The sequence below is a fragment of the Nyctereutes procyonoides genome, unplaced genomic scaffold (assembly GCF_905146905.1).
Source record: "Nyctereutes procyonoides isolate TBG_1078 unplaced genomic scaffold, NYPRO_anot_genome, whole genome shotgun sequence".
In the NCBI taxonomy this organism is placed as follows: domain Eukaryota; kingdom Metazoa; phylum Chordata; class Mammalia; order Carnivora; family Canidae; genus Nyctereutes; species Nyctereutes procyonoides.
The window spans coordinates 1,432,084-1,713,791 of NW_026575121.1; the positions used below are offsets into that span (position 1 = coordinate 1,432,084).

The 281,708-nt window shown below is 43.4% G+C and overlaps 1 long non-coding RNA gene, 1 other non-coding gene and 1 pseudogene across 2 annotated transcripts; 1 reads left to right on the forward strand and 2 right to left on the reverse strand.

Annotated features, from left to right (window-relative positions):
• Positions 1-30,542: 30,542 nt before the first annotated feature.
• Positions 30,543-169,262, reverse strand: LOC129516527 (uncharacterized). The gene is made up of 5 exons (XR_008665784.1): positions 169,156-169,262; positions 168,698-168,886; positions 160,331-160,400; positions 36,354-36,518; positions 30,543-30,602 (listed from the first exon to the last, which is right to left on the reverse strand). It is a non-coding gene; the product is annotated as an uncharacterized LOC129516527 (long non-coding RNA).
• Positions 63,180-63,620, forward strand: LOC129516523 (60S ribosomal protein L27a-like; annotated as a pseudogene).
• A 69,911-nt stretch (positions 169,263-239,173) lies between the features above and the next one.
• Positions 239,174-239,280, reverse strand: LOC129516715 (U6 spliceosomal RNA). The gene has a single exon (XR_008665846.1). It is a non-coding gene; the product is annotated as a U6 spliceosomal RNA (small nuclear RNA).
• Positions 239,281-281,708: the final 42,428 nt, after the last annotated feature.

The following is a 281,708-nucleotide window of genomic DNA, read 5'->3' on the forward strand; positions in this document are numbered from 1 at the left end:
AGATAAAAAATAGTAATTATAGCATTTAACGGAGACCCAGGGCCCTAGCAACATTATTATTCACAAGTAAAATAAAAACAGCAATAGCGGTGTCACTTTGCTCGTTCCAATTGCACGGCCCGAGAGGAAAGGCGTAGCTGGCATCGACATTTAAGGACAAGGACTCTTTCTTCACCGTAGAGGAAGCAACTAGAACATTACCTCCATTCTCATTAGCTGCAGAAGGCACAGGCTGCTCATGGAGGGCTAGGCTCTCACACACATGCCCCCTGGCACATGTGTTTCCCTCTTAGCATTTGAAATTATTTTCCTTCTTTTCTCACTTGTTTCTATCTCCTCGACTTGGAATGTGAGCTCCAAGGGAGGAGGCCCACGCTTGTGCCACCTGCCCGACACGCCACAGAAGTAAGTGAATGTTAAAGCTCCCTAGTGAAGGCCTGGCTTCTAGGAGCTCCAGTTTACCAAGAGCCATCAAAGGGATGGATTTCCAAGAGCAGCTAGAAAAGCGCCTCATGCAAATGTCTAAAACTCTACCTAAAAAATACCAGCTTTTCTCTGCAGCTTCTCTGCAAGCCCACCCGACTTGTGTGCACGTCGGCCTCAGGGAGTCTCACGGAGTCGTACGGAGTTAGGACCCCGACAAGGGGTCGCAGGGACGCAGCCGACTTCCAGTTCTTCCAGCCAAGACTGGATCTCTTTGTGCTTTATTTTGTTTTTCCAGGTTTGCTGAGTTATAATTGCAAGTAAAAATTATCTATATTTAGGGTGTACAATATGATGATTTATTTTTTTTTAAAGATTTTATTTATTTATTCATGAGAGACACACAGAGAGAGACAGAGAAAGAGAGAGAGAGAGAGTCATAGACACAGGCAGAGGGAGAAGCAGGCCCCGTGCAGGGAGCCTGACGTGGGACTCGATCCCGAGGCTCCAGGACCACCGCCGGGGCCAAAGGCGGTGCTAAACCGCTGAGCCAGTCGGGCTGCCCCAAAATGATGATTTAACATGTACACATTGTAAAGATCTGTTACCTTGATTGTGGTGATCACTTTACAATGTGTACATATTAAATCATCATTTTGGGGCAGCCCGTGATCACCACAATCAAGGTAACAGATACATCCATCACTCCACCTAGTGACCTTGTGTATGGGCGTGCGCGGTGAGAACACTTAAAATCCACTCTCTCAGCAGAGTTCACGTGCACGTACAGTATGTTTAACTCTAGTCACCCTGGTGTGCATTAGATCCCCAGAACTTACTCATCTTGTAACTGAGAGATTATACCCTTTGACCAGTATCTTCCCATGACTCCGACCCCCAGCCCCTGGCAACCCCTGCTGTACTCTCTGGTTCCATGAGCTTGGCGTTTTTATAGTCCTCACACCTTCATATTTTAGAGACTGGTTGAGATTCAATCACTAGGGCACGAGGAGCAGGTTCTCCACCTAAGCTTTGCCCTCAGTCCTGGGAGTCTGTCCAGATAAGCCTGGGCTCAAGACAAAATGCCCCACGGCTCCCCAGGCACGAAATAGTTGGGTTTCACGGAGCCCTGGGATGGGGATGGAGGGGTGACATTCCCCACAGACTGACAGATCCACATCTGCTTGAACTGACTTCTTGCCTTCTAGAGTAGAAATTTCCTTTGCTGCTCAGTCTTATCTTAGTTTAGCACAATTCCCTTGAGAGCAGAGGAACTCCATCCAGAGGCCAAAATGCTGATCTAAAAGTGAAAGTTAAAAAAAAAAAGAGTAATTATCACAGTCAGCACTTACTTGGTGTTTCCCCAAGAGTGTGTACTTGCTTGGCACACTGCAGACATCATTACTGCCTTTAAGCCCCTGGAGCACACCGTGATGCAGCTCCCATTTGACAGATGAGGGAAGGAGGAGCATGATACTGACCAAGTCCAGCGGTGCCAACCCAAGGCAACGGTCTAGAGCGCCGCAGGCCCCTTTCCGCCTCCCATGGAGCCCAAACACAGCGTAGAGTGACAGAGGACATGGGAAAACGGGGACGCAAACAATGTTTCCGCCTCTTCTGGCCACCCCGCGGCCACCCCCAAACGACTTTATTGTATTGATTGAGCTCATCTCAGATGCACACACCGGAAGTCCAAGTAGACTCGTATAACTGCATTAGTCATTCTAGATACTTTAATCCATTACTTAATGCATTACTCAGATCCTGGTACCAGGAGGGAATGGCAGGAAGTCAAGGTTGGTTATACATGGATGAAACAATAATAATAGTCTTGAAAACACCTGCACCTGTGAAGAAACAGCCAGAATTCGCAAACATCTGTCTAAAGTTTTACAGCTCGTCGTTTAAAATGCTTGCCACAGACCTTACTTTAAAATGCTTGCGCACGGCATCTCTGCGTTAGTGATCAACTTCTAAATATTCGTCCTCTAATTAGAGGAACCCCCAATCACAAGTGAGTCACTGACCTTTCCCTCAGCATTTTGTTTCTGTGAGCCAGGATAAACACACCGGATTGTTACCACGGAGACCGAAGGTACTGAAGGGACCCGGCCTCTCATTAAAAAATCGACACACCAGCAGGAAAAAAAAAAAAAAATGATGGATGTTGTGGTTATTTTAGGGAAAATCATGTCCCAAATGTTGAGGTTAAGTCAGCCACCCCTTTTCCTCCAGAAAAGAAGAAAAAAAAAAAAAAAAGAAGTAGAAGAAGAAGAAGAAGTTTCCGATGCAAATGGTTTGAATTAATGCCACGGATATTTATAACAACAGTCTGGTTAAGGGAACTTATTTGCTATTCATCAAGCGAATGTCCCCTAGGATTAGAGGAGCCCAAAGAAAATATTTTTAAAATAATAAATAAAATGTCTTCTGGGGTGGGAAGCAGTCATATTCATATTCAACAGCATGACTGTTGGGTTGAGACCTCAAAGGCTGAGGCCACAGGGACTGGACAAGCCTGCAGTGCTTTTGGAAGCGACCAGCTAGACACATGTGTCCCAGCTGACGTGCCAGCGGGACGGCCAGTGTTTTCTTAAGTTGACACCCCGAGTAGTAAATAAGAAAAGAGAAACCAAGGCTGGCCCAATACGCAGCTCTAAAGTTGGAAAGGCCTTGGCTCCCTCTTTTCAACAACCTCGAAAAGGAGAGGAGGGGAAGAGGCTTCACTCTTGTAGCATCCTCACTGGATCCAAGGACGCCATCCTCACTTCTCAAGGCCCAGGCCTCTCCTTCGTGGCGCGAGGGTCCCCGAGCCGGACGGTGAAGACCCCGTGGTGGCCGTGAGCGGAGGGCCAGCGGCCTGACTTCCGCCCCGGGGTCTGGCGCCGGTGACCCGAGACCCGACTGATCCTGTCCTTGATATTTTCGTCCAAATCATGGATTTTTAAAGACATTTAATATCGACTAAGTTGGTTATTTAAGTACATGTTTAACATTTACACGATGTTTAGCGCTGCCATCTACAAGAGTATTTGTTGGATACTATTTAACTCAATTAAATAGCATTTAATAGTAAGAGTGAAATATTAAATAGTATTGAACAGTATTGAATTACTGAATTTCTGGGGTTGCCTTAAATTGTGGCCTGGCTCCCCTTCCGCACTGCCTCGCCCGACGCCGGCCGTCGGGGCCCCTCCGGGAAGAGCACCTGCTCTGCGGGCGGCCCTGAGGCTGCAGCTCCCACTTCGATGACCCCTCTTCTGCCACCGCTGCGTCCCCCAGATCGTGCGGGGCACCCTGTGAGCCCTGCACACGGAAGCAGGATTGCAGCTGTGGCTTGGGGCCACCGGCCTGGGAGCTTGGCCTCCGTGGGTGCGGCCTGCAGGCTGTGTCCCCTGCCCGGGGGGCCGTCCTCACTGCAGGTTGTCGCATCTCGGTTCCTTCGTCTCTGCACCCCTCAGTCCCCACTTCCTCTCCTGTAAGGAGGGGGTAACGGCGCGGCCTCCCCGGGCTGCTGCACGAGGCCAGGCGCTGCCCAGAGTCACGGTCCCAGGCCGCCTCCTGCTGCCCCGTCGTCCTGTCCTCCCCCTGCAACCCCCCCACCCGGGGAGCCCGGCCCACAGCCCTGCTGGGGTCCAGGGGGTCAGCACAACTGCAGCTGTGGACACCCCCCTCCCCGTGGGAAGGCTCCGTGGGCTGCAGGGAAGCCTCAGAACCCAGCGACTCCAGGCCCTGCTTTTAAGAATGCTCCAAGCTCTTCAGACCTTATGATTTCGATAACCTGTTGAATTGCTTCTCTCTCCCTCCCTCTCTCTCCCTCTCTCTCTCTCTCTCTCTCTCGTAGCCCAGTTGTCTGGGTCTGCTGTCGACAGAGCCCCAGACAACAGAAGGGTTAGTGTACTTCGATGGTTTACAAAGGAGCGGCATAAAAATAATCTTTAAAGCTAAGGGAATGTTAATATTTAGATCCATCTAAGGGAAAACAATAACAGTTTGCGATTTCCTCCCTCCTCACTCCCAGGGCAAAGGTTTTTAAGGGAAGATTTTATTTTGTAACATAAATTGTTTTCTATATGACCCTAAAGACGTGAGTGATTAATAGTGAGCTATAGAAAGAGATGCCCATAATCAGCAGCTTGGGTACAGTCGGATATAAACATACAGCTTGTTTACGAAGCATGTAGCTTGAAAGAAGAGATCACGTCTTGCTGGATGTCACCCCAGGGTCAAGATGCGAAGGGAAAGCCAATAAGACAAAGATCTTTAAGTAAAGTCCCAAGCCGATAGAATTCATCCGTGCGTACTGGTGCCACACAGGCCCGAGGCCAGAGTTTATCCAAGTTCATTTCTTTTTTTTTTTTTTAATGAGAAACCCACAAGAGGAAGTTTCTTTTTTTTTTAATTTTTTTATTTATTTATGATAGTCACACACACAGAGAGAGAGGCAGAGACATAGGCAGAGGGAGAAGCAGGCTCCATGCACCGGGAGCCCGACGTGGGATTCGATCCCGGGTCTCCAGGATCGCGCCCTGGGCCAAAGGCAGGCACCAAACTGCTGCGCCACCCAGGGATCCCCCAAGTTCATTTCTTCATCGTCATCAATGTCCTCATAATTGTTCCTAATCATCACTCGTATCGACTTTGGTGTAACATCGCGATTCTGATCTCGATTTTAACGATACGGACCTTTCCCAAATACACAGCAATCACCTCGGATGCAGATAAATAAAGGCTTTTCCTATAACGGGTCGTTAGTTCATATGGTTTATCGTCACTGTGACGAGCCCGCTGCCATCTGGCCCTCATGGGTGCCCAGACACTGGCCCAAATTCCTTAAATGCATTAAACCCCTTAATCCTCATAAGCATCCCCGTAAGAGGGAATCATCATCCCCACCCTACCGATGAAGACACCGAGATGCGGGGAAATCGAGTGACCCGAGCACCGTCACGTTTTCTAAGCAGAGCTGGGGTTTGCACACGGTTCTGTTGAGCGTCCAAGCCTGTCCTGTGAACCACTGTACTAACTGGACAACCGTCCAGGCTGACGCAGGTGCTGAGCTCAGCCCCCCTCATCCTACTCTGCGCATCCTACGGCCACGGGGCACGGGAGGGCGGCTCTCACTCGAGTCCAACCACGGTTAAGCTCCTCCGTGAGACGGGCGGGTAGCAGGCATCTCGCCAGGACGGTGGTGTCCCAAATGCCCGGAGCCATTCCCGCCGCGATACTGGCCGAGCACCTGCTGGACTCATTCAGGGTGGCAGCCCTGCCCCTGCTGCCCCGGATGCGACCTCGCCCGCAGCCGGTCGCGGACACGTGGCCCAAAAGAGCTGCTCGGATGCTTGCGTGGGGCCCACAGCCCAGGGGACGCAGTGGGGCGACGGGAGAGCGGAGACCTGGGGGGTTGCACCCCAGACCGCCGGGCAGGGGAAGCCAGGAATGAAGGAGGAGGGGAAGGCATACAGGACGGCCCGAAAGAGCTCGTGGAGGCCCTTAAAGACGGTGAAAACCGCCCCGTTTTCTCCTTTCCGAGAATCCCCTCGGACCCCGTCACACTCCTCTGCTCTTGATTCCTGAGAGGCCCCCGTGTGACCTTTCCAACAAACCCCTCTTCGTGCGGGCCTGCGCCGGAGGGCACCCCGATCTCTGCAGGAAAGAGAAGTGCCCATTCTGGACCCGACATCATCAAATGGGATTTTCCATCCTACGCCAGCAGCAGGCCTGCCTCTCAATCCCCAGGCTCGTGCCTGTAACAAATGCAACTGGAATTTTCTAGAACACAGTACAATTTCTATTTTGAGAGAACATGCTGGGGGGCGGGGGGCAGAGGGCAGATGTGTAGGGGCCCGGGGAGCTGAGTAGTGTCAGGGAAGCGGGGAGGAGGACAGTGGGCACTGAGTTCCCCGTCGCCGGTGGCATCCACCAAGAGGCCCGCCCAGGCCCGGTCCTCATACAACAGCCTCGCCGCGGCCTGGCCTGCCTTCCCACGTGTGCCTTGGCTTTGCTTCCCCTGTGCCCCTCGCTGGTACCCAGGAGGTCACTTCCTGCCCCCCACCTTGCTGGGCTGTGGGAAACGGGGGCCGCTCGGAAGCCCACCGCCTTAGCTCAGAGCATGATGCTTCCCGTCAGCCGGCCCATGGGGACCCGATGGCGTCCAAGGCCCCCCCTCTTCACACAGTCGTTTCTCCCTGGAGGAATACGCAGAGAGCGGGGTGCAGCTGCCGTGTGCACCCAGCTCGCACAGCTCCAGCCGGGGCCCGACGGTCATACCCCCGCCCACGGCTCGGCCTACACCCCCCGGTGCTCCCTTCGCCACCGAGTGCAGCCCCCCCCCCCACCGCCCCCGAGCTGGGCAGCCGGTCCTCAGCCTTGGCGTGTTCTAGGCTCACCGACTATCACTTCCCCAGGGTCCTTTTCCCTCCCGTGGGAGTCAGGACTTCGGAACCCTAAACGCCAGAATATGACTTAGTTTCCTGGGCTTGTTGCACCTTCCCCAAGGCGAGGAACCCAGATGGCCTAATTGACCGAATGGGAGCCAGAACCAAGTGACCCAAGAAAATACTAAAAAAAAAAAAAAAAAAAAAAAAAATCCTCAATTGATGTTTCAGGTATTGCCCCACGACACCGCGGGGACCCCATTAGGCTCTCAGAGCCCAAGGCCTTGATCTCACTGTGCATTTCCTCGGGGTGCTGTGGGCCGAGCGGAAGGGGGGCACCTCCAGCCCTCCACGGAGCCGACGCCTCTGTGACCGTTCCCCTCCAGGTATGACCACGGACCTTACGTACCCGAGCCATTTCTCCACCTTTCCTTAAGACTCCCCTTGACGGCAGGTCTCACGCTGAGAAATCTGGGAGCAAATTGTACGTTGTAAATGGAGATTTGCCCTTTTCCATGAGAGCTATGACGGGCATGGAGAGAACTCTTCCTTTCCCTCAGCAAAGTAAAGAGAACTGTCACTCCACACCAGAAGGACCACAATCTACCGTGCCTCATGTGCTCCTCCATCTCTATGACTATATTAAATAATACTTTCCTTTATATAAATATTTATATATATTTATTTTATATATTTTTTTAATCTCGTGAGAGTAAGAAAGACATTTCGAGGTGGACAAAATAATTTATTGGTGATTTGCAGACAATAGAGACACATAAAATACCACGTTTTATGATTCTTTTAAAAAAATGAGTCATACTGCTGATTCAGAGTCAGCGTCAAAAGTGAGAGTTGTATCTACACCTGATTTAGGCATTTGCTGCTTATTTCGTAGCTCCCAAAGAATGCTGTCTTCTCCAAGCTTCCCCAAGAGGCCCAGATCTTCAACTAGATTTCTTAACCAAACAGGGGCACATGGGGGGCTCAGCGATTGAGCATCTGCCTTCAGCCCAGGTCGTGACCCCGGGGTCCTGGGATCGAGTCCCGTGTCGGGCTCCCTGCATGGAGCCTGCTTCTCCCTCTGCCTGGGTCTCTGCCTCTCTCTCTCTCTCTCTCTCTCTCTCTCTGTGTGTCTCTCATGAATAAGTAAATAAAATCTTAAAAAAAAAATAAGGATTTCTTAACCAAAAGCAATTGTAGGCTCAATCTTCCCTTGATTCATTCAACACAGTCATAATCACAAACTACCGTGGGCTGGGCATGGGATGCAAAATATGGGATGTGGCGGGAAATTCACAGGTGAGTGGACGAAATGGAAGCTACAGCACAAAGTAAGGTCTGCAACAGAGAACTTGCCAGCATTAGGTTCAGTCTTCTGTGATGTCCCAGTGCCAGGCCTACCACCCTTCTTCCCGCCTCCCCTCGGGCTCCCGCTCCCTTCCTCCAGTGCATTCCAGATCAAATCCCCCCTCCTCCTGAAACGCTCAGTGGCTCCCCTAGGGGCATTTCCCAATCTAGGGTAAGAGAATAGTAGTTTCAGGAACCCCGAGACGGTATTCCGTGGGAAGGGGGCCTACAGTAGCATACATCTAGGAAGCAACGAGTATAACCAAGGTAGGCTCTTGGGCTGCGCTGCCTTCTCGGGCATTCTCGGAGCTGCCCCAGTGCTGAAACGCATCAGGGTAGGGACCACGTATGCGTATCTAAGAGGAACAATGCCTAGTTACGGCGTCTCCCAAACTTCTGACTGTAGAACCCTTCCCTTCCAGAGCATGTGGCCGGACTGATATTGAGAACAAAACAGAGCAGAACAACAACAACAACAACAACAAAAAACCTGAGAAGCACCAGCCTGAGGAGTGAAGTTCAAACGTCTTAGCAAGGTATTGAAGGCGGTGGCCATCTGTCTCTGATCTGTTCTCACAACCCCGTATCTTATTATTCCTTCCTTACTATACATCACAGCCCCCTTGCTGGGCTATTAGGTCCCTAAGCGGATGGTGCGCTTCAACGTGCTTAAGTTTTTACCTACACCTTGCTCGGCTTACAACGCCCCTCACCCTCCTCCTTTATGTCACTTCTCTGTTCCCTTCTGGACTCCTGTCTATACTGCAAAACCCACTCCCTAGGGGTGATGACTGTCTATACAGCAAAACCCACTCCCTAGGGGCTCATCTACCCAGCCTGTGAATCATTGTTCTGTAACCACTCTTTGCATATTGTAGGACCGATCACTTTGTATTATCTCTTTCTCTGCTGCCTTCAACAGTTCATACGTTTCTGGGGCTTCCTCTTTGTATCCCCCGGTATCCGATGGATCGTCTGCCACATAAATGATTCTGTGCACACTGAAATCTTCATATCAAACTTGCAAACCCACCACAAAATTCCCTTACTTCCTTTCAAACCGGAAAAATGCAGGTGTGACTTTGGTGTGCACCGTTCTCTTAAACTCAGATTCCATGTTTGAAACAGGATTCGTATCCGCAGAGAAGCTTCCATGATTTACCAAAGAAGGGAATCTTAAGTCACTCATCGAATCTTAGATTTTTCTTTTGCCCGATTATAAAATCACAAGTCACCAATCACTTTAAAAATTGTTCAAAAAATTGCACAATGTCTCCCCTTAAACAGAAAGAGGGAGATTGTACTTTATGCCTTCACATTTGTGCGACATGCCTCGTACTAAAAATATTTGTTGCAGGGAAGCCTGAGGCTCAGGGGTTGAGTGTCTGCCTTGGGCCCAGGGCATGACCCCGGGGTCCTGGGATCAAGTCCCACATCAGGCTCCCTGCAGGGAGCCTGCTTCTCCCTGTGTCAGTGTTTCTGCCTCTCTCTGTGTGTCTCATGAATAAATAAATAAAACATTTGAAAAATATATATTTGTTGCAAACATTTCAAAAGTCTTACTATGCTCACTTCATCAGCACATACACATAAAATCGGAACAATACGGACAAGGTCAGAGTGGCTCGTGCACAAGGATGACATGCAGAAGGGCTCTCTGGGAGTGATGGTAAGTAGGCCCCTGCCAGCGCCAGCCGCCCCCCACCCCGCCCCCAGAGCCGGCCTGCACGCTCCCTCCTGCTCCCGGCTTCACCGGGCTTTCCCTCCAGATCGGCGGCGCCTGCCTCCTAGCGCCCAGGCATCTCCAGGGAAGCAGAGACACTGCCAGACGCTGGCTGCACCCGCGTCGTCCTTGACTTGGCCCCTCGCGCCTCTGCCATTTCCTCCTCTCACCAAGACCCAGAGGGAATTTGTTCATTTTGCCGACAAATCTCCGACGACGCTTTCAGTTCAGCAAAGAGGTTGACTGACTTTATTTCCTGGTGGGAAAAGACGCGTGAGGGGACGCCAGGGGAGATTCAACATCACGCATCCCCCAAATGCGCCTTTTAATTAAATGGTGCACTTTTCCTCCACATTCTAAAACCTTCCCTGGTGTGCGTGTGCACGTGCACAACACGCACACACGCACACACGCACACACACACACACACACGGAGGGGGTGGGGAGCTCCTCACAGGGCTCTAAACACCTCAGTCCTGCATCTGAGACCCTCCCCGTCCTCCCCATCCTCCCCATCCCATCTGTCCCATCTGTCCCTGTCCCGCCCATCCTCTCTGTCCTGCTTGTCCTGCCTGTCCACCCCATCCCGCCCGTCCGCTCCATCCCGCCCGTCCCACCCATCCTCCCCATCCTCCCTGTCCTCCCCGTCTTACCCATTGGGCCCATCCTGCCCATCCTGCCTGTCCTGCCCATCCTCCCATCTTGCCCGTCGGGCTCATCCTCCCTATCCTCCCTATCCTGCCCATCCTCTCCATCCTCCTCATCCTCCCCGTCCTCTCCACCCTCCCCATCCCGCCTATCCTCCCCATCCTGCCCGTCACCTACTACCCCCTGCTATCCCGAGGGCAGCTCCGTCCCTGGGTGCACAGACGCCCAGTGCGGGCTGCAGGACGTGATCGTGGGCCACCGTCAAGGTGCACGGATTACAAAGACTCGGAAGCACAAGCTCGGTTGGCAAGGAAAGGAGGCAGATCTCCCCCACTCAAAGCCACCGCGCCACCAGAATCGAAACGTAAGACGAGACAGCATGAGACAGCCGACCGGTCAGGGCACACAGACCATTTCTCTGCCTAGAAAGACCTTTTATTGAACACGCGTGGAGACACAGACGTCCCGGCGCCGACCCCTTTAGCCCAGGCTGCCTGGAGCCTCGCAGCGCTGTGCAATACGAAGACGTCCCCCTCAGCCTTTTTAGTGAAGTGAGTTCTGATTAGCTCGTGCCTTACACCGAGTCACCAGGCAGGGGCCTAAGATAGTAACTCCCGTCAGATACGAAGCAGGTTTCTTTAGTTACCGCGTGAGCAGGGAAGGGCTGCTCCGTTCAGCGACGGTCACCTGCCAGCCGTCCCGACCCTAGGAGACAAGACCAAGGAGGCCTTGGTAGGAGCCTGTCAGCCACCCAGGGGGTGTGAGGACAGTGAATTGCTCCGATCCGCATGATTCCTATAATTTCCTATCACACAAAAAAAAAAAAGTGAACGGAGAAAAGAAAGCCATCCGTTCACTGAAGAGGTCTCACTGAGAAGCAAAACACCTCTTTCTGTTCACATAGCGCCAGCCATGAAGAAGCCCAGCAAATTCTAAACATGGTGCACATCTGGGCTGAAAACCACAACCGATGCACGGCCGCATCTGAAACATTTTCAGCGACTGTCATATAATGTATTATCACACATTTCTAACAAGACATTTTGTTGGAGCCAAAATAGACAGGTATATCTGTCAGTTCAATTCCTGCAAACGAAAGAGAAAATGATTTGGCTCAGATGTCCGTACTGTCTTTGGAGCGGTGTAACTATCACGCGGGCGGGGTATTGGTCAAAGACGCCAGGAGCTCAGCGTCTACTTCCAAAGGGTGAAATTATTGGCTACGGAGAAGAAACAAAAAAAAAAAAAAAAAAAAGGATATATGCATGACTGCGTGCACGCATCTTCCCTTTTTTCCCATTCCAATAGAACCGTTTATTGCATTTACTTGAAAGAGACGTAGCGCGGGCTGGTGAAGCCCATCTATCTCCCAGTACGACAACACCGGACTCCCTATTAAGTAGAAACGTTTGATCCCTGTGGCTCCTAAAGCAGAACTTTATTAAAAGTTTTATTAAAAATTAAAATGCAATTGAAATCACGTTAAAATGCTTAAAAGCTCTATATTTTCACCCTAACCCCTCATGGGCATTCGCAAGGAGATTCACAATGGTATTGAATAGCCAGAGAGCCCCACGCCCAATAAAGAGGGCTGCCAAAATATCCCAGTATTGGCCCCAGTGAAACCATTTACTGGCTCACCGTTGGCTGCATAATCTGCCTTTAAGCACTTTCTCCCCCGTAAAAACCCCAGAGCTCCTTTAAGAGCCTTGTCTCAGCACACAAAACTTTCAAGTGACTAACCCTTCCCTACCCAGCCCCTGAGCCCCTCACACCAGCCGGGCAGGCCTTGACCTCCCCTGGTCACCCGCTCAAAGCACGTTCTGCTTGTACGGCGGGCGAGAAACTGCGTAAAGGCCAGGCGACCGGATCTTGGACAAGGTTCATAAGCGGACTGGACATCATCAACCCTCTTTCACGCTTCCAGGCCGGTGCCCGTGTTGCTCTCTCCGCCACGGATGCCGTGGCTGATGCCTCATCATGCTCCGGAACTCAGGTCAACCAGCACTTGTTGGTGACACTTGCCCTCACCTCCCGCCCTTTGCTGAATTCGCTGACCTGCTCTCTGGTACTAGACGAGACGGAGCATCCCGCACAACCCCCTCCGACTCCTCCCCACCATCCCCCAGCGCGGTGGAGGACCTGTCGTTATGGGTCTCCCCACCGGCCTGCAAGCTCTTCCCGCCAGGACCCGGGTCTTCTCCGAATCACCAGCATCTAGGACACGATCTCGCACAAAGAAGGGCTCCTCAATTACAAGGAAGAGATTCCTCTAATTTACTGAATGAAAACACACACACACACACACACACACACACAGCAGCAAGCCAGAAAATTCCTGACTGTGTCAGAATGGTTAAAAGCTTCCCTCGGTTCTCTACGAGCAAAAACAAAAAAGAGAATTTCAGCAAAGGACAAAGTCAGAGTTTTCAGGTCTTTCAAACTCGAGAGCAGTTGGTAAGGGAAATTGAACCCATCACTGGGAGAGAGAGGAGGGGAAGATGCGCTTTTACACCCTGGGCCTGCGGTCTTGCTGAAGGAGTTAGAGAAACACAAACGAGATGGAAGGGCATCCAAGAGAAGGGGGGCTCCAGGGATGGTGGCGAGTGGCCCCCAACATGGGGAGCACTCCAACGCTCCAAGGCCCGCATCACGGCAGAGCCAGGACAGGGGTCCGAGGGGGCGGGGGCGGACTACCCGGCTCCGAGCCATAGAACAGCACCCAGCATGGCACAGGCCCTCCTGACTGTAAAAGGAAGCGCATCCAGGACAAGCCCAGGCCCCGTGGCCGTCAGCAGGCCCGGCAGGGAGGAGCCAGGGCGGACGCTGGAGCCCACGGAAGGAACCGCCCCCCCGGGCTGAGTCGACCTGAACCGAGAGACCTGCCCTTGGTCTTGACGGACGTGAGGCCCAATCTGGACTTGGGTGCATGGTCTACAGGAGCACCCCACCAACCCCAGAGAGCCCCCAGGGGGCTGGGTGAGCCAGGGAGGAGGGGGAGGCCTGGCCGGGGAACCACTGCGGCCACTCTGGGGACAGACTGCAGCGCACAGCGTCCCTCCGCGGGCCTCCCCGACTGTTGGGGCATCGCACCGTCTCCCCCGAGGTGCCCTGGCAAAGGCCAAGTGGAGAGGTAGAGCCTTTTAAAATTTTATGTGGTTTCTAAAGCGTCTTAATTTTTAATAAAAAGTCCTTAATAACATTCTGGATAAAAGACTACGGTACTTACACGATCCTTTTTATAAGGCCAAACTCTCCGTGTAGTCCATGGATATGTTTTTTAAAAGCCCATGATTTGGCAAACGCTGGCGGCCTTTGACACTTGCAATCACTCTCCTTCCGTTCACGCCAGCGCGGGGGGCTGTGGCCCGGAGCGGGTCCCCCAGCGCCGCTGCCTGCTCGGGTGAGATGCAGCCTAGAGGTGACTTTCAAAGCCCCAGTGACATGCGGCCTGGAGGTGACCTCCAATAGCCCCGGTGAGATGTGGCCTGGAGGTGACCTTCACAACCCTGGTGACATGGGGCCTGGAGGTGACCTCCAACGGCCGTGGCCCTGCCAGCGGCCACCCAGCCGCCACTACCTACCTGGCTTCTCACACCGCTGGAGGCCCAGGCACGTCCAGGAACGTGCACGGAAGGCACACCCGTGGGCACGGCCAGACATGCCGTGGGAAGGCGCTTTGGAGAAGGCCGAGCGTTTTAGGAAGAGAAATGAGATCTCCTGTGGCCTGTGCTTCAGCGAACTGCTGACAGCTCCGAGCTCCTGCAGTAGGGGAATGCGCGGCTCCCTTGGAAAACGAGTCAGTTGGTTTCCTGTTGTCAGCCTCTACCTGCGAGGGAAACGTGAGGGGTGCTTGGAGGGAAAGACAGAGCCCCCCCCCCCCGCTGCCCCCCTCCACAGACTGAACCCTGAGAAAGCAACGGATTTTTCCAAGGTGTTCGTATCCCATTGGTGGACTTAGATTTGCTTTGAGCTTCTTACGTTCATCTCGTGGGTTTCCAAACGCCCTTCTGAATTCAAATTTTTACTCTTCTCCCAGGGACTAAGAAGTTACCAATATCCACCCCAAACTTGAGAGAGAAAACTAAATGACAAGGAAGTAGAAACGCTCGCATTAATCCACACATATGGAGCCTGACTCCTCTTCTAAGGGAAGGACACACTGACCCTGCTCTGCAAGTTAGCCTTTCTTTTTTTTTTTTTTTTTAAAGATTTTATTTATTTATTCATGAGAGACACACAGAGAGAGGCAGAGACACAGGCAGAGGGAGAAGCAGGCTCCATGCAGCAGGGAGCCCGACGTGGGACTCGATCCCGGGACCTGGGGATCCCGCCCTGAGCTGGAGTCAGACGCTCTACTGCTGAGCCCCCCAGGGATCCCCATCAAGTTAGCCTTTTTGCACCTCAACGTTCTCATCTGTAAATTAGGAAAAACAACAGTACCTGCTCAGGGGTTGTCATTAGGATTGAATAAGTCAACGTACATAGAAGAGTCGGCCTAGGAGCCAGCGTAATAAATGACAAGTAAATGTTAGCTATTATTCATATTCCAATGAGTGCTTTGGTTTCTATAAATCATAAAAAGCGATCCTTGAACACACGCGTGCAAGAAGTTTCCAGTGGTTTGTTAGGTCTATGAAATTTGATCTTCCCTTGCCTTTCTTGGCAGGCACCTTAACTAGCTAAAGTTATTGATCCAGGTAGCAAGATCCACACCTCTACATGACTGTTTCCACTCACCGAAAATTTCCAGAAAGTAATCATTTCAGGCTGAAATTGTCCATGCTTGGTCTCAACCCAATGGAAACTCACTTGCATTTGGAAGATGGGAACAGAATCCATTCCCTGATTTGCAGTGGCTGGAGTTGAGGAACAACTAGACTTTTTTCTACCCCAAAATAATGTCTTGTAGCTGCACTTTAAAAATCACTAAACATTAGGAGCTTAAGCATCCCTCAGCCCTGAATACCACAAGTGACAAAGCTCCTGTTATTTTTAAGATTTTTTAAAACCTCCTTCGAGACAAAGTGGTCCCAAGTAGAACATTTTTTTTTCTTTTAGATCCAAGTTTTTCAGCCGAAATACTCTACAATTTTAATAGTTGCTTCTCTGATTTTTCTCTTTTAACTTCGTAACATATTTTACAGCTCCGAGGTGCTGGTAAAATGAGTTTGGAAGGTATTTTTAACATAGATTAAATGCCAAGAGACCCCCACTCTACCCACCAGACATATGCAGCCACAAGTCCTTCTCTTCATGATGCCAAGACAGTCAGATCCAGTGTTTGGAAACACGGGTTTCTCAACCACAGAGCGAGTAGGGCTGCAGCTCATGTGTATCCCCAGCCCCTCACCCTGCGCCCGATACAACGATGGGTGAGTGGGTGAGCGAGCAATTGAGCATTGTGTCGCCCAAACTTGCAGACGGTCTGGTGAATATTTTACTGATCTGGATATTTCTTAGAAATGTTATAACGTTTCTTTCCTTACAAATACTCTGTTTCTCCAACGTGAAGGTTACTTCTCTCTTTGTCCTTTTCACCACCAGCTACCAGCAGCCACGTTACAGAAGCAACAGTTACAAATCCTCAGACTCAAACCACTCCAAATCAGAGTTGTTTCGGTTGTACGGCAGTCATTGTCCAACATGCCAGGAGACGGCTCCACGCTTCCTGACCCTCCTGGCACCCGCCCCCCCACAAACCCAGAATCCGTTGTGATCCAAATGAGACAATGCTTGGATTGTGGATTGTGAGAAAGATGGAGCGGGGGGGGGGGTAGCAGAAGAGCAGGGAGGAGGCTCTGTTACAGGACAGCAGCGTTTAAGCACCTTCTCACCTGATCCTTCATCAAAGCAGCCAGCAGGCTCTGCAAACCCCCCAGGGTCAGGGATGTAGAAACGATGGTCCAGAAGACATGCACGTAAGCACAGCTCCACTTGGACAAATCACGAGCTCTAGTGAGCCTTGGGCTCCTAACAGGCAAAAGCCACGTCATTGCTGCCTTGTACTGTCGGGGGCCCGCTGCGATAGCTGGGATATAGGAAGGGGGCGGCTTAAGAAACATCCATGGCGGGAGGAAAAGGTGGACTGTGGGAGGTGGTGAGGAAGGAGGGAGGGAGGAAGGAAAAGCAGATGTTGAGTTTCCTCTGGGGCCAGCATGCCCCAGCCAGCTTATTGCGGCTACCACGACGTCCAGGTGCCTTGCATCCACCCCCTTCACTCACCTGTGCCTGAACCATTCTCAGTTATCTGGACAACGTGGGCCATGAGGTGGATCTGAAACTCACGTAAAGGACACCAAACTGAATATCAGGTCGCTGAGCTACCTTACGCCTCCCGTGCACGTGTGGTTTACTTCCAATGTAGGGTATGGCTGGAGCGGGGGAGCAGGCATGGAATTCTCCGGAACACGGAACTGCATTACTGAAAACCGTCAGAGGCCTTCGCCTGGGCTCCCGGGGTCCGTGGGCCTGGGCAGTCGGAGCCCTGGAACGTGTGATGCTCTGGCCGGGCCAGAAGACCAGATTCTTTGATTAAGCTTCAGACTCTTGGAATCTCCAGATTGTTCATCTCCCGCTAATGATCTGGGAGGAAGGCTGGGAGGCAAGGTAACAAGCTGCTGATGGAACCAGGAGGCGCCCCCTGAAATCGTAGTAGCCACCAAAGTAAAGAAATGATTACAGGCGGACTAGATTGGAAATGTAATCCCCACAGTGCTTTCCCATAAGCAAATAAGGCTCGGCTTATAAAACATTATGAAGGAAAAGGACCACCCGACACTCATTACTGGTGGCTCAGAGAGCTGGCTGCGTCTGGCCGTGGCCCTCGGAGCTACACGGCCAAGGGATGGGCTCCCAAACAGCGCAGGCTCCGAACGGGAGATTCCCAAGCCCTCAGTCCTCTGGACCACTAGCAGGCCCGCCGGGCTCGGTGGCCCGTGAACCGGAGCGCCCACCGTGTGCCAGGCGTCTGTGCCGGGTGTCAGGATAGGGACGGGGAGGGGCCCATCTCTGGAAAGCTCCCTGTGTGGTGGCAAATGGTTCTTCCCTTAGAGGAAGTAACAGGGCTACAATCCCACCTTGGAAACTTCTGGATGAACCGTAGATTTCCATGCAGGGAAGCCTTGCCTACTTGTGAGTTCCTCTAGCCACCTCTTCTGAGTCAGAAGATACCAGACAAGTGGGAGAGGCTGCGAGCCTCGGCACCGTGGCCGCTTCTCTGCAGTCTGCCCAGGAGGGGAGCGAGACTTCTAGGCCACTGCCCCGTCTTTTCCCTCCGGTGTTTCCAACGAGCCATATGCCCGGATCACTGAGGACACTTTTGCAAAAGATAGATTCCTGACCCTGTCTCGGTCTTGCTGAATTCGAATCCCTGGATTGAATGAAATCTGCTTTTTAGACCACTTTTGTAGGGAACTTTTCTGTCAAGTTAGAAAATCACGGGGTAGTAGAAAGAACACATATTTTGGAGCCAGACAAAACGAGATTTGAAATCTGTCACTGACAGTTAATGGACATGATCAACCCTTGGCGACCTGGTTTAATTACTTAACGTCTTTGTGACCCAGTTTCCCATGCAGTAAAGTGGGGTAATGCCTAGTATGGTTACAAACTTCGAATAGACTGTGCAAAATACCCAGCACTGAAGCCACGAGCGTCTTCTCCTCCCACCTTCACTAAACGCCTGCTCCCCAGAAAACGTCTTATACCAATATTTGATGATTTGGTTCAAATTTAAGTCAAACTTCTCCAGGGTTACCTTATGGGTTTATCCCTAGCTATGACAAGAAGAGTTTTATTCACTAATTTTAAAACTCTAAGGAGCATATTGTAAATAGGAAAGATTCAGGGGACTGAGTTGGTTTTAGCCATGGGGATGAGTTATGGTTACCCTTCCCTAGAGAGACAAAGTCCATTATATCCTGAAGAACTGAGAGCGAGAGGTAAAAATCTAGGGAGAATTACAGGAAATGAGAGAGCCACCAATACATCCCCTTACACTCCTGTAATGAGCTACCCTTTATTACATAATGAGGATGCAGTATATAAAGAGCACCGGACTAGGAACCCGCAGACCTGGGTTCAAATCCCAGCCAGCCATAACTGGACAACTCAGTTCTCTCTGAATCTCAGTCACTTTCCCCATAAAATGAACGATGTAGGCTGCTAAAATCCTATTGCATCGACTTATAGCTTTCATATATTTTCAAAGTACAGAATTTTCCACTACCAGTCACATAAATGCAGCAGGAAGGTGCTGGCCGGCACCAGAGTATTGAAGAGCAAGGTGAGCACCTACGAAGCACAGATCTTGAATGTCTCACTGGAGTCTGACCTTAGCGGTTACCCTGAATTTGCTGATCCTTGACCCCTTTGACACTCAAGTAATTTGGCTGCAGCCCCAAGTTCTTGGTAAAAACAGGAGTGGGTAAAATAATAATAATAATAATAATAATAATAATAATAATAATAATAAAATAAATAAAAACAATAAAAAATAAAAAAAAAACAGGAGAGGGCTAAGTGTCCCCAGGACCCCTCCCCCTGGATGCTCCTGGCAGGAGGCAGCCGAGAATACTTGATAAGCTGGATAGAACTGAGGTCTCTCCAAGATAAAGAGACAAAAGGTAAAACTGTCCAGTTTGTTTTCCAAGAAAGTCTAGAGATGCTCATGAGGAGGTGAAAACCCACCCAATAGGGCAACCTAAGAGCTGCAACCACAATCTCTACCACCAGTGACTTAGCAGAGGCTCAGATATGCCTCTTCCTGTCATGATCTTGGCATGACCCACAGCTAGGTTACCCTTGGGTTGAGATATTCCTGCTTGAGCACCACGGGAGAGGAGCCATGAACAGGATACTTTGAGAAAGAAAGGATTGGGCCAGAAAAACCTAAAGAACAATGTACTTCATTAAGAATATACAATGACATAACCTTCCCTAAATTTGCCCTCTACTCTCTAATGCGTCTGCATTTCCTTCCATCTTTCCCTTCTTCTCTCCCTTCTTAAGGATGCGATGTCACCTAACCTGACAGCTTTGTATCATTCCTCCCTGATGGCTCCTCTCGCTCCTGGATGACCACCCGGTCCTGGGTGACCACACACCATCCTGTCCTGGATGATCACAGCAAAACCGACTCTTCTCTTGGACCTTCCTATTGGCTCATCTTCCTCTACATTTCCCTTACATGTTGGTTTCCAGGAATCCAGCCTGAGCCCTTTGACTTCTTGGTTGCACCTTCTCTCCTCAGGCTATTGTATCCGTACCTGGGACCTCAACTATCACCTTCAGACCACAGACTCCCAAATAAAGATCAGAGTTCCAAATTCGGTCTTAAGATTCTCCCCCCTTAGATCTTAATTGTCCCTTTGGGCTCTCCTTCTAGGTCCAAGAGAAGAAGGCCTAGGCTACAGGAAGGAGCCTACAGGAGGTTGCTCCTCAGAAGGTCTTGTCTGAGCACATTTCCTATTTTCCTATTCAAACTACTCCCCTGTCCCAATCCCACAGCCAATAAAGCAGGATAGGAAGTGGTGCAAAGGTGTCAGCACCTGATCTGAGTCCCCTTGCCACACACAGGCAACTTACCTCGTCTCTCCAAGTTTTGTCACATCCTCTGTGTTGAACAGTTTGTAATAGTATCCACAGCGTGGAATCATCATACGTCAAATGAGACGACGCCTACAAGGTGCTTAGCACAGTGCTCAGCACTCAGAAAGAGCTCAGCGTCAGCTATTATGATGTCTGCGGTTATCACGCAAAAATGGCGGTTCTCACTCAAACTTCACAATCTCAATAGGAAAATGAAACCCATTTCAATGCTTTCTAAGTCGTCTAACCTTTTTCTGCCCCCATAGTTACATACAATCCAAACGGTGGGTGCCAAGGCCTGAGGCCACGGGTAGAAAAGGCTCATGAGGGAAAAGGGCTTTGCTTCTTTGGAGCTCCTTTGCTAAGTACAAGCTTCTCCCATCCACCAGGGAGAGCGAATTCACGCCAAACATCCTCCAATCCGGGCTGATGCTTAAAGGAAAGACTCATTAGTGAATTCAAACTGCAATAAACAAAAGAAAGGGCCATGAGGCAAAGTCAGGGAAACAAGGTGCCGAGCACAGGAAAGATGTTTTTTTTTTTTTTTTGTATAAGAATTTACTTTGGGCAAATTTGCTCTCTTCTGGAACTCCACCTCTTGCCTGGAAATTGAAATTCCCTGTTCCCACTCGGAAACAAAATGGGTGGGGAAAAGTAAGCTCGAAATCCCACAGGGGACAAGGGACAGGAGAGATCAATCCTTGACCAATCATAGTAATTCTGCCATTTGCATCACTAGCCCCTGGAAAAAAAAAATCACAAGAATCTCCCCGCAGCTTCATTCTGCGCGGCTTCCCTGGGCTTGTGTGAGAGCACCCCTCACTGTGGGGCATGTGCACTCCTCCCTGCCCAAGTCCCAGCTTGCATTTTCCTTTAGAAAGCAACACTCAGCTCACTGGAGCCTGCTGATTATGAGGGTCCACAGACCCAAATGAATCATAGAAGCAGCCAGATTGCACAAATACAAATCCTCCGCATTGTGTCTTACGCCCGCACTAACCTTCTCATACGGCCTCTGCTCCCAGCATCCCTTTCTCTGATTACCTCATCCATACCCAAAGTACAATTAGTGCATTCAAGCACTAGAGACAGCTAACAAGGCTAGGGAGAGTGCAACAAACAACCTCCTGATTCCTGGAATCTAGACACAACACAAAAGCAAAAGAAATTTCCAAAGAAATAGTATCTGCAGCTAGTGCTGTGGGGTGCCATCCAGATCTCCCCCTCAGCCCACTCCCCCAGCTGCCAACAGTGCTGGCTCTTGAGGGCACAACGGAGTCCCTTTCTGGGCTATGTCCTTAAGCCAAGAAGCCGCCTCTCCCAAGTTTATACTTTCTTCCCAAAGACAGACAGCATCCAATACCAGGCCGACGTGGGGGCCTCAAAGCCAAATCTCCCTAAGTGGGGAGCGATTCCGAAAGGCCGTCTCAGGCCCCGCGCTCCCGTAAGGCTGGTGAGGGCCTCTGCTTGGACTACACTGCACTTCAACTCCTGCCCAACCCGATTCCCCTCGCTCCCAATAAACTCCGGTGTGCAAATCCGTCTCACTCTCCGAACGTGACCTAAAACAGTAGCCCAGTCAGTCTAATATTTCAAGGTTCAGTGAAACTGGTATTTCAGAAACTTCCATCAAGACTTGACGCACTCCTTAAGGTCCATGGAAATGGTCATGGGGTAATCTTTGGTATCACACAGCCAGCCATCAACTTGCTCCACAATGAGAGGGATATTGAGCTCTGGGGAATAAGAAAGCTGGATTAGAGCCAACACGTTTTAGGTTCAGTCCCAGAGCTTCTTCAGTGTGCCCTTAATCAAGTTTTTTTAGAGCAATGCTTCTCGAATGATCAGTGGCGAAGGACCTTTGTCATTTTCAGTCTAACACATACCAAGAGTATTTTTATATCCAAAAATATATATACGCTTATGCATTTAATATATATCATAAACTATATTTTTATAAAGTAAAATAAAATAAAGTATAACTCCCTGCTTAAGTGTAGGCTATACATAGTGACTTCCTTCAAGAGTACACTATAAAAGGGGGACCTGGGAAGAGAATATTTCAGCAGAGAAACCTGACAAACATGACCTTACCCAGATGATCAAGGTCAACATCAACAATAATAAGTCATGTTGGCAATACGTTGTCTCGATATGACGTGATGAATATGGCCCTTTTCCTCTCTGGTCTTCCTGCCAAAAACCCATAAGCCCAATTTAATCATGAGAAAACATCTGACAAATCCCAACGGAAAGATATCCCATAAAACTCCCTACCAGTATTCCTCAGAAATGTCAAAGTCATCAAACCAACAAAAATCTGAGAAAATTGTCACAACAAGGAGGAGCCTAAAAAGACACAACAACTAAAGATAATGTGGTATTTGGATGAGAACCTGGAATAGAAAAAGGATGTCAAGTTAAAAACTAAGGAAATATCAGTAAAATATGAATTTAGTTCATAATAATGTATCAATGTGGGTTCAATAATTATAACAAATGTACCATACTAATGTGATGTATTCATAATAGGGGAAACTTGGTGGCAGAGGCTATGAGAACTCTCTGCATTATCTTCTCAATGTTTCTGTAAATCTAAACTTGTTCTAAAAAAATAAAGCTTCTTATAAAAAATAAATTAGGGGTACCTGGGTGGCTCAGTGGGTTAAGTGTCTGCTTTTAGTTCAGGTCCTGATCTCAGGGTCTTGGGATCAAGTCCTGCATGGGGCTCCCTGCTCAACAGGGAGCCTGCTTCTCCCTCTCCCTCTGCCTCTTCCCTGCCCTCATGCTCTTTTTCTCTCTCTCAAGTAAATAATAAATAAAATCTTTAAAAATAAATTCATTTGGGGAATATAAATAATAGTGAAAGGGAATAAAGGGGAAAGGAGAAAAAATAAGTGGTAAATATCAGAAAGGGAGACAGAACATGGAAGACTCCTAACTCTGGGAAACGAACTAGGGGTGGTGGAAGGGGAGGTGGGCAGGGGGGGGGGGTGAATGGGTGACGGGCACTGAGGGGGGCACTTGACAGGATGAGCACTGGGTGTTATTCTGTATGTTGGCAAATTGAACACCAATAAAAAATAAATTTATTATTAAAAAATAATAATAAATAGATTAAATATAAATGAATTTTTTAAAAAATATACATAAGCCTGTTTTTTTAATGAGTAAAAGTAAATAATTTCTTTATTTGAGAGAGGAGAGAGTGAGCTGAGTGGGGAGCCTGCTTCTTCCTCTCCTGTTCCCCCTACTTGTGTGCTCACTCTCTCTCTCGCTCTGTCAAATAAATAAATAAAATATATATTTTTTTAATGTTCTAAATGCTTACTCTCACATTCTGTGCCTGTATTGCCACCAACCAGTAATAAGTGACTCCCAGACAGACACCCATCTGAAGACCATACTCTGGGGAGTTGTCCACCTGATGCTGGGGCCCATTTTCCTCATAAGTAAAGGAAAACATGGGACCCGATGATCAGATCTTCATGTTTCTTCACAGATAGCCTCTGGAATGCTATAAGTGATCACGATTTGCAAACAATGGTACTCAGAACCAGGTGTCTAGAACCAAGCCCCTTCTCCATGACAATAGCATAAGGTAAGCACTGTTCAGTTTTATAAACAGCTATTTCTCCCAAAATTTCTTTAATTCAAACTGCAAAAATTGTACTGCCTCTGGGATTTTTTTTTTCAGTCTAGAACTAGAAAAGGAAGAAATGAAACATAAGAGTAATACTACACGTTCAGACTGTCATAGATGGTCCTCAAGCCAGGATAGCAAGTGTTCCTTTTCTCTCTCTCTGTCTCTCTCTCTCAGAAGCCCTAGAAAACCAAGAGAATCCTCTTGTGCCAAGAGATTTTTGGAGTCATAATCCAGCTGTAATTGGCCAGGAACCAAAGGTCTGTCAGCAAACCATGAATTGTCAGAGTTGAGACAGGGTACACTCTGAGAGGACACACCACAGATTGGGAAGTCGGTAAACTGAGTGGAAAGCAAACCTTCCAATGAGCAAGAAGGAGGGGGACAAAACGATAGTTGGAAAACAGATGGTATCAACCTGTCCCATCAAATAGGTTTTTGAGATGTCAATGGAGGGTTTCAAAACAACTCAGAGAAACAATTATACATCTAAGACAGCCAGAGATGATTCAATTTCTTGTGGGTCTTGGAAAGCCTAAAGTTGATGCCCACAACGGAAGCCCCAAGAAACAGGAAGCAGATATAGCAAAAGCCAGTAGGGAATTTGAACCATGAACATATGCCAGTACTCAACCACCATGAGTGAGAATGAAGGATATTTAAATATTAGAATTTGGGGAAGAATTTAAATATTGAAACACTTAGGTTCCATGTACTATTCTTATATTATCTCCTACTAATTAAATATTATTCATTTTATTTCCTTTTATTTTTTTTTTAATTTTTATTTATTTATGATAGTCACACAGAGAGAGAGAGAGAGAGAGAGAGGCAGAGACACAGGCAGAGGGAGAAGCAGGCTCCATGCACCGGGAGCCCGACGTGGGACTCGATCCTGGGTCTCCAGGATTGCGCCCTGGGCCAAAGGCAGGCGCCAAACTGCTGTGCCACCCAGGGATCCCCTCCTTTTATTTTTTTATTAGAGAGAGTGAGAGAGCATGAGCGGGAGGAGGAGCAGAGGGAGAGAGACAAGCAGACTCTGTGCTGAGAATGGAGCCCAATGTGGGGCTCGATCTTATGACCCTGAAATCATGACATGAGCCAAAATCAAGAATCAGATGCTTAACTGACTGAGCCACCCTGGCATCCCTAGATATTATTTCTTAATTAAACTTCTATTCTAACGCCTCTGTGGTCCATCTCCTCACAATAGAGTTGGTCTAGATATTTGATCTATAGGTCAAAATTTCTAGAGATGGGATATGTCAGCAAAGGTAATATTACATAAGAACCATTCATTAGTCAGAGTATGCTAATTACTATAATAACCTCAAATCTCAAAATTCTAGTTGCTTTACACATCAAAGGTGGTTCAACTCAGTCAACAGTAAGAGCTCTGCTCCAGGTGGTCACTCAGGAACCAGTTCCGCCCAATGTTGTGGTTCCTTCGTCTTAAACTCAAACCAGTGGAGGGGGATATGGGAGTGGAGAATGGAGAAAACCCATCTATTCCTACTTTCTTTGCCTCAAAAGGATATAACTACTTTTTCTTACATCCCATTGGCAAGAACTTGCCACATGACCTCACTAGATATAAGAGTCCTGGGAAATATTTTGACTAATGTACCCAGGAAGAAGAAACAGGTTTGGTGAACACTGAGCCAGATGCCAGGAGTCATTACAAGAGGAACTCCCAGAAGGCCGCCCAAACTTGTTGGTTGTTGATATTTTCACTTATCTCAGATAGTAACATCCTAGAAAACATGGACACTGTCTGGACAATTTTCTTCCTAGCACTTGAGTCAGTGCCTCATCTGTTAACACTTGTTCATAGAATTAAAGTGTGTGGAGTCTGACTGCCTTTATTTCAGTCCAGATTCTGCTACTTGTGTGCTGTGCAACCAACAGCACAGGTTGGTTATACCAACCAGAGGATAGGTTATACCTCCTCCTGACACCTCAGTTTTCCCATGTGTACAATAAGGATATTGGTACTTATTTCATAAGATTGTAGAAGTTTAAGTAAGATGATTCTTACAATGCACTCTGCATAATTCCCAGCACATTACTTTTTAACATTTGTTAATACTTCCTATAATACCATAAGGGCTTTGCGTCAATAAAGTAACACCACTCACAACAACCAAATGAAGTAGGAACTATGTTCTCTAATTTACATACAGAAAACCAAATGAAGTAGGAACTATGTTCTCTAATTTACATACAGAAAAACAGGTTCAGAGGAGCTATTCCATCCCAAGTCATACAACTAGTAAGTGGAAAATATATTTGCAATGTACAGTCTATGTTTTGACATATTATACACCTGTGAAACTGTCACCACAATCAAGTCATGAACATACCCATCGCCCCCCAAGAATTTCTTCACGTACCTCTTGTTGAAAAGTCTACCCTTTCTCCACGGAATTGCCTTTGCATCTTCATCAAATATCAATTAACTGTAGATATATGAATTAATTTTTCCACTGTATCCATTGACATCTGTCCATCTTGACATTGTTGCCCTTCTATTTTGATCATTGTAGCTTCATAAAATGTCCTGAAATTAGGTAATAGTTTCTCTGACTTTGTTCTCTTTCAAAGCTGTTTGGCTATTCTAAAGCCTTTGCACTTCTTTTTTTTTTTTTTAATTTTTATTTATTTATGATAGGCACACAGTGAGAGAGAGAGAGGCAGAGACACAGGCAGAGGGAGAAGCAGGCTCCATGCACCGGGAGCCCAATGTGGGATTCGATCCCGGGTCTCCAGAATCGCGCCCCGGGCCAAAGGCAGGCGCCAAACCACTGCACCACCCAGGGATCCCAGCCTTTGCACTTCTATATAAATTTTAGATCAGCCTCTTAATTTCTAAAATAAATAAATAAATAAATAAATAAATAAATAAATAAATAAATAAATAAAAAATAAAGCCTATTTTGAATCTATAGATCAATTCGGGGAAAAGTGACAACAATATTGAATCTCCCAGCCCAGGAATGTAGTATATTTCTCTATTTATTTATATATTCCTTAATTTCTCTTAGCAAAGCTCAGTTGTTCAGAGTACACAGATAGTGCTATTATTTTAATGACTCCTCCATGTCCATATTATTTCTCTACCTGAGTCTATCACAGAGGATCATATATTAACATTCCTCTTGTGTCCTCCCTATACTTCTGTTTTCTCATCTGTAAAGAGAGAACAGAAACATCTACCTCACGGTGTCAGACGCAAAACTGCACATGTAAATCAACTACCTTTTGTGGCTGTTGCACAATGCTACTGGTCTGCTGATAGGGCTAATACATCTTATTTCATAAAAAGACAAAGAGGAAAATAGAGGAATTATAAGGATGAGGCAACAATGTGTAGATTCAAAGCAAAAGACACCTGAACTGATAAGATAGAGACTAATGAAGGATCCAATGACCACAGCAGTAGGAACTGCTTGTGAATTAACCCCACGACTCAGATAACCAAACGAGGTGCTGCTGCGGCAGAAGCATTAATTCTCATGGCTCGACAGAGAACACATAGTTAGAAACTGCTGGGTGTACTTACATTAAGAGATTAGCTAGTGATGTTCCAGCTTTAGGAATGAGACTTTGAAAGGATTACAAAGTAATCCAGAGAAGGAGCGCCAATGTGCAGCAATGTACATCCTCTTTCCCGATAACTTTCTCCGTGCCCTGGTAAGAACTGGATAAAGCTGGCATGGCATGCTTTCCTATATCTGAGACTCTATTTATCTGGTGATGCAAGAAAGGCCACAACTGCCAGGAAAGAGGGTTCCATCTACCCAGAGTTGGCGCTCCACAGCAGAACAGGAAGCATAATACTAAGCGCATATAACCTACACTAACGTCTTAATTGACCCATCTTTTTCCAAGTGTAAATACACTTATAATTATTCCTAAAATGTTTTTTATTGATTAGTGGATGTCGGAGAGAAGATTCATTAACCAAGGTAACTAGCACTTGCTAGCACAACAAGTAAACCAGAAATCTTAGAGGCTTAGCACCACGAAGGTTAGTTGATATGTGTTGGGTATCCGTCCTTCATATCATAGCTGCGTTATCTCTCACTTGTGGCCTCCAAAGATGTCATACTAGGTCAAGGGTGCCATAGAATGCCATGGAGGAGTTACACTGGCTCTTAACTGCATCAGCTCAGAAGACCCACCCACAATCCATTGACGAGAACTAATCACATGGCCGGAGACTAACTCCAAAGGAAAGTAGGAAACATAGAGGAGCGAGCGCGTAGTGAGCAGTAACTATATTCCTGCAGATAAACCTAGTTCTTTCCCCCACTCCACGTCCTCTTCCCCTCCAGAAATGGTAAGAGAATAAAAAGATACTTTTTAAGCAAAGGGTCTGCTTTGAGGTGTGTTACATGGACAGGGGTAATAGAAAGATGGAAATCAGGTCATAGTGATGAGAGAGACTGCTCATATTTGTGGAAGGAATTTTGGAAGGCTATTCTCAATGACAGCATTTCTGTACCCAAAATTCACAACCCAAATGCTCTGGTGTGACAGGAGAGGCCACAACTTGCCACCACCTCCAATGATCCACTGAGTCCTTCCTGTCCCCACAATTCTGGGCTCTGCAGAGATAGAGGCCTTGACCCTAAAAGGGTACATTCTTGCCAGAGGACACATTAATGTGTCCCATTAAACCCTAAGTTCTGACTGTTGAGGACATGTTGGTCTCCTAGTGTCCTGGAATCACAGGCAAAAAGAACAGTCAGGATATTGTCTTATTATCTCTGTAGTTATATCCTCTTTTTCATTCCTGATATTTGTGATTTGTGTTCTATTTTTTTGTTCTTAATCAGTCTAGCTATAGGTCTGTCCATTTTATTGATCTTTTCAAGACCCATTTTACCTACGTATCCATATATTTAAAGTGCAACTCTTGTAACTAACATAGTTTTTCTAATGTTTGTTCTTTTAATTTCTGTTCTTATCTTAATTAGTTCCATCCTTTTGCTGAATTGCGATTCAACTTGCTCTAATATTGCTAGATTTCTAAGATAATAACTCAGGTTATCAATTTGGAATTTTCTTCTTTTATAACATAAGCCCTTAAAGATATAATTTTCCCATAATTACTGTTATGATAGTTGGATTAAAATCCATATATCTGCTAATTCCAACATCTGAGTAACCTCAGGATTGATCTACACCGATTATATTTTCTTTTGAGAAATATTAAGGGGTGCCTGGATGGCCCAGTGAGTTAAGCGTCCGACTCTTGGTTTCAGCTCAGGTTGTGATCTCAGGGTTGGGAGATCAAGCCCCACATCGGGCTCTGTGCTCATTGTAGAGGCTGCTTTAGACTCTCTCCCTCTTCCACTGCCCCCTCCCTCTCTCATGTTCTCTCTCCCAAATAAGTAAATCTTTTAAAAAAAATATCAAGAACCATATTCTTGCTCTTTGTATGTCAAGTAACTCTAGATAGTTATCCTGGACATTGTGAATTTTTTCTTGGGAGGACTCTGGGTGCTATTATACTTCTCCCAAAGAGTACGCTATTTTTGTTTTGGCAAAACCACAAAAAAAATCTTAAGTACTTTATATTTTGGGCAATAGTTCATATTTCAGTTCAATTTACTTACCTTTTACTGAGTTGCTTGTAGTGTGCCACATACATTCATGAGCCAGGGGCCAGGCAGAAATTTGGGAAGTTTATAGAATTTAGGGCTCCCTTCTCTGGCTGTCTCCTTATAGAGATTTCTTCAATGGCTGTGGTTGCTTTCAACTCTTTTCCTCTAAGTCTTTCTTTTTAAAGATGTACTTATTTATTTATTTGAGGGAGCAAGTGAGAGAGAGCACATGCACAAGCACGCTCAAGGGGGGAGGGGCAGAGGGCAAAAGCAGACTCCCCATTGAGCAGGAACCCTGAAGCAGGGTTCCATCCCAGGATCCCGAGATCATGACCTGAGACGAAGTCAGATGCTTAACCAACTGAGCCACTCAGGTGCCCCAAAATGATTTTTTAAATTATTTATTTATTTATTTGAGAGAGAGAGTGCAGAGGGGAAGGACATGGAAAGAAGGATAGAAAGTCCCAAGTGGACTCTGCACTAAGCATGGAGCCAGACTTCAGACTCAATCCCTCGACCCCGAGACCACAACGCATGACAAAACCAAGAGTCAGACACTCAACCAACTGGGCACCCCTATCTCTTTCCTCTAATTCTTCAGGTCAAAAATACTATGGACATTGCCTCCAGCCTATACGTCAACTAAAAACCATAAATAAGGAATGAATTTGTTGTCTTGTCCTCTCATCCAAGTGCCAACCACCCTCCACAATCTGTTTGCATTTATTCACTTTCCAGTGCTTTCAGGTAGGTGTTCTTTGTACTTTTCACCTGCCGTCAGTTTGGTAGCACATGTAGCCATCACAGGAGTGAAAATCAGTATGCATTTTTAAAATAACATTTAGGCATAAGACATTTAAGTGTGCAAGGTAATGTCTTATATTCATTTCTTTCATGACAAGAAGACTTAGAGGAGGAAAAGAGCACAAGACAGCTTAGAAGTGAAGAGTGAATGTCTCTAGAAAGGGAGAAAACACAGAAGGGGAGGAATAGCCATGAAGTCAACCTGACATTGAATTAGGGTTGACTAGGCCAAATCTGGCTAAAGTGATAAACAGTACTGGTTAACATATTTGGAAGGCCACGTGGCTGTGCTCAATACCTTCTACTTGCCCAGAGCTACTTTCCACTCTTCTGCACCTGCTCTCTGCCCCCAAAACCAACCTGTATGAGCCGTGGGCTTCATCAAGAGCCCCCTTCCCTGTGGCTCCCATTTGAATTCAGCCAGTAGTGAGTATCTGCAGGAGATCAAAGAGAGGGAAGATAAGTGAGGTCAGAAAAAAACTTTTTTCCACAGGATTTCCCAAGTAGGTTTTTGTGGGTAGATTGTATCCCTCCACCAAAGGCCACGGTTCCTGTCAGGAGGCTCTCTCCAAAGACTGGGTTCTGGTAAACACTCCTCTCCTGTCCCTCCAGACTCAGCGTCGGTAACGGCTGGGGTCCCATCACATCCATTGCTGCTTCTCCTAAATCCAGCGCACATCTTGGCTAATAGCTCCTTTGCTAAACTCTTCCCAGTGGGAGAGTGCACCATCTGTTTCCAGCCAGATCCCAGCAGATAGAGGATTCTCAGAAAAAAAGTGACTGTAACAGGTCCTTGGAAACAGAAGATGGTAAAGTACCAGCCCACATGCTGGTAAGCAGTGGAGGAGAATGCGACTGCCTCCAAAAACAGTAACTCATAAATTTCATTTATATGTATTATTATCATTATATTTAATGCTAATATTCTAGTTGAATAGGTATTGATACCATTGCTATTAAAGGTAAGAAAACTGTGATTTTTAAGGCAGAGTGGAGTCACTGGGATTCCTGACCTCCCTTGGACTACAAGTCCTACCAACTTCCCACTATACCCAGACCCTTCCTGTTCAGCCAACACATGCCACCAGTGCTGAAATTCAGAGCTCTCCAACCATCAGGGCCGGACATTAAAGTCTTTGAAGCCCAGGGAAGGGAGCGGTCATTCCAGCTTTGCTGTTTGTTAAAACCCAAATCCTGGGGAAATAGCACATTGCAAATTGAGCCAGTTTAGAGATCTAAGTTCATTGGTCAGAGACTCCTCTTATATTTATTTTTAAAAAACTGTAAAAGAAACTTCAATACAATATGGGGGTTGTCGCATGTACAACTCATCTAATGATGTCTCCCTACCATGAACCCATGGCTCCCCAGGAATTCCTAAATTTATGATAGTGAATTAAAGTCAGAAGAATAGACTAAGACCTCGGGCTCTGGAGGCAGATCAGAGGTCCTGGTACAAAACCTGCTAGTAGCTAGTAGCCTGCTAGCAAGCAGTATAACTTTTCTCATCCCCAGTTTTCTCTCATCTATAAAATGGAGATGATGATAATATCCGCATCATAATATTAAATAAGATTTAATGTATTTGTTTATTAAAAACTAATGCATTTTAGTGCTTAATGTGGGACCAGGCTTACTGTAATTGCTCAATAAAATGTAACTAATAATTACACCTAGGTACTAATTTACGGCAAAGATTCATTTTGCCGTAAGATGGCCCATAAATATTAAAAGAAAAATCCTTTTAGACACATATAAAAGACACAATTTGAAATTTACAAAGAAATTAAAAAAAAAGAACCAACACTTCTCCCACTTCCATTTTAATTAAAACGAAAGAGATTCTGGAAGTTTCTGGCCCTCCAAATAAGCCTATCATTCCCTAAAGTAAAAGCTGTCTACCACTAGTCATAAAATATAACAGAAAGTTGTGTGCTCAATTTATTTTATAGTTTCTTACTTATTGTTTTCCATTTCCTGTTTTACAGCTGTAAACTTCCCTTAAACTTTAGCTAAAAGTATTCTTGTCATTGAATCACCTAATTTCTTAGTATAGAGTCTGGATAGGAGGATGTTCCCCATCCCACTCCCCACCAATGAGCTGAAAAGGGCGTGTCGCTGTTTGGGCTATGCAGTTTGCCCTTGTTCATGGTTATAACCTTGACATTTGATGCAGGTGAGGTGCTCTAATGAACAATCTTGGATCAAGATTTTGACCATGGAAGGCATTCCGTAAGTATTTGGAAACGGATTTATTGACCAGAAATGGGAATGTTTTAATAGCATTTGTTCATCTTCCACATGGAGACCAGAGGATCCCCCCCTTTAAAGGTTTTTTGACCTTTGAAATCTTGTATCCTAGAATTGCACTAAGTGTGTGTGTGGGGGGGGGGGGCTCCAGTCTATCTTCCTCTTGGTAAGTGCAGGAACAAGGCCAAAATCACCGAGTCTGCCCTCCCTGTGCAAAGCTTCAGGGTAGCTTTCTCCCCAGCTGCTGGCTGTCAGCGCAGAAGCAGAGACTCCTTGGGGACATTATCCCACAGAGCTGGGTTCACGGCCAAAGTGTGGCCTGTTGCAGAATCAGAACCTAATAAATATCTCTCACACGCTCACAAATAGAAATGGCCACAAAAAATAAATTAATCTCATAATCCAACATTTGGTTGGTTTTTTGTTGTTGTTCGCTTCCTTCATAACCGGTTCCTGTTCTGAAAAACTAGAAGCAGGTTGCAGCAGTTGGGATTCGTTCCCTGAAGTACAGCGTCCATGCGGTTTGAACCCTGCACTTCACGCACCCAAATCTGAACCTCCACCTTCCTCCTCTTGGACATTCCAGCAAACACAGGTTTCTGCTGTGTGCAGATGGTCGATCAGACGGACCGCAAGACTCCACGACTCTAGATTTTGAACATTTGTGACAATTTGCGTCAATCGTAAACGGGTACCATCTAAGCCACAACGGTTTTAGGACTCTGAAATCTTGGATCAAATAAGTTTAGACAGCTCTATGGAGTTTAACTTAAAATATTATAATGACTTCAGTGATTCTGAAGACTTTGCTCTTTCCTTCATAGTACAACCAGCTGATAAGACAGACAGGACTCCTAGTATTGCTGATATGAAAGTTACTAAAAAAATAAATAAATAAATAAATAAATAAATAAATAAATAATAAATAAAATAAAAGTTACTAGACTGTTTGACAGACTGTCTTCAGCAAAAAACACTGTCAGTGACCCAAGATAGCACGTCACCGTGGCCACGATTACCTTAGGCGTTTCAACCACTGGTTAGGGCATCACTGAAGAATGGGAGGCACTGAGCTCAGTGGTGCTGCCTCAGGCTCGGGGACCCGCCAAGCCCCGCTGCCAGGAAGGCTGGCTGTCATGCAAAGTGGCTGGAAGGCAGGCTGCCTGTTGCGAAGTGGTGAGGCTGTGGTACCACGGGGCATGCTGCCCTGCCCACCACAATCCACGCACCAGCGGATGTCATAAGCGGGGCGCCAGCTTCCACTGCTGCGGGGCCTCCAACGGTGTCCAGCATCAGGCACACCCCGGGCCCTGGCCTCTGGGAGGTGGAGAGACCGGGGCGCTGCCTGCATCCTGGGGAGAGTCCCTCCGACTCTCGCAATACAGGAGGCTCTTGAGCCTCTGCTCCAGTGTGCCTCCAATGTGCACACACTAGAGATTGGAAAAATCAAAACCCCGCAGCAACGATAAGGGTCCTGAGAAGCAGCAGACTTCCTGAGTCTTGAAAAGAAAGGGGGTTGGAAGCTCTTTTCTCCCTGCCGCCTGTGTTTTCTTAGGCGCCGCCGAAGTCCAGGCCTGCCTCTCCCAGTCTCTCTGGTGAACGGAGGGCAGAAAGCTGCCGGAAAAGTAGGGCTGCGGGGCCAAGGAAGGATACAAAACCCTCAGAAAGAAGGTGTGTAATATTTTTGTTGAATCAAATCATGATTTTGTAAGGGGAAAAAAAAGACACACATAAAAGTCCATTTAATGTTTGGCAAAAAGGGAGAAAAAAAAAAAAAGAGCTTTCTGTGTTCAGTGCAAACTCACTTCAAGGGAGCTGAAGGTCAAATTACCAGCCTGTGACATGTGGAGATTGGCTGAGTGGGCTAACGGTAACTCAAGCTGCAATGCTCCTGGCCTGTTCCCGAGCCCATAAACTACACAGAAAATGATCCTGTTTGCTGAATTATTTTCAATTGCAACAGCTGCTATAACAACTCAGAAAAATTTAATATGTATATACAGGCCTGGTGAGTAACCACTTCAAAATATAAATTTGGGAGGTATGCGATTATAGATATATATATAAAAATATATATATATATAAAATATTGATATATAACATATATGAAAATACCAAATATATATGTATTCAGTATTAGCCCACAATAAAATGTCTCCCTATAAAACCTTCTTTAACCAAACCTACCCATAACAAACCGTAATACAGAGCTTCACGAACCCTTCCACTTCTACTCCTGGGAATCTTAAAGGATATCTCAAAAACAGTCTTCGATAAGCATGAAAGTCCTTTGGAATCACTACTTTGCAAGCTAGTCCACAATACACCCATGTTTAGCTCAGTTTAGTTTCCTTATTTTTTATTTAGGCATAACTGACATATAACATTATACGAGTTTCACATGTATATCATCATGATTCGATATTTGTATATATTGCAAAAACCATCGCCACGGAAAGTCTAGGTAACACGCGTAGTTAAAATTTTTTTTTTCTTGCGATGAGAACTTTTAAGGTCTACTTTCCTAGACTTGTGTTTATGTTAATATAAAAGTAACTTCCCTCAAATCTTAAAGTGAAATCCACACTTAAGGAAATTGCATTGTGTCCTGCCTGCGGCCTTGTGTTCCCTTGGACGAACCGCACGTACACCTGGGGCAGCTCTGGGCCAGCTTGCCCTCTGGCCCCAGGAGCGTGGGAGGGAAACCTGCTGCTGTCCTCCCGCGGAGCCGCTCCCACATCCAGGCCATTGGAAATTGCTCCTGCAGGTTTCCTGCTTGCTGCACTTTGCCTTTGTTATTATTGTTGTTTTCATGAGTATTGCAGTGGGAAGATGGAATTCCTAAAATGAAGCTTCTCCATTTGGGGTCACCCAGGAACTTAGGAGAGAGATGTAAACCTGTGATTTCCCTCATTACATGTGTTCGGGAAAACCAACCGTGAAGAGCAGGTGATCTGATAAGGAGGCCAGAGAAAGCACATGATCTCCGACCCTCACCTGATTATCTTGGTTAACATAGGCACGCCATTCCTTTCCCCCAACCACCATGTAGGCCCAAAGCCATTACCTGATTTGATAAAATAGACCCTAAGGAATATGTAAAATAGGATAATGATGATTGAAAGTGTTAAATTAAAAATGCAGGAAGCCAGATAATAATGTAAATAAAAATAATACTCAAATTATGAACAAAAATAAGAGATAAAAAAATTAAAAAATGAGAGATAATAAAGGTAGAAGAATTTTTCTGTCTGCGTTTGGTTCTGTTTGTATTTTCTCACCTTTATCAGGGAAGTTTCCTAATCTACAGGAAAGCTGAAGAATAGTAAAGTCAATACCTTTTTATCTTTTCTTTAGATTCAAGAATCATTGTCATTTTGTGAAACTTGCTTGACCCATCTCTCTCATGTATGGCCTAAGGGATAGTCGCCCCCAGGATATTCTCTGCCACAACCCTCTTACCATTATCACACCTAAGAAGATCAACAATTATTCCAGCCCATGTTCAAGTTTCCACAACTGTCCTAAGCATGCCTTTGCTAACTGTTTTGTTTTGTTTTGTTTTAGAACCAGCATCTAATCAAGGCTCACCAGTGACATATGGTTAATTCTTTTTGATATCTTTTATTTAATCTGGGACACACTCTCATTATTTTTCCCCTCCGTGATGTTGGCTCTTTCTTGCATTTGTCTAAATATATCCTCTTGCTATTGTCTAATTTTTTCTCGATCTCTTGTTTGAAAGGAAGAATTTTTAAAAGATGGATTAAAATATACAAATAATATTTGATTGAAGGCAGCAAAAAATAGTTATTAAATATAAGTAAGCAAGTAAAATACAAAAATTAGAGGAAAACAGAAAGTACTGGATAGTTGAGCTTAAGCTAGAAAAAATTTTAGCAATAAAACTTTAAGAATGATAAATTTGAGGGCACCTGGGTGGTACAGTCGGTTGAGCATCCAACTCTTGGTTTCTGCTCAGGTCGTGATCTCAGGGCGCTGAGATCAAGTCCCACTTCGGGCTCTGCACTCAGCGCACAGTCGACTTGAGATTCTCTCTGCCTCTTCCTCTGCCCCTCCTCTTTGCATGCATTCTCGCTCTAAAATACATAAATAAATGTTTTAAAAAATGATAAATTTGAAACTTAAGGTGCAAAACTGGGTAAAAATCAGAATTAAAATCTATTTTAATCAAAAGAAAATATTTGAATACACGTACATATATAAATGTGGAGTAACAATAGGTCCTAGAACGGTGATCAGTACGTAGTCATTGCTATGTAACTGTTTTCTATCATTATCATCATCATCGCCACAAAAAAAGATATTGAAAAATTAAACTTATGACAAGAAACCTGAAGTATAGGTGAAAAAAAAAAAAACAAAGAGAAGAGAACACTATACTGGGCAAGAATTCTAAAGGAAAAAATGAAGAGGGACTTAAATCATCATAACAAATCAGTCTTAATGCAAAAACACACTTAACAGTGTTTTAATTATATAAAAAGTTAGATATGTAGGAATATCATAGGGACAAAGCTACAGAGAGTAGAAGGTACATTTTAAAGGGGATCATTTGGGCAGAGAACCTGGAAAAGTTCTTCCCTGAGGAGAATGACATCATTAATGATGCCAAACAAAGATGTCCCCAAAACAGGAGCACAAAGCTGAAGGCTCTTAACCAAACCCAGATCTCTTAGAGTCCGAGGTCCTAGATTAAAGGCCAGTTTCCCAGACAATCTAGCAATGCTCCCCAACCTAGAAAACAGCAATTTGTGAGGAGATATCTTCATTGTTTTCTTATCTTTAAGACAATTAGTAAGATAAAACTATTGCTAAGATATCTTTAAATTCCAGAAGTCACTAAATATTCTGAGATTCATATTGCATTATTTACTCATTTATTCATTTCTTTAATTAGGTCTCCTGGTGTTCTTTTTTTTTTTTTTTTTAATTTATGATAGTCACACAGAGAGAGAGAGAGAGAGAGGCAGAGACACAGGCAGAGGGAGAAGCAGGCTCCATGCACCGGGAGCCCGACGTGGGACTCGATCCCGGGTCTCCAGGATCGCACCCTGGGCCAAAGGCAGGCGCCAAACCGCTGCGCCACCCAGGGATCCCAGTCTCCTGGTGTTCTATTGGTTATGCTCGGTCAGTCAGATTGGCTGATGTTTTAGGAATCTGTGCACGCTGTGTAAGTTCCAAAAGACTGCTTTCCTCTGTTTTTCCTCACCTGTGTGTGTTTATAACACCAAACGAGAAAAAAGACCTCTGCAATCTCCATTTTCAAATAGAGACTAACTAAATAAAAGACCCCTAAGTCAGTAATAACAGCTCAGTTTGACCACACAACTCACAAGTTTGTCTCCCAAAATGAGACAATGCAAGTGGCCTGGAAAATCACCCCAGGAATGTCAATTATATTTCAATTTATAAAGAAAAAAAAAAAGCTTTTGAGGAAGTGGTGGACAGGCCTAAGACTTGCACCAGTAGAGAGACAGCACTGCTGACAAATGACAGCAGCTGGGTTTCTTTGTTTATTATTATTATTATTATTATTATTAATTTTAGATTTTATTTATTTATTCATGAGAGACATAGAGAGGCAGAGACACAGACAGAGGGAAAAGCAGGCTCCCATCAGGACTCAATCCCAGGACCCCGGGATCATGACCTGAGCTGAAGGCAGACGCTCATCCGCTGAGCCACCCAGGCATCCCAACAGCAGCTGTTTTAAAGCAAAGGACACAGAGTCTATACGAACATTTTAGAAATGACAGAGATTGGGTCACTCACGAAGGTCTCCCACACTGGCGCAAACCCTGCACCACTCATCCACAATTGCAGACATGCCCGTGCTCAGGGCCCATTCCAGGTCCAAGAGAAGAAGGACATACATCCACACTTCTGCACACCCAGGGGCTGCTTGCCATAGCCAGATAGGCATTCTCTTGGCGAAAATGAAATTTGGAGGTCTAAAGCACTCAACTTTTTGAGGTTTTCCCAGTTATGTCCATGCACAGCAAAAGAAAATCTCTACAGAGATTCTGAAATTTCTTTCAAGTATAAAAGTATGGTGACCAGTCTCTTCTCTCCTACATGTGGTCATCTTTCTCCAACGATACCCACCCACCCCACAACACACACACGCACAGACCCCTCAACCTCTCAACATGCCTACCACTCTTCCTTCCTACGGCGTGGCCTTTGTCTCTCCATTGCTAACCTGTCAAGAAAGAGCCATCACAGAGCACAGGCTTTGGACACCAATCCATAAACTTGCAAGGCTGACCGCTTGTTTTAAAACAACAATAACAATCTTAAGTGAATTGGCCCTGGCTTCAAATTTTCCCAATTGCTTTTGTCCAGATATGATGGTTACCTGACAACAAAATCTCCTGGAAGAACAAAGTATTACAAGGGCAACGAAAAGAGCTGCACCACTGTTGCTGGCAGCAATGAGCAACATGCACTGAAATGAAAGAGGCTTTCGCTAAAGTTCCCCAGTGGAAGAGCACTGGTTGGAGAAGCAGCACGGGTCAGCTTTGCCAGTTGGAAATGCTCTGCAGCCCTCTACCCATCAGAGCTCTAGAATGGTCCCATCGCTACGTCAGATCATAACTGCTCTATCATACTTTCCCGATTTTCTATTTTTTTCTACCTGGGCCTGAAAGGCTCTGAGTGTTCTTAGGACTCTAAAACACTAAATTCTACATAGAGCCTGATCTCTGTGATCTTATTTGTTCATTTACTAAACAACACTATGCAGAGAAGTTTACCATCCATACTAGTTCTCTTGAACTTAAAATTTAAGCAGTTACACGAGGAATCACTGACGAGAAATATTTAACAGAATGTCCCAGTTGGACATGGATTTTTTTTGACTCATTTCTGTTCAACTTTAATAATCTCTGATTTGTACCATTCTATCATTGCTATGAAATCCATAAAAGACCGGTTTGTCTCCTTACTTAAGCTGAAAAATAAGAAACACTTGATTTGACAACTAAAGTAAAAGGGCCAGATTCTTTGAAAATTTTTTTTTCTTTCTTTTTTCTTTCTTTTCTAAGGAAAAGTGACTGTGAGCAATATCAGGAAAAGGTCACGGATGGTTATAAAAGTAATGTAATCATAAAAGTAGTACATGCAATGGGGGAAAACCCTTATTTTAAACAAAAAACAACTGCAGCTACAATTTTTAAAATATCTACCCACACATTTACTTTTTTGTTTGTTGATTATTTGTTCCCTCCACTTTTCTCATGTATCTCAGATGTCCCTCCTGGGACCATTTCTCTTCTTCCTGAAGTATATCCTCTGAAAGTTCTTTTAGGAAGGAACTTTTGATAGTGGATGTCTTTCAGCTTTTGTTTGAAACAGTCTTTATCTTCATTTGTGCAAATAGTTTCATTAGGTATAGAAATCTGTGGTTGATGCTTACTCTCACTCAGTATTTGCCTTCTAAAGGAGTAGCCTGAGTTAAGAACAGATGGTTCTTTAATTGAAGAAAATACTTTGTGGATTTTGATGGGCCTTTAGGACAAAAACAAGGCAGGCCTCTTGGGCTCAGTCTGGTTGTACTAAGACGAGTCCAAGAAAGATGAATTGCTCTGCATTATAAAGTGAGAATTTTGCATTTCTAAGGGTAGCCTTACAAAGGAAGCATATGCATCCAGAAATTAGGTAAAAGGGAAAGATTAAGAAAATCTAAAGAAAGAAACTCAAAAAACATAACAGAAAAGGAGTATGACCCAGTCAGTGAAATTAAGAATGACCAGTAAGTTTCTAGAAATTTCCTGTTAGTATAATTATGTGGTTAAGAATTGACCTTACGTACAAAGAGGTCTGTCTTTTTTGCCCTTTGGCTACTTGAAGGTGATCCATAAACCCCTGGATTGTCTTACATGTTAGGATATCTTTCTTTGCCCTGAGGCCTTGGGCCACTGACTGGTCTCACAATGTGACTTATAATGGAGGCTTTGGGCCATGTTATGTAAATCCCATGTTCAGAAAAATGGAGACTAAAGGTGTTAGCTTGAATCTCCAAGAGGGTCTGGACAGTACAGGTCAGTCACATGGACATTGTATGATCAAGCGCCTAAAAAAATTCTGGACACCAAAGACTGGTGAGCTTCCCTGGTCACCAATATTCTCAACACTGTCACACATCATGGGCAGGAGGAGGTAATGTCACCCATGACCCCAAGAGAGAAGGACAATTGGAAGTTCCACATCTGGACCTCTCCTTGACTCGGCCTTACATGTCTCTTTCATTGGTTAATATTAACTTGTATCCTCTCCCTGTAAAAACCATGAGTATAGTTTTCAGTGAGTTCTGGGACTCCTCCTAGCAAATTATCCAAACTGAGGGTAGTTTGGGGAAGCCCATGAACTTCTAGTTGGAATTAGAAATGAGGGCACTCCCTCAGACCCTGAAGTTTAGCAAACTCCACTGTAATTATCCTGCATTGCCCCAAAACTCTCAGGAAAATCTACTTCATGCAAACAGTCTTGTTTTAACAGCACTTTGGGGGAATTGAAAAGGGGTGAGACCCAGTATGGGAGGCAGCAGTGGGAAGATAAGAACTCTGCCCCAGGACGTACAAGACACCATGGCAGCTAGTGACAGCAGAGTCACAGGTCACAGCACAAGGACCCACTCTCAACCTCACAGAAAACCCTTCTTGGGAACCCTGGGTAAGGCTCCAATCTTTCTGCCATGCCTCATCCCTTTTTACGTAATTAGAGAGCAGTCTCTCGACCCTCCCATGCCACGCAGAAGAGCAGAGGTCTGGAAGGCTTCCAGGAAGTAGATTAAGTTGTAATGAAACCAGGCATAATAATATCTAAAAATTGCAAACCCCTGTTTTTGATGAGTCTTAAATTCCTAAATAAAATATATACAAATTTTTTAAATGTATGCAAAACATGCAGCATAATAGAGATTCAGTAGATGTTTTTTGAACAAGGGAAGAGCAAGTGAGTAAGTAAATGTATGAAAAATACAGTTTATTCTCAATGGCATGGACTACTTTGGTTAGAGAGAACATAAACAACTAAAACAGGTAATTCGCAAAAGCCCAACTACACAATTAATGGGTAACCTCAAACTTCTCAGACCTTTCAGAAGTTCTTACAAGAGAGGCAAACAGGCAGTAAAAATAACTGTTTTGTCAGCCTGTCTTTGCTTGCTACACTGGAAATGCCAAGTACAAAATTCCCCAAATGCCCTTTTGACTACCAAGGGCAAAAGAAAGAATCATACAGCCCATAAGTAGGATTCTCAGGTCCTGCTCCCCAAAACACATGAGATGAACAGCTAAACAATTAAAGAAACAAAACCAAAACAGTGCTGATGTTTTTCTTCCCCTCTAAGCTATTATCGTCTCGTGCAACATTTGTCACAACCATCTTTGATTGTTGACTAGGGCCACAGGTGGCTGGCCCCAGCTTGTATATCAGGAATGTAATTGGAGTTGTCATTGTGTTTTAAACACATTTCAGCAACAAGAGATCACATGAATCGTAAGCAACCCTGTAATACCAAGCTGCAAGCTGCAGGCAATTCTTTGGGTTTATGCTCTTAATTTACTTGCCACTAATGGGCTCCTGAACCTTGTGGGTCTTTCATTTCCCAATGGAAGCAAATCTTGCAAGTCTTGAGTTTAAATTGCTGCTACTACTGCCTCCCCAAGGCTGAATGGGGTGCAAAAAAACTCTAGGCACACTTTTCTCCTGTACTGCTTGGTAACCAATTCAATAGAAGGAGATCCAATGGCAGAAAGAAAGAGAAGAGTGGAGTAGTATTCTGAGACAAAGTGGCCAGAGCTCGAACTGAAAGTTCAGGACAAGCGATTTGGTTCCAAAAGCTATGGAAAGCTTGGAAAGAGAAGCCACAGAAAGTAAAGCTTGACTAACAGAGACTGCTCGATTGTTGTGTAAATCAGTACAGAGTCCCTGGAGGTCAATTTATCCATTAAGGATCAAAATCCTTAAAACTGCATACATTTTGATCCAATAGCTCCACTTCTAGAACTTTATCCTGAGAGATTATCATATATGTGTGCAAATATTTAGCTACAAAGTTATTTCTCATCTAAGTGTTTATACTAACAACAGAATAAACAACCAAAATGTCTAACATTGGGAATTAAATAAACTTTGTACAGACAACAAATTAAGGATTAACCATCAAATATATTGTGATAAAAAGGAGATATTTACAATAGTTAAGTAAAAGAACACAAAATAGCAAGAACGCCATGAAAATATTTGACAAACCTAGATTCATTCCTACTAAAAAAAATCAGGAGTTATTAAGCATATCAGAATAAAAGCAGCTTTCAATTACTAAGGTCCTCTCAGGGATACAGAACTTCTTAATTAAACAAATAAATAATCAGCCTTGGAAACGAACTTGTAAACAGAGTGCAGTTGATGAGTTTGTTGGGTTTTCTGCCCCTGTGGATGGTCCATCACATTATCTAAGATCTAGTTTGATCTGAGAGAATGAGAGAGGGTCTGCAGTCAGAGAGGAATACAGAGAAATGGGGTCCAGGAAATGGAGTTACGAGCAGCAGGTTATTTAGGTGCAATTCTGAGGTGGTTAGCAGCTGGCTGCTTTGTGTTTTGCTTGTTTTCTTTTCTTTTCTTCTTCTTCTTTTTTCTTCTTTTTTTTTTTTTTTGCCACTTCACCATGACTTTGGCCTGGACTCCGTGCTGATCCAACTCCGATCCCTCTGACTCAGCCCAGACTGCCAGGGCTAAAATTCCTAGTCACCAGAATCATTGTGGTTAGAACACTTAGGTCTTGCTGAGAAAGAAGGGCATGGAAATATAAGACAAGTAAAATGTTTGCTGCCTGTTTTGCTATTTTTGTTTTTGTTTTTGTTTTTATCTTTTTAAAGCAAAGTCCTTCTACCCACCTATAAGTAGATGAAGCTGAACAAACTTGTTCAGTAATCAAACCAGGTCAAAGATGACCACTCACATCACTTTTTTATAGGTAAGTGTTTTAAGGTGTAAGCCCTTGAGAGAGAGGGAAGGAAGAAGGAGGAAAAGAAAGGAAATGGAGCCAAAATATATACCAATCCAAAGAATTCCAATAGTTTAATAATTTTTAACTAAATCATCTGATTATTTTCTATCTACAAAAACAAAAACTTCATATGGCTCTGTCTATATTAATAACTGCTATTATTGCATGCTTATTATACACAGCATTATACAGCATATCCACTATAGCATTTTCTTCTTATTATACCTCTTTGAGACAGATACAGATACCCAACTCCTCATTTGTAATTCCTAAATCTCAAAGTTCTGGAAACCCAAAGTTTTTAATAAGTCTAGAGCAAACTCATTTGGTAACAAAACCTGACTTGATCTAATATGAAGCTACTTGTAGTCTTTATTTAAACCACTCAGTGCACATTTCACTACAGAAATATTAATATGTTTCATTAGAGAATAATGTCCTGAATCCCTCTTAGGGTTCTTACAATAAATGACATATTGTACTTTATTAGCTTTCTAAAATATTAAAAATCTCCAATTGTGAAACTCATCTAGCTCCAGGACTTTCAGATAAGGGACTATTTCTCCCTATTTGATAGATAAGGAAACAAGTTTATTTGTATTCATTAATATATTGTCCTGGTATTTTAGTTTGAGTCTTTGATACTTTACTTTTTTGGTTAATAGTTTAAAATTTTTTTCCATACCATTTCAGTTCACATATAGACTGACGAAATTTTAGCAAATTCTCCTACAGAAAAGTTTTAAAAGACATTTTTTTCCCCAAAATAGAAAACGCTGACATCCTCAGAAAATTTCCTTGAACCCAAATGAACTCGCTTTTAATTCCCTACCCTTCATTTTCAGATTACTCAGTGTATTTAATGCTACCCTTCCTCAATTCCACCCAAAGCTCACATAGTGATGTTAAGGGCATTGGTTAAGAACCCGTCGAGGAGTCTGCGTGGGCCTGAGGCACTGCTTAGCATTCTGACATCTGTGGTTAGAGTGTCTACGTGAAGATTACCCATGCTGGGCTCCAGTGTTTCAATCACAACCCCAGAATGAACGCCTGGTCACTCTGTGGTCTAAACTCGGAGAGAAGAGAGCATTTCATACTACACTGCATTTCGTAAACAATGATTTGATACATTGAAGAAACCATAAATATTATTTATCTTACCATAGGCCTCAGAATATCCAAACACCACAGCTAATTAGGGTTCAATAATAGATTCAATAAGCTGAAGCCTGTTTTTCTGGTTTATCATAACAAGCAAATCAATGGTCATTACTTTCTAATTTGTAAGCGTTCTGTTCGATGGCTCTGAGTGGGAAGTGTGTAGCAATACTTGTCCTATAGGAGGCCTTGCCACCTTCTAAAGTCAGCACTAAGCTACATCTGTTGCCATTTATGGTACTTTTTCCATTTGTTGAAGCACATTATTTGTTAAAACCAAAAGACCATGTTCGAATACAGATGGAGCTTTTGCTAAAATATAGAAAGTCATTTTTTTTTTCTAACCAGCAGAAAGAATTTGGTAAAAGGAAGCTGATGAGAGCTTCTTGTTTGATTAGTCTTTCCTCAGCAGCTGGCACTTCGGAAGATCTTAGCTCACATGCTACAGAAGGAAAAAAGTCGAGGCTATGAAACACTGGTAATACACATGAGTGCATTCCACCATTTCAGAGTAGCCCAGTTGAAATTTTTTAATCAAGGCCCCCTAAACCAAGGTTTCTAAACCTTAGCACTATTGATTTGGGGGTAGATAATTCTGTGTCATAGGGGTTGTCCTCATGTCTCATGGGATATCAGCAGAGTCCTTGGCCTCTACCCACTAGATGATAGTAGCATCCTCCTCACCAGTCATGACAACCAAAAATGTCTCCAGAGATGAGAGAATTCTGGGGAAGAGGGCATAATAGGAGGACCCTAGGTACACCCTGTCCCACAAATACAACTAGGTAGCACTCAGATCAGTGTAAATAACCCACAGAATAACCCAAAGACAGGCAGAACAAATTCCACAACTAAATGTGGAGAAGAGGCCACATCAAGGAGGGTAGGAAGGGCTGAGATGCAGTAAGGAGCTACATCCTGCAGGTCTGGCCTCTGGAGGGAGGGAGTTGTAGGTGAAAAGGAGATTGAAACAATCATACCACAGAGCCTGCACAGGGAAGATGAATGCCCATAGCATTTGGCTTTGAAAAACAATGGGTTGAATTTCATGAACTCTATAACCAGAGGGACTTAAAGCCTGGAGCTTTAAAAATCAGTGGGCTTAGCTCTAGGAGAGCCCAGAGGAAATAGGAAGCTGAGTCCCTGCCCTTAAAAAGACAGGAGAGCAAATAGCCACAGAGATACAGCATAGAAGCAGCAGTTGGAAAAATGCCTGGGACATAGGAGAATTATTTACTAATCTCAGAGTTCACTGAGGGACATCTCTAGGAACAAAAGAGCTGGCAGTCACCATTTCCCTCCCCTGTCCCCCAGAATAAACACATGGCCACCTGCGGGAACCAGCACAGCACCTGGCATTCACTAACTTGCTTACACCACATCCTGCCACCTCTATCCAGTCCTGCTTCAGACCAGCACTGTGGGTCCCCTCCCCTAGACCTGCAAATGCTTTGCTGGCACCATGCCTTCTGACTTCACATGTTGGGGGCTACAGTTGTATCAGTGGTGGCTGGTTGCCTCCTAGGGAGAAGGTGTGCACCTTGTTGGAATTATATCCCCAACTCGTACACACTTTGCAGAGTGGCCCCAGCCACCCTGGTCTCAACACCAGCTAGGTGTCCTCTGTGGAGAAGGACCAGTGCCACTTTGTTAAAAGTGCATGCCCTGAACACTACTTTCAAGAATAAGAGACCAGCTGACTACTAACACACAGAAACAGACACAAAGAGGCAAGATAAGAAGATAGAGAAATATGTCCTGAATAAAAGAATAGAACAAAATCATGGCAAAAGATCCGAGCAAAATGGTAATAAGTAATATACCTTATAGAGAATTTAAAGTAATGACCATAAAGATATTCACTGGACTTGAGAGAAGAGTGGAAGACATCAGTGACATCCCTTATACAGAGATAAAAAAAAGAAACAAATGGAGATGAAAAAAACAATAATTGAAATTAAAAATACACTGGATGAAATAAATATCAGGCTACGTGAGGCAGAAGGAGTCAGTGATCTGGAGGACAGATTAATGGAAAGTAATTAAGCTGAGCAGGTAAGAGAAAAATATTATGCAAAATGAGAATAAACTTGGGGAACTCCGTGACTCCATTCAGCATAATAACATTCACATGATAGGGATCCCAAAAGGAGGAGAGAGAGAAAGGTGGGCAGCAAGTTTATTTTAGGAAATAATTGCTGAAAACTTCCTAAATTTGGAGAAAGAAACAGAAGTTCAGATTCAGGAGGCACAGAGATCTCCCAACAAAAATCAACAAAAGCAGATCCACACCAAGACATATTATAATCGAGATGGCAAAAAACAGTAATAAAAAAGAAAAAGAAGAGTCTTATAAGCAAGCAAGAGAAAAGAAAAGTTACGTACAAAGGAAACCCCATAAGGCTATCAGTAGATTTCTCAGCAGAAACTTTGTAGGCCAGAAGGGGGTAGATGATCTGTTCAAAGTGCTGAAAGGAAAAATCCTGCAGCCAAGAGCATTCTATCCAGCAAAGCTCTCATGCAGAAAAGAAGAGATAAAGAGTTTCTCTGAGAAACAAAAGTAAAAAGGAGTTCATTACCATTAAACCAGTCCTATAAGAAATGGTGAAGTGGACTCTGTGAGTAGAAAGGAAAGACCATGTATAAGATTAAGAAAAGTAAGAAGCACAAAAGGAGAAAAAATAAGTATATCTATAAAAACAAGTCAAGGGGCTCACAGAATATTGCAAAGTAACATATGAAACCATATATCTAAAATGTGAGGAGAGAAGTAAAGAATGGCTTCAAAAGTAAGGCGCCGTCAACTTAAGATAGATTGCTACATACAGAAGAGGTTATATACAAACCTAATGGTAATCACAAATCAAAAACCAGTAAAGAGCAAGAAATCCAAGTACTAAAAAAAAACCCACTTGGGACGCCTGGGTGGTTCAGTGGTTGAGCATCTCCCTTTGGCTCAGGTCCTGACCCCCGGGTCCTAGGATCGAGTCTCACATTGAACTTCTTGCAGGGAGCCTGCTTCTCCCTCTGCCTATGTCTCTGCCTCTCTCTGTCTCTCATGAATAAATAAATAAAATCTTAAAAAAAAAGAAAGCCAACTTATGCTGAGAAGAGAGCAAGGCAAGAAAGGAACCAGAAGACTCACAGAAACAAACACAAAATATAACAAAATGGCAATAAATACATGACTATCAATAATTACTTTGAAGGGTGCCTGAGTGCTCAGTCAGTTAAGCATTTCCCTTTAGCTCAGGTCATGATCTCAGAATTCTTGGAACAAGCCTAATATTGGGCTTCCTGCTCAGTGAGGAGTCTGCTACTTCTTCTCCCTCTGCTCCTCCCCACTGATTGTGTGCTCTCTCTCTCAAATAAATAAAAACCTTTAAAATATAAAAAATTAAAACTAATCACTTTGAATGTAAAATTCCTAAATGCTCCAAACAAAAGACATAGAGTGGGGTGCCTACCTGGCTCAGTTTATAGAGCAGGTGACTCTTGATCTCCAGGTCATGAGTTTGAGCCCCATATTAGGTGTAGAGCTTACATTAAAAAAGAAAATGAAAATGAATATTACAAAAGTAAAAAAAGAAAAAGACATAGTGTGATGGAATGGATAAAAAAACAAGACCCATCTATATGTTGCTTACAGGAGATTCACTTTAGACCTAAAGACACATGCAGATTGAAAGTGAGGGGATGGAGAAATGCATGCAAATGGAGGTCAAAGAAAGCCAGGGTAGCAATACTTAGATCAGACAAAACTGACTCTAAAACAAAGACTAACAAGAGACAAACAAGAACACTACATAACAATAAAGGGGAAAATCCAACAAGAACATATAATAATTGTAAATATTTATGCATCCAACACGGGTGCACCCAAATACATAAAACTACTTATATAACAAATATAAAGGAACTTCCAGAGGGTATGTATCAATGATAACACAATTTAGGGGACTTTAATACCCACTTACATCAATGAACAGATCATCTAAACAGAAAATCAACAAGGAAACAGTGGTTTTAAAAGATACACTGGACCAGATTAATGTAGCAGATATATTCAGAATATTCCACCCTAAAACAGCAAAATACATATTCTTTTCAAGTGCACACAGACCATTCTCCAGAATACATCGCATATTAGGCCACAAAACAAGACTCAATAATTTCAAAAAGATTGACATTATGCCATGCACCTTTTCTGACCACAACACTATGAAACTAGAAATCAACCATTTGAAAAAAATCTGGAAAGAGCACAAATACACCAAGGTTAAATAACATGATACTAAACACGGGATGGGTCAACCAAGAAATCAGAGAAAGTAAAAAAAAAAAAAAAAAAAAAACACATGGAGATAAATGAAAATGAAAACACATGGCTACCTCAAACAGCAAGGAAAAAATGTCAAATAAACAACTTAGCCTTACACCTAAAGAAACTAGAAAAAGAATAAACAAAGCCCCAAACCAACAGAAGGATGGAAAATAATAAAGGCTAGAGTAGAAATAAGAGATATAGAAACTCAAAAGATCAATAGAACAGATCGATGAAACCAGGAGCTAGTTTAGTAAAAAGATCAACAAAATTGGTGAGCCTCTAGCCAGGCTCCTCAGGGAGGTAGGGGGCTCAAATAAGCAAACTCAGAAATTAAAGAGAAGAAATAACAACCAACACCACCAAAATAATAAGGATTGTGTGAGAATATTAGGAAAAATGACATGCCAACCAACTGGACAACCTAAAAGAAATGGATACATTCCTAGAAACACGTAGCCTACCAAACCTGAGACAGGAAGAAATTGAACATTTGAGCAGACCAATTACCACCAATGAAATTGAAATTAATCAAAAAACTCCCAACAAACAAAAGTCCAGGACACGACAACTTCACAGGGTGAATTCTACAAAACATTTAAAGAAGAGTTAATACCTATTCTTCTCAAACAAATCCAAAAAATAGAAGAGGAAGGAAAACTTCCAATTTTATTCTATGAGGCCAGCATTACCCTGATTTCAATACCAGAAAAAGACGTAACAAAAAAGAGAACTAGAGGCCGATATCCCTGATTAACATAGATGCAAAAATCCTCAAGAAAATATTAGCAAACTGAATCCAACAATATATTTTTTAAAAATCATTCACTATGATCAATTGCAATTGAGTCTCAGGATGCAAGCATGGTTTTGGAAAAACTGGACAGCTACATGGAAGAATGAAACTAGGCCGCTTTTTTTTAGTATTTATGTATTTATTTTAGAGAGAGCACAAGTGGGAGGGGCAGAGAGGGAAAGAGAATCCCAAACAGACTCCATGCTGAGCAGGGAACCCAATATGAGGCTCGATTCCATGACCCTGAGGTCACAACCTGGACGGAAATCAAGAGTCGGACACCCAACCACAGTTGCACTGTCTGGGCACCCCTGGACCAGTCCATACACAAAAACAAACTCAGAATGGATTAAGGACCTAAACTGAAACCATAAAAATCCTAGAAGAGAGCACAAGCAATAATTTCTCTAACATCGGCCATAACATCTTTCTAGATATATCTCCTGAGTCAAGGGAAACAAAAGCATAAAAAAAAAATTGGAGGAGGGGAGTATATCAAAATAAAGGCTTCAGCACAGCATAGAGAAAAAAAAACAATAAAACTAAAAGATGACCTTGAGTGGGAGAAGAAATTTGCAAACGACATATCTGATAAAGGGTTAGGTTCCAAAATATATAAAGAACTTATACAACCCAACACTGAAAAAACCCACAAATAATCCAATTTAAAAATAAATAGAAGACACAGAAAGACAATTTCTCCAAAGAGGATATATAAATGACTAACAGACAGACGAAAAGATGCTCAACAGCACTCATTGTCAAGGAAACGCTAATCAAACCCACAGTGAGGTACCACCTGACACCTGTCAGAACGGCTATAGCAGCCAAAACACAAGAAACGGTACATGCCGGCCAGGACGCGGAGAAATAGGACCCCTCGTGCACTGTTGGTGGGGATGCAGACTGGTGCAGCCGCTGCGGAAGGAGGTGGGGAGGGTCCTCGAAAACTCAAAAATAGTACAACCCTATGATCCAGTGATCACACTATGGGGCATTTACCCAAAGAGACACAAAAAACACTAATTCAAAGGTACACATGCACCCCTTTGTTTGTTGCATTGTTTACAACAGCTAAATTGTGCAAGTAACGTGTCTATTAATTTGACGAACCGATTAAGAAGATGCAATATATACATATATGTAAATAATAATAATAAATAATATTCACATATATGAATATTCAGATATTTGTGAATATGAATATGAATATACATATGAATATTATTTAGCCATGAAAGGAATGAAATCTTACTCTTTGGAACAATATGCTTGGAACAAGGTTGTGATGACAGCAGACAATTATCTTAAAATAAAAGGTTAATTTTGGGGTGCCCGGGTGGCTCAGTTAAGCGTCTGACTCTTGCTTTTAGTTCAGGTCATGGTCTCAGGGTCATGAGATCAAGCCCGGTGTCGGGCTCTTTGCTCAGCGTGGAGTCTGCTTGTCCTCCCTCACCCCGCCCCACCCCACCCCGCCTCTCCCCCGGCTCTTCTGTGCTTTCCGGTGCGTGCTCTCTCTCGCTCTCTCTCAAATAAATAAAACCTTTTTTAAAAAACTAAAAGTTTCATTTTAAAAACTCCTTTGACTCTAAACACATAAATATCTTGTGCCATCATATAAGAACGAAATAAAAACATTTTGTCTAGGTCGTGCATTGCAAATACGTTTGCCGGTTTGTTGTTTGTCTTTTGACTTTTTTATGGTGTTTTAATGATTAAAAATATTTTTATGGGGACGCCCGGGTGGCTCAGCAGTTGAGCGTCTGCCTTTGGCCCAGGGCGTGATCCTGAAATCCCAGGATCGAGTCCCACGTCGGGCTCCCGGTGCATGGACCCTGCTTCTCCCTCTGCCTGTGTCTCTGCCTCTCTCTGTGTGTCTCTCATGAATAAATAAATAAAATCTTTAAAAAATATATTTTATGTTGTTCATTTTATTAACCTTTCCTTTAACAGCTTCAGAGGAATGTTTCATGCTTAGAAACCCCTTCCTGTGGTAAATCATTGTAAAATGTTGCCATGTTTCCCTATAGTGCTGTGTGACTATCTTATATTTAAGTCTTGGATGCATTTGATGCACAAAATAGACTGTGTGTTGTGTGCGTGTGTCTACAAATAGCTACCCCGTTCTCTCATTGCCTTTTACAGAATAAACGGTGTTTCCATCGGACGTCATGTGCATACCATAGCCTTATCCCACGCCACGGTCCCATTATACATTTCCATATGTCCCCCCCATTCTGTGTCACTCATTTCTTCATCCGTAGAACCAGCATCCCAGCATCCAGATTCTTACCATAGCTTCATGCAATGCTTTCACGTCTGGTAGGTCTAGTCCATGTTGATTGCTCTTCTTTTTCAGAACTTTTTAGTACGAATTTTAAAAATCCAGCTCCTAGCCCCCAAATTTATTTCTCCGGGAAGGGAAGGCAAGGAGCACCAGCAGCCTGAAGTCACGGCTCATCAACAATTAACAATCCTGGAACGCGTGGGGAGCGTGTCCCGCTACTGGCTCTGCCACCACCCGCGACGGCGAGTCCCTTGCTCTGCCGGGCGGCCTGGTTCTTCCTCTGGAGCACGGCGGGAGCGACGTGCACAAAGCACTCAGCACTGTGTCTGGCACCAAAGCGTCCAGCGGGTGTTCGTGGTTATGACTCCTCTTCATTCTGAGTTTGTATAAATTACTCCAACTAAAAATAGTCTGTGCAAATCGTTCGTGGGCTCGCCTGTTTCTCGGTGCCCGAACTGTCTTATTCCTCTTTTTTTTCTTTTTTTAAGATTTTATTTATTTATTCATGAAAGACAGAGAGAGAAAGGCAGAGGGAGAGGGAGTAGCAGGCTCCATGCAGGGAGCCCAATGTGGGACTCGATCCCCAGTCTCCAGGATCATGGCCTGAGCCAAAGGCAGGCGCCAAACTGCTGAGCCACCCAGGGATCCCCCTTTTTTCTTACGATTTTATTTATTTATTCATTATTCCTCTTTTATACCCAGTACCTACTATGTGGCACCTGCTTCGTCTCTGGGGCCCCCGCCTGTCCGTCCATCAGGGCTCGCATCCATCTGCGCTTCTCCCCAGGGCCTCATGCCACCTGATCATTCAACGCCATCCTCACGCTCGGAAACCTCCCCTCCTGCCTGCATTGGGCCTCTTTCTTTTTTCTTTTTTAAGATTTTTTTATTCATTTATTTGAGAGAATGACAGAACAAGCAGGGGGAGAGAGAGAGGGAGAGGGAGAGGCAGACCTCCTGCTGAGCAGGGAGCCCGACGTGGGGCTCGATCCCAGGACCTGGAGATGATGACCTGAGCGGAAGGCAGGTGCTGGACCATCTGAGCCACCCAGGCGCTCCCCCTCTGGCCTGCTTCAGTCACTCTCCGTAGCTCACAGCCCCCTTCACCCTCCCACTCCCATCTTTTCTGCCCAGCGGTCCATCCCCTGAGAGCTGCCGACCCCACGTGACCTACCCGACTCTACTGTACATCCTAATAAAACGTGATGGCTCTTAGGTTCCACCCTAGACTCCGGAAGCGCAGTAACCCACATGTATTTCTGATTGACGTCACGCGTGCAGTGGCTTCGTGAAGTCATCTTAGCTAAAGCTCCTGAGATCCTACTGGCTTGCCGGGTCGTCCACCTGCTACTTCCTCTTACCCCTCATCCTCTTGAAGTCGTCCTCTGCAAACTGAAACCCATCTAGTCCGATATCTTCCTCTTCCTCTTTCCAAAGGTGTCTGTGCAGACATCACTCCTTGCCTGGAGTGATTAGCCCTCAAATTAAAACTTTAAAACTGCAGGAGGGAAACCCTACGTCCTCGGAGCCCCCTGAATTCCTACACGGCTTGCCTCGGTGGAGAGCTGGAGAGCTGCGGGCCCAAAGGCCACTGCTAACAAGATTAGTTTGGGCTTTGCTGGAACAGCAGGTCGGGGAACCTCCCGTGGTCCTGGATCCCCAGACCCAGTCCTAAGGTGAGACCTCCCAGGATAGCATTTCCAGAACTTGGGGGCTTCAAAGAATCTATAATGTTCTTCCAGATGTAAACCAAGGCGGACTTTGAGGTGCCACCTGTGTGCCCTCAAATACCGCAGGCCCCGGGGTAATCCCTGATGGCAAGGTCACCCCGCTGGGCGCCCCAGCTCTATTCTGCAAGCCATCTCCACAAATATTGTTTTCCAACTCCCTTGTTGGGTCATAAGCGGGGAAGTTCGGGGAAGGGAATGGGAGCATCGTCAGCAACTTAAGTTCACACCTTTTTATGCATTTGTTACATTTCCCAGTCACATCTCAACAATTCATGTTAAGAAAGAAACGCTCTGGCCCTTGGTCGTATGGGATGGAGTCACTCAGCCTCTGCCCTCGGCGCTCCCTTTCTTCCCAATATCCCGTCCTCCACTCCCCATCTCCCACCTCAGTTCCTAGGACGGCCTCACCGGTTTTCCTCCTTCCTTCCTGCTGCTCCCCTGCATCCCACACCAGCTGTCAGAATAATCTTCCAAGAATCCCACTTACATCATGAAACAAACTTAATGACTCCTGCTCCTCTCTCCCTTTCCACCCTCCAGGCTCATTCCAAGCTCCATCTCCTCCCTGAAGGGTCCTGCAGTGGCCCCAGTCCCCAGGGCCCTTCGCTCCTCGAAGCTCCCAGAACCAGAACCGATATTCGTGGTCGTGAGGTACAGACCGTTCACTCCCAGAGCATGTTCTGATCGAGTTGCATCCATTCTAATCCCTAATGCCAGCTGCTAAATATTTTGACTGTCGTTCTCACCTACAGCATTTATTTTCTCCATCACTCATCTGGGTATTTTATCATAAACTATATGCCATTGTTATTCAAGTTTTTGCAAAGGGCATGCGTTTTGGGCTTCTCGTAGAGTATGGACTTCCCTGAAGAGAGCTACTGTCTATCCTGAGCCCCAGCACCCAGCCCAGGGGCACATGCAGAAGTGGCCCTCACAACACTTGAAGAAGGAGTCATTGGATGCGGTAAAAGAGAGCCAGCCATAAAAATCCTGTGCCTACCAACATCTAACCTACCAGCTTAAAAAAAAAAAAGATTGATTGATTGATTGATTGATTGGAGAGAGAGAGAGAGAGAGACAGAGAGCATGAGCAGAGGGAAAGACAAGCAGACTCCCTGCCAAGCATAGAGCCCAACGTGAGGCTCTATCCCAGGCCCCCGAGATCATAACCCGAGCTGAAGGCAGACACCCAACCGAGCCACCAGCCACCTCACTTTAAAAGTTTCTAAATGCTAAAAAAAAATAAAATAAAAATAAAATAAAATAAAATAAAATAAAATAAGTTTCTAAATGCCCCCTCTCACGTTCTGTACCTATAATGCCACCAGCCAATGAGGGGTCCCCGGACAGATGCCAGTCTGAAGACCACACTCTGAGGAGCCGCCCATCTGATGCTGGGGCTCATTTTCAGACCATGACGTGAGCTGCAACCCAGAGTCCACTCTTAACCAACCGAGCCCCCCCGACGCCCCTAGCCTACCAATTTTAAAGCCTGTTGCCCTGCCTAAAACCACCCACTCTGCCAAGTTCTTAGCCTCTGTTCCTACCTCTTCCACTTACTGTTTTTTATTTCCTAAGGTACACGCCCCTCCTGAATATGTCCCTCACATATTTGAAAACAAGCCCTTCTGGGTATTTCCATGTGAAAAGCCACTGGCCTCACGATGGTGTCTGAAAGTCATTCCGGAAAAACTTGAAATTCCCACTCAATTCCACGTAGGACTCCAACAAGCCAGAAATTTCTAGGATGTCAAGGGAGGTATCACAGTTTCAGGGCTGACACATTCTCGGACAATGTCCTAACATCGGCTGAAGACGACCATAGGACGAACCACCTTTTTAAAAAACTGAAAATAGTCTCTCCCTGCCCCCAGCCCTCTCAATCTGCTCTTTGACTTTCTCTGGTTTCCTCTACATAGCTCATCTCCTTCTGACAAAAGTTTATAATAGACATTTTAATCTGTTTATTGTTCATTGTCCATCTCCACCAACTATAGTACGAACCCTGCAAGGGCAGGGATTTTTTTTTTTAATTGTGGTAAAATACAGAACACAACATAAAACTTACCATTTTAACCATTTTTAAGTGTACAGTGCAGTATATTAAGTACATTCACATTGTTGGGCAGCCATCACCCCCATCCATCCATGGGACTCTTGTCATCTCCCCAACTGAAACTTGATATCCACAACCCCCCACTCTCCCTTCCTCCAGCCCCTGACACTCGCCATTCTACTTTCTATCTCTATGGATCTGACTACCCTACACATCTCAGACAAGTGGAATCATACAGTATTTGTCTTTTTTGTGAGTGGCTTCTTTCAGTTAGCATAAAGTCCTCAAGATTCATCCGTGTGTCAGAATTTCCTTCCTTTATAAGGCTGAAAAATATTCCGTTGTATGTACTACATTTTGTTTCTATGTTCATCTATTGACGGACATTTGGGTTGCTTCCATCTTTTAGCTATTGTGAGTGATGCTGCTATGAATATGGGTGTAGGGATCCCTGGGTGGCGCAGCGGTTTGGCGCCTGCCTTTGGCCCAGGGCACGATCCTGGAGACCCGGGATCGAATCCCACGTCGGGCTCCCGGTGCATGGAGCCTGCTTCTCCCTCCGCCTGTGTCTATGCCTCTCTCTCTCTCCCTCTGTGACTATCATAAATAAATAAAAAAAAAATTAAAAAATAAAAAAAAAAAAAGAATATGGGTGTACAAGTGTCTCTCCAAGACTCTGCTCTCAGTTCTTAAATATCCAGAAGTAGAATTTCTGGATCATATAGTAACTGTACTTTAATTTCAATGAAAAACTGTCATACTGTGTTTCACAGTGGCCACACCATTTTACATTCCTTTTTTTTTAAGATTTATTTATTTATTTATTCATGACAGAGAGAGAGGGGCAGAGACACAGGCAGAGAGAGAAGCAGAGAGAGAAGCAGGCTCCATGCAGGGAGCCCGATGTGGGACTCGATCCAGGGTCTCCAGGATCGCACCCTGGGCCAAAGGCGGCGCTAAACCGCTGGGCCACCGGGGCTGCCCCCATTTTACATTCCTACCTACCAATACTGCACAAGAGTTCTAATCCCTCAGCATCCTCACCAATGCTGGTTATTTTCCATAAAGGTAGAAATTGTTGTCTATTCTACTCACTGGTATATGCCAAGCACTTAGAACAGGGCTCAGCACAAAGTCAACACTTTATTGTATGTGCTTATTGAACCCAACTGTAGAACTGGTGTTAACCAGAAGACCCAGCACGACCTGAATTTGAATCTTGGCCCCTACACTCAGACGCTACACCGTGGACATATTATTTAACACCCCTGAAATGTAGGTTAACACACCTGTAGCAGCACCCATCTCAAGGGTGTTATTAAACTCCAGTAACATGGTGTAGGTAAATCCAGCCCAGTTGGTCTCATATGTTCTCTTCCTTTCATCCTGATTGTAACCTTAGGTTATGGTAATCAAGGCTATTAAGGTTATCAGTAATTAAGGCTAATTAGACACAAGTCTCTGCCTTTCCTGGCAGGTTTTGTTAGACTACCCATTGACTTATGAATTTAAGAGAATCTCCATCAACTATCTTACTTTTTACATTTCTTTGTTTTTCTTTATAGCATGTGTTATTACCTACAAGTATATACCACGTCTACCTGTTTACTTGTTTATCCATCTTCTCTACCAGAATGTGAGCTCCATATAGGCAACATCCTTATCTGTCTTGTTTATGGCTTTATCTGCAAGGCCCAGAACATCTGGCACATTAAAGGCCTCAATAAATATTTGTTGAGGAAATAAGTGCATTTAAAGAGTCACTAAACACCTGCTATAGGCACTGTGCTTACTACTGGACATCCTGATATAAATAAGACATATGAACAAGGAAGATGTGATATAAATATAGATACGTGCATGTACATACACACACACGTGCGCGCACTAGAATATTATTACACAGCCATAAAAAAGGATGAGATTGTGCCATTTGCAACCACATGGACGAAACTAGATGGTATGGTGCTAAGTGAAATAAGTGAGACAGAGAAAGATAAATACCATGATTTCACTTAGGAATGGAATATAAAAACAAGATAAAATAAAACAAACAGAAAGGAGAATCAGACCTATAAATGCGAGGGACAAACTCATGGTTGCCGGGGGTGGGGGGAGGCAGGGGGATGGGCAAAATGGGTGAAGGGAAGTGGGAGATACAGGCTCCCAGTTATGGGATGAAGGAGTCACGAGAATAAAAGACCCCACATGAGGAACATAGTCCGTGATTTTAGATGTGTATCAAGACAGATGGCAGCTACACTTGTGGTGAACACACTGTAGAAGCTTATGGAATCACCATGCTGTACACCTGAAGTGAATGTCACAGTCAAAAAAAAAAAATCTATCTGGAGCCCCCGTGGTCAAGGAAGGCTTTCATGGGAAAGTGTTTCTTAAAAAGTTTGAAGATGGGGATCCCTGGGTGGTGCAGCGGTTTGGCGCCTGCCTTTGGCCCAGGGCGCGATCCTGGAGACCCGGGATCGAATCCCACATCGGGCTCCCGGTGCATGGAGCCTGCTTCTCCCTCAGCCTGTGTCTCTGCCTCTCTCTCTTTCTCTCTCTGTGACTATCGTAAATAAATAAAAATTAAAAAAAAAAGTTTGAAGATTAGCTGGTTTTCCCAACAGAAAAGGAAGGAAAGGCATTTTATGTTTGGGTGGTAGTGAACTAAAGTCACAGGGGCAGGACATATAAGGACGCATCCTGTAAGCGCGTAGTTCTGTGCAGCTAGGAGTCAAATTAAGAGAGCGTGTGGCAGGGATGGATGGTGGAGGCCGTTACGACGTGCTGCTGGGGTGTGATCCCCAGGAGCTCGGAACCCCACGAGGCTGGGCGCGGTGAGCACCCCGTGAGCTGCTCACTCCCCAGGAGGTGGGCCTCCAGGGTGGGCGGCACCCAGGCCGCGGCCCCCAGTGCCGTGCTGTGGTGCTGGGACTGTGGCAGCGGCCTGCTAACCTGGCACCGGACCCACATTTGGCCCGAACCGGCAAATCCAGGGATGTGGCACCTCCATCCTAGCACCCTAAAGGGTTGTTTTCTCAGGGCTCTAGTCACCTGGCTGTTAGCACAGCTACTGGGCTTAGGATGGTTACAGTGAATGCAGAACAACCACCCACTGGACCCTGGGCTTCAACATTCCACTTTCCAAACTCCTCTCGTCTACGTCACTAAGCTGGCTCTCTAGTAATAAAGAGGGTGCCTGTTAGGCTAGGGCTAGTGCGGGTCGTTGGAGTCTGTTGTGGGAAGAGAAAGTTCTGGCCACTTCGGCCATCCTGCGGACAGCCTTCTCTCGGGTCCAGACCTCACGGAGGGAAAAGGTCCATTCAAACGTCCTTGAGGACTCTCACCAGGACACTCTGAAACCAGCCTAAAACTCGGCTCCTCCGATAGCTTCATCTCCACTGGCCCTGCCTGCATTGCACACCTCATCCTCGCTGCGCACTGCGTACGCAACATATCCATCCCAGATCCCACGCGTCCTAAGGACAAGACGCGTTCCTGACACATTCATTTCTAGGGCTGCCAGAACAAAGTAGCACAAACCAGTGGTATAAAACAACAGAAATTTATTGTCTCACAGTTCAGGATGCTGAAGTCTGAAAGCAAGGCGTCAGCAGGGCTAATTCCATTAAAAGCTGTAGGCGAGAGTCCCTCCTTGTTTCTCTCCCAGCCTCCAGTGGTTTGCTGGCCATCTCTGGCAGTCCCTGGTTTCAACTGCCCAACTCCATCTCCGCCTTCATCCTTACGTGGCCAGTCCCCTTGGGTCTCTATCTTCACGTGGCCATCTTCTCATACAGACACCAGACATAGTGGACTGGGAGCCCACGCTATCCCAACCTTAACTAATTGCAGTGACCTTATTTCTAAATAAGATCACATTCTGAAGTACTGGGGGTTAGGATCGCAAAGCATCTCTTTTTGAGGGAACCCAATTCAATTCATAACACTCTTTTCTCTTGGCCACTCACCTCCAGTATTTAGCCCAATTCCGAGAATGTGACCGCGAATGCTATTTACTGATGTGATTCAAGTTACCGGCTCACTCATCCGCCTGTCTACAAAGGGCACCAGAGCACCGGGGCTACGTTGTGCCAACACACCAAACACCTTCACTTTCAACACGACTGGAGAAAACACTGGGTGGGATTTGGTCAAAACGGTGGCCACCCTGGCTGAGCGCTGGAATGAGAATTCGTCACTGCCACTTACGACCTGATGGAAATGTTGAACTTTAACAGAATCTAGACTTACGAGGCATACTCAGGTGCTTCTGTGCTCTCATATCAGTTTAGGTCCTTCACAGGACGGTGGTGGGGGGGTTCCTTTCAATCACAGCGCCACTATAATTAGTGATGGCAACGTTTTCTTCAATTTGCCCTCAAGGGCCATAGAATATCAGACTGCCACCCGTGCAATCAGACTAATGGCAGGCAAAGAGCCAAATTAGGGGATGGGGGCAGAGTTATGCTACCCAATCAAATATGGGTTTGTTTTTAATTAAATATTCAAACTTGTGGTAGGGGAATCCGCTCTGATTGCACCCTGTCATTTATACACGCAAAATATGTTAAAAGAAAACTATATATGACATCCCATTTTAGCAATCGACAGTTTTCAGAGTTCTTTTTCATTAGGCTCTTTCCAGTGGGGCCCACAGGACTTCAGTTAATGATTGAGGGAGCTGCCCCTACACCAGAGCAGTGTCCCCAAGAGCAACCAGGAAAATGGTTTGCATGCCCCTCATTTACTTTATTCTTTCCAAGCAAACAGTTGGCAAGAGGAGGCATTTCCTATTGCCTGGGCAATGTTTTAATCACTGTTTAAATATTTGCCATCCTGTCTTTGTTTTGGTTAAAATTGCAGAGTTAATGCGATACAGATTTGTACCTTCTGCTGAGTGAAATATAGATTTCATCTTACGGACTAGAGCTATGTTCACTGTAAATAGCTTCCTCACTCCCCACCTCCACTATTTGTCTTTCATTTTACACATTGTATTAATCTTTTTATATCTTCTCAGTGCCTACAGGTTCCCAACAAATTGCCCCCAGGCAGTTCTAACACATTAAGCTTCAGCAAACCTGGCCTTATGTGTGACTCATTACACAAATGTAAGGACTCTTAAGTCAATCTCTCTGAATACCAGCCCAGAAAAATATCAGTCCCAGGCAAGAACCTCACCATCTGATGGATATTCTGGGGTCAAGGTAAAATGAGTTTCTGGCCTCGGGCTAGTTTCTAATGGACAATGGGTCTGTGCCAAGGACTCCGTCTATTCCTTCTAATGAAGCTCTGTAAAGTCTCGGCTGCACTCAGGCTAACTTGGCTTCTCCTAACCCCATTTCTGCAAGCTTCACCAGCTGGGTATGCTTAAAGAGTCATATTAACAGTAATAACTCAAATTTCACTGGAAATCACACCTCCTACCTGTTGATGAAGGGCCTCTGCCTCCTTTTTTTATTATTATTATTATTATTCAGAACTTTTCGTAAAAGTGTCTTTCTGTTTTAACATATAGTCAACTCTCTCTATATATACAACTCTTCATAAACCCAATGGGAGCTGGGCAGAAAAGAAACACGAATGACTGACATCATTCTCACTCCTCCTCCTCACTGATAACCAAGATTTAGTTAAGTCAAGCTCATCCTGTCTGGCCTTTTCTGCCCCCAGGACAAGCCCCTCTCAAGCATTTCCTCAGTCCTCATCAGAAAAGAGACTTCCAGTAGGCTTTTCCACCAGAACTGCCAGACATGCCAGACAATCAGTTCCGAACCCCACTTAGACTCTACCTGAGGACCCCAACTGCTTACTCCTCTGAAAAATACTTGGTTGAAATTAAAATGTTTGGGGCTTTTATTCCAACAATTGCAAACAACAATTATTGTCAAACCTCTTACAAAAGAAAACTAGGAAAAACTGGATAAAATGTTTTTTTAAATGTTTGATGGCATAGGAAAGCTAAGATGATAGTGAATAATTATCAGAACAGAACCTAAGAGGAGATGTCAGACAGAAAAAGAATGAGGAGAGACCAAAATAGCTCCAACCTATTGCCATGAAATAGTTTCCAGATCATGGCACAGGAAAGGAAAACTCAGATGCAGTCCACAGACTCCCTATGATGAAGGTTTGCACCTAAGGGTTTGGAAAGACCAAGGTGGCTACAGTTAGCAGGATACAGGGAGAACAAAGAGCTGCAGGGAAAGAGAACTGGGCAGCTGCAGAGGGTCCCCCTCATTTTCAAAGTACTGACCAGTGCATACATGTCAGGAAACTAGCAGGGGTCAGAGAAGAACTCTATTAAAGAATTATAAAGAAAGAACAGTACCTGGGTCTGATGTCTCACTTCTCCAGGATAGGTCCCTTTGAGTGAGGATGAAAGGGGTATGGCTAAATGGTACTCATTCATCTTCACCATTTCATAACATTCATCAGCCAACCCTGCCCTGGGAACACCATGGCAGATGAGAGTCCTCGCTATGGAGCACACAGTTCTGTGGGGACTTAGGTGCATCAACCATCACCAGGAAAAGGAAGGGTCTACCTACAGGTTCACGCCAGGTGCTGGCATCCCATAAGCCCACGATCACATTGAGGGAGAAAACACAAGTCTGAGAACATAGGAATGTCTTAACGGACCAGAAGACGATAGAGGGAGATTATTCAAAAGTAAAATACAGGGCATTCAGTGTTGAAAATCCTCAGCACTAACATGAAAAGATCATCAAGATGTTATGGTAGGCAGAAAATTAGTGTGACAGCAGTGTGTGGGACATATATGCATATGAAGATGCATAGAAAGGTAACTAGAGAGAGTTACAACAAAATATTGACAGCAGCTACCTTTAAGAGGAGAAAATGATACCATGAGTAGCCATAATAGGAGCTCCTCTCCCCCTCCATCCTCTTTGTGTTACTTGATTCTTTAGGAGAATGTATTTGTGCGAATGTTGTATAAATGAAAAATCCCAAGTAAATAAATAAACAGGTTTAAAGATTAAAAAACAAAAACAATAAAGCGTAGCACCTGGAGCTCACATAAGGACAGGAAAACTGATTGTTCCCACCAGCCAGATTGGAAAACTTCATGATTTACAGAAATTAAATAGAGTACCCTGAAAGTTCTTACCTCAGTAGTAGGAAATAATTAGCCCTAGATTAAACAGTGTTCTGGTCCCACCTAAAAAAATATTAAAAGTAAGACTTAAAAGGATCAAACAGTTCCTAAGAAACTGAAACAGAATCCCAGAACAAAGCCCAAGAAATTTATAGGAATAAAAATATAGTCAGAACCCAGCAATGTAAAATTTATAATGTCTTATATTCTATCAAAACATATTGGACATACTCTTTCATCTGGGCTGCCAACATGCCATCCAGACTGAAGAAGACCTGAAAACTCCAGGGCCACATGAGCCACAGCCAAGGCCACATCAACAAGCGCTGGAAGCACCCAGGAGGCCTGGGTGATGCTAGTGGCATGCATCATCACAGGATCAACTTCAACAAATATCACCCACGTTATTCTGGAAAAGGTGGTATGAGGCATTACCACTTAAAAAGGAACCAGAGCTTGTGCCCAGCTGTCAACCTGGATAAACTGTGGACCTTGGTCAGTGGGCAGGCACAGGTAAATGCTGCCAAAAACAAGACTGGAGCTATTCCTATCATTGATGTGGTACAGTCAGGCCACTACAAAGTTTTGGGGAAAGAACAGCTCCCAAAACAGCCTGTCATCATGAAGGCCAAATTCTTCAGTAGAAGAGCTGAAGAGAAGATTAAGGGGGTGAGGAAGAGCTGTGTCCTGTAGCTTGAGCCACGCAGAGGGAGGCTCATTAAATGCTAACAAGTACTTTTCAAAAAAAAAAAAAAGTATCCAAAGAAACAAGAAAGTATTGAGGAAAAAAATCATCCAACCCCAAACTGACACATGTTAAAAATGTGTTAAAATTAATAGACAACAGCATTTAAAAGAATAAGTATATTCCATAAATTCAAAAAGTTAAATAGTAACAGAAAAGATAATCTAAAAAAGAAAATCAAACTTCTAAGGACAAAAACTAGACTGGAAGAAATTGAGCAGATATAGCACTAAGAAGAAAATGTTACTGAAATAAAGTGCTTAGAAAAAGATTTTAAAAATAATTAAGAGTAAACTACAGTACAACTTCAAACTAATATACAGGTAATTGGAGTCCCCAGAAAGGAAGCAGGAAAAAATAATGCCAAAATAATGCCAAGGAAATACTGGTCAAGAGTTTTCCAGGTTTGATAAAAATCAAATCTACCTATCCAAGAAGTTAACAAACCTTAAGGACAAGAAATATAAGGAAAACTACACCAAAACCCATCATAATCAAATTGCTCAAACCCTGAAAGGTAAAAAACAAACAAACAAACAAAAAACTAGAAAGCAACCATAGAAAAAGCCATAGGAACAAAGATAAGACTGACAGAAAATTTCTTGTTGGAAATAATGTAAACAAAAAGATAGTAGATCAACATCTTTAAAATTAAAAAAAAATAGAGCAAGGACAATGTCTTCAATAAATGATGCTGAGAAAACTGGTTTTCCACATGCAGAAGAATGAAATTAGGCCATCCTCTGACTCCATATACAAAAATCAAAATAGATTAAAGACTACAGGACCTAAAACCATAAAACTATTAGAAGAAAACACAAGGAAAAAAGCTGCTTGACAGTGATGTGGACAATTATTTTTTTCGATATGACCCCAAAAGCATAAGCAACAAAAGCAAACTAGACAAATGGAATTGCATCAAACTAGGAAAGCTTCCGCACAGCAAAGGAAACATCAACAAGGTAAAGACACAACCTATGAAATGAGAGACAATATTTGCAAACCATACATCTGATAAGGGGTTAATGTCCAAAATATATAAGGAACTCAACTCAATAATAAGAAAACAAATAACTCAAATTAGGGTCACCTGGGTGGCTCAGTCAGTTACACATCCATCCCTTGATTTCAGCCTAGGTCATGATCTCAGGGTCATGAGATCCAGGCCTGTGTTTTTCTCTCTCTCCCCTTCTGCTCCTTCCCACTCCACTCTAGCGCTCTTTCTCTCTCTCTCTCTCTCTCTCTCTCACTCTCTCTCTCTAGAGAAAAAAAATTCAATCAAAAAACAACAATAATAACAATGAAACAAAAATAACAACGAAAGAGGAGAAGGGAAACATAAAAGAAATGGAATAGATAGAAGACAAAGCAAAGTGATAAATATCAACTTAACTATATCAATAGTTATATAAACAGTCTAAATATTCCCATTAATAGGCACAGATTTCACAAATAGATCACAAGTTAAAAGGCTAGAAGATATATCAAGCTAACACTGGAGAGACTATGTCAATATCTGATAAAGTAAATTTTAGAGAAAAGAATATTTTGGTGGATAAAGCTGACAAAGAAGTCAATTCATCAGTAGGATATAGGAATCTTAAATGTTTATATACTCAATGACAGAATTTAAAATTCATAAAGAAAAAACTTAAAAGGGAAAAAGACGAATCCACAATGATAGACATTTCAATATACTCACTCAATAACTGACTGAATAAGTACAGGGAAAATCAGTAAGGATGTACGTTTGAAAAAGATAATCAACCCACTTGATATAGTTGATATTTCAGGAACAATCCACCAAAAAATAGCAAATACACATTTTTTTCAAGTTCACACAGACCATTCCTGAAATAGACATATTCTTGGCTACAAAGGAAGTCTCAAATTTGAAAAGACAAAAGTCACACAAAGAATGTTCTCTGACACCAAAATTAAATTCGAAATCAGTAATAGAATTATCTCTGGAAAATCTCCCAAATATTTAGAAACTAAATAAAATATGTGTAAGTAACCCATAGATTAAAAAAAAATCGAAAGGGAAATTAGAAAATATTTGAACTGAATGAAAACGAATATGTAATTTACCAAAATGCATGAGATGCTGCTACAGCCATAATTTAACAAGAATCTATAGCCCTAATGCCTACATTAGAAAATAAAATAAAATCAGTAGCATAAAGCTTGCAACTTAAGAAACTATCAAAGAAATAGTGAGTAAAAAAAATATCAGAAAAGAAATCAATAAAATAGTAAAAAGAAAAACAATGAAGAAAATTAATGAAACCAAAAGCTCACTCTTCAGAAAGTTCAATAAAATTGACAAACCTCTACCCAGACTGAAAAGGAAAAAAAGAAGACACAAATTGTGAATATCAGCAAGGAGAGAAGTAACATCATTACAGATACAATAGATATTAAAAGGTAAAGAAGGAAATACTGTAAAAACCTAATGCCCATCTGACAATTTAAGTAAAATGAACAAATTCCTTGAAAAACACAAGTCACCAAAACTTGAACAAAAATAAATGTTACTGAAATGTACTTTAGTTTCTAAAAAAAAAGTTAAACTTGTAGTTAAAACTCTTCTACAAAGACAACCCAGGCCCAAACAGCTTTACTGGCAAATTCAACTGAACATTTAAAGAAGAAATAAAACCATTAATATACAGACTCTTCCAGAAAGTTTCCCAACTCATTGTGCAAAGTCATTATTACACTGATAGCAAAACCAAAGACATTACAAGAAAACTACAGTCGCTATTCCTCATAAATATAGATATAAAAATTCTAAACACAGTTTTGGCGAATCAGATTCAACAAGAGGACAAAAGGATAAAACATCATAGACAAGTGGAGTTTGTCCCAGGAATGCAAGGCTAATTTAACATTCAAAAATCAATCAATGTAATTCACCATATAACAAACAAACAAAGAAAAACCAGGTATCATTTCAATACATCTATGAAAAGTATAGGACAAAGTCCAACCTCCAGTCTTATAAAAACTCCCGGCAAACTAGAAATAGAAAGGAACTTCCTCAAATGGACACAGGGTATCAAAAATCCTAGAGTCAACATTCTACTTAGTAGTGTGGATTCCTTTCCTCTAAGGTCAGGAATATCTACTCTCACAACTTTTATTCAATATTAAACTGAAGGTTATAACCAGTGCGATAAGATAAAAAAAAAGAGAGAAATGAACGGCATAAAGATTGGAAAGAGAAAAGTAAAAAGAAGATGCCATGATCATCTGGGTGAAAATCTTATGGAATGTACAAAGAAGGTACTAGAAGTAATAATGGGCTAACTAATGCAACAAGGTTGCAGTTTTATGATATCAATATATAAGAATTAATCATATTTCTACATAGAAGCAACGAAGAATCAGAACAGGAAATCTTTAAAATGTTTACAATAACATAAAAAACATGGGAATCTTTGAAAAATAAAACATGGCTAAGAGAATTTAAGAAGACGAATGGAGAGCTAGATTTTGTTCACGTATTGGAGTTTAAGATACCAACTTTGCTAAGCGGATCTATAGATGCAACACACAATCCCAATCAAAATCTCAGTGAACATTTTGTAGAAATTAACAGATTGATTCTAAACTTCAGATGGAAATGCAGAGGACCTGATGTAGCCAGAACAATTTCAAAAAACAAGAAGAAAGTTGGAGGATTTACGCTACTTGATTTTAAGACTTAAGGAATTATAGTAACCAACACAGTGTGTGGTATAGGCATAAAGCTCTATGCTGACTCCAATACTTACATATAAACATTTTATTTTATTTTTTATTTTTTTTAAGATTTATCCACTTATTTATGATAGACGGGGGGGGGGGGGCAGAGACACAGGCAGAGGGAGAAGCAGGCTCCATGCTGGGAGCCTGACGTGGGACTCGATCCCGGGACTCCAGGATCGTGCCCTGGGCCAAAGGCAGGCGCTAAAATGCTGATCCACCCAGGGATCCCCCCCCCCATACTTACATATAAACGCAAAAACCTACAATAGTTAAGATATTTTTTAAAAAAGAATAATTTTGAAAGACTCCATCTACTCCACCACAAGACTAGCTAAGAAGCACAGCAAATAGAAGTGTCATATTAGCTTTAAAAACAGACAGACGAATGAAATAGAATAGTCCAGAAAGAGATTTATGACAAAGATGGTGCAATACAATATCACTATGGGAAAGAAGTTGAAATTCAACTCCCTTTCTCACACTACACACAAAAATCAATTCCAGGTGGACTACGGATCAAACAAAAAAAGATAAAACAATAACGTGTTAGAATATAATATTGGCAAATATATACATAATCTCTGGGGAGAGGGATAGAAAGAAAGAAACAGAACACAAAAGGCAATCTGATCTACGTTTTCCTTTAAAGGAAAACGTAGATCAAATTGACCCCATTAAAATTAAGAATTTCTATTCATCAAAAGACAGCATTAAGAAAAAAATCACACAGTACAAGAGGATTTTGGCGTGTCTACCTAACAAAGGGCTCATAGCTAGGATACTTAAGCAACTCTTACAAATCAGTAAGAGAAACACCAACGGGGTGCCCGGGTGGCGCAGGAGCATGAAGGGGCCCCCCTGGAAGCCAGCGATGCTCTATTTCTGGGGCAGTCGTTCTACACTGATGTGGTTTATGATGCATTATTCAGCTGCACATACTTGTCTCGCGCAGCTTTTACGTGTATAATATTCCACAACTTTTACAGCGCTAAGTTAACAACAACAACAAAGCCAGACTTCCCCGGGCAGGCTTATATGGCTTACGTATGGGAACTGCCTACAAGGAGAAGCTGTTGGCCAAACACCAATCACCCGCGGCCAAAACTAGATTCACCAGAGAATTGACTTTCGATTGTTTTTTCACATGTATTGAGGGTGGCCGGGATCTAGTGCAATAAACCACGCCAGGGCAGGACCCCCTGCGTTGTCAGAAGCCAGCATTCGCTTCTACCAATTCATTCATTAAGCACAACAATAATTAAGCACCATCTATGGCCCAAGTGTTGGTTGGGCAAGGTGCTGAGGCTGAAGCTCAGTGGTGAACAGGTGAGGCACGGTCACTGTCCTCACAGAGTAATAACCCCCATGCAGGGCAGGGCGGCCCGAGTGGGGCGGAGGGGCTCAGGGGGGTGTGGAGGGGAGAACCAAGATTAGAGATGGTGTGGAGCGAATGCACACATGCCACAGCTTTTTGGTCAAAAGTCTACGCGAGGATATTCCAGGGCAGAGGTCCCTGAGAAGCCATCTCTACGCAAGCTACCTCCCCGAATTCCTTAACTAAAGGTCAAACAGCAAACCAACAAGATATTAAGATTCTCCGATTTTGGAGAAAGCTGTGGGTCCCTCCTCTCAGACTGAGCCCTTTTTGGAAGCCCCTCCATGACCACCCTACGGAAATGTCAAACGGAAGAAAATAAGTAGGCTTGGGGATGCGTATCAAGGTGGGTCCCTGCAAAGAACTCTATGTGTGGCACCCCGCAGATCCCTGAAACTTCACGGCTTATCTGTAGCCTCCGTTTTTCATGTTCAGGGCTTATTTGGGACAGCAAATTTTTAGTTGAGCTCAACGATTCAAATCCACCAGGTAGTTCCCGAGAGCCCATGTGTGCCAGGCTCCTGGCTCTGCTCCAGGCACAGGATACAAGGGTGCAGGTGCCACACTGAGACGTAAGTGCCCCAAGGAGCCGCCAGGGCTCACATGAGGTCCTGCTGAGGGGACTGGTCCTGGGTGCGAATGTCACGTCAGATAACGTGTCTAGTCTCAGACCAGATCACGAACTGGAAGGAACTTGGTGGGTTGGGGCAGGTCAGGCAATGGCTGCACCCTCATTACCCAGAGCCCCTAATCTGGCCTTCCAGAAAGGGGAGATTTCTCGAAGAATTTTTTCACCAAATTAGCTCTTTTATTCGTTAAACCAGTCCTCGGTGAGTGCAGCTACACCCGCGATTGTCGTCCCGCCGGCTGCAGGTGCTAAGGGCTCCCTTCGGAGCCAGCATTGAGGACGGATGATAAAACACCTGCTGTGGGGCCATGGTTCTTGCTCAGGCTCACCCGGGCAGTAGAGGGCAGAGTGTCCGCCCAGGGTCGGCTGACTCGCCTGCTTGCTCACGCCCTTGGGTGCAGAGATGGGTGCCCCCCAGCTCTGGGGAGCGGGGCCTCCGGGCCTCCAGGCCCAGCATCTTCCCCCATCTGCGTGTTAGTGTGACGGCGCTGCTAATCCTGAGCGTGGCACGACCTTGGCCCAGGCCTGATTTAAGCACAAGGCTCCGGGGGGGTGGGATGGGGAGGCTTTCCCCACGAGGGTGCGGGGGTGTTAGTGACCCGGGAACAGGCTGCTGGAGGTAGGCCTTGGTGCTGGTTTAGCAACCTCACTCTGGAGGAAAGCTCTCAGCAAACTGACAGCAAGGAGTGCTTGTTCCCCGTTAGTTTGCAAAAAAAAAAAAAAAAAAAAAAAAAAGAAGAAGAAGAAGAAAAAAGCCAGAATAAATGCAAACAAAGGAATGACACGAGGCACACAGTACCCAGCTGGCGGCACCCGCTGCCAGCCTCTCCCCTCCAGACGCAAAGGCGAACGTGTCTGTGTGTCCTCAGAAACGGAAGGAAAGCACGGCCTTTGCAGGGCCCACTGACAGCGTGTGTGGGAGAGGCACAGGGCCGTCACCCCTGCCCCCAGCCACCCTCCTCCCCGCGTCCCCACCCCTGTCCACCCCCGGATGAGGCCTCACCCCACTGTCCACATGGCCGAGCAAGCTGTGGGGAGCAGGAGGGGGAAAGTCCAATCCCTCGGGAGTATTTCTTTGTTTGGGGGGGAAGGGTGTAAAAATGGGTGTTTATGAAGCACGCTGTGCTGCCAGAAGAGAATAAGTAAGTAAAAAAAAAAAAAAAATGGACACAAGAGATTTTTTTTTAATTTCCACTTAATTAGGTTGGTTTTTTTTTTCTTTATTCTTTCTTCTATTATTTTTTTTTCCTACATGAACTGACGGAGAGAATGGCATTGACAGAGTATTTGTGAAGAAGCTTCTCTAATATCTCTACCTCCCTGGAGATGCAGCAAAAAGGAGAGAGAAAGCTGGTGTACTTTACAGCAGGCCTTTAAAATCCTCGGGTAGCTTCGTATATCCTGAGCAGATGTGAATGGCCACGCTGCCAGCGTCCTGGACTAAGACGCCACCAGTTTCCTCTGCTGCGGCCAATCTCCCGACCCTACCCCCTCCGCCACTAAAACAGATCTGAAACTCAGAAAGCCTAACCATCCCTGCATTTAAAAATATATTTGCAAGTCATCCAGTGACTTTATTTCCTTCCTCAAAAAAAAAAAAATCCTCTAAATTTATTTTGTGAAGAGGAAGGGCAATGGGGGGGTGGGGTGGGAATACGTCTTTAGTACCCCTGTAGTCTGCAGGCTGGCCCCAAAAGCGAATGTATGTGGCCCTGGCTGGTTTTGAAGACTGCGCGGTTACTCTTGCAAGGGCGAACAGCCCTAGTCCTCGCTTTCTTGCCCTTCGATGTGAAATGAAGATGAACAGCGAGAGGGGCGGTCGCTGTACTGGTTTATTCAAACACCAGTCTCTCCTCTTAAAAATACCAGGTTAGTGTGAAACTTCCCTGACATGATTTTTACACCCCAGGGTGCACCGGAAGGACGGTTGACGGCCCAGAGCCACTCACCACAAGAAGCAATGGATGTGCGGGGTCCTGGAAATGGCAGAAGGATTCTGCTTCTCCGCAGAGACCCTCCCCTCCGCGGCCCCACTGCGGTCCCAGCCAAAGACATAGGACCCCAAGTACAACACATCCCCCTCCCCCTCCCAGGGGTGGGAGCCATGAGAGAACCACAGGGCTCAGGACATTCCGAATCCCTGGTGACATACCCGGGTGGCACCACTGCCTGTGCGTAACAGGAAAAGGGCAGTAAGCTGTATAAAATGTGCTTACCCTGCCCTACGACACTGGGCAAGCTCCAAGGACCCTTCCAGGCCACGTCCCACAATGACAAGAGCCATCCACAGCCCTGTCGGCTTTGCTCACCTTGGGCACGGCCAACTCTGGGCACTCACCCTATAAGCCTGAGCTACTTACCTGCCGCCCTTTATTTTTTTCATGACACTTGAAAGACAAAGTATAGGACATGGTTTTAGAAGGTGAACAGGTTACCTTCATGCACAGAACTGATATTTTGGGACAAGGCTAAACTGAGCTATTTCAAAGCCTCAGATTTAACTTGTGCCCTCAGTTACCCAAAACATTTTTGAGAGTTAGTGGGTATAATGGACTGAAAACTATGAGAAAGACACTATCAACATTGAGGCCACGTGGAGAGGGCACCGAGAGAGACCAATTAGCAGATCGGCCCAAAACATAGAGGAGGCGCCCTTCTAATCTTTTTACTTTATGCCTGGGGTCGGTTGCAGGAGTTGATGTTAGCTTTTGGGTTTTTGCTTGCAATAAACACAGTTCCTTTCCGAGCTGGGCTGTGCCAGTTCGTGACATAATGTCCACACAGTAATATGATGTGGTAAAGCGTAAATGCCGTGCACAGACCAGACTGTGGCCTGGGAAAGACAAGCTCTGTCCATATATCAACGGGAATGGCCTGGAACTCAGGGAGTGAGTATTTTGAAGCAATCGCACATGAATTCACCTTCAGGAGATTAGAAGCTGATGTCACCAGGAGAGTGAAGTCATTAGAAATGACCTAAACTGATGGGACGTTGCCAGAACAAAGCCGCACTGTGCAGACACACAGTTTAACTCCTTCTGGGCTTGAGATTTCTCCAAGGCCTTTTTTGGTGAATACGAGGAGCCTTCAATAGAGACGACGGAGCCAACGTGACTCCCATTCTCCTTGGCATCAGCCGGCGTTACTTGATCGAGGAGGCTTAAAAATAGATTCCGCTAATTAAATGCCCGAGAGGTAACCCCCCATCTTTTCATCCAAGCATGCCATGTCCCTGTGCTTCCCCAGGGGGAAAGTACTTGTAGGCTTGTAATAAATAGCAGTTGATGTGGAGTGAATGGGATTGTTAGCGATTCCAGGGAGAAGTAGTTGGGCCCCTGGAACGGAGATGGGATAACACGACCAAAAACAGTCCCTTTGAAAAGCAACTGGCTGCCTGAGTCTGTCTGTGATCCTCAGTGGAGGATTCTATGAACCGGTAGCAATAAGATCCGAGGCCACCCCTGCCTCCATGGAACCGCCCAGCGTCCGAAGCCATCTCCTTCTACTTGATACCTTTATGCTGGAGAGCCAGTGCCACCCGCTTGCTTCGCTCGCTTCTGATATCCACCCGTGGCTACTGGAGATAGCAAAGGGCCAGTCAAACCTTACTCGGGCCAACTAATAGCAGCATAACCATTAAAGGTTAAAAGTTTACTGGACACAGAAAATCCTTTCGGATAAGTGCAGTAGCCATAGGAACACTGAATCATCAAAACAGGCTAGAGAATATCCTGCCGGAGGCCTCCTTAGAGGCAGAGAGTTGAACCCGGCCTCCTTTCTGGGACGAACGGAGCATCTAGAATCTAGAATCCATAATCAAGTAGGAGACCATGGGCAAAAGCACCTTACGCGCTGAAAACCGTTTTTCACTGACGAGCATCTTGACTTCATGGTGGCCCTCTACAAAGCAAGTATAAAAGAGCTCATTGCAACCCCAACGAGCAGGTAACGTGAGGGGCTAGCTGCCCACTAGAGTCGTGGGAGTTCTTCACAGAAGGTCTCCTACTGCCTGTCACAGCCCTAAGATCCACTCTCAGACAATTTGCCTTAAGTCAGTGCTTTTTTCACGTTTTTCTCATTACAACCCATGCAAAGAACGTGTTTCATAGCAATGTTCAATACTGTCCCATACACACACAACTGAAACACAGGCTTTGCCATAGAACAGGTCCTTTCTGCTGCCTAAAATGTGCTCTGACAACTTCTACTGGGTTTCATTCTATTTCAGTTTTCGGTGCTGTTTCTACCCATTAACCTAACAACCGCTAATGGGTCAAGATTCACGATTTGAAAAACACTGAGATTTAAGGCCATTTTGGAACAGAGCTGATTAAATACAAATTAGGGTATTCAAGGTTGGAAAATAAGATTACAGGGAAATCCCACGAGGCTTTGAGGCAAAGTCACAGGAGACCGTTCAGTCTTCTGACTACATGACTCCCCCTCTACCCACACTCTCCCAAACTCGTCCACAACCACAGAAAGCTACTCTACCATCCTGAAATGAATCTGACAGAAGACATCATGCTTGTTGGGGTCTTGTTTTGGGTTTTTTTTTGTCATGCATTATTTAACTGAGGCCAGTTCAAACCCCTGCATCGAAACAAAGATCAAAGGGACAATGCCCAACAAACGGCCTGACGCCATTATTCAGCGGAGACTGAAGTGGGCCAGTTTTCTGGATGAGTCAGATTGCACTGATTTGACCGCACTCTTGCATCTACTTACATTTGTAAATGAAAAAGTTAGCTCTGCTTTCTCACCCAAAGTATCTGACAAATCATCCGAGCCACCGGCTCTGGAAACTAGGGTTGGTTTTCCGTATATCACTGAAACATCAAGAGGTTTAGGCTGACTCTGTCTTGGACTATTGGATGAACTACTGTGACCAAATATTTATTAAAAATTTAATTTTTAAGATACAGTGAATACTTCTGGGGCCCTTACTAGGCTGGGCACTATAATAAATGTGTGGATCATTTTATTGGGTTGAATAGTCCAGATATTTGATTGAACTAATATAATTCAGAGTTGTGGTTATGCTTATTACAATAATCGTGAGCCCCAACAGCTTTCAGAACCCTGACACAATTTGCAGGTTTTTAAAATACTGTTCGACATGTATTGTACTGCAACAAAATGTTACTGTTGACGCTTCAAAGGTACTTTACTAAAATACCAATAATTTTCAAACATTCAGATTAACGTCTGAATAAATGCATGATACGCTGAGAGAGACAATTCACAGATCTTTAAAAGGGGGAACCAACGTGGGCAGTTTCATTCTCTGTTTCCATTGAGACTAGTTTCCTGTGCACTTGCCTTTAGATTTAAAACAAGTGAGAAATAATCTACTTTTTAAATTAAAACTCATAGTCATTACCTTTTTTGGCAGGAGAGGCTCATCCCTAATATTAGGAATATCCAGGCAAGAACACATAAGGAGACCAGGTTTAGGTGCCCCTAACTTTGCTCACCTGAGGAGAACTGAGTCAATGCATGTGGACATTCCAGCTAGCACGTGAGGGGGGGGAGCCTCTGCACCCTCTCATTCCACCCCAAATATAGCCACTCCTCAGACCTAAAGGGGTGCACGCCAGGGTAGACACAGGGCCAGGGATACCGAGGTGCTGGTCTCAGAGCATAGTATAGACGTGGGCTGTCAGAGGAGATATGAGGGATGGGTCAGAAGTGGGCCAGAGCAGACACGGCGCCCAAGGAAGGAGCCCCAATTGCCCAAAACCTAAGTGGGTGGGGAGAGGCACAAGTCCTGTGCTAGTATCAATATATTCAGATTAATGCAAAGTGACACGTGTGACATCCACGGCCCACTAGTGAAACCTCCTTACCTCATCAGAACAATCATGAACGCATGCCCAGCCTAATTTAGAACCCAAGTTCTAGGGCATTCATTCTTAGAAAACAAAACAATAAAACCAGATTCCATTATTTTTACTCAAGTAGCATTTTTACTTGCATTTTTAAAGAGCCAATTTCTGATACACTTGTTTTGTTTTTTCTAATGGCATTTCAAATTGGAACCGATTTTAACCAGGGCCTGCTTTGAGCGAGTTCATAGAGATCTTATGCCCAGTGTTCTCTTTTGCTGTCGATGTATCCTGCTCATTTGCAGAGATCATGGAAAGGAAAATGACTGGGAAATGCACAGAAAGCAGATCTTTTTTTAGCAGGTCTATACATGAGAGGAAAGAGAAAGTAGGGACTATTAAACCCAGGTCTCCTGACATCGGCCAGGATATCATAATAGCTTGTCTGTTAGAGTGTCAAGTAACCCGTAGGAAAGAAAACATTTCTCAAACACCTGTAAGTCCATTCCAGGGGGCAGATATGGCATCCTCTCCCACCTGGGACCACTGCAAAGCTAAAATCAACAATTAAGAACAGCTGCAGCCTTGCAACAGCTGCCCTTGCTAACCCCGTTGGAGGGAGGGCAGGCTGAGTTCTAGGAGGGGTAATCAGCAGAGAAGACTGAAATTCCTCTTTCTGCGCATTACTTTTTTCTCTTGTGAAATGTGTTGGAACTGCCCCTGCATGCTGAAGATGTTCCCAAGACTGCTTTTTTTTGTTTACCAAACATCCTGCGACATTTTCAAGCCTTACAGACTATGGGAATGTCTAATCTTCCATTTCACAGGGCTAGGACTCACGGCTCCAAATTGCTGCAGGAGTGGATTTAAATATTCAAAGAAATGCTGTTGCTTTTGAATACATTTCTTTGGGAAGAGATCACTGATATGCGCCACTTGGTGCCAGGCTGTGGGACCTCTCAAGAGCTAAGTGAAAAACAGAAGAGACCAACAGCCATTGGTAAAATCATAGGTGTGGCAAATCCAAAGGATTTGACGTGCCCACTCATCAGAAAGGGAAGAAGAGCCACAGCCAGATAAAGGGAAGGCTAAAATTATGAGTGATAGTTTTTAGGTAGCTCAGGAGAGTGAATGCAAGGAGGAAAATAATTTGAGTTGTTCCGGGAAGATTAATGCAATAAAAGAATTATCTGCAAAAACGAAATTCATCTGAGAAAAACTTCTGATACTGTTGACTTTTATTTATTTATGTTTTGGGTTTTGTTTTTTTTTTTTTGTTTTTTTTTTGAGGGCTATCTCCCTGAGGGAAACAGCAGAAGAGCTATAAACTAAATCATTCATAATAAAGAAGGAGAATCAGAAAACAGATTACTTAGAACATCCTCCTCCTCTCCCCAGCCTTTCAAGCAGTAAAATGGTGCGTTAAGTGAGATTATCTCATGAGCTTTCTCATCTCTAAATCTTGTTTCTGGCTACATATCTCCCATCCCCTTTTGCCTATGGCCATGCTGCTAATGGATGTGTTCAACACATAAACCCGGGATTCACTCAATTTTCGTTCAGCTTCTCCATTTCACTTTTAAATAAATTAGGTCACCTTATCAGTACAAATTGTGATTTAGAGAGAAGACAGAAGAATAAATCAGTTTGAAGGCTGTGGATGTTTCATCCCTGTTTGGGTGACGTCTTAGTGACCTTAATTTTAGTGCTTTCTTATGTTTGCCCATTCTAGGACTTGATAGTGTGAAAAATAAAAATAAAACCACCAGCAAAAAGTCAATTCTTAGATATCTGATATCTTGCTTATATGCCTAGGTTGCCTGTTTTTAAAACAAGAACATGATCGTCTGTGAATCTGTCAACAAGTCACAGGTCAGAGATCCTGCCCTGTATTTGTTTTGCTATGTCACTACACACCAAATGTCCAATGCAGATGTTTTTGGACCTGAGAAGTCAACTTACTTGAAAAGTTTTTGTTTAAATTTTTAAGAAAGTTATTAACGGCACCTAATCAAGAAGATGCAACGGAACTTAAGAAAATAATTCATAAACTACTCAGTTCTAATTTATGTACTTCTAGGAACATCCAATATATGTTATTTCTTCTCTTTTGATTTACCATTCTTTCCCTCCCTTCTTTAAGTTATCCATGCCAAGAGAGGCCAACAAACGTGGGTTTCTATATTTTGCAAAAGGAGCATCTAATACTCTCTTTAATTTCTAGCAAAAGCTAATTAAGGCTTTGAGGTTGCCATGAGATGGTGCCTTGCAGCTCTCCAACAATGGGGAGTATAACTGACCAAGGTCTCTAGGTACTGCACTCTGATATCTGCTGCCACATCTGTCCCTAGAGCACACGTACCACAGGCCACTCCCAGCCAATGAGTAGCTGTGGCAGACAGTCTTGTTCCTAGGAAACAGAGGACTCACCAGACAGCTAACATTGGGTCAAGGACTCCCCAGTGGCCTTCCTGAACCTTTCTTAGGTTGCACAGTGGTCAAGGACACTTTTGTTCAACAGAGTGCCCTTCTCTCTTTCACTTACTAGATTTAAATCATAGTCTAACGACTCTCCAACTCCCTCTCCGTTTTCCTCTCATGTGGGCATTCCCCCTGATAAAATCCTTGCACATTTAATCCCATATTAGCGTCTGCTTCCGAGAGAAACAGACTAACATAGCTTGCTTTTTCATTCTTGGTCCTTTTCAATAAAGATGGGAAGACTGCATCTTAGTATAGAAATATGGGCTCCTTACTTTCTCTTATACTGGGTCATAGTCTAGAGGGAATAGATAAAACCAGCATAGTAGAGAACAGATGACCTCACATTTTCTTTCTTCAGGGCATAGATTACTCTGTATGCTAGTCCTTGCTCCTAAGTTCACTAATTTCAACTTTAAAAGGTGGGATAGGAAGGGTGAATTAGGGTTGATGAAAGATACTAAAAATCATCCTACTAAAATTATAAGCAAGATAGTCCAATATCTCAAAGGTTTAGTTTTTGAAGTTATATGTGACAATGTGAATAAAGAGTCATTTAATCAAAAATTTTTTATAATCTTCTGTCCCAACATTAATAATTTTCTTCTATCAGTGTATGTATTGCCATGGATACTTTTCTTGGTCCTTCCCAGTCCATTAAACTGAAAGTGACACTGTACCAGGAAATCTTCTTGGCCTATTAACTCTCAGTGGAAACCACCATGGGCAACCCTATAGTCTTACCAGAGGAGTTGCTGGGACCTTCATTCCTGCTTAGCCCAATCCTAGCAGACAAGAAAATAATAGGAACCATCAATTCTCCTGAATTGCACCAATGTGATTCCAACTATGATAGCAAAAGCCCTGGAATTCCTCTCATTTCATAAGTAGGGAGGGTATAACTCACCTCTTCTTCCCTTATCCCCACTAGTTTTGGAAGAACTTAGTCAGAACTTGCTGGTTGCTACGCAATGTACATTCTCCTTTTTTCATCCTAAGAAAATCTCAATTTTGTTCAGAGATAAATAAGTCCAGCTAAAAATACTATATTTTCCAGTCACTCTTGCAGCTAGGGTTGGTCATGTAACATTGTTCTAACCAATGTAATGTAATAAGTCATTGGTTGGAACTCCCATGAGACCTCTTTAAAGGAGAGTCATCTAAAGATTCAGGTGGAAAATGATAAACTGATTCTAAAATATATATGGATTATACAACAATTCCACAGCTAACATCATACTGAATAGTGAAATATTGAAAGCTTTTCCTCTAAGATCAGAACGAAGACAATGGTGCCCCTTCTTACCACTGAATAAGAATTCAACGTAGTACTGGAAATCCTAGCCAGAGCAGTTAGGCAAGACAAAAAAATAAAAGGCATCCAAATAAGAAAGAAAGAAATGAAATCATCATTATTTGCAGATGATAAGATCTTATAAAGAGAAAATCCTAAAGAGTTAACCAAAACATTGTTGAAACTAATCAATATATTCAATGAAGTCACAGGACATAAAATCAACTTGCAGAAATCAGTTACATTTCTATACACTAACAATGAAACATCTGAAAAAAAATAAAGCTATTCCATTCACAGTAGTATCAAAAATAATAAAAACACTTAGAAATAAATTTAACCTAAGAATTGAAAGATTGTATGATGAAAGCTACAAACCTTGAATGAAAGAAACTGAAGGAGATACTACAAATGGAAAGATATTCCATTTTCATGGATATAAAGAATTAATTGTTAATAAATCCTTCATACCCAAAGCCATCTATAGATATAATGTATTTCCTATCAAAACTCCAATAATGCTTTTCACAGAAACAGTAAAAAAAAAAAAAGAAATAAAAATAATCCTAGTCAAAGCAATCTTGAAAAAGAAGAATAAAACTAGAAGTAACATATTTCTGGGGCAGCCCGAGTGGCTCAGCTGTTTACGCCACCTTCAGCCCAGGGTGTGATCCTGGGGTCCCAGGATCGAGTCGCATGTCAGGCTCCCTGCATGGAGTCTGCTTCTCTCTCTCTCTCTCTCTCTCTCTCTCTCTCTCTCTTTCTCTCGAATAAATAAATAAAATCTTAAAAAAACATATTTCTGAATTTCAAACTATACTATAAAGCTATAAGTAATCAAAACAGCATAATCAAAACTAGCATAAAAACAGATACATAGACCTATAGGATAGAATAAAGAGCTCAGAAAGAAACCCCCCTGCATACAGTCAACTAATATTTGATAAGGAATCCAAGAACACTCAATGAAAAAAAGATAGTCTTGACAAATGTTGCTGGGAAAGCTAATAACTACATGGGGAAAAAAATGATATTGGATCCCTAGCATGAACCATCACAAAAATTAGCTCAAAATAAAGACTTAAACATTAGACCTAATACCATAAAACTCCCAGAAGAAAACATAAAGAAGAAGCTCCTTGACATCAGTTTGAGCAATGATTTTTTTTTGGATGACACTGAAAGCACATGCAACAAAAGAAAATAAGTAAGTGGGACCACATCAAACTAAAACGCTTCTGCACAGCAAAAGAAACAATCAGCAAAATGAAATGGCAATCTACAGAATGGAAGAAATACTTGCAAACCACATATAAGAGATTAATATCGAAATTATATCTAGAACTCAGATAACTCAATTACAACAATAACAACAAAACAATCAATTAAAAAATAGGCAGAGAGGGGATCCCTGGGTTTGCGCAGCGGTTTAGCGCCTGCACTTGGCCCAGGGCGCGATCCTGGAGTCCCGGGATCAAGTCCCGCATCGGGCTCCCGGCATGGAGCCTGCTTCTCTCTCTCTCTCTCTCTCTCTCTTTCTCTCTATGTCTATCATAAATAAATAAACCTTTAAAAAGAAATAGGCAGAGAGTCACAGACAGGTGGAGCAGGATGGAAGCTGGGAGACCAGGACAGCAGGCATGCAGCTTGGTGGAAGGCAAACACTCAGAGACACGGTTGGGCCCTGGTGGCCAGCGTGCCAACCCAAGGCAGGGATGCCCAGCCCCATCCCCTACCCGCCCATGCTCCCCATGAAAAACCAGCTCTGAGGCCCTCCAGTTCTGGTACACATGTCGACCTCTAGGGCATCAGCTGCTGGGGACACAGGGGTGGCATCAGAGCCCAGTGTGATTAAAAAAAAAAAAAAAGACAGAGTAACTAAATATTTTTCCAGAGAAGACATCTAAATGGCCAACAGGTATAGGAAAATATACTCAACATCACTAAGCACTAGAGAAATGCAAATCCAAACCACAATGAGATATCACCTCATTAGAATGACTATTACCAAAAAGCCAAGAGATAATAAGTATTTTCAAGGATGTGAAGAAATGGGATCCCTGGCATACAACTGGTGAGAATGTAAATTCATTCAGCCACTGTGGAAAACGTTATGGAGGTTCCTCAAGAAATTAAAAGTAGAACTTTAATGTATGACCCAGCAATCCCACCCCTGGATAGATATCCAAAGGAAATGAAACAAGAAAAAGAGATCTGCATTTCCATGTTTATTGCAGCATTTTTCACAATAACCAAGATATGGATTCAACCTATGTATCTATGGATGAATGGATAAAAAAGATTCCAGTTCATGATTTATTATCCAACCATCAAAAAGAAGAATATCCTGCCATTTATGCCAGCATGGATGAAACCTGAGGGCATTATGCTAAGTGAGATGTTGGGCAGAAAAAGACAAATACTGTACGATATCACTCATACAGTATGCAGAATCTAAAGATGTCAAACCCATAAGAACAGACAGTAGAATGGTGGTCACTGGGGCAGGTGGGGGGTGGGGAGGAAGGAGGTCGATGGAAAGATGTTGTTTAAGGGTAAAAGCCTACAACTAGTAGATAAGTCCTGACAATCTAATGTACAGCATAATGATTATAGTCAATAACGCTGTATTATAAACGTCTAAGTTGCTGAAAAACTAGACCTACATTATTTCCACCGTAAAGAAAATAGTAATAATTATGTGACATGATAAAGGTATTAGCTAACACTATAGCGGTAATCATACTGCAATATATAAATGTATTCAATCATCATGTTGTGCACCTTAAGCTTACACATTGTTATAAGTCAGTTATATCCCAATAAGAATAAAATCAAAAATAAAATAAAATATATATGGCAATGCAAAGGATTAAATATAGCAAGGCAATCTAGGAAAAGAGCAAACAATTGCAAGGCTTAAACCACTAGCTATCAAGATCCATTTTATTAAATAAAACAGTGGTATTGAATTAAGGATACACAAACAGACCAAAGAAAATGAAGAGAACCCAAAAGTAGATCCACACAAATGTGGATGCCTGGTTTACAATGATAACACTGCAATGCTATAGGAAAAGGATGGTTTTTCAATAAATAATGTTGGACCCACATAGAAAAGTATAAATCATAACTACTATCTCTCACCACAAATAAAAATTACTTCTGGAAATATTGTACACCCAAATGTAAAGGTAAAGCAAACACTTTTAGAAAAAAAAAAACATAAGAAATATTTTTATGACCTTGAAATCAGCAAGAGTCTTTTAAATAGGCTCCCAAAGTGCCAAGTATAAGGAAAAAATTGATAAATTAAACAATATTAAAATTAAGAACCCCAGCTCATCAAAAGATACCATTACCATATGACAAATGCCATAATTTCACTTACATGTGGAATTTAAGAAGCAAAACTAAGAAAAAAAGAGAGAAACAAACAAAAAAAACCCAGACTCTTTAATATACAGAACAAACTGGTGGTTACCAGAAGGAAGGTGTGCGGGGGGATGAGAGAAATAGGTGAAGGAGATCAAGTGTACACTTATTGTGATGAGCCCTGAGCAAGGCATAGAATTGTTCAATCACTATATTGTACACCTATGTTAGTTGCATTGGAATTTCAAGAAAATTTGATTTAAAGAAAACATTAAGAGAATAAGCAGGTAACTAACAAAGTGGGGGAAACCTTTACAAAACGTATATCCAACAAAAGGCTTGTTATGGATGGAATCATGTCCCCACAAAATTCAAATATTGAAGCTCTAACCCCTAGTACCTCAGAATGTAATGTACCTGGGAATAGGGCCTCTAAAGAGGTAATTAAATCAAAATGAAGTCATTAGGATGGGTCCTAATCCAATCTAACTGGTATCCGTGTAAGAAGAGATTGGGACACAGAGAGAGGCAGCAGGGACAGCCATGCATAGAGCAACAGCCATGTAAAGAGGCAGCAAGAAGGCAGCCATTGTCAAGCCAAGGACAGGGGCGTCCGGAGAAACTAATCCTGTTGACATCTTGATCTTGGACTTCGAGCCTCCAGAACGATGAGAAAATAAATTTCTGTTGTTTAAACCACCCAGTGTGTGGTATTGTATAGTACTTGCCCCAGAAAACTAATTAACACAAGATTCATATTCAGAAGATGTAGAGATCTCTAACAAAACTATGAAAATGACCGACAACGTAAAGACAATAAAACAAAAAATGTGAACAGGTACGTCACTAAAATAGGATATCCAAATAGCCCATAAACATATACATATGAAAAGTTGTTCGACTTCAGTTGATAGACCAGTTATCAGGAAAACAGAAATTAAAAATACAATATAACACCCACCAGGACGGCTAAAATGAAAGAGTCGGATAATACCAAGTGCTGACAAGGATGTGGGGCAACCAAAACTTTTATACACTGTTGATGGAACAGTAAATGAGCACAAATACTCCGGGAGACGGTTTGGCAGTATCATAGCTAAATTCAGGCATAATCCATAACTCAGGGACTCTTCCTCTCGGGATATGTCCACAGAAATGTGAACATATGTTCACCAGAAGACTTGTAGAAGCCTTTGCAGACTTTGTAGAAGTCATTAAAGTCCTATTTCTATAATGGCTAAAACCTGCAAGCTATCTGAATGCCCACCAATACTGGAACGGATTTTAAAAAAATTATATTCACACACTGGAATAACATAGCAGTGAGAATAAATATCCTAAAATTACATGCAATAATATAGTCAAATCCCACAAACATTATATTAAGCAAAGGAAGCCAGACACAAAAGAGTACATGCTGTACATTTCCATAAAGCTCAAAATCAGGCAAAATTAATCTACGCTGTTCCTTTGGGTATAGAAGAAGGATCTCTGAGGCAACGAGGAAGATTCTGGGGTGCTGGGACTGTTCCAGTTCTTGTCCTAGGTGCCAGGCACATGACTGCGTTCACTTTGTAAAAATTCATCAAGCGGTACAGTTGTGATTTGTGAACTTTTCTGTATATATGTTATATATCACTATAAAATTTTTATGAAAATGAGAGAGCCAACTCATTGGGCCTGCACTTTTTCCTTCACCTTTCCCCCTCTTCCTGTCTGGAACACAGATGTGATGCCTGAAGTGGAACCATAAGGTGACAAGCATGAGAACAAAAACCACATGCTAAAAACTGCTGGGTAGAAAACAGAGGTGGCCCAGGGGGTCCTTGAGTACACGGCAGAGCTCTCTGCTGCCTGCTTCCAGCCTTCTTGTTTCACAGGAAAAGTTAAAATCCTAACTTGTTTAGTCATGTCTCGTCAGGGTTTCTGTTATTCACAGCAAAACGCAACACTAACAGATACACCAAGTCCTCAGCAGCTGCTAGAAATCGAGGTGGATGAAGAAGGAAATACGGATTGCACATGGTGACCAAGGATAAAGACGGTGGACGGGCAGGATGTGGACCAAGACCCAGCTCGCGCCACCCCTCCTGGTTGGCATTTTTTGTACATAAGTATCCCTCTGAGCTCTGAGTTAGGCCTTGGGCAAAGGAATTCTATTCCACGGAGATGATGATCTCTTTGGAAGCTTTTAGCATAGAAATGAGAAAAGCAAAGAATCCAGGCATCAATGTAATACTGGAAAAGGGTATGAACTCTGCAGAGAAAATAAGAAATTTCATGTTAGTCTTATTACTAGCAATGGAGTAAATAACCCAAATGCTGTGATCAGCTCTGTGCTCATCTGTAATATAAATCCAAATTAACAAAGCCTCACAAATGGCAGCCGGTCAGCATCAGAAACCCAAACTCTCCACTACGGCTAGGATGTCGCCTCCTCTGCATGGGCCAGCACGGCTCCCCATCGCTGTTGTGCGGTGCAGGCAGCGGGTGGCGGAAGGAGGGGAGGAGAGGTGCAGCTCTGTCCTTACAGGCACAGCCAGGAGTTGCCCACGTCACTTCTGATCGCATCCCTTTGGCCAGAACTTGGCCAAGAACATTAGCAAGGAACATTAGGAAATGCAGTCCTCAGGAAACGCAGCCATGATCTCGCTTAAAAATTCAATCACTATCGAAGAAGAGGAAAAATGGATACAGGAGAGGCAGGGCCTAGCAATCCTGCTCTGCAGGGCTGAGTATAGCTCTCCATCCGTGACATCTGGGACTCTGCATTCGAGTAAGAACAAGAAGCAAAGTTCTTCCTTCATCAAAATAAGTTTCTTAAAAGAACTATGGGGATCCCTGGGTGGCGCAGCGGTTTGGCACCTGCCTTTGGCCCAGGGCGCGATCCTGGAGACCCGGGATCGAATCCCACGTCGGGCTCCCGGTGCATGGAGCTTGCTTCTCCCTCTGCCTGTGTCTCTGCCTCTCTCTCTCTCTCTCTGTGACTATCATAAATAAAAAAAAAAAGAACTATGATTGGAAAAACAACCTAAGGTGTTTTTTTTTTATCATTCAAACTAATTCTTGCCTCATTGTATTTTTCTATTCTCTAAGAATTCTGCTCAAAGTTCACCTTTCCTGTTGAGCTCCCAGATGAGCTACACCTGGCTCCAGATGCTTCCCCAATTTCACCCACAACACAGATCTGTCTGCGTGTAGCACTAAGTGATTATGCATATGTGGACTCGTTCTTTGCTAAGCTCACATGTAGTTTTCTATGATGAAGTGGAAATAATATGGCTTTTGAAGTCTGGCAGACACTGATTCAAATCCCAACTCTGTGAATAAGGGGCTACATGACCTGACTACACATTTCCCCCGCACTCCGTTACCTTTGGTTTCAAAAGAGGGGTCTGCTCCGGTTCAACCCATTTCTTGACCCTACGTCTCTCACTAACTGAACAGATTACCTCTGTGCCTTCCCATCTCTTCCTCCATGAACTACTTTCTCTCATTTAATAAGCTCCTATCTATTTTTTTCAAAATTCTCTCATCCTTTTGTCCTATGCTAGATAGCTTTTCTCTCTTCGTCACTTCACCGTATAGCTTCTTAAAAGTGTGCACCCCCTTCCTTGACCATTAATCCTCCTCTGCTTCCGGTTTCATTCCTATTACAAAATGAATCTGCTTTTACGGGAAGTCCTGACCACTTCTAAAAGCCAATCCTATAGTAAATTTTCTGCAGTTTCCAACAGTTGACCACTGGTTGATGCTCTCAGAACCACACAGAACATACATATTACATATCACCACACACACACACACACATATATATATATTTAGACAACACACACACACACACACACACACATATATATATATATATTCAGACACTCACAAATTTTATTTCATGCAAAAATAAGATTCAGTCGGAACATTATGGCACTCACATTTTTAGTGTTATGCATTTAAGTTGTCATAGTTTATGTTTTAAAGGGACAAGTATGTCTTGAGATGTATAATTTATGGATATTTTTATCACAGTTTTACATCTAAAATCATGTTTCTCATAAATGATAAGCATATCACAATTACCAGAAAATTCCATTCATAAAATGCAGAGTACTGACATATTTATGTATCACATATTTTATGTACTTATCTGATATTCTGACAGACATAAGATGATGATCTATGCCTAGATTTTAATTTAAATTTTCTATCCTACTTCATCACTTTAATTAGTCACCACGTATATTATATATAATCATCTTTGATATGTGACCATCTCTGACTGCCTTCTCTGCCCACTCTCCATATTCCCTATGGAGGCTCATCCATGTGTTTGGCCTCCATAAATTCCAGATTAGTCCCAGAATCTACTGAGTTTTAGACTATCCCGGTTTTCTTGGGGCTGAAAGATTTCTTGAGACTCAGCACTTCTCAGTTTTAAGACTGGGAGAGTTTCAGGCCAACCAGAATGAGTTGGTCACCCTAAAAAACTTAAACTCTAAGCACCTACTAGACATTTCTACTTGAAGTGTACTATAGGCACCACAGATTTAACACATCCATCCCTAAAATCACCACATCCCACCTGCTCACCTTCTTTCATTCAGTATTTCAGCGAATGATGCTCGGACACTGTCAGCCCTCTCAGCCACCATGTCCACTAGTCACTAAAGCCTGAATAGACTCAAAATGTAGTTTTGCTGCCTCTGCCCTCCTTGTCTGTTGAACTATCATTATCCTACCCTAACCTCCCTATCCCCAGCCTTGCCTCTCCAATCTATATAGCCACGTGAGTGATTTTTCTAGAACCAAAATATAAAGTTCAAACTCCTTTCACTGGACTCATAAGTCCCATAAGATCTAACCCCTGCCTGTTCTCGGTTTAAGTTTCTTCTTCCCGAGAAGCCTTCGCTGTTTCTAGAATGTGCATGTCTATCATACCTCCTCGCACATGGAAATGTAATTATGAGTGTATTCACATCTGCTTTCCTTGCCAGACTAGGTATAAAATTCTTGAGAGCAGGAACCTTGGATATTCATTTTGTATTCAAAGACAAGGTTTGGAACACTCAGAACTAAAATATATCTTTAGTTGACTGACAACCTCTCTGGGTCCAGTTCCCCATCTGTAAGAACTCAGGTGTTACACCTATCTTGAAGAGTACATTGCGGGGATTAACATACAGGAAAGTACCTGTCACCCTGCCTGGAACTCAGCAGACCCTCATGTTTCTCTTCCCCTTTACTAATAAATTCAGATCTGTAATTTCTCTATGCTTTGTAAGTTCCGAGTAGACGCCTAATAAATACCTCTAACTGACACTGTGGTTAGGAGCTGGGGGCCAGGAAAAAAAGTCTCTCTTCCTCCTTGAGTGAAATCAGGACATCAGCTTAAAGATTAATCAATACTTGTATCAGTATCGATTCCCCAAAACAGTCATCTCTACAGAGAGTTTCCAAGTTATCTGTGCTGTTCACATTCATAGAACAGTTTTGCGTTAAAATAATTCTCATATGTGCACTACATACATTGCATTATCACCATAGAAGTGGTCAATAAAGATAGGTGAGATTAAATATTTGAAAAGAAAGAATAATACCACCTCCTACCCACCAGACTAATAAAAAAATGTTAAGATTTTTATTTATTTTAGAGAGAAAAGAGTGGGCATGGTCGGGTTTAAGATTTTTATTTATTTTAGAGAGAAAAGAGTGGCGGGGTAGAGGGAGAAGAGACTCTTGGGTAGACTCCCCACTGAGCAGGGAGCCTGAAGCAGGGCTCCAGCCCTGAACCCCGAGACCATGATGTGAGCGGAAACCAAGAGCTGGATGCTCAAACGACTGCACCATCCAGGCTCCCCAACTGAAGAATTTTTAAATGTCATTGCAAAGGTGTGGCACAATGGGGATTTCCGTGCACTGCTGTTGGGAACACAACCTGGATGAGCACAACTTTAGGAAAACACCAAGCATTGCCTCGTCAAATGAAACCTGCACAGCGCCTATGCCCAAGTCATTCCACTTGTAATGCAGATATTCTAGAGAGACTCTTGTATGTGAGTACCAGGAAATATGTACAGAAAGTCCATAACATCAGAGTTTATAGGAGGAGGGGAGAAAGAAAAGGAAGAAGGAGAAGAGAAAGAAGAGAAGGGAAGAGAGAGAAGAGAAAGAAGAGAAGAGAAAGAAGAAGAGAGAGAAAAGGGAAGAGAAGAGAAGAGAAGAGAAGAGAAGAGAAGAGAAGAGAAGAGAAGAGGAGGAGAGGAGAGGAGAGGAGAGGAGAGGAGAGGAGAGGAGAGGAGAGGAGAAGAGGAGAGGAGAGGAGAGGAGAGGAGAGGAGAGGAGAGGAGAAGAGAAGAGAAGAGAAGAGAAGAGAAGAGAAGAGAAGAGAAGAGAAGAGAAGAGAAGAGAAGAGAGAGAAAGAAGAGAAGGAGAGGAGAGAAGAGGAGGGGAGAGGAAGAGGAGGGGAGGGGAGAGGTAAGGAATGAAGGGAAGAAACCCAATAAATGGAAATGGAGTATTTTATGATAATAATTATAAATCAACTACAACTTCACAATTCAACATAAATGAACCTCAAAACTTAAAGCTTACAAGAAGAAAAACCAGTGGAGGGATCCCTGGGTGGCGCAGTGGTTTAGTGCCTGCCTTTGGCCCAGGGCGCGATCCTGGAGACCTGGGATCGAATCCCACGTCAGGCTCCCGGTGCATGCAGCCTGCTTCTCCCTCTGCCTGTGTCTCTGCTTCTCTCTCTCTCTCTGTGTGTGTGACTATCATAAATAAAAAAAATATATAAAAAAAAAGAAAAACCAGTGGAATTTTACGTACATAAATCTCAAAACTCACACCAAAACTAAATAATGTATTGCTTAGAGATCTATATATATGGTAAAACTACAAATAAAAGCAAAGGAATAACCTTCACACATTTTCAGTTCAAAGCAGAGGCAGGAAGGTGTGACCAGGAGGGGGACTGAAGAGTTTCGAAGGATTGAATAATGTTCAGTTTCTTAGTCCATGTGATCAGTAAATAGCTCTTCTATTTTTGTGTCATGAACAGATTATTTTTCTTTAAACTGGACATGTGAGTTTATACTCTTTCGTATGTAAGATGTACTTTAAATTTTAAGAACTGTTCTTTTAAACAGAGGTCAGCTAACTTTTTCAAGGTCATACTAAAAAGTAACAGAGCCACAGGGGACCCACGTCTGTCTGACCATAAAGTTCATGGTGTTTTTACCATTTCACATACATACCGGCTCCCCAGTACTTTATTCACATAAAAGTTGCAGGTCCTGGAATGCCTAAGGGGCTCAGGGGGTGAGCGTCTGCCTTGGGCTCAGGGCGTGACCCCGGGGTCCCGGGATCTAGTCCCGCGTCAGGCTCCCCGCAGGGAGCCTGCTTCTCCCTCTGCCTCTGTCTCTGCCTCTCTCTGTGTCTCTCCTGAATAAATAAATAAAATATTTTTTTAAAAAGTTGCATATCCTTAGCCCAAGCGTCCACTGATAGATGACTGGATAAACTGAATGTGGTATAAACACACAATGGAATATTATTCAGCCTTGAAAAGAAGGAAATTCAGTCCCATGCTGTAACACAGATGAGCCTGAAGGACATTACGCTTGGTGAATAAGTCAGTCTCACAAAAGGACAAATACTCATGATCCCATTTGGATGAGGTTCTCAGAGTACTCAAGCCCATAAAGACAGAAAGTAGGAAAGTGGTGTCCAGGGGCCAAAGGAAGGGGAAATAGGTATTTTTAAAATACCAGTATTGTTTAACAGTACAGAATTTCAGTTTTGCAAGATGAAAAAGTTTTGGAGATGGACGGAGGTCATGAGCGCACAGCAGTTGGGAGTGTGCTTCATGTCACCAAATCATATCTTTAAACATGACTAAAATGGTAAGTTTTGTGTTATATTTATTTTACCACAATTTAAAAAAAAAACTGCACACCTCTATCGGAGAAACAATCCAGGTGAGTGGAATTTAGTGGCCGGGCACAAAAAAAAAAAAAAAAAGCTACTTTCTAGATTTCCGGGCATGGCCCGCTAATTGACAGCCAGTCTGCTCACCGAGCTGCACATCGTCACCCGGGTCTCTGGGCCATGGCCTCCTGGAAGTTGGGTCTGTCAACCATGGCAGTTGCCATTTTTGGTTCGCCCCCGGCTTTATCCCCAGGGTGATGGAATGGAATGTCGGGGGGCTGCCAGATGGCAGATGAGTAAAAGGGCAAGATCTGAGGTTGAGAGAAACACGAAATAAAGGGGTAGCAGGTGCTGCTGAAGCAGGGCTGGAGCTCAGGGGTCTGTGGGCCTAATCACTTCAGCCCATCCGTCTCCAGCCACATGGCGAGAGGCACAGAACAGAAAGGGATGAGGCATCGGGAGAGGAAATGAGAAACAGAAATCGGCCCCTGGAACGCTAGAGCAAAGAAGCCAGAATTTGCCACAAAAGTGAGCTTTAAGCCTGAACACATCTCCAAAAAACATGATTTAACTCCTGTATAATTCAGCGACTCACCCTTGCCGGAAGCACAAAATGACATACAAACCTACCTACACGGACACATCTCCAAGCACGAGGTTGAAAAGGACCCTTTAATCATCTGGATGATCTGCCTACACAGTAGCAAGGAGCCGGAATCTAGAAGATTCACTCAATTCTCTGTGTCTAACTTGCTGGCACCGTGCCGACCCAGCTTCAGTAGACTTTTGGTCCAAAAGAGGGCCCACGGCAGGCTGCCGCTCTTTTCCCATTGCACTAAACCCACCACGCAGTTATCTTTAAGGTCCAGCAGGGCCAGCGGAGAACATAGACGCAAGACTGATACTTAGAGACCCGTGCCACTGAGAGACGGCGGTGTTCAGTATTCATGAGGCATGCCCCGTGCGAGAATGCATGGGGTTCAACTTTCAGTAACTCCTCCCTGCAGGTCTTAGAGGAAAGGAGCTGTCTGTGAGAAGAAACTGAGGCACAGAGAGGTGAAGGGACCGGTGAGGGTCACAGAGGAAAGGTTATCTGCAGAGCTATTGACTACACCGCCCAGGGCCCAAACCCCAGGCCGCTGGCGAGTCGAGGTGCCGCTGAGCACATCCCAGAAGTCCGGCGTGGGTGCAGCTCGTCGCTCTCCCGCACAAGGTGGAGTGGGGCCCAGCTCGTGCTTCAGAGGGGTCTTTGGAGGCCTCTCTTGTTCCTGGCTCAGCCCCAGTCTGAAGCTCCCCCGAGGACCAGACCTGCAAGCCTCATTCAAAGGGGGACATTAATCTACTTTGATGTGTCTAGACTGTGCCCGACACCTATTTTTGCTTCAGCACAGACCAAAACACCAGGTTTAGCCTCAGGGAAAAAAAAATCAGCCTCACCGGAGTCCCAGGGTACACCCCCAAGCCCTTTATGGAACGCCAGTCTCACCCCATTCCCGTCCTCACCACACGTACCACACACTTCAGATTCCAGGGCTGGTGCAGGACGGTGTGCACCTCACCGGCGGGTGGTATTCTTGGGTGACACATCAAGGGCTGTGCTCACCCAGAACTGGCCCGTGTGTGTGTCTGTGTGTGTGTGTGTGTGTGTGTGTGTGTGTGTCTATGTGTGAAACCAAAGAGTTGGCAGTGGTCATTAGTTCTGCTATTTCTTTCTATTCACCCCATTAGCCTCTGTGGGGTGGTGCTCATTTGGGGGAGTGCGTGGAAAGGGCCCCAAGTCAGATCTTCTTCCCCGCGAGTCGAACCAGGATGCATCTTCCCACCTAGGCCATCTCTTTGCTGACTCTGTTTTGCAGAAAACTGATCTCGAAGGACGATGGAAAGTCACGGGGGTGAGAACCTGCAGATGATGATAAGCTCCTCTAGCACGTCTGCCAGGGGGATCCCTGGGTGGCTCAGCGGTTTGGCACCTGCCTTTGGCCCAGGGCATGATCCTGGAGACCCGGGATTGAGTCCTGCATCGGGCTCCCTGCGTGGAGCCTGCTTCTCCCTCTGCCTGTGTCTCTGCCTGTCTCTCTGTGTCTATAATAAATAAATAAATAAATGAATAAATAAATAAATAAATAAATAAATAAATAAATAAATAAATAATGAAACATCTGCGAGGCCCAAGTGAACCGTCAGTTAATCATTCCTTCAAGCTCGTAACAAGGGGCAATAGGCATTCGCAATATCCAGTCCACAACTGCTCTCCTGGAAAGGTCTTTATAAAAAAATTTTTTTTAACTGCTTTAAGTATGAAATAGCAAGAAAAGGAGGAAGGGAATCCCACGTGGCTCCCCAGGTGCTCCCGGCCAACAGCTCCACGTGTGTCTGGGACGCTGGTTGCTCAGGACTGTGGTTTCTGCCAGCCTCGCCCCGCGGACCTCCGGATGGTTGTTTAACCCTGTGGCCACTCTGCTGTGAGGCTGCGAGCTCCAGGGCCAGACGCCACCCCAGAGAGCTGAGGGCCACCTTCTTCTCATCATCACACGTGGGCTACAGAGACGTCGCTCACGGATGGAACTATCGATCTGCAGCACTGGGCGCCTTCTTCATAATAACATCCGCCGGAAGCCTGATTCACTGAAAGCATTTTTCTTCTTCTTCTTCTTCTTCTTCTTCTTCTTCTTCTTCTTCTTCTTCTTCTTCTTCTTCTTCTTCTTCTTCGTCTTCTTTTTCTTCTTCGTCTTCATCTTCCTCGTCTTCTTCTTCGTCTTCTTCTTCGTCGTCGTCTTCTTCTTCCTTCTTCCTCCTTCTTCCTTCTTCCTTCTTCCTTCTTTCTTCTTCTTCTTCTTCTTCTCTTTCCTTCTTCTTTCTTCTTCTTCTTCTTCTTTTCTTTCTTCTTCTTCTTCATCTTCTTTTCTTTTTTTTTTAGCTTTTTTTTTAGCATTTTTTTTTTTTTAGCATTTTTCTTCTTAATCAAGGGCCACGCATCTCAGGTCTACAAAAATGCCATTTTGCTTTTCTGTCTCAAACTCCAGTTCACCAAGGAGATCTTATCAATTCTAGAGAAACTCAATACTTTGGAGTTTCCTCAATCGTTGCCACTTTTGTTCCATCTGTTCCAGGTTTTCTCCTGCCTGCCCTCCCTCCTCCCCTCGGCTGACCTGAGTCCCAGAAGGTTTCTAGAATGCCTTAGTGTCAGCATTAACAACAGGGAGGTCTTGGGATTGGGACTATCCTCGCTCTTCTGCAAGATATCTGAGTTGCTTACCCCAGCTGACCCCACGGGTGGCCATCTTTCAGGCCAGCACTACTGAGGGGTCTTATACTCACGTTGTCTTTGACTATGGAGCCACTACCACCTTCTGCGGCAAAGACCTCTCGGTAGGACCCCAATGCCCGTCTTGGGTCCACTGGCTCTCCTATTGACTGGTGCTGACTAGTCATCCTTTGCTCCCTCAGCCAACTTCCACACCTTCCATGGAACACAGGAAAACTCAGCTGTTCTGGGGACAAGAGAGGTCCAGATGGGCTGTCTTGGGCCCCTTCTCTGCCTGGCACCCAAGGAAGCCATCTTAAGCCTTGGCTTCCAGTCCCGGCAACACGGAGAAGCTGTGGGAAGCAAACTCCTTCCAGGGCTTGAAGAGAATGAGGCACACACCCTCTGTGTTCCTGAGCACAAACTCTCCTGTATGTCCTATTGTCATGTTCCTTTGGGGTCAACTTTGCTGAGCGAGGGGGGGTGGGCACACATTCCCTCCCCCAATTCTCCTACTCTCCACCACAGAGGGCTTCGTCACTTCTCTGCTGAGGGAAATGTGTCCTGCAGGTTCGGCTTCAAGTATTTCTTGTACCTGGATGGTACCTGTCGGCGGGAGGGGGGGTGGTGAACCACTGCAGCCAACCCAAGCAGAAAAGGGAGTGCTGTTGAACTGATACTGGGCAGTTCACAGACTCACTGGGAAAGCCAGAAAATCAGGTGAAAACCAGGAGGCCGGACAGCAGAAACTAAACACTGAATGGCCAGGGTCTTGCCGCCACTGAGCCTGTCTTTGTTGTCGCTGTGACTAACGGGAAGGGTCCCTACAGCGCGGGGTCACCACCTTCACACACCGCCTTTGGCAGGAGCCATGCCCAGGTCACATGTCTGTCCACAAGCTGGCTGCCAGGTGGGACATCCAGCCCCCACATTTCCCCACAAGGGCAGGCAGGGGCCCCCTTCCACCAAGGCTCATGTGACTGAGGGATCCCCAACACAGGAAAGGCCTCAGAACTCCTGACAGTTGACAAGAGGTAAACATCCCCTGCAAGGACTTAAAATAAAGGTTAAGAACCTTCATTCCTTTGATCTCTGGCTCAATGCTCAGATTCCCCCCTACATAGCTGCTCCAACAAAAGGGGCAAAAGGGAGCGTGAAGGGAAATGGCATATAAATTAACGCCTCGTGATACACTATTTCACAGACGGTATCTCCCTAATTCCTATAATTCCATAGACTGAGATTTTTGTATTCCCATTTTGTGTGTGAGAATGTCTCGACCGAGAAGGGTTCCATGATCTTGGGCAATGTATTTACCTTCTAGATGCCTCCGTTTTCTCCTCAATGGATTAGGAGGAACCGACCTCGCAGGACCTGCTGTAATAAGGTTACAGTTTACAGCAACCCCAGAGTTCTGGGGGTGACAGTGTGGTGGAAAGGGCGCCACCAAACAGGCCAACTGGCCACTAATTCTCCGAGAACCATGGACATCTATCACTTTCCCTCTCTGGGCTCCCATCCTGACATCTGTAAAATAGGCGTGTGGGACTAGAGCATCACTAAACTCCCTCCTATCCCACACATTCACCGTCCCTGAGTTCATCAGACCCATGAGTTCCTCCGTCTGCCAGATTCCATGTGATGGGACAGTGACCAGCGTGCTTACCTCCCCCTTGCTGTCCTAACTCCCAAATGAGGCGTCATCTCTCCGCTAAAGTTGTAGGATCGACAGTTTGATGTGACATGTGAGCCCACAAAAGCATGATGCAGTGATGTGTGCTACGCGCACAGCACCCCCGGGATCATTTTCACCAGGAAAAAGGACAGCCCGTGCCGACAGCGTGGGTCACACAGCGGAGCCTGCAGGGAAGAAACACACAGGCATCGGGGCGGGGGGATCATGTCTGATGAGGCTTATAAAGGGAGCAGACCCCGGAGACTCACTACGAGTGTGCACCATTTAACATGGGTTTGGGGTTTTGGTTTTTGTTTTTTGTTTTAGTTTGCCAGGTGCGTTTTCTTGCCAACATGCCACCATGTCATGTTAAAGGAGATGAAGACCTTAAAGTCATGAGTTCACTCTAAGATCTGGAAAGAGGAAACAGAAGAAATGAAACTCTGCGGAGCTTCCCGGGTGGGGGAACAGACAATAAAGGACTTTAGAAGAAGACAGAGAGGATTGGGGGTCAGCAGGCACAGGGGAGCAGGAGAGCCCGCTGAGCCTGGCTGGGGGCTTGGGAATGCTCCGTAGGTGACCCCAGGGCACAGGCTGCCCCCAGCGTCCCGGCCGACCCCGGGGGGCATCTCTGAGGGGACCAGCTCCCGTGGGCCTCCCCGCGTGTCTCTGGCCCCGCCACCCAGCAGATCCCGGGGGGACGTTCATCTCACCCCCGAAGGCAGCAAGTAATTGCAGCAGAGGGCGGGGGAAGCTGGGTGAAGTCCCCAGGGTCTTAGCCTGTGGCAGGAGTCATTGTCCATGTGGGAAAGCAAGAGGCAGCACCACCCACCGGGGAGCGGAGGACAGCTGGCAAGGCTGGTGTGAGCAAAGGCGGTAATCCCGGGGGCCTGGGGACACCTAGGAACCGGGACAGAGAACACGGTGTGGACAAGCACGCTGCAGGGGTGCAGAGGGACCTGCACTGGGGAAGCCAGGAGGGACGGGCTTCTGGAAGCCACCCGCTCGGCCGCTGGGTCCCCCTTGGGCTTGAGCCCACAGTGCTGCGGGCGCCCGGGCCGGGGTCCCCGTCCCTCCCGCGGCCTCCTGGACCACGCAGGTCACCGTGGGCCTGGGAAGGGTCTTGCGCCCCAGGCTGGGGCAGACGGCATGAGGTCCTCAGAACTGGTGTCTTGGGGGCTAAAGGAGGAAACAGTGGGACCCTTACTAACCCGTGCTAAAGGGAACGGCCGAGAATGTTCCCGGCACGGCCTAGGCAATGGGCGAGCCGTGAAGCAGGGCCGACTGTCCCTCCGCGGGGAACAGGGCTGCCGGCAGCAGGTGCCACCCGCGGGCAGGGGCTGAAGGGCGACCCCCACGGGCCTGTCCCCAGCGCACAGGGGCTCGGGGTCACTTCAGCGCTACACCTGCAGGCGGGGGTGGCAGCTGGCCCCCAGGTGGCTGCACCGTGGGCGGGAGCTGAGAGGCAACCCCCACGGGCCTGTCCCTAGCGCTCAGGGGCTCAGGTTCACTTCAGTGCTGCACCTGCGGGCGGGGTAGCAGGTGGCAGGTGGCCCCCAGATGGCTGCACCTGCAGGCAGCACTGCACCGCAGGCCAGGGGGCTGAGAGGCAACCCCCACGGGCCTGTCCCCAGCGTGCAGAGCTTCGAGGTCACTTCAGCACTGCACCTGCAGACGGGGTGGCAGGTGGCTACACCTGCGGGCAGCGCTGCACCTGTGGATGGGGGTGGCAGGTGGTGCCCAGGTGGCCGCACCGCAGGTGGGGGACTGAGAGGCGACCCCCATGGGCCTGTCCCTAGTGCTCAGGGGCTCAGGGTCACTTCAGCGCTGCACCTGCGGGTGGGGGTGGCAGCTGGCCCCCAGTTGGCTGCACCGCGGGTGGGGGGCTGAGAGGCGACCCCCACGGGCCTGTCCCCGGCACGCAGAGCCTCGGGGTCACTTCAGCGCTGCACCTGCCGCTCCCAGACCCTGCAGCTGCTGGGCGTTGCCGTCACAATCCCGGGTCTGTAGTGCCTTTGCCCCAGAAGCCCTACCCAGCTCCGCCTGCTCCGGCCGCGCATCCGCGCTTCCCCACGGGCTGAGTTCCCAGGTGTTCGGCACCGCTGCAGGGACGGTGCTGCGCCGCCACGACGGCTTCTCAGACTGTCGCCCAGAGGCCCCCCGAGCGCCCATCTCGAGCTGCCTCGCAGGGCCACCCCCACCCTCACCCAAAGGGAGGATGGACCCCCGGCGGCCACCCAGCCCGCAAGCCTGAGCCACGGGCCTGTGACGGGAGCACTGTCGTCCGGGACACAGCGATGGCCCAGCGTGTGCCCCTGCGACAGGAGAACCACCTGAACATCGAGTCCCCAGAACCACCTACATGAACAGAGAAACTACGGAGCAAGAACAGCTGCCCGGGTGCTAAGCGCACACCCTGGGTGTCGCAGCGTGCCCCATCCCAGCGCCAGGCAATGAGCACCTGCGGCAGGCCCCAGCTGGTCCCCCCCTCCCCTGTCCCCCGAGACCACTCGGTCCCCGTGTCGCTGGCAGGAGGCTACGTGCACGTGGACTTCCTCCTGCCTGGTCCCGGCTGCTCGGGGGCCGAGGGAGTGGCAGCGGGCCTTGGCCCCCGCAGCAGCGACTCTGTGCCAGGCCACTCAGGACCGGGTCCCAGGAGACCAAGCCCAGCGCAGCAGCCCTCCTCCCACACCCCCGCCACCCCGCGGCCACCTCAGCACCTCCACGTGTCCGGCTTAGTCTCCTAATCAAGCCCCAAGGAGGGCCCTCTGCATCTTCCCTTATCTCCCCACCGGGCAATTCCCAGATCTTGTCTGCTCTTAGGCACTGGGCTTCGCAGCTCCCTCTTCACATGCATCAGTCAAGAGAAGTAAATCTGAGCATATGAAAATATTCTAAAACACAAAGAGTTGAGAAGAAAGGCCAGACCCTCTGCGCAACCCCCTGCCCTCTAAAGCGCACATCATAAAAAAAGAAATGTCCCGACATGCTCGTGTTACTAATAAAAATAAAAGAGTGCATGATCTCTGTGAATAAAAAGATAAACCACAGTAAAAACGAGAACTATCTGGAAAACAAAAATACATACGCCACGCAGAGTAAAGCCCAAAGAAGAGTGACTTCTGGACCAAAAGTTAAGAAATAAAATAGTAGTGGTAAATAAAACCAACGAAGGGCAAACTGGAGCAACACTCCCTGCATCCAAAGGAAGAAAGGGTAAGATAGAGTAAGGATTTAACCAAAAAATAATAAGCACTTCTGGAACAGACAATAAAACAATACATACTAAAGAGAAATTATCCTGTGGTTGTTTTTTTTTTTTTTTTGATCCAAGCCTGATTATAGAGTCGTTGCAATAACCCAGGTAATCGTTTTGAAAAGAAGTTTATACCTAGCATTTGTTTCTGTTTTTTAGTATTTTATTTATTTATTCATGAGAGACACACACAGAGAGAGAGGCAGAGACACAGGCCGAGGGAGAAGCAGGCTCCATGCAGGGAGCCCGATGCGGGACTCGATCCCAGGACCCGGGGGTCACGCCCTGGGCCTAAGGCAGATGCTTAACCGCTGAGCCACCCAGGCGCCTCTATACCAAGCATGTTTTAGTGAATAGTTTAAAAATCCAGAAACGAAGAAAGCATTTCTAGACGCCTTCAGGCAAAAACTGCGAATCGCCTATAGTTTTAGCCTGGGTTTCCCTAAAAGCAAAGCCTGAGCCAGAGGTTTACATGCTGCTGTTTTGGTGAGTGGACAGCATCAACCCAGGGGAGCACAGACAAGACCACCTCGCTATCAAGTCAGCACAGCTAATTTCTCAAAACCTCACAGGACCCGGGCGCCTGAGTGGCTCATTCGGCTGAGGACTAGTGATTTGGGCTCAGGTCGTGACCTCATGGGCTGTGAGATTGAGCCCCGGGGTCTGGCTCTGCACTCAGTGGGGAATGTGCTGGAGATGCTCTCTCTCCCTCTAAAATAAATAAATAAAATCTAAAAAAAAAAAAAAAAACCACACAAAAACTCACCATATAGGACCATCTTCCAAGACGTCCCTTGAACTCCTCCAACTCAGCAGAGTCTGACCACAAGACGAGGAGGAAGGATTTTATCCATTGGTTTTCAACTCCCATTGGCCAAAGATTTGCACGCACACACCCAGACCCGGGAGTGTTGACTTCCACAGGTCTGTGGGTTACCCCTGCGTCACGCCCAGCAAGTCCCAAGAGCTCCGTGCCTCAGCATTATCAGGGAAGCTCCAGGGCAGAGACGGAGGGACACGCGGCCTGACCCGAGGCCAGGCGCTGGCGGCTGTGCCCGTGTGACTCGGTGGGCAGCTTACACTGGTCATCGCAGCGGCTCCCGGGGCAGAACAAGTGCCAGGGCTCCAGACACTAGTGAGCCCCCCAAATTCTGAAGCACCTGCTCCGTTGACAAAAGACCCGAAGTCAACTTCAGACTTCTCCTTGGCAACACTAATAGCAGACCAGGCCGACTTCCTGGTCCTGATAAGGCACGACCCACCAAATGCCACAGGGCGGTGGAGCAGCAGCTGCAGAGCTTACAGAGAAGAAAGTCTGACCCAGGAATTTATACGCAGCTCTCGCCCTTCTTGTAGCAATGTCCCAATCTCTCTGAATAAGGTGCCTGCAGCAAATCCCTAGACCACAGAAATGCAATGAGGAACCCAAGAAGGAAGAAGGCGTAGTCAAAACGAGTCCTGGAAGCATGAAAACTGTTAAATCGTGGATACGGGTCTAACTAATGACTCTCAATCTCATTGGAAACCTCACTGGAAAATAGGAAAAATAGGTTATAAGGAGATACACATTGTCTACTTTTTCAAATTAAATGGTGAGGCTTATAATCACACATTAGACATTTGAAGTCCCAAATACTACACTCGTCGAAACTGGGGTTCATAAATGATGATTCTGTTCTTGACTTTGGTATTTCAGAAAAAGATGGGCTTTAGGAGGCTTTTACATTTTTAAGCTGTATATTAGTGGAATGAAAACCAGAAAGCTGACACTCAAAGAAGAAAGTGGGAAGCAAATAGTATCCATGGCACAAATTAAAATAAAACTTGACGGGATGAGCACTGGGTGTTATTCTATATGTTGGCAAATTGAACACCAATAAAAAATAAATTTATAAAAACAAAACAAAAAAAGGAAATATAGAAACTGAAATTATAAATCAAGATACATAAAAGAAAAATTAGCTAAAAGGTTATGAGACTATATGTATCAAATGCCTGTACTGAAAAAAAAAAAAAGACTTTCAGACTGGATAAATAATAATAAGCTACATAAAAAAATAATAATAATAAGCTACATATAAAAGGTTCTGTATATTATTTTTAAGACTGGCAAAAATATATCCCGCAAACGTAATACGCAATTCAAAATAAATTACCTTAAATTTAAAAAGAAGCCAATTCTTAAAAAAATGACAAATGGTACTATCCATGATAAATATTTCACAATAGAGGGAGGCCTGAGTGGCTCAGGTCGTGCTCCTGGAATCCTGGGGTCAAGTTCCCCATCGGGGTCCCCGCAGGGAGCCTGCTTCTCCCCCTGCCTGTGTCTCTGCCCCTCTCTGTGTCTCTCATGAATAAATAGGTAAAATCTTTAAAAATAAAACTTACAGCAGAACTCTTTTAGACATCTAAGAACAAAGCACCCCTACAGAAAGCTAATTCCAAGCCCAGAGATACCAATACCGGCGGCACCTGACTCCATCACACCTCAACAGCGACCCTGAGATTTTGACATCACCGATGGCCTTATTTTATAAATATGGAAACGGAGGCTCAGGAACGTTAACTGATTGCCCGGGGTCATGGATAATAAGTGGAAGAATCCAGAACTTGCTGCCGGGAATCCCACTGACCTTACCCCCAAATTCATGTCATCCACTGGTAGCTTATGTCTCTGTTTGTCCAACCACGTGCGGTGGTCATCAAGGCGCCCCGGGGCGTCGACATGACAGTTGTCTCCTTGAAGGCACACGGCTGGCTCACACGCACACCCACCTGAGATCGTGGTGTCTGATCTGCATCCACAGAGCCCTCACATGGTCTCTCCCCACAGCAGTGTCCCACGTGACGGGTATGACAGTGGCCCAGGTCAAGAGCCCACCTGTCCCCCACACCTCGGTGGATTTGCATCAGGTGACATCAACCTTTATTGTTTCAACTACTAGATGCCAAGAGTGGTTCTTTACGACAGCCCGGCCTAAATCGGCCCCAACCGATGAATCATTAGTAAGACTCTTCCTCTAAGATGGAGTCCGGGTCGAGCCCGACAGCGCCCCGCAGGAGGCGGTCTCGTTGGCCTCGCGCCACTAGCCGGCCACGCCTATCGCTAACCTACCCAACTGTCCTGCCCCATGGCCCACGTGGCTGCCCAGAGAGGCCTGATCAAAGACGTGCTGGTAGCCAAAGGTCCCGCGTCTACTGCATTTATTTATCACACAAGTTAATAATCCCCCAAAAGAGACGAGGTTAGTGTGGAACAACTTCTTTGTCAACGATCCCTGGTGATCACGGCTGCCTTCCCTAAACAGTCACATATTTTTTTTTGGCCTTTAAAGAGAATCTGTCCTAGGAGGAAGAGGAAGGTGACATTTGATCTGAATCCTAGAAATACAATTTTTAAAGGCAGAAACGGAGAGGAAAGGACACTTCAGGTTCAATGACAGAATGAACACAACTGAGGGGGAAGGAAAGCGCGTGGCTTTGAGGGAACCCTCCCTCGGCTTCTGGTTTAGAGCACGGAGGTGGAGACACTAACTCCGTAATGTGTAAAGAGTGTTCACGTGCGCAAGCAGCTCTAGAACAAAAAGCAAGAGTCCTGAGAACATTTCATGTTGTCAGCAACTCGGGAGAGCTGATGGAAACTTTGTCTTTGAATTCATCTGCAGGTTAATTTTAAGTATATAAAGAATCAGATTATAGCCTAGGCCTCCCCTGAAATTGCTTTTAAAGACGTTAATCGATTTCCAATAACCGCATCTAATTTAAAACTCCTTCTTAAGCTTATAGGCAGATGGATGAGAGCCCCTCTAGGAGTTCTCCACTGGGAACGAGTTCTCTCCTACTAAGCTCTTTTCCTAAAGTGAGTTTCCCAAGCGCTGGGTGACTGGGCTCAGGGATCTCACGACAAAAATAACAGAAGACATCAGTGGAGTAACGGCGGGCCGGGGAAGCTGGACCTCGTCTTTGGGGTGTCATCCCGGAGGCCACAGTCTGCCCGTCAAGCATCCGAAGCTGGACGTTCCCCAAAAATCCAGGAGAACACTCGACGGTTTTCTCCGCATCAGGTAGGAGGCAGGCCCGGATAAGGCGCAGCGTCTCCAAGGTTTGCACGATGCCGGGGAGGTGGGGTTCTCGGGCCTTCTGCAGAGGTCATTTCAGCACAGTGACCTCCTCTGTAGGAGCTGAGCTACCTACAGCTTCCTTAGCTAAGGTCACAGAACAGACTCGGGGTGTGGACCCAACTCTAATGCCCCGAGACAAAAGCGACAGAGAACAGCAAAGTACATACGGGAAAAGCAAGGAACTCCTGAGACGCGAGACAAGTGTCCTCTCACCTCCTGCCCCCACTGGGGACAGGGACAGCCAGCGCCACCCTGCGGGTCGGCAAGCAGCCGCGTCCGTTCAAACAGAATGAACTAAGCCCCAGATTTTACCTCGACGGCCAGCTGGATTGGAAGCAGAGTTCTTGGGCCTCGCGGCTGAACGTCGCTTGCTACACGACCGGCATTCCTGAGCGTGGCTCGTTTGGGGTCTGCACCTCGAGACAAGGGAGGGATGGAAGGACGATGGCAGCCGAGACGCACAGGGCGACGAGGGTCCCCAGCCGCGGGGGCTGTGGAGACGGTCCCCCCAAAGGGTGCAAGGCCTGTGGACGGTGGAACCTCCGCGATGAGCTCGCCCTGCGCAGCCAGGGCCAGGGCCTCCTATTTCCTAGCAGCCCCTCTAGCTCAGATGTTAGGAAACGGGGAGCAGGAATCCTAGAAGAGTGCAAGTTCCTATTTTCAACAAGATTTCTCAAGCTCCTGTGCAGTTTCAAACGCCACGTCGGTGCCTCCTGAGACTCGGAGAACCGAGAACGGTCAGAGCTCCACGGGACTAAAGATGATCGAGTCTAGAAAGTACTCGCAGTGATAAGGGACTAGAAGCCCTCAGAGGAGAAGAGGCGAATAAGGATCAATGAGCTGGCGGGGACCCCGGGTTCCCAATCTGGGTGCTTTCTTCGTCCACATTTAATCCTCCCACTTAAATATTTCTTGAGTCGGTTTCCATCCAGCCCGTAACATTCCACCTACCACATTTCTTAAATATTGCCGAGAAAAGTTACATTTTTTTTTTCCTGACAGAAGGCCCCAATTCAAATCTCATCGCCTCTAGGCCTCTGCTCTGATTAGAATGATTTCCCTAAATAACCCAAGGTGATGATTTCCCATATTTTATAACGTAAGTTTCAATTCTTCTGCGTGGCCTGGAAGGCCCTTTCCGGCCCGGCCCCGTGTGAACCTCCAGCCTCGCCAGCACGCACGTGGACCGCCAGCCGGAGGCCTGCCCTGCACAGTGTGGCTTTTGTCTCTCACCCCTCGCGTATTAGTCCCCTTCCCTGGGACATCCTTCTGCCTTTTGTTTGATCAGGTGAGACTTCCTCCTCCTTCAGAACCTGGTTTAAAGAACACTTGCCCCAACGATCCGTGTCTACTGAGATCCAACTATCTGGCAAACGTGAGGCACCCGCACGACACACTCAGAAACGCCGAACGAGGCCCTGCGCCGGTTTGCTGAAGCGTCCTATTCGCAGCAGGATAATAACTCATCGAGATTCACACGGCATAGACAAAATGTTATCTGACCAGTAAGATAAGGAAAGACTTTCTGAAGTGCGAAAGTAATAGAAATCAAGGAGAAAAAATATATATATATGTACGTGAAAATTAGAAACTTCTGTTCTCTGGACTTGGAAATTTTGCATTGGACAAAAGGTTGGTATCCTTAATAAATAAAAAGAAAGTCTTAACAAACAATAAGAAAAGCACAAAAAACTGTAATAAATGAGCAAAGGACATAAACTGAGATCTACAAAAGAAGGCAGATGGCTAATAAACACTTACAAATCTTAATCCCACTACTAGACCAAAATAGCAAATTAAGAGATAATATCTTTTAACTATTTAATGAACAGCGACCCTATTCATGATGACAAGAGTAATCAGTAAAATAATCATTCTCATACTTTGCTTATGGGAACTAGATTTATATTTTCTATATGGAAAGCAATTTTGCAGTACATATCACAAGACTGAAAATTTCATCCCTTGGACTATGTTTTTCCTTCTCAAAATCTAGTCTAAGAAAATTGTCATAAATTGTGGAAACTTCTACTTCCCAGCATTGTTTATGTAGCAAAACAGGATACATCATTCGTGGGGCAATAAAGGAATAATTAAACTGGGATACAAATATAGAATATAATATAGTAAATAAATTTTCCTTCTAGTATTATTTTAACAACATAAATGCTTATAATTCAACGAAAAATTTAAAAACAAAATGAAAATTGCTTTTGCAGTATGATCCAGATTATATTCTTAAATATGTATCTGTTTCGAAAAAGATTGGAAAGATATACATCAAAACATGACAATTGATTATTTCTGGGGAATTTTAATTTTTTTTTCCCTTGAACGTTTCGCAATTTTACAAATTCTCTGTGATAACGTCACATTGCTTTTATAATCCGGCAAAAACGCTAGCTTAAGAAACAACACAAATTTCATACATATATACAAAACATATATATTAGTACATATATACAACGAAGTATATATTTTATTTCATATGCGTGTGTGCTTGAACGTTAGTGCAGTCTGTTCGTAAACTATATGATTTGGAAGACTCCTAACTCTGGGAAATGAACTAGGGGTGGTGGAAGGGGAGGAGGGCGGGGGGTGGGGGTGACTGGGTGGCAGGCACTGAGGTGGGCACTTGACGGGATGAGCACTGGGTGTTATTCTGTATGTTGGCAAATTGAACACCAATAAAAAATAAATTTATTATTTAAAAAATAAAATGAAATTAAAAAACCTATATGATTAATATTTTTCTTACAAGGATATTCCTTTTAATACCTAATGCAAGTAGGTAGGGCTTCTGATGTTCCCGAGACGCGGGGCGTAGCAACGCAATCGTCACGCAGAAGGAAAGCCTTCTCTAACATTCGGTTACAACTTCATAATGTTTTATGCAGTTATTTGATTAACATGCTCCATTAGAGCAGGAATTCCGGGAGAGCAAGGGCTCCCTACACGGTGGGTGACTGCAGTATGGCCCGGGGTACAGTACGCCTGGATGCCTAGGAGGTGCTCATTAGCTCTGAGTACGCAGAAGAAAGAAGGAAAAAAAACAAGGAGCTCTGAGGTCATGGGGGCCTCCAGGAGAGTGGGACACTCGCCCACTCGTAGGCATCCCCCATCCTGTCTCCCTGTCCCCTACAGCCATCCCTAGACGGAAACCATAGGATCGCTGGGATCCAACATTCTTTCCCTCAAAATCCATACCCACTTGGAGTACTTTTCACCAAAACTGATTCTTTCTAGACACTTTACCTAATGAGAGCCATCGACACGTGGACGTTGATGAGGACTTGGCTGGACACAGCCCCGAGGGGTCTGAATCCATCAAGAGTCTCTGACTCTCCAGAACAAAACTCCAGTTGGCCATCGATGAGTCAGGCAAGGTCTTCATGGGCCTTCTAATGCGCTGGGGCTGCGTTTCTCACAGCAGCAAGGCCTGGTCAGATCCTCAGCTCCACAGAGTACGGCCGGGGGCCCCCACGGGCAGCCCCCCGACGGCTATGGGAGCGGCGAGGACTGGGCCGCACACTGGGGACCCGAGGGAAGAAGGCTTTAGAGGCCCTGCCAGACACTCCCGATTCAACAATTCACTGAGGGCAAGCAACGATCCAGCCCAAAGGATATTACAGAGAAACGATGCTGTTTTACTGTGTGTGAGACTCACGAGGGAAGAGTACATTGGTAAACATGGTCTTAAACGGGCGAAACGCTCTATCTTGTTTACAAGGACTGCACGATAAGAATAAATTCTACTGCAAACAGGAGTGAGTGAAGAGGTTCCAAGGCTTCAGATCGTGGCTAATTTCCCTAAGCTTCTAAAGCGTGTGATTTATTGATACCGTCTGGAACTCACGTTCGTGAGAAGTAAATTATCTACGTTTTTATGAATCCCATCTTGCTCTCAATTTGCAAAGCACAAAACAGCGCACACAAAACGTCCACTGTTGCAAGATAGTCCTTACAATTAGAAGGGGTGCTGACTTAACCACTAAACAAATCTGGTTTTCAGTCTGGCTCAGGAACGAGACAGCAGTGTGACCTTGGCCAAGTCTCTGTCATGTCCCCAATGGAGAAGGATGGCAGGCACCTCAGAGGGGAGTGTTGTTGGGATTAATCGAGGATGCCTCCTTCGGTTCCTGACAGAGCAGACAATAAATGGTCCATATCCAGGGCTGAGCAAAAATGAAGTCATTTAACCCAACATTTATCAATAGATACTCCCCTGCGTGCCTTGGATTTAGACAGTCCCCTCTCCCCGAACGCGAATTTCCAGTGGATCTACTTGCTCGCGCCAACAGCTTCTTGTTGCATGTCAACCATGCCTGCGAAATAGCCCAGGCATTTATGATCATCCCCATTTTGAGGCTGAGAAATTAAAGCTCACAAAAGTCAAAGAAACTGTGCACGCCCATTACTAGGGATAGAAATAAAGTAAAAATTCCAGAGTTCTGAGTATTCTAAGTACTTCACTCTTCTTTAAGTTGTGGCTTTCATTCCAATCAGCTAGCATACAGCGCTAAATTTGTTTCAGGTGAAAATAAATAAATAAATAAATAAATAAATAAATAAATAATAAATAAATAAAAGGGAGACAGAACATGAAAGAGTTAGGAAACTCTGGGAAATGAACTAGAGGTGGTGGACGGGGAGGTGGGCGGGGGGTGGGGTGACTGGGTGACGGGCACTGAGGGGGGCACTTGATAGGATGAGCACTGGGTGTTATTCTGTATGTTGGCAAGTTGAACACCAATAAAAAATAAATTTATTTTAAAAATTAAAAAATAAAAAATTAAAAAATTAAAAATTAAAAAATAAAAAAATTAAATTAAAAAATTAAAAAATCAAAAAATTAAAATAAATTTGTTTCAGGTGTACGACAGTGATTCAACAGTTCCATACATCATCCGCTGTTCACGACAAGGGCACTCCTTAATCCCCTTCACCTATTAACACATCCTTCTGCCTCCCCCCCCCCCCCCGGTAACCATCAGTGTGTTCTCTATAGTTAACAGTCGGCTTCTTGGTTTCTCTCTCTCTCTCTCTCTCTCTCTCTCTCTCTTTCTCTCTCCCTTTTTCTTTTCCTTCGCTCATTTGTTTTGTTTCTCAAATCCCACATATGAGTAAAATCATATGGGCTTTGTCTCTGACAGACTTGTTTTGCTTAGTATTATACTCTCTGGCTCCATCCATGTTGTTGCAAACGGCATAATTTCATTCCTTTTTTTATGGCTGAATAATATTCTGTTATGCATATGGATACACCACATCTTTGTCCATTCATCAACCGATGGACGCTTGGGCTGCTTCCATGTCTTGGCTATTGTACGTAATGCTGCTGTACAATAGGGGCGCATGTCTCCCTTTGAATTAGTGTTCTCTGTTCTTTGGATAAATACCCAGTAATGTGATTGCTGGATCATAAGGCAGTTTTACGTTTGACTTCTTGAGGACCCTCCGCACTGTTTTCCGCAGTGGCTGCACCAGTCTGCATCCCCACCAACAGTGCATGAGGGTTCCCTTTTCTCCGTATCTTCACAACAACTGCTGTTTCCTGTGTTGTTGATTTTTGCCACTCTGGTGTGAAGCGATATTTTGGTTTTGATCGGCATCCCCCTGACGGTCGGTGATGATGAGCATCTTTTCATGTGTCTGTTGGCCATCTGGATGTCTTTGGAGAAACATCTGTTCATATCTTCTGCCCATTTTTAATTGGATTATTTATTTTTGGGTGTTGAGTTTTATAAGTGCTTTAGATATTTTGGACACTAACCCTTTATCAGATATGTCATTTGCAAGTATCTTCCCTTACCCGGTAGGTTGCCTTTAGTTTTGTTGATCGTTTCCTCCTTGTGCATAAAATTTTTATCTTGATGAAATCCCAATAGTTTATTTTTGCTTTGGTTTCCCTTGCCTCAGAAGACATATCTAGAAAAAAGTTGCTACAGCCGATGTCAGAGAAGTTATTGCCTGTGTTCTCTGCTAGGATTTTTATGATTTCAGGTCTTACGTTTAGATCTTTAATCCATTTTGGATTTATTTTTGTTTGTGGTGTAAGAAAGTGTCCAGTTTCATTCTTCTGCATGTAGCTGACCAGATTTCCCAGAACCATTTGTTGAAGAGACGGTCCTTTTCCCACTGGATATTCTTTCCTGCTTTGTCAAGGATTAATTGACCATCTAGTTACAGATTTAGTTCTGGGTTCTCTATTCTGTTCCATTGATCCATGTGTCTATTTCTGTGCCAATACCATACTGTTTTGATGACTACAGCTTTGTAATATAACTCTGGAATTGTGATGTCTCCAGCTTTGCTGTCCTTTTTCAAGATTGCTTTGGCTATTCAAGGCCTCTTGTGGTTCCATACAAATTTTAGAATTGTTTGTTCTACTTCTGTGAAGAACGCTATTGGTATTTTGATAGAGATTGCATTAAATGTGTAGATTGCCTTGGGTAGTATAGACATTTTAACAATATTTGTTCTCCCAAACCATGAGCATGGAACATCTTTCCATTTATTTGAGTCGTCTTCAATTTCTGTCATCAGTATTTTGTAGTTTTCAGAGTACAGGTCTTTCACTTCTTTGGTTAGGTTTATTCCTAGGTGTCTTATTATTTGGGATACAATTATAAATGAGACTGTTTTCTTAATATTTTTTTCTGCTGCTTCATTATTAGTGCATAGAAATGTAAGAGATTTCTGTACCCTGATTTTGCATCCAGTGACTTTATTGAATTCATTTATCACTTCTAGCAGTTGTTTGGTGGTCTTCAGGGCTTTCTACACAGAGTATCATGTCATCTGCAAAGAGTGATAGTTCTACTTTTTCCTTACCAATTTGAATGTGTTTTATATCTTTTTCTTGTCTGATTGCTGTGGCTGGGACTTCCACTACTATGTTGAATAAAAGTGGTGAGAGTGGACATCCCTGTCTTGCTCCTGACCTTAAGGGAAAAGCTCTCAGTTCTTCCCCGTTAAGAATGATGTGAGCTGTGGGGTTTTCATAGATGGCCTTGATTAAGTTGAGGTCTAGTCCCTCTAAACCTATTTTGTTGAGGGGTTTTGTCAAGAATGCATGATTTTTCTCCATCCATTGAAATAATCATACGGTTCTTATCATTTCTCTTATTGATGTGATATATCATGTTGATTGATTTGTGAACATTGAACCACCCTTGCAACCAGGAATAAATCCCACTTGATTGTAGGGAATGATTTTTTTTAATGTATTTTTAGATTCAGTTTGCTAATACTTTCTTGAGGATTTTGTGTCTATATTCATCAGGGATATTGGCCTATAGTTCTCTTTTTTTAGTGGTATCTATCTGATTTGGGCATCAGGGTAATTCAGGCCTCATACAATAGATTTGGAAGTTTTCCGTCTTCTATTTTGGGTAATAGTTTAAGACGAATACATATTAACTCTTTTTTAAATGTTTGGTAGAATTTGCCTGTGAAGCTGTCTGGCCGTGGACTTTTGTTTGTTGGGAATTTTTGTTTTTTATTACTGATTCAATTTCTTTGCCTGCTATCAGTCTTTTCAAATTTTCCATTTCTTCCTGTTTAAGTTTTGCTACTGTGCATGTTTCTAGGAATTTATCCATTTCTTCTAGGTTGCCCAATTTGTTGGCATATAGTGTTTTCATAATATTTTCTTATAATTTTATTTCTATGGTGTTGGTTGTTATTTCTCCTCTTCCATTTCTGATTTTGTTTATTTGAGCCCCTCCCCTCTTTTTTTTTTTTTTTTGATGTGTCTGGCTACAGGTTTATCGATTTTCTTGATCTTTCCAATAAACCAGCTCCCCGTTTCATTAATCTTTTCTACTGGCTTTTTTTTTTAGTTTGTACATCATTTATTTCTGTTATAATATTATTTCTTTCCTTCTGCTGGTTTTAGGCTTTGTTTGTTGTTCTCTTTCTAGCTCCTTTGGGTGTAAGATTAGATTGTTTATTTGAGATTTTTCTTGCTTCATGAGGCTATAAACTTCCCTCTTAAAACCACTATTGTTGGGGATCCCTGGGTGGCTCAGCGGTTTGGCGCCTGCCTTTGGCCCAGGGCATGGTCCTGGAGTCCTGGGATCGAGTCCAGCATTGGGCTCCCTGCATGGAGCCTGCTTCTCCCTCTGCCTGTGTCTCTGCCTCATTCTCTCTCTCAGTCTGTGTCTATCATGAATAAATATATAAATCTTAAAAAAAAAAAGAACCATTATTGTTGCATCCCAAAAGTTTTGGACCATTATGTTTTCATTTTCATTTGTTTCTGTGTACATATATACTAAAATTGTTTCTGCATATTTATTTATTTATTTATTTATTTATTTATTTATTTATTTATTTATTTCCTGGTTGGCCCATTCACTATTTAGTAGCATGTTATTTAACCTCCATGTATTTCTGTTCTTTCAGGATTTTTTTTTTCTTGTAGTTGATTTCTACTTCCCTAGCATTCTGGTCAGAAAAGATGCATCATAGGACTTCAGTCTTCTTAAATTTGTTGAGACTTATGACCCTAATATATGTGATCTATTCTGGAGAATGTTCTCTGTGCACTTGAAAGAATGTGTATTCTGCTGATTAAGGATGGAATTTTCTGAATATATCTTAAATCCATCTGTTCCAATGCTACATTCAAAACCATTGTTTCCTTGTTTACTTTCTGTTTAGATGATCTGTCCATTGATGTATGTGAAGTGTTAATGTCCCATGCTATTGTATTATTTTCAATTAACTAGTTATTATTAACTGTTGTATACATTTGGGTGCTCCCATGCTGAGTGCTTATATAATTACAATATTAATATCTTCCTGTTGGATTGCCCTGTTTATTATTATACAGTGTCCTTTTTGTGCCTCTTATTATAATCATTGTTGTACAGTCTTTTTTGTCCAATATAAGTACTGCTACCCCAGCTTTCTTTTGACACGCATTTGCATGATAGATGTTTCATCATTCCCTTGTTTTCAATCTGCAAGTGTCTTTAGGACTAAAATGAGTCTCTTGCAGCAAATAGATTGTTCTTGTTTTCTTTTATCCATTCTGTCATCCTAAGTCTTTTATTTGGAGCATTTAATCCATTTATATTCAAAGTAATTATTGATAAAGATGTATTTATTGTCATTTCATTCTTTGGTTTGTGGTTGTTTCTGGAGATTTTCTCTGATCCTTTCCTGTCTTTCTCTCTTTCATGGTTTGCTGATTTTCTTTTATAATATATTTGGACTTCTTTCTCTTTATTCTTTGCATATTTATTAGTGGTTTTTGATTTGTGATTACCATTAGGCATGTATATAACATGTTATACATATATAACATGTATATAACTCTGTATACAGCAGTCTATATTAGATTGATGGTTAAGTTTGAAACCATTCTTTACTCTTCTCCTCACAGTTTAGGTATATGTTGTCATATTTTATATCCTTTAATTTTGTGAGTTCTTTGATTTGTATGGAAATATTAATTTTTACTGGTTTTGTGTTTCCTACCTTCATATTGTCACTTTGAGTCCCCTTTAAAGTTTCTTGCATGGCTGGTTTGGTGGTCATGGACTCCATTTAGTTTTTGTTTGTCTAGGAAACTCTTTATCTATCCTTCTATTATGAATGATAAGCCTCGCTGTATAAAGTATTCTTGGTTGCAGATATTGTTTTCCTTTCAGCACTTTGACTATATCATGCCACTCCCTTCTGGCTTGGAATGTTTCTGCTAAAAAGTACCCTGCTAGCCTTATGGGGCTTCCCTTGTAAGTCACTGTCTTCTTTTGTCTTGCTGCCTTTAAAATTTTTTTTCTTTATCATTGTATTTTGCAAACTTAATTACAATATGTCTTGGTGTGGACTTGTTGATTTTGTTGGGGATTCTCTGTGCCTCCTTGATCTGGATATCTGTTTCATTCCTCAGATTAGGGAGGTTTACAGATATGTCTTCAAATAAATTTTCTGCCCCCTTTTTTCTCTCTCTACCTCTTCTGAGATTCCTATAATACAAATGTTATTATGCTGATGAAGCCACTGAATTCCCTAAGTCTATTCTTGTTTCGCATAATTCTTTTTCCTCTTTTTTGTTCAGCGTGATTACTTTCCATGCTCTTTCAAGTCATTAATTCCTCCTCTACTTTTTCCAGCCTACCGTTCATTCCATCAAGCATGTTTCTCATTTCATTTCTTGAGCCCTATATCTCAGCTATGTTATTCCTTATCTCTGTGTTAAGGGTCTCACTCATGTCTTCCACCCTTTTCTCAAGTCCAGTGAGTATCCTTAGGACCATTGCTTTAAATACTCTATCAGGTATGTTACTTATATTTGTTTCACTTAGATTTCTGGCCATGGTCTTGTCTTGTTCTTTCATCTGGGATAAATCTCTCTTACTATTTTGTCTACGTCTCTGTGCCTATTTCTCTGATATTTCTCTGATGTAGGGCATCAGCTATGTCTCCTGTTCTTGAGAGTATTGGTTTTACAAAGAAGAGGCCCTGTGGCACCTACCATATAGTGTCCCCTGCTCCCCAGGGCCTGGTGCTTCTGGGAGTGTCTCCAATGTGCTGTGTGTGTGCTCTGCTGTTTTGTCCTGCCCACTTTATTCTCCAGGCCAATCTGTAGGGGCTCTCTTTGTCTGTTATGGGCAGTGTTTGGTCCCTGACCTGCGTGTGGTGCATTTTAACCAGGCGTTCCCTGGTCTTCTTATGAAACAAGACCTGTCACCACTATTGCCAAAACTGAGGCTCTGCAAAACTCCCCAGTTGGGAGATGTGATGTGAGCATGTGTTGGGCCCATCTGCTGGGGCAGGCAGCCTGCTATACTGGGATTGAGGCAAGAGAGAATGGGAAGGGCAGTTCCACTGAAGTGTGGGGGTTGTGAGGCTTGGTATAAGCAAGTTAAGCAGCCAGTTTAGGTGCTACACTGGTTCCTGCAGGTGGCCCTATGCTTATACTGAAGGATAGGGGAGGGAAATGGTGTTGACTAGTTTATTTTTTCTAGAGGGGTCTCTCTGTGGACACTGTCTCTCTGGAACATGCCCTGAGATGAGTGAATGTGCCACGGTATGTGCCCCGGTGCTCTTCAGATTGCTGTTTCCGTGCTATATGTCCATGAGTTGTTTGTCTGTCTTCTCTCCAAGAGCAACACAGTGCCCTCTGGGCTCTATCCCAGCCAAGTCTGCTAACCTTCAAAACTCTGGACTTTAAGGCCCATTGGTTGCCAGAAGTCATATAGTTCAGGCCCTCTCACTTTCCAAGCCAATTCCTTTTCGCCATATGCTCCCCTGTGTGCCAGCCTGTCTCTCACTCTTCTCTGGGACAATGAATGGCTCCCTCCCCACCACAGTGGCCATGAACCACTTCTCCTCTAAATCACATCTCCAAACCTCCTTTCTTCTCCAATATGGCTTCTTCTCTGCCTTTAGTTGTGAGTTTGTTCTGCCAGTCTTCTGGTCAATTTGGGGGTATTTAGGATGATTTGGTAGTTATCTGGTTGTGCTACTGGGGTTAGGCCAGCCTAGGGTTCTCCGGTTCCACTGCCATCAGGCAGACAAGGTCAACTAAACAACTAACTTTTAAAAGATTCTCAAAATAGGAGATAAAGATGTTAGAGTCTGTGTTCAATAGGTCATCTAGCAAGAGAAACCCTACAATTTGTAGTAAAGGATATATGTATATGTATATATGCCAACCAGCTCAGCAAAGAGCAGCTGATAGTAAGATAAGCAGTAAGATCAGAGGGTAGTATATGGAGCTTCCAGACAGATGAATTACTTTATTTATAACCATAAAGGATTTTGTAAGCATATATGTGCCAGAAAGGACAGATATTCTAATGCTGTTGAGCTAGGCTATAAAATAACATATTATGTTGAGATAACATTTTTATGATTAACCACACATTTGATACAACTGTTTCAGTGAAGTGAGATGAGGCCAGGTTCACAATTCCTTATTACCAATTCCAAAATCCCAAATGTTACGGAAACCAAAACTCTTTTTACTAACTTTGGCATCAAAAACTCATTTGGTTAACTAACATCAGGTCATCCCATGTAGCTGAATATTCAGATGTTCCATATCAGAAATAGTATGCTTGGTTAGAGGATGCTGCCCCCAGTCCTTCCTGGTATACTATGTAATACAGCCACCATATTATTGCTCCGGTATCTGCAAAACATCTAATTATTACATACATATGGCCTCAAAAGTTTCATATAAGAACTTGCAGACCTGTATTATTATCTCTATTTTAAGACTGGAAAGTACCTCAGTCTCAAACTAATTTTTATTTTGCTTTGTGTATAATACTAATTTTAGCTAAGTATACTCAAACATTAGAGAATTCTGCTAAGCAGAGAATTCATATGACAATATTTTTAAAACTCCTTTTGTAGCTGGAAAGGAACTCAGTAAATGTCTATAAAACTAGGTGAAATTAGTTCAAAGAGGAATTAAATCATGTATAGAGTTCCTAAGGTTACATCTTAATGACTGTAACATGACTGCTAAAGAAAATGTTTTTATCAAATTGTGTCGTTAAAACCATTGAGTTGTGACGTAAGAAGAAGACATCAGCCAAGTCATCTGAGTAGTGTTCATAAAGATATCCCAGCCTATTTGCCTATATTTTCATCTCTGCCTTGATGTGTGCCCTGGGACTGGTCAAAGACCCCGGACCTCTCCTCTCTTGGATAACTGCCTAGAGATCAGGCTTGAGAGAAAAAGAGAAAAGTTACATCCTGAAAACAGCAACATAAAAAGATCAAACAGCCCCACAAAATTCCTGTTTTTGAGGAAGATTTTTTAAAAAGAGTTATGAGACCTCTGGGCGGGGCTTAGGTGATTTCAAGGTTTGTGTAGCTCTGAATCATTTTGGATTGTCACACGGAAGTGGGGAAGGGGTAGGCTCCTGGTCGTTTGCTGAAAGTCATCTGCTTCAGATCAAATTATTGGCTTGAAACTTAGAAGTGAGGAACTAATCCCAAAAAGTACCAAAACTGAAAGAAGAGGTGCATGTGCATTGGCGGGAGTTGGGGGCGGTGGGGGGGGGGAGTAGGGAGGGAGGGAAGGAGGGAAGGGCCAAGGAAAAGATGGAGAAAGCATTACATCCTGACTTTCCAGAGTTTCTCTGGTTCTTTTAAAGCTAGAGATGAACCCTGCCAGGAACACTTCTTGCTACTCTACTTCCCAGTAACTGACCTGCCTGAGACAGCCAACAGCAATGTTTTCTCTGTCTGGAATATCATCCCTCCTCTTTGTTGCTTAACTCCACTCACCCTTCATGTCTCAGCCCAACAGTCTCCTCCAGTAGGTAGCCACCTTTAGTGCACCCCGCCATGTCCCTGCACTATCCTCGGTTCTTCTATATACACCCACAACTCCTCGCGTCCCCCATCACAGCACTTACTTTATTTTGCTATAATTGCCTTTTTCCCTTCCATCCCTGTTAGATATAACCTCCTTGAGGTTAGAGGCTGTATTCCCAGCACCTACTACAGCATCCAGTCCACAGTATGGGTTTCATAAATACTTGTTAAATAAATGAATGAACCAATTAATAAATCGGTTCCTACCTGCTGGGGTGCGTGGTACATCTAAGAAAGCCCCAAACAGGCAAAAGTGAACCCAGCTGAGTTCTTCAGGAACTGATAAGACAGATTGGACTATAGGTACATAAGCCTCAAATGATACTTAGGACTTAAAAAAGCAGAGTGCTTCTCCTGCTGTGAATGAGAACAGAACACACAGAAGCAGCAGGAATATGCCTGATGCACTTCAGAGCAATGAAGAACCTAGGTTATCTCCAAAAGAGGGACTGTATGAGGAAGTAAAAGGAGAAAATGCTAATGTGAAAGTAAAGACCAGTCACAGAGCAGGGTAGTGACCACGCCATGGTGTTTGAAGTTTATCCTGTGGTCATTACAGAGCCAAGAAGTATTTTTGACCTGGGAATAAAATGTGCAGATGAGGAGTAGGGGAACTGATGGGAGAAATGAGGGCCAGTTAGGAGATGGTAACGAAGCCATGAAAGTCTAGACAAAAAAAAGTGAGGATGAAAATGAAAAGAGGAAATATTAAGAAGTGTCCAGACTACATGATTAGTTGGATAAGTCTAAGAAGAAGAGCAAGGCCTTATTAAGAAGTTAGTTTGAAGAAAGATTATAATGAATAACAATAGTTATACTCATCATTTGCTGAGTGTGTGCCACATGCCAAGAGCCTTATATTTAATTTAATCTTCATAATTCTCTTTTCTTACTCTCTTGAGTATTATTTCTGTGTTTTACATATTAATACAATTTTAAAGCATTTTTGAAAGGTTGTTGCAATCACATTGGCTAGTGGTTCTCAAACCACAGACTCTTCACCTCTCAGAGAGGCAAGGGAGTGCGCTCCAAGATCTCTTCCCTGACCTTCGAATAGAGCAGCTCCCCTTCCTCTGCCTTATATAATAATTCTCTATGGTTCACTTTTAAAAACATTCTCTTAAAAAATGTTGAGAACTACAGAACTAGGTGCTAATAGTTAAGAACACATAGATGGGTATAGCGGGGTAGGACATCTCACCTACATCAACAGAATTTGGTATTGGTGTAAAAAAGAATAAAAGAGTTGAGGATGGTCTTAGGTCTCGTACTTAGACTCTCCAAATTGGGTAGGGAGGAACTTTAATGAGAGCAGGATACAAGAGGAGGAAAACATTTAGGGAAGAAAACTGCTTTAGTTTGAATTGGGTTGAGTTTAAGATGCCTCTAGGACAACTCCATGAAGATAAGTAGTTGTAAATAAAAGTCTGGGCCAGCTTATGGATGTTGGTGAAGTCACTCTAGTGGATAAGATCACCAAGGAAAAGAGGGCAGGAGAAAAAGAGAAAAAGGGTCAATGACAGAACTCTAAGGAAAACTAACATTTCTTTATTTGTCCAACAAATATTTGTTACCTATAATGACACTGTAAATAGAAAGAAAAGACAATGAAGGAAGAGAGAAGAGTAATAAAACTTTAAAAGTGAGTTCAAAATAAATAGCACTTGATGGGATGAGCACTGGGTGTTATTCTACATGTTGACAAATTGAACACCAATAAAAAATAAATTTATTTAGAAAAAAATAAATAAAAAAGAAGTTAAAACATTAAAAAAATAATAAAAATAAATGAATAAATAATAAATAAATTAATAAATAAAAGTGAGTTCAGTCACAAAGAGGAGAAGAAGGAATTTCAAGGATGGGGTAGTTAGCAGTGTCAAAGATGGCAGAGTTTAAATAGGATAAGATCAGGGAAAGGGAGGTATGAAATATGACAATTTGAAGGTCACAGGTGACCTCTGAGAAACTACAGCTTCTCCATCCAACAATTATTTTCTGAGCATTTCTAAAGTATCAGACACAGGGCCAGCCTCTGGCGTTAAATGGTAAAAGCAAGACAAGCGTCTGCCTTTGTGGAGTTTGTAGCTTGGTGAGGGACTGGACACTCACCAAATAATCATATGAACCAAATATAAAATGGCAATTATGATAAGGGGCTAAGAAAAAGACACATGCTAACCCATGGGAGTCTAGAAGTATTAGACTTGGCAGTAGAAGAATTAGACCTTGTCAGGGAAGGTTTCCCTACAGAAATGATGCTCGAACGAAAATGACGAGTGGAACTTAAGCCAAGAAAAAAGAGCTCAGGCAGGGCCTTGCAGTAGAAGAAAGCCCAGGACGTGTTTGAGGGACTGAAAAATCCAGCATGTGTAGAGCAAAGAGAGGAGGAGTGAGTACAAGGCAAGAATGGAGAGGCAGGCAGGAGCCAGACTGTGTAGGGCTTCGGAGGTCACATCGAAGAGTTCTTCCTTAGGATATCTTAAGAGTAATAAGTGGCCCTTCGAGTGTTAAGTGTTTGGAGATGGGGAGGCAGGCAAGGAGACACCATCGGATTTGCATTCTGGAAAGATGGATCCAGTTGGACTGACTGAAGGCCTAAGAGAAGCAGGATATCTGAACAAGTTCCTAGTGACATGGGAAGATCAGCAGGAATAAGGGAAGGAGGGTGAGGATAAGTTAAAAAGGATGCTCCTTCCTGAGAGCTGGATGGATAGAGGTAAAAATGTGGGGGTATGGACACATTTAGAAAAAAAAAAAAAAACGATGTTTAGTTGAAAAGTTGAAATCTTTATTCATCTGCTAAGAATGAAGAAAACATGGATAGAAGGTGGGGGTACAGTACTGCTCCAGAGAAGGCTGTAGTCAATATTTATTGGATGTTAATGAATGCAAAAGTTTGGAACAGCTGCCATGACAAACTCGAACAGGATCCAGCTCGTCATAACTCTAAGAATTGCTTAGCAACCAAAGGCCCCACTTTGCTAATTTTACTTAGTGTGCACCATCAATGCCTATAAGGAAAAATGTACAGGCTCCAAAATATTATAAACTTGGAAACACTGTGGACACCTGCACTAGGAAAATCTGAATTGTGGCATCATATTGCTTTAAAAAATGCTCAAAATTAGAGGGGGAATGTCTTCAGCGCGCTTGATTACCACTCCTCAAGGGTAACACAGGTCATCCTGGGATTAGTCATAGGTGGTTTGAATACTTTGGAAGTGATTTTTGCTGCTGGCATTTTCTAAAGAAGTATAAATTATGACTAAATTTCTCCTGTTTATATGCATTGCCATTTCTTCCCACAGCTTTCATCAACAAATAGCAATCAGAGCAATACGGCTAAGAAGTAATAGCTGTGTCTTATTTCTAACACTGTGCCAAGCTAGGCTGCCAACTGCTGCCTATTATCTCTTCTCTCCCCCAGGTCACAGAGGGTGAGAGGTGAGACACCATGGCTGCTACCTTGGAGACCAAAAGCCGTGATCACAGAACAGAGTGCAACTCTGATCACTGTGATGAGCACAGCACATTTTGTTTCACTCCTTCGAAGCACTTCAGAGAGAGAACGGCATTGTGTCAGGTCCTCCTAGACAGGGAACGTCATTCCATTGAGGTATTGGGAAGAAAATACTGATCCACTGAGGTATGGGAAGAACATATTAGAACTGGATTTTCAATTCATTTTCATTTTTAAAGGACAAAGAATTAAGCTTTGCTGGAATTGCATTTATTATATGAACCAGCACTAACATCTTACTCAGTTTGAACATCAAATTCCATATGCTGCCCCAAGGGAAGAGTGGAAATTCCATGACATAACAGAGGTTGGTTGTCGTTTTGTCTAATTAAGTAGATTTGTGAGCAACCTCAGAAGACGCAATTTTGGTGAGATGTCAGTTCTCTCCTAATTGACCTCTAGATTCACTGCAATTCCAATCAAAAATCCATTTTTTTTGTCATAGCTTGAAAGCAAATTTTTCTGCAGAAATTGAGAATTGAATTCTAAAATTCATACGGAAAATGAAAAGGATTTAGAATGACTAAAGCAACTTTGAAAAAGAAGAACATTAGAGGACTTAGCATTCCTTGATTTCAAGACTTATTATAAAGACATATTATATTTATATTATACTTATTGGCATAGAGATAGATAAATCACTGAAATGGAGGAAAGAGTCTAGAAATAGATCCACAAATACACAAACAATTGATTTTTGACAAAACTGCAAAGCAAGATGGTCGAGTAATGATAAACTTTTCCACAAATGGTGCTGGGAAAATTGGCCATCCACATGCAAAAATATCCATACTCTGTATCATATACAAAAATTAACTAAAAATGAAACATAGTCTCACCTAAATGTAAAACCTAAAGCTATAAAATGTCTATTAAAAAAACACTGGAGGGCTGCCTGGGAGGTGCAGTGAGTTAGTGTCTGCCTTCGGCTCAGGTCATGATCTCAGGGTCCTGGAATCAAGCCCCACGTCAGGAGTTGGCTTCTCCCTCACCCTCTGCGGTCCCACCTCCACTCCTGCTCTCTCTCTCAAATAAATAAAATCTTTAAAAAAAAATTGGGAGAAAATCTCTGTGACACTGAGTTAGGCAATAATGCCTTAGATATAACATCAAATGCACAATACATGCAAAAAATTAATAAACTAGAACTCATCAAAACCAAAAACTTCCGCTCTTCAAAAGCCTTGCTAAGAGAATGAAAAGACCACACACTGGGAACAAATAGTTGGAAATCACACATCTGACAAAGGACACATAAAAAGCTCAGTCATAAGAAAACAAAAACCACAATTTAAAAATGGCCACAAGATTCGAACAAAAATTTCACCAAAGAAGATGCACAGCTGACAAACACACACATGTAAATATTCTCAATATCATTAGTGTTTGGCAAAATACAAATTAAAATCACAGCAAGGTGCCACACCACAACTATGAAAATGGCTAAAGTTTAAAAGACTAATATCCAGGGACGGCAAGGAATTGGAGCTACTAGAACTCTCGGATACTGTTAATATAAATGCAAAATGGTGCGCTCACTTCAGAAAACAATTTGGCAATTTCTGAAAAGTTAAGTATACACCTACCGTACAATCCAACAATTCTACTCACAGATATTTGCCCAGGAGAAAAAAATGCTCACACAAAGACTTGTACACAAACATACAAATGTTGATAGTTGGGTTTTTTTGGTAATAGCCCCAAACTGGAAAACAGCCCAAATGTCATCCATCAACAAGTGAATGGATACTGTGTGTCTCATGAGTAAATAAAGTAAAATCTTTTAAAAAGGGGGGGGGGACGGTGGTGCCTCAGTGGCCCAGTGCCTGAGCGTCTGCCTTCAGCTCAGGTCATGATCCTGGGGTCCTGGGATCGAGTCCCACATTGGGCTCCCCGCATGGAGCCTGCTTTTCCCTCGGCCTGGGTCTCTGCCCCTCTCTCTGTGTCTCTCATGAATAAATAAATAAAATTTTTAAAAAATAATAAGTGAGTGGATAAACAAATTGTAGTATAACCATACAATGGAATACTACTCAGCAACAAACAAGAATGGACTATTTATACATGGATGACATCAATGAATCTCAAAACAATTATTCCGCGTGAAAGAAAGTAGACTTGAAAAATAGTACATATAGGGGCAGTGGGGTGGCTCAGTCGATTAAGTATCTGCTCTTGATTTTGCCTCAGTCATGATCCTGAGATCTCACCCTGAGGTTGTGAGATCAAGCCCTGCGTCGGGCTCCGTGCTGGGTGTGGAGCCTGCTTGGGAGTCCCCCTCCCTCCGCCACTTTCCCCCACTCGGTGTGCTCTCTCTCTCACATACTATGCAGTTTATTGTATGTGAATCACACCTCAATAAAGCCGCTAAAAGAAATTATGTCCTGTTCAATTCAGCAAAATATCATGAATGCTCACGCTCCATAGCACTGAGGTAGGTAAGAGGTGTCCTCTAGTAATCCTTCAGGACTCCAAGTGCATCTGCAAAATAAAGCTGATGCTCACCTCGCTGAGGAATGATGAAAATTAATAACAAGTGTTGACTGGACCCACCGAAAGTGTTAATTGTCATGCACGCTTTTATTTTCAATTATGAAACTTGACAGTTCTTTCAGGTCATTGTATTTAAGCATATCTGTGTTGGCTGAATTCATCCCTAAGTCCTTTCACTTCTGCAAACCACTTGATTTGTATTATCAGTTAACTGTGTGTGGCTCAAGGTTTTCAGGCTGTACTGATGTACTGGCAAAGATAATATTTTGAATGTAAGCAATAGGCTTATTTTAATCTGTAAACTGAAAATTGACAAGTATGGTGAATTTCATGAATACAAGGTTATTGTTGGATTCCTTCAATGATCAATTCATCAAATCCACCTAAATGTGCCTGAAAAATTTCCTCAAGAGAGAACTTAGCGGGCAGCCCAGGTGGCTCAGTGGTTTAGCACCGCCTTCAGCCCAGGGCCTGATCCTGGAGACCCGGGATCGAGTCCCATGTCAGGCTCCCTGCATGGAGCCTGCTTCTCCCCCTGCCTGTGTCTCTGCCTCTCTCTCTCTCTCTCTCTGTCTCTCATGGATAAATAAACAAAATCTTTAAAAAGAGAGAGAGAGAGAGAGAGAGAGAGAGAGAGAACTTAGCTGCTTGTATATCGACACTAAGAGCCTTTCTCCTTGGACCCTGACATTCACTGGCTAAATGTGCTAAATAAGAAGCACATCAGGGGCAGCTGGGTGGCTCAGTCTGTTAAGCATCGGACTCTGGATTTCCGGTTAGGTCATGACCTCAGGGTCCCGAGATCAAGCCCTGTGCCTCAGCATGGAGCCTGATTAAGATTCTTTCTAGGCCTCTCCTTCCCCCCCACCCAACCCACTTGTGCATTCTCTCTCTCTCTCTCTCTCTCTCTCTCAAAAAAAAAAAAAAGTACATCAACGAAACCTGTACTCTGGTATCACATGAGACTGAGTTCTAATCCCACCTCTGGCACCAACCTGCAGTGAGATCTTGACACGTTACTCAACCACTTCAATCTGTTTCTCTCTTTGTAAAAAGGAAGTGAGATGCTTGCCCTTGGCCTATGAGCACGTATCATTCCGAAGATGACACAACTATCTGATCTTCAGTATGTAGCTTTAAACTTTCACTGCAGTGTTATCCAGGCACTACACTTGGGTAAAGAGAGGAAACCAACCCTACTATGGTCTTGCACTTGACCCTCTTCTAGCGTCCAGGCCCAGGATAGGTTTATTATTTTAACACATTTGCCAAGTTATCCAGACATCTTTCCCAACCTTTGCAACATGGAGATTTGTTTGGCTGTAGTTTATGAAGACTAACAAAATATGGCAACACATTAAGACATGAGTTACCTAGTCACAACCTCATTCATTCTACAGTCATTAGTTGAGCACCGTGTGTCAGGGAGCCTGCGGTAAACAGATCTCAGTTTACCATTTGTTATGGATGGAACTGTACCCGCCCCCCCCCTCCCAAATCCCAAACTTCCAACGTGACTAGAATTGGAGAATAGCCTTTAAAAGAGATGAATAAGGATGCACCTGGATGGCTCAGTCAGTTAAACGTCTGCAAACGTCTGCCTTCGACTCCGGTCATGATCTCGGGGTCCTGGGATGGAACCCCACATCGGGCTCTCTGCTCAGTGGGGAGCCTGCTTCTCCCTCTGCCTCCGCCTGCTACTCTCTCTACTTGCACTCTCTCTCTCTTTCTCTTTGTCAAATAAATAAAATCTTTTAATTAAATAAATAAAGAGATAAATAAGTATCAATGAGGCCACAAGGATGGGCCCCTACTGACTCGTGTCCTTATAAGGAGAGGAAGAGACACCAGGAGTACACACACTTAGAGAAAGGCCATGTGAGGAACGGCAAGAAGGAAGCCACCTGCAGGCCAAGGAGAGAGGCCCCAGGAGAAACCACACCCACTAACATCTTAATCTTGGACCTCCAGGCTCTAGAATTGTGAGAAAATACAGTTTGGAGTCCAGAGCAGACGGTCCAAGGAGAGTGGGGGCTTCCCTGCCAGAGGTGTGAGCAAATAAGAGTGCTCCTGACTCTAAACTGGTGATTCCCACATTGTCATCTTCAATTCAATCCCCATTTCTGAAAAAGTGCTGGTAACATGTCTGTAATCACCCACGGACCGTCTTCATCTGGATGGCCCAAACTCGGGCAGCCCGGGTGCTCAGCGGTGTAGCGCCACCTTGAGCCCAGGGCCTGATTCTGGAGACCCAGGATCGAGTCCCACGTCAGGCTCCCTGCATGGGGCCTGCTTCTCCCTCTGCCTGTGTCTCTGCCTCTCTCTCTCTCTCTCTCTCTCTCTCTCTCTCTCTCTCTCTCTGTCTCTCATGAATAAATAAAATCTTTAAAAAAAAATCTTAAAAAAAAAAATAGATGGCCCAAACTCATCGCTCACTAATCGAACTCACCAGAACCTCCAGCAATAACATTTTGAGTGTCCCTATGTGTCAGGAATCACCCCATTAAATCTAGTTATCCATTTAATTCCAAGTATGGGATTCTTTATTTTAAATTTCCTATCCGTTGGCCTTTCACAATGAGGCCTCATCCAAAAAGTGTTTTCCCATTTTATCCGTATTATTTTTATTGCTGAAATGTCCTGTCTTTAATAAACAAGATAAATGCTGCTATTTCTGAAGTTGTTTTATACATAAAAACATGTTTTAGACACTTGACACAGCCCTTCCCCATCCTATGAATATGTGCTCACAGAAATCTTGAAATGAAGAGGATTCAGAGGTTTACTTTCATTTTAAAGATTAATATTAAATGTGTTAAATGTATTAAAGTCACCAACCAATAAACACATGGACCGATGATGGATGTGTGTCGCAAACCAAGGATCCCAACTGATCCAGTTCTGAGCACCTGATGCCCATTTGATAAAGAATGCACATTCCCTAAACTTTTAAGTTCAACTTATAAATACTATATTTGTAACTCTAGCAAATTTTAACAATGACTTTTTTTTTAGAGAAAGAGGGAGCAAGCGTGGGAGTGGGAGGGGAGGGACAGAGGGAAAGGAGAGAGAATCTTAAGCAGGCTCCATGCTGAGGCCCCAACTCAGGGCTTGGTCTCATGAGCCTGAGATAGATCATGGCTGGGGGTGAAATCAAGAGTCAGAAGCTTGACCCACTGAGCCACTCAGGGACCTCCTTAACAATAACTTTTAAGAACTTTTGGAAGTTACTGGTTCTTTTTCTTTTAATAAATTTATTTTTTATTGGTGTTCAATTTGTCAACGTACAGAATAACACCCAGTGCTCATCCCGGAAACTATCGGTTCTAATGTTCGAATATTTAAGACTAAATTTATAAATTTAATACACTCCATCTATTTTTTAAAGTATTTCAGCTATATTTAACCAACACATTTTCCCATGAACTTTAAGTAATTCTATATATCTGACAAATTTATGAATGTGGTGAAACTTAAGTTCTCTTAAATACAAACTAATAAAATTTCAAGTAAAAAAAATGACAGCTCAAAAATCAACTATTCGAAAATGTAAAATCTGTGTCATGGTTCACCTTTTTTTTTTTAACATATTAACTTCCAATTGCTCCAGCACCATTTATTGAAAAGGTAAAGACTATCCTTTAGCCTCTGAATCGCCTTTACTTCTTTGCCACAGATCAGTCGACTATATTTGTGGAGATCTACGTCTGCGTTCTCTCTCCGTTCTCTTTTTTTTTTAATAAATTAATTTTTATTGGTGTTCAATTTACCAACATACAGAATAACACCCAGTGCTCATCCCGTCAAGTGTCCCCCTAAGTGCCCGTCACCCAGTCACCCCCACCCCCCGCCCTCCCCCCCTTCCACCACCCCCAGTTCGTTTCCCAGAGTTAGGGGTCTCTATGTTCTGTCTCCCTTTCCGTTCTCTATTCTGCTCCACACCTACCCTTCTACACAGAAAGACGTGTTTTCACGAGTGCTTGATGAGGGGCTGATTCTCGGCTAAGTGCCACCCCTGCAGATAACCTACGACCAAGGGTTATGATGCCTTGGCACTCGAAAAGGCAAACCAACTCCCAACTGTGCTCTTCTGTCCCCTTCAAAGGCCGAAGATGAAGGAGGAGGCAGAGTGGGGTAGGAAAGAGGTCGGCCCTGTTTCTTAATTGTGTGCTTTAAGACGCCTGCAGGAACACTCTACTTGCTAGCGCTTGAAGCTGAAGGTGTGTCCTTTCAGCACAGTCAGAGACTTACTTCTATGGGGCTGTACAATGGAAGCTCAGACGCCTCAGCAGCTTAGCAGGGCATCACCCAGGGCCTGCAAATGCACCTAACAATCACGGCAGCCAGCGTGACCGAAAGGGGCAAATGCCAACAGCGCAGAGCTCAATCACCGACTCATTCTCCATTGAGCCAAAAGTGGTGTCTTCCTTTCTCAGACCCCGTATGACTGCATATCTGCCAACCATTTTATCATTTTGGATGAAAAGCACAGGCTACTTTATCCTGATCCCGAACAATTCTTCACAAACCAAATGGCTCCATGTACTAGCAGTTACTCAAATGCACAAGGAAGAGAACTAGTATTTGTCAAGAACCTATTATGTGCCAGGTATTACGGGAATTATTCCAGCTAATACTCCTAACGACCCCGTGAAATAGGTATTGTGATCTCCCTTTCACCTGGCGTTGGAAATCAAAGCTTAAGAGTTTGAATACTTTATCCGAGACCATGAGGCAGGGAACGGCAGGGCCCCGAGACGCGAACTTCCTATGCTCTTGTTCTGAATTCAACACTGTCCAGTAGAAATAGAACGTGAGCCACAAATGCGAGCCACATATGTAATTTTAAGTTTTCTCGTAGCCACAGTTAAGAAGAGGATGAAACAGATGAAATTAATCTTAATGACGTATTTTATTCATCCCAATATACGCAGGGTATAATTTTAGCATGTCAATCAACATAAAAATTTATTAATGAGATAGTTTGCGTTCCCTTTTTCATGCTAAGACTCCGAAATCCAACATGCGTATCTCAATTCAGACTAGCCACGTGTCCAGTGTTCAATAGCCCTACCCTCTGGGTCAGCCTAGCAGGCTATTGTTCATCCCTGGATTAGAACCAGCTGTACTACACCTGTGACAAACCCGAAAAGAAAAATGTTACAGATTAAAAGTCAAGTTGCTAGAAAACCATACATTTTCTGGTCAAAAGACAAATGAAAGGAAGTAATTCATCAGCTGCATTCCTCTGCACAACAGTCATAAATGCACCAACTGCTCTGGGCTATTTACCTCAGTGGGACTGGAAACAAATGATCTAAAGCTCATAAATCCACACATTTCGAAAGTGTAGACTGCCAGGGAGGGTAGTAAACCCAAATGAGTCCTATCTGAATTCTTCCAGGCAGTCCTTTTTTAATTGATTTTAGAGGAATCCCCCACAAATTACACAGTCCTCTGTGAATTTTATCCATCCACACCCCCCACCACCACCACCATCTACTCTCACAAAACTCCCTCAAGGGGCTAAGTTTGGGTTAAGTAATTTCCTTTATTTATTTTCCATTTCCTTCTTGTCGTACGTGCATTTTTATTCATCCTGCTTTCGCCTCTTCCCTTCCTCTTTTCTAGTTGGTTTCCCAGATCCTCAAACGTGCACTAGGCTTCTAGTTGTGTTTTGCGTTTTAACATTAACCGTATTATTTTGTTGCTGCTTTTCATCTGCCAAGCGGATCATGTTCCCTCCTGCCTGAGGGAAGAAGGGAAACCTTCCAGCACCATCATCGGGGCTGCTCCAGCCCCTGCCTAGTAGGGGCAAGGGCAGAGGGAGGATGGAGACCTGGCCCCACACAACTCCTGGTGGGAGGAGTGGAGCGGGGTGGGATGCATCTGGCTGCCAGTGCGCGTTTCCAGTGAAATGAAAGAAATCTCAACGTTGTAAAACTCATTTACTTCGATTGTTCTGGATTATGTTTCCAAAATGGAAATAGCTTAACATTTTTAGACTTCAGAATAACTTGTTTTAAAAAAAATGAGAAGAGAAAAGGAAAAAGCACCTGAGATTCCACTAGCAGAGAGAATCACTGTTAGTATCTTCACTTTTAAAGATCTTCTGTTTTTCACTCACAGGTTAGTGAGCCACCCCTCACCTCACCCCTGCCCCAGGGTGAGAAGGGGAGGAAAGAAACGGTTATGATTGAGTTGGGAGATAACGGAACTCACATTTAGGCCTGCAATGAGCGCAAAAGTCAGATAAGCTATCCCTCGCTCAAGCTTCTGGCAATCTTTGTTTGAATATATGTCCTTTTTAATACAGCTGTGGGATCATAGTCGTGAGAGTAATAATGTCCATCATCTACTCAACACTGAATATGTGCCAAGCCAGGCACTTGCCGTCTGTTCCCCCATTTGAACCCTCGTCCCAACTCCATGAGTTATGGAGGGCTTGTTCCATTACACAATGGGGAAACTGAGGCTCAGAGAGGTCACGTCTAGCCACTAAGTGATAGAATTAGGACCTGAACATAGGCCTGATTCCAAAGGCTGAGTTCTCTCCACTAACCCAGATTGCACAGCTGCAGTCCTCGGAAAACTGGGTTTCTACCGTTATCAGTTTTAGAACCGAAAAAGCTTAGACCTAAGAACTTAAATTCAAATGTGGAGTAACACGCTTCGGGCAAGACCCCCCACCCCCCCACCCCCGCCCCGTACACGCTGTCGGGCCCCAAGGACGGCAGAAGCACTGGCTCCCCGCAGCGACCCCACTCTCCAGCCCACTCTGGGAAGGAAGCACAGGCCCCCTCGTCGACCGCCACCTCTTTCCGGGCCCTGAGTTCAGGTCACAAGGCAACCACCCCCATTATCTACGGAATCCAGAGCAGCCCCTAAAACACCAGCTAGTGGGAGGAACATTTTGGTTCTGATCAACAACGACCTTTCACCATTTAGGGCCATGTGGCTTGGGCTGTTTTCCGGCATAAAATTGAGGTTGGAGTGCAGTAAGACACGCACGTTTGCCATCCACGATCTCTGCACCCACGTGCCCTGGCACCTGCTTGGATTCTCAAGTACTCAAGAGCTTTAGAGCAAAGTTAGCTCATAATACAAAGAAGAGATGCAAAGAACTCTTGGCAACGGGCTAACCTGATGAAGGCAAGGTCCTCGCCAGCTCCCTGGAAACTCGCTGACGAACAGGTGGCCGACCCCTGTGCTCTGGGCTCCCCCTGGGCCACTGCTCCTCGACGTCGTCGTGTGGTGGCATTCAGAGAAAACGGTGACGCCCATGTGGCACAATGGGGTAAACTGGGGGAGGGCTGGGGGAAATCATTACTGCCTCCTCATGTTATATACTTATGACTGAAAAATAAAGTAAAAGTAGCAGGGAAGATACTAAGTGTTGAATTCTCTAAAGCTTCCAAATAAGATCTTCTCAGATTTTTTAATGAGAAACCTAAGATTACTCCTTTGAACATGACTTTTTCTTATATGGTTTCATGTAAAAATGGGCTACATGTACTCTCTGACGCAGCCTTTTTAAATCATGATCTCTGTATGGTTCATGATCACCACCATCGATGAGAAACCTGCAGGTAATTTAAAAATTTTAAACATTTTTATATAATCGTCCAAAAATTTACAACCACTAAAGCTACATTTAGCAAATTTTTTAAAAGATTTTATTTATATATTCAGGAGAGACACACAGAGAGAGAGGCAGAGACCCAGGCGGAGGGAGAAGCAGGCTCCATGCAAGGAGCCCAACGTGGGACTCGATCCCGGGTCTCCAGGTTCACACCCTGGGCCAAAGGCAGACGCTCAACCACTGAGCCACCCAGGAGTCCCTATATTTAGCAAATCTAACCTCTTCCTCTTATTTTAAATTGCAATGTCTGTGGACAACATAAATATGTTTCAAAACCAACAAGATTTCTCATGATGAGAATTTCAAAATAATGATGAAACTCTAATTTACAGAATGCACACACGTTGTTGCTGTAGTTCTGAAGACAACTTGAATGCCACCAAAAGGGCCTCTCGATAGCACGTGAACAGATCTGCCAATAACTGAGGGCAGAGGTTTGGGGTGGCCACCTGGAGCTGTGCCCTTTTCGCCAAAGAAGCTATTCCTGACGAATATTTCATGCCGTGAATCCAATCACAGCACACTTGTCCGGAAGTTCTGCTCTAGATAAAGGTCACAAACCTGCACGGACCTCTTTCCAATGGTTTTCGTTCACTACACACATTCTGGTTCCTACAATCAAAACAACCTTTCCCTAGTTGCCTATCTGGAATCACCCCTTCACCTTCCTGTATCGGGATGCCTCTGTTTCTCGGAGTTCTCTCTAGAGTGCATACCACACTAGAGTCACCAAGGGACCTCAAAATGCGACTCCCCTAACGGATTTCAAATCTCCAATTTAAAATATTCTGACTTTAACGCAATTTTTAAAGGGCCTTTACACTTTACTTTTTAATAGACGTTTATAGTCCTATGGGGAGGTTACTACTGTACATCACCTTCAGATCCTTAGGTTGATCCTTTAAAGAGACAATGAATGTTCTTTTTCCCATTTCACATGGTAAGCCCACATGGAGAGACTTGAGTAACTGGCTCCAAATGTTTCCACTAGTAAACAGTCAGCATACATCTCCTAACTCATAAGCCAGTGCTCTGCTTTGTCTCATCTCTTACCCACCTGAAGTGGTGCCCTATAGGTTCCCAACTAAAAAGCAGAAAGTAGTAGTACAAAGCGAGGCGGTTGCCTTTGTGTCTTCAGGATCTGAAGTCCTTCGCTCATTTATTGTGGCCCAAAGTGGACAGACTTCAAGGGTGCCCAGGACCATCCAAGAGAGATCTGGATCCAGGGCAGGATAGAAAAATCACCCCTTCTCCTCCTTAGCTCCTGTTCTGCCCCTACTTCCCCGCCCGTCAGCCTTATCACCACCCTGCATTTCCCTCGTTCAGTGTAAGTGTGAAATCAATTAAAATAAACTTGATTGAAGGCAACTACACAGAGAAAAAGAAACCACAAAAGACAAGGAGGGTATACACTTGGCATAAGCCAGGGCAGTCCTTCTTGGCCTTGAGAAGGTAAAAAGAGAGTAGTTTCTATGCAGATCAGCCAAAGCCTTTAAACACTTGCTGGCAGGGTCATCTCCTTCACCCTAACTTCCTCCAGCATGTGTTACTGATGCATGCATCCCCATCATGGACACTGCTGGGCCCTGGGGATGACTATGCTGCCAACTTTCCCCGTTATGGCCAAAATGGGCCTGCATGCTCAGGAGGTGTTAAATTCTTGGGGGAAAGGGGGAGAGGGGGAACCAGGCACTCTTACGCTTTGGATGGATAATAGAGCCATGCAACCATATGATTCCAGTATAGTATTTCTTATGCATCACTGAAAATATGGCAAAATGTCAGCAAAAAGATTATAGGCCAAAGCTTAGTTCATTCCCAGCTGTTTCTCAGCAGATATATCCTACTTCTTAGAAAAGATAGCATTGTATAGTCATCCAGTTAGAGTCCATCGCTCTAAATGATTAACTGTCATTGCCTCAAACTCCTCTATAATTTTAGCTTTAGCAACTTTCTTTGGCAACTTCTGCCTCCGTGATTTTTTTGGAGGATGTCCTCCTCCTGTGAGAGAAGAGGAGAAAATACACCCTGCTGGCTAGTATTTTGCCTTCCTCAGCTCAAGTTCTTGCCAAGTTCTCTTTATGCCCTTCATGCCCTAAAGTCCTAGTTGAAGCCCTCAAGAACTTATAAATCAAGATTACTGTCAAGTTTGTTTACACTGCATTACTATTTAAATCCTTCTCTATACAAATAAAAATGGAATTACACCATTATTTTAATTTAGCATTTCCCAGGAAGGTCTGACGGCTGGTACTCCAGGTGAAAACCTAACACTGTAAACCATTTTGTGACCCACTCGTGTAACTCAATTGTTCCAACGGTTTTTTTGCCATGGTTTTTCTATTTCGGTGGTATAAGGATGTTTCGTGCTTTCATCGTATGGGTCAGCCGCAAATCTCAGAAATCATTTAGCTATGAACATTAAAAATTATAGTAATAAGAAGGATGATTATTTACAATTAAAATTTCAGGACCAAAAAAATAAAAAATAAAATAAAATAAATAAAATAATAAAATAAAATAAATAAAATAAAATAAATAAAATAAAATAAATAATAAAATAAAATAAAATAAAATAAAATAAAATAAAATAAAATTTCAGGACCAGTAAAATGCTATCACGTAGACCCAGTGATACATCAAAATGGCCTATAATAAACCAGCCTTTTGTATATTTTTAATTTAAGTGAGGAGATCATTAACTCAAAAAAAATCAGGCAAAAGTTGTTACATTTTGGCAAGTTTTTGCTTAGCTCTACTTGTGTTATTTTTTTTCTGATTCCAGATTCCAAATACCATACTTCTCGAACACTATTATAGCTTCAGTTTACTGAGCGTTCAGTAGAATTCAGTGTAGGCGAACCCTCCTTCTTTCCTGAAGCACCTTTCTCTCTTGGCTTCCCTGATCTCGACTCCCTGGATTTCCTTCAGCCCTCTTAGCTGCTCCTTCTTGGCCTCCTTCACTGACTCCACCTCCTCTTCCTACCTTCATATTGCTGGTGTTGTGCCTCAGAGCTCAGTTTCAGATTTTCTATCTCTATTTCTTGCACTTGTGTTGGTAAATACATCTACTCCTGAGATTTTAAGGACTATTTCCTACTCAAAAACCAATATTGCATCTTTGGCTTAGATTTCTTTCTCTTAAGTCCTGCACGTGGATAGAGCTTAAACTTAACACGAAAGGTATACAAGGCATTAAAATTCAAGTGTTAAAAGAATAAAGAGTCTATAGGGAAGCAACATATTTTTGTTTATCTTTTCCTACAATGTCTCTCCAATAGTTTAAAAATTTTTATTGAGGTATAATTGAAATACAATAAATAAATCACAAAATTTTAAGTATATAATTTGACTAGTTTTGACAAATGTACATACTTGTGAAACAAACACCACAAAGATAACAAATATTTCATCACCCCAGAAGTTTTGCCATGTCCTTTTGCAATCCCTTCCGCCCTCTATCCTCCTTCCAGGGAACCATCCATCAACTTTCTGTCACTATAGATTTAGTTTGCACGTTCTGGAATTCTATATAAATGGATTCACATAGTATATATTCTTTTGTGTCTGGATTCTTTCACTTATCATGATTTTCTTTAGGACTTTATTTATTTATTTATTTATTTATTTATTTATTTATTTATATTTGAGAGAGAGAGCATGGGGTTGGTGCACAGAGTAGCAGAGAGAGAGAGAGGGAGAAACAGACTGCCCATGGAGAAGGGAGCCCAACGTGGGGCTCAATCCCAGGACCCAGAAATCATGATCTGAGCTGAAAGCAGATGCTTAACCAACTGAACTACCCTGCCACCCCTCACTCACCATGATTTGAGAGTCATCCATGCTGTTCCATGTACCCACAATTCATTCCTTGCTATTGATGGGTAATATTCCATTGTATGGATATACAGCAGTTTGTTTATCCTTTTTCCTGTTATGTTCATTTGGGTTGTTTCTAGTTTGAGGCTATTACATATAAAGCTGCTATGATCATTTTCTTTGTATGGACTTATGGTCTTTTATTTCTCTTGGGTAAATATCTAGGAGTGGAATGATTTTGGAGTAAGTGTACTTTAAATCTTTAATAAACTGTTGATTCTGGTCAAGACGGTAAAACAGGGAGACTCCTGAACTCTCCACCTCGCATGAACACAGTGAATATATTAGCTCTGAAAGAAATCCAGAAACTAGCTGAGTGACTCCTACACACTGGGGGAACAAGTAAAAACCCACATCAACATGAGTAGGAGAGGCTAAGACACAATCTAACCATAAATCCCAACTCTGGCATGGTGACACACAATTGAGAGGAAACACAAAACTCCTAACTTCCTCTGAGAAGTATGGACCTGAAGGGTTTAGACCCCATGTCTAGGGCCCCGAATTTTAAGATTTCCACCTGAAAATGGGCCTCCAAATCATCTAGCTTTTAAAGCCAAAAAGGCTTGCATCCACAAGACCAAAAAAGGTCATAGCAAACCTAGAGACAGTTTTTTAAAGGCTCAAGTAGACTCACTGTGGCTGTCCCCATAGGTTCCAGTATAGAAGCAGCAGACTAAAATTTGGTGTCTTTTTTGTGAAAGAAGCCTATTTGTTTATTGTAAAAGCTGCAGCCCGAAGGTCAAGCTTCTAATTTAAAACATATCTAGGGGCCAACTGCAATAATCTCTAGGGACCATAGAGGTCAGCAGGCACCATCTTCCCACTCTCCCTCTGCCTTGCTACAGGTGGCCGGAATAGTCCAGAAAGAAGTTTGTGCACACATCTGGCACCCCAATTTTTATGGCTGCTTCCCAGATGACTCATATTGATCTCCTGGCTCTGGTGGACAATGAGGCCTACATTTGTGGGTCCCAAAGGATCATAATAAACAGAAAGTTCTTGCTGATTTTCCTTCCAGGGCACAGTGCAGAGGCTGAGCAAAAAGAAACACCCAGTTTTTCTGAAATAGGACTATCTGCTTATCTTAAAAGCTGTGGCTGAGGGCAGGCTTCTAATTTAACATACATCTAGAGGGCAAACTGCAATCCTCTTCAGAGACTGCAGAGGCCATTGAGTGCCATCTTTGTGCTTTCCTTCTGCCCCACTCCAAGTCTCAGTATCTTTGAAAAAGAAACCAAAAACAAAGGCTGTCCAGTTGTACATAGACAAAATATTCTTTAAGAAAAGGCTGTAAAAAGAGACAAAGAAGGTCGTTACATAATGACAAGGGGATCAATCCAACAAGAGGCTAAAGCATTTGCAAATATGTACGCACCTAGCAAAGGAGCACTAAATACATAAAGCAAATGTTAACAGATCTACAGAGAGAAATAGCAATACGGTAATGGTAGAGGACTCCAATATCCCACTTTCATCAATGGGTAGATATCCAGACAGAAAATCAATAAGGAAACATTGGGCTTCAATGACATGTTAGACCAGACAGACTCCAAAGACTTTTACAGGACATTCCATCCAGAAGCAGCAGGATGCATATTCTTCTGAAGTACACATGGGACATTCTTCAGGATAGACATGTTAGGACACAAAAGAAGTCTCAACAAATTCAAGAAAATAGACACCATATCAAGTATCTTCTCAGACCACAATAAAATGAAACTAGAAATCAATTACTGGAAAATTCACAAATACAGGGAAATTCAACATCATATTCTTGAGCAACCAACGTATCAAAGGACAATACAAAAAGGAAATCAAAAACTGTCTTGAGACAAATGAAAATGAAAACTCAACATACCAAAACTAGGAATGTAGCAAACACAGTTCTAAAAAGGAAGTTTAGAGACTCCCGTATGGCTCAGTCAGTTAAGCGTCTGACTCTTGATTTCTGCTCAGGTCTTGATCTCAGGGTCCTGGGAGCGAGCTCCCTGGCAGGCTCCCCACTGGGCATTGAGCCTGCTTAAGCATCTCTCTCCCTCTCCCTCTGCCCTTCCCCTCATCTTGCACACGTGTGCTCTCATTCGTGCAAGCACTTTCTCTCTCTCTAAAAAACAAACAAATGGGAAGTTTATAGAGATAAACACATCAAGAAAAACATCTCAAATGACGTAACTTTACAGCTAAAGGAGCTAAAAAGGGAACAGACTAAGCCCCAAATTAGCAGAAGAAAGAAAATAATAAAGATTAGAGCAAAACTACATGAAATAGAGCATAGGAAAACAATAAAGAATGTTAACATAACCAAGAGTTGGTTCTTTGAAAAGAAAAACAAAATTAACACACCTTTAGCCAGACTCACCAAGAAAAAGAGAAAAGGCTCAAACAAAATGAGAAATGAAAGAGGAGGGGCAGCCCCAGTGGCCCAGCGGTTTAGTGCCGCCTTCGGCCCAGGGTGTGATCCTGGAGACCCAGGATCGAGTCCTGCACTGGGCTCCCTGCATGGAGCCTCCTTCTCCCTCTGCCTGTGTCTCTGCTTCTCTCTATCTGTGTCTCTCATGAATAAATAAATAAAATCTTAAAAAAAAAAGAAATGAAAGAGGATAAGTTACAACTGAGACTGTAGAAATACAAGGGATCATAAAAGACTATTTTAAGCCACTATATATCAACAAATTGGAGAATATGAAATAAATAAATTCCTAGAAACTTACAACCAGCCAAGATTGAGTTGTGAAGACACAAAAAATCTCAACAGACCCATTAGAAGTAAGATCAATCTTACTTACAATCCACTAATAAAAAACTTCCCAACAAACTAAAGCCCAGACCAAGTGGCTTCGCTGTAAATTCTACCAAACATTTAAAGAATTAATCCCAACCTGTCTCAAATTCTTCCAAAAAATAATAGAGGACTCTTCAAAACTTATTTTATGAGACCAGCATTACCCTGATACCAAAACAAGTTTCTTGTTTTGTTTCCCTCTCTGTTTCTCTCTCTCTCTCTTCCCTTTGCTTTTTTTGTTTCTTAAATTCCATATATGAGTGAAGTCATGTGGTATTTGACTCTGACTGACTTACTTCACTTAGCATCATACTCTCAAGCTCCATCCATTTTTTTGCAAATGGCAAGATTTCATTCTTCTTGTGGCTGAATATTATTCCATTGTGTATATGTAGGTACCACATCTTCTTTATCTCTTCATCAGTCGATGGGCACTTGGCACTCTAGCATTTCTTATCTTGGGGATAAATTCTTTTAAAATTTCTTTATCAGAGAATGTATTTTGCTCTCATTCCTGAAAGATATTTTCAGTGGTGTTTGAATTTCTGGGCTAACGGTTTTTTTCTTTCAGCATTTCTTTGCTGTCTCACTGTCTTCTAGGCTTCCATGGCTTCAGATGAGAAACCTAAAGTTATTTGAACTGGTATTCCCTTGTATATAATGTGCCATTTTTCTCCAGCTTCTTTCAAGATTTTTACGTTTATCATTCATTTTTAGAAGTTTGATTTTGATGAGTTCTAGGCATAGTATTTTTAAATTTTTATCCTGTTTGGGGTTCACTAGAGTCCTTTTCCAAATTTGGGGAGTATTTTGGCCATTATTTCTTCAAATATGTTTTCTGCCTCAGTCTCTTTGTCCTTGCCTTCTGGGATTCCAAACACACGTACTGATATTGTCCCACATGTCCCTGATATTACATTTATTTTTTGTTCTTTTCTCTCCTTTCTTTAGACTAGATAACTTCTATTGCTCTATCTTCAAGTTCAGACTCTTTTCTCTATCATTTCCGTGTTGCTATTGAGGCTATCCAGCTTTCAGATATTGGGGGCTTTTTTTAGTTCTAAATGTTCTATGTATTTTTGCAGTTCTAAGATATCCATTTGCTTCTCTTTCTAGTTCTCTGCGAAAAGCTTCTATCTTTCCATAGATTTCAAGTGTGTTTCCTTACCTCATGCTGCATAGTTATAATAGCTGCTTTAAAGTCTGTGTCTCATCATTCCAAAATCCAGGTCACATTGAGTCTAACATAAGTTGATCATCTTTTCTGTTGGGGTAAAAATGTAAGCACATTTGGTTTTTTTTAATATGTCACATAACTGCTGAAATGTGCCTGGGCATTGTGAGTGTTCTATTTTTTAGATGCTGAGTCCTATTATAATCCTCTAGAGAATGTTGATGTTCTTATTTTAGTGGCAATCAACTGTTTAGGCTCAGATTGCAAGTTCTATCTTACCATCTGTGGGTACTGGTTCAAACCTCGGTTTCATTGTCAAAGCCCGTGCTATGCTAGTTAAGTCTGTCACTCCCATTTGCACTTCAAGAATGAGCCTGAGATTTGTGCAGATGCAAACACAGAATGCGGGATCCATTTTCCAGTTCTCTCCACATTGACATTCTCCCCTCACCCTCACGCTGCAACGGCTCCTTTTCCCGGTTCCTCCAGCCAGAAGGAGTGGGTTTCTATTAAGATTCTATCTGCCGGTACTGCCATCACTCCCTTACTACTCCATAATCAGTACCACCCTTGGGGTACAGCTCTAAGAAAAGAAGGGGAAAAGATGAGAATCTCACCACCATGTGGTCACGTGTCCACATTTTCAGAATCCTCAAATACGGTTTGTTTTGTTTTGTTTGTATTTTATCCAGAGTTTACAGCTGCAGTTGGTGGAAGAGATGGTGATATAGGACGAACCAAAATCCTCAGTAGATTTATAGGCTGAGGAATGAGGCTATCCCAGTTATTGAGACTGAGAAATTCCAACAGGGGAGTGGACACACGTGCGTACCTGTCAGTGTGTGTATGTTGTATGTGCGCGTGTGCGTGCTAAGCACTTGACCAACATTCCACAGACCAGCATAAATGCTTACCTCAGTGTTGTTGCAAGGCTTACATAAGATAATGGAAGTAAAGTGCCCAGTACAATATCTGGCAATTAGTTCCCTTTTCCACTACTCAGTAGAAAGTGTACTACTGAAGGGCAAATTAGTTGTTTTTCAAACAAAAATAATAACTATGATGGAAAATTGATAACTTAGACATGTTCTTGGTGTTTAAGTATTGAAAACACAGAGCGCTTCTCTTTTTGTTCTTAATCATATGCTACTCCTTCCTTCTCTCTTGCTTATTCTCCTCTTTGTTGGCAACAATCAACCGCGTCCCCAGGATGACGCTGAAGTCGGGCACATCTGTAGTATTGACTAAAGAAGAATCTGTTTCCATAGTTCTGGCCCATCCTAAAGCCTGAACTCTGCTCTCTGCCTGCTTTGCATCATTATCACATATAAAGAAATTACCTGAAAGGAAACCACAAGAAAACAATAACTTTTAAACCCAAACTCACTTCAAAGCGAAGTTCTCTCTACGCGGCCAGGAATACCAAGGTGCAATGGATGAGTGGCACACCATATTCCATGACAACTAATAAGAGATTGGTGTTACACAGTGACCAAAAAAAGGAATTTGGGAGAAGTGGGATGGAGATGGAACGAGGGAAAATAAGGAGAGATTGGGAGAAAGAAAAAAAGAGACTAAAACTTCCCTGTTCCTTAAAAGTGTAGGAAGAATTCTAGTCAAAATATAATCATTCAAATCCTTTTTAGTCTTGCAGCTGTAACAATATGACCCAATCCCACAGAAGTCAGAGCCATTTGCCATAAATAGAGGTATCCCATCACCCCAGGTCATACATAGAGCTGCATTCCTGAGGTCCCTGTTTCTAGCACTCTGCTAGCAAAAACATAAAGAGTGTTCTAACCTGGAGAGTTGCAACGCAGTCTGCACAGAATCTAAATCCTTCTGACTGGCGCTCTAAACATAAACCTATCTATCCGCGTTTCTGGTGGCTTTAGCTAGGCAACTATGGACTCCAGAACCTTCCCTCCCCACGCTATTCCATTCATTTATTCAATAAAAGCAAACCTATAGCATTAACCAGGGAAAGTCTGTTTCCACAGCGCTGCCCCGTCCTTTGCGCCAGCTGTCTGCCTGCTTTGCATCATGGCTACACACAACCTAAGTGCCTGAAAGGAAACTGCAAGAAAGACAATTTTTTAAATCCAAACTCACTTCAAAGTAAGGAAGCTCTCCGTATGCAGCCAAGAATCTCAAGGTGTTATATATGAGTGACAATATTCAAAGAAAATAAAAGATTAGTGCAACACAACTTCTAAAACGTGGGATTGATGAGGGGAGCAGGAGAGGGGGAAGAGGGGGGGGCTCACTGTGCTCCAGGCCTTGCTCTCACAGGTGTTCTCCAATCTAATACAGTTTCAAAGAGAAGAACAGAGTTGGGGGGTATAAATAATTGCCTCTTTACATCGCTTCAGCAGTAGGACTTGGGCGGGAGCACTGGTTGCCATGCGGCTGACAACTTACATAGCTCAGCTTTTCAACTGAGCCAAAGGGTTGCAGCTCTCCGAGGATGGGCCCATAGGAGCAGCCTTCTGAAAGCATCATTTTTTGGGTAACAGAATCTATTTGTGGTCTGTAACCAATCAGGAAATGGAAGAAAATAGGCCTAAATGCCTGCTGATTGCCAATGTCATAGAGCAAGTCCAAGCATACATGACTTCAGACAGATAATAATTCTCACTTCAGTGTATTTTTTTTAATTTTTATTTATTTATGATAGTCACAGAGAGAGAGAGAGAGAGAGAGAGGCAGAGACACAGGCAGAGGGAGAAGCAGGCTCCATGCACTGGGAGCCCGACGTGGGATTCGATCCCGGGTCTCCAGGATCGCGCCCTGGGCCAAAGGCAGGCGCCAAACCGCTGCGCCACCCAGGGATCCCTCACTTCAGTGTCTTAAGAGGCAGAATGGAAACAAAAGATAGCATAAAAAGAGTGTACCCTCCAGAGCACTCTTCACATAGGATGGAGAAGGATGTTCAGAGCACAACTATAGGAACTTTAAAAAAAAAAAGCATTAGGTCATGTTATTGAGATATTTTGTCAACCCCTTTATTCTCTTTGGTTGCAAGTCAGTCAAAGCAAAAGAGAATTTTTAAGAAAGTTTAAAAATAAGACAAGACCAAAAAAAAAAAAAAAAAAAAAAAACAAAAACAAAAAAACAAAAACCCATCTTGAAAATGTTGATTGTTCCTGGAGAGTATTCTAGAAAAATCATGCACGGGGAGGAAGGAAAGGTAACACATTTAGTGACTACTCTGGCCCTGCTCTTGGCTAAGTTCTTTTACAGTGACTGCTTTCAGTTTCACAAACTCTGTGAAGTTTGCAGATGAGGAAACTGAGATTCAGAGATAATAAGAGACTTGCCCCAAGTCACAGAGCAACTGGTGGTAACTGGATCTCTCTTGATTGCAAATGCCCTTCTACTTCCGCAAGATGTGCCTGGAAGCAGCTGAGTTCTAGTCCTGGCATTCATTTACTAACTTGCTGAGTGACCAGAGACGAGTCATCCTATTTCTCTGGGACTTGTTTTCCTCCTATGGAAAAGTGGCTCCTAAGACTCCCTCAGCACCACCTTGTACACCCCGCTGCTCACGGAGTCCTCCTCACCCTTCCAGTACCAAAGACCCTTTTCTTCTTTTTCATATTTTTTCCTTTTTTAGATGGATGGTATCTAACCAAATTTATATCTTGGGTAACAACTGATCTAATTTTTCCCATTGTAATTGATTTTTTTTTAATTCTATGCATTGGTGAGGGTCCAGTAAGGAAAATAAAAACCACCGTAGACATTCCAAGCAGAGAGGATTGGACACGAGGAATTTATGGCATGGATGATGGAAGAGCTGAGAGAGCACCCAGGAAACCACCAGAAGAACAGGAAGCCATTGCCATTCCTATGGCTAAAGAAAAAAATGGAAGGAGATTTGCTGTTTAGTGTCCAAAACTGGGATCATCTAGCAGGAGCTAGACCCACAGTAGAGGCTGCCTGGTGGGCTGGGACTATGGAGCGAAGGGCTACCGAGTGGAAGTCAGAGCCACTGAGGAAACACAGCCAAGGAAGGAGGCATGGCCCGAGGCAGAGCAGAAGGGAGAGGTTCCTGGTTCCCCCACACACACACCCTCTGGTGTTGCTCCGATGCCTCCCATTGACTGAACTTACTCAGAAGTCGGTTAGCAGGTAAACCAAGGAAATGCAGTTCCCTCGGATACAGAGCAGGGCGACGGCAGATGGACAACGGATTTGAAAGCAAACAGGTAAATGATCCACAAAACCCGGTTAACTGGCGACCAGATCATCTGATCAGCATATGGCAACAAAGTGATTCAAGGGACTAGAAAGAAGTCTGGCCAAAAACAAACCCATTTGACATCTTATTTAGCCCATGAAGCTTTGCCTCAGATTAAATGTACACTTTCCATTAGGCTCCTTGAAATAGTTTGCGTGGCTTTTGGACCCCTCAGGTACTTAGGGACACCAGTTTGGGAATCACGATTCACAACATTTTACCAATCTGCTTTACACGTGATTCTAATAAAACAGAAAGATAGACTCAAAGAACAAAGAGGGAGAAAACCAGATCCTAATTCTAGCATTGTCTGAAGTGACCCCTTGGGAAATGGCTTCCCGTTCTCCGTATCTCAGACTTCCTGTATGCAAATGGGTAATGAAAATCACTACTAATCTCTAGAACTACGAACCATTACAGGGTTACAGAATCACTACTAATCTCCAGAATTACTAAATGAAGTTATTAGCAGATGTCTAAATTCACTCACACTACATCCAGAAAACATACTATGTTTCATAGCGCTTAAAATATAATTTTTTTTTACATTTTAACATACCTAAAACTTAACATATCATAGTTTACTTGGTAGTTGTGATGGTGAGTTGTATGTGTCAACTAGGCTACAATCCCCAGCTATTCAAGCACTAACCTATGTGACCTGTGAAAGTATTTTATAGATGTAATTAAAGTACATAATCAGTTGACTTAAGTATAGGAGACCATCCTAGGTAACCTGGGTAGGCCTGATTCAATCTGCTGAAAGGCCTTAAGAGCAAAGTTAAAGCTTCCCTGACGAAGGGAGAATTTTGCCTGTGGACAACAGCTTCATCCCTGCCCAAGAGTTACAGCCTACAATTCCTTACAACCTGCCCTAAGTGTTTTGGACTCACCCAGGCAGTCCCCGCAATCATGTAAGCCAATTCCTTGCCATAAATCTCTTAATATATATCTCCTAAAAGTTCTGTCTCTCTAGTTGAACTCTAATATAGCTTTTTTTCTTTCTCATTAATTCATTAAAAAAATGGTTCCTTTAATAGTCTATGGTACCTTAGCTTTGATAAAATATAGGAATTTCTACTTTCTCTCCATAGCCCATATGATTATCCTCATAAGCCCCTACCCACTAAAGCAAATCTGGGGAAAAAATTAAAATGTCTTTCCAATCCAGCAAACTGCAATTATAGCAGTCACTTTAATTAACCATTTGATTCGGGTAAAATCTCCTCTTCTTCCCCGTCCTCTAATACAAGATGGTGGCTGGTTGAAGAGGACAGCAGTGGTCATACCTAACAGTGTGACAAAGGAGAAGAGGGAGACCTCAGAGCCACACGGGGTCATCTGGATTCTCACTAGGTCTCTACCACAGAGAGGACAGACTGAGGGCCTCTCTGAACTAGTGACCACAGAGGTACAAATGGGGTAGGTATGCCTCGCCATTTGAGGTCACATGTTAGCACTCACTGTAGGAACACATGATCCAGGTTATTCATCCTCATCGTTAAGGGCTCAGCCCAAAATGAACTCCCTCCTATAATAGGGCCTCTGCTAGTTCACCAGGACTCCCAGCATCTCCACCTCCCCTCCCTGGGACATGAAGTAACTTAAAAGTCCTGGTACCATGTACAGGCCCAGGGGGTCCAGCATTGCTGACCTGGACTCTTAACACCACCTGAATTTGCTCATATGCTACGCTGCCCGTGGCACCAGGCACACAGCTGCGATTTTCCTACAGGGCTTCAGTCTTCATCACACTAGTCCAAAGGAACAAATGTTTCTTTGGCTTCTCCATTCCAAAATGGATGACACTTTCTAAAGGTACACCCCCTTCCCCATCCCACATTGGGCCCTAAGAAAAGAAGAGAAACGAGGACCCTGACATCTCACTTTCTCCTTAGTCCCTTAATTTTCCCAGATTGGAAAAGCAAACTTTGCTTACTTCTCTTTACATCATATCTTCCTTCTACCCAAGGGCAAGACCCTTGGCTTTACCTACAGAGGCAGAACAGCAATCTTCTGAACACTTCATCAAAAATCTGAATGATCTGAGCCCACCAGACCAGATTCTTGATAGTCTACAGATATTTAGAAAAGTCACTTCCATTGGTCTATTGAGCCCATCATTTCAATAAGTGAGAAGCCCTGGGACGCCTGGGGGGCTCAGCAGTTGAGCATCTGCCTTCGGCTCAGGGCATGATCCTGAGATTCAGGATCGAGTCCCACATCAGGCTCTCTGCGAGGAGCCTGCTTCTCCCTCTGTGTCTCTGCCTCTCTCTGTATCTCTCATGAATAAATAAATAAAATCTTTTTTAAAAAAAATAAAATGAGAAGCTCCCAAAATATCAAGATTCACAGTAGATGGCAATACATCTGAAAAATAATTTTAATACATCTCCATTAAAGATATTTTTGTCACCATTAAGGTCAAGGGTCTGACACAAACGAACTCAACACACAGGCTTTTACAATTCTATCAAATCAGGGGATCCCTGGGTGGCTCGGCAGTTTAGCTCCTGCCTTCAGCCTAGGGTGTGATCCTAGAGTCCCGGGGTCAAGTCCCACGTCGGGCTCCCTGCGTGGAGTGCTGCTTCTCCCTCTGCCTGTGTCTCTGCCTCTCTCTCTCTCTCTCTCTCTCTCTCTCTCTCTGTGTGTGTGTGTGTGTGTGTCTCATGAATAAATAAATAAAATCTTAAAAAAAAAAAAACAATTCTATCAAATCAGGAAGACTTGGATTGATTGAGCGCATTTTACTCAACTAGTAACAGTTGGCACCAGAATAGCAAATCCAGGGCCTGCTACTTAAACTGCCCGAGACCTGCCTCCTCCTTTGCAAAACTCTTTACTGAAATGTGAAAATGCTTTATAAATTTCATAGTGCTATGTGCATACAATACATTATTAGTCTTTTTAAAATCATTGAAATTCTTGCTTCACTAATTTTTTTTAAATTATATTACTCAGACTAACTTCTTAAGTACTGCATGTCTATGGATAATTTTCTCAGCTAAAGAAATCCATGGTCTCAAAAAAAAAAAAATCCATGGTCTCAAAACTGCCACCAGCAACACAATTATTATTATTATTGACTGAAAGAAATACATTCCTTATTTCAGCAAGACAGTTTTCCATTTCTTCTTCTTCCTTTTTTTTTTTTTTTGTTTTGTTTTGTTTCTTAATAACCTAGGAAGGACTAAACAAATTTTTTAACCAAATTTTATGCAATGCTATAGGACAATGAATTATATCTAATTTGTTCAGTCTGCCATTTGAAACAAAATGTGTGTTACTACACTTTTCAAACACTAAACAGATTCTATAGTTTTCCAGAATTTTAGCAAACACTGGTAAGTTCAAAGAAGCTATAGAAATTCAGATTGCCCTGAGTGATAACTGTAGGTTACAGGATACCTTGTGATTTTTAGTATTAAGAGAAGTCATATGCTTCCTGAATTTGCTGATGCTAATTGATGATGGAACGGTTGACCAATAAGAGCAAAGGCTATCTTTCATCAAAAAGTTGTGCTCATGTCACTGCAATTCTCTTTTTTTTTTAAATTTTTATTTATTTATGATAGTCACACAGAGAGAGAGAGAGAGGCAGAGACACAGGCAGAGGGAGAAGCAGGCTCCATGCAGGGAGCCCGACATGGGATTCGATTCCGGGTCTCCAGGATCACGCCCTGGGCCAAAGGCAGGCGCCAAACCACTGTGCCACCCAGGGATCCCATGTCACTGCAATTCTTGAGAGCAAATCCATCCTAGATCCAGTTAGGTAGGTCCATACTTGTTTATCTGAGCTCCATGAACAACCATTGCCAGCCGTGGTGGCGAGCACACTTAGTGTGTGCTTTTTAAAATTTTTGCTTTTTAATGGCAGCTCAAACCATACCCACAAGGGCTGTGAGCTGCCTTTCTGAACCAAAGACGGAGCCCTTGGTTGCCATTGCTGAGGACAGTGATTATGAAATGCACAGGCCTGTAACCCCTGATCTCATATAAGTGCACCCACTGCAGGTGCTGTGACTGTTGCATGGCTGCGGGCCTGCTCTGCACAGCAGGTTAGTTTAATTCCTTCTCTTACCAACTGGGTAGGGAAATACAGTATTTCATCTGGGTTCTCCACAGAGCACTTTAGTTGGTAATTGCTCTTAGAGGAGAAAATACATTTTTTTTTGACAGGAGCTGGGAACTCCGGACAGAATTTCTAGGAGTCCTGTTGTTAGGGAGGCACAAGTAAGGCCTTGGTGAAGCTTTGTGGCCATCCCAGAAGAGACAACCTGTTCCTGGGGCCTGTGTGAAGACATTTGTTAACTGCCCTGGTTGAGAACAAATTTGATTTTTGGAAATAGCTAAAGGTCATATGGCACCAAGTCCACTGTACTAGAAGCTTGGGATCAAAACGAAAAAAACATGTGATAGAATATAGAATGATTTTCCTGTTTTTCATTTGCTGACTTTAAAAACAATTCAAAGGTAGAAGTTTTAAAAAGTATTTGAGCACTAAGCCCATAGTAGGCACTCAAAAAATTTGTATCATCCCAATAACTTAAAAAAGAAAGCATCATTAGGCTAAGCATATAATTTTACAAGGGCATTGATTTAAAGAGCAATACTGTTTGAAAAAAATAAATTCTGGAAATTTTAGTTTTTAAATGGTTGGATGACTTGTCGCAGGAAAAACAAGTAAATAAAATGAAAACACTGAGAAAGTACTTTTCATGTCTTCAGGCACAGGCACTGCTTCATCCTGTGTTTGGTCTACACACATTATCAACAGTTGGTCACCGTTTCTTGATTTCAAAGTTTCTTGTGCGGCGTTGTTCTGAAGACCTAGGCAACATCACCGGATCACAGAAAGGCTCAGCAGCGATATGAGGGGGACAGTGTTAAGGATTCATTTGATTACAAGCTCCAAAGCATAGTTAACTGAGAAGGTAACACAACCTCAGTCTTCAGGAACCGAAATACAGCGTTCAGTTTAACATTTGTCAGAGTTCTGCTCAAATTTGTGCTGATGGCAGAACCTGGACTATAGGCTCCCATCCAGACAAACTAAAGAAAAGCAGAGTAGAGGGCCTGGCATAGCGAGGGGAACAAACCCAGGAAAGCTGAAGAACAACTGCCAGATGGAAGGAAATTTCACCCCAAGAGGGGGTCTTACAGGACACTTGATGCCTCGCCAATATCTTCAAGATTTAAGGAAGAAGAGAGACTGGCTTTATTGTAACTTCTTCTTCTTTAAGAGGAAGAATTAGGACCAGTAGATAGAAGTCATAGGAAAGGTAGGTTTGAGTTAGTACAAAGAGCTTTCTGAAAATTTTATGGTCCAAAAAATGGAATGAGCTGCCTAATGAGAGAAGACAGGCCATTACAGGGGGTGTTTAGATATAAATTACAAGTCTATTTATCAAAAATATTGTAAAAAGTATTCTTGTGCCACAGATAATTGGCCTGGAAGACATCAAGGGCCTTTCCCAATTCTTATAGACCTTAAGACTAAGTAGTATCTGTGATCCCTCCTGCACATGCTGTGTGTACACATATACTTCACGTGGGTGGTGGATTTATCTAAACTTATTAAAAAGGGGCTCTGGGTGGCTCAGTTGGTTAAGTGTCTGACTCTTGATTTCAGCTCAGGTGGTGATCTCAGGGTTGTGAAACTGAGCCCCGGATCGAGCCACGCTTGGGGCTTCATACCAGATGTGAAACCTGCTTACGACTCTCTCTCTCTCTCCCCCCTGCCCTTCCTCCACCCCCCAAAAAAATAATAAAATAAAAATAAACTCATTAAAAATACTCTGACCCTACCACTGACAGAAAAATAATAATCTATCAGTCACTTCCTGACATAACTGCTATTTACCACTTATCATCGTGAAACTTTCTTGTGGTTTTTCAGTTCAATCTTACCACTAAGTAGGAAGTAACTGAAATATTAGTTGAGATGAATGTCTAATATTCAGAAGTTGCTGGTAAACACTTACTAAGCACATAGTGTATGCTTGGCACTGCACTTGATACATGCAAAAACAAATAAGGCATAGTCTCCTCCTATAAGATGCTTCTAGACTAAAAGGTTAAATGACACCTGAGCAGAAGTGCTGGTATATATTCAGTAGTAAGACAGCAGCCACAGAATCTAGAGAAGCCCTCAGTCCCACCTCATTCAAGGGAAGACTCTTTGGAGAGAATGATGGTTTATTCAGGAAGAGTCATCCAAGAAAAGGAAAACGGGAAGGGCATTCCAAAGAGAAGGATCGTGGGGAGATGTAGTGCGGGGATCACTAGAGTATAAAATGTCAAGTGCAAAGCAGGGAGGGGCAGGAAATGAGGCTGGGGAGGCCGAGAGAAGGCAATGCACAAAGGGCTCATATACTATTACTTAGAAGCTTGGGGACCAGCCACAACAGGATCATAATCCGGGAGGTGACAAGGTTAGATCTACGTTTTAAGTAGAGCCATTCAGCTACAATGCCAAAGAGAGTAAACTTAAAATTAGTACATAAGAAAATTCACTTAAAGGATGATGTTTTATCCACATGCACTGTTGAAGGTTTATGTCTAAACTCCACACCGACCGAAACCCAGGTTAGGCATACCTAACATTAAACACCTAAGCACGAGCACATGCCAACACAGGGATGAGAAGGACAAACGCTCACGTCGGTCTTCCCATGATCCACTTCCCTCTCTACTTCCACTAACTCAACTGCTCCCAGGAATGGAAGGGTCAACCGAATACAGCTCCTTCTCATTCATCCTTTTTCAGAAATACATCTGGAAACTGCCACTCATCATCCTTGTCCTAATAAGCAGAAAGACATGGATAGAAACCTGTCCTTGAAGAAATAAATGTGGGAAAGCTTTTCTTTCTTTCTTTTACTTTCTTTCTTTCTCTTAATTTTTTTCCCCAAAATGTCCACATCGCTATGGACTGGTGGGGAAGGAGAAACCTAAAGTCCAGGTTACTATCAGAGATGATTGTTCTCCCACTGATCATTCTTTTAGGCCAAAATGATGGTGTCATACAACTTAAAGTTCACTTCTGTAAGTCTCTGAGAGGTCATGCATCTGAGACAACATAAATAAAACCGGTCTGCTCGATCTTATTTATTCAGAATGAAAATCTCCTGTTCACCGTACACACTATAACTCTTTTATCCTCCTGTTTCCATCCTTGAATATGCACTATTGGTGATAGAAAGTGCATTTTCCAGTACCTATAATAAAACAGGTGCATCCTCCCATTTAATTTAGTTCGCATTCTTAAGAGTTAGGTGCAAAGTATCCCAGTCAGGTTCTCCACAATAAGTTTCTTCTTTTTTCTTTTTTAAATCTTTATTTGAACTCCAGTTAGTTAACATACAGTGTAATATTCCACACTAAGTTTCTAAAAAGTGCACACATGTGAACAAAACTATTCCTTTTTTCAAAAGCAAACAGTAACATCTACTTCCTTATAATTCTGTCACAAAACCATTAAAAAAAAAAAAGCTACAGGAAAAAAAAAAAAGTCCAGCAGTTTGGAAGGCTGGAGTTTTGCGACAATTTGCAAATGTTTCATAAGACTTACCAAAGCTTGTGTCAGAATTGAATCTGGCCAAGCAAGAAAAAAACTATTACTTTATTTGGTAATGTGGCCACCAAATAAAGGCAGATGTTTCTTTCTCCTTTTTATCTCTAGTCCCCAAACTATTATTTTCCACATGAAGGTTTAACAACATGGAGCTAAGGAAAGACCTAAAATTTTGCTACTACGTTTATCCAACAAAGTCCAAGTATCTATCTATTGAAATACTTTGGCTAATGTTCATTTTTCATCATAAACATATCTTTCACTTAAGGTGGAGAAATTTCTCATGAGCTCTTTCAGGCACAAAAGGAAACCTGCAATCTAAGGGAAGACGCATACACCTGACTTCACAGGAAAGCTGGACCCCAGTGTTGACCTTGTCAGTAATTTGTGACACGGACAGAAACACAGACACAGGTTCATTGAAAGTATGGCTCTGGCTTTCTCTTTCTCTCTCTGCATCTCTGTCTCTCTCTGGTCGGTCTCTCTCTCTCTGTCTCTCCCCCCCCCCCCCCCCCGTATCTCCCTTAGGCAAAACAATTAACAACTAGAGGAATCTTCTCTAAAGAAGTTAAATCAACTTCTTGGGAAGAATTAGGGCTGTTTGGGAGATAAAAGCCCAGATTAAAGCTCTTCTCATTCTGAAATGTGAAGGCCTCTCTTTGTTTAAAGGCTGCCTCCATATCAACTCACTCAAAAGTAAGGCCTACCAGTCCACATGCTCCACCTTCATATGCAAACCTCGGGCAGCCTTCCCTGTATAGAAGATACCCAGAGGAAAAACCACCTAACACATTTAACAGAACTAATGGAAAAAATAGCAATGCCTAGCTATATCACCATGCCAATTTCAGACAGGAAATACACAGAATATTTACCTCGTATGCAATTTTTATGAGAAAGTTACTTGAGGATTTGCTCCAGGAAGGTGAAAGCAAAATACAAAAACTGGAAATTAAAAAAAAAAAAAAAAAGGTTGGAACTCAACCAAGTAACAAACAGAAAGAATTATATGGATGACAGTTGTGTTTGGCCTAACAGCAGGCCCAATTGGAGCAAGATATCAGTACATTCCATGAAAAATATCTTCAAGAAAAACTGTATAGATTTCAAGCAATGGACAGAATAAAAAAAAAAACATGATACTTGAAAGAAGGAGAAAAGTTTCCTATTCCAATAATGAATTAACATTTAGAAACTCCAAGGGAAAAAAAACTGTCTTGAAAAAGATCATAGTACAAATATAAAGAAAACTAAAATACCAAACCACCAAATAATTTTGAATCGTTAATGAATTATAAGAAAAGAAAACCCATTTATCCTTTTGACCTCTGCAGAGGGAATAATGTCTGTTGAAGGGTCAAGAGTTTACGATATCAGACAAAGGAGAAATAAATATAACCTTAGACTGTGGAAATACAATCTTAGGAAAGAAAATTTGGGGTTGTGAAACGGCAACATATTATTTCCATGCAAAATAATAAAATAGCTTTAAATCTTTATAATCAATCGACTATATAAGATTTAAATATTGCCATAGAACAAAATGTAAATGCTAACAGCCTTAATAATATAAAAATAAAGGTTCAATGGTCAGAAGATGGGAGGTGGGATAATATAAAATAGCTAGAAGAAAGCCTAAGAATATGAATATCCCCATCTACCATAGTGAGGAGTCAAGAGATCATCTCTACAGTTGATTGCACAAGGTTTGAGGTTTATAAGTACATAAAAAACACTGAAAATTTTTAAGTAGTGAGTATCAAAAATTGAAAGAGAAGATAAATGGATGCTGTGAAGTGGCTTAAGCTCCCACTTACAGGGAGGAGACAAGAGAAAATGTCTTAAATTGATGAATGAAGGAAAAAAAAACCATATACAATGGTCATATAATCAAGAAAACAGAAACCACTCCAGCTGTGTCAAACAAATGGAATATAATACAAAGAGTTAATTACAAGACTACTGGAAAGTTCAAAAGAGAGAAAAGTAAAAGTGGTTTTAAAAATATAGGAGTTGGGCAGCCCGGGTGGCTCAGCAATTTAGTGCCGCCTTCAGCCCACGGCGTGATCCTGGAGACCCGGGATCGAGTCCCACGTCGGGCTCCCTGCCTTGAGCCTGCTTCTCCCTCTGCCTGTGTCTCTGCCTCTGTGTGTGTGTGTGTGTGTGTTCATGAATAAATAAATAAAATCTTTAAAAAAATAAATAAATAAAAATATAGGAGTTGACCAATAGTATTTGATAGAGGAAGGAACATAAATGTTGAGGTCAGAGGAAGAGCACTGAGGCAAAATCATGAGTTCAGTTTGGGATATAATTAAATAATTACAGGGGCCATGAATAATAATCAATTAAGTGATTTAAAAAAAGTGACCAGTGCTTCCCATGCCCTCAACCCTTCGACATGTACAAATTACCTGGTTTCTGACTTTCTTTGTTTTCTAGTTTTGTTAATATATAATTGACATATACCTCTGGACATGTTTAAGGGGTATTATATAATTTAATATATATATTATGAAATGATCACAATACTCTCAGTTAATATCTTTTTCCTCATATAGTTACAAGAAGAAAAAAAAGTTTTCCTTGTAATGAGAATTTTTAGGGTCTACTGTTAGCAACTTTCAAATATGCCACATATCAGTGTTAACCTTAGTCATTATGCTGTGCATTTCATCTCCAGCACTTATTTATCTTATAACTGGAAGTACATACCTTTTAGTTATCTTCCTCCAATTCCCCCTCTCCCCATCTCCTTTCTCTATAAACCACAACTCTGATCTCTTTTTCTGTAAGTTTATTTGTTTTATATTCCACTTATTCCATTAAATTCTCATCTAATTCCAGTTATCATCATGCCCTCAATGTCTGTCCATGTTGTTACAAATGGCAGGATTTCCTTTTTTTTTTTTGTATGATTGAACAGTGCCCCATTATATATATACATATATATCATATTTTCTTTATCCACTCATCTGTTGATGCATACTTAGGCATCCATGTCTTTGCTATTCTAAATAGTGCTGCAATGAGTCAGATATCTTCTTGAGATAGTGATTTTGTTTCCTTCAGATAAATACCCAGAAGTAGAATTACTGGATCATATGGTAGTTCTTTTTTTAAGTTTTTGAGGAACTTCCATAGTGGCTATACCAAATTACACTCCCACCACAGTGTACAGGATTCCATTTTCTTCACATCTTTGCCAGCATTTTTTGCCTCTTATCATTTTTTTTTTTTAAGATTTCATCTAGGATGAAATCGCGCCTGCCTTTGGCCCAAGGCACGATCCTGGAGACCCAGGATCGAACCCCACATCAGGCTCCCGGTGCATGGAGCCTGCTTCTCCCTCTGCCTGTGTCTCTGTCTCTCTCTCTCTCTCTCTCTCTCTCTCTCTCTCTCTGTGTGTGTGTGTGACTATCATAAATAATAAATAAAAAAATTATTAAGATTTCATCTATTTATTTGAGACAGAGAGAGAGCATAGAGAAAGAGTGAGAGGGAGAAGGAGAAGCGGACTCCTCGCTGAGCAGGGAGCCCAATGTGGGGCTCGATACCAGGACCCTGAGGTCATGACCTGAGCTGAAGGCAGATGCTTCACCAGCTGAGCCACCCGAGTGCACTGCCTCTTATCTTTTTGATGATGCCCATTCTAACAGATGTGACGTGATATCTCACTGTGCTTTCGATGTGCACTTCCCTAACAATTAGTGATATCGAGCACTTTTTCATTTACCTGTTGGCCATTTGAATATCTTCTTTGTAAAAAATGTCTATTCTGACTATCTTCTCAAAAAGAACCTCAAGAAAGGAAAAGAATGGGGTTCTAAAATAGAGGAATTAGAGGTTCATTTAAAACTAGGAAAAATCCATGCACATGGAGATTGCTCCCATCGGGCTCCAGTGCTCTAGTATCCCGTTTGGCCCCTGGGCATGTGCAGCTGTCCTTGGTAATGTCTGTGTTTCTGTGGTTTGCAGTCTTATTTACCTTTCCTTGATTTTCGGTCTTCTTCAGTAAATTGGAAGGGTAGGTTCTGTAGCTTCTACTTCCTCTAAAACTACAAATGACTCCTGGTAAAGTGTCCCACACATTATGTGGCACATAAACAAGACTAATCGACTTGATGAGAGAGCAAAGTAGAACTTGGAAATGCCCTGGAGTAGAAACCAGTGACCTCAACCACCGAGTTCAGGCCTGATGCCTTCGGGAAGCGTGTATGTTTTCATTAAGAACTACCACCGTCGTTCTGTGAACATCTATTAAATACATTTCATGATTGACTAAAACAGTGGACAATGCTTAAATTACAGCTAACATTTTAAGCCTTACCAAAAACTTTAAATTTACCTAGTAAATAACTTAGGTCTCAATTCAGACGTCACCTCCTCCTTAGAAGTCACCTCCTCTGAGCAGAGAGACCTGTTCAGACCATCAAACTAAAGCCACCTCCAATCACTCTACCACATGACCCCATTTAACCTTCTGCCTTTACCGAGATTATCTCACCTATTTGTGTGTTTACTAGTTTATTTATTCATTCATCAGCTTATTGTCTGTCTCCATCACGAGAATGTAGTCTGTATGAGATCGGGGATGCTGTCATAATCTTTGCTCTATCTCCCACCTCTAGAACAGAGTTAGCATCTATTAGGTACTGAATGAATCTATGCTGAATCTCAAATATATCCTGCATCTCTCCTCGTCCAATTATAGATTTGTCCTGGTTGGAATTTTTTAGAATTAGAGAACACATAGACATTAATATGAACTAAAATCAGGACTGGAGACCACTGAGACCTCAGCATAGTAAAACAAATAGTTCCATCCGATAAATGCTTGGGTAAAATAATTTTCTTAAAGACCATTCATTAATAGCTTTAAAAGATAATTTATCGTATGTATGCAGCTAGAAAATAAGTGTAAAGTGGACTCTTCTAGCAATTGCTGGCATATAGAGAGATTCCCCAGCTACAGGGCATAGGCACAGCATACAGCAGAACGCTTAACCCTTTCTCAGGACATATTATATCATTTGTGCTGCCCAGTGCAAATCACAAATGCAGTGTAACCCATCCAAAAAGAATTAGTAATTTAAAGGTGGCAAAAACAGAGCATTAGAACAAATGCAGGGCTCTTCTGAATGCAACATCCCTGCACAGGTCACATGCCCTGCTCTTTCTTCATCCACAACAGTAAAACGAGTCAAGGAGGGTGGCGTTGACACTAGTCAGAAAGCTCTCAGAGGCTATGTAACCAGAAGACCAAGAGTCCCCTGGTTTATCACTCTCATGCACGCATGAGTGTGTGTATTTGCATACATTGCACTCACATAAGCAAATACCTCCGTTCCATTACCTTGCAGTAGGCAATGGTCACCAAAGAATGACCGTTCTGATAGGAAGGAGCAAGCTCAGAGAACAGGGTGTGTCCCGGCTGGTGAGTGATAAAGGAGAAGAAGCTGGGAGAAACCAGGAAGACCAAACCAACCCCCAGTAGCAAGAGATGTCATGGGAGAAGGGAAAGTTCCCCCAAACTGCAATAAGGTAATTTGGGTCCACTTTTTAGTTTGCCCTAAAGCCAAGTTTACTCTAAGATCATAAGAAAGAACCAGATAGCTGAGCTTTTTGAGGGCCTACATATACCAATTTTAAGGTCTCTTCTGACCAACCAGCTTTAACCTTGTAGAACCTATACTGGGGGCAGAGACGGGTCCTAGGAACCCCTCAGGAGTCTTGGTTGTTCCTGTGGGGGAAATTCACATTTAAATTTGTTTTGGACTTTCAGGTAGTACAAATTAAAAACATCTCAACTTAGTGAGTCCTCCAATATTTTAGGGTCAGGCAGGAATTGGAATATTTGTGAGCATATATTGAATACTAGTTAGTTGGGAAGGACAGATTTATAGCTAGTTATAAACAAGAATAGCCAGAGTGCTAATTAATCACTTGTTATCAACCTGGAAGAAAATCTCCAACAGAGTAGCACAGAGCTCTATCCTTAAATTTGTTATAATTAATATTTTCAGTTAATAATTTGTATGGAAATTAGGAAGTACACTTTTCAGATCGACCAATGACCTGACAATGAACAGGATAACTAATATGTTAAAATACAGAACTAAAAAAATAATAATAATAATAAAATAAAAAAATAAATAAAATAAAATAAAATAAAATAAAATACAGAACTAAAATTCAAATATATCAAGGCACCTGGGTGGCTCAGTGGTTGAGAGTCTGCCTTCGGCTCAGAGCATGACCCCGGGGTCCCGGGATCGAGTCCCGCATCGGGCTCCCCGCAGGGAGCCTGATTCTCCCTCTTCCTGTGTCTCTGCCTCTCTCTCTGTGTCTCTCATGAATAAATAAGTAATTTTTTTAAAAAAGAGATTGAGGGAGGTGGGTAATCTTAGGCTGCATTAATAAATAAATTCACAAAAGCTGGACTCACAGGATATAATAATCCCACTTTGTCTTCAGTGATCATACCCCCAAGCAGGTTGTAATGCTGATTGGTCCAATAATATGATTTTAAAGATGGAAAATCAACACTTGGAGAGGTTAAAAAGACAAACAACAACAACAAAATAAAACAAAACCTGCCCACCACTACAAGACTTGCAGTGCAAAGTCAGCTAGGACCCAGTTATACCTAGACCATTAATAACACCCACTGTCTTATGGCTCCTCCAAGCCATATTGGCATTGCCTTATCTATGAGTAGAATGTGCTCAGGAACATAATTTCTCTTCACAAATTTTCTCCAGCAGTTTGGCCAATATATATATAAAAATGGCTCCGGAGAATTCAAATAGGATTTTTAGGATATAATAATTTCTATAATACTCATATATTCAGTTTGAAAAGCATTTATGGGGCTCATACCATGTGCCTGGCACCAAGGTGGGTGCAGGAACTACTTAACAAGACAGTCCTTGCCCTCTAATCACCCACAGTCCAAAGGAGGAGACAACAGTCAATAAAATTTAATTCTTATTACCCATCATAATATGAAACAGTTATAACTACAAAGTACATGGTATAGTATGATTGTTTGTGTCCCCCCCAAAACTCCACCCCCATGTTGAAAATCTAATACCAAAGGTAATGGTATTAGGAGGTGGGTCCTTTGGGAGGTGAATGATACATAAATATAATAGTTACATTTATGTAACTATTTATTATTTATTATTTATTATTTTATATATTATATATATATTTATGTAATAATGTTACATGGATCCAATATAATATAATATAATGGATAAATATAGTTATATTTATGTAACTATTTATTATTTATTATTTATTATTTTATATATATATATTTATGTAATAATGTTACATGGGGTATCCTCATGACTGGAATTCGGGCCCTAATAAAAGAGACCTCAGAGAGCATGCTCACCCCTTCCATATATGAAGATATAATCTCTGTGACCTGGGCCCTCACCCGACCACCCTGGTACCCTGATCTTGGGCTTCTGACTCCAGAACTATGATAAATATATTTCCATTGTTTATAAACCACCTAATCTGGGCTATTTTTGTTACAGCAGCTCAAATTGACTACGACAGTACAGAAGTCATAAAATGGAGGGAGCTGTCAGAGACATCAAGGAAGGCCTCAGAGAGGAAAGGATAGTCTACTTAAATTTACATCATACCCTGGACGCTTCTTTTATTTTGTTAACAAACGGATTAGCACTTAACTTTTGGGAAGAGAGCATGAAAAGGAATCTGAGGTGTAATCCCAGTGCAGCCCGTGTACTAAATGAAATGTGATGCAGACTAAGTGTGATACTAAATGCGATACAGAAGATTGGGAAAATATTTTAAAAATAAGTCTCACACAATAAACACATGAAGGAAAGACTAAACTGCAAAAATTCTGCAAATTCTTCAAATACAAAGGCTTCGTAAATACACTGACAACATGGCGCATGCCAGGGAAAGACTTAAATGTGAGAAAAGTAGTCCCCTCTTCTTTCATTTTTGCTTTTCCTCCTTTTAAAAACCAAATGGGGCATCTAGGTGGTGCAGTCAGTGAAGGATCTGACTCTTGGTTTCAGCTCAGGTCTGATCTCAGGGTCCTGGGATTGAGCCTTGAGCCAGGCTCAGCGCTCAGTGTGGAGTCTCCTTGAGTTTCTCTCTCCCTCTCCTTCTGCCCCTTTCCCCCACTTGCACTCATCTGTCTCAAATAAATAAATAAATCTAATAAAATGTAAGAAGGGAAGGAAGGAAGGAAAAGAGAAAAGAGAAGAAAAGAGAAGAAAAGAAAGAAAGAAAAGAAAAGAAAAGAAAAGAAAAGAAAGAAAAGAAAAGAAAAGAAAAAGAAAAGAAAGAAAAGAAAAAAGAAAAGAAAAGAAAAGAAAGAAAAGAAAAGAAAAAGAAAGAAAGAAAAGAAAAGAAAAGAAAAGAAAAGAAAAGAAAAGAAAAGAAAAGAAAGAAAAAAGAAAGAAAAGAGGAAACCAAATGGGTATGGACTCCAGGCACTATCTCCACCAGAATAAATTCCCACCAAATTAGTAGGCTTTGGTCTGTTATTGTTTTATTCTTTTTGAGCTACTGAAAGCAAGGTTTTTTTATCTTTTCTTTTTTTAAAAGATTATTTATTTATTTATCTATTCATGAGAGACACCCAGAGAGAGGCAGAGGGAGAAGCAGGCTCCCTGCGGGGAGCCCAATGCAGGACTCGATCCCGGGACCCCGGGCCCCGCACCCTGGGCCGAAGGCGGACGCTCAACCACTGAGCCACCCAGGCGTCCCGACGTTTTTATCTTTTAAATGGACTGTATGTTGCTAAAACTCTCTGGGTGCTCTGAAAGCGAGTCCAGCTGCATTGCAGTAGGAAAGCTGTGTGAGGCGCCCTGCTCGTCCCGCGTTCCCTTCCCCGCCTATGAGGAGCTGTGAAGTACCCGTTTTCCTTGCTTGGAAATGTCACTGGGAAGTTCTAGGGGAGGGCACAGTTCACTGCTGGTCAGGAGGAGGCCCTCGTCCTCTCGTGGAGGCTCCGAGGTGTAGACGAGGTGTAGACGAGGTGAACAGGGTGGCCGGCAGGTGTAGCCCGGCTCAGCCTATGGTGCCTCTCGCTGGCCACGACGCTCATCATCTCTCCGAGGGTCTCTCCCTCACTTCTTTGCCCATCGGAATCTTACTCACCCTTCCCCTTCTGCTGTGAGATTTGCCTCAAACTCCACTTTAAAACTAAGTTCCCACCACAGCGTTCAACCATCGCAGCCCCTATCCCATTCACCCTCACGTTACGGTCGGCGCTTACACATCTGCCTCCCTCACTTCTTGGAAGTAAGAACTGATCTAATTTATCTGTGGTTTTTCTCTGTTGGCATGGAGCAGAGGTCTTTACAGTTAGTAAACCCTTGGTAGGCTGCGTTCTATTAACTTCCATCTTTGGACAAAAGAGACAGTCTGGGCACCTGGGTGGCTCCGCGGTGGAGCGTCTCCCTTGGGCTCAGGGCACGACCCCAGGTCCTGAGATCGAGTCCCACATCGGGGTCCCCGCAGGGAGCCTGATTCTCCCTCGGCCTGGGTCTCTGCCTCTCTCTGTGTGTCTCATGAATAAATAAATAAAATATTTTTTAAAAGAGTCTGATAAATTCATTTTCAGCAACAGTTAAGCAGATTGCCTAACTTCCCACTAAATTTGGCCCTTAAACTCGCAGTATCGTGCAATCGGTTCTTGCATATGTGTTATCAGTCTAGCAAGATCGATCCCTAGGTCACTAAGAGGGTAGCCACACATTAGTGCAGGCCGTCCCACTTCTGTGATTCTTCATATGTCTACAACTTCTAGCGCTACCCACAGAGCAATGACTCCCAAAGTTCCCACCTCTGGCCCTCTCCTAGCTCCTAAGTTCCAAAACTGCTCTGTTAGTTATCCCCTCACATACTCATCTGAATGTCTCACAGACGACATAAATACAACATGACAACCATTTTCTCCAAAAAGTCATACCAGCTTCTTGGAGCCAGCAGGTGATCACCACTATAGGTGATGTGAAGCATTCCGGAAGCCTCTCCACTTAGCCTAACTTTTCCACGATAAGAGTTATTCCTTTGGATTAGGGTATACGATCTCTATTGGATGGACACAACAGAGTAGATAAATTAGTGTTAGTAGATTCGTTATGTCTCCTTCATTGGCAATGTAAGGAAAGAAAAGGTCTCCTGACTTTACACCACTTCCTAATGAGAGAGGGTTGCTGGCAAGTTCTAGGAGAGAAAACAACATCTGTTTGGTCCTATACCTTGTCTAAACCCACAGAGGGCCCATTTTATCTCCCTGCTAAGTTTAAGCTAGGAAAGGGTCAGCAACTTCTCCGAGAAGCGTAGAACCCAGAGCAAACCACTAGATACAAATGCAAACGTGTGTGCGTGTGCCTCCAAACGCACACACATAGAGGCAAATACAGGTAAAACCTTACGCAGATGAACATTAAGACCAATCCCATTCAGTGGAGCCCAAATTTTAACCAGGCAAGACAGTGATAAACAGGAGGTAGGGATGTTCCACAGGGAGGAAGAACAAAGGTGAGCCACTCTCAGCAACGGCCGTCGAAAGCCCCAGGAGAACGTACGGAGGGAGACAGTTACCATCAGCCACCCCATCTTATGCTTAACACACACACACACACCCCAACTCTATGGGACAAGTGAGTACCGTTAACACCAGCAGCTGGTACCATCTCCTCCTCACCCTGACTCCTGTCACCACCTCAGGCCTGAAGTCATCACGTAGCCCAACACCTAGTCTCAGGGCAGAAGAGAACAGCATCAGACTGCGACCCTTCTTGGCCATCCACGTCTTACCCTAATCCAAGCTGTCCTGGATAAAAACAACCCACCTCAAATCGCTTTTGGAAATAGCCTACATATAGATGAAAGTCATACAAAGATTAAAATATAGGAAAAATAAATAAATAAAATAAAATAAAATATATGTATGTTCCCTCCAGGGGGCCAAGCCGTCATTCTTCTGAGTGTCCCGTTCCACCAGGGCAATTGCACTTTCACTGTCCTTACCTGTGCTTTGCTTCCATCCTTTGCTTCCATCCTTAGGCATCTTGGTCAACAGTTCTTCTCTACTCTCCCACTGAAACAAAGTAAAACAACATTTTAACCCTCTCTCCCAACCCTCCCCCAAGAAAATCATGCTTTTTAAGAGCCAAATATAATTAAAAAAAAAAAAAAAAGCAGCACTTTGTTTTACACGCCTGCACTGACTGCTTGCAATGTCTTACAATTCATTGAGAGAACCACTAGGCTCACTGGGCTGCCTTCGGCATTGTTTTGAATTTTTGCTCTTCAAAAAAACTCCCATGTAAATTGTTTTAGCGGTCCTAATCACTTTGATAGCTCGGGCTAACTTGGAAGACATCTGGAAGCTTTGGCCTGATGAAAACTGCCCGCACGCTTGCTTCTTATGTTGTTCTTTCCCTAAGCTCTCAGATTAGTAGATGCGTGACCTGAGAAGGCCACTTTGCAATTTAGGTGCGGTCTTATCTCTCCTCTTGGTGTCATCATTGATACTCTAGGAGTTGGCCCTGGAGGCTTAGGGAAGCCAAGTGTCTGACCAAGACCCCGTGAGTGGCCGAATGAGTGTCCTCAGGCCTACTTCCAGATGCAGCCTCCCAGCAGAGCCTCAGAAGGGTCCCGGAGGGCGGACGAAGGTGTCCTGGGCCTTTGCTGACAGAGTCCTTCCTAACTTGAATGGGAAGAACGCCCTTGCACAAGGTGACACGTTTGGTCTTCAAGAACCCAGAAGCCACTTTTTCTTTCCTCATCGTCTTACCCAACTTGAGAGCGAATAAAACATGTAGAAGTAGGACTCAAAAAGTCATTGAGGAAAAAAGCAAATTTCTATAAGTAGCATCACATTTACCCTTGATTTTCGTTAAGTAATACTCCCACAAAAGAAACATCTCGTGCATAAGACATATAAAGAATGTGACAAGCCATTTGAAATCCTGTATTTGTGGCAAAGCATTAATGACTATCAAAAGAAAAAAGGGAATGCCATTGAAATGACCTCCTCAAATTTCAAGCATGGAAGTCTTCTGAAGTAAAGTCAGCAGAAAGGGAGGTAAATGGTGGTTATTACACTTTTAAGGTCAGCCCACCTCATGCTAACGCAAACAGTCCATTTCTAAGCTGTGAACATGGTCATCTGCACTGCATCCTTATTAGCTCAAGTGAAGGCCCATACAGCTCTCCAGATGTTTATTCTGGAGCTTTTGTAAATTTTTCATGGAGAAATTTGTTCCACTGGGCACACTAATTAAAAAAAATTACTTGAAAAAAAATTAAAAATAAATAAAAAATAAAATAAAAAAATTACTTGCCATGTCTTAACTGTGACTGAGAATGAGAAGGGTAAAGCTTTTCCCAGAATGAGATTTTTTTTTTAATGCAAGATCAGCCTGTCCTTATTTTGTAATATCTTTCAGCAGTTGGAAAATTTTTTTTCACCTTTAAACCATTAGGTGGAAGACACTAAGTGTGAAAGTATTTTTCACCTGCAACTACCCGTGCTTAGAATCTCCTTTTGCAGCTGTTGCTCATGACCAAATCTCACACCCCAGTTGTTGCCCCTCCCCATTGATAAATAAATGAAAAAAATTTTAATTTAATAAGGAGGAGCCTTATTAAATAATAATAATTAATATTTACTATTAATTTTAAATATTATAATTTTATAATATAATATATTATATTATATAATTTAAATATTATCATTTTATAATGATAAAATATATAATAATTTAAATATTAATATTAAAATTAAATAAATTTAAATTATTAAATTTAATAAGGAGCCACCTGGGTGACTCAGTCAGTTAAGCATCTGCCTTTGGCTCAGGTTATGATCTCAGGGTCCTGGGATCGAGTTCTGTATTGGGCTCCCCGCTCAACAGGGAGTCTGCTTCTCCCTCTGCCTCTACCTCCCTCTGCCTTCTGCCCACTCCCACCCCGGCCCCACTCATGCTTTCTCTCTCCCTCTCCAATAAATAAACACAATTAAAAAGGAAAGATTGCAAAAAGAACTGTTAGGAGGCTTTCGCTGCTCCTTTCAACCCCGTTAGAGCTGAGAGGTCAACCTAGACTCCCGAGCCCTGAGCGGATAGGAAAATAAAAGTGAAGAAAGGCAGGTGTTTTATGTCCTGTCATTCTGAATGTTTAAAACCCGAGAGGACGACCTGGGGAGTCGGGTAGTCAGCCTCCCGTCGGGGCGGCCAGCCGGAGGCACCGTCAGGAGAGGCCAGGAGAGGCCGGGAGAGGCCGGGAGAGGCCGGGCGGGAGCACTACTGCCCGGGCCCAGAGAGCTCCCCGAAGGCCAGAGGCGCCGGGGTGGACGGCTTCGCAGATGCCAGGCTGCCAACGCTTGGGGAAGCAGCCAAACGAGTGCACCAGTCTCCACGTGGGCAGAATGACCCTTTCCTTTCGAGAAAGCCCTCCCCTCCCTACTTCTCTGCCCCCCCCAGGGGTAAACTGAGCAAGCTTCCCGAGCACTAGCGCTGGAGGAAGGGGGGAGTCCTATCATCCTGATGATGCGCTATCAGGCCTAGGTACAGTTTTTGGAGAAGATCTCCTTACTCCTTTCCTCTAGGGGGAATCCTTATCTAGACTTTTCCGGAATTCATTTCGTTTAAAATATGATTGACACAAGATCAATCGATGGCAGGCCGCACCGCTTTCTAGCACCGCAAAGTGAATGGTGAAAAAAAAAAAAAAAAAAGTCTGGCCATGTTGTAAATCCATTAGAATAAATGAATGGTTCCACTGACATACTCAAAATAAATATGTGCCTGTCATAAATGTAATTAAATAATTCAGTGGAAAAATTAAATGTTGAAACAATTACCCACATGGTTTGAAGCATTATGAAAATATTATGGAAAAGGAAAAATGGGAGCTGTTATTAATAGAACATGGAGATTTTCATGTCTTTGGGTTTTTTTTTTCTCCCCTCATTCCCTCAAAGTGAAAGGAAAAAAAGAAAATAATATTTACAAAGTGCCTTTTATGCGCCACTAAGTACTTTCGTATCCATCATCTCGTTTGATTATCAGAATAAGCTTTCCGGTTCATTTGACAGAGAAGGTAAAGAGAAGTGAAGCCTAGAGGGGTCGGATGCCAGGCCCGTGACCAGGCGGGCGGCCGCTGGCTGAGCTGGCATGCCACGCACGCTCCGTGGGACTCCGTCCCTGCCACGCGGCCTGTCACCCCGGCCCCGGCCTACCCGCCTCTGCAGGAGGCAACCCTCTTCTGCCCGCGCTGCCTTGTCTTGTCTCCTCCCCACTCCCCAGCAGCCAGGGGTCCCCGATTCCTTTCCTGGCCCAATGACCATGTCCTTGACTTCTATTTAATGTCTAACTTCCAAGGGTAAAGGATCAGTAATGTAAAAAATAATAATAATTAAAAGAGAACAAGAGGCAAATAATGCCATTGGGGGCTCTCGCTCTCCGTCTCTCTCTCTCTCTCTCTCTCTCTCTCTCTCTGCCTACAGAAATCTGCCTATTAATATAAGTCCCTGGTGGGGAGAAGGTACTGGGAGGGCAGCCAACAGTAAGTGGGAGTGGGTGTGGGAAAATGCAAAAGAAAGAAGGAAAGCTGCTAAAAAAGACTGGCCATATGTAGCGAATTATAAATTCTCTGGCTGCAAACACAATTTCTGCAAGTCCGGGGCCTCTTAAGGGAGCACACCTCGGACACTCTGCAAGAACCACCGGGCAGGACGTGGGGGCTGCCTGGAGACCAAACCATCCAAGATGTGACTCTTCCCCAGAGTCTGGGCGGCTGTGAGCAACAGGTGGGGGGACTTAACCCACCTGGTGTTAACCCAGATAATGATACCGCGCCACGGCTACCTCCCGACCCCCGCTCAGCTCCAGCCTCTGAAATCGCTGACACCCTGGCACCATCCAAACCTTGGAGGTCTCTGAAAGTGTCCCAAAAGATTTTATTAGCCCCGATTTCGGTCATCAAAGAACACAGATGGGGAGTAGAGGCAACTCCTGTGTTCTGATTAACAAGGACCGCTCTGCAGCAGCGTGCACCGACAACACTCTTCTGCAAAGCGGAAGCCAAGCAACTACCTGGTGTGGCTTGAAAGTCCCTTACCCACAACGTGCCTCTCTCTTACCCTGAAACTGCCTGAAATGCCCATATCACCTTCTCTTTTCCTAATGAAACGCCCCAAGATCCCTGTTAAGGTGCAACCATGATCCTGGAAAATTCAACAAGGAGCTAATGCTGGCTGCCAACACGGCAGGTCAAGGACGTTTACTGGAATGGTTTAAGGTTACCCACCAGGGAGGAGGCACGGTGACCCCCGGATGCAGAGCAGAAGACACCAGGACCACCTGAGGACAAAGCCAGCCTGGTGCGGCCTACGGTCTTCAAGCGGGCCTGGCTCCTGAGAGGAGAGAGAACACAGGTAAAGGCCAGTCCCACAGCGGGCGGCGCTTCGATGCGACTCTTCACTACCAACGTTACAGGCCCGCCTCTTGGCAGCACGTGGCGTGGTTTTATCCAGTGAGTTCCAGCTACGAGCTTCCTCCCTTTCTGTCCTCTTCCAGGTTCGCTGTGAGTTTAAATGGCGGCGAAGGGAGGTGTAGAGATGGTTCCACCAGTTCCGGCATATGGGGCGGGGGGGGGCTTGGTTCCACCTTCCAAGCGGCCCCCCGCACAGCGAGGAGGCCCTGTCAGAAGCCACAGCACTCAGGCTCCAGAAGCTAAACAGGGCTTCTTTCCAGTCCGCAGACCCTGGACACGTTTCCAATACAGAACGGGATTTGTTTTGACTTTCAGACAACTTTTCAGTTGTACTGGGTCAAGTGGCCCTTTACCATGTCTGGGTGTCTGCACGCTCTCACCACTTTTTGCACATATATGAAGATACTCGCAGGCCTTCACTTTCCTCGGGTGCTAGGATACCCATATGTTCCAGAGACTCGGGCTCCAACACGGAGACCAATTCTACGTGGTTTCCAACCTCTTTATCTCTTTCTTCTGTATTTTAGGGTATCATGACGTTGTAAGCTATTCGAGATTCTTTTTTGAGGTCAGGCAGCGTAAAACTCATGAGATAAATACTAACTGGGAAGATTTCTTCACATGCAAACGCTCTGCACGGTGCGGCACAGTGAAAGGCCCTCGGGATGGGAGGTGGAGACCAGGTCCTGGTGGTGACCTGCCACTACCAGCAGAGCTCCGAGCCCCACAGGGCCTCTGTCCTGCCTGTGTAGTGAGGCGCGCGGAGTGGGGAGCTCTCTGAGGACCACGCCAGATGCCTGAATCTATATTTGGAAAAGGCTTATTAAAGAGCGTTTTGTCACCTGTCTACTTCCTCTCTTCGGAAATCTTTCTCATCTACAGTATGTGTCTAAAATGAGTAGCCGAGACAAGAGGTGATGACACATCTCACGTCAGGAAATACTATGAAAACAGAGCCGAGCAGACATCGGGAGCACCATGAGATGTGGAGCCTCTTTCTGGCTTCGAATTCTTCACTCCACATACAGTTCTAATTGACCACACAAAAAGGTCCTATCTCTTTGAACCTTGCAATTATCTCTTTTTCTCCCCCTCTTTGTAATCATCAGCCCAAGTACAAGTTGATTGTGGTCATGCTGCCGCACGTCAATGTGGTCGATGGGCCTGTCGGTGAATGAGCTTGGGTAGCTTTGCCCCCACGGAAGGAAATGCTGAAAATACTGAACAGCCAGGACAGGGTCCCATCCAATCAGAACGGGCACCCAATCAACAGCACAGACATGGGCTGGCCTGCCACACAGCTGCGTCCCAGCTGACTGTCAGCCCTGCCTGCTCCCACCCGGACTCCTGTTCTGGCTCCTCGCAGAGGAAGGAGGACACAGAGATTGGGTTGCTGGTGCTGGGCTTGCAACTCTGGCCCCGGCGACCCCAGCACTTCCCAGTGACAGGATTTACTTGCAAAGTGCTGTAATATGCAAGACAGGTGCTTGAGGGGATCCCTGGGTGGCTCAGGGGTTTAGCGCCTGCCTTTGGCCCAGGGTGTGATCTTGGAGTCCCAGAATCGAGTCCCATGTCAGGCTCCCTGCATGGAGCCTGCTTCTCCCTCTGCCTGTGTGTCTCTGCCTCACTCTCTCTGTATCTCTCTCTCTCATGAATAAATAAAAACAAAATTAAAAAAAAGAAAAAAGACAGGTGCTTGAATAAGGAGATACGGTCTCCGACTACCTATCATCTATCTATCCAGCCAGCCATCCCTTCCCTTTCTCTTCCTCCTCCCAGGTCCCCACACACACCCTTTCTGTCTTTATGCTAATAATATTGTAAGGGCCACAAAACAAATAAAAATTAGATTCTCTTTTTTATAAAGATTTTATTTATTTATTTGAGAGAGAGACAGAGAAAGAGTGCATGCAAGCCAGGGGAAGGACAGAGGGAGAGGGAGAAACAGACCCACCCACTGAACAGGAAGCCCAATGCAGGACTCAATCCCAAGAGTCCTGGGATTACGACCTGAGCCAAGGGCACCGACTGAGCCACCCGGGTGACCCCAAATTTAGGTTCTTAACAACAGCTTCTCTCTAACTATATGACTCCCCTGTCCCATCCCACTGGCCTCACCCATCTGAAATAATTGTCATTCTAATTGAATGTTGAACCCATGTTCAACTTTCAGGTGGCAGTTTTTTTTTTTGTTTTCATTTTCATTTTCTTGGGGGGGTAGGGTAGTTTTATTGCATTTATACTTGTTCACAAAAATCATATTTTTATTTTGGTTGTTCTGATACCATAATAATTACATCATGTTGTTTTCTCTCTTTTGGAACTCCTTTTTAGCTAACCGTTACATTGCAAAGATTCGCCTATATGGTCGCACTGAGGGCTATTTTTAAAGAGACCTCCATTATCTGATTAAAAAAAAAAAAGGGACCCAAACTCATTGTAGAAACTCTAGAAAACACACACCAAAAAAATTCAAAGAAGAAAATAAAATTTATCATAATCCTATATTTCTTCTGGTCTTTGTCTTTCCAATACACACATTATTTTTTTCTCAAAAACTGGGATCCTGTTGCATAAACAATAAATAAACAAGTAAATAGGTAATTACAAATTTTGATAAGTGCAGTGATGGAAAGAAACCGAGTACAGTTTATTTTCTGTGTAGTAATGGGTAGAAGTCACTGAATTGTATATATGTCTGGGCAAATTTTATGGTATGTGAATTATATCTCCATAAAGCTACTTTTAAAAAAGAATAGGACAGAGGACCACCTTAAAGTAGACAAGGAAAAGTTCTAGTATACATTATACAGAAAGAGAAGCTGGCAAGGCAATTAATATTTGAAATACATTTGGTTTGTTGCTGTCCATGCTCTTGGGAGACCTACTATTTTCATTAACAATGTGGTTTTTGTCTTATTTTTCCATTTTTTTATTCTTTTCTAAAATTATTTTTCTTTTACTTATTTTAATAGCAATGTGTTTTATTATACCATTTCTTGTTGGCATTATTTTAAAAACTGTTTTCTTTAAATAAGAACTGTCATGCCAAAACCCTAGAATACTAGCTATCAACATTTCATACATAAGTCATATTTGTAACCTGAGCACACAAAAGAATAAAACAGATTTTCTCAGATTTTATGCTGAAGAATCTATTTAGGTAAATCATTTCCACATTAACGCTTGAGAAAATTCTCACTATATGCTGATCACTTGAGAGGTCAACAGCCATCTTATAATGAAAGTAAAATCCCTTTTGTTACTACAGTTAACTATAATCGGGACTTGTACTAATGACTCGTGTAAAGTACTTCCCGCAGGGTCTCTATGAATTCCATCATCATTTTACAGGTAAGGACTGTAGCCCTGCGAGGTAGACAGTTTGTCAAAGTGAATCATGTGCAGCTGGGATATCAGTTCATTATTGCTGGTTCAGAGTTATCCACACAGTACAAAGCAGAGATTCAGCAAATATCAAGTTAAATGCCTCAATACAGACAGCCCAGTTGAATAACTCGATTACCATCCGAGATCTGACCAATGTAAACAGATTGGCAGAAAAATTATAGTTGGCAGAGACCAATATAACCATATTAGTCAAGACTCTTTCGATTATAGTTAGAGAAATCCAATTAAACCAGCACTTTTTAAAGGAGTACATATTAGAATCCCATAATTAGAAAAGGCAGGGGCATTCCTAGTTTTAGCCATCACTGAGGTATAGGTAATATCATCAGGAATCTGCCTCTTGCCCTCTATCTCTTAGCCCTGCTTCCTCTATGTTGACTCCTTTCTCAGACTGTTTCTCTCCGAAAGCAGCAAAGAGGGCCACTGGCAGCTTTAGACTTAAACTTGTCCTTATAGCCCATGAACCACCAAAAAGACACCTACCTCATCCCTGATAGTTCCAGCAAGAGCCCCAGCACAGGCTCAGACAGGCAGGCGGAGTCAGGTGTCCACTCTGGAGCCATCACAGCAGTCCAGTCGACGGAGTATTTTGATGGCCCCAAGCCTGGATCATATGCCCACCTCTGGGTACAGAGGTTGCAGTGCATCCCATCAGAATTCAAGGCCTGAAAACTGGGAAGGAATGGCACCCACAGAGATGTCAGACAGACAAAAAAAAACTTGGCCCTCTACAATGACTACGGCCCATGGTTTACTCCTCTGATAATAAAGACTGCAGCTGTTGGCTTTGGAAACGTATCAAGTGTCAAGTCTCAACTTCACAAACTATCCTCTTATAACCTGAGACTGTAAAACCATTAGTCTCAAATCATAGCCAGAGGAAAACTTTAGGGAAGGCCTGCATGGGCCACCTCAGCTCTGAAATATCTGGGATGGGATACCTCTGAGTGCTAGAGCACTGGCTCCTGGTTCAGCATATGTGTCTGCATATGGGTGTCCTGGCATTCAGCACTGGTGTATCAGCACAGCTCCACTACAGCTTCCTGACTTGGGATGCAAAGCTGTGAAATTCAACGAAACAGAATAACATCTTGGAAGCATTCATATTCTTTTGATGTACATGTGAAAACATTAAGATGAATATCTTTTTGGCAACTTGATGTCATACAAAGGGACCAAGATTTCTGTAGACGATAAGTACTGGCACCTTAGTTTTTAGATAGATCTCTCTAGAGCTTATTTTTTTTCTTAATACTGTATTATATACCAGCTATCTAAGGCAAAAAAAAAAAAAAGTTCACGTCAACATGTTTGTTTCTTTGGAAATACAGAAATAATTGAATTTATAGCTGCAGTATATAACTTATCATTTAGCATGATACCCCTGTCACAACAAGGTATCTTCTGAAACAAACATTCTAGAAAATCAGATTGTCTCCGACCAGGTTCCTACTAGTGAGTCCCAGAATACATAATATCTGTATAGTGCCCCATACCGAGGATTTTAATGCCCCACAAAGAAAAATGTCCTTCTATTAACAAACCAACAGTGTAACACCATGACCAATTTGAATAGCCCAACTCTTGAGTCCTCCAGCAAGAGAGAAGTCTTTGATAAGGAAAAGGGGTTCCAGCTTGAGCCTAAGCTGTGCCTGTGGCTAGAATTCAGACTTCTGGGGTCATGTCTGAAAAATAAGTGGAGCAACTCAACTAGAAAGCATTGGCTTGAGAGACTGGAGTGAGAAACTAGTTGAAAATAATTCACCCTGAGGTGAAAACATTTGCATGAGCTTGGCCCAACATCAATGTCCCAGTCTTAGAGGGCACAGCATGGTGTCAGTCTATGAAAAAGAAAAAAAAAAGAAGAAAGAAAAGAAAAGAAGAAAGAAAGAAAGAAAGAAAAAGAGAAAGAAAGAAAGAAAAAGAGAAAGGAGAGAGAGAAGAAAGACAAAATCTCTATAAAAGGATTTCTGTTAAAAACGATGGACAAGACTCATACTCAAGATTCTGCTCCATCCCAAAACCCCAGTAAAATAACAATAAAAAGATTTTCCTAAAGGTATAAGCCCATAAGGATAGATGTGAAGATGGGAGAGTTGATAACAGCAAAAATATTTAGGGAGCTAGAAGCTGATGAAAAAAAAAGGGAAATTGACATCACAAAACAAAAAAAGCTGAATCCTATTCTGGCCTTTAGGGAAAGCCAGGAGCAACCCCAATTTATCCCTCAGAACCTCCAAAAGGCTTGGGCACCTCTAGAAATAAGGAAAGAGGACAGGCTAAAACAGATTTCTTCAAAAGTCTTTAGCTCCCCACCCTCCCCTTCACTAACAAGGCTTATTCTCTAGAAACAGGTCTCTGGGTTGGGAGACAACAGCGCCATTGAGGGTGTGTGTACCACACTGGAAACAGGAAGATGAAGTAAAAACAGGAAGATGTTGAGACTCCCAGGCTGTTCTCTCACTCAGCTCCCATCATGCGAACAGTCAGGCTTACACCCCCTGACAGGGGTTTGGAAGAGCCTTCCCCAACCAGCTCAAGAGAAAAATTATTTCTAATTAATTAACTTCAGAAATCCCCCCACAAACAGCGCAGTCAGATCACCCTCCAGTACACCACACACACACACACACACACACACACACACACACAAGGGTTTCCAACCTGCTCCTGATACTCCATTTCTGCCTATGAGCAGGCAATTAAGGATACCAGCTCTTGGAGAACTTCTATTATGAAAGACAGAAACAAAAGAAACAAAAAGAAAAAACACCCTAGAAGAAGCAGACTATGCAGGTAAAGGAAACTTCAAGAAAATCTATCAGTAATGGCCTCAAAGAGTTAAGGGAAAATACTGCACTTATGAATACAAAAAAAAAATCTGATTTTTAATGTTTTCAAAGTACAACAGAAAGACTTAGAAAATAAAAATGTGAGAGTAGAAATGAAAAGCTCATTTAAAGGGCTAGAAGTTGGGATCCCTGGGTGGCGCAGCGGTTTGGCGCCTGCCTTTGGCCCAGGGCGCGATCCTGGGGACCCGGGACCGAATCCCACGTCGGGCTCCCGGTACATGGAGCCTGCTTCTCCCTCTGCCTGTGTCTCTGCCCCTCTCTCTCTCTCTGTAACTATCATAAATAAATAAAAATTTAAAAAAATTTTAAAAAAAGGGCTAGAAGTTAAAATTCAAGAAGTTTCTCAGGAAGTGCAACCAAAAAAAAAAAAAAAAAAGAAGAAAGTAGAAAACAAAGTTAATTTATAAGTAAAAGAAAAATATATATATTGAAACACCTTGATATACAAAAAACAAATATATCAACATATATATGAATATACACAAATACATATGAGACACCTCCATAATCCATGCACCAAAAAATATGCGGGAGGGTGTATACGTATATTTATGTGCTATATATGTTAATCACCTAGATATTGTAAGCCACCATGGAAATCTTATAATTTCCTCTTCTAAGCAGCTAATCAAGAACGCTGGACCAAATGGACGCGGGAGAGGGAGAGAGGAGGAACTGGCAAGCACGTGAAGGTGGAAGACTGCCAACCCAAACATCATCGCCAGATCCCTAGAATCTCGATGGTGATGGCGAAGGGTGAACAGCAATGACCAGGGCGCCCTCTCTTTGGGAGCCACCCTGGGTCGCAGTTTGGGACTTAACTATGAAATCCAAATTAGAAAAAAAAAAATCATGCCCACTTAGATTCTTTAATCAGAGCATTTCAAGAGCTTGGTTCCAGCCCCTCAAGCGGAGAAGCTGCATTTGCGCTGGGCCACTCAGGCCACATGCACACACAGTGGGGAGTCGGCTTCCCTCCGTGCGCACAGTGCTCAAGTTATTTGCAGCACATAGCTGGGAGGGTTAGGGGGTGTGCCTGGTATTATTCCCATGGCACTAGCACAAAACCGTGGAATTCCAGAGTGGGGACACTCCAGAGCGTGGCAGCAAACACAGAGGTACGGCTCCAGGGATCTGTGGGTGGTAAACACAGACTAGAGAACCAAAGGTGAAGGCATGACCTACGTGAGCCCTGCACCCAACCCACTCCCACAGCACCATAGCATGCATTTACCCCGTGCAATGGGGGCAAAATAAACACCCAGGGCAGAGGAGACATATATAGACTTATAGACCTATAAGTCTATAGGTCTATAGACTCTGAGACTTATAGACCACCGTCCTTCTGGCTGAATCCCAATTCACGTAACCAAAAATGATTTCAAAATAATGCAAACACCATGAAGGACATTAAATCCCATTGACACTTCCTAACACTTTCTTCCTTCTCCCTCTATTTCCTTCACAAACTAGAATTGCTCCCAAATCCTTCTCCCCAAATGCTCTTCCGGCCCTTGGCCCCCAGATGCCCCTTGGGATAGTTCACCTTCCTTCCACCAGGCCCAGAAAAGCAGGATCCTGCTCAGGAATGGGGACGGGTTTAAAAACTGGAAGTATTCTTATACTAGTGACCTTTATTCTCTCCTATTCTAAGAAAGAAATAGGGAAGGCATTAGCCAAAGAGTTCTTCTAAGGTGGTGGTGGTGGTGGTGGTGGTGGGGTGTGTGTGTGTGTTTCTGTAAGACAGGAGAAATTTAACCATGTCTTAAGAGAGGTAAAATTGTTGGGTACACCTAACATTATATAAACTGGATTTAGGAAAAGAAAATTGCTGTTGAGAAGTTGTGGAGAAGGAATAATGTAAACTCATAACCTGGTCAAGTCTATTCACACAGACAGCTTTAACACCAGTGCAAACACAATGAATAAATATATTCAACATCAATAAAGCCGAGCCGAAGTTGAAAAGGAACTTGGAAAATCAAAAATCCTGTTGTTTGGGATAAATTTTCTCCAGTGGATCGAAAGCCAGCTTTGGGGGCAGCCCGCAAAGAGAACAGATGGCTAGAGATACGACCATTGGCTCACGTTGGCTACTTCGGGCCTGCTAGGAAAAACTTAGAAAAGAAAAACCATAATAAGACTGGGTTTATTATATTTCACTTGTAATTCTTTTATTTTGGTGAGATATTCTTTCCTTTGACTTGACCACACAAGTAACATGTGGTTTTGTTTATCACATTGTGAAAGGAAAGAAAACTGGAACAGAGGTGCAAAGCACAGAGGGCAGTGGTGTGAGATGCTTTGTTCTACACTGACATGAAATCAAGTCCCCCAAAATACACGAAAACCGTAAAAAACACAGTGTCCATAAAAGAAACATTTTTCTCTTAATATTAAATGGGTCTTTTCCAAGTTGCTGCAATAAGCCAGTATGGCTTTTATAATCACTTTTATAAAAAGAGCTTTTAAAAATATTGAATGGGCCTCCCCTCTTTGCTTCCTTAACCTCCCAACAACCCAACAACGTAGGCCCGCGACACCACTCACAGTTGACAGTTCTCGGTAGCTCCAGACATACAAGTCGGCGAATTCCTTGATGACAAGACCAGCGCTTGAGAGACTTCACTGGAAATGCCCGCAGCGCCTGCCGTGTGACCACGCCGTGTGACATGTGGCCACGCAAGGAGAGAATACAGGGGGAGCAAGTGCTCAGAGCAATAGTGAGAACAAGAGTAAGAGCCCATCACACCGGTCGCTTGGGTGCTTTCCTTGAAAGAAAAACACTTTACTCTCCAGAGACTTCCATTCCAAAAATAAAGGAAAACACGCGCGGTCCAGAATACATGGAAATACTCAGAGACTGAAAAATAAATATATGTTGACCTTTAGTCTAGCAGGCACATTGTCAATAGACTTCCTCGAGACGAGCCCTGCCCCACTCTCTTCAGCTTCCCAGGTGCTCCCAAGGAGTCAGAAGGAGTCCCGGCCCCTTGCCTTCCCCAAACGCAAATCTGGAGGATTTCCAGGCTGAGGCCGAGCTGCATGGGATGGGCTGCCTCCAGAGAACCTGGGCGCGAAATCTGAGATCCCGCTGACTCGTACTTTCCTTTTGAATAGCAGAATGACGTCCTCCTTCACTTGCATTTTTGGTTTGTTTGTTTCACATATTACCATTATATATAGTCTCCACTTTTTCGGGTTATCAACTTTTTGTGCATGTTCAGAGTTATATTAGAAGAGTCCACTCTTTTGACATGGCTTCAATGTAGTTAGCAGTGAATTCCTGAGCACGGAAGTTTTACGTGAAGGGGAGTGACGTTAGTGTGCAAGCTATGCCGCACGAGGTAAAAGCATGTCAGGTCGGACCCAGACACAAGTATCAAGACGAAGGCGCTAATCATGCCAGGCTCCCTGCTTGCAAGTGCTGTGATGAGCCTATTTCCTTCATGCACTGAATTTTGACACTAGCCTATCTCAAGCCTACGTGAAATGCAAAGTCTTTTCTTTTTCTTTTTTTTTTTTTAAGATTTTATTTATTTATTCATGAGAGACTCATGGAGAGAGAGAGGCAGAGACACAGGCAGAGGGAGGAGCAGGCTCCATGCCCGACGTGGTCTCCAGGATCAGGCCCTGGGTTGAAGGTGGCGCTAAACCGCTGGGCCGCCCGGGCTGTCCAAAGTCATTTTTTTTCTATAAGAGATTTTTAAATTTCTTAAGAAATGACTGTGGAAATGGATTGGAAAGACCCTTTTCTAAACTTGCATGAATTCCAACTCTTAAGGGCCTTTCTAAAGAGCATTCTGGAGGGCAGCTGTATGTTATAGATTCGGAAAGCAGGTCCTTGGACAACACTCCTGAAGAGCAGAAAAAATACAGAGATTTTGAGAACAAGAGCAAAAGGAGGAGCTAATGCTCCCAACAGGTGCGTCCTAAAGCCACTGAGCTTCCCAGACTCTCCGCCCCCCAAACTAATGCTCACCCGTAGAACACTAGTTTTACAGGTTGCTTCCACTGAAGGGCCTGAGAAAGGTCATAAGCTGCAAGTGATCAGAAGACTGATACCCCTTAAAGGGCAATGGATAGACTGGGAGAGAACAGCAGGGTATATTTAAACAAAAGGGTTTGAGGGATATGCTCCTTACATCAGTGGAGGACTTCCCAAAACCTGTGTGTGGTCCGTACCATGTTTTCCCAATTTATTAGTCCTGTTCAAATATAACAGTAGAATCAACTCAGTGTGTGCTGGAAACTCCAGCCCCTTTTCCAGAAACTCCCTCCTGTCGTCACCTCAGACACTGTCATTCTAATCAGTGTCACATTCCAGACAATAAAATGGTAGAGGAAGAGGAAGAAAAAAACCTATTGCTCAGAAACCTAACCACTACTGAGCTCAACACCTCCAAATAGGGTTCTTACAGTTACCACCTCTCTCTGAGCTCAACCACCCAACCTGGGGCTCATCCTGCATGGCTGGGTGAGGACTGTTTCAAATGTCACATCACAGGACACATCAGTTGTCTTCATTTCTTCACCTCCCACTCACTCCTCAACTCATTCCCGTTGGCCTTATTACTCCGCCACGCTTACTACTCCACCAAAGGAGCTTTCATCAAGGCACCAAGACCTGAGATGACCATGTGTCCAGACCTTGTCTTACTAGATTCCTCAGCAGCAGTTGACCCTGGTGACCACTTCTCCCTCGAAGTCCTCTCTTCCTTTAGTTGCCCTGGCATTGCTCCCCTGGTTTTCCTCCTAGCTCTTTTCTCATCCTCCTCATTCTCCCTTCATCGCTCTTTCCTCTCAGCCTGGCCTTTACATGTTGGCCTTACTAAATCAAAGCTCACTTTCCTTCTACTGTATTTTCCTTCCCTGTGCCATCTTCCCCATATCCATAGCCAGCACTCTGCACAAGTCCAGGAGATGCGACACCCATCACACTCCAGGTAACTGGCTCTCCCTTGAGTTGCACAATGCATGGCTCTGTTTGGTCACAAGGGCTGTTCTATCCGCTCCTGTGGCTTCAATATCCATCTGTACATTACTGACCGCAAAATGTCTGTCCCAGGCCCAGACAACAATGAAACTCAAACCCACATATACAACCGAATACTTGAGATCCACTTGTTCGTCTCAAAGGCACTTCAAATACCATGTCCCAGCTGAACCCATGCTCTTCCTAGACAAATCTTTTAGCATTCCCTACCTTGGATTTGGGGCCAGCATCCATCAGGTTGCCCAACCTAGAGGCCGGAAGGCATTCCTGTCCCTCGCCCTTCTGACACCATCAACAAATGATCTGTTTCGTGTTTGTTATCTGTCTCCTTCCACTACAATGTAAGCCCCTTGAATGTTGGAATCTCTCTCACCATCACATCTCCAGAGCCCGAGGGATGCCTACCGTGTGACATTTGTTGAATGAAATAATAAAGTCCTATTGATTTTATCTATCTCTCAAGTCATCTCCATCCTCACCCAGCACCTTTACCTAGGTTGCTCCTTCAGGTTTTCCCTCTTTTCTTAGCTAATGCCTGTTCAATTTTCAAATCTCAATTCAAAGTCACTCCCTCAGATGAGCACTAGGTGTTATGCTATATGTTGGCAAATCGAACTCCAATTAAAAAAAATATATAAAAAACAAAACAAAGTCACTCCCTCAGGGAACTTCCTCTGATGTCCCCAGCTGGGCCAGGGCCCCTTCAGATGCCATGTAAATATATAAGACAGTATGCAATATCTGCTAATATAGAGCTACATACAAAGAACCTAAAGAGCACAGCGGAAAAGGTGATTAATCCCATTTAGGTGGGGGTGGCCAGAAAAGTCTCACTGAGTGGGTTTTGCAAGCAGATCTTTCACCCTTATTTCCTCATAGACTATTCTTAAAGTCAGAACATTCATGGAAATTGTTTAAGTCTTCCATTTTTTCTTTTCACCCAGCGACTCCCAAAGTCAACTCTAGATGGTTGCTGTCTAGAAACTTTGCTGTTCATTCTAAGGCCTCCTGTTTCTGTAGACTCACAACACCCTGAAACGTCTCCATTTTCTTTCATTTCTGTTCACTCTTCCCACACCATTCTCTTTTCTCTTTCTTTAAAAAGTAATCTCTTGGGATGCCTGGGTGGCTCAGAGGTTGAGCATCTGCCTTCAGCCCAGGGCGTGATCCTGGAGACCCGGGATCGAGTCCCATGTTGGGCTTCGTGCATGGAGCCTGCTTCTCCCTCTGCCTATGTCTCTGCCTCTCTCTCTCTCTCTCTCTCTCTCATGAATAAATAAATCTTTTAAAAAAATCCTTAAAAAAATAAAATAAATAATAAAAAAATAAAAATCTCTTCCCACTCATTCCCACTAGTGTGTTGTAAGTCATATCTTCTTAGAATAGATAAATTTTACAAGAGGCCCTTGAAAGAAATTGCTACTCTAAAAAATGAGTCTTCATATTCAGGTGGAGGGTCTGCTCCAAACGCTTCCATTTACAACAACAGGCAAGACCTTGTGTTCTGCCTGTAAGTAAGGCCAACGCTGCCAAAACAAACAGGACTTTCCAAGTTTGCTAGTTGTGTGTGCTCCTTGGGTTACTTCTTTTTCCAGCAAACATGAGAGCAACTTGAAATGACCATCACACTTGACTTTTGCCAAAGAACATTACCTGTTGTGACAGGTATCATATTCCAAGGAAAATCCAACAACATTCAGCTCCTCTGTGACATTTGCCTGGACTGTTCTTCCCTTCGCTTCACGCCTGGCCAACTCCTATACTTCATTCAGCCTCCACTCAAACATCACTTCTTCAGGGAACCCCTTCTCTTCTCCTGATTAACTCTCTTGGTAGCTTATGCTTCCTTCTCTAGAATACTTACACACATGTAATTACTAAAGATGGGTCTGTCTTGTTTTCAGTTGTATCTCCCAGGCTTAACACAGCACCTGGTACACAGAAGGTCCTCAAAGTCAGTATATATTGAATTGAATTGCTATATCTGTGCCCTCTACGTGCTTCTATTGCTACCACACATTGTACCGTAATTTATTTGTTTTCGTGTCTCTACTTCCTTTCACATTAAGTCCCTTCAAATAAATCATAAATGATTAATTTTTTAATTCCCAGAGTCTAGGACATTGTTGGTGCCTTCCATAAATGAGGGGAAAAAGGAAAGGAAAGAGGAAAAGAGAAAGGCAGGGGGAGAGAGAGGGGGAGGGAAATCTCGCTGGTTGGCATTTCTATAATTCCAGTAGTGTCTTAATATCAAACCCACATGTCTGTAGAGAATGACAACAAAAGCAAGAATCAGGCTCCCAGCTTTTGTAGACTCAAATTCAGAAAAATTCCAAATTTCTTTTTTTTAAAGATTTATTTATTTGAGAGAGAGAGAAAAAATTGGGGGAGGGCCAGAGAGTGAGAGAGAGAGAGAATCTCAAGCAGACTCACCTCTGAATGTGGAGCCCAACACAGGACTCGACCTCATGACCCTAAGAGCATGACCTGAATGAAAACCAAAGGTCAGACATTTAACCGACTAAGCTACCCAGATACCCCCTCCCCACAAAATTCTAAATTTCTGGGAAGTTTATTTAGTTAGAGTGTTTTCCGAGACCTATATCATTCTGACTTCCCTCCTTGTGAAAAGAGAAGGAAAACCAAACATTTCTGAGACCTGCTATGTGCCAGATGCTTTACATATAGCGTAGTTAGTTCAGCAACAGCCTAACTGAATATTCACTGAGTTGCTACTAGGTACCATGCACTTGATCTCAGGGATCAAAAATGTATTAGTATCCATTTTTAAAATATGGCTCCTAGAATGGAACACAGTATTTCTGTTATGTTCTGACCAATACAGGGGTTTGGGATGCTCTCTCTCTATTTCTTCAGCCCAGAATTCAACTAGGCCATTTTGCAGCTATAGCCTTTGGGTTGCCTAACAGTGCTTATGGTTAACAAACTCCTCTCTGAGGCTTTTGAAATTTAAACACCCTCAAGTCAGATTTCCCCCAGTTTGGACTGAGTCAATTGATTTCAAAATCTAAACTGAAAGTTTACACTTTTTTACTTTACATTGGTTTCACCATCTCTCAAACCTGGCCAAAAATGTTTAGTTCTTGATTTTATCATCAAACATATAAGACTGGCAGCCTGAGACCACAAAATGACCTTTAGCAAATCTCTTAACTTCTCTGCCAGGGCTACCATGTTGAACTCCAGAGACCCAATTTACCCCAGAGCCAAACAGCACCTATACAAACAGCCCCGCCGGATGTCGTGCAGTGGCCCGGCTTGGGATCTACCATTGCTCATCCATCAAATCCATAGATTAGAACAAAACCTCATTCTGTAATTTGGGGTCACTTACACTTTTGATAAACATTCCTTTGATGCTCTGTCCTATTTACTGATGAAATTACTGACTACAAGCAAAATATAGAGGAATATATATATTATATATATATATAATAGATATATAATATATATATATATATACACACACACACACATACATCCCAGGTCTTACTTTGTGTTCTTGAGAGACTCCTTTAACTAGGTCAACAGTCATCCTTCACTTCCTTTAGAGCACCATAGGTCTTCAAAAGTGTGGAAGACAGCAAATTGCCACTTCCTCGTCATACTGTGCAAAATCCTCATGAGCTACAATATATGACAATGTGAAATATATATTCTGAAAGTCCCTGGAAGGAAAAAGCTGATTGATGATTCATCTTACCAATCAAGGAAATAAAATAACTAAGAGTTACTGATACCAGGCCTGTGATCTATGATGTGCCTTTCTCTTTCAGGGTTGTCTAGGCTAACACCCATAATGGTGAAATGGGAAGATAAGACAGGGAAATGCCATGCAACGTAGTGTTGGTAGAAGATGAAACCGATAGTACTATATTTCTTTAGGTTACCAATTATATCTCCTGAAAATAGGTAGTAAATTAGGAAATAATTCAATGAAAGGAAATATTATAAATGTTCTATAAAAGTCAAAAATTAGCACGTGTAAAAGCCCTGTGTGCAAATAGGCAAGAGCTTAGTGAGATCAAGAAACTGAAAGAAACCAGAATGGTAAAGCTCAGTAGGCAAGGGGAAGAATGGTGGAAGGTAGGCCATGGGGGACCAGATCATACAGATCTGTCAGCCAGGTAAGGATCCTGGGCTTCTTCCCAAGTGTGACTGAAAACTGTTGACAAAAAGTAGAGGATTAGGTTAGTAAATAAGGCTATAGCATGAGAGTAACCATCACTGATTTCCAAAGTGCATTCTGAACACTTATCTGTGGAACAGATGTTTTGTTGTATATTTTTTTAAGTTTCACATTAAATTAATTTGAAGAAAATGTGTAATATTCTCATTCTTTACCTTAAAGCAAGATTTCTCTAGATTTCTTCTTTGAGAAATCCTACAGTGATTTATTCACTTTCACAACTTTCCAAACTGATCTGACCTCAGAGATGTTTTATTTTCCCCAAGTAACGTAAGTTAAAATCCCAAGAGGGGATCCCTGGGAGGCTCGGCAGTTCAGTGTCTGTCTTTGGCCCAGGGCGTGACCCCGGGGTCCCGGGATCAAGTCCCGCATCAGGCTCCCGGCATAGAGCTGCTTCTACCTCTGCCTGTGTCTCTGCCTCTCTCTCTTTCTCTATGTCTATCATGAATAAATAAATAAAATCTTTTTTAAAAATCCCAAGAAACTAGCATTTGTGAAATATCTTTTGGTAAATATTGCTATCTAGCCATTTTAATTTTTTTATTTTACTTAAATTCAACTTGCCAACATATGGTATAACACCAAGTGCTCATCTCATCATGTGCCCTCCTTAATGCCCATCACTCAGTTACCCTACCTATTTTAAAAGACCATATATGGGGGATCCCTGGTTGGCTCAGCAATTGAGCACCTGCCTTCAGCTAAGAGCGTGATCCCAGGTTCTGGGATCAAGTCCTGCATCGGGTTTCCACCATAGAGCCTGCTTCTCCCTCTGCCTGTGTCTCTCTCTGCCTCTCTCAATGTGTGTCTCTCATGAATAAATAAAATTTTTTTAAAAAAAGATCATATATGGGAAGTCTGTAGAAAAATGAAAAATCCCATGATTGCAACTATATTAAAATATGAATGCACATGAAGGTAATAAGCAACAATTAAAATATCCATTACTCAGAGGTCACCTGGCTGGCTCAGTCTGTTGAGCCTATGACTCTTGATCTCAGGTTTGTGAGTTCGAACTCCATGTTGGGTGTACAGATTACTTAAAAATAAAATTTTAAAAGGAGCACTCGGGTGGCTTAGTCAGTTAAGCGTCTGATTCTTGATTTCAGTCCAGGTCATGATCTCAGTGTCATAGGATCAAGCCCCACATCAGGTGCTACACTCAGCAGAGTCTGCTCAGGGTTTCTCTCTCCTCCTTCTGCCCCTCCCTGCCCTGTGCTTGCTTGCACTGTCTCTTTTTCTCTAAAATAAATAAATAAATATTTTTAAAAATAAAATCAAATCTTTAAAAAAAATCCGTTACTTAGCCTGACAGGTTTACCAGTGGTTTTATTTCTTTCTTAAGTCTTCCTTAATTATATTATAGCATTTTTTCAATTAAAGATTATAAAGTAGTAAAAAGTTATGAAAGCCATATTTTTAAAAATGTATTTGAAGTTTTGCCAATTCAATCAATGCATGGGCTGCTTCACAAATTTCACTTCATTAGTGGGTCTAGAGACTATGAAAGCTACATTTTATGATGGAGAAAAAAACCAGTCATCTTAATACTAGTTCTAATCCCCTTGCTGGCAGGCTGATCTAATTAACATCTCTTAATTGGATGAGTTAATGTAAACTAAACCACAGTTTGATTCATATCATAGTTAACTATAGACATCCTTCATGGGATTCATGGAATCCTCTGGATTTACCTTCCAATCCCATTACTACCCATAAAGCCATTTCAAAGAATATTTCATATACATAGATCAAAACCTTTTTAAAACTTTAGTGTTGGGATCAGAAATTAAATCCTGTCTTTCCATTCATTCATTCATTCATTCAACATTTACCAAAAGTATGCTTAGACTATGGCTAAGGATATAAAAACTTAAAAAGACAAAAATCTTTATCTACAGTGAATTCTCAGTAAGTAATACAGACATGCAAAGTAAAGTAATAAAGAATAAATACTCTGATCTTGTTATATATTGGCATAATGTTAGTATAAGAAAGAGAGAAGTCAGTCCTTTCCAGAATCAGGAGAGTGGGTTGGAAAGGTTTCAAAGAGGAATTAGATGTATGAGCCACATCTTCAAAAACGAGCATGAGTTTGGTAGGCAAATGAGGTTGGGAACACTCTAGGCAGAGAAGAGCATGTACAAAGCATAGATGTGTGATCCAGCACAAGAACACAAGCTGGGACATAGTAATAGGGCAGAGGGAGACCTTCCAGAGATCCATCAAGTAAGATAAAAATTAAAGTAACTATAGATTCAGAGTTTAGGTGGCAGCACCAACTCTAAAGCAAAAGCAGACTCAGAAAACTGAAGGAAAACATTCAAACTGCAGTCAATTGGAGAGTGAATTCACAGGAACCATAGTCAGCAGACCCAGTCATTTATGGGGTAACATTTTGACAAGTGATAACCCTAATTCATGTAATGAGTTAGCGCTTATGAGGACATTCTGTAGTGCATGTAATGATACCAAGATATTTTGTAACTCTGGACTTCTGATGCATATCACTGACGGAATATAAAGTGTAAGTAATTCTTATGTTTTCAACCCGTTGATCCTTTCACTTCTTTAAAAATAATAGTATTTGATGAAGCGGTCCAAGATGGCAGCCTAGGAATGTCCTACCTCCCCTCCTCCCATAGACACATCACATCTACGGCTACATATGGATCACATCCCTCTGAAAAAGATCTGAAAACCAGGTGAACTGCTGTCCATGACAAAAGATAAAAGGACCACCTCCAAATAGGTAGGAGAGGCAGAGACATGGTCTTGCCAAAAAATCCATCTCCAGCATGGTGTCACACAATAGGGAGGGATCTCACCAGACAGGTGCTTCCCCGGAGACACAAGGGCTGAGGCCTCACACTGGCACCCACAATTAGAATCCGCACTAAACAGATGAACTCCCAGAACATCTGGCTTGGAAAACCAACAGGGCTGAAGTCTAGGAGTCCCAAATTGCTATAAGAAACTGAGATTCCCTTCTTAAAGGATTGACCCAGAGAACCAGCAGAAAAACAGCAGTTTGAGAAGTGCCTAGATTATATGTAAGCGAGATTTGTTTGCTGATCTGAGAGCATTGGCTGAACAGGTGGGGAACAGTTGAGATGCTCCCCAGAGATGGAGGCACTGAAGGTCATACCTATTGCACTCTCTGCAAGCAGTCACAGTGCTCACTGAGGCTGAAGAGTGTGGGCATTTGCAGCACTTCCCTACTTCTTGGCTGAGGCGGGGGAGGATAGTCAGTCACGGTGTTCCCTTGCTCCCTAGCTAAAGTCTCCAAGCATGGGCAGTTGTGAAACTCCCCAAGTCCCTGGCAGGGCTGGTGAGTGTGAATAGTCATGGCATCTCCCACTCCCAGCTTAAAGCTGCACACATACACAAACAAAGCACTTTCTCACTGCACTGTTGATGCCCACATGCATAGTCAAGACATTTTCTTACTGCCTTTCTAATGCCAGTGAGCATGTCCTACCCTCTACACTCTCCAGCTGCCTTGCTAAAGCCAGTGGGTGCAGGCAATTCCCACAAAGGTCACTCCTGAATCACCTGGCCCTGGTGGCCAAGAGGGCTAGCATTCCAGAGCTCCGAGGGACTGTAACAATTGGAAAGACAGTTCTTGGCAGGCCATCACACCCAGAGCACTGCACAAATAGCAGACTGAAATACAACCCAGTGTTCCTGTGAAAAAGGCCTATTGACTCAGACTAGAGCTTCAGCCAGAGGGACAGGCTTCAGGTTTCCCACATATCTAGAGGCTAAGGAGGCACTCCTAGGGAACTTAAGCAGGGAGACAAAATCTTTGCATACCCCTTTGGCCTCACTGCAGCTCAATGAGACTTACCAAAAGAAAAGTAAAAGGCTTAAACATTCATCTAGAGCCCTGATTCTTGCAACTGCCACCCAGGGTACAGATCTCCTGGTCCAGATCTCCTGGTCTGAAGACCAGCAGGAATTGTGATTGCAGCCCCACTGGACTATATATATTTGCATACTTTAAAAGTTATTGCCTGAGGGTCTGACGTCCAATTGGCCTGAAACTAGGTACTAAATGAGATTCCTCTCCTTGGATCACTGACAGGTCTTGGCTACCCTCAACAACAGGGTCATATCAAGAATGAATCAAGTTATTAGATAACTAGACAATCACAAATGTTCAAGAGACAAACAAGAGCTATGGTAAGGTTGAATGAAAGGATCATCACCTACAAGAGGCCACTCCAAGACTAAGAGAAGTAGCTGTTTAACCTAATACATAGAAACCAAAACAGAGAATCAAGCAAAATGAGAAATACATTCCAAAAACCAATAAACAAAAGAATTTTTAAAATCTCAGAAAATGCCTTAATGATATAAAGATAAGTAATCTATCTGATAAAGAATTCAAAGTAACAGTCATGAAAATGATCACTGAACTTGGGAGAAGAATGCATAAGCAAACAGTGAGAACTTCAATAAACAGATAGAAAATATAAGAAAATACCCAACAGAAGTCACAGAGTTGAAAATATAATGACTGAACTGAAAAAACACACTAGAGGGGCTCAGCAGCACACTAGGTGAAGCATAAGAACAGTTCAGTGAGCTGGAAGAAAAAGTAATGGAAGTCACCCAGACAGAGTAGCTAAAAGAAAAATGAATTTTAAAAAAATGAAGATAACTTAACAAATCTCTAAAACAAGATCAAGAAAAATAATATTTGCATTATAGAGGTCTCAAAAGTAAAAGAGAGAAAGTGGCAGAAAACTTATTTGAGAAAATCATGAATGGAAACTTCCCTAACCTAGAAAACAGAGGTCCAGGTTCAGGAAACCCAGAGAATTCCAAACACAGTGAACCCCAAAGAGAGTCACAACAGGACATGCTATAATTAAAATGTCAAAATTAAAGACAAAGAGAATCTTAAAAACAGCAAGAGAAAAATAAATTGTTATATACAAGGAAAATCCCATAAGGCTATCAATAGATTTCTCAGCAGAAACTTTGCAAGCCAGAAGGGAGGCATAACATATTCAGAGTTCAGAAAAGATAAAATTTCTAACCAAGAATACTCTACCTGGCAAGACTATTATTCAGATTTGAGAGAGAAATAAAGAGCTTTTCAGGGAAGCAAAAGCTAAAAGGAGTTCATCTCTACTAAACCAGTCATACAAGAAATATTAAAAGGACTTCTTTAAGCTAAAAAGAAATGGTACTAATTAATAACAAGAAAACATACAAAAGTGAAAATCTCACTCGAAAAGGTAAATATTTAGTGAAGATAGTGGATTAATCACTTATAAAGCTACTAAGAAAGGTAAAAGACAAAAATAGTAAGATTTTACTTACTTAGTAAAATTACAATAATTAGATAAAATACATAAAAGATGTAAAAGGTGGCATTAAAAACATAAAATGTGGGGAGGTGGAAGTAAAAATGTAGACTTTTGGAATATGTTCAAATTTAAGTTGCTATCAACTTAAACTGTTAATGCATAAGATGATATATGTGAACCTCATGGTAACCACAAAGTAAAAACCTAAAGTGAATGCACAGGAGAAAAATAAGAAAGAAATCTAAACACAATGCTAATGAAAATCATCAAACGAAAGGAAAGAAAGGAAAAGAACAGAGAAGAATTAACAAAAAAAACACCCAGAAAACAATTAACAAGATGGCAATAAGTCCAAACTTAGCAATAATGACTCTAAATGTATAAGGACTAAATTCTCTAATCATAAGATACAGAGTGGCTGAAAAGATTAAAAAAGCAAGACTCATCTATATACTATCTATAAGAGACTTCCTTCAGTAGCAAGGACATATACAGACCAAATAGAGGAGGGATAGAAAAAGATATTCCATATAAATGGAAACCAAAAGAAATCTGGTATAGCTATATTCATATTAGACAAAATAGATTTTTTAAAAATATTTTACTTATTCATGAGAGACAGAGAGAGAGAGAGAGAGAGGCAGAGACACAGGCAGAGGGAGAAGCAGGCTCCATGCAGGGAGCCTGATGCAGGACTCGATCCTGGGACTCCAGGATCATGCCCTGAGCCAAAGGCAGATGCTCAACCACTGAGCCAGCCAGGCATCCCAGACAAAATATATCTTAAAACAAAGACCGTAATAAAAGACAAAGAGAAGCACTACATAATGATAAAAAGATCAATCCAGCAAGAAGATATCAGATTTATAAATACATATGCACCCAGCATAGGAGCACCAAAAAATATAAAGCAAATATTAACAGACAAAAGGTACAAATTGACAGCAATTCAGTAATAGTTGGGAATTTTAATACCTCACTTAGATCGACAGATAGATCATCCAAACAGAAAATCAATAAGGAATATTGGCCCCTAAAATACACACTAGACCAGGTGGACCTAACAGATATATACAGACTATTTCATCTAAAACCAGTCGAATACATTTTTCTCAAGTGTACATGGAATGTTCTCCAGGATCAATTGCCTGTTTGGCCATAAAACAAATCTCAATAAATTTAAGAAGATAGAAATTTTATCAAGCATCCTTTCTGACCACATGATATGAAACTAGAAATTAATTACAGGAAGAAAGCTGGGAAATTAAAAAAAAAAAAGCATGGAAATTAAACAACATGTTACTTAACAACTACCGGGTCATAGAAGAAATCAAAAAATACCTTAGAGACAAAAGAAAACAAGACAAGGATGCCCATCATTTCCACTTGCATTCAACATACTATTGGAAGTCCTAGCCACAGTGATCAGAAAAGAACAAGAAACAAAAATCATACAAATTTGAAAGGAAGGAGTAAAACTGTCACTATTTGCAGATGATACACTATATATAGGCAAACTGTTAAGATTAAACAAATAAATTCAGTAAATTTGCAGGGTATAGCATTAATATATAAGAATCTGTTGTGGTTTTATACACTAAATAATAAGCTATCAGAAAGAGAAATCAAGAAAGCAATCCTAGTTACAATCACATCAGAAAGAATAAAATATATAGGAATAAGATAGTTTAAAGACGTAAAAAGACCTGCACTGTGAAAATTATAAGATATTGATGAAAGAAATTGATGGAGACACAAATAAATGAAAAGACTTTCAATGTTTATGGAGTGGATGAATTAATACTGCTAAATGTCCATACTACCCAAAGCAATCTACAGATTCGATGCAATCCCTATCAAAATTCTAATGACATTTTTCACGGACCTAGAACAAATAATTCTAAAATTCACTTGGAACCAAAAGACTCCAAAAGGCCAAAAACAAACTTAAGAAAGAACAAAGCCAGAAGTATCGACTTTCTGATTTCAGAGAGCTATAGTCATTGATTTCGGAGCTGTAGTCATCAAAACTGTATGGTACTGGCACAAAAACAGACACATAGATCAACGGGATAGAATTGAGAGCTCAGAAGGAAATGCATGCATATATGGTCAATTAATTTATGGCTAAAAGGGCAAGAACATACAATAGGAAAGGGACAATCTCTTCAATAGATGGTGTTGGCAAAACTGGACAACTACATGCCAAAGAATAAGTCTAGACCACTATCTTACACCATATATAAAAAATAACAAAATGAATTAAAGACTGAATGTAAGAATTGTAACCATAAAACTCCTAGAAAAAAAAAAAACATATGTAAGAAGCTCTTTGCCATCAGTCTTAGTGATTTTTTTTAGACCTGACTCCAAAAGCAAGAGAAACAAAAAAGCAAAAATAAACTATTTGGACTATATCAAACCACAAGATTTCTGTACAGTGAAAGAAACTATCAACAAAATGAAAAGGCAACCTACTGAATGGGATAAGATATTTGCAAATCATATATCCAACAAAGGGTTAATATCCGAAATATATTTTTTAAAAATCATATGATTCAATAACAAAAAAAATCAATTAAAAACTGGGTAGAAGATCTGAATAGACATTTTTTTCCAAAGAAGACAACCAGATGGCCAACATGCACATGAAAAGATGCTCAACATCACTCATCATCAGAGAAGTACAAATCAAAACCACGAGTTACTAGCTTACACCTGTCAAAATGGCAATCATCAAAAAGATAAGAAATAACAAGCTTGGTAAAGACATGAGAAAAGAGATCCCTAATATACGGCTGATGGGAATGTAAATTGATGCAGCCATTATGGAAAACAGCATCGAGGTTCCTCAAAAAATTACAAATAGAGCTACCATATGATCCACTTATTCCACTACTGGGTATTTATCCAAAGAAACTGAAAACACTAATTTGAATAAATGTGTGCGCCTTACGCTCACTGTAGCATTACTTACAACAGCCAAGATAAGGAAAGAACCTGAGCATCCATCAGTGGATGAATGGATAAAGAAGAGATGGTATATGTATACAATGGAATACTAGCCAGCCATAAAAGAGAATGAAATCTTGCCATTTGCAGGAACATGAATGGACCTTAAGGGCATTATGCTAAGTGAAATACACACGGAGAAAGACAAATATCACATGATTTACCTTGTATGTGAAATCTGAAAAACAAAACAAATAAAATAAAACCTAGAGTCCTAGGTACAGAGAACATCTTGGTGGTTGCCAGAGGGGAGGGGAGTTGGAGGTGGGCAAAGTGAGTGAAGGAGGTTAAGTACTACAAGCTTCCTGCTATGAAATAAATAAGTCATGGGGATGTAAGGTACAGCGTGGAGAATATAATCAGTAATATTGTATTAACTGTGCAAGGCGACGGGTGGTAACTAGGCTAATTATGGTGACCGCTTCGCAACATATACAAATGTCAAATCACAATGCTGTACACCTGAAATTAATATAACATTCTACGTCACTTATACCTCAATAAATATAAATAAATAAAAATTGACATCCAGAAAGCCCATACAGGGAGTTAAATCAGCAGAATATAGAGAATTTCTAGAGAAAAAAAAATAGCTCTTAAAGACAAGTTGTAGGGGATCCCTGGGTGGTGCAGCGGTTTGGCGCCTGCCTTTGGCCCAGGGCGCGATCCTGGAGACCCGGGATCGAATCCCACATCGGGCTCCCGGTGCATGGAGCCTGCTTCTCCCTCTGCCTGTGTCTCTGCCTCTCGCTCTCTCTGTGACTATCATAAATAAATAAATAAATAAATAAATAAATAAATAAATAAATAGACAAGTTGTAGATAAATCTTGATATCCTCAATTGAAAAATGCTACATACAGGGGGACTTGTTAAATCTACTTTGAGTACAGAGACTCCTAAAGAACGTGGCAAGAAAACATAATGTTCCAATAACTTCTATGAAATCTCGGAGAGGTGAGGAGAGAGTGGTGTGTGTCCATCGTGATGCCACACTGTGAATTGTGCAGCAGTGTTTCTCCAAGGGCTGCAGGACACTTTGTATGTATGTTTACTGTCATATGAAGACAGCGGTCTGTGCTCACATTCGAACAGAGGTAAAGAGGCGACGTTATAAAAGTGCAAGAACCACAAGAGATTTGAGCATCATCTGTCCAACCTCTTCATTCTGGATAATAAGACAGAGTCAGAGAGGTTAAATAAGTTGCCCACAGCTCACCTAGTGAGTCAGAGGTGAAAGCAAGTCTGCAACCCGAGATCCCCACGTCTAGTAGTCTGGTGTGTTTGCTGCACTGCATCCTCCTGGCCTGGCCCAAAGGCCAAAGCTGAGCCAGAAATAAAAGGAATAAGTCAGTCAACAGTTGAATCAATGAGACTGTGATCCTATCACCCCTTAGCGTGCAACTGAGCCGCTAAGGTCAGGAACACGACAGGGAGGTCCACACTCACCAGTGTTGTTCAACATAGCTCAGCAATTAGACAACAAAAAGAAATAAAAAGGTGTCTGAATCGGGAAAGAAGAAGTCAAACTCTCACTCTTTGCAGAGGACATGATATCCTATGTGGAAAACCCAAAAGACCCCACCCCATTTTAAAGTGAGTGTGGGGCGAAAGAGGATCACTGTGAATACCTGCTGCATGCCTCGCACTTTGTTTGGTGCTATATGTACACTCACAATACAGGATGCAAAGCTATTCTCTCATTATTTCTTAGTCACTGAGTAAATAAATACTTCCTGGGGAATCATGATGTGCCAAGGACATTTCTAGGCCCTAGGGATCGTGCTGAACAAGACAGAGTCTCTTCCTTCATAGAATTACACTGTAATTGGGAGAGACAAAAAATAAACAAGTCACGTAATGAATACACAAGAGAGAGTAGTAACTGCTAGACAGAGAAATAAAATGAAGTGATGCAATGAAGTGTGACAAAAGAGAATGTGGGAGAGTGGGCACCGCCTCATTTTGTGTGGTCAGGGAAGGCCTTCTCCAGGTCTCCTTCTTACTGGCTGCTAAAAAGGACATGAATCGGGCACCAGCCATGAGCCTTCACACAAGAAGGCATGAAGATGCCCTCGAGCCTGATGCCTAGGGGTAAAACCAGGTCAGAAGTCAGGTCTGGGCATGTGTGAAGGCACACGTCTGTCCAAGTATCACTTACGGAAGTAGGAGAGAAATGGGCTGAGGGCCGGTCAAAAGAACTTTCTGTAAGAGTTTGCTGCTGTTTCCTTTGGTTTTTATTAAGCCGAGCTACTTAATATGCAATGGATTTCACCCTGTGGCCTTCATTCCTCAAGGCTCTAATAATATTCAATGCCCCCCCTTCTTCCTACATGATTCATTTCTTATTCTAACTGGATGTAACTGTTTCATAACCAGTGAGTTGACATAAAGGTGATAGGGATGACTACCAAGACCCCCTGCTAATCACAAGAATTCCCTGGACCAAGACAAATGGGACAGAATGGTAGAAATGCTGCTCCAATGGGCATTCCAATAAGCATAAACAGATTGAACCCAAAGTGAGTGCAATACCATCAGGACTTCTTAAGGGAAAACAGCAATGAGATGTTGGAATTAATTTGAGGCCTCTGACATTGACAGGGTTGGAAGCAACACAAAGCTCAAAAAGTCAATCTGCTCTGGGAATGTTAAAAGGAAACACTTGTTTGGAACGAATTTTTAAGTGTGAAAAAGAAAGACTATTTTTGGTGGAATGTGTGAGCGGTGAGTCTGACCACACACTGGGGGCTGAGAGATGTATCACTGGGGGAACCATGGTCCAGCTCCCAGCAGTTTTCATGCCCGGCACCCAATTGAGAAATCGTGTGCTCTGATTCACATCTTCAATGTGCCAAATGACTCCGCTGGGAGTGAATCTGACTCTCAAATCCAATCTCGGTCTAATTTCCATTTTTTTCCTTCTCCTCGCCCCAGCATTCCTTGTTTCTGCAATTCCATGTACGTTTTAAGAACCACACACCTTGAGTTTAACTGTTTCATGAATCGCTTCCTCGTCCCCTGGCGGGAAATAGAAGTTCATGTGGAATGTTGCACGTCAGGGACAGGGTTCCAACTGATCCCGCTAGACCGTACTTCCTGTAACACATCCCCAGACCGGATTAAAGTCAACAGGCTAAAGGGCTACATGCCTGAGGCGAGTCTGCCCACTGCATGTCTGAGCTGGTTGTGGCATCTTTTATGACATCTCTCCCTATTCTTGGCATCTGGATGGACACTCAGCCTATTTCCCTTGTTGGTGTGGTGTTCGGGAACGCTTGGGATCACTGGGGAGAAAATAGTATGCTATTTTAATATGTCTTCCTGGGAAGCTTTTTCTACCACTGCATCAAGCACCAGGGGATCCTAAAAAGTGCTCTTCTTGTGATTGACATGCATTGAAAACATCCAATCGCCTCCCAAATTCCATTATCCTACTGTACCCGTGATGATCGGGTGATAATTATATAAGTACCTTAAGACACTGGGGGACAAGGGGCAGATTCCCAAGAGTAGGAAAGCAGAAGTATATCCGGGAAACCTCTCGCTGCACAGAGCTAAGAATGCCTTTCCATTCTGAAACATCCAATTCCCATCCCTCGATTTGCTACTTCAGGAAGACAAAATTCTCCTTTGTTTCTCAGTGAAAGCTCCTAATAATGTGTTCTACATGATCATTGCCCTTCGGACGGTTAATTTTTTACTTAAAATTAAGGCAACTTTGCCCTCACGTCATTTAAATGTGAAAATTCCTTGCCCTTTGAAATGATTAGAGACATAAATCTGGAAATGATTTTTAATACTTTGGGTTATATTTATGGCTCTTAGATTTTAGTATATTCTTTAGATATAAACTTACTTCAGGTAATCACTAAAAATTCCCTCAGTTCAACTTTTTCCAAAGCAATAAAGGAAACTTTAAAATTATGAGCTATACACATGATAAAAATGACCCGACGTAGCATTATGCACACAATGTGTATAAATATATGAACAGTACCCATAGCCTAAAGGTTTAAGAGTTCAAGGGATCATATATTTTAAAATTTTATAGCTCACCTTATCATCTATTTTTTTTCTCATTTCAGATCGCCTGGATCAAAGACATGGAATTAAGAACCATGATTTTAGGGGATCCCTAGGTGGCGCAGCGGTTTGGCGCCTGCCTTTGGCCCAGGGCGCGATCCTGGAGACCCGGGATCGAATCCCACGTCGGGCTCCCGGAGCATGGAGCCTGCTTCTCCCTCTGCCTGTGTCTCTGCCTCTCTCTCTCTCTCTGTGTGTGACTATCATAAATAAATAAAAATTAAAAAAAAAAAAAGTTTAAAAAAAAAAAAAAGAACCATGATTTTACATACCTATATATAATATTCTGTAACATGTAGGTAGTAAATGGCGTGTTTCGTTTTATTAAACATAATGGTGTATTATGGAAGATTAACAGATATGTCATCAATCCTCATTATTCACACATTCTGTATTTGCAACTTCCCCAATCTGGTAGAATTTATTTGTGACTCCAGAAGCAACACACACGGCCTTTTCATAGCCATTGGCAAACGTGAGCAGTGGTGAAATTTCTGAATCACCTGATGTTCACATTCCCAGTGGAGACAAAAGAAGGCAACACTCTGCCTTCTTGTTTCAGCTGTTACAGCATAAACAAGTATCCTTTTCAGTTTCATGTCACATTTTCCAAATTTTGGTGGTTTTTGTTTGGTAATTTCTCTGTTTAAAATGGGCCCACGCATAGTGTCGAAGGGCTGCCTAGTGTCCCTAAATGCAAAGAGACTGCAACATGCCTTACAGAGAACATAACTGTGTGAGATGAGCTTCCTTCAGGTATGAGTTATAGTGCTGCTGGCTGTGAGTTCAATGGTAATGAACCAACTGTATATTAAATAAGGCATCTAAATAGAAACACACAGAAAATAAGGTTAGGTATCGATCAGTGACAAAAAACGTTGTGAGCAGAAGCTGGCAGGAACCGAACCCTATATTTCCCCTAGGAGCAATGGTTCATTTATCCACAAATCTGGGGTTCACAGAGCATAGATTAGTGGTATTAACATGGTTTCTTGGGGCCCCTGGGTGGCTCAGAGCTTGAGCGTCTGCCTTCAGCTCAGGGTGTGACCCTGGGGTCCTGGTATCGAGTCCTGCATGGGGCTCCCCATAGGGAGCCTGCTTCTCCCTCTGCCTGTGTCTCTGCCTCTCTCTCTCTGTGTCTCTCATGAATAAATGAATAAAATCCTTTTAAAAAATTTTAAAAATAAAGCGATTTCTTTAAGCTGCTAATCAGATGGTGTTTCCCAAGGGAACCAGGGGCCAGGAGGAACATAGTGACCAGCAACCGTGGGCCCTGAATGGGATTCCTACAAAGGGAAGCCCTCTAAGCCCGAGTTGTCATGTGAGGAGGAGCTCAGGGCAGCACACAAAGACTATGTATGTCCCATAAGGAGCCACGTCATGATGAAGGTGTGCAATCTGAGGCTGTTTGCTGCACCTGAGTGGTGCAAGATGAGAATGGGAATCAAGACGAGAACCAAGGGGGGGCAGAAGGTGAACCAGGCCAAGGTAGGGTGTGGAGGAACTACCGTGTCAGGATTCAGAAATTCACTGAGAAGTCTGATGTGGGGATCGTGATCTCTGGCCTGGAGGGAGGGAGGTGAGGGGAGTGGACAGTGCTGACAGCCACCTGAGTAACCTTGGAGGGAAGTGCATGGACAAATGTGTCCCCCCCACCCACCCCGGGTCCTTACAGCCCTTTGGGCTTATGAGAGGCTGACAATAAGGAAAAATAGTGCAGGCTTGCAGATCGGCTTTGTTGGTTTGTACTGAAATTTGTGCTTGCCATCAGAGTCCTTAAAAGAGAAACAAGTGTCTTTTGAGTTTGAGCAGAATAGTAGTGTTGAGTAATATAAAATGTCTTTTTACGCTTTGAAGCTGTAACAAAAAGGGATACAAACTTTTTTTTTTAATGTCTGGTTATCTCCAGTGAATCCATCAGCCTAGTCTTCTTATTAACTTTCATTATAAAACTTTTCAATCATACGCAAAAGGAGAGAGAATCATCTAAGAGACTCCCCTGGGCTCATCACCTAGCTTCAATAATTCTCGACATTTCGGCGCAGCTTTTTCATCCTCTTACTTGATTAACAGAGTATGCATATATTTTTCCATTCAATAAGAAGGTTTTGAGCAACTGCCAGGTCAGGCACTTTTCAAGTACTAGGGATGCACGAGCGAACAAAAGAAAACAGGCAAAGAATACCTGCTGTCAATGTGCTTACATCCAAGTAGGATAAATAACAGCTGGGCAGCCTGTGGGGCTCAGCGGTCTAGCGCCGCCTTCAGTCCAGGGCATGATCCTGGAGACCAGGATCGAGTCCCACGTCAGGCTCCCTGCATGGAGCCTGCTTCTCCCTCTGCCTGTGTCTCTGCCTCTCTGCCTCTCTCTCTCTCTCTCTCTCTCTCTCTCTCTCTCTCTCTCTCTCTCTGAATAAATAAAATCTTTTTAAAAAAAGATAAATAACAGCTAATTGTACTGAGAGCTGTGGGCCATCACCGTTCAGGACATGTTACTTCAATTATTTTATTTAATCTCACAACTCAATGAGCTAGATACTCTCATCATCCTCTTTTTTGCTGATAAGAAATTATAATACAGAGAGGTTAGGTAATTTGCCCAAGGTCACACAGCTACCACGTGCAGATGGGGTTCAAGCTGATTCCAGCATCTGTGCTCTTAACCGTCACGTACGCTGCTTCTCTACACTTTGGTAAGTCCTATCTCTTTCAAAAATCACTTCTCTACAGATTCCTAGGCTTCTCTGACATGATGAGGATTATAAGAATGAGGGAAATGTTAGCTGTATAACCTTTTTTCTCCATTCATATTGAATTCATAGAATCTTTTTTTTTAAGATTTATTTATTCATGAGTGACACACAGAGAGAGGCAGAGACACAGGCTCTGTGTCATAGAGGGAGAAGCAGGCTCCATGTGGGGAGCCTGATGCGGGACTCAATACCGGGTCCCCAGGATCATGCCTTGGGCTGAAGGCAGACGCTAAACCGCTGAGCCACCCAGGGATCCCCTGAATCTTTAGATTAAAAAAGCTGTGGCCAAAAAAATACATACATACATACATACATAATACATAAAAAAATAAATAAAATTAAAAGGCTGTGGTCGTTTGTCCTTGTTGGTCTTCCTTCCTCTTAAAAGACATCTCTTTTTGTAGATTCCAAATAAATACTATAGAACATTAAAATATTTTCTCTTAACTCTCAAAATTTTGCATTTTCTACCCTGATATTAAAACCAGCTAACAGGGATCCCTGGGTGGCGCAGCGGTTTGGTGCCTGCCTTTGGCCCAGGGCGCGATCCTGGAGACCCGGGATCGAATCCCATGTCGGGCTCCCGGCGCATGGAGCCTGCTTCTCCCTCTGCCTGTGTCTCTGCCTCTCTCTCTCTCTCTCTCTCTCTGTGACTATCATAAATAAATAAAAAAAAAAAGATTTAAAAAAAAAAAAAACCAGCTAACAGTTCAGGTGCCTAGGGTGGCTCAGCTGGTTAAGCGTCCCGTATCTAGATTCTGGCTCAGGTCGTGATCTTGGGGTCAGGAGATGGAGCCCCAGCCGCGGGCTCCGCGCTGGGCGGGCAGTGTGCCAGAGGTTCTCTCCCTCTCCCCATCCCGTTCTCTCCCTCCCTCTCTAAAATAAGTCAATAAACCTTTTTTAAACAGTAGCTGACCTGCTGAGTGTGTGCTCTCTGCCAGGCTCGGAGCTGAGTACCCCAGGGAACTGCATACAGACTTGGTCACGACTCCACAAGGTAAACATGATCATCCTGAGGCTCTGGATGCAGAAACGAAGCTGCAGATTACGTGACCTATCCCCGTTCATACGGCCACCAAGTGGCAGGAGAACTTGGCTTTATTTCCCATTCACACCCGCGCTAGCCCCCACCTCTTCCTTAGAGGAATTCTCTGCGTCATAAAATTCAGAACTCCTTTGACGGTTCAGCAGAAATACTCCCTATGTATCATACAATGATATTTTCCAAAACAAAGATTTCCAGCTTACTATTGCCCCCCTCTACATTCCAAATCTCATGAAAAACTTGAGCCTGCTCTCCAAAGAGCCTGGCAATATTCATACCCCGATTAACTATCTCATCCTACCGCATCATTCAAGGCGGGGGTAAACTCACGCACCTGCAGGTTCTATGACAGTGCTCCCACATCGAAGGCATCTGGAGAGACAGCAAAGGGACACAGAACCGGGACGGAAACCACATACTAAGGAAAATGTCCAGTAATAGAGACCCTATTTCACGCCGTAGATTTCCAAGTAAGGACTGGTGGAGTGCTTGGCACGTTGAAAGGGCCTCGGCGATTTGGGTTTGCTTAATTAAAGTTGTATGTGAATAAATCAGACTCTCGTTTTGAAAAGTGGTCCTGAAATCCCATAACAAGCTACTCACGTCACTGGAGAGGTGGGGTTGTTTAAAATGTTTTACGGAGCAATAATAGCAACCGCCTTACCTCCAATCCAGGTAAGGTGAGCTCCTGGATGTTCCCAGACCTCGCCGCGCATCCCGTAGATCTTAGCATATTGTAATAATTCGTCTGCGTGCCGTCTGAAGCAAACTGCAAGCTCCGTGAGGGCAAAACAAACAAACAAACAAAAAACTTCTGGATCCTGTTCACTGTTGTGAACACAGTGCCATGGTCATACAAGACAAATCATCTCATTGCACTGAAATGAGTGAATTAATGAATAAATAAGTGAATAAGTGAATGAACGAAATAGGCACCATAGTACTGACCAGACAGGACCCACATTCACTTGATCAGGCTTTCCTCCGTCAGGAGGCCTCGCTGTTCTATCAACCTCTCCTTTTTCCTTTTTCTCTCTGGTTTTTGTCTTGAGTTTATCTGCATTGGTCTTAGTGTATCTGTGTCCTACCTAAACGACGTCAACTCTTCTTTATTTAAAAAAAAAAAAAGAGCTAAAGTAATAAATAAACCCTAGATACTCGACATTAACTCATGATGACTAACATGAATCCAAGTTCACCTACTAGAGAATTTTCTATGCATAAAGAAATGTTGCAAATCTTTCCTTCTGGCCAAAGAACGGCATATTATTTTTGGTTTCCCAGAGAATTACCTTTAATGTCATTGAATTTTTCACATATGGTTAGATGATTTGCAGCTGATGATTTGGGAATTACAGTGACCCTCAGTTAACCCTTTTCTACCTAAAATTAAATTTTGCAGCTACCCAAAACATTAGGAAATCCAATGCCCCCAAGGGCTTTGCAGTTAAAAATCATAACAGAAAGGCTTAACATCTACAGAGCCCCTCTCTGAAATTCTGGAATTATTTTTGTATCATTAAAATGGAAAAAAGAAAGAGGGAAGGAAGACGGAAAGTGATAGAAAGGCATCAGCAGCACACTTCCCTGATATTTCTCGACATTCCTGGCATCTCCTCTTCATGCCTTTCTGTGCAGGCACTGGGCTGACCCTGAAGTGCAGGGCGGGGAGGGTGTCAGGGAGGACTCCTGGCTGGAGTCGGGCTGCCGCTCGGCTCAGCTTCGGGAAGAAACCTCCATCAGTGGCCAGGAAATGAAGACTCACCTGTCTCAGCTGCTGTAACCCCAGCCACCTCCAGCTGAAACCAGTCTGCAAGTATCTCTCATCCCTGCTGGTTTCCAGGATGCCAGGAGCAGGCTCACGAGGAGGCATCTGGGCCCCAACACAAACCTGGGAAGGAGATCATTTGATTCTGAGAATGTCAGTTAACAGAAAGGGGGATGCCCTCCGAGGCTGAGACGTGGGTTCTCACCCCGGTACTACCACTAGCTTGTGAGTTCTTGCACCTGTTTGCGTGCCGGTTCCCTCACCTATGGAGAAAAGACACCCACCCTGCCACCCGCACCCGTACATCGTGGAAACAAATCAACAGATGACGTCATGCTTCGGAAAGGTGAAGCACCTCGCAGAAGGTTTCTCTCGTGGAGCCCCCCAAGAAGACCTCTCGGGCAACGATCGACGGAGGCTTCCTTCAGCCTCACCTCTGTGACCAACCAGGGTGCAGCTGGGAAAGGAGAAAAGAAAAAGAAAAAAACCCACAGTAAGTTACGGCCTCTTCCTCCTCTTCTTCTTCCTCGCAAAAAGAAACACAGTGACAACTGCAACAACCAGGGCACCCCTGGGTGGCTCAGTGGTTTAGCGCCTGCCTTTGGCCCAGGGCGCCGTCCTGGAGTCCCGGGACGAGTCCCACGTCGGGCTCCCTGCATGGAGCCTGCTTCTCCCTCTGCCTGTGTCTCTGCCTCTCTCTCTCTCTCTCTCTGTCTCTACGTCTATCATGAATAAATAAATAAAATCTTTTAAAAAAAATGCAACAACCATCACTAATGAGTGTGTATCAAGCACTCGCTTTGCCTCGCTTGATTTCCACCAACGGGGCATCAGTGGCCCCGGGTTAATTATCAGGACGCATCGTTTCAATAATACTGATCATTCATTTTACTGATTGCGGATCATTTATCAGGATCAGTGGCCCCGTTTTACCAAAGAGACTGGAAGTGGCCTCAGAACCACTCGCCCCACGAACGTATCTGGCAGCCTCCAGGCCTGTGTTCACGGCCACAGACCCGCATGTCGGGACTTCGAACAGGCTGCTCGAGGAGGGGGCGTCTGTGTGAAGACCCGGAGGCTCGAGCTTCTGATCCCTCAAACCCCCCTGGCGCCTGTCCCCACCTCTCTCCCAGGTCAGAGCTAGAGGCGGCGGCCCAGGACGGAGCGGGTCCGCGGACAGGGTGCCTTCCCCAGCCAGGCAGGCCGCCGAGCAACCACCTCCAGCCTGGGTGTAGAAAGTCAGCGACTTTCACGGTCTCGAAGACTGTGCAAAAAGAGAGAAAGAGAGAGAGATACAGGGAGAAGTCTGCTCTTGACACCCACGCAGCCCTATACACTTGACTTGAGCGCCCCGAAAATTCCCCTAAGCATTCTTATCGTCACGTATCACTTGTATCTCTCCACAGTTTAGTCAGCCAAACCGTATCCTTCTCCAGCTTTACATAAATTGCCTTTTGACAAACTGCACACAGAGAAAATATCACGACGTCCCCAAGTTGTAGTCTTCACACTGTTTTTCTACCGAGATGAGTAAGATTTTCCTATTTAGTTTTTTTAAGTACATAAGCAACAGATAGATATATATATCTATATATGACACGGTATCATCCGCAGTGCATTTACTCACTGTTTCTTGCAATGTATTTCAGTTTTATCTCTAAAAAAGAGGTGCTCATTTGCCCTTTCTAACTCTCAGTATGGTAGGTGAAGCGTTAGCTGTATTTTGGGGGGAAGAAATGAATGCAATCAAAGAGTGCAAGATGCTTCGTCACTATCACCAAATTTATACTAAAAATTCCTTCACCAAAAAATAAAAAATAAATAGATAAAATAAAAATTCCTTCACCACCCGTCACCCAGTCAGGGGGGCACTTGGCGGGATGAGCACTGGGTGTTATACTATATGTTGGCAAATCGAACTCCAATAAAAAAATATAATAAATAAATAAATAGGGATCCCTGGGTGGCGCAGCGGTTTGGCGCCTGCCTTTGGCCCAGGGCGCGATCCTGGAGACCCGGGATCGAATCCCACGTCGGGCTCCCGGTGCATGGAGCCTGCTTCTCCCTCTGCCTGTGTCTCTGCGCCTCTCTCTCTCTCTCTCTCTCTCTCTCTCTCTGTGACTATCATAAATAAATAAAAATTTTTAAAAAAATTTAAAAAATAAATAAATAAACAAACAAACAAACAAGTAAATCCTCCAATATAGCACAAGGAAGCCAAGCTTTATAAACCACTATAAAATGTCCAAGCATAATCCACCTTAGCCAAAGTCAAATAAGAGGTGGGCTCACCCTCTCTGCCGCAACAAGTTTTATTTCGAAGGGAATGCAGTCGCTAATGCTTTACTCATCCATCTATTATTAAATTTACGTTAATGACTACCCAGGAGCACACTGAGATCAGGATTCGATGTAGGAAAGGACACACCCAGTTTCTGGTGACCTTATACCCATTAAGGTCGTTATCAGATCAAAAAGGTATTTATCAACTAAGTAAGTGTACTTACTTGGATCGGTACTGCGTCAAGCTGAGTAACGTGTCCTGATGTGAGGCACAGACACACACACACACACACACACACACACACACACGGTCCTGAAAGACCAGCAGCCACCTGCCCAAGAGACCAGTGGTTGCTCTAACACAGCAACAGAAACACGACCCTGATACCTGGTACCCACGAGCACCCGGCACCCGGCAGGAACTCAGTATCTGCCCGGACACTGATGTGTTCCCACCCTGATACGAATTTCTTAGGCAGAATTATAAAGATATTTAGGGATTTCGGGAGCAAGTCGGAGGCAACACTGTTGAACTTTTTTTTTCTTTTCTTTTTCCTCACATCTCGGTTTTGTTTCGCTTTTCTACAAATTTCCTACTTGAAATTAATATGCTACTTCTGGAAATTAGTGTCACACACACACGTTGCTGGGTTTATTTTCACATCCTAAGGTATATGAGTTTTACTTTCAGTCTTTAACCTGCTGAGACCCATGTTTTGATCGGCATACATTAATTCACAGAACCCTCTACAAAGCCAAGTGCTTTCAAAATGATTGTTCTCTTATGCTTGCAGAGCACCTTAGAGTTTTTTCACTGAATGCAAACAAAACAGCCACGGGGAGTGGAAAAGACAGCTTCGCGGGCCCCACTTCACAAGTGGGAAACAAGCTCAGAGGAGTCGAGGTGTCTGGGCCAATGTCACAGAACCAGTGACTGACAAAACCAAACTGGAATCCAGGCCTTCTGGGTTTTCCTCCAACGTGCCACCCACACGTAGCACAACAAAACGACAACTGTAAAATTAACCACAAGGAAACTATTTCTACTCTGCCTTTATTCATTCAACAGGTGCCTCTTCACTACCTACGAACGCCAGGCGCGGAGCTAGGAAGGTAGGAAAAAGCTCAACACTTCTTTGTGCTTGTGCAGCAGCTTTGTCTAATTCTTGTTTCCTTCGTCTCTTCCCTTCCAGAAGGAACCTCAGCTTCCCACCTTAACGTGTCCAAAAATAAACCTGGCAACGGCTTGACGTCAGAGCATGCAATTGCTGAGTCCGCGATGAAGGCGTCTCAAAGCCCATTTTGGGCGAAAGTTTTTGAGACCTTCCTCGGATCCTCCACCCACTGAATGCCACGGGGTAGAGCAAAGACGGTTCTGCTTAGAAAACACTATTGCATGATATGGGAAGACGAGGCAGCGAATGCCCGTTGGTTTTTCCCCATGATCTGTATGACCAAACCGCATAACCTCCTCCAGTCCCTACCCCCCTCTCCGGGTGTCTGCGATTCACTGAATCCTCCACTCACTCACCCCGGTCTGAACAGCTAACCAGGACTCTTTATTAAGGTGCTTTCCAGAGATCTGAGGATATCAAAATGTCTCATCCAGAATTTCTCCTTCCTGAAATATTATTGTTCGAGTTTTATTCTTTTTCTGTTGTTGTTGTGTGTTAAATATTGTTGTCTTGGGTCAGTTTGCTTTAAAAATGTAAATGCTCCTAGGAAGACTACTGTGGGAAGTCTCTTTTGCCTTAATGTGGGTTTGATTACACTAAGCTTTCCAGAAAGGCAGGAGGAACCAGGCACCCACACTTGAACAGGGTCCTGAGGAAGAGGAGCCATGTGGAATATTTGGAAGTAAAGAACAGGATAGCAAGGGAAACACTGCCTCGGATAGAGCTCTTCAACTTCACAGTTGTGCCAAAAGGCGTCCTGAGATAATAGTAATATGATTAAGTAAAGATATATTTTGGGTTCCTGAAAATAAAGTATCCCTTAGCGAATGTTTCTGCCTTTGGTCTTTTCTTCTTTTTAATAAAAACTTCATTTTTAATGTAAAAATGAAACCCTGGCTTCTATGGAAGAAATGAACAAATGATTTAGAGTATGAAAATTTCCAGCTGCCTCTCAAGAAATTTTTATCCAAGTACACTAGCAAGTCATCAAATAAATCATCATCCCCAGACACCTCCCCATAAATATTCAGTTTTTCCACAAATCCACAATGTAGTCTAAGACCTTGGGAACCTCTTTGATCCATTCGGCCTTCTTCACGTACATAATCTATCACTGAACACTCACATTTCCCCCTTCACATCACACACGTGGTCTTACTCGCTGCGACCCCATTCCTTTGCATTGCACCCCTGGATTGCAGCAGTGCCCTCAGGATGAGATTACCAATCCTGAGTCCAGTGGTTCTCCACTTTGGTTAAAAAAATTTCTGGGGAGGGACACCTGGGTGACTCAGTGGTTGGGCGTCTGCCTTGGGCTCAGTGTGTGACCCCGGGGTCCCGGGATCGAGTCCCACATCAGGACTGCTTCTCCCTCTGCCTGTGTCTCTGCCTCTCTCTCTGGGTCTCTCATGAATAAATAAATAAAATCCTTAAAAACAAATTTCTGGGGAAATTTTTAAAATACGGATACCTGAGGTTTACTCACAGAGACCCAAATTTAATCCTTCTGTGGTACAGCCAAGGCATTAGAGTTTGTTGTGTTTTTTTTTTTATTGTGGTAAAATATACACAGCCTAAAATTTACCATCTTAAGTATTTTTATGTGTACAGTTCAGTGTTAAGTCAATTTACATTGTATGCAACCAATCTACAAAATTATTTTCATCTTATAAATCTGAAATCCTCTACCCAATAAACAATCACATCCCATTTTCCCCTCTCACAGCCCCTGGAAACCATCATTCTACTTTCTGTCCCTGATTTTGACTATTCTATGTACCTCATATAAGAAGAATCATATAGAATTTGTCTTTTTGTTACTAACTTATTTCACTCGGCATAATGTCCCCAAGACTCATCCGTGCTGTAGGCTGAATAATATTCCATTATATGTGTAATATACGTAAAATCTGGTACATTTGGCTTATGCGTTCATTCATCTATGGCACTTGGATGGCTTCTACCTCTTGGCTATTGTGGATAATGCTACCATGAACGTGGATGTGCAAATATCTGTTTGAGACTCTGCTTTCAATTCTTTGGAGGTACACACCCAGAAGTGGAATTTCTGCCTTTGGGCCTTTTAAATGTCCATAAAAAAGTGGTGAAAATTTATTCTTCTTTCAACAAAAAACAAACCGTTGTGTATGATTTGGACCCTCCACCCCAACAGACAAGCACTCGCTTTCCAAGGCTTCTGAGTCTGCCATCACCCTTTCTTGGATGTGGACGGTGTACAGAGCCTCACTCTGCCCTGACTGCCTTGAGGCTGGCTTGAGCTGAGACACTTATGTATCTCCACCAACATGGAAAACAAGGAGAAGGTGGGAATAGACCAGAAGGGGTGGCAGGCATGACCCCGGCACTCTGGGCTGGAGGGTGTGGATTCGATTCCCACATCACTGGTTTAAGGGCTTCAGACTCCATGAGCACTAAAGAGATTATTATGCTCACTCTCCAAGTATAATTAAAATTGTAAATAATTTTAGGGTTTAGACCCTAAACTGAGTGTAGTAAGATCCCATCTTACTGGGTCAGAGATGGGACTGGCCAAACTAGGACTAGAATCAGGTCTCCTCATCCCCAGTAGAGCCTTTCCCCATTGGGTCCTGACCTCTTAGGTGTCCTCTGCCTGTCTTCATTTCCACCTCAGATTCCTCCTTGGATTGGTGTTGGGGGCCAGAGGTGATGCACAGTGGGGTTTGGGGTAGGGCCCAACTTTGTCTGTGACCCAGACAAAGTCACTGTGGGCCTCATTATTTCCTAATCCATAAAATGACTAGGTGATAGGATTTCCCTGTCATATATATCATTCTCAATGTTTTTATATATCACACGTGTACACACACACATTCATATATGTCTGTATCAACTATTATATTTATAAATCAATAATTAAAACTTTTTCAAGACATTGTGTTCTCATTTGAGGGCCTCCTTCTTGCCAATTCTTGCAGCGACATAGACTCTGTCTTCTGGGTTGCTCAGCACCATCCGTCCCTCTGATGAGGACTAGAATTGGAATCTCCTGGTTCAGGATCCAGGCCGAACACAAGAAAGCCTGAGCGACATTTCCTGGTCCTCCACATGCTTGGCAGGGTCTGAGAGAATGTTATGACACAGTCCTAGTGCTTTGTGTTGTCCAGGGCACCCTCCCAGACATTGCACCGCTAGACCCTGCAGTGAGGAGACACTGCGCGCTTGCACATTTACAGACAAGCAACTAAAAGCCAGTCCGAAGTCACATAGCAAATCAGTGTCTCAGACTCCTGTCTGGCCTCCGACAACTGCCTTTGTCACTGCACTCCTGGCACGGATCCTCCCCGCTCCTGCTCTCCTAACTGCTTTTGAAGTAGCAGGGACCCATCTTCCCAGCCTTTAGCCAACTTCACTCTTGGTGATCTAAGCCCTATAGGAAACAGGAGCCCCAAGCCCTCTTCTCAGGACATTTGTAATCCAGAGGAGAAGGAAGGATGCACATAACGAAAAGAGACAGGAATACAAATTGTTTTGAATATACAGCCATATGCAAAACCTGTTGCAGCTGGTACGCAAGGGCCGTCAGGGGCTACTGGAGGAGGGGTGGGGTTGGTCTGCAAGAGGAGAGCTTTGAGCAGAAAGGGGTGGAGAAGCCCAGCTCAGAGAAAGGCATGGTGCACTCTCTTCCAGCAAAAAAAAAAAAAAAAAAAATGGCTGTCATTTAGAAAAGCTCCAGAATTTGAGAAATAAAACATGGAGAAAAGAGGTCTGTAGGGCCAAAGGCACAATCCTGCCCAGATACATGTCCGTAGCCTAGGCAGATGCAGGCAACTAGTAAACGTCACAAATCTATTATTGGGGTTTTATATTTTTTCCAGAGGTGACCAGAAGCCATGCAGGCAGCAGTTCTCTCTTGGAGGTACACCGGGCCCCATTCCCCTGTGAGCCCCAAGAACCAGTCTACCCCTACCTCTGCGTCTCCCAGGGTGGCCTGTGGGAGGCCACAATTTGAACCGATGCCTCAGTGTGGTAAATAACAGGGTGATGACAGAAGGGATCTGGGTAGCACCAGGACAGCTGTACAGGAAAGAGACTTTTTTTAAGTCAATCCAAACATCCAAATAGGATAAGAAAGAAAGTCACCTCAAAGGCATCTTTCCCTAGCTTTCAACTCTCCACCAGTGTTCTGAAAGACCAGGTTAGGTTATCCAAAAGGACTCTGCACGTCCCTTCCATAAAGTTCCTCCCATTTGTGGCCGTTTTCTGCATGTCTTAATACAGGACGTAAATTCTTCCAGCATCAGAACCACAACCGTCTTCACCTTGGTCAAATCCTGTGTAGGTTCCACCAGCCTGGCCCATCTTCGGTGCTCAATAAATATTTATCGATTGATTTCCTGACTTGCTATGGAAACTTTAGCAAGTTACATCCCCTCTTTGAGCCTCAGTTTCTTTATTTATCAGTTCACAATTATGAATCGTCTCTATAGTCAAAAAATTTAACCATGCTTGTGGTTAGCATTTCCCAAAAGGAAATGGGCTGAGATGAGACACACCCTAGGCAGGGCAGAGCCAGAGGCCCTACGCCACCCCCCTCTGTGCATCACCCCTGGCCCCCAACACCAATCCAAGGAGAAATCTGAGGTGGAAATGAAGACAGGCAGAGGACGCCTAAGAGGTCAGGACCCAATGGGGAAAGGCTCTACTGGGGATGAGGAGACCTGATTCTAGTCCTAGTTTGGCCAGTCCTGTCTCTGACCCAGACAAAGTCACTGTGGGCCTCATTATTTCCTAATCCATAAAATGACTGGGTGCGCACCAAGGAAAGTTCCCTCCAGATCTAAGGTCTTTTTTTTTTTCCTCTCTCTCTCTCTTCGGAGCCAAAAGTTGCTCAGTCAAAGCTGTGCTTGGCCATAAAAGAGACTTGAGCCCATTATTATTGCTAATATTTCCATGGTCTCCTGAGCTCCAGGTCTGCACATTTTCTTAGGGGTAGTGATGGGAGATTGAATGAAGCAGAAGGCAAGAGACTCAGTTTCCTCTAACCTAAGCCATAGTAAACTACCAAAAAAACAAAAAAAAAGTAAGAGCTATGAATAGGGGAAATTTGGAGCATCAATATAATCCCTCCCCAAGCTGGAATAACTGCACTTTTCAGTTTTTGCATCTGTGTTGTCACTGGGGAATTATCTGGCCGTGTCTGTGTTTTAACATCTGTCAGCTAAATCAGAGACTCAACTGCAAAAATTGTAGGGCTCAGAAGCACCATGTGGTTTTTGACACTCCCGGGATGACACAGGGTCAAGAAAGCAATAAATGAATTGCCATGAGACCCAATATAACATTTTCATCAGTAACACGGCCCTTGTTCCAAAAAGCCTTTGCTCCAAAAAGAAAGAACATGTACCCATTTTCTCCAGAACCATATTTGGACATTTCAAAGGCTCAGACCACAACAACTGGAAGAATCTGAGATGAACAAACAGCTATTTAAAGAGTGTCATGTCTCTCAACGTAACAGAATTAACATCGCCCATCAGAATCGACTCCAGGTACGAATTAGTATCACCTTGAAGCAAGGAAGACGTAGGTGCTTTGCTCCTGCCGCACAATATTGCAGGTACCCTAGCCAATGGGCATTTGCTTGTGCAGAAATGCTTCCTAGCATCCTACTGATTTAACCAGAGGTCACTCTTTCAGCTTCCTCTGTCAGGCAGTTAAAGAAATTAGACCAGCCTGATCGACACTAACACGCATATGAAAAATCTTAGAATTCTTGGGGCTCCTGACTGGCTTAGTCAGTAGAGCATGTGATTTTTGATCTCAAGGCCATGAGTTCAAGCCCCATGCTGGGTATGGAGCCTAAACTTAAAAAAAAAAAAGAAAAAAAAAAGTCACAGAATTCTCGAGATGTCACACAAAAAAATTGAGACACCAAATCACTCTCCTCTGCACAAGCCAAAGCGTGTTATCAGTGTTTCAGAACGCCTGGTCGCCCGTGGGTAGATTCACATAGCAAGTCTTCAACTGGGGCAAATGGTGGCGCTTCCTCCCCGTAGGGGGCCGATTCATACTTCCCACTAATTCCAAGCAGAATCTCCTGGCTATAAACGTGACAGCGAAAGAATACAGTCGATTTCTGTAACACATTTCCACTTAGGCTTCCATTTCAAAGGCTAATGTTCGCTTTAAAAAAAGGTTTCTGGGTCCCTTTGCTCTTCACAAGTGTTGAACTCCACACCCAACAGCTACATTTGGCAGGAGGCCTCACCTAAACACTTGCTCCGAACTAACCAGAAGCTCGACCGTTTTCTTGCTCTTGCCCGTCCTTGGACTACGGCTCAAGTTCGCTTGACGTACAATCGCCACTGCTGAGTCCTCCCTAGAAGGCATCCGCTGCTGTAAGCTCTTCACACATATTACCTCATTTAATCCTCAAAACAACTTTATGAGCAAGTCCGATGTACTCGTCCTGCTTTATAGACATGGAGCCCGGGGACGCACAGGGATTAGCGTATTCAAGGTTGCGTAACTCAGCAAGCCAATAACCGAGTCTGAATCTGAACTCTGATTTTTCTCCATTGTAGGGCAGCTCCATGAGCACAGAGATCCCGGATCCTGGCTCACTCGTGCTGTGTCCTCAGCCGCCCACGTGGTGCCTGGAATATAGAGTATTGTGCATTGTGCTCACTACACAGTTGCTAAGCGAACACACTGTGCATCCTCCTCAAAATAAGGGAATGGCCCAGCATGCCGAGCATGGACTTGACCCAAGAACAAGTCGCTTGGAGGGGCACTCTGGGAGAGAACTCCTCGTGCAACCCCTGGGTTTTGTGTGAAGACTGCAAAAGCCCATTGTGTCCGCCCGACGAGAGCTGGGAGGAATCCTTTTGACCTATTTCCTCCGAGCTGCTCTCCAAGCCCCCCTTCTCCCTGGCCACCCTGATTAGGTCACTGCGGAAACTGGGTCAGTGTCTAAACACCACGGTCAGCTTACAAAGCTTTAATCATTAGAGTTTACTCGGTCATCTGCACGTTAAAGAATAGAACGACCGCTCCAAATCACGACACCAGCATCTCCTTTAGATCCGTCTTCAGCATCGTGTAAAGACACAGACTTGGAGTTTGCCTTTAGTCTATCACAAAGCAATTCTTCCAGAACTGAGCCGAAGCCCATGGGGCCTCGCTCCTCCACTCCCACCCTACATCAGAGGGCCACCTAGCCCCTGTCCTCTGCCATTCTCCCAGGCTCCTTCCTAAATTAAAATTTTGGATTACCCAGACTCCAATGCCTATTTAAAATAAAACCTAAATTACTACCTTATGTTTGGGCAAGTCAACACTCCGTCTGGCATCTCTCATTTCTGTGTGAGATTTGAACAAACCCACCCGACACAAGTGGAAAATTGGTCTTGCATCACATACTCTGTTGGGATCACCACATTTGGAATTCTAGTTTTATTCTCCCACAGAGTCAAATTTAGCCCAACCCTAGAGAACAGCTCTGTGCACTCTGACATTCAAAATAATATTTGCTAAAAAGCGTGGGGGTTTGCAGGCAACTTGAGCTGCAGCAAGAGGCATGTTATTACTGACTCAACTCCTACATGGGGTTCCATCTTAGTCATCAGGCACATGGGCACGGGCCTTGGCCGGGTTTCACAACCTCCCCTCCTTTTTCTCAATCCAACCTCAGAGGACTCAGGTAGGTGTTGTGCAGTTGTTGTTTTGTTTGGCGAAAGCCGAAGGGTAAGCCATCATGGTTATGGCATTTTCTTTTTAGGTGATCTCACCAAAGGTGAGACAAAACTGCTACCCAGGCAAGTATGCCTCGGATAAATGGGAGTTACCATACCGCCTCCGAGGCAGAAAGGACTGAACAAGGACGTCGCAATCCTTAAAGCTCCCTCTGACTTGAAGCCAAATTTCGTAGCCGAACTTCATTCCCCGCTGAAGCTGTCCCTCCTGTTGCCGGCTTTGACTGCTCACCAACCACACAGCAGGTGTCCCTGGTGAGGGTAATTCCTCTCTTGTAGTAAAGATTGAACCTCGTTCAGGTTGCCTCAAGGGAAAACGATATTTAAAGACAAGGGGACCAGGCCTGGCTCAGAAACTATCAGGATCCTAGGCAGTTACTCTCCTCTTTCTCTTTTAAACCACATCCTTCCCTCCACCACGGGTTTCATTCTTTTCTCTTTGCCATCTGGCCTCCTTGTCCCTCCAGCCTACGCCAGATCAAAACGGCCGTCTCCTAAGTCTATTACGTGACCTTCTTAGCTGGCCGGCCGTGGCTTCGGTCTCCCGTTTTCTGATTCTCAAGGGCCCATAGCATCTTTGTGGGCCCACGTAACTGGTCACTCTAGGCGGGAGACTCCCCAGCCACCTAGGCTGGAGACATCCCTGACCGTGAAGGGAAGAGCCCACCAAGGTCCAGACAGACAGGGTAAGATCCTGTAGCATAAAACATAATCGTTAAGGGCCTGTGGGTGGCCAAGCAACGTCTGCTATCTCCAGCACAAACGTTTTTAAATTTTCGTTCTCGGTGATGGCAAATTTGCTGACAGCCATCATTTAAAATCAAGGTTTCACATATTTAATACTACGACCATCTTAATTAATCCTCCCTCATTCTTAGAATTAAATTAGACAGATTGGATAGATCGGACAAAAGTTATACGATCATAATTTGCAAAGCTCCAGGAGTCTCTGATCCTTGGGGAATCATGTATGAACTCCTGACTCTTTCAGAAGACCGTTCGTCAATGAACATCCTCACGTCCCCTCTAAGTTATCCCAACTCCAGCAAGAACCTAAAACATGTAGGATGCGCACAGTTGGAAGTAAAATCAGTAAACATTGGCTAATGTCTCTCACCACTTCTGTCTTTTATAAGCTGCACCTACCTCCCATCGCGCGTGAATGTCCAGAAAATAAGAAGAGCGTCCACTGGCAACGCTATCGCAGTTTTTGCACGCCAGCGCTCGCCGCTCCCCCCAGTTTGCTCTCTGATATTAAGAATAATGTTTACACTGGTGGCAGCACACCGCCAATGTGAGTGTGGCCCACAGTCGTAAAAGCAAGCACCTAGGGCCATCTCCGAGCTTCACAGTCCCGGTCCCGTGGGACAAAGCACCCCGTGCGCAGTCGGGGAACTGCAGTGCGAGTAGCCATTGACCTGCAGCTGAACTTACCACTTGCTGTTTTTCTCTTATAATCTAAATCTGGAAATGTGCTGTCTGGTCAGCAGTGCACCACCAAGCCATTCAGCAAAATGCTCCAGATGCCATAAAAGTGGGCCTGCGTGTTAGAAAATGAACTTGTAAAATATAGTCGAGGCTTGTGCGCAGGCCGGATTTCAGACAGCAAAGGCTTCAGCCGAGACACCCTCATAACGCAGCCAGGCAGCAGCTGTGGGGATTGTAGACGCGGAGGGCGTGAGTCCGTCCACAGAGTCGCAGCTGCCCCTGCCCCTGGCCTGCCTGGCCACTGAACACCCTCCCTGGGACGGCGTCCTGAACCCATCTCACCGGGCACTGACATCGGCGCCCGGCCGGCCTCGGAGAGTTCCTCTCCACTGGGCACCCTCTTGGGCCTCACGTCCCAAGACGCGCCGCTGCTGTCCCGCCGTGGGCGATGTGGAAAACAGGCACTAACCTTCGGTGACAGACCTTATATAATTTGATAAAGAGCAAGCCAAACTTTTAGGGGGAGAAATAGTAGCTATTTTGGAGAAATAATCATGATAAAAAAAAATCAGGCATTTTATCATGGTGTCTAACCTATTATTTTTCAGACCAGAGCCTTGGTTTTCACTTATCCTTGGGTTCATTAGTACAGTCGTTGTTTTGTCTTTTGCCTCTTAAGACGTACTTGGCGTTGATTTCTTTTTTTTATATAGTAAAGCTACCTGTGTACTCACGTTACCTGTGTCTAGAAATTGTTACCACTCCGTGAACTTTTCTGTTGACTCCACCTCCTAGCTTGCAGTCAACTCAACTGACTTCTCTTGGCCACACTCACCCTGTCTAAGCCCCTGTCACCTTCGCCTTCAATATTACTCTCCCGACCGGCCCCCCTACTCCGCCATTGCCCCCCAGATCCATACACTGCACTCAGAGCCCTGGATTTTTTAAGACAAATCCGACCGAAACACGTCAGGCTTAAAAACTTTCAATGACTTTCTAATAACCCCCTCCTGCTTCTCCAGCACAATCTCACACCAGTATTCCCCTTCACCCCCCTGCCAGCATCTGCCCCCGCACCTCAGAGCCACAAGGGCCTTCCTTCCGTTCCTTCAGACACTTCCCAATGCCACTCCCTCCACCACAAATGCCCATCCCACCTCTTCACCTGAAGAACTCCTACTGGTCCTTCCTCTCAGCTTAAAAGTGCACTCCTTCCAGAACCTTCCCAGTTGCCAAATGAGGTGAGATCCTCTCAAAGCACCCTGCTCTTCATCATGCTTAGCATCACATCACAACTGTACTGACCACGTGTGCAGCTAGTAGCCGATGTGTGCTTTGCGCTGTGTTCGCCTTGGCCTCTCCCAGGCGTCTGACGAAATAAGCACCTCGGCGATGCCTGCCACAAACGCAGTGCATCGCTTTGACGTGACACGGTAGTAGTTCCAAAGAACAACCGAAGTTGTGCACAGGGTGGGTTAGGTTAGGATGCACCCGACAGGGGTGTTCTGCGCCGACAGAAGAGTTTTCACTCAGTGCTTCCTGTCGCCCTCGAGCCCACGGCCGGAGGGCTAACCCTGGCCTGCCTGGGAAGGGGACTGTGAAACTCAGCCCAAAACTCAACTGGCCAAACTGCACAGGAAATCACGTTTCTAAAGTTAGAAGGAGTCTCAGGGATTCGTTTCTCTCTGGGAATTCATGCCTAATAATCCAACAGGCTCTTAATTACATTTTTCCCTGTTACTTTTTTTCTTAATGAACTTCATATTTTAAAACACTTCTAGATTGTTGTGAAGATAGTACCGAGAATTCTCAAATACCCTACACCAGTATCCCCCATTAGTATCATCTACTATATGGTATATTTTTCTCAACTAATGAGACAATAATGATACATTGTTATTAACTACAGTCTATACTTACTCAAATTTCCTCAGATTTTCCCTATAATTCTTTTACTAACCCAGAATCCCATCCAGGATACTAAATTACATTTAGGCGTCAGGTGTCCTTAGACTCTTCTGGGTTGTGATAGTTGGTCAGACTTTGCTTGTTTTTGATGACCTTGACAGTTCTGAGGATTACTAAACAGGTATTTTTCCATACTCTCTTAACTGGCATTTTCTTAAATTGAGATATAATTCACATACCATAAAATTCACCCTTTTAAGGAGTACAATTCAGTGGTCTTTAGCACATTCAAAACGCTGTGCAACTGTCACCACTATCTATTTCCAGAACATTTTCGTCACCCTAAAAAGAAATCCATTAGCAGTCATTTCCTATGTTCCTGTCTGCCCAGCCCCTGCCAACCACTAATTTACCTCATCCCAGGACCCGAGATCATGACCTGAGCTGAAGGCAGACACTTAACCAACTGAGTCATGCCAGCGCCCCCACTAATCTACTTTCTGTATGGATTTGCTTATTCTGGGCATTTCATAAAATGGGAACATACAACACATGGCCTTTGGTGCCTGACTTCTTCTTTCACTTAGTGTAAGTTATTCAAAGTTCATTCACGTAGTATATATCAGTACTTAATTCCTGATTGTAGCCACACAATATTTCATGGTATAAAAATACAACATGTTGTTTCTCTGCTAATTAATTGATGGACATTTGGGCTGTTTCCACATTTTAGCTTGTAAATAATGCTGTTATGAACATCCATACACAAGTTTTTATGTGGACATGTGATATCAGTTCCCTTGGGCATATGCCTTGGAGCAGAATCGCTAGGTTGTATGTAGGAAGTCCACGTTTAAATTTTTGAGGAACTACCAAACTGTTTTCCAAAGTGGCCGTAACATGTACATTCCCAAATTCTACATATCTTCATCAACACTTGTGGTTGTCTGCCTTTTTTATTTTAGATTCTATCGGGTGTTAGGTGATACCACACTGCAGTTTTGATTGGCATTCTCCTAATATCAATTGATGTTAAACATCTTTTCATGTGCTTATGGACCATTTATACACCTCTTTAGAGAGCTGCCTATTCACTTGGCAGGATGAGCACTGGGTGTTATGCCATATGTTGGCAAATTGAACTCCAATTTAAAAAAATTTAAAAATAAATAAATAAATTTTAAAAATAAATAAAATTAAAAAAAGAAAGAGAGCTGCCTATTCAAATATTTTGCCATTTTTCATTGAGTTATTTGTCTTTTTATTGTTAAATTGTAATAGTTCTTCATATATTCTGGCTACACTTTTATCAGATGTATGATTTGTGAATATTTTTCCCCATTATGAGAGCTTATTTTTACTTTCTTGATAATGTCTTTTGAAGTTCAAAGTTTTTTATTTTGGTGAGATCCAATTTACCTATGTTTTCTTTGTTTGCTTATGCTTTGGGTGATATGTCTAAAAAACTATTATCTAATCCAAGGTCACAACGATTTGCTCCTATTTTTTTCTAAGAGTTTTATACTTTTAGCTCTCTCTTTTTTTAATATGGTAACTAGCAAGTAAAACTTGCAACAATTAACAAAACTACATATAATATGAATAACTATTCTGATGTCAATAAAAAGTTCTATACTACATCTCCTATTGTATCTCTGAATAATCATGTGAATAACATGTGAATAAACCTTCCTGAGGTACAAAAATTGCTATAAATTAAGATATTAATTGTAATCCTTAGATAAATCAATAAGAAAATAGAAATACAGCAAAGGAAAAGACAAGAAATGGAAATGCTACATTAGAAAATATCTACTCATCACAAAAAAACAAAGAAGGCATAACATTTGTATATAGAAAAAAATAGCTAAACCTTACCTTTGTAAGCCATTAAATGTAAATAAACACTCCAATTAAAAGGCAGAAATTAGCAAATGGATAAAAAACAGTGACTTAACTATATGACATCTATAAGACATACTCTAGACTCAGAGATAAAACAGGTTCAAATAAAAAGATGGAAAGAGACATATCATGCAAACACTCAACAAGAGAACCAGAGTGGCTTTGCTAGCATCAAATAAAATAGGCTTTAAGACAAAAATATGTGCCAAAGATTAAGAAAGAACACTTTGTAATGATATAAAGGTCAGTACATCAAGAAAAGATAAGAATTATAAACATATATGCATCTAATAATAGAGCCTCAAAATACATAAAGCAAAACCTGACAGAATTGAAGGGAGAATTACATAATCCAATAATATAGTTAGAAGCTTCAATACACTCCCTACTGGGGGAAGAACTAGATAAAAGATCAGTAAAGAAAAAGAAGAGTTGAACAAGACTATAAACCGAGTAGATCTAACACGTCTATAGAATATCCTACCAAACAATAGCAGAATACACATTCTTCCCCATTGCACATGGAACATTCTCCAAGACAGACCATAGGTCAAGCCATAAAACAAGTCTCAATAAATTCAAAAGGAGGACTGGAATCATACAAAGTATGTTCTCCAACCATAATGGAATGCAGTCATAAACCAACAAAAAGATACTTGTGAAACTCATCCATATTATGTGGAAATTAAACAACACATTACCATTATCCACTGTGTAAAAGCAAAAATCAGAAGGGAACTTAGAAAATACTTTGAAATGAATGAATTAAAATGATTATACAACATACCAAAACATGGACGCAGCTAAAGCAGTGCTTAGTGGAAAATTTATAGCTATAAATTCTTATTTTTAAAAAGAAGATCTCAAAAATAACCTAATTAGAAGAAACCAGAAAAATTCCTCAAGAAACCAGAATAAATTATCAAACTAAACCCAAACAATCAGAAAGAAAGAAATAATAAAGATTAGAGTAGAAATAATGGAAATAGGGACTAAAAAGATGATAAAATCAATAAAACCAAAAATTGGTTCTTTGAAAAATCAATGAAACTTATTAACTTTTAACATTTTGTCTTTGGCTTTTGACAGTTTGATTATGATCTGTCTAGATGTAGAACTTTTTTTTAAGATATTTATTCAGAGTTCATTCAGGGTTTTTTATTATTATTATTACTTGTAGATTATTGTTTTCCCTCAAATTGGAAAGTTTGGAGCCATTATTTCTTATATTATTATTTCTGCCCCTTTCTCTCTCTTTTGTTCTTCTGGTGCTCCCGTTATGTACATATGTTGATACTTTGATAGTGTCCCATGGTTTCTGAGGTTCTGTTCATTTTCATCATTTTTTTTCTTTTTTCCTCTGAGACTAGATAATTTCAAATGATACCTTCAAGTTCTCTGATTCTTCCTCTACTTACTCACATCTACTGCTGAGCCCTTCTAAAGTATTTTTTATTTTGTTTATTGTAACTTTCAACTTATTCTATACTATTTCAATTTTCAACTTCTATTTGGATCTTTTTTTTTTTTACAATTTCTCTTTTTATATTTTCTTTTGGTGGGATATCATTTTCATATGTTCCTTTAGCTCCTTGAACATATTTAAAATAGCATTTTAAAGCCTTTTTCTAGAAAGTCCAACATCAGGGCTTCCTCAGGGACAGTTTCTGTTGACTTTTTTTTCCTGTGTATGAGCTATACTTTCTTATTTCTTTGCATATCTCATAATTTTCTGTTGAAAACTGGATTTTTAAATAATATAATGTGGCAACTGCAGAGTACAATCTTCCCTAGGGTTTGTTGTTATTGGTGATAGTGAGGGTGTGCCTATGGTCTAATGACTTTTCTGAACTAATTCCATAAGGCTGCATTCTTTATGGCATGTAGCCACTGAAATCTCTGCTCAGTTAGGTGTTCAGCTAATAAATTAAAGATTCAAATAAAAATTTTAAAAAATAAAAATAAAAAAATAAATTAAAGATTCCCTTGGAATCAGTAAGTTTCCCAGTCTTTGCTATGGGACTCTGTACGCATTTTCAAGCATGCTTTCAACAGTCACCCAGGCAGTTTACAACTGCACCTTAGCCTCTACTTTTTGTTCTTGCAGAGCCTCAAGATTAGCCAGAGCTCAGAGGTCTTTCCTGAGTATGTGCACAGCTTGGGCGTCACACAATCCCATACGTGAATGTGACCTTTTAGATTCCCGGAAATATGTCACAGGCTTTCAAAGCCCCACTGTGGACATTTAGTTCCTCAGATATTCCTTTTAAACCATTTTGGTTAGCCTATTGTTTGACTCAACTGTTATTCATGGCTTCACTGGCAGCTGAGATTTCAATATTCATTTCTCGTTGTTTTTAACAAACATTCTCAATGAAACAACTATTCACATTAAATGAGCTTTAACTTTGACCAAATAAAAACAGCCCTGCAAGTGGGGCCTTCCAATGAACCACCAGATAGGTCCATAATGGCAAGTCTCCAGGAATGGGGATTTGAAGGAAATTCAGCCTCATTCCACCCTCTCTGGTGCCTACCAGACTGCTGGTTTTAACTGTGATTTACAGGCTATTGGTTTTCAAGGCTAATGTAGATCCAGGAACAAGTGAAGGGTTTGGGTGGGACAAGTTATACACCACAACACTTTCTAATCTTACCAAAATTCAGCCATTTTTCTTGAATGAATGTTCCCTGGATTATAGATCCAAGAAGCTCAATAAACCACAAGTAAAATACACACATACAGATTCCAAGGCACATCATAATCAAGCTGCAAAAAACCCAATGATAAGGAGAAAATCATTAAAGGAACCAGAGAAAAGAGACATATCACCAACACACTAATAATTAAAAATATTACTGATTTCTCATCAGAAACAATGTGAACCAAGAGACAACAGACTATCATCTTTAAAGCACTAAGAGAAAAGCTGTAACCTACAATTCTATAACCAGCAAAAATATCCTTCAAAAATGAAGGTAAAATAAAAGCACATTCAGACAAAATAAAGTGAAAAATTCACTGCCAAAGACCTTCAAGTGGAAGATACAATGTGAGTAATCTCATCTTTTTATTTATTAATTCATTAAAAGGTAATTGATTATTCAAAGAAAAATCAATTGCAATGTATTATATGGTTTATAACATCAATATCTGGTGTCAGGGTCCCCCTCAGCCTGTGGAACTCATTTAATCCAGCGTGGCATGATAAACTGACATATGTTCCCAGGTGAGATCACAGACGAGAACAGAGGCACCAGGCCTACATTTGAGCCTAACCAAACTAAGCAAAAACATTTCATGAGAAGCAGATGTACTGACAACCCACGTTCACCTTGTTCTCCTCAAGTCTTTGCTCCCCTTTCCCTCTCTCCTCCGCTTGAAATGACCTAATCTACCTATCTCTGCCTATCCAAAATCTGACTTTCTTTCAGGATCCCATTCATATCCTTCCTCTGTCGTGAAGCTTCTCTTGGCGCCCCAAAGACGCCTAGCTAGTTAGCGGCAGTGCTAGAATTAGAACTTGGTCCTCCTGATACTTCATTCAGTGTTCTTTATACCATATCAATTGTTCTCAAAGCTTTTCAGGTGGTGGAGTACATAAAAGTAATGATATTTTTGAAATCTTGATATTCAAAATTTTTTAAGTTAACGTGCTATGTTTAATCAGATACTCTCTTACACTAGACTCTAGCAGAGATCAGATATCAAAGCTTAATAAAGTATTATTGGAATAAAAAAAATAATGCTAGGAAAATTCTTTTTCTTAAAATCAAGAAAAGGCACTCATTTTTTCAACATTTTAGTAGCAAAGTGGGTTGGTCCTGCCTAAGGAAGATCCACACTCTGCAGAGCAATTTGAACGGTGTCGTACCATGTGCCATCCTGAAATTTTACTTTACTCTCCGTGAAGGTCTCCAAGCAACATTTTAACTAGGCTACCTTCATCCTGATTTCCAAAGGGGGGTTGTAGAAAAATTATTTCTCCAGGCTCATATTGCTCTAAATAGAGTAGACTTTGTAATTGGGCAATGTCTCATTTTAGAACAAGGATACCCAGATTTATGGCCTAGGACATAGCTCATCCCATTATTCTAGATATAAACTCCTAGTTATTCAGCAGAACTCTCTAATCTCAGCATGCTTTCTATAATATGTCTCTTAACACATAAAGTCGGGCTAAACTGAGAAAATCTAGACACGGAAGAGGGAAGCCATTTCCACAGACATCGTCTTCCTATGGCACGAATTAAGGATCCTGATACTGAAAGTCTGGCTCTACTTAGAGCACATGTGGATCTCTAGGGGTTTGTGAGGTCCTCCACCACCTCGTGGTGCTTGGTACCAAGACAGGTGCTGAAGTATTCGCAGCTCATCCCTGAAAGAAGTCCACCATTCTCACCAGAGGCCCAAGGACTCACATGTCACACCACTGAGAGGTGCAGGATGGTTAAGCCATAACCAGCTCTGAGAAAAAGGGAGGAGGAGACAAGGACATAGGGGCCAGGCTGGTTCTCCAGGGTAAACTAGGCCCTCGAGGAAAGCTACTGCCTCGGCACCCAGCAGTATTCAGCCATTGGGATAAAGCTGGCCTTAGTCACCGTCAAAGGCAGAACCAGAGGAAATGAGTCTAAATCTCACCCAGAGAAATCTAAGTTAGACAAAAGGAATAATCTGTGAAGACTGTTAGCAGGATACAATGCCCATGAGCCTGCTGAGCATTTTAAAATTAGTCATCTGTCTTCACCAGTGGCTGTGACTAATTAAAAATCGTATCACCATATCCAGAAATGCAAAGTGGCTACAGCCACAGTCAACTTCAAGCATATATTCCTATGTCTCAGGAACTGATTAAAAAAAAAAAAAAAGTCTTGTTCAGCCCAGAAATGGTTCCTGGGATATTTCTATACAATGCAAAAAATTCAGGAATTTACTTTCAAGTGACTACTGAAATAAAATTTTGTGAGCCAGGCAAGCTACATGAAGATAAATAAGCCAGAGGTTTTTTTTTTAACTGTGTTTATTCAAAATTCTCTAATATCAAGACTAAAATTCAAAATTCACTATATAGCAAGACTAAACTTACAAAGATACCTCACCATCCTATAATATTATACAGCAACCAGCTTTCACAAAATAGTCCAGCTCCCAATCGGTAATGAGTAATTTTGGAATTCAAAAGTGCAAATTGTTCTTTGGCTAAAAATAGTAGAAAATCGCAGTCCCTTAAATACGGAGTAATCTCTCATGATCTCTTTAATTTATTGCACTTCTTGTGACCAACAAAAACCTGCTGAATACCTATTATATGTCTATTATGTGTAAAGCTTTTTATAAGCATCACACTGGACGTTTAAAGAGAAGGAAAAAAAGTTCAGGGGAAAAAAAAACTCTCAAAGACTTTTTAAACCATTCTGACATGTTTCGAACATTGCCTCGCACGTCTTAGACGTGAGAATGGGATTGAGCTGGGTGGCCACGGTCCTCCTGTCATCCTGAGAACTTGCCCTCCCCACCCTCGGGGCCTGAAGCCCGAGCAGCCAGTTAGGCCTGTGACCCCAGCTCACACGAGTGTGCCCCGCAGCCCTGGCCTGTGCCCCTGCAGCCTGGGGGGGGGGGATCAAGGCCGGGGTGGGGGGGCAGAGGTGCCTGGAAGGGCCGGAGGCCTGGGGGCTGCACAGTGACCTCGGGCCCAGCAGAGGAAGGGGCAGGGAGAGAAAGCAGAGGCCAAGAGGGCACAGAAGGCAAAGGGAGAAAAAGAGAGGGAGGAGAGGAGAAGAAGGGCCTGAGGAGAAGTGCCCAGGGCCCCCCGCTGTCCCCTCTGTCCCTGTCCCTGGGGCAGCCAGTCAGCCCAGTGTCCCCATGACTAACCAGTAATCCTTGGCCAGACGACCGCAGACTTGCACCTATTTGATTGCTCACTGGACTCCCTTCCAAGAGCTTTGCACTTCATCATTCCACAGGGGAGAACTTGACGGGAAGTGACTTGCCCAAGAACATAGGTGGAGGCGTCCCCTGCCACCTGGACTCAGGCCAGCCGGCCTGCCCTGGGCAGTGCTCCCGCCGACAATAATTGATGGCGTTTAAAGTCCTTTAGGACCCCGAGGGCCACATTTAATTATCCCAGGCATTCACTGAATTTTCTTTTTTTTAGTTTTTTAAATTTATTTATTCATGAGAGACACAGAGAGAGGCAGAGACAGAGGCAGAGGGAGAAGCAGGTTCTCCGCAGGGAGCCCGATGCGGGACTCGATCCCAGGACCCCGGGGTCATGACCTGAGCTGAAGGCGGCGCTAAACCGCTGAGCCACCCGGGCTGCCCTATCCCACACATTTAAATAGTATTAACAATAAAAGAAAACCTTTTTTATTCTCAAAAGCAGTTGTATGGCTCTAGCTGAGAGCTCCAAAATAAGCAAGACTCATCTATGATTAATAAAAAAAATCAAGATACCTGTTGTGGTGGGCATGAAGGCAGGAGGACTCACCGAGAAGGAGTGAGAAGGGAACTTTCTGGAATGAGAGTGATGTTCTACCTCCGAGCAGCGGTCCGGGTTCCACAGCCGTATGCACTTACCAAAGCCTCTCCAGCGACACAGTTCAGATGTGTACTTTTCTCTGTATGTGTATTTCAACTCACAGGGGGAAAAAAAAAAACATTGAAAATAATTGACTCTGGTTAAAGATAATGCATGCTGACGTCTCCAGGAATGAATGTCTTGATGCCTGCAACTTACTTTGAAATGTATCCCCAAAAGGAGATGTGTTAATAAATAGGTAGACGGATCGGCACGTGGAGATCTACACATGAAGAAGCAAGTACGGCAAAAATGTTGGCCATGGAGTCTAAACGGTGGGCATATGGTTGTTCACTATCAGACTCGTTCAACTTTTCTGCAGGTTTGAAAATCTTATAATAAAATGCTGGTAAAAAAAAAAAAAAAAAGAAAAAGAAAAAGCATTTGATGATTGTTCCTGGATGTGAGATATTCAGGTATGTCCTTACCGGGACAGGTGTTAGACATGATTTTAATATCTCTATGATACATACATGTAATACACCTATGGTAAGGGTGTATATGCTGCAGATATACACACACACACACACACACACACACACACACAATCTGTGCCCTATAATAAAATAATACAGTGATTAAAAAGACATCAGATGGGGCGCCTGGGTGGCTCAGTCAGTTAAGCATCCGACTCTTGATTTTGGCTCAGGTCACGATCTCAGGGTCATGAGATCAAGTCCCACACTGGGCTCCTGGCTCAGTGGAGAGTCTGCTTGAGATTTTCTCTCTCCCTCTCCTTCTGTCCCTCCCCCCACACACACATCTCTAAAATAAATAAATAAATCTTTAAGAAAATAATAAAGTAAAAAGATAGCCTACTAAAAAATAAAATAAATAAATAAAATAAAAAGATAGCCTACGACTTAACAGCATCAGATAGATTTTATTACATGCACAAGGAGGCTTTTATTAACGTGACACGTGGACTTTTATCTGTTGATTCCGTTTGACATGGAAAAAGCACACAGAGAAGTATACTGAGCACCAGCCACGGCGACAAATATTCTAGGACGCTGCAATATAGTGTTATATGTGGGGTGAGAGACAAAGCTCCTCCATGTCTCTCCTTGCTTGTCAACCCCTATATGACATTTCCACGTTACCAGCTCCTTTAGATTCGACTGGAAGAAGCAGAAATCGGAAAACTAATGAAGTAGACAGATGAGGGGGGAGGGGGTAAGCTCTTGCTGAATATTAAACACGTGGCCTTTATTGTCGCCGAGCACGTATCCTATGTAGAAAGTCAGCTACAAAGAAAAAATGAATAATGAGCAGAAATAAGTACTAAGGTTCTGCTTATGAATTCTATTATTATAAAAAAATAATGGGGTCTTTATTTATGACTGTCCCTCCTCCTAAAGAACTTGAGGTGCTTGCAATAAACATATATGCAATAATCAAAAATCTAAGTTAAGAAGAGAGCATCAGGAGCTTCTTAGTGGTAAGAGGTTTATAATAAGATTAAATTAGGTACATTTCCAAAAGCTTCTTTCCTGTTTTTCTGCAGCAGGCTTCCTTAAACTCACTAGCGTTTTCTAGGGGTTCTAGAGGTTGTGTTTGGCTTCTGTTGGTTTCTCATGGGCACCAACCATCCTCTTCCAATCAGAAGTCTGGTAGTTCAAATCAGACCCACATTTACTCCAATAAAATGTCTTCTTTTTTTTAAGATTTTATTTATTTATTCATGAGAGACACAGGCAGAGGGAGAAGCAAGCTCCCCTGGAGAAATCTGATGCAGGACTCGATCCCAGGACCCCGGGATCATGACCTGAACCAAAGGCAGATGCTCAACCACTGAGCCCCCCAGGTGCCCCCTAAGATGCCTTTTCTTGAGAGCAGTCCAGATGCTCAGACAAATAGAAACCACCGGGTAAAATGAAAAGCCCTTCCTTCCCCCACAGTCTGCTTAATGCCAAAATTTCAAATGTACAAATTACGTGTGCAAATGAGCCCAGGAACACTAGGCCCAAAATATGAGAAAGAAACGGCTGCTTTTGGCGCGCCAGGGGATAGTGCTGGACTCACTGAGTTAGTCTACACCGGCCCATACATTGGAGACTCCTGTAAAGACATCCCAAAATTTATCCCATCATCTGACACTTAGCAATATTAAATTACATTTGTAAATCAGTTAAGCAAGTGATTTTCGGCTTCAAATTACACAACCACTCCAAGAAGAATGACCCATGAAGAAAAAGTTCTTACCATCTTCATCCGATAAGACGTCAGCACCATAGGATTATCGTATCAGATGAAATATGCTACAGCATGATACGCAGACACCGTGGGGGGAAGGATATCACACGTTATCACCTCCAACAAAGGAACAGGATTTAGAGAAAACTGGTCCTTGTCCTATGAACCCAGATACACAGAGAGATGACTTTCAAGCCTCCTGTGATGGGTTGAACGGGATTCCCCCAAAAATCTGTATGTCGATGTCCTAACCCCCAGTACCTCAGAAGTACCTCACAACGTGACCCTTGCTGGAAACAGGGTCATTGCAGGTGCAATTAATTAAATTAGATGAGGTCATACCGGAGTGGATGGGGCTCTAACCCAGTGTGACTGGCGTCCATATGAAAAGTGGAACCTTAGACATGGAGACAGACGGGCACAAGAGGGAAGACAAATGCGAAGATGCACAGAGAGAAGGCAACCTCCAGGAGGCTAAGAGAGACAAGTATGGAACCAGTATCTCCCTCACAACCCTCAGAAGGAACCAACGCTGCTGCCCTCTTGGCCTCAGACTTCTGGCCTCCGGAATCATGAGACAATAAATCTCTGTCGCTCTAAGCCACTCGGTTCGTGGCACTTGTTTACAGCAGCCCTAGCGAACGGGGACACTTATCTACGCCCCCTTAACGCCAGCAAGAAGGCATAAGGCACTAAAAAATAAAAGGGATTCCCTTTCCAAATCCCTTCCCTTCTTTGGAAATATATTATGCTAAACTATGGAAATTAAGTCATAGCATCCGGTATTTGATTAGGGCCCGAGACAGAAAAATCCCCATCGTGAGGGAACGAAACGGCCTCCCCGTAGATCTATACGGTGAAGAGCTGAGGTCTGGCCTAGGCCTATCCAAAGCAGTCATGCTTGCCCTGTGCTATCTTTGGCAACTTTGACCTCACTTCCAAACCCTCATCTGCCTTCACCCCCACCGCCCCCATCCCCTCTCTGGCCCTCAGACACTAAAGGCCCACATGCCGCCTCCCGCCATAGCCCCCACCGCCTTACCTTATCCAAACCCACCCTCCTTTAGAGAACCACATCCAGAATGCACCTTCCTTCCCCTCCTGGCTCCACAAACAACACCCCCAGAATCAGGGGTCCCTGCTAGGCTTTCAGAAGAAAGCAGTCTGAGTACCTGAAGCATTTCACACAAGCGCACATAGAAGATAGACTCCTGAGGAGTTATAAACCAAGCATCCCCACCTAACAGATGGAATGTAAGGCAAATAATTTCAGTAGGATGCATTTGGGGTGTTACTTGGTAATCCTGGGAAATTCACGGCTCAGGGTGGCTGGCTTCTCAGGAGAGCCACTGAGAGGTGTTGAGGGAAGAAGGGGATCAATACCCCAAGTTGGAGGCTTTGAGGGGGTGCTGGGGGGGGAATGGAGGCCGTGCAGACAAGAGAGTGACAAGAGGACTGGATACCGTCCTCTACCTAACACAGAGGGAAGAACCTGACTGGCGCTTTGGCTCTCAAGTGCTTTCAGATGTGATGATAGTAGCGGCCTCGTTGGGCGTTCTCCGCGTCTCAGCCACCACCCTCAGCGCTGTTTAGGTATTAACTCATTTCGTCCTTATCACATTTTACACATGATGAAATAGAGATACAGAAAGATTAAATTCATCATGTCTACATGACTACCTAGCAGCTGAGCTGGGACCAGAGTGTAGGTCTTCTGACTTCCAATGAAAAGAAAAAGATTTTGTTTGTCATCAAATCGTTGACTTAGAAGGGCTATTTAATGTGGTTGTAGAGTCTCTAGACTCAGGAATATTGAAAATAGAGACTCCTCTCTCCCAGACTAAAAAGTGGGTGCCAGGATCCCTCTGATAAGAGGAAACACAGAGGCCCCGAAGGGCTCAGTGATTTGTCTACTCGGGAAACAACCAGTATCCAAACCCACGCACACACGCCAACGCCCCAGGCTCCTGCTCCAACCACCGCTCTGTGCAGGGAACCCACCTAGCGACGTGGGGTATGATTATTCCAGCAACAGCATATAGTAGTACGTTGAAGCCTTGGCCGGCCCACCTGACGTGGAGCAAGTGTTGCCACCTGGATGCCCACAGCAGGCCCGGGAGGCTGTGACGGGCCAGCGCCGGAGCCACCAGCCACACCTGTGGGGCCAGGCGGGTCCTCAGGTGTCACTCTACTGACAACAAGGGGTCACTCCTGGGGCCCAGCTCCTGGAGCCGCATTGAAATGACTAAGCAAACCTCCAAGTCTGACTTTGGCCCGGACAACCCAGGCGGTTCCCCGGGGGTGAGATGCCAACTGTGCCTTTCCGCTGTGTCCCGTGGACGGGACCACGGTCGAGGTCTTAAGCACAGAACCCCGAGGCCTCCTCCTGCCCCCCCCCCGCCGGGCTTCCCCAGGGGCTCCCACGCAGCCCGTCTGAACTGCCACATGAACGCAGTTTATTTCCAAACAGAAGAGAAGAAAAAAAAAGTCATCCTCTCCTTCCAGGATTTAGAAGGCCTGATGTAAGAAAGTAAAAATAACAAAATTTAATGTGTGAAAATCTAGTGGGTTCGATGCTTCCCATAGTCTGTTTTGCCATAAACGCTTGCTGAGAGGGGCCTTCTTCGCTCTGGGAAAGTGGGGCGCCCGGCTGGCCAGGGCCTGGGTCGCAGGTCTCAGCAGACAGGGCAGCTCTGTGAACGTCACACGCGTGCACACACGCATGTGCGCCCGTACCGCATACACGTGCTCTTGTCCTACACGATCCTTCTAGTGATGACCAACCAACCACGCGGAACAGCGTGCGTCTGCCCCGGGACAGGGCACGCCCAGAGCCTCGGGGACAGCCGTCGCTGCCAGGCCACCGCAGTAGGCCCACAGACGGGGCTGCTGATCCTCCACTTCTGGAGCCCTGAAGCCACCTGCACGCAAGGCCGAGTCTACCCCAACCCCACAGGCACCGCCGTTGGCTGCCCATGAGCCGGATGAGCTGAAGAGCAAAGACAAGAAAGGACGAGGCCTCCCCCGCAGAGGATGGGAGCAGCACTGCCTCAGGGACAGTACGGCCCCCAGGACGGGAGCCCCAAGGGCTGGAAGAGGGGTTGGGAAAGGAAGAGAAAGGAGTAGGGGAGAGACAAGGGACACCTGCTCCCACCAGAAGGTGTAGGGACTCTCCCAAGGAAGCTCTCTGTGGGGAAGGAGTTAATGAGTTGGATCTAGTCACAGCCCCGACCCTTCTTCTCTACCAAGCGGAAAAACAACCACCCAAATCCATAGTGATCCTCGGTAGTCTTCACCTGGGGAAGACCAGAAAGGAAGAAGGCCCTAGAGAAGGGAGCAATGACCACCATGCCTTCATTCCCGGGGGAGCGGAGGGGGAAGGGGAGGAGGAAGGAGAAGAATCCTGAGAGGCAGGATGAGTGTGGATGGATTGGCCTTGGGATCCAGCCGTGAACAAACCTTTGAGTGACTGGAGGTAGCACATTCCTCAGGCCCACCCGTGAAAGGGCTGTCCCCCGTCGCTCTCCATTGTCTTCTCCAAACCACCGCTGTTGTCTTTCCTGAGGATCCTCTTCTTTGAAGCCTGTGCTATTCTGAAACACCAGCCTCTTCCATGCCCTCCCCTGGGGTGCCTGAAGGCATTGGCATCGGGCTCTACGTCTTTCTCTCCCCTGGAGTCCTAACCTCAGCGTTCGTGTCGATGACCCAGGCAGCCTGACGTCCTCGGCATTCACGGAGTGCCAGGCATCATATCTGTAACCTTGCATCATTACCTGTAACCCTCACAACAGATCTGTAGGTAGGCCACAGCACCCCTATTTAGAGACAGCGGGGGCTGGGCCTCGCAACCATGCCGGTCAGACTCCCAAGTTCAGGTCCTCCTCTCTCTACAACACTGCCTCAGAATGCATCTAACACGTAAAAATGTAAACCCGAAAATCCCGCTCTCTGACCCTACATTCTTACCTTGCTACTTCTCCCATTAAACCTCTTCCCCCACCTCATCAAATGTCCAACCCGTCAACCCCGGCCTTTACTCCCAGCTTATCAACCCTTCCTGACACTTCTTCCTTCCATACCTGTGGCCAGAGGAAATGCCAGGAAAATCCCTCATGAAATTGTTCCTTTGGCTCAATGCCCACATAATGAACCCTCTCCCTTTGATCACCAGCCTACTGATTAAATTAGTAAAATCCTCTCGGCCTAGAATTGTAAGCGATGTTATGATGGTGATGTAAGTGCCGGTTTGAACTTTTAATAAGTGTGTTAGATTGCTTGGAACCAGGTGGAGAGAAAACAGCTGATGGCAGGTGGCAATTGATAAGAACCATGGCTATTCCCGGTTAGCCTCGTAAAAATGAGGCCCTGTGCTTTCCCTTGAGCCCCGTGGGGCTCTTGATCTAACAGGAGCACACTCTCTGACCATGATGTCACTGCTGGCATGATCTGAAAGACATGCTGTCTCTTTCCATCCCGAAGACAGTGACTCAGCACTCCAGGGGTCCGTAGGTGGCTGAACAATATCTCCTTCCCTTTACCGTCCATCAGCATACACCCACCACCCCTGACTGCGAGGGAAAGTAAAATGTGACCTTCACGAGGGACCTCCCTCCCTCTTCTCCAGAACCGGGGTTTGCCGGGAAGGTCGGGGAGTGGATGAAATGGACGTTGGCAGTGTGATGCGCAAGCCTATGCACACCTGTACGTTCTTCATCTCTAGGTACGACAAAAGCCTAAGCAGACAGGACGTGGGTGTCCGACGAGTTCTGAGCCCGCGGGTAACACGCACGATGAGGCCCGCTCGATCACCTCAACGATGTCCTCATCAACATCTCCGTTCTCTTGCCCCGTTGTCCTGTCCTACTGTCCCCTCTCCTGACAATCCCCAGAAACTCTCTGATATTTCCCCGACTCTGAGAGTCCTGGAACTCCTGGAGAGACTCACAAAACCAGGCTGATTACCAAAATTACAAATTTAAGAGCTCCAATCTCTGCCCTCCCCTAAATATCCCTCTACTGCGTTTCCCTTTAGCAGCACCTCCAAAGCTGTCCCACAATTTTCAAGTTCCTTATCCCAACCTCAGCCCCTTTATCCCAAGACATCATTACTGCCTAAATTCCAAACACACACACACAAAACCGTCATCCACAACTTCCATTCCTTCTACCTTTCAGGTTTTATTCCCACCCATCTTCCCCATCTTCTTCTCATTTAAAAAGAAAAGTATCCTAATCCTTTCCAGGACTAGTCACCTCACCCACATTTTGATCCCACCCTTGCCTTCCCTTTCTGAGATGTTTCATCGGTTCTTGAGTCTTCACCATCCAAACAGTCAATAAAAGCAACAGTCCATAAAGCCTCCCCTCAGTCCCACCTCGTCCTCAAACCACCACCCTGCTGCGGCGACCCTCCATTCACAGCCAAGTGGTAGTTTTGCTCCCAATCCTGCTTCCATATCAAAATTCCCCTGGAAAAAAAAAATCAGCATTTTCCAGCGTGTCAAACCCGGTCTTCAGTTCTCGTCTAATTCTTCCCTGAAGTTATTGGTCCCATGTGCGTTAAAAGCAGGAACAGTTTCCACCAACTACACAGTTTGACCTTGCGTTGAATTACTCAACCGTGGCCTCAGTTTCCTCACCCTTAAAATGGAGAGTATACGACTAGTGGCTCCTTGCGTATAAAGCTTATTAGCTCACTTCGAAAATGAAGAGGGGGAATTTGAAGTATTGGAAAGCTGGACTGAAGTCAGGAGAACAGGGATTTAATCCCAGCCACGGAATCTTTATACATGACCAGATCTCTGGGTCTCATTGTTTAAACCGACTGGGTGATCATGAGGGCCCTTTCTGCCCTAAACATTCCTGTGAGACAAGGAGTTTGGTGAAAGACCATTTTATTCTTTTTCACCTCCGATTTTATTTCTAGTACCCAAAAGGATTCAAGAATTTTATTAATTGCAACTTGAGAAAACGCACAAACGAGTACTGTGTGAGCAAACACATGTAATAAGGGCTTCAGGGAAAGGGAAGAGCAACAGTAGCAGGAAATTCGAAGGAGGATGAACACGTAAGACTCCAGTGGACCCTAAAAGACAGGGAGGATTGTAACTGACGTAAAAGAGGAGGAAAAGACTTCTGAGTTTGAGAAGCGAGACAACAAAGGCATGGAGTGATCTAAGGTGCACCAGGAACAACTCCCCAACACAAGTGTCCTTGTCGACAGGTTCCAAATGTCAGTAAAAGGTTTCGAAGTTACTGTTAAACCATAAATATGTTGTTATTTATAACTGATAAAAATGAATATGACCTACTCTCTGCAGCCATTTAAAGTAATTTGTAGAAAAATGGCTAATAAAGGAGGCACCCCATGGGATTAGTGGTGGTTGTCTCTAGGCAACAGTTTTTAGTGACTTTTATTACGATCATCTATATTTTCTAAAATGAACATGAATTGTTATTCATAACCAGAAATAGTAAAAGCATATTTAAGGTTTTAAATGCAATTAAGGGGGTGGTGACATCTTAAGCCATTAATAATTAATAGTAGGAAGGACCGGTTGACAGAGGGTTGGGACTCAGTTGAAGACACAAGTGCCAGGGGCACTGAGAGAGCTGTTGCAGAGATAGCAAAGCACTGGCAAAATTCTTTGCCTACTTCCTAAACTGGTCCCTGCAACAGTATATTTTAACCTCTTAAAGACCATTTTATTTTTTTTTTACCTCCAATTTTATTTCTAGTACCCAAAAGGACTCAAGGATTTTATTAATTGCAAAAGATATCTTTTTAAGTCCTGACATATCAAGGGTAAAGGGTAATGCAACCACTCATTCTTTTTCAGTGACAAATGTCTGTCTGTTATTCTTCACTTCAATCCTTTTACTCTCAGATCTGTGGAGCCTTGGAGTCATTAATGGAGTTCTGGGAAGTAAAAGGCTGGGCAGGATGACTCATATGAATAAGCATGATGGGGATAATTTTTATGCCTACAGATGTATTTTTAATTCATTCTCTCCTATTCAGCTTTCAGGCAGCCTTTCCACCAGGATGGCCTCAGAGAAGGGGAAAAGGCAACTCCTTCCTCAGGGAGGAGGACAGCATTTAGAAATATTTCCTACCACACACAAGGGGGAATTAAATGGTGACCTCAAGTAAGAGACATAAGCCAGGAGACGAGCATGGCATGGTTTCTTTGCCTTAGGCCTAAATCTCAACAGGAGCCTTATGAGGTAGAGGCTAAGGGAAATGTCAAAAGTAGAGGAGTTCTGTCCCACTTCCTCTAAAGGACTCCAGGAGGAAAATGCATCCCAGAATGACTTCCACACCAACATGGAGGAGTCTCATGGGAGGAAAAATGATGTGAGTAGAAGAAATAAGGTCTGTAGTAACACCCCTAAGTCTTCCTCTGCTCACAAACGTCAAGAAGGAATCCACGAGTCAAGTTATCCAGGGAAGACCAACCATAAGGACCTTACAAGAATAACAGAGACCCAAATTCACAGGAAGCAGATACCAAAGGACTATTAGTGACCTGAAGATGAGTGACACTGGTGTGGAGAAGGGAGGAGCACAAGGGCCTAAGCGTGTGTGGAATGGAGGCCTCCTCTCTGCTCAGAACTTAAAGTCATGTAAGACCCAGAGAGCTCCAGTAAATGCTTCACAAGAGATTCTTCCTAAGGAAAAAGCCCCCGTTTGTAGCACTCGGAGATTTCTATGGTATGAATGCTCCCACCAAGGCCGACTTCGAGCTACCAACATTATACCATTGACCTTAGAGTTGGGATAGATGAGATAATGGCAGTGTACTATCACATGGTATTTCCACTTACAGACATCATAGACATAAAAAACTCCAATCGTACAGATAATTGTCAAATGTAGTTCATAATTAGGAAATGACGAGTTTTGAGGCTTAAACTCTCTTTTTAACATTACTTATTTAATTGTAAGCTTTTAGTTGTCAATAAAAACTGTATATAAAAATTGACTTGCAAGACTCCCAAAAATTAAGCGATCAAAAAAAAATTTAAACAATCCATTCTGAAAAGTCAGTGCAAGCCAGCTGAGCATGCCACTGCTTACAAACTCCTACCCATTTCCTCCAAACGTCATCTTGGAGAGGTACAGGGCAAGTGGAAGGAAAACTGAACAACTGAGTCACTTACCCAAAGTAAATTATTGCCAACTGATAAATGTTAGTGTCTACTACCACTGCCTCTGCCATCATATCCAACCTCGGAAACTCAGGAAGAAGGTAAAATCAAGTTACAAAAAATATAAAGAAATTATATTCTCTTTGCACATCTTAGAATTTTTGTGTGTAACAATCAGAAATTCTATACCAAGTAATGGAATCCTCCAGTGACAGGAGCTTACGTGGGTGGAGATATGTTTTTCTCACGTAACAAGCAGTTAGACCTGTGCTTCATGGTCACAAAATGGCTGCACCAGCTCGAGGCAACCCATTCACATTCAAGCCAACATAAAGAGACAAAAAGCCCAGCAATTTCTGTACCTTTTCATCGGGAGCACAAAAACTTTCTCAGGAGGCTGCCTTCTCTTGTCCCTCCACACTTCCTCCCAGGGGACTTTTGTGGCTGAAGTCTTACTGGACAGAACTAGGTTACTGAGCTTCCTCAAGCTACAAGGGCCACTGGGGAAAAATATTCCGACCTGCATAGACCAGTCAGGATCCACTGTCTAGGTCTCAGCATGTTGCACCCAATATATGAAGAAAACCAGAGTTCTGCTAGCAAGGCAGAAGGGAGTAACGGAGAATAGGCAAGCGGGAAGCAGAGTCTAGGACAACATCAACCACTATCTCCGACTCCAACACACACAACAAAGTGGAAAAGAGTCAAGACAGGCATCCGTTTGCCAGAGCCTACAACAGAAGTTCAGGAAGAGCCTGAAGTATCAGTCACATCTAAGGCAGAGGCTATCAGGGATGCAGACGGAGGCCTGGAGGTCTTCGCTGCTGCCCAACCTCCTGCCCCACTGGCCGTCAGACTCCTAAAGGAAGGCACCTCCTTTCAGCCACTTCCAGAGCAGGAAATGGGGTAAAGACAATGAAATCCAATGGTATAAAGGCTCCCCATCAGGGAACACTAGGGAGTAAGAGACTGTCATTGTCTAATATTTTAGATGGCTCAGAACTTTTTTACCAGGTAGTGCTAGGGACCTGGGTGCCACTTGCTCCCTCCTTAGCACACAGTTCTGGTGTCAACCATGAAGCTGGGGAGAGCTCCGGCACTGAGAAGGAAAGTGAAAGGAAGGTCCTTCCTGCCCTGCCCCTCATGAACCTCCAGACTAGCAAAGGTCAATTACTCAAATGGTTGGGCCTTATTCCTTGGAAAAGGAGCTGAATGACTAAATATTGTGAGCCCCAAGTCCCGCAGCCCATCGGCATATGGAGCCTTCCCTGCTATGACTGGGTGTGTTGACTCTCATTTGGCCAATAAACTACTTGTAGGAGTCACACTAGATCCAGGAAAAAGACAAGTCACAGATGTTCCAGAGATGGAGGCTGAAGGGGCTGGGGGTGAAAGATTAACTACTGGACAGGAGGTAAATGTTAAATTAAAAATTCCACATTAGCTTTTCTGAAATAAAATGTGGGTCCTTGATTTGAATATGTTGAATGAATGCAAATAACTTTAGGCAAAAAAAAAAAAAAAGGAAAAAAATCTGATTCATCTGTCCACACTGCAAAAATCATACATGTGATTTAAGTTTATTCTTCTAGTGAAACATATCCAGTGCTTTCCCCATCATATAATACTATCTTACTTAAAGAACATTTATACAATAGCATTTTGAATTTTTTGTTTTCCATGTTTCTCAACCAAAGTTCTCTCCTTGAAGTCTGTATGTGTGGTGGGGGGGCGGGGTGTTGTTGCTGCCTCTCTAGACAAGTACTCAGACGTGAGAATGTTAACTAATTTCATTTTCTTGATAGTTTGTCTGTGATCAGAACTGAGTCATACCAAAAATACCTCTATAAGATTTGACCTTTTACTTAAATCCCACACTGAGATAACACTTAAAATGGTTATCAATAAGACCTTTGTTCTTAAAAGCACATTTAAAATAAATCACTTTTTAAAAGAAGAAAACTGTTTTCAATTAAGCTCTTTACAGGCAATCAGATTGAAAGTTATGTTTGCCCTTTTATTTTCTTTATATATAAATTATGCCCAAGAGTGCCATGGTAACAACACTATACAAACTATGCCTTACCTTTGTATTTACTTCTTGTCAAAATAAGCTCTACAAATTAATTTGTTTTTAGAGTACTTTATGGCCAATAAGCCCCAGGGTGAAAACAATGCAGGCAGTAACCATTTTTTATTGTTAATGAAAAAAAAAAACCTAGGTCAATTATATAAGGATAAGAAATTCTGAATTCCTTCTGATGAAGAGTTTATACATAATAGAAAAATCTCACTCGTTTCTAACAATGTTTTATCATTTGGAAAACCTTTCAATTTTTTTTAATTTACTTATGATAGTCACAGAGAGAGAGAGAGAGAGAGAGAGAGAGAGAGAGAGGCAGAGACACAGGCAGAGGGAGAAGCAGGCTCCATGCACCGGGAGCCCGACGTGGGATTCGATCCCGGGTCTCCAGGATCGCGCCCTGGGCCAAAGGCAGGCGCCAAACCGCTGCGCCACCCAGGGATCCCTGAGAAACCTTTCAAAACAGAGTTTTTGCTTGAGTCCCCTAAGCAAAGTGACCCCTTCAGTGATACCTTAAAACGCCTAACAATTAGGCTTGGCCTCCTGTATGTTTTAACCACCTAACACTTTTGTTATTAAACTCCTGTTTGCCCCATAAAATGCTGAGAGCTTACTACATGGAAATATAATCTAAAAAGTATTAATTCCAAAAGAGATATTTCTCTTATTTCTCAAATTTTATTTTTTTCTCCTTTTGGTTTGGCCCTCCATCCTCCAAGTTGGAGGTTGTTTTATTAGGGGCAGATTTTGCATTTTCCTTAGTGATTTACTATGAATGTTCTAGAGGGGCAAAATTCTGATCTTAGCAAGCAAAAGTCTGGAAGAAAAATAATTTGGGAAATGAAGTAATTTTATATATGTTTATTTATTTTCATATATTTATTTGATATATAAGTTTAGTCCATAAAATGAGCTTGCTACTCTCAAAATAGCTATGGTAAGTGCTAAATATTTTTATTTTTTTATAAATTTATTTTTTATTGGTGTTCAATTTGCCAACATATAGAATAACACCCAGGGCTCATCCCATCAAGTGCCCACCTCAGTGCCCGTCACCCAGTCACCCCCACCCCCTGCTCACCTCCCTTTCACCACCCCTAGTTCGTTTCCCAGAGTTAGGAGTCTCTCATGTTCTGTCTCCCTTTCTGATATTTCCCACTCATTTTTTTTCTCCTTTCCCCTTTGTTCCCTTTCACTATTTTTATATTCCCCAAATGAATGAGACCATATAATATTTGTCCTTCTCCGATTGACTTATTTCACTCAGCATCACACCCTCCAGTTCCATCCACGTCAAAGCAAATGGTAGGTATTTGTCATTTCTAACAGCTGAGGAATGTTCCATTGTATACATAAATTGGATCTCATGGGATATTCATTAGATTGCTCCTCTTCTACCCATCCCCACCATAGACTGGAAAGGTTAGCACAAGACAAGGCCTCAGACCCCAGAATAGGATTAGAAGAGTCGTCTATTCCAAAAACCTAGAAACAAGAAGAGTTAGAGAAGAGTACGGGAGTCAAAGAAGTTGAAAATTTCATCAATCCAAAATGGCAAGCACAAGCCTGGAAAGACATAAGGTACAAAGAACAGCAATAAGAATGGCCCAAAAAAGATCCCACTAAAAAAGATAACTACAGGGCAATAACCCTGATGAACAGAGATGCAAATATCCTCAATAAAATATTAGCAAACCGAATCCAATAGTACATTAAAAAAATCATTCAATCCCACAATTAAGTGGGATTTATTCCTGGTTGCAAGGGTGGTTCAATATTCACAAATCAATCAACACGATACAACACATTAATAAGAGAAATGATAAGAACCATATGGTCATTTCAATAGATGCAGAAAAAGCATGTGACAAAGTACGACATCCATTCATGACGAAACCCTCAACAAAATAAGTTTAGAGGGACTAGACCTCAACTTAATCAAAGCCATCTATGAAAAACCCACAGTTAGCACATCCTTAATGAGGAAAAACTGAGAGCGTCTCCCTTAAGGTCAGGAGCAAAACGAGGATGTCCACTCTCATCACTTACATTCAACATAGTACTGGAAGTCCCAGCCTCAGCAATCAGACAACAAAAAAATATAAAACGTATTCAAATTGATAAGAAAAAAGTAAAACTACTGCTCCTTGCAGATGACATGATACTCTGTACAGAAGACCAAAAAACTGCTAGAACTGATAAAAAATTCAGTAAAGTCACAAAATACAAAATTGGTGTAGAGAAATGTGTCACATTTCTTTTTTTTTTTTAAGATTTTATTTATTCATGAAAGACACACAGAGAGAGAGGCAGAGACATAGGCAGAAGGAGAAGCAGGCTCCATGCAGGGAGCCTGATGTGGAACTCGATCCCGGGACTCCAGGATCACACCCTGGGCCAAAGGCAGGCACTAAACCGCTGAGCCACCCAGGGATCCCCGAAATGTGTCACATTTCTATGGACCAATAATGAAGCAGCAAAAAAAAAAGAAAAAAAGAAAAAAAAAAGAAAACAGTTTCATTATAATTGTATCCCAAATAATAAGACATCTAGAAATAAACCTAACCAAACAGGTGAAAAATCTGTAGTCTAAAAACTATAAAATATTGATGAAAGAAATTGAAGAGGACACAAAAAGTGGAAAGATGTGCCATGCTCATGGTTTAGAGGAACAAATACTGTTAAAATGTCTGTATCACCCAAAGCAATCTACACATATAATGCAATCTCTATCAAAATACCAACAGTATTTTTCACAAAAATACAACAAGCAATTCTAAAATTTGTATGGAACCACAGAAGACCCCAATTAAAGAGAGCAATCTTGAAAAAGAGAAACAAAGCTGGAAGCCCCATAATTCTGGACTTCAGGTTATATTACAAAGCTGCAGTGATCAAAACAGTGTGGTACCGGCACAAAAGCAGACACATAGATCAATGGAACAGAACAGAAAATCCAGGGGCACCTGGGTGGCTCTGTTGGTTAAGCATTTGAGTCTTGATTTTGGCTCAGGTCATGATGTCAGGGTCATGAGATGGAGCCCTGCATTGGTGTCTATGCTTGGCAGGGCAGGTCTGCTGGAAATTTTCTCTCTCCCTCTCCTTTTACCCCTCCCCCGTACTCACATGCTCACTCTCTCGCTCTCTCCCTCTCTCTCTCTAAAATTAATCAATCTTTTTAAAAAATAGAAAATCCAGAAATAAACCCATAATTCTATGGTTAATTAATGTTCAACAAAAGAGGCAAGAATATGCAACGAGAGAAAGTCTCTTCAGCGAATGGTGTTGGGAAACTGGACGGCTACATGCAAAAAAAAATGAAACTGGACCACTTTGTTACACCAAACACAAAAATAAATTCAAAATGGATTAAAGACCTAAATGTGAGACCTGAAACCATAAAAATTCTAGAACACAAGTAGTAACTTGACATCAACTGTAGCAACCACTTTCTAGAAGTGTCTCCTGAAACAGGGAAAAACAAAAGCAAAAATGAACGTTTGGGACTACATCAAAATAAAAAGCTTCTGCACAGCAAAGAAAACAATGAGTAAAACTAAAAGGCAGCCTGTGGAATGGGAGAAGTTATTTGCAAATGGCATTTCCAATAAAGGGTTATACAACTCAAGACCCAAAAAAAGAAATAATCTGATTTAAAAATGGCCAGAAGGGGCATGTGGGTGGCTCAGTTGGTTAAGCATCCTACTTTTGATTTCAGCTCAAGTCATGATCTGAGGGTCCTGTGATTGAGCCCCCCATTACACTCCCCTCTCAGCAGGGAGTCTGCTTGAGGATTCTTTCTCTTCCTCTGCCCCTCCCCCCCACACTTGCACGTGCTCACGCTCTCTCTCCCTCTTCCTCTCTCTCTCAAATAAATAATCTATTTTTTAAAACGAGCAGAAGACACGAACAGACATTTCTCCAAAGAAGACATACAGATGGCCGACAGATACATGAAAAGATGCTCAACACCACTTACCGGGGAAATGCAAATCAAAACTACAATGAGATATCACCTCACACCTGTCAGAACAGTTAAAATCAACAACACAAGAAACAACAGGTACTGGTGAGGATGTGGAGAAAAAGGAATCCCCTTGCACTGTTGGTGGGAATGCAAACTGGTGCAGCCAGTGTGGGAAACCATATGGAGGGTCCTCAAAAAGTTAAAAACAGAACTACCCAATGACCCAGGAATTACACGACTGGATATGTATTTACCCAAAGAATACAAGAACAGTAATCCAAAGGGATACATGCACCCTTATGTTTATAACCACATTATTTACCGCAACCAGGAGATGGAAGCGGCCCAAGTATCCATCAGTTGACGAATGGATAAAGATGTGCTATATATTTACAATGGAATATTATTCAGCCACAAAAAAAAAATGAAATCTTGCCACTTGCAACAACATGGACAGAGCTAGAGAGTACTATGCTGAGTGAAATAAGCCAGAGAAAGGCAAATACCATATGATTTCCCTCATATGTGGAATTAAGAGACAATACAAATGAGCAAAGAGAATAAAAAAGAGAGAGACAAAGCAAGAAACAGGCTCTTAATTATAGAGAAAAACACTGATGATTACCAGAGGGGAGAGGGGTGGGGAGATGGGAGAAACAGGTGATAGGGAGGAAAGAGTGTACCTGTCACGATGGACACTGGATATCCTATGGAAGTGCTGAATCACTATATGGTGGACCTGAAACTAATATAACACTATATATTAACTAACTGGAATTAAAATAAAAACTTTTTTTAAATAACCCACACAGGGGCACCTGGGTGAACTAGTCTGGTGTCTGCCTTTGGCTTGGGTTGTGGTCTTGGGGTCCTGGGATGGAGCCCTGCATCGGGCTCCCTGCTTGGCAGGGAGTCTACTTCTCCTTCTCCCTCTGCCCCTCCCCTCTGCTCATGCTCCCTCTCTCTCTCTCTCTCTAATAAATAAATAAATAAATAAATAAATAAACAAACAAACAAACAAACAAACAAATAAAATATTTTTTAAAAAAATAGCCCGTAGACTTTAAGTAAAGTTAGTATTTCTGTTGAGTCTTTCTTTTGGGCCAATTCCTGGGCCAGGGATCTCTGAGAAGGTTTACCACAGAAATGATACAATCACAGCATAAATTTTTCCTCCCTGTTGATTGGATTAAGAAAGTCAGGCGCTGCCTCTCTGTCTCGTGTATAAACCACGTCTGCAGGAAGGAGCCTCACACCTAGAAGGCCCATCCAACCCTCAGATATCTCCCTGTGCTGTGACCCAAATTACCACCAATTGGATCAAGCTGTAATTTGCTGACAGACTTCTCTCTTCGTCAAATTCTCAGGTGAAGAAAGCTGGTAATGCAAAACCCAACAGGCATCAAATTGAGGTGAGTCAGCTCAAGCAGGCTTCTCTGAGACAATTCATGCTCGTTGAAGCTAATGGAAAAAAAGCCACAGGATTTCTTTTCTATCTTTTTTTTTTTTAAATATGGAACATTTCACAAACCTGCATGTCATCCTTGCTCAAGGGCCACACTAATCTTCTCTGGATCATCCCAGTTTTAGTATAAGTGCTGACAAAACGAACACAACCACAGGATTTCCTTAAGCTACCGTTCACGCAGAAGTTCTGGCCCAAATGCTCCTTTTGAGGTGGGTCAACCATTTAGACCTTATGGCACCTTCTTTAGAGAAAAAAAAAATCATTTCTTACAGAACAGAGAAGGATCTATCACATCATCTTTCAATGCCAAAGACAGAAAGATAATGTATATACATGAGTTAGATGAAGGAGATAATGAAGTTAATGAAGTAGAGGAAAAAAAGATCTTCAGGTTAACATATAACTCCTTGAGAAAAACACAGGAAATAAATAATCTCATTAAAATTTTCTCATGGAATTCTAAAAGCATGATCACATCCATCAAGTAATAGCCATACCTGTAAATGGGAATTGAATTATAAATCATGAAAATAATTAAATAAATAAATAAATAAATAAATATAAATAAATAAATAAATCATGAAGGCTGTGATGAATAAATCTATACGTCAACTTGCCTGGGCCATGTAGTGCCCAGCTATTGCTCTGGGTGTGTCTACTGGGTGCTTCCAGAAGAGATCAACATTTGAATTGGGAGACTCAGTTAAGCAGACAGTCCTCCCTACTGTTGACGGGGCTTGTCCAATCAATAGAAGGCCAACAGAACAAGAGGACCAGGCCGAGAAGGAGAGAATTCCCTCCGCCTGACTGCATCCATTTTTCTCAAACCTGAACTAAAACATCAGCTTTGTACTTCTCCTGAGTCTTGAGCCTAGCTGGCCTTCGATTGGAACTACACCAGTGCTCTGCTGAGTCTCCAGTTTGCCAACTCAACCTGCAGCCCCTAAAATGTGTCAGCCGCCCAGCTGCATAAGCCAATTCCTTATAACGAATCTCTTTAGAGACAGATAGGAGATGAGAGAGAGAGAGAGAGAGAGAGAGAGAGAGAGAGAGGAGAAACACAGGCACATCCCATTGGTTCTGTTTCTCCGGAGAACCTGACGAAAAAGGATGCTTGGATAAATTTTATAGCAAAGTTGTGTCAAAGAATAAAGATATACCAAGTAGACTTAGCTGCTTTCGTCTCCCCCAGCCCGCAGCCATAAGCTCTACTCTGGTAGTAACTCAAAGAATCATCTGATACAAAAGTCACACCCAGACTAAAAAGGAAAGCCACAGCCACCACCACTAGCACCATACTCAGCCGCCACATTCAGTCAGAGCCATTTACGTCTAAATCCGCCACCTTCACGTGGCCTTCTGCAGAGGCCAAGAGGGGGAGAGCGGCAGTGAGGAGCATCACTCTGGGCCTGCCGTTTGCTCTACGCTGTAATTGTGACCGTTTCCATACCTCTCCTTATAGTGGCCCCGCTGATCTAACAACGTCTGAGCGAAGGCAGATTGGTTGGTCGTCAGGGTCGTAGACACCTTGCCTGAACATATTATATCAACATGAGAGCAAGAGATAGGTCTCAAGTCAATATCAAAGAGTAAATGAAGCAAAACTTTCATACTGATATGAAGATTTTATTCACCAAAATTCTAGGGCAGGAGTAGCTTATGCTTATGAGAAAAACCACCAGCACTAGACAATGCATGTTCCAGAAGACTGCATACACCAGAGAAGGTCAGTGTGTGCTGTGTGAGGGCTCAGAAGGGCAGAGCCACCCACGAGTGCACTCTAGGCAGAGCGAGAGAGGGCCTTATGCAGTTGCCATGAGTGGGAAGCTGGGGAAAAAGAAAGGCGTGTAAAAGGAATTTTTAGAAAGATTCTGTATGATTTCAACTATCTGAAATTCCTTAAAAATAAAACTTAAGAGTAAATATTGACATCATTCTTCAAGATTTCTCGCGTTACACTGTTGTTGCACGTTGCCGTACACGGAAGCCTGGCTTTGTGTGCACTTAGACAAAGCCCATCTTCATATTCCAACATCCTTCCCGATCCCCCACCGGGGCAAACCTTTCCTGTTACTATAACAATTTACAATCCACAATAAACAGTGCAAGTCATTGTCCAGAACAGTAGGACTGAGCTTTGGTGTTATTGGTGTTTATCTTTCAGAAATCTTAGCTTATTTTTATGACTCTTAGTATCTTGTGGCATACAGTATCCATCAATCAACTCTTAAAAAAAAAAAAAAGCAAATTGGGGTGTGTCCAACATTTTGGCTCCAGACACGGTTCTAAGTTTCCATAATGTCCCAGAACAACAGAAAGGTTATATAGGCCCAATATAGCAAATGTAGAGAAGACAGCAAACACCAGCTCAAACTATATCCTCACTATCTAAAAAGACTAGAAAACACTTTAAGTTTTTAAAAAAGGGGAAAAAATAAATAAAATTTAAAAATAAAATTAAAAAAAAATGCAGAATGTTACCAGGATGTGAATTATTTATCACAAAAGGCACCATAAAGACAAATCAAACACTACTGTGGTGTATTATCTTAGGTGACAGATTCTGAAGTGAGAGCACTTTGGGCTAAAATTTCATGTCACCAAAATTACCCTTGAAAATCCCTAAGGAATGTACCATGTCGGAGACACAGTCTCTCAGTTCAGTCCAACATATCCAAATTTTCCTGCTAAGATGGAACAGATAACCATGGCTTTGGTTGAGACCAGCGACCTAACTTCTGTTTAGAGCCTACGTGGTAACAAGAATCTCTTGTACAATCAATATTAGAATCACACTTGGCACAACGAAAAGTTAACACCACGAGCAGCACATGGGAACTGAGACAAAAAGGGGAATAGCAGGTTCTTTCCTATCATCATCTTCTGTGCACCCCAAGGCAAACACTTACTGGTTGCAGTAGAGAACATAATTGTATTTGCTTAAGCTAAGTATACATTTGATAGGATTTTTCTTCTATTCAGAAGAAAAAAAAAACACACACACACACACAGTGGGAAAGAAGACACATCAAAGTGATGAACTTCACCCCGTAACCGAAGACTGGGTGTTACTCACTCTAAATCTGCTTGAATGTTTAGCTTCGCCAGCAAATACGCTTGGCCGAAAATCCAAAAGATACCAGTTTTTCTTTAGATTCTCAGAATTATCCTAAAGGTGGAGAAAGGAAAATCTGCGTCCAGAGTAGACACTGCCCCAGAGGAGTTTAAGAAAATATCTAAGAAAAACCACAGCCTGTTTTCCACTGACTTAACAGATAGTTGTGGCCATACGAAAGCCAGAAATGACAATGGTAACAGACACAAACCATGTTCTGTGAAGCTAAGACGTTAGAGGAGGACACATCACATTGCCAGAGTCAAGAGCATGCAACTCATCCAAAGTACGCTAGGATACGGATGCGTGGTGGGAACTCCTCGGTTTATCAAACAGTAGAAACCCAACCTGGACCCTGAAAAGTTAATATTCTATGAACTTCTTTGGACCACCTATATGACCTTCCCACCAGCCAAGCCCCAGGACAGGGCAGTCGAGGCAGGTGTCCACGTATGCAGTTGAGAGAAGCTGGTTCTGCAGCCTCCTCAGGCCGTGACCTGTAATTGCCATCAGCCCAGTCCTGCCTCCGAAGGAGATCCCCAGACGAGCCCTTGTCTTTTCTCCTAGTAAGAGAAGGAAGGGCAGAGCAGCAGGGGGACGGTGGAGGGCAGGTCAAGAACGGAGAGAGTAGCTAGAGAGGAAGGCTGCCACCGGCAGGGGGGGGGGGGGGGCTGAGCCAGGAATAGAACGACTGCCACCCTTTGCAGCATTCATCTTTCATTCGACAAACACTGAGGGCCTAATATATGCACAGCATCCTGTTGAGCATTGCTCGTGTTTGACAGTCATCACGGGGGATCGATTCCAGGGCCAGTTCGTCAAGGCTCACCGCTTCGCTGGGGGAGCAAGCCTCCACTGTTCCCTACGCGGGTCACACTCCTTACCCCACCTCCGTGCAGGCAGAGGCTCCGGCCCGGCGGCAAGGACGAGGAGAGGGAATCTGGCCCAACTGGGGGCTGAGAGAACCCCTCACCTATGGTCAGCCTCCAAAGTCAAAGCAGGGACCGGGTTCAAACAACATAAAACAGGGCAGCCCGGGTGGCCCAGCGGTTTAGCGCCGCCTTCAGCCTGGGACGTGATCCTGGAGTCCCAGAATCGAGTCCACGTCAGGCCCTGCGTGGAGCCTGCTTCTCCCTCTGCCTTGTCTCTGCCTCTCTCTCTCTCTCTCTCTCTCTCTCTCATGAATAAATAAGTAAAATCTTTAAAAAAAACATAAAACAACGCCTCGTTCTCACTGCAAGTCCCTGGAGGGGCATTTTTAGAACAGAAACCTGAGAACACTTGGATTCTTCACTGGAGCTTAAAAAAGGAAGCCAGGGAGGGTAATTTATAGCCTTACAAGAGATTTTAGAGTTCAGAGATCGAGGACAGAGTCCCTAAGATTCCAACACAAGTCAACATAAAGCAAAAGTTGGATGTGGTGAGGCTGACGGAGGATCCATTTGGTCTTCCGATGCAAGAAAGATGCCTGTAGTCCAGTTTCCCTTTCTCAAAAAGACCTTCTTCTGCCTGTGGTTAGGCAACTGAAGAAATAGAAAGAGAAGAGATTGAAGAAATAGAAGAAAATGTTGTTCCAAAGCAAAGCCACAGAATTCACCTTTTCCTTGATCCAGCAGAAATGGGCCCGTCCGTGACCATGTAGACTTGGGCTGTGAGAACACAAGATGGGAGGCCAGGAACCCCGGCCACTAGTGTCCGAAAGCTGGCTTCAAGACTTGGCCTGGGGTCTGCGCTCTCCTTGACGTTGCTTACTAGTCTAGCGTTCTTTTATGTCAAAAGCTGTATCGACTGGGTGAAGGGCACTGAGGGGGGCACTTGACGGGATGAGCCCTGGGTGTTATTCTATATGTTGACAAATTGAACACAAATAAAAAATAAATTTATTTTTAAAAAAAAGCTGTATCGGTTAAGGGGGGGAGCGTAAGGGCGAGGGCTACAAGCTGGTGTCCTGACGCCGCTGCAGAGACAGAGCTGGGAGCAGAGGTGCTGGACTGCACCGCAGCCCGAGCAGACCGGAGAGGAGAAACAACTCCCTTCCCGCCTCAGCTGAAGTGCTGCCCACCGGCACTCTTCTCTAGAGCCTGGTTACTTACCTCGGGGACCGAGGCGACAAAGCCCCCTCACCCGGGAGGCACTGCACGAGAGAGCTGCCCCCATCATCACCCCGTGGCCTGGGGTCTGATGAGGAAGGAGGACGTTTAACGGTGTCCCCCCCTGCACACACACACCACACACACACACACACACACACACACACACACACGTGTACAAGTGCCCAGGGCAGCCCCTGACCCAGCAGCACCAGCACAGCCTCTGGCCGCGGAGGGGGGCCTGCCAAGACAAGGGCAGTCAGGTGACACCGAAGTGGCCGCCATCCCTGGCTGTGCCCTGCACGGCCACCTAAGTGGGGGACCTAAGTGGGCGGGGGGGGTGGGAAAACGTCACCTGCCTGGAGACCAGGTGGCCGGTCGTGAGGGCCCACAGGCCTGCCCTCCCCGGCCCCCTGCACCCCGGCCCAGGCCCCAGAGAGGCTGCCTGCGTGTGGATCTGCAGCGAAGTGGGGGCTCCCTCCTACCGTGTGAGCCTGCAGGGTTGGCACAGCTCCCCACGCCGGCTCCTGCACACCCACACCCTCCTCAGCACCCGCCTCAGTGCCAGGCCGCAAGCACGCGGCTCGCTGTGCCCGCGTCAGGGCCCGCTAGCACGAGGCAGCACGCGCAGACACCACGCACGCAGCCGAGCTCGGGGCTCCCGGGGCCTCGGGAAACCATCAAGTGACACACCCAGGACCCTCCGTGCTCGGGGCCAGCGTCTGCTGTCACGGGGTCGCAGGGTCGCAGCCTCCACTGCCACCGACCACGTGCGGGGCTTTCCAAGGGACTAAAGTTGTGCCACTTGTATTATTATAATTCTATAATTCAATTAAATATGTGTATTATCTGATGAAATATGACGACAGAGACAGTTGTATTTCTTTAAAGAGCAAACTGAACTCTTTTAAAGAATCAATGAAGGGACGCCCGGGTGGCTCAGCGGTTGAGCGTCTGCATTCAGCCCAGGGCATGACCCTGGGTCCCGGGATCGAGTCCCCCGTCAGGCTCCCCGCAGGGAGCCTGCTTCTCCCTCTGCCTAGGTCTCTGCCTCTCTCTGTGTGTCTTTCCTGAATAAATAAATAAAATCTTTAAAAAATAAAAAAAATACAAAAAATTTAAAAGAATCAGTGAAGAGTTGCTAAAAAAGCTGCTCTTAAACTTAGTATCGGTGAGACAGGGAAGCATAATAAAAATATACGAGGATTCTGCACTCATTATAGCACAAGTGTCTTTAAGATTTTGCTCTTATTTTAAACACATGAAACTGGAAATCACAGGTGATTCATCATGAGTGTGGTTTTTATAAAAGAGATGATATGAATAATCAGTTGGCCTATTTGCAAAGAAAATGCCTTGACCCTCCACTGAAAGACTGACTAATAGAGTTTACATTTATATGTTTTATTTTAAAAGATGCATCTGTATGATTTTCTATTATCCCCCAACTTCTCACGATTAACCAACCAACTGTTGGCTCTAAATACAAGATGTCATAAGAAGGACACTGATAAAGGCAAATCAAAAGAGCTATCAAAAAAATACTATGGTTCAATAGAGAGGACAGACCCTGAAAAATAGGAGAAAATCCTTCCCTCTGATTTACTACAAGGGAGAGAAGACATTCTGGAATTTTTTGGAAACTGATTTGTCAAATGATCAGCCCCTAATGACTAATTCAACACATAACCACCTCGCTGAGCAATCATGGGACTAATACCTTATATAGGACAATTTGTCAATGCAGGGGCACAGTGAGGGGCAGAAGCAACAGGGACAGTGGCAATAATAATTCAGACAAAAATCACTGTTAAAAACTTAATCATCTTAGCGTCAGAAAGCATTAAGAGTCCTAGGAATTCTCGGGGTCTACAAGGTGAAACACAGGCAAAGCTGATATCAATCAGCATTTGGCCAAAATAGGTCTCCACGAAAAGAACTTCAGTGACACCAGGACAAAAAGAAATTTTTAGAAAAATTCAGTATTTCAGCAAGTTCATCTTTTGGTCTAATGATTACTAGAGAATTAGCTTTGGGCAACTTGGTCACCTAATGGCTCTCAGCAATTTCATGTTGGGTGAAGTAGGCAGCTTCCGAGGTGAAAGGGGAGAGCATCCTGGCATGAATGAAGGAATCACTTAGCTCCGGGGTCGGGTTCCGGAGACAGGGGACCTGATCTATTTGGTTTAATGCTGGAGTTTAGCGCTGGATCGGCAGCACTTATTTCAGGGCCCACACACACCAGGCATGGAAAAAATATTTGTTCGATGAACGAATCTTGAAGGTCAATAATGAGCAATAATATTCTATACCTCGGTCGGGACCCACTGGGGAGAGCCATGGATGTGGGGCTATGAATGCTGTACCTCATCCGACCTGTAAAAAGGAAATCGCTGAAGGCTTCGGAGCAGTCAAGTCATGTAACTGAAGTAACGTGTAGGAAGATTAATCCTTCGCAATTAGTAACATAGGTTAAAAGAGTAAAAATGGCAAATGTCCCTCGACGGATGAGTGGATAAACGAACTATGATATATGCACACAATGGAATAGTGTGCAGCCTTTTAAAGGACTCTGACGCATGCTACGACACAGATGAACCTTGAAGACTTTATGGTAGATGACATACGCCAGTCACGGAAGGACGAATATGTAATTCCACTTAGGTGAGGTACGTAGAGTAGCCAAATTCAGAGACGGAAGGTAGAACAATGGTAGTGGTTGTCAGGTTGAGGGAGGGGGTCACTGAGAGTTGTTAATGGGTATAGAGTTTCATTTGGGGAAGATTAGAAAGCTCAGAAGATGGATACTGGTGAAGGTTGCGCAACAATATGAATGTACTTAATGCCGCTGAACTGTATACCTTTTACAAAAATTTGCCAAATTTTTAACCGAATTGTTAAAATGATAAATTTCATAAATTTGGTACAAAATAATGGGTACGTTACTATAAATGTACACATTATGTGTATTTTAGCACCATAAAAAAAATTCTAGAAGTCAGAGAGAGAATGGCTAGACCAGAGAATTGCATTTTTTCCATATAACTGACGCAAAGCAGTGGAGTAAACCAGATTTGAATTAGAGCGGTGGTCAGAGAGCATAACATGAGGGGCCATGGCAACTCCGATAAAGAGTTTGGACTTGGTAGTGATGTTTGAATGATTCAAACGTTCGTAGTCGTTCGTAGGAAAAAAGAGGAGAAACTGGTAGCAGGATGATCCAGGAGGCTTTTTTTATCCATGCATGGTCTAACCCAAGGTCGTGGTAAAGGAAATGGAAAGGAAGAAAAGAATTTGTACCAAAGCATCACGAAGGAAATATACAAAATCTGTTGACCGATCGGGTGGAGAAAATGACTAAGAAAAAGGAAACAACAATGTTTTTAGCCCAGGAACTAGAAAAACGAACGGTATGCCCAGCAGAAGGAGGTAGTTTATGGGTAAAAAAATAATAATTTCCTGTTTTGACATGTTAGATTGGAGCTGACAAGAGAAAATCAAAATGGGGAAGTCCAGTAAGCAGCTGGAGATGTAAGCAAGTCATGAATAAAGGGCAGTCAGCCCAACCCACCAAAGGTAGGCTGAGGACGTCAGACCCACTACGTGGCAGCTGCTAAATTAATCAAAATTAGTACGAGGACAAATAAAGTTGGTATGAGCACAAAAAAAAAGAATTAGTGTCAATACAGTAAGTCAACTGTCGCTGGAAAAGATGGACTCATCCTATTTAGGAAAACTATTACTTCCTTCCTACCGTTTGTAAATGATTTTTGAAACAGATCTCCTTAGATGGACTAACGGAATCAGAAGAGAAAACCTTAGGATTCCGTAAACTTTCCAATCCCGAGTTATTCCGTCTGAGATTTCTTAATCTAATACCAACACACATTCTAACGACATAATGGATGCACAACGGCTAATACCCTATCCTTTGGGGATGATATCACTCATTTAGTCATTCGACAAACATGTGCTAAGAGCCCAGGAAAGATACGGACACAGCTTTAGAGCATCAGCAGTACAGAGACCAGCGCCCTATATCCCGTGCCGTGAAGCAGCTCACAGCCTAGCAGGGGAAATGGACCAGAGGAAGCACTGACCCTGAGCTCGAACACTTAATACTCTTCCTACCCTGGGTGCTGTATTAAGTCCTCTAGTAAAAATGACCGCTGGTAGTACTTACCTTGGTTTTTCACAAAGACTTAATCGTATCATCGACTGGTGATAGCACACGGTTATATTATCATCATTACTTAAGACGTTATGGACAAAGACAGGCGATGGCAGCGAGCAAGACAGGAAGGGATGACCTTAGTCAAGTCACTAATTTTGAAGCTCCTCTCTTCATAAATTTACAAAGAGCATTATTTGATTAATCCAGAATCCACAATGCTACACACGACCCTCCCAGCTGGAACTTTCTCTACTTCTACTGTGAATGCACTTCAATCTGGTGTATTAAAAAGAAAGACCGACGCATTCTGCTAATTATTTCATGAATGTGCCCTTTTCGCCCTAGATAGCATGCCGGCTCCCTGAGGATAAGAGTTATGACTTTTCTTTTGAGACTCCTAGGAGCCTAGAGCAGGTCTTAATAAAGATTTGCTTAATCTAATTAAAATAGATTAAGTTCGCGCCTTAAAATCCTGTATCAGTTACATTACGTTGTAAAACGTCTGCCAAACTGGCCGTTAAACATGCCATCCTCGGTCAGCACCGAATTTTCTCTTCACTTTTTTGTTGTTTTTTCATATCCAAAGTGCTACTTCTCTTTCTCACAGCCAGTTCCTACGACTTTGGAATTTACAGTATTTTCATATTTCCATAATGACACCTGCTGGTAGGAGAAGAATGGATGAACTGCAGGAATTTTATTCGACTGGCTGCACCCAGTCATATTCCAGTCTGAATCGGCTGACGTTCCTCAACATACAAAGAGTCGATCTCAATGACTCCCAAGTACCCATGTACTAAAATTTGGCAAAACTGGTACCGTTTCAGTGCCATTTTCCAACCAGGTTTAAAACGTATCCCCACAATCGGTGTCCAAAAGTAAAACTACTGCAATTAAAGACAGTTGTCATGAAGGGCCTTAAAATGATCGATTCACTTACGTTCAATATTTTACCCATGTAAGAAGTGGCCTTTAACGTGGGCCACTTAAGAGGAAGAGGACAACCGAGGACCGGGCGGGGGGGGGGGGACCCGAGGCTCGTCTCATCCCACAGACGCAACCAGGTAACTACTAAGTCGCATCAAATATGGCTATTAAAGAGATTATCGCTCTCTGAGACTTTTTCTATTTTTTCGTGTGATCAAGCGGATCAACGTTGCAGAGGTCCAGGAGACAATGAAGGGGGGCATCTGTCCCCGCAGTGACCTGCTGGGCTTGCCCTTGGGAGGCTACATAAGAAAAGCAGCAAGCGTGGCCACCGCTGGAAACACTTGGGAAAGCTGGGGACACGCTGCAGGTGTCCCCGTAACAGGCAAAGAGGAGACACGGCCGCTGCGTCCCTCAGGGGGACGGGACTGTGCTCCGGCCCTCTGCGCTCGGCACACTCCCCGGTGCACAGCAGACACCGAGGATACGTGTAAACAAGCGTGCGTGTATACACCCGGGGGGGGGGGGTGCTTAGCAGCCACATAGACGGGCTCCTGGGTACCTGTGATCCAGACCCCAAGGTGTCAGTGAGACCAGGTGGGGTCACTGCGCCACCACCTGGGGAGCCCACCAAACGCCGTGGTGGGGAAGGCAGGCGAGGGAACCGAGGCAGCCTCAAATAAGGTGTGCGAAGTGCACTGCACCAGGCCTCCCAACAACCGAGGGCAGACGTGTAACTCGCTACAACACACATTTCCCAGCCTCTTTCTTACTCAATCAGCAATCGCTCGTCCTTGGAAGCCAGGCTCCGGCGGCAGCCACGGGGGCCAGGGCGCGCCTCGGCCCAGCCTCTCCCTGACTGGCCGCAAGTTAGAGGCCCGCAGGTTAGAGGCCCACAGGTTAGAGGCCCGCAGGTTAGAGGCCTGCAGGTTAGAGGCCCTCAGGTTAGAGGCCCTCAGGTTAGGGTCGCACTGGCCTCTGCTCAGCAGACCGCCACCCGGGGATCCCTTTGTCTCTCCAGGTGGGCTGACTTTGCAGCCCGCCCTCCCCTGGTTGGGATTCTCTCCCACAGAGGAAGAAAGGCCTCGAAGCCTTTCTAGGCTAAGTAGGCCAAGTAGCTTCCCGAGGTCCCTTTTCAAAAACATTCCTCTTCTCCCAAAACAGCAGGGCAAGGGACATAATGGGCGTGCTTATAAATCAAAAGCTATGCTTTTCGTTCAAAAAGGAAAACCGCTCGGGCGTCCTAAAAGCCTCGCCTTGTGCCCCCATTGCCGATAGAGCATAAGTGCCCCCGAGAAAGCCCGCAGGCACCCCTAGCTCGGGGGCGCCTGGGGAAACCAAGAGGAACGCGGTGCTGGGTGGCGCAGTCCCCGAAGGCATCGCCCTGCAGCACAGCAGCAGCCAGGCCCGGGCCCCACTGCTACCCTAACAGCGAGTCGGCGCCCGGCCCCCCCTCCCTGAGCCCATCTCTCCGTGGCCGCGGCTCAGGAAGCGGCTCCAGGGAGACCACGCTGCTCCAGGGCAGCGGGGCTCATGGGGTGCCCAGGGTGGGAAGCCTCGGCAGGACTCCCGCGGCATCAATCCAGCACCTGGCTCGGGGCCTGCTCACCAACCGTTTCTGACGGACACCTGAGATGTAGAAAAACTGCAGTGAGGGCCCCCAGGGGGCTCAGCGGTGGAGCGTCTGCCTGGGGCCCAGGGCATGACCCCGGGGTCCCAGGTTTGAGTCCTGCGTCGGGCTCCCTGCATGGAGCCTGCTTCTCCCCCTACTGGGTCTCTGCCTCCTTCTCTGTGTCTCTCATGAGTACATAAATAAAATCTTTAAAAAAAAAAAAAGGAAAAGAAAAAGAAAAACTGCAGTGACTCAGAATAATCTAATCCTTGGGCCCTGTCACCTGAATGGGAGCATGTGCAGGGCTGAGGGGTGGCGGGTGCGCACAGCCCAGCCACGCGGGGTTAGCACTCTCGGTCCACTACTCCGCACAGCTGCTCAGGGTGCATCATTCTTTGCTTTTTACCCAGAGAAGATCACTTCGGGATTCACACTGCCTGGGGCTTTTTTTTTTAATCTATTTTTTAGATTGATTGATTGATTGATTGATTGATTGATTGATTGATTTATTAATGAGAGACACAGAGAGAGAGGCAGAGACCCAGGCAGAGGGAGAAGCAGGCTCCACGCAGGGAGTCCAGGATCACACCCTGGGCCGAAGGCGGCGTTAAACCGCTGAGCCACTGGGTCTGGGGCTTTTTAAAGATGAGAATCAAAAAAAAGAAAAAAAAATTAAAGAGGAGAATCATGGGGGAGCCCCAACTCCCTTTTTCATACTCTTCTATCAAAACGCCCTTTGAAAAGACGAAATATGTCCTCAGCTGGGTCCCCGACCTGAGATAAACCTGTGAACCACTGGAGAGGAAAAAAAGGAAAATGACATTTTCTGAGTGTCTGTCCCTGCCAAGCCTTTATGAAGTGCTTCTTTAGGCCTTGCGATAATCCTGTGATTATTAAACTGTCACATTATTATGACTTTACGGTTGAGGAACCCGAAGTTCAGAGAGGCTAAGAAATTTGCTGGGGCCCCAGGGCGGCTCCTGCCCCCACAGACACGCAGCTCCCCGCGGCCCGGCCCCTCTCCGGCTGCTGCTGTGTCCACGTGAGGGCGAGGGCACGGGGCACAGCGGATCGGGCTCCATGGGGCCGGAGGGGAATAGGATTTCTGCACCCCTCTTTAAGGAAAACAAAATGCAAAATTAGATACACAAAAATTCAATATTCCTTGAGAACGAGTGAAGAAATTGCACATCTTTTTGAAGATGACAGATATCGCAGACATTTTCTTTCAATTTATCCTTTTGGTTTGCAATAGACATACACCCTTTCTATCACATTGAATTTTGGTATGAGCAATAATTCTGGGGGAAAAAAAAAACACAGACAAAATTAACCTAAAATGAAGGCATCCACAAGACTAAGTCAAATGTCCCCCCACGGCATTCCGCTACGTGATGGGGTAACTGGGCTCCTCTTGTGCTACGTACTGTGACTTGCGGACCGATTGTGAGAGTTTCAGCCCCAGGACACTTATCTCAGGGCGTTTCTCTTGCTTCGGTGCTGACTTTGGACACTCTCTCCTCTGAAACCACCAAGTCTTATGGGGACAAGATGCAATAGATATAACAAGATGAGATCCGGAAGGGGATGAAGAAACACTCACAAACACAAGAATTCTGATGAAATCTATTCCACATGAAAATAGAAAAACATAGGTATGGAGTTGATAATCGGACACTCAGCATGATCAAGCGTCTTCCAGGTAGGAGAGGATATACCTGGCTGGGCATCAAACCTCCACTCACAATTTTATGTCTGCCGAAGGTAAGCATTTCCCAGAGCTGAGCTTCTCAAACCTCGCTTCAAAACTTTTTTTTATCTCCACTACCGCTGTGCTTCCCTTCCAGGGCCGAGCACCGTAAACTGGCTCATACCCTTAAGACCTCTGGCCCTGGCGTTTCCTCACCATCCCTGTTGGGTGAGTCATCCAGCGGGTGGTAGGAGTATTCCTAGAAGGCATTCCTCACCCAGAGGGCCACCAAAGGCACTGCAGACTACATAAAAATATTGCACCAAACTACACGTATCTTCAGTTCAACTTCCTCTTAGCCTGTGCCAATACATGCCCATCACTCCGAAGCCAGCTGACACAGGGTGGTGGAGAAGTCAGAGTACACAGAGATGATCTTGGGTGATTACATTGAAAACATCTTGCTTTTGCAGAATTTAGAAACACGCATGATCGTGTGAACACACTGGCCGTGCCCTTTGCAGAGCCTTCATTAGATTGCTGGGGACTGGGGCCCCCGGGTGGCTCCACGGCGGAGCATCTGCCCTCGGCTCAGGGCGTGACTCCGGGGTCCCGGGATCGAGTCCCACGTCGGGCTCCCTGCATGGAGCCTGCTTCTCCCTCTGCCTGGGTCTCTGCCTCTCTCTGTGTGTCTCTCATGAATAAATAAATAAAAATCTTCAAAAAAAAAAAAAGGTTGCTGGAGACTGGCCACCAGTGTGGAATAGATCCTACTACAGGAAAATGAAATTGGAAGAGAAGCAATCCAACGACCAAGAGGATAGTTGATGAGTCCAACAAAGTCTCTCGGTGTCCTTGTTTATTGGACAAGACTTGATTCAAAGCAGACACGGAGTAAGGGAAGAAGAGTAAAACAATCATCTGTGTTTTGATGATTTTAATAAACCACAGTCTCCCAGTGAGACTGAGGGTGTCCCCCAAATTCCCCCACAATACAATCTTAAAAAAAAAAAAAAACTTTGGAGAATACTACAGTACACTTCAATAGTTAAGATTAGCCTTTTGGCTTTTTTTTTTTTTCCTCCCAGGGTAGTAGTTTCTCCTCTTCCTCACATGTGTATAATAGGCCACTTTGGAGAAAAACCAGCAGTATTATTTATTGTCCCAAGCACTATTTTTAAGAGTCTGATATCAACTGGAAGATTATTGTGGTTCTTCTTTTCCCTTCTCGTTAGCTCATCAAACTTTACGTGTTTAGGTTCAAGAAAGGCAGATTGGTTTTCAACAAGAATTGAAAAAATATTCTTTAAAAATTCTTTTTAATTAAAAAAAAAAGAATTGAAAACTAAATAGGATCCCTCACCCAAAAAGCAACGTGAGGTCATTTTATTCCACTGGACAGTGACTGTACAGCCGATCCTTCGAAGGGAAATATCCATTAATTTCACCTCCAAAGGACACACAAACGTGACCCCTTGGGATCTGAGGCCTTCATCCATATGTCCTAAATAAACAACTGCCTTTTCCCCTCCTGCTGCTCCCCCAATTGCCTGATATGGACCAAGGGGCTTGAAAATGTCTTGCCTCCTGCACACAGATATTCCAGAAACAAATCCCACAATCGTACAGCCCTCTCCTATCCCCCAGGCCCAAATGCATAACACAGGCTTTTCTGACATCTGTAAGCTTAAAATGATGATGATGATGATGATGATGATGATGATGATGATAAAAGCAGTGTTTTGCCATGTTTGCTTGGGGCTCTCCAACAAAATCACATCACAGGTTCTCTTGCCATAAAGCTGCTTCACAAAACAAAGGAAACATGAACTTTAGTTGCTTGCTACTATGCGCCGGAAAATCTTCATACGTGTTTCATACACACCCTTTTGAGGTAAATACTATTACCCATAGTTTATAGATACAGAAACAGAGGCTCAGGAAGATGAAGACATTTTCCCCAAGATTTTGCAGCTGTCAAGGGGGCAGGGGCAGTATTCTGAAATCTTGAGACGTGTACGGTACCTAGAGTGTAACGTGGGGAAACCCTGGGCTCTGGCCTTCAACCCTGGCTCTACGCACAACAGCAGTGGGACCTGGGGCAGAGGATGGTGCCCCCTCTCCTCATCATAAAATATGGGTAAGAACAGCACCTACCTCAGAGCTGTCACAAAGGTCAAATGAGAGGTAGACGTAAGAGGCCGGGGCTTAACAAATAATTTTTGTTACGTTCCCTTCCTCTCAAGTGTCTTGGAGGCAGAGACCGCTTCTTTTCTATTATCTTTTTTTTTTCTTCTTTTGTCTTACACATACTCAGCCTTTAGCAAATACCTGCGGAGACGAGCCCCACCACGTCCAGTGCTTTTTGGTGACAGCTGACGCGGTGTTTTCCAAAAGAACACGGACCGTCCTTATGCTCAAAATATTAAAACTTCCATTTTAGCAGACTGGATGAAATACCTCACATCCCAATGCAATTAAATAAAGTAAGACACGAAAAAAAAAATAAAAATAAGGTATGACACGGATGGGAAAAGCATTTTTGCAATTTTTGTAAACCATCAGTGCCAGCATCTGCTTGTTATTAAAATATATATATATATTTATATTTTTAATATATATTTATAGTTTAAGCCAGTGGAATATAAGGTGAAACGAACAATAATCAAGTTACCAAACATTCTGAGCAGCATCAAGCCTCCGACGCAGGCATGCACGGCAAGCAGACGAGGAGCGCATCTAACCCAGTGAGATGCTCCAGGGAAGCCTGGCCTCTCGGGTTCCAAACCAGCTGCTCAGACGCTAAGCACACGAATGCTAGAGCCACCCAGTCATCAAAGAAGGCTACCCCGGTATAAGGAACAGGGTTTGGCCTACAAAAACACACTTTGGCCAGAATTGGTCATTTCTCTCCACTTCAAACACCCTGGTCTAAGTCGTCATCACCTCTAGCCTAGAATCCTGCAGTCGACGTCCTGCTCATGCCTTTGGCCTCCATCTATTCTCACGCTACAGCCACACGGAACTCTTAAAAACACAAATCAGAGCATGCCATCCCCCTGGTCTCCTACAGTTCTTAGAACCAAACCTGAACTCATTATGGCCTGGAAGGCTGAGCGAGATCCGGCTTCGGCTTCCCTCTGTATTCGGGGCATGAATGAGTTCTAAACAAGTGAATGAGACAGATGGAGCGATGCGCCGCCTCCCTCGGCTGAAGCCCAGAACGTCTTGCATCGGACGCCTGACTGTTACTGTTCCCACCTGACCTCTATGAAATGTCTGGAGCACCCCGGAATGTGCGCAGGACAAAGGTAATCCAGCTCCTGCACCTGAAGGGCTGTATCCCAGGAGCGAGTCTTCCAAACATGAAGGGAAAGGAAGCGTCTTTCTTGGCAACCTTTCTTTTAGTCCTTTTCCTTCTTCAGACTTAGACACAGACAGTGGCATATGGAGAGCAGCGAGAAAGAAAACGAGGAATGGATGCCAGGAAAAAGGAGACGTGCTCCTAGGAGGAAGGGAGAAAAGGGAATCCGTAAAAACGTCGGGAAGGGGGTATTGAGGTCAGGGAAGAGGAGAAGCAGCGAGGAAGAAACAGGGACTCCACATAGGGCTCTCTGTCTCTCCCTGCCTCAAATTGCCGTTTGACTGGCATTCATCTGAAAAAATAGAAATCAAGGTGAGCGCCCGCGACCTCAGACAGATCTGTGCCCATGCAGGAATGGACTGCACTGTATGTTAATTATACTTGGATAAAAAAATAAGGATGATGATGATGAATAGTAGTAATTTTTTAAAAGAATTTTTAAAGAATGGACTGCAGTAGCTAGAAGAATACATATGTACACTCAGCTCTCTGGGTCGACGGACAGAAGGCAAGACCTACAGCTAGATAATATCCTAGCATTACTGCCTTCGTCTCTATTTGTGAAAATAATTTCCCATCAAATTTCCATAGACCTTGACTTACAAGAGCATCATCGCTTGAGCAAAGAAGAAACGAGCAAGCCTTCTTCCGTCCTTACCAGCCCCTTTCCCATGGGGTTTTGGAGTCCATGACCACTGAAGTGACAGAAGTAAGTTGTAGGTATTTTAGCTCTTTAAATAATCCCACTGTGCCTTCCTTTTTCCAAATTGCTAAGTGTAGGTATACGTATCATAGACTGTCCTCCCGCATTATTTAACTGGCTCGAGAATGCCTTGTCTCACTTTATTCCCTCTTCCATTTGCATCCCACACAACACTCAGCACAGTGTCAGAAACACAGCAAACACCCAAGAGAAACTCACGGCGCTAAGTAGGATTTAATGATTTACCGTCTTAAAGGACAAAGCCGTCTCTCAAGGGCATGACAGTTTGCAGTCTGACATTACAGAAGAAACGGAGAAGGAATCACAGCTAAGATATCAACGGCAATTCCGATACATCGGTGTACTCAACTTCTTCATGTGTGCAGCTGGTCTGTGAGAGCAAGACCCATGCCGATACCCCATGATGTGAGCCGTACTAATAATAGTTCATACCGTTGCCATGTAAACACTGAGGAGCCAGCCCTTCGATAGATGTGTTGGAAATGCTGATCCAATTCTAAAAATATCACTTCCTTTTCTCTTCAAGAAGCAATTTTCCAGGTTAATACAAATATGCAAGGAGGCGCATCAAGACTTCCCAGAACTCTTGTAGATTCATTAGCTGGATGTCCGAAGCTCTTCTCCCTCTTGTGAGGACTGGACTAAGTTGTCACTGCCAATCATGATCTACTAAATCCTCAAAAATACAGCAGAGTCTAAGATTGCGATGACCACTCCTTCCCCTCGGGCCCAGGGCAGGAGTCATTAAAGGATGGAATTCATTCTCCTGAGTCTGGACTTGGCCTCAGAACTTCTCTTGGCCCAGCAGCGCAACCCAAGTGGCCTCAGTCAAGCACACTGAAGACCTGTGATGAAGCGTTTTCCCATATATAGGCCAAGGCCTTCTAATCTCCCATGAAGAGCTACTGTAAACACCAAACTCTAAATCAGGCTCTGAAATAGGTTACGTTTATCTTCGAGGACACCTAAAACCCCTTTCCAGGAGTTGCCCCCTTGTTTCTAGAGCAGCCTCATTCCCCCAACAAAGCCATCATTCTATGACACTTCTGTTAATTCCACCCGCCAAAGTCCATGCAATGTGCCCACCCCTGGCCTGCCTTCCTCAGATGTCATTATATTCTCAGGACACGGCTTCCTCCAACTTCTTCTCTGTTAACACCTGAATGTTTTTCCTTAGGGCCATCGATAACTGTTTAGTGAGTCTGACAAACTCACCTATACAAATGTGCTAATTCTCCAAAGGAGCACAGTCCTTCTGGAAACAATGGCCTGAATGACACTAGCGGAGAAAATTTCAGACCTCATGTTGATTGGCTATGAGAGAGATTTGAGAGTGTGGGAGAGAAACTGCTCCCTGTCACACCTCCTTGGTTTTCTCAACGTCCAATCAACGACCCCTTACCAATCAGTCGCTGCCTTGGGTCTTTCTGGATCCATTTCAGTAAACCAACTTAACCGCTATGTAAGAACACAGCCCGTAAAACACCTAACAATTCCCAAGAGAAGTTAAGGGAGCTTAACAAAGAAGTATCTGATTTCTGTGCACCCTTGGGCACATGCTAAGTAGAGGAATTCGCTAGAACTTTCTCCCCCTACAAATTTATAATCTTGCATTTTGAATTTAATCTGTAAGCATTAACCTGGTGCCTTCCAGAAGCTGAATAAATTAGGTATCCAATACCACGTAGGTTAAGTGGGCTTAATGTTTTCTCCAGACCTGAATGGGCCTAGACAACAAGGAGTGGGTGGGGATGATCATGTATTTTCATTTCTTTCATGAGTCCTAGTCTCTGTGGACCTCTTGTTTCTAAAGCTACACACACACACACACACACACACAAAGCTTTAACTGCGTGAGTAATTTTTGTTTTGTGGTACATTATTATTCACTTTCAATCATGCAACTCAAAAATGACTTACAAGATTACAAGAGTACAGCATAAAGTTTCTAATACAATTCAATGGCCGTTAAGTAAAAACATGAGCACCATCAATTGCAGTTATCCTGTGCAATGGCAGAAAGCTGCCAAGCCCAATTACGTGAAAATGCAAGAGAACTGCTTAGACAAGCTCCTCACCAAGCCTTTCCATTGCTCATATTACGGAAGATGCTTAAGATCAAAATTTGAATGACATTAAGTCAGTTTCCTGATTATAAAACATGCTTTCCAAGTTAGCTCAACATAGCATTCTCTGTCCCAGTACATAGAGTAGAAAAAATGATAGTTATTTCTAGGAGGAAGAAGCTCCTTGCCAATCAAAATCCTATGTTCCAGGTGAAGCTAGAAAAATCCTTAACGCAATTTTTACTGTTGAAGGGTGATTTGAAAATGCAAAAACACTTGAGACACATACCCCCATTCCCAGGCACGGATCCTTTTTTACAACATGCAATCCACTTCCTCATATACTTGATCAACTGACGTTTTGGAAAACTATTAGATTAACAGTGGGCACACAGTAAGTCAACAAAAAAAAATCTGATGAATGAAGGAATGAATTCTTGCGCATCCTAAAGAGCTCCGATAAATGTGGAAAATGGACAGCCATGCACGCAGAACCATATCTCACTTTCTTCAAAAATGCGATTACTACTTTTCTCGTGAATTACTTAATTACCTAAGGCAATGTCTCTTTCTGAAATGTTTTCAAGGCATTTTTATCTTCCAAGCAATGAATTAAACGTGGGTTAAGCCTCTGTGCATCTATGCCATTGAGATATTCCATGTATCTTTTCTATTTTCATAGATTTCATAAAATGCATAATTCTGCCAGCATCCTTAAGTCATTAGCAGGCAAAGATAAACACTCATGAGCTTTGTGTTTTTGTTTATCTCACATTCTGCTTCATAGCCCAACCAGGTTTCCGAGCAAAAATTTCCCTCAGCTGGGGCCCCAAATACTTTATTTTTCAAATACAAATGATTTGGCCAATATCACTGTGGCTTAGAAATGTTTTCCTCCCTGTTGGTCTCTGCCATGATCTCCTCTGGATATAGTTCAATTAGGTGCCTTCTCACTTTTTCACAAGTAGCCTGTTTTTGTAAAAGTTTGAAAAACTTTGAAAAAGAACTATAAAACGTTTTCACTGTCAATAGGGGGAAAAAAATGGATTGCTCAAGCCAGACACAGCTCCCTGTAGAGCTAACCTTTTGATCCTGGAGTCCTTTCATGCACTTAAGTCTTCTCTAGAGTCAATGGGAGTGTTGTGTGTGCAGGGGCAGCAGGATCAAATTCAGTCAGTTCAGACTCTTCTTTAGTACTCCGTAGCCAAGTGGGGTAGCCAGCTGAGTCTGGTTTAGTTAAAAAGTTGGGGGGGGGTGGAGATCTTTCCTGATGCTTTGAAGTCTTTGGGGCAGTGTAATAATATCAGGATTTGTAGGAGGTTATTTTGCAAAATCCTTAAGAAGATAGTCTTATGCCTTCAAAAAGTTAGTGGGACAAGGAAAGCAAAAACCTCCAGTGCTCATCTGAAGTTTTTTTTTTTTTAAGTTCTGTATAGAAATGACCCAAAATGCATTTCAGGAAGACATATAAGACTGCCCAAGTGTAAGACTGCGTGTCTACACCGGAATGCAACTAAAACCATTCCCAAAAGATGGATATTTTTAAAGAAAGATATAAGCACTCCCCCTTTTTTTAAAAAGAAAGAGATAGAACATCCCTCAAAAAAGTGTCCACAGAAAGTAGAATGGTGATTGGCAGGGGCTGGGAGGAGGGGAGAACGGGGAGTCAGTGTTTGAGGGAGACAGTGTTTCAGTTTTGCCAGATGAAAAAAGTTCCAGAGAGGGATGGTGGCGATGGTCGCACAACCACATGAGGGTACTCAATGCCACTGACCTACACATTTAAAAATAGTCAAAGTGGTACGTTTTATGTGATGCATATTTTAATCACTCTGCGGGGGAAAAAAAAAGTAAATCTTTAGAAGGGTCTAAATGCTTAAACTATTCAGAATCGGGAAAATTAGAACTCTGGTAACTGAACAGTCCCTGCATGGCCTGCATTCAGTTGTTCATTTTTTTCCCTTTAAATGAGTACAAAATACTCCGATGGACACAAAGAAGGCTGCTGGAGGATTCTACTATTTGTAAATGGATTAAGTATCCCTGTGACTAATCTAACTACTTGAATTAAAACAGGCCCTCTTCCCTCTAGAATCCTTATCACTCGAACCGCACAAGTACGCACCGATGAGGACATCTCTCCAGGCGAGGCCAGGGGCTGAGCAAGGTGACTCTGCACTGCCACGGAGCAAAGGGGCTGGAGAACAGGGAAGTACAGACTCACGTCCCAGAAGCCACAAAATCTCTCTGCTGGAAGCCCGTGCCCTTCATTATTACCAAGAAACCAAAGGTTCATTTTCTGGTATCTTGGCGTGGACATTAAGAAATTAAACTAACTCCGTTGGACACAACCTACTGTTTTAAAAATGAGCGTTTTATTATCACTTTATGGAAGGGTTCTAAAACCCCCATGACATTGGTATTGGGAATCCAGAAGGAATTTAGGCAGCAGCAGTTTGGGTCTGAAAAGTAAAAGGGCCTCACCAAACAAGTGATGGTCCCGACACTAAATACGAGGTTAGGAATGACTTTCTCTCCGGTTAAACAAATTTCAGATGCTGAAGCTAAACAAATAGAAGAAAGGTGAACACTGTGTGAGGCAGTTGGCAATGAAGTGTGTCATTTTGATATATAGGAATAATTAACTTATTTTTTCCCCCACTTTTTGGAATCCTGATGTTGGACAACCTAATCTGTGCTCCACATCACTGCTATCTTTTTAACAAAACTTTTTAAAACTTTAGTAGTGGGTCCTCAGATAAAAAGATACTGTACTAAAAAGGTAGAAATCTCCAAAATTATCTCCTTTGCTATCTCTGACATATGAGAACCATGGCTCCACGAGAGGAAGTATTTTGTTACCTGTTTGGAGTATATTCTAAAATTATAAAATTAAATTACTTCCGCAGGACAAAATAGGTCCCTGGTGTTTCAAGAGAAAACCAGTGGACAAAGAACAGTCGGTGCATAAAAGGAATATATATAATGGCCAATAAATATGCAAAGAGATACATTCAGCTTTGCTTGTAATGTAAGCATTGCAAAAAAAAAAAAAAAACCAGTATGGCAATTTTTCTATCAGAATAGCAAATTCTAAAAAAAAAACTGACACGAGTGGGAGTGCAGAGGAAAATGTGTAAAACAGATACCTTTGTGTACTTCTGATGATAGTGAAAACTGATACTACTTGAGCATAAATTTACCAGCCTGGCAACTTTATCTCTGTTGAACGGTTAAAGATTTCTACATTTGACCCAGCGATTCCACTTCTCAGAAGTTTCATCGTACATGTGAAGATCATTGTACGTGTGAACAAAGAAGATGCAAAAGGATATTCATCGCAGTGTAATTTTCAATGATGAAAAACTGGAAATGAATCATGTCCATTAATAGAAAATTAGTTAAATAAATTGTTGCTCATTTGTTCACCGACAATTGGTTGACGGCCTACTGAGTGCCAGGCACCAGTCGATCTACAGTATACACAATGCATCCGTTAAAGTAAGGACGTAAATCCGTAGTTATCAACAGTTCATACAGTATTATTGCACTTACGTCAAAGTGCATGTGTATTTACTTATAAATATTTATATGTGAATATGTATGTATACAGGAGACATCTGTAAGGATGATCAACAGTGTGTTAATCTATTACCTGTGATTATCTCTGGGGCTTTTTTTTTAAGATTTTATTTATTTATTCATGAGAGACGCAGAGAGAGAGGCAGAGACCCAGGCAGAGGGAGAAGCAGGCTCCATGCGGGGAGCCCGACGGGGGACTCGATCCCAGGACCCCGGGGTCACGGCCTGAGCCAAAGGCAGACGCTCAACCACTGAGCCACCCAGACACCCCTCTCTCAGATTTTTCTGATACTTTAGGACACATCTTGCTAATGGATGCACGAAACAAATCAAGATAAAGCACAGACGCTCACAGACACAGTTCAAAGCCGTGATGGCTTGATGCTGAGATGCTGAGTGTAGTTCTGGGGAAGGAGCTTGGTGGGGCCGCTCCCCACTTGGGGTATGCACCACCTCCATATGGCTGGCCGCAAAACAAACGCTGAACACTATTTTCACTTTTCGCCTTTTCTCCTAAAAGCGAAAATCCTTTTCAGATTTCTTTCAGTTAGTGAAAACAGGTACTAATGTAGGTCTTTCATAAAAGCAAAGTGGTATAAAGCAAACTTTTGAAAAGCTGGGGATACCCATACTTTTCCACACTGTTTGGCTATTTTTACAAGGTAACTCTATCACTTTTATCATCTAAAAATATTAGAGGTATATTCACTTTGAAAGGATGAAAAAAGGAAACCAATGGTGCAGTTTAATCATATTAATATGCAGAAGAAAATACCAGACAGCCACAGAATTCCAGAAATCCAGCTGCAGTTCTTAAATGTAAGACACAAAAGCAGATGCTTGCCCACAAGGACGAGGTAAATAAAGGCGAAGCACAACGGTTCCATAGAACTCAAGTGCACTGCGCAGCTGAATGTACTCCACTAAACTAGAAATCTAGACCAGAAAGGTCCCCAAAGACTATAAAGCCTAAAACTAATAACAATAAACATATCATACACAGGGCTTTTATATAACTTGGATGTTATTTGCATTGAAATATTGGCCCTTTAACAGTTTATAATGTTGCTTTTTAACTCTATATATCATTCTCTTTTCCTTTAAAAACGATTTCCCATGAACCTTCTCCATCCCTTTAATCCTACACAATAGTTTTCAGTCTGAGCAGGTGCCAAATGCATAGCTTGGTTAAAAAGCTAAAATATCCTAAATGTTGATGATCTCAGCCAAAGTATCAAGTATAAATCAATAGCACGGTCGTAATGCAAAATCATTCCTTCTCCTGCTATGAGTAGAATCAACAGGATATGCATCATAAAGGCAGATAGAGAAACCATAACACAGAATGATATACCAGAAGTCATGCTAGGGTTCTCTCGTGATTCTGCTGAATCCGACCATATGAATAGCTGGCCAACAGCGCGAACGCAGAATGGAAACGTACGACCACGGCAGGTCTTTAAACCGTCAGCAAAGAACATTTGCAGAGCTCTCACTTAAATGCACGGAACAATGATTTGAAAGTCTGGGTTTCTACTGCGGGAGGTTTGCGAAGTATTCAACTTGGAATCTGTGTTAAGTTGTTGTTGTTGTTGTTGTTGTTGTTTACTCTTACTGGATCCCTTTACATGTTTATCCCTGGTGCCGTGTGCGTGTCACACAGCATCAGTTTTCTCAAACCTGCATAAAAAACTTCTGCTCCAGGTCTTTAAGATGGAATCAAATCCCAGCAGTAAGCAAATACCTTGCTTGCCTTCACAGTTTTTACGATAAAAATTGAAAACGAAACTTGAAGACATTTGGTGGAGTCAAACAGAACAAACAAAGCAAGTACTGTCGTCTGGTGTCTTTTATTAGCACAACTTGGAGTTCTCCACAGCGAGCTCCCTGACCACATACGTACAAGTCTTAAGCGTGCGCGTGTGCTTGCTTCAGTGCTACCAAGGACCCATAATAAGACGGATCAAACACTCTAGTTTCGCTCCTTTCAAAAATTGTTTCAAGGAATCGGGATAATCTGCCAGTAGATTCTTAAAAGCTGAAAAATATTCTGTAACATCTGACCTTTCTGATTGGAGAGAAGCCATATGTAGCCTAGTGACCAAATCCGAGCTTCAAGCTGCCATGGTTAAAAGCAAAGCTGAGGGCGGCCCCGGGGCCCAGGGGTAGAGCACCTGCCTTCGGCCCAGGGCGTGACCCCGGGGGTGCCGGGATCGAGGCCCGCATCGGGCTTCTCCTTCTGCCTGTGTCGCTGCCTCTCTCTCTCTCTCTCTCTGTCTCTCATAAATAAATAAATAAATAAATAAATAAATAAATAAATAAATAAATAAATCCTAAAAAAAGGTTAAAAGACCATAGACTTAACTATTGTGAACCTGGGCCAGAAGCATTTATCAAGATCTGTACGGGGTCTTGCCCTTACTCACCCATTTGTTATATTCTTCAGGTGAAAATTCCAACTTCACGCAGTCTGCTGGTGTTCCTAAGAATAAATCAGGGTTTTATAGATCTGAGTATCTTGTAAGAACAAAGAAAATTCAGGAAGCCCTAAGAATATCGGACTGACCCATTAATTTTTTGGACGTTCAGCAGGTCAGTATAAATAGCTCTGGTTACCCCCATTGCAGAAGGGAAAGGTAAGTTTCTGGGCTTTACATTAATAGTTCAAAGCGAGAGAGTGGGGTGTGAGTGAGCACAAGTCCATTCCTTCCTGCCAAAGCACGTCCTTGCTGTAGTTGCTTCTCTATGAATCTTTGTGAATGGAACATTAAAGGAAATGACTAAAAGAGAAAGAATACACCACGTTCATTAGTCTGATGCTGCCCAGTAAAAAGTTACTTTCATTCTCTTTAATGACATTTTTGGAGAATGATGTCAGAAGTCAAGTTTAAAATACAGTTTTAATCTCAAAACTTCTTAGAATAGTTGAAAGAAAAAGAATCTCCAAACACTGCAGTAGTATAATCTCTCATCTTAACTGCTCAGAAACAAAGGGTTGACATTTGGTTTAGGGCGTGCGTGTGTGTGTGTGTGTGTGTGTGTGTGTGTACGTGTATTTTCATAATCAGCAATTAGTATTGAATCAACCCCTTCTCATCGTTCTATTGCAGAAATCATGTTTGAAGCAAACAAAAATATTTGTTTTGCCAAATATAGCCAGTATGGTAAAGTCTTAGTACTTAAAACGACACTTAAATATTATCAAGTTTCTTAGGTGGTGTCTAAATGATTAAATTAAAAAAAGAAACAGAAAAGTTCGGTCCAGTTCTAACTGCATATTTAACAAAAATAACACACTGGGTTGTCTTTAACAGCTTAGATTCCTGTGGTACTATTTACAATTACATACTTATTACTGTCCTGGCAATTCGGGGATTATTAAGGCTAGAAAAACTCTTCCACTAAGTGGTCTTTCCAAAATTCCAGCCATGTCCAACACCCCATGACTGTAATCAGTTTATTAACACGCACTGAACGGAACCCTCCTTCAGGGATACACACAGGCTCCCATATATCGAAAGCTGAAAGGAAGGAGCAGCTGTCATGAACACATAGAAGCTACACTACAGGGGGAAAAAAAGCTATTTGAGGCCTTAAAAAAGAAAGAAAGAAAGAAAGAAAGAAAGAAAGAAAGAAAGAAAGAAAGAAAGAAATGACAAGGGCCCTTCACACTTCATAGACCTTATTTCCATTCACTCGGAAATTTTTTTTAAAAAGACGTTATGTACTTAGTCATGAGAGACCCAGGCAGAGGGAGAAGCAGGCTCCCTGCAGGGGCCCCAGGCAGGACTCGATCCCGGGACCCGGGGTCACGGCCTGGGCCGCAGGCAGCCCCGGGCACCCCCTCACTCAGAACTCTTTGCCGAGTGCCTCTGGAGGTTGCAGCCTGTGACGGGGCTCTATTGCTTACCTCCCACCCACCCCCACCCCAGTCTCTACTTCCCACCCCACGATTAAATACCAAGGAAACCGAGCCGTGGCCCAGAGGACAGTGGCCCAGCAGGCGCTACGACGGCAGAAGGTGGCAGCGGCCTCCCCTGGCCCCCCTGAGCCCCCCCTGGCCCATCTGAGGCCCCATTGGCCCCCCTGAAGCCCCCCTGGACCACCTGAGGCCCCCCCTGGCCCACCTGAGGCCCGGCCGGCTGCAGACCCCGAGGTCAGCACAGGGCCTCCGCTGCAGCGCCCAGGGCAAGGGCCCACCTGTCGGGACCACTCCTCCCACGTCACACTGGTCTTCTCTCCAAACGTCTCTAGAAAAGAGATCCCACGGTCATCCGTTCCAATGCTTAACCAGCCTCACTTTTTGGGAAACTTCCCTGAGTCCAACCTAGCGCCCCCTCGGCTCAAGTTAGACCATTTCCTTTCGTTCTCTTCTCAGCATCAAAGAGAACAGCTGGTGACCGGTCTCCACGGAACGACCCTTCCTACACTTGAAAACCCTTCCTAAGCCACCCACCAGTTTCCCTCCTCCGAGCGGAACAATCCTAGCTCCTTTAACGTTATTTTTCTGACCTTTTGATCAGTTTTTTTTTCTTTCCTACGTCATAGCCCTGCCTGGACCACCAAACATGAAATCCAGGATGTTAAGGCATGAAAATGGATGGGGGAGACAGGTTGTGGACTGCTAAACGGGGATGGCGAGATGGGGGATCGAACTCTGGAGAAAGATATACCGGCATTGAACGTCCGAAACCAAGGTAGACCTGGAAATGTAAGTCTTAGTTGTTCTAAATTTTTCCACGATTTCTAGCAGAGCCACTGTGTTCTCGAGACTAGCATCGGATAATGTTACATTCAGCTGCAAGTCCTGTGAACGCCGATCCTGCCCAACACTTGGAAAACACGCTGTCCACGGCACCCTCATGCAACTTCAGACTGCAATGAAACAGCTAGATAATACACAATATTGGCTGACCCAGAAGAATGCAAAACTCCAGTAACTCATCAGCTAATAAATGCTGAAGGCATATGTTAAAGTCACACACCAAGACACATGGTTTGACTCTATCCCAGCCTTTCACCAAGTCGTAGAGCATAATCAATGCCTGAGCAGGACACGGCTTGTCCTGAGATGGTCAGATGGGCCTAGTATTTTTTATTTTTTCATCTAAATCCCAGGTGATGGAAAGCCCTGCAAATGTTAAAGTGTTTCTTAGAGCCCACTGGCTTCCTGGGCCTCAAAGAATGTGCCACACATAATATACCAGGAGTTTTCTTTACAAGATTTTTTTCCAGGGATCCCTGGGTGGCGCAGCAGTTTGGCGCCTGCCTTTGGCCCAGGGCGCGATCCTGGAGACCCGGGATCAAATCCCATGTCGGGCTCCTGGTGCATGGAGCCTGCTTCTCCCTCTGCCTGTGTCTCTGCCTCTCTCTCTCTCTCCCTGTGTGACTATCATAAATAAATAAAAATTAAAACAAAAAAAAAGATTTTTTTTCCCCAAACATCATTAAATAAGAATCCAAGAACAAATGCGTTCAGAGGTATGAAGTTTAACTTTTTACTCTGGATTACAACAGGATCCTGAAAACAAAGAAAGAAAGAAAAAAGGGTTTTTGCAAGACTGAAGATGACACTTTCCCTTAGCGTGGGGCCTCACTAAGGTTAAGTACTGATTAGATATATTTTGGCAAGATGCCGCTTCTATTATGTCAATTTTCACAAAGACAAAGTAGGGCGTTTTACAAGTACTTGTTTCCTAAATACCGCAATTCAGCCTCAGAACCTATTTTCTTCCCTACAGAGGCATACTTTTTCCCAAATATATGTGGTTGAGTTTGTATTTGTCAACTGGAGGTCAAATTCTACTCTCAAGGACCAAGGCAGGCTGCCTCGAAGAGTGTATGCGTGTTCCTGCATACATTTGTGAGCTGCGTGTATGAATGCGTATTCGGAATGTGTCTTTAATTTACCATCCGGCCGTGTGGACAAGTTGGTCTTGCACTGATTGAAAATGTATTGAGCTACTTATCAAAAACAAATTGCTGCCATCTGTGAAATAAATGACAAAAGATATTACTACTATAATGAAATTCAGGAATCAAGATCGATAAAGAGATGCAAAATCTTAATGTCCAAATTTTACGTTTTGTGTCTCCCTTCAAACCTCCGCATCCAGAAAGAAGGCACAGACACTACCTGCAAAATGCGCCCTTAACCTCGGGCAGTGCGAAGCGGGTCCCTGGTTAGGGCATTTGCGTTGTGATGGAAAATCCAGGAATGCCAGGGGTAGGGTGGGCTCCTTTTGCATGTCTTCCAGCCTGACTCTCCCGACTCCTGCCAGGGTCCGCTTAAGCGGGTAGCACAGAACCTGATGCATGACCACGTTCGAAGAATATTTGCTGAAAAAAAAAAAGAATATTTGCTGAACATATGAATAGGGGGGAAAGGTCATAGATTCTAGGTCATATCCAGATCACATCTATCTATGTTGATCGGATCAACATTTTGCTATAGCCGCGGAAACTCAGGCAAGGAGGAATAAGAAGGCTTCTCTGCACGCCGTAAACCGAACCAAGTGGCCCCGTGTCCTTTCTAACCGGGTATATTTTGACCACCTGGCTTCACGAAGAGATCTTGGAGTATTAGGATCCTCCGCTGCAATGTGTGCTCACACCCCTATTTGTTAGATGCCTATATTGCCCTGAACTGTATTACCTGCCCGGAGTAATCCAGGCTATTAATTAATTCAGGGCCAAGAATCAAACACAAACATCCTGGCTTAGGGTCGAACCTGCTCCCCATTACACCACGATCTGAATTCCTTTGCGACTCGTTATTGCTGCATTCCATTGTCATAAACTGAACCCCCACAGTAGAGGGCTATATTAAACATTGTGTTGGCTGTATTTCAAAACATCGCCTATTTGGAAGCTCTTGCCTCAGAAAAAGGCGTAGCAAGAACTGCAGCGTATCTCTAGAGTCACTACATCTGAAGATCAGGAAAACATTCAGCTAAAGCGTAACACATGACTTTTCTTTAGGGGCTGCACGAAACTCTGCTACTAATGGTTGCGATTCACTAAAATCAAAGTGTCAAATAAAGAGTGTTATTCAAGGCAGCCCAAACAGGTCACCTTTAGAGATCTGTGCTTAACACAAGGCTTTGTACCTCGGTCATGTTTTTTAAATTTAAATTTATTTTTTTATTGGTGTTCAATTTGCCAACATATAGAATAACACCCAGTGCTCATCCCGTCAAGTGTCAACTTCGGTCATTTTAAACTCTATTGTATTTAAATTGCCATTTGTGGGGCGCCTGGGGGCTCAGTGGGTGAGCATCTACCTCGGCCCAGGTTCGTGACCCCAGGGTCCCGGGATCCAGTCCTATCCTACATGGGTTCTCCCGCAGGGAGCTGCTTCTCCCTCTGCCTGTGTCTCTGTGTGTGTGTCTCTCTCTGTGTCTCTCATGAATAATAAAATCTTAAAAAAAAAATTGCCATTTGTCACTTTGCATCTTCATTTGTCCGCTCTTCCCCCCTCCAACAGTGCCCCTTTCCCTAGGATAAGGCGCCCTGCACTCCAATCTTGAGCTCCCTACCCCTCCTCACTTAGGAGGATCTTTGGAAGCTCAGCCAAACCAGACCCTAGTTACTGGAATATAAATGACAGTATTCTTTAACATGTTATCATTCCTTTTTTTTTTTTTTTATGATAGTCATACAGAGAGAGAGAGAGAGGCAGAGACACAGGTGGAGGGAGAAGCAGGCCCCATGCACCGGGAGCCCGACGTGGGATTCGATCCCGGGTCTCCAGGATCGCGCCCTGGGCCAAAGGCAGGCCCCAAACCGCTGCGCCACCCAGAGATCCCAACCTGTTATCATTCCTAAAGGACTTTCTATTTTAACAGGACAGGAAATCTACGCCAGCCAGCTTGAAAGTTTAAAGAAAAAAAATATGTAAATTATTCATCTCTGAGCTCATCACACTAAATAAAAATATATGTGTAGTATAGTAGAACTTAAAATTCCCAAAGGTCCTTTACAAAGTTTCACCAGAGGAATTAAAGATGATCAAGGCAACAGATAATCTGAATTACGGTCAACCCTTGAACAACACGGGTTTGAACTGCAAAGGTCCACTTATACATGGATATTTTCAATAAATCCAGTAGAGTACTATAAATATATTTTTTCTTATGATTTTCTTAATAACATCTTCTCTCGAGCTTACTTTAAGAATATAGTACACAGGGATCCCTGGGTGGCGCAGCGGTTTGGCGCCTGCCTTTGGCCCAGGGCGCGATCCTGGAGACTCGGGATCGAATCCCACGTCGGGCTCCCGGTGCATGGAGCCTGCTTCTCCCTCCGCCTGTGTCTCTGCCTCTCTCTCTCTCTCTGTATGACTATCGTAAATAAAAAAAATTTAAAAAAATTTAAAAAAAAAGATTTATTAAAAAAAAAAAAGAATATAGTACACAGGGATCCCTGGGTGGTGCAGCCGTTTGGCGCCTGCCTTTGGCCCAGGGCGGGATCCTGGAGACCTGGGATCGACTCCCCCGTCGGGGTCCCTGCATGGAGCCTGCTTCTCCCTCTGCCTGTGTCTCTGCCTCTCTCTCTCTCTCTCTGTGGGACTATCATAAATAAATAAAAATTTAAAAAAAAAGAATATAGTACACATAGAACATACAAAATACATCTTAATCAACTGTTTATGTTATCAGTAAAGCTTCTAGCCGACAGTAGGCCGGTAGTGCTAGGTTTGGGGGGGAGTCAAAGTTATACATGGATTTTTTACTATGTGGGGGGGGTGGGGTCAGTGTCCCTAACCCCCTGTTCAAGGGTCAACTGCACTTTTCTGTGCTTTGAAATGAATGTCCTAAACTAGAACTGAGACAAAAATTAGTGCAATGATGATGAAAATTTCGCCTTAAATTTTGACTAGTTCAAAGTTGGAAAAAGTCAGAAAAAAAATCTCTCATATGGGTTGGTGGAATGCAAAGCAGGCTGACCTTTGTGCAGGAAAACGTGCAGTATGTACCGAGAGTCACATGTATGTAACATTTGATCCAGTCAATTTGCACCTAAAAATTTATCCTAGGGAAATAAACAAAGATGCACCCAAAGGTCTGGACAAACTGTTTCTGCAACACATTTAAAAGCAAAATAAAATAATTTCTCATCAACCACAATGTCCAGCAGTAGGAGATGATTAAATAGAAACGGGCATCCATAGACGGATGAGATGACGGTGTAGTCACCGTGGTGAGGCAACTCTGTGTACACTGCCCAGAAAACACTCACCCAGTGATGCCACCTGAAAAATCCCAGAGTAGAAAGTGGCATGAATGAAATGGCCCTACTTAAAGGAAGAACTCTCACATATACAGATATTCATATATACTTACATATATTTTTTTAATGACCATAAGTATATAGCCCAAGCTTTAAGTGGACTCGCTTCCAGGGAATGTGAATGACCAAGAATGAGTGAACTGGCAGTAGGGGGAAAGTTTAATCTTCAACTTTATAAAACTAATTATTGCTTTAATCTTTATACTTGGCAAGTATCTGCTTTATAGTTCAAAAATTTTTTTGAAAATATAATTTTAAAAATCATGTTTCAGAATAAGGACATCAGAAGCAATTGATAGTATTTTCTCAAGAGAAAAAAACAAACAAACAAGACACAAAATAGCTCAAACAATATGATCCTAACTCTGTAAAAAAAAAAAAATCATATGTGGTGTAGAACATAAGAGAGATATGGAGTCAAAAGGAATGAAAATATATCCACTATTACTGGTTCGTTCTGAATAGTGAGACTAAAATTATTTTTTCTTTCTAAATTTCATGGATTTTCTGCGATGAACACAGATTACTAGCATAAGAGAGAACAGTAAATTTTGCTCTTAGTACATCTAATTTTTTCAATTGTCAGTTCAATAAGTTAATGGGATTTGCTTTTCTAACGTTATGACTTACACTTTCCACCAACACTGACATTCATTTTAATTTCACAGTGTTTCTCCGAAGCTTGAGATGTCAAATTTCTACAGATGAGTATCCGTGGAGCTCACTAGGATGTGCGTGTGCTAACAGACTTAAAATGTCAGATGGAAAGAAGGGACTTTATAGAGCAGACTGATGCAGCTGATGAAACTGAGGTCCGAAGAGTTAAAGTGGTTTTCCAAAAGTTCAAATCTTTTCATTTAACGGAAGAGCCGAGATGAGAATTGATTCTCCCGGTCCAGTGTTTTTCCATGACATGATGCTGCTATGTTTTGGAAGAGAATCAGCGAAACCACAACAAAAATAGCACTTTAAGAAATGTACAGCAAAATGGCAAATGCACAAAATTTGTATGTAGCTTCACAGAGAATTGTTAAATCCAGCAAAATACCAGATTCCACTCTCAAAAACCAATTGGCCTTTCTGAGAAACCTATCTAAAGAAATGGCTAGATTGTACCTAGAAGGACTCTTAAAGAAACTTGATTTTTATTTTAATAGTAACACAATTCAAAGCTTAAATGAAAACATCTGGTTTCACTTTCTTTACTGATTGTGATAGCTAGAGATTCTGAGACATCAAGCATGACTCTGTTATTTAATATGCAAATAAAATTTTTGGCTTGAGTGTAAATCTTATACTTTTCAGTTGTGCCCCTTGCATCTAATTATTTTTTTATATCCCCTCCTGGACCCAAAAATGCTTGAGGTAGAGTCATTCATTAAGAAATGCATCCTTCCCACAAAATGCCTACAGGCACAATTTCCCTTAAAAAGTAGGGGGGAAAAGTAGACCCTAATTAATTAGAATCTAGATCACTGGGATAATTGCCAATTCTGTCTTGTTGTTGGGTTTCGTTTTGTTTTTTTTCACTCTTCCCTATAGGTTGTGACCCAAACTCAAGGATGAAAGACCAAATGGCGTTGGGAAGGAGGTGACCACAAGGCAAAGGGATCAATTTCTATAGCAGCTATGAAGCAGACCCATTTATTATGAAAAAGGTACTGTGCTAAGTGATCATCAGAGACTACCAGGTCAGACGAGAAAGTTGAATTGTTTGCAGTGGGAACAGACCCCCCAGAACTGTTCCCACACGGCCGGGCTCTCTCAAGCACCCTCTATACATACACACACACATGCACCAAAATAAACAAACAAAAACATCCATAACTCTCAGTGCTCTCATTAATCAGATAAGTTTGATAGGACAGAGTTTTAGGCACTTTCACCCGCGCTAATGAAAACCTCGCTTTGGCTCAATGTTTCATGATACCAAACACGGAATTCTGGGTCTCAACAATGAACTACTTCTGGGACTTACTGCAACACATCCTCAAATTTGAGGGGCTTAGACCTATCTTTTCCTCGCAGGGCATCCTCCCACAGTTGGGGTCTACGAGAACACAGTCACTGATATTCACAGGGTCCCAGTGTGTGGTGCGTATTCATTCACGTTAGGCCGTGTGACATTTAAGAACGTGGCGGGGCAGCCCCGGTGGCTCAGCAGTTTAGCGCCGCCTTCAGCCCAGGGCCTGGGCCTGGAGACCTGGGATCGAGTCTGTGAGCATCTGTGCTTTATCTTGATTTGTTTCATGCATCCATTAGCAAGATGTGTCCTAAAGTATCAGAAAAAATCTGGGAGAGGGGTGTCTGGGTGGCTCAGTGGTTGAGCGTCTGCCTTTGGCTCAGGCCGTGACCCCAGGGTCCTGGAATTGAGTCCCCTGTCGGGCTCTCTGCACGGAGCCTGCTTCTCCCTCTGCCTGTGTCTCTGCCTCTCTCTGTGTGTCTCTCATGAATAAATAAATAAAATCTTAAAAAAGAAAAAAAGAAAAGAACATGTGGGACTGGGAGGCCCTTCTCCATCGGTGTTCATGCCACTGGGCCTGGATGTAAAGTTGAGAACTCCATCTGAACCAGAAGGAGACACTAAGGAGAGAATCCAGGAAATGGGTACAGACAGGCAGCTTTCCACAGTCAAACGTCATAGTCTCACTTCACAATAACCCTACATTTAAAGTGGAGGAGAAAAAAACATACAGACTATCCATTTATTTAGGCAAGTGGAAAATAAATCAAAGGGGGAAAAGAAATGAAACACAAATCACAATTAACTACTGCTTAGCTTTTCAGAAATAAGTAAATAAACCAACCAGTCCACATAGCTAGAATTTAAAAAAATATATATATATGTTATGGGGCATCCTGTGTGGCTCAGCGGTTTAGCGTCGCCTTCGGCCCAGGGCGTGATCCTGGAGTCCCGGGATCGAGTCCCACGTCAGGCTCCCTGCGTGGAGCCTGCTTCTCCCTCTGCTTGTGTCTCTGCATCTCTCTCTGCCTCTCTCTGTGTCTCTCATGGATAAAGAAATAAAATCTTTAAAAAATATATATGTTGTGCAGCCTCCTTTAATAAGATGAGGGCAAATGAAGAACATTCAAAGTGGCAGCAGGAGAGTCAAACAGGCAACTGCCAAATTGCACCATTAAATTTGTCATCTACTAAGCCCAATCCCCACGGGTTCGTGTCTAATGCTCCATAGTCACAATTGTTATTTTTTAATCCACTGAAGGCCACGTGACTGTGATATCTTAAAATGCCTACCAAACCAACCAACCAGGTTAAGTGCTATTTAGTACAGTCATACTAACCAATATATCTCATATTTTTCTCATATTCTGATCGGTTGTAAACTGACAAGCCACATATGAAAACACAGTCCGGTGAGTCAAAAGATAGCCCAGTCCTGAACATTTAAAACCACACTTGCTCTGCTTACTACGAGGGTGACAAGTAAAACAGAAACAGAGGCAGAGCTCACTGACGATCGAGGAAGCTATAAACACTGCGCGGACTCGTCATCTGGTATTAGGTTGATATATTTAAGCAGGTCCGAATTTTTACATCAGTCCAGATCCTACATCTCTAAATAGACATAAAGTATGTTCCAAGTTCAGAAATCACCTGCGTTTCTCTCATCCTAGCTTCCTAAATATTGACCACGGCCTACCACCACCTCCCTCCCCCACACGTACATTTTCATCCTTCTGAGACCATGAAGAGGGGGAGAAAGTGGGGAGAAAGAAAGAGAAGTCACATGACTTCTGAAATTGGAAAGAGAAACTGAGTTTTGCAAAGAAGAAGGAAAATAACAGTTCTGCTTCAATTCCAGTTTTGAGGACTATTGCTTGATTATTCCTTATGAGACACGCTAGATCATTTTAACCATTTCTTCCTTTCTTTAATTTATAAGAAATGAAATTCTAATGTAAAAAAAAAAAAAAAAAAAAAACTTCTTGACCGCACGCAGAAATCACTTTGCCCTTGGCACCTGACAATAGCTTGCATGGTAGTGCCCTACCTTGTGTGTGTGCTTAGATACCAAGCAACCTACATACTAAATAAAATGAGGAGCCTAACACAGCTGAGCTGGGGAAAACACAAAGTAGAAATTTATCCCCCTTAGAAAAATAAGTAAAATATATGTTAAGGAAATGGGTAATTCAGGGAACCAGAGTATTTAAACAAATTCCCAGATGTTTGTGCTGCTGTCTGAACATTTTAAAAAGGAAACAGCTTTTCATTACTTCATGAATCCTCTTTCATTGTGGAGACAATTTCAAAGCCCCCAGCACTCAAAAGAGAAAGCCTCAGGGTTGCCGGGGTCCCACTGTGTCTTGGGCACCATGAATGTTCCAGAAACCCACAGAGAAAGCTCAGGCCCAAAAACATGTCTGATTTTGACCTCCCAACCCCCCAAGTCTGTGTTTATATAATTCATGATTAAGACGGATTTATGACACTCGAGTAAAATCCCACTTCATCTTTCCCCAATCAATAGTCCAGAACAATTAGGCCAACAGTCGTCTTGACATAAATAGCACGAATAGGATGACCACAAATATCCCCACACCTTCCTCTGGACATCACGTGCCTTCGCTGGGCAGCTTTAACTACGTCTGGCCGTGCCAGTAAATGCGGTTAAAAATCAAGCAGGAAATGTCCGAATGTGCACACTCGGCTGCGTGATTTTCACCGTCTAAGACTCAAAAGAAATCCTCAATTTTCACCCAATTTGGCTTGCCTTGCTTGCCTGTACGTTGCAATACTGCCAAGTGACAAATTAAACATTCTGCCAATTTTTCGATTTTGTGAGCAAAGAAAGAAAAAGTCAGCGTACTTCCCCTAAACGGATAGTGTGTGTGTGTACGCGTGTGTACGCTAACACTTGGTTGTGACAGTATGCTCTAACAACATATGGAACTCTTATTCTAATTTTCCAAAATAACACACACACACACACACACACACACACACACACACACTGTGTACAGATCATGAAAAAACATGTTAGACCCAGCGTGAACCGAGAGGGCCCAGGAGACAGTGCTGGGGCTCCGCCGTCCGCCACGACGAGGGCTGCGATCCAGGCAACTCACCGCACACTTCTAGACCTTCCCCCGGACGTGGCCCACGCCACGAGTGTGCTCAGGTGACTCGCTTCAGCCTCTGCACAGATGCGTGGAACTTCGAAAAAAGCCCCCAAGGCAAATTTACAGCCCAAGAAAGACTCATCCCAGAAGTGGCGGTGGTCACGGTGGCAGAGGTGCTTCTGGGGTGGTGTCTCACGTGGGCCCGGGAATGAGGCCTGCCCGCGGGAAGGAGCGCTCAAAGCCTCCTGCAGACACGGTGGCTGCCACGGAGCCCCCAGTCGGCATCCTCAGACTTTGCCATTACAGAAAAAAAATTATATATTTATACTTTTATATATTATATTTATATATTTATAAATATATTATATATTTATATATTTTATACATCATATCTATATATTTGCAAAATTTTATATTATATTTATATATTTATATATTATATATTGCAAAAATTTTATATATATTTATATATTTATATATTAGATTTATATATTTTATATTTTATATATTTATAATATTTTATATATTATATTTATATGTTTATAAATATTTTATATATATATTATATGTATTTTATATATTAGATTTATATATTTTATTTATATTTATTTATACATCATATTTTATATATTTACATATTTCATACACCGTATTTTATATATTTATATTTTTATACATCATATTTATATATTTATTTTATACATCATATTTATATATTTATAACATATTTATATATATATATTATAAATATTTTATATTGTTATATTCATATATTTTATATATTATATTTATATATTTATATTTTATATATAATACATACATATTGAGATAGACTTTTAATGGTACGTTCTGGAACACACCTACTCCCAAACCTCAAGCACCCGTCCTCCTCCCCGGAGCCAGGAGGGCCGCAGGCTCCCCGGCAGCGGCTGGTCACAAACAGCCAGTGTCATCGGGACGGAAAGTAGCGCTCCCCCCGTGGAGAGGCAAGCCTGGCGTCCCCACGGCCGTTCGGGAGGGCAGCGGGGCTACACGTGTCCAGCCACAGGCTCCGGAGGCAGTGACATCCACTAATAGCTTTGAACGAGCTTGTGGGTACAACTGTTCGCCAAAACGCTCCCCATTTCATGGGCTACACTTTACCCCACTCGCACCTGCCCGAAGACCCCCCCGCCTGCCCAGCCCCTGGTGTGGATCCCTAACGTTCACTGGTGGAGTGTGACCTCATCCCTGTGCCCCGTGTCAGGGGTTGGGGGGCTGGTTTTCTTGATGATTGTCAAGTGGCCTAGACCTTTTTCCCAAATGCCAATCTAGGCAGATTTTATCAGACCTTTTTTGGAAAACGTATTTAAAATGGAGACTAGTGGGGGCACCTGACTAGCCCAGTCGTAGAACGTGGGGCTCTTGACCTTGGTGTGGTGAGTTCGAGCCCCACGTTGGACATAGAAATTAACTAAGAAGTATTTGAGGGGGGAAGGGCAGAGGGGGAGAGAGAGAGAGAGAGAGAGAGAGAGAGAATCGTAAGCGGGCTCCGTGCCCAGCACAGAGCCCAACCGGGGGCTCAGTCTCACACCCCTGAGATCATGACCTGAGCTGAAATCAGAAGTCAGACACAACGACGGAGCCATCCAGGCGCCCCAATTTTTTTAAGTTTTTAAAGGAAATAAAACAGAGTAAGGCCACGCCCCCAGAAAAATCTGACTCTACGAGAGAGAAGTACGATCCCACGTTTTTAACAAGCTGCTCAAGTGTTAGTCCTAGCTCGAGAAACAATGTTTAGGAGGCAAAGAGTCTGGCGTGGGTAGGGGAGGCTCAGAACGCTGTCGGCTCTGAGGGGACGCTGGGCATCTGCTATGGCACATTTTCACGCTTTACCTGTTATGTGTCTCTTTCGCCCACTAGACTTGAAGCTCCTCTTGGCCAAAGAACTTCCCGTAACCTCTGAACCTACAGGCTCAGAACAAGCGTACCCCATCCAGCAAGCGTTTGGCACTGGATGAATCAATAAAACACAGAACGATGAAAGTTCATCCAAATCTGATCCCACGGGACCACAAGGTTTTTTCCGTCAGTAGGTTATCACAATAAACCCGTCATTAGAGTTGATATGCTGTTTATCCCGTGAGATTACGTTAAGCTAAACAACTAGCTGCTTTTGGGTTTTGCTAGTGCTCCACGAGGTAAGCAGGGTAAGAATAATGATCTGTCTCAGGCGCGGAAACCGCATAGGACGGATAGAGTGAGTAGCAAGGACTCACAACTGTGAGTGTCTGCATGATCAAGGATGCGTCGTGGGGCCAGGAAAAAGCATCGGAGTCTTTGTTGCTGGGTTGGAACTGGAGCTGTGCCATTCCCTAGTGTGATCTTGAACGAGGTATTTAGGTTTTCCGAGCCTCCCTTTTTGTGTATGTACCGTATACACAGGGGCAGACAGCAGCCTCGTCTGGAAGATTAAATGAGTCTAGAAGAGAGTTGGGCACGTTGTTTCGCTTCCTGCCTGATACACCGTCCACAGCCAGGACTCAGTTTATCTTGACCAACGCTATATACTCAGTACCTGGCAAGTAGTATGGGTTCAACAGATACTTATGAAGTGATTGACTGACTAATATAATCCTAGGATTTCAGGGACGCCTGGGTGGGCTCAGAGGTGAGTGTCTACCGTTGGCCGGGGGTGTGATCCCGGAGTCCTGGGATCGAGTCCCAGGGAGCCTGCTTCTCCCTCTGCCTGTGTCTCTGCCTCTCTCTCTCTCTCTCTCTGCGTCTCTCATGAATAAATAGATGAAATCTTTAAAAAATAAATAAAAACCTTTTCTTTACCTATCAAATGTTATCAGTCTATAAAACTGTAATATTACCATAATCTCCCCCGATCGCAAACCTCAGGTGGCCTACATGCTAATGACAAGCCTCCTCAGTCAAAGCCCAAGGGAAGTTACCTAGTGACTGCAGATGAGAAAACCAAAAAGAGAATTTCCATTTAAATGTAAGACTATACACACGTGTTTCTCTACATGATAAACTAAATTAACATATTAGCACATCTTTATCCTGAAATTTTTCTAGCAAGCAAAGGATGGTAAAGAGAGATTGGTCACATTTTTTTTTAAGATTTTTTTATTTATTTATTCATGAGAGACACAGAGAAAGAGAGAGATACAGACAGAGGGAGAAACAGGCTCCATGCAGGGAGCCTGATGTGGGACTCGATCCCGGGTCTCCAGGATCACGCCCTGGGCCTAAGGCAGGCGTTAAACCGCTGAGCCACCCAGGGATCCCGAGATTGGTCACATTGTGCAAATTCAACTTGTGTAAAAACATTCCCGAAAAAAATAAAAAATTAAAAAAAAAAAAACCATTCCCAGTGTTCTTTCGGTGATCCCCTTAGTTTTAATATTGGCAACTCTAAAATATAATCTATAGGGATACTCTAAGTTCACCCAACCACGTATTCTCCAGAAGGACTTAAAATCTCAAATGTGAATTCTCTTACTGTGATTTTCTTTTTTTAGGATCATCACCCTCTGGTTCGAAAGAGACTCCATGAGAAGAGTGAAGACAACACAGATGTGCAGTCGGATGGCCCTGCCATTTACTTGCCAAGTGACCTTGCATAAATGCATCGAGCCTCAGTTTCCTAATCTATAAAATGGCCAAAAAAACACCTCCTTCATGGAGCTGTTATCAGAATCAGAGAAGGCAACATGTATGAAACCTCGATGTCACACAGCAGGTGTTCAAGAACCGTTCCCTCCTGTCCCCACTGACAATACTACGAAGGGATTCAGCAGCTCTAGTGAAAGCACCAGTCTAGGTGTTCTCGTACTTAATAACTGTGACATCAAACTAACAGGTTTTTTTTAAAAAAAATCTAATTAGTTGCAAGATCTAAGTAGTTTCTTTTGTTTCTCTGGAACAGAGTTACCAGCGGGCAGCACCCCTAAGACTCACAAATGCTGTGAAGACTCCACCATTTCCAGAGAAGATAAGAGCTGTGTCAACCCACAAAGGCTTTCTCTCTTTCCTAGGAATGTTCTCTGGGATTTCCCCATGGGACTTCCCTGAGCTACCTTGAACTAAGTGCCCCACCCCCATGACCTGGCCTCCTGAGGGTTTAAAGCCTGCCTTGCCTGCAGCCCTTTATATTCCAGGAGATGGTGAACTTCTCCTATGTATTTCCTCATGACTTCCATTGGATTTTAAACTCCATTAGGACAGGGTAGCGTCTTCACTGTCTAAGGTTTGGTCTCAAATACAATTCTCTATTTGCAATATTTTCACAAAATTTTCTGCTAGATGCCTCTCTTAAAACTAGTTTTTTATTTTTCCTCTTTTCAAGGTCTGAAGTGTCAATCGTGTAGGTATAACAGGGATAGATGTGTTTAAGGTATTGATATGCCTCCGTGGGCCTGGAATGGAAATACCGACTCCCTTTATAAAATGACAAGTGAATCCTTCTTTCCAGAAGAAAAACCTAGGGGGCATCTGCTCTACCGCAGCACCACAGCCTCCTCAGCTTTACTTTCTGGGCCACCCACCACCCTGAAGGGCCCATGAGGCACTGCTTAGCCTTTAAATTCCACTCTTGGGGATCCCTGGGTGGCGCAGCGGTTTGGCGCCTGCCTTTGGCCCAGGGGGCGATTCTGGAGACCCGGGATCGAATCCCACGTCGGGCTCCCGGTGCATGGAGCCTGCTTCTCCCTCTGCCTGTGTCTCTGCCTCTTTCTCTCTCTCTGTGTGTGTGTGACTATCATAAAATAAATAAAAATTAAAAAAAAAAGAAAAAAAAATTCCACTCTTGGATCCAAGCGAATCACCTGAGGCTGCCTCTCTACTCTCCCGCCCCGTCCTCTG